Source organism: Peromyscus leucopus, chromosome 4 (genome assembly GCF_004664715.2).
Source record: "Peromyscus leucopus breed LL Stock chromosome 4, UCI_PerLeu_2.1, whole genome shotgun sequence".
Lineage (NCBI taxonomy): Eukaryota > Metazoa > Chordata > Mammalia > Rodentia > Cricetidae > Peromyscus > Peromyscus leucopus.
In genome coordinates this window covers 112,860,547-113,148,904 of record NC_051066.1, presented here as the reverse complement: position 1 = coordinate 113,148,904, position 288,358 = coordinate 112,860,547, and the positions used below count along the sequence as shown (strand labels likewise).

The following is a 288,358-nucleotide window of genomic DNA, read 5'->3' as shown; positions in this document are numbered from 1 at the left end:
AGACCCAAGCTTCTTAAGTGAGGGTCAGGTGCACAGGTTGCAATCAGTGCTGAGATTCTGGGCCAGCATTCTGAATCCTTCAGCTTTCTTAGGGGAGAGGCTTGTTCTTCCTGCCTGAGGCTTCTTTTACATAGTGATGCCTATAGGAGAGACATGGCCCATGCTCATGTGGACAAGCCACCAGCTAATTTATTAAAGACAATCAGAGAAAGAAATCTCATTGGAGCCCAGAAACTGGCAACAGAACGTTTGATTTAAGCATTTTTATTAAGAATTTAGTAAGTGCTTTCCTCACCATTTGCAGTCCTAAGGTAGAGCTGCTGTAAACACCACTAGCTCCACCTCTAATAACTTGTCACTTCACTTGGGTCTGATTTTTTACTTATTAGCAGAATGGCAAGGCATGTTCTTAAGGAGAAACCCCCAGTGAAGATTTATGTAGTTAGCTTCTGTTTGATTCAGAGCGCAGTTGGTTTTCATTCCAACTATCTTCTTGGCCCTCTTCACTTTAGCGATTTCAAAAATGTACATAATTTTCACCTTTTCCTCTTTATTTTACCTATTTCTACACAAGGTTTTGATGACCTGAATCGATCCTCCTTAGTTTATCAACTTCACATTCCACCTTTGTATGCTGACTTTGGGATCTTTCCTTCTTTCCTTTAATACAATTCACTCTTCAACAGATCTCCATAGCTCATCGCTACTGAGCAGAACACAGTCTAACACAAGACCCTCATAAACTTGATTGTGCTGCTGTGTGTGTGCTGTCCAGCAAAGATGAATTGTTCTTGGACCACACTTTTAACTCTCACCCCCAGAGATGAGTTACTGATGGTCTATTGGTTTAAATGTCTTATCCTCCCAAGAAAGGTTTAAATCCTACTAACCATGAGAGTGAAGCTTGCCTGTAAACACTTTCTTAAATCTCTGAATCCAGGGTTTATTATTCACTGGAATTTATTATTTATTAAATTCATTTGTTAACTTACTCAGGAACTTCCTCACAATATGACTTGGCCTGCTCTTTGGAACATTTATTTATCTTTCCTTCTAGTGAGTATCATGTTAATGTCATGTCTCTGCCTAGAATTTTAATGCCTTGAGAGCAAGAACTGTTGATGGCCTATCTAGACCTAGATAACCCCATTTTATTTAGTCCAGTGATTCAATTTAGAACATTCTAAGGCATGACTGCTTATATTTTGTATTTCAAACATCAGTAAAATAGAAACACTTTGTGCATTTGTCAAGAAAAATTAAATTGAACTGTTGCTTCTTTACTTCCTATGATACTAAAAGTTTTTACAGTTTGCCGTTTTAAAAAAATTACTGAGACAGGATCTTACTGTATATCTTAAGCTGACCTCAAACTCCCAATCTTCCTGCCTCAGCCTCCCCTTGCAAAGATTATGTGGGTGCGCTGTGATGTCTAACCCCATATTAACTCTTTAAATAAAAAAAAGAAAAACTAATAGAACAGTATAGGGTGTAGAGGGATAGAAATATGTGGAAGAGCTTCTCCAGCTTGAGAACAATGATTGTAGCAGTCAATATCTCTATGTATCACAATGTTGAATAATTTTAAAAAATGTGTTTGATCTTTGTCTGTAGTTCCTGGCAGAGTTTAGAATGTCCTCAGTGGTGGAAGTTGTTGTTTATAATAAATTAGTCCTTTTATTTTAAAAAAAATTGAAAAAATGCTTGACAATTTCTGTAAGAGGCATGGAGGTCTCTGTGCTCCCAGATAAGCACTAGGGGAACCTGGAATGTTAGCATGGCAGGGTTGTTCTTCCAAAGAAAGGAATATAATATCTGTTATCTGCCCAGAAGGCTAGAAGTGGGTGTGAATTATAACTTGATGACCTTTGTCCTATCTGTGTGGCCAAAGACCACACTAGATGCTCCCCCAGACCCTTATCAAAAGCTTGTTTTTAATCAGTCAGTCTATAGACTCTATCCTTGTGGAAGGTATAATGTGTACTTTACAAAGAGTTTTGATGTGATCATGGCCAATCTTTAGTTTACTTTGTTCCTCAAAGTTATTTATAAATGCTTTATTGTGCACACAGGATTGAGTTGAAACTCAGAAAAGTTTTCATTAAATTGTGCTATGCTTAAATGTGTCTAAAATAAACTACTTGGGGCCAAACTTCCAAAGTTTGAACCAACACTGGCACTTTAGACATTTTGAACCAAATTGCCTTCTAGTCTTCCTCAGATACTCTGCTGGCCATGGAGGTTACAGAGACCTCTGCAAATTTCATGCATGTATGTAGTGTATTTTGGTTCTTTTTGTCCCCTATAACCTTATCTGACCCCGATCCCACTCTTGTTTATCATCTTTTTTCACTAAGTCCCCTTCCACTTTCACATCTTTGGGGTTTTTTTTTTCTGTTGTTGTTTTGGTTTTTTGATGTTGTTGTTATTGTTTGGTAATTGCGTTTGCCTGAGTTCTGTGAGTCATTCTAGCCAATTACTGAACTTGGGGACATATAGGAAGCCCTGAAATTTTAGGCTGCTTAACAAAAATGCTGGCGGATTGTGGATCATAGGAGATTTGAAGCTAGTGTCCAGAGTGAAAGACAGTCTTGAGGGAGAGCAACTTAAGCTGTGGTGTCTGTGCTAACTTCAAGTAGCTAGAGTCAGAATCAGTTTGAGTTTGGGGCCATTCACCAAATGTATAAAAAGGCTGATTTTGATTTAATCTGCTAGCATGCTGGCTAGTTTATGTCAACTTGACACAAGTTGGAGTCACTGGAGAGGAAGGAGCCTCAATTGAAAAAAGTGCCTCAGTGAAATTGGGCTACAGGCAGGCTTGTAGGGCATTTTTAAAAATTAGTGATTGTTAACTGACATGGAGGGTCCAGCCCATTGTAGGTGGTGCCACTCCTGGGCAGATGGTCCTGAATTCTATAAGAAAGAAGACTGAGCAAGCCATTGGGAGCACCCTTCCATAGCTTCTGCATCAGCTCTTGCCTCCAGGTTCCTGCCCTGTTTGAATTTCTGACCTGGCTTCCTTCAATGATGGACTGCAATGTAAAAGTGTAAACCAAGTAAACCCTTTGCTCTTCAACTTGATTTTTGGTGTTTCATCATAGCAATAGAAACCTTAACCAAGACACCTAGCCTGAGAGGTTTTATTTATTTATTTATTTATTTATTTATTTATTTATTTATTTATTTATTTATTTATTTATTGAGACAGGGTTTCTCTTTGTAACAGTCCTGGCTGTCCTGGAACTCACTTTGTAGACCAGGATGGCCTTGAACTCACTGAGACCCACCAGCCTCTGCCTTCTAAGTGCAGGAATTAAAGGCGTGTGCCACCACCACCTGGCTAACCTGACAGCTTTATAGTTTCTCATTTCATCCTCACATCTATTCATAAGTCTGGTTACTATTTTCTGTTTATATAGGTTAGGACTTCTCTAAGGTAAAAGGCCTGATTTCTTGAGGTCAAAGTCCAATTATCTGATTGATGCTGTCACAGTGTTCTCAAATCTGTAAATTTTCTTTAGCTAAAGGTAACCAACTTAGTAAGAAGTCTCAGAGACTCAGTGGAGAAGTAGAAGTATATTGACCAGCTCTTGTACTAATCTACCAAACATTTTTGTCCTGCCCCATACTCTCTGCCACTAGAGTAACAAGTTTAGGACATGCCTTGACCAGTTCTGAGGAGATCTATCTCACTTAGATCAGCCATGTCCAATTTGTAGAAACACCCTTGGGAGCTGCTCAGCATCTGCACATGTGCATTGTAGATGAGTGCAGGGAACCCTTGGCTGTGAGAGATGGAAACCAGTGTGGGAGTATACTTTCCTCCTTTGTTCCTGAGATGTGCTTAAAAGATGCCAGTTGCTGATTTTACTGGCTCAGTCAGCAATACATCCCTGTTTTGTTTTCCCTCTTGCCCTGCTGCCCTTCTCTAATCACTAAAGGTTATTTTTCTAACAAGTAGCCTGCATTTCTCAGGCTATACTCTGCAGGAAAACCAGGCTAAAACAAAGTACTGTTAGCATTAGGCAGATGGATGCTGCTGTCACTGGAAGAAATTGGTTCTTACTGAACTCAATGCTTCTACACAATTCTAATTTCTAGTGAAAGAAAATACATTGAAACTAATTAAAATCATTTCATGTCATGAAACTTTTTGAAAAGAATGGCCTTGAACTAAGTACTTGAGATCTATTGAATGATGGGGCAATTGAAAAATTAATATCGGTAATGACATTTTTATTAGAATTTACCAAAATAATTAACATAGAGAGGTTTCAGAGTAGATAAGACATATATATATATATATATTATAATTTATGACTGATGATTTAGAGTAAACTATATAAGTATCATCTGTTATGAAAGACCAGTGTCCAGCCATACTATACTGTTTGTCTCCTCATTATTTGGGGTCTGGAACATATGTGTGTTGAGTGATTAGAGTTAAAATTGGTGAAAAGTGCTTTTGGTGGATGAAATTATTGAAACCAAACATATATATTCCAAGTTTTAGCTCAGGACACTCATGAATATGTTCCTATTTGGAAAGAGTATTTTTGTAGATGAGTGGCTGATCTCAAGATTAAATCACCATGGACTGACCTTGTGAACCCTAAATTCAACAACAAATGTCCTTATAAGAAGACCAGAGAGTACCAAGTAAGGTGGTATACTTCTGAATCCCAACAGAGAATATTACAACAGGAGGAAGGTATTCAGCATTTTATGACCTTCAGGTTAGTATTGAACTCTTGGGAAAGACTGAAATCATGTTCTTGGCTCTAAACAAATACTGATCTATGAGCAGCCCCAAGTATTCTGCAAAACAGAAAAGGATTCCAGTTTTGTTGGGGGGAGATCAAGGAAGCTTTCCCCATGCTTGTTCTTTAAGTAGTTTTCACATTGGGTCAGGTATGGCTGCACATGAACACTAGAAGGCCAAGGCTTCCAAGTCTGGTCTACATAGTGAGTTTCAAGACAAATCTGGACTACATAGTGAGAGTCTGCTTAAAAGAATTTTGCATTTCATTTACTTATTATGTGTGTGTGTGTGTGTGTGTGTGTGTGTGTGTGTGTGTGTGTGTACATGTACTCACATGCACATGCAAAAGAAGAAAAGGCTAGGAAACACTTGAAAAATGCTCAATGTCTTTAGTCATCAGGGAAATGGAAATTGAACCTACTTTAAAAGTCTATTTCTCTCCTGTCAGATTGCCATCATCAGGAGGACAACAAATGCTGAAGGTGAAATGGAAGCTCTTCTATACTGTTGTTAGGAGTGTAAACTAGTGCAGCCACTTTTGAAATCACACTGGAGGTTTCCAAAAAAAAAAAAAAAAAAAACTAGAACTGCCATGTGATGAAGCTTTGACAGTCCTGGACATATACCCCTGAAGACTTTAAATCCTACTGTAGAGATACCTATACATCCCTGGTCACAGATGCTCAACAACAGATGGGAAAGGAACCAGCCTAAAAGTCCTTCTACAGATGAATGGATAACAAAAATGCAGTACATACACATTATGAAATTTTATTCATCATTTACAGGTAAATGGATGAAGTTGGAACAAAGTATATAGAATGGAGTATGTCTTAGTTAGGGTTTCCATTGCTGTGAAGAGACACCATGACCACAGCAACTCTTAGAAAGGAAAACATTTAATTGGGTGGCTTACAGAGGTTCAGTTCATAATCATCATGGTAGGACATGGCAGCATGCAGGCAGACATGGTGCTGGAGAAGGAGCTGACAGTTTGACATTTTGACATGTAAGCAACAGGAAGTAGTCTGTCTCACTGGGTGTGGCTTGAGCATATATGACACCTCAAAGCCCGCCTGCACAGTGACAGTCTTCCTCCAACAAGGCTCCACCTCCTAATAGTGCCATTCCCTATGGGGTACATTTTTTTTCAAACCACCACAGGGTAATTCAGGCTCAGAAAGATAAATTCCACATTTTCTCTCTTATGTGGACATCCCAGTTTCGAATCTCTTGCTTTTTGTGTTTAACTTGAGTACAAGTAGAACCCAGGAGACTAGAAAAGGGCCTTTGGGTAATACAGTAAGAGTCAGAGATACTAGTTTACAGGTACATGAAAGTAGACAGGCAGAATAATAAAGACTGAAAAACTTAAGCAGGGAGGAGTAAGAGACTGTGGAGGAAATTTGAAGAGAGGGTGTAATACAAAAGAAAGGCATATGGAAGGCCGTATGGAAGCTTACTACCTCATAACCCAAGTAAAAATTATAATTGGAGGTATGTAGAATGCATGTGCTATGGAAGAAGAGAGGGAAATACTTGGGCTTGAAGGGTTAATTGGAGATGAGGTGAAGGGATTGGAGAAAGGATAGAGTAGTGGATGGGTTAGTCAAATTTAGGCTACATGAAAAAATGTTATGGAAATCTACCAATTAGTAAGCCAATTCATATCAAGTCAAAACAGACAGCACTGCAACATGGAATGGAGGGGGGCACATGAGTGGAGCTATTGACAATTGATGACTACTAAGGAAGGGAGAGTCAGTTTTCCTTTTTGGTAGGAGTCATTTCCAGACAGGGTTTCTCTGTGTAATGGCCTTGGCTGTCTTGGAACTTACTTTATAGACTAGGCTGGCCTCAAACTCATAGAGCTCTACCTGCCTCTGCCTCCCAAGTGCTGTGATTAAAGGCATACCTCTCTAGGCCTGGCCCGAGAGTCAGTTTTCTTAAGGTTGTGATTCGTGGTAGGCTAACTATGTTCCAGTAGATGGCTCCAAATCTACATACATATTGTCAGCACTAGCCAGACTCAATGAGTCATTTAAAGAAAAGTTTATAAAGTTGGGAGGGACATGAAGGTCATGGACTGGGGCATCTGGGAGAAGTTGGAAAGCATGAATTGGAGGTGAACATGGTCCAAGTACAGCGCATGTATATATAAAATTTTCAAAGAAGAATACTATAATATTTTTTAAAATGACCCACAATCCATAGAGGTTCTCTATTTTTTCCTCCCACGCCCTCACTTTCCTTCTTGTCCTCCTCTTCCTCCCCTTTTTTCTCTTTCTATCCATCCTTCTCCTCTTCTTCCTTTTTTAAAAACGGAGTTTTCCTAAGTAGCTGAGGCTGGCCTTGAACTTGCTATATGGCCCAAACTGGCTTCAAACTCTTGATTTTTCTGTCTCAGTGTCCTAGTGCTGAGATTACATGTGTGTACCACCACACCTGGATTTTCAACAGGTTTGGGAATCCTCAGTTCCCTAACTCTACAGACAGACAATACCTTCTAATCCTAACTTGACTGTGTAGTCAACTCTGTTGACTACAAAAGAACATCTACTTGTTAATGACTTTAATAAAAACTTGTTTTCCACCCATTTTGAATGTATTTTAAAATTATTGACTTTTAAACATTTTGAAAATTATGCTTTAAGTATTATCTATTAAGATACTTTCCTAGGTGCTGAGGAGATGGCTTAGTTGTTAGAATGCTTGTCATATAAGATGAGGACAGTTCAGATCACCTGAAATCCATATAAATACTGCATGGATGTGTTGGCTTTTTGGTAATTTCAGCCTCCACAGGTAGAGACAGAGTTCCCAAGATACGCTGGCTAACAAGGCTATCTAAAGTTCTGACTGAGAGACTATGCCTCCACATGCATTAACACACACATATCCACATACATGTAAAAACATGCATGCACACATAAGCTACACACAGAAGACAAAAATAAAAGATATTTACTTACCTGTTCTTGTTCTTCAGTTTTATGAACAGAAAAGAAAAAATGTTCACTTAAGATTTTTTTTTTTTGTATGTGTACTTGGTTGTTCTTTGGAGAAAGACTCTGGCTATGTAGCCTAGACTAGTCTTGAACCTGAGGTCCTCCTGCCTCTACCCCTGACTGGCGAGAATACAGGTGTGTTCTGCTACAACCAGCAGAGGCTGAACCTTTGAACAACAGTTGAGTTCATGCCAAACAGCAGGCAGTGGCAAACTGAGATGGATTTTCTGTCCCTTTAGTTGCTGCGACAGTGCCAAGCTGAAAAATATTGTTCCTGTTGTTTTCATCGTCCTGTGTCAACTTGAAAGTCCAGCTGACTGTCAGAGATAAAAATGGCATGCAGATCATAGCTAGGTTGCTTTGGTTTTGTTGGAGATGTACACAGTTGAGACTTTTGTACAGGGTATGGAGAGGTCAGTTCAGATCTGCCATTCCCCAACCATCCCCTGCTATTCCTCATTCTGAGAGTAATTTACATTTTTCATGTTCAGTAGAAACTCCAGTCAGACTAATATACAGCCAGGCTCATTTAAGCTTAAAGAAAGCCACTTTACAAAAGTATTAAATGAATTATTAAGGAAAAGATAAACCCTTGGTGATTGCATACATATAAAAGCAGATCCATGTCAAAGACTTAATTTAGCTCATTAATTAATCTAAAAAGAAGACACACATGCAGGCTACTAGAAATGCTGAAATGAAGCTACAAAGGAGAAGAGAATCCATTGAATCTTCAGGTTTATTTATATCTTTGTAAACAAGAATCATTCCAATTTTGAACATAGCAAAATTATTTATAGTACTCAAAATATAGAAGCCACCAAAATGTTAGCCAACTGATAAATGTGGCAAACAAAATGTGGCACATCCCAAGATAGGACACCATCTTACCCTGAATGGGGTACATGCATCTAGTCTCACTATAATATGGGTGAATTTGAAAATATTATCCTCTATCAAAGGAGCAAGGCACAGAAGGTTATGTATTCCATGGTCCCATTATGCAAACTGTCCGTAGTAGGCAGACCATAGGCCCGATAGTAGATCAGAGGTTGAAGGAAAGTGGAAAGGCTGATGATTGCTGATGACACAGTATTTGACTTGAAGAGCTGAAAATGTTCTGGACTTAATAGTGAAAGCTGTGTAATTTTGAATCATTTTCATCTTTTCAGTTGTTTACAGCTTGCAGAACTGTAAAGGGCTCAAATAGAATGAAAGGTTATGACCCCATAAATTCCCATGCCCTGGAAGGTTGTGTCAACAGAATGTCTGGTTTTCCATTGACAAGAGCCAATACTATTCTGGTGTTTTAAGTCCTTTGCAGTTTTCTTCTTCTTTTTTTCTACTGAAGGAAAAAAACCTGACTAACATTCTGATTGTATCTCTAGGGTTATATAAAACAGAAAAGGCGACAGTGTTCTCCTCCTGCATCTGTTTGCCAAAAACAATGAAAAAATAGAACAACAGATGGGCCGAGCAGCAGACACTCTAAAGCCAGGGAAATTAAATGGAAGGAAGACTATGCTTTAAAAGACCCTTTGCTTACTCATTGTCCTTACAGCTTATTATGCTGTAGTCCACATTGTGGAAAATGTTGAGGGATAATTACTAAATGGACTGAACTGTTGTATGCTCCTTTTTAAAATTTTACAACCTTTTCGACATTTTAGAATGCCAGCAAAAATGTCGTGAACTGAAGCGATGGAGTCTGATGTAAAGAAGACACGACCGGGTTCCATGGAAGTAGAAGCAGACACCACACTCTGTTCCATCCAGCATGCTTCCTATGAACCTGCCCCCACCCCCCAATTCTACTTCTAGTAATGGTTCCAGGATCTTTTCTTGCTCCTCAGTTCTCTCAGTGTCTGCAATGGGGTGACTCATCTCCCTGCTCACCCCATATTTTTCTTTGTTTTCATGAGTATTAATTCCACCTTCTCAGTTTCTTCAAGTTTTCCTTCCACTAAGAATTTCAGTCAGTCTTAGATGGCCATAGAAAGACCAAACAAAAACTTGTAATCTGGTATCTTCTTTCATGCTTCATTTTATCTAAAACCAAACAATTGCATGTCTTTGCTGCATATCTTGAAATAGTACTAGCCACGTGGCTGAGTCCGACAGCTAATGCCTGTAATCATAGACTCGACATGCTGGGGCAGGAAGATTATGAGTTCCACATCAGTCTGGGCTACTACATGGTCAGGCCCTGCCCCACTGTGTTTTAGAAGGAAAAAAAAAAAAGAAAGAGGAGAAAAGGAGAAGGAGAATAAGAGAAGGAGAAAAGGAGAAGGAGTTGCTATTACTTTAACTTTAGGAAGTAGTCGTGCCCTGTAGTTTAGTGATTTTTTTTTTCAGTGATTGTAAGAAAGGAGTTTCATGTTTTCTACTCAATACTCCCATATGGAATGGCTTTGGAGGCTAGAAGTCTGAGTTAAAGAGGTGACAACATTGTCATCCTTTGAGCCAGCCTTCTCCCTATATGGGCCTGTGTCCTAACACCTTCTACAAATAAGGCTACCAGTCATATTGGATTGGGGCTTCCTTATCAAACTTATTTTAATATGCCAGTGCTGATTAGTTTTATGTCAACTTGACTCAAGCTAGGGTTGTACGAAAGGAGTGAACCTCAATTGAGAAAATGTATTCATAAGATCTGGCTGCAAGGCATTTACTTAATCAGTGATTGATGGGGGAGGGCTGTGGGAGCCTGTTTTCAGGTTCCTCATGGCTTTACCCAGCAGGTCCACATAGAGGGTGATTAGGGCCACGGGCCTGAGTGCAGGTGTCTGAAATGATCTGCACTTGGCTGTGTTGGGGGAGGAGGTCTTTTGTCCTACCCCTTGGCGTCTCAATAAATACTCAGAGGCAGAGACAGTCAGGGCCCTTTGGAATAGGTTCCAGCTACTCTCGAGGCTATTCTTTATTTTTTTTATCTGTTTATTTCCACAATCTAAATCCTTCTGATATTTTCTGCTGCTCGCACTCAAGAAAACTCTGGGGAGCTATGGGGTTGGTGGGTAAATGCCACACAGAATGGCACCATGAACAGGGACTAAAGAAAAAAAAGGGGGGGAGCTAAGGAGAAAAAAGGGGGGAACTAAAGAGAAAAAATGGGGGGATTAAAGAGAAAAAAGGGGGGCTAAAGACAAATGAACAGGGACTAAAGATATAGTAATAGGGACTAAAGAAAAAGGAAAATCATAGTTTGAGTTTTTGGAATAAATGCTGAGTCAGCCCTGTCAGTGGAAAGTGGCATGCCAATGTTATGGAATATATATATATATATATATATTATTGAGGGGCAGGAGTTTTATCCTCGAGAGAAAAGGAAAAACGGATTGGAAGAATGTCCAAAGCTACAGTGCAAAATTTTCTATCTTCTATCCCTTTCTCAATTTCTATCTGTGAAAAGTATAAGGTATAGTGTAGTAATATAGTGTAGGAAAAACTTAGAAGTGTAAGATCGTGTAGAAAAAAGTAAGGCAACTAGACAGAAAAACTCTTCAATTTTCTAACTTTGGGGGCTATGAACACAAACTGGGGTGGGGGATCTTTCTTTGAGCTTTATAGGTAGTAAAAAAGCTCTTTTGAGCTTATGGGGAAGAAAAAGTTTCCTGTGGAAGCTTTTGACATGGGGACAGCTGAAATGCTAAATCCAAGCTGTAGGAGAAAGTGATTTCTCCCTGAGGCAAAAATGTGGGTGTAAGAATTCAAAGTTTAAAGTTCAAATGTTTGGGAAAAGTTGGTCTTTCTCTCTTGGGAAAACTTTCTTAAACTAAAAAGCTTTTCTTGGAAAATTTGGGGGGGGGGAAATCTCTCTAAAAAGCCTTAATCTTTCTCAAAAGCTCTCTTAAACTTAAAAACTAAAGCCTTTTTCTTCAGAAGAAAAATTAGAATCACCTGAAGTATGGGAATCACCTGTGATTACCTCTGAGGGAAAACAAACTTAAGACAGCAAAACCTCTCTAAGTTGTCTTTCAAGGTTTAAAAATCCTCTCTGCAATATAGGAGACAGGGATGGAGTTCCTAAAAACCTCTTCTAAGCTCTCTCTCAAGCTAGTAAAAGGCAGTGGGTCAAAGTCCCCTGAAGGAAACGCTTGGGAGAGTGTGGGCAAAGAGCTACAGAGAGCCCAAAAGGGCAGGAAACTTTACCTGAGAAAAGCAAAAAAGCCAAACTCTATTCAGTTATAGCTGAGCTGAGGCATCAAGGGTTTTGTTTCTGAGTGAGCTATGAAAAGGTGCTCCTAATCGTCCTAAGCAAAGATCCCCTGAAGCAATGCAAACTGTTAGCATTGTATCCTCTCTTCTGACCAAAAACCCAGAGGCGACTGGCCAGCATCTCTGAGTTGGAGTGCATTTCAGGGATACTAGGGTTCCTGCAGTTGTAAACTTCCTGGAGCACAGAGCTGAGGCAGGAAGGTGCAGGACCCAGGGGAAGATTGCTAATGAACAAACAAAGCTAAAGCTGATGGGAACAGCACAGTTGTCTGCTTTCCTACAAATCCTGGGTTGATAGGTCCACAGCTGCAAAAAGAAATCTGAGAAAATCTTTCCTATCAGAGAAAGGACCTTTCTGGGAAAACAGTAAAGCTGAACTGTGTCTGAAGCAGTTGTGCTGCTGAGTCAGAACACTGTCTGGGGAAAGAGCCCAGCCAGGGCAGAACAGAACTATCCAGGAGTAAAGCTTTTTTTTCTGTCAGAGAAAGCATCTTTGAGAAAGCTTTGTTTCAACTGACTTCCAGTGAGATGAGGGAGTGTAGCCCTGAGGGGTGATTGCCTCTGACATAAGCTCTGTCCTTGAGCACCCAGACAAACAAATGCAACCCACTGGGGGACTGGGCCAGGTGAAGGCCTGATGAGGCAAAACACCTGAGCTTAGAGGTGGCAAAAACCTTGCTTGTTAGATTTTCAGTCTGTACGCAAACTCAGACCCAGAAAACAAATGGACAAAAAGCCCCTACCTTCAGTAGCAGGGAAACCGCCACTGTAGTGTTGGAATCTGTTTCTGGGGTAGAGGGAATAAATTGAGACCAAATTTGGAACTGTCAGGGAGAAAGACTCTGAAGAAACAGAAGGGACAGATTTCTCCCCAGAAAATGCATAACCTGTGAAAGCTGCTAAGAGTTTGAGGCAGATTGGGGGGGGGGGGAAGCCCCTACCTCCAAAGGCAGCTAGCAGAGGAACAGAGCAGCCTGAGATATCTGAAGCTCTGCATCTGGGGAGAAGGAACAAGCAAAATGAGAATAAAATCAGTGGGAGAAAATCTCTCTGAAGGAGCTATGGAAAAGCTGTTGTAAATGTTTTGTTTTTTACTGACTGGCTGAGGTAAACACAAGCCCCAAGGAAAGTTGCTATCAGGAATGCCAGCCTCAATGCTGGCTAACAAGGCAGGTGCAGTTCTGATCCTGGGCCAGTGTCAAATGAAGGAAAGACACCTGTTAAAGCCAGCTGAGGAGAGAATAGAAATCTCTCAATGTCCCATAATTGAAAACATAACTCTTGGTTCAAATCTCTTGTTGCAAAAGCAAAAACTTCTAAAGCAAGTCCAGTAAAAGAACTGGAGGTTGACTCCCAGATCCAAAAAGAACATGGGAAATGGAGTCCATAAGCTAGCTCTTAACAGTGAGCTGATGAATAGAAATGCATTCTGGGAAATAGTTTTTCAGCTAAAGTTGACGATACTGTCCCAAAACTTTTCAGCTCAGAATGAAGTTTCTTCTCAAAGCAATGCTAGAAAGCTTAATCTTACCTCTTGAGGACTCAGATCAGACAAAAAGCTATCCATAAGAGCAAACAAGCCACTTTAAAATCATTAAGAAAGCAAGAGAAAGCAGTTTATACACCGAGCATTGTTTTAGATATGAAGAAACTTACGGGAAAATAAGGCCATAAATTTGACACTTTGCCTTTTGAACAACAGCCAGCAATGAATGATTACTTTGCAAATCTAATAAGAGACAAGGAAACAGGCATTCAAAAAGAAATGACTGCTTTATAGATGGGAACAAACTTCAGAAAAATCTAGCTGTCCTTAAAAAGTAGTTGCTTCATCTGAAAGTTCCTTGTAAGAAATCAATGCTAAATATCACAGCTGCTAATATCAGGAATTAAAGCTAATGAAGTGAAAATACTAAATCCTGAAAATGCATTTTCTCGGAGTAAGCTAATGAAGGAAAATGTTTCAACAAATTCAAGACTCTATTCCACAAAAGAAAGCTGCCATGCTTTGTGGGCCATATTACAGCTTACTCCATTCTTCCTGGTCCTTTAGCTGAGGGTAATGCAATGGCTGATAAGTTAAAGATAATAGCATTATCTGTGATACCTCAGTAAACCCCCCCCCCACCACTCTATCCCCTACAGACAAAGAGAAGCTTAAACCAGGATTCCTAAATGTAGATAAGAACTTAGACCCCTTCTTCCCAGGTGGCTGTTATCTGCTATAGGGACTTTGGAAAACACAAAGTCAGGACATTGGACCAATAGACTAAAAAAGGGAGGCAGGTTGAAATGAATTATATGGTCTGTGCCTTTAAGAACTAGCCTCACAAAGAAAGGGGAGCACTCCTTCCAACTTCCCTGCTGTGATTTGGAAGAGCCTCTCTGCCTAGGAGGCTTGTAAACTTAGAATACAACTTGCTTTAGCATTTTGTACCTAAAGTCTCCAGTGATGGCTTTGGGAACATGATCTGGGCCTAACACAGGCCAGTTTGGGCTATAGAGATCCTGTCTCAAGACCAAATGGGATAAAAATATGGTGGCACACGCCTTTAATCTCAGCACTAGAGATCCAAACAGTTTCCCCAGAAACCCAAAAGAGCTGAAGAAAGAGATATCTTAAAAATGAGTCAGTTTCCCCCTCCCTGGAGAGGGTGAAGTCAGGTTTTTTTCAAAAGAACAAAGTCAGGGTGTCTGATGGTAACCGATTAACCACGAGATGCCCCTCTCCGGAGATAACATGACCAGACCCCAGAGATGGGTTGTAAAACTCCTGACAGGGCAAACAGATAGGCTAGAATAAGATAAAATCCAGGCCCGGGAAAAACTGGACCAATCTAGGATGGACCCATACTAACCCCCTCCTCTCTAAGAAATTTTATGGGTTTTGCCTACAAAAACTAACTTCTCCAAAAGAGTAACTCTTCCCTGCCTCACTGCCAGTGAGGGCTTGAGATGAGTTCCCTGTCATGACTTGCAGCAGAAGTAAACCTTGCTTTTGCATTCTGGTATGCTCATCCTTGGTGGTCTCTCTGGGGGTGACGATCTGGGCATAACATTATCCCAAGTGGAAATGGCTCAACAGTCACATGCTCTTCATCAAAATAGCAAAAGCTTAAGAAAGCAATTCAAGCTTACCAAAGAAGCAGCTCGTCAAATAGTTAGACAATGTGGGATATTTCCAAAATATTTTTCTGTCCCTCACCTAGGGGTAAACCCTCAAGGTCTTCTTCCTAATCATCGATGGCAAATGGATGTTACTCATATTGCAGAATTTGGCAAATTAGGATATGTACATGTGACCACTGACATTTATTCAGGATTTTTTAATGGCTAGTGCACAATCTGGGGAAGCTACAAAACATGTAATTATGCACTGCTTGAAGTGTTTTTCGTATATGAGTATACCAAAAATTAAAACTGATAATGGTTCTGGATACAGTAGTAAGACATTTCAACAATTTCGTACCCAATGGGAAATCGTACATAAAACAGGTATTCCTTATAATCCTCAGGGACAAGGTATTGTGGAAAGGGCTCATAGCAGTCTTAAAATAAAACTTCAAAAAATAAAAAAATTTATCCTCAATCTCCACATAATACATTAAATCATGCTCTTTTCATTCTGAACTTTTTGAATATGGATGTCTGATCAGTCTGCCGCAGGTAGATTTTGGCACAGTGGCATCCAAGCGACTTTTGTTCAAGTGAAATGGAAAGATTCCTGTTTGGGATTATGGAAGGGTCCTGATCCTGTTTTAATATGGGGTGGAGGACATGTTTGTGTTTTTTTTACAAGAGGAGAATGAAGCTCGGTGGTTACTGGAGCAACTGGTAAGGAGCGTGGAACTAAGAAAAGTCAGCTCCAATGGCGTTCCTATAAAGGAACCAGAATGAAAGTGGCTCAATTAGTGTTTCTGAGGTTTTGTCACTGGTTAATGCAAACCGTGAGGAAATAGAGTTCAGAGCTGTGCTGCTTTTGGCTTTACTAGCACCTTTAGAAAAATACCTTATATCACCTAATAGCTGTGCAATATTTGGCAATGAGTTTTACAGCAGCTAAATACGGTAGTTTCACCCTCAGTGTGAAGTGAAGTTTTTCAGTAGAACAAATCAAAAGTACTACTGTAATAGAAATGTTTGTCTGAATTGAAGTACTTAGGGGAGCTATTATGAATCTGGGTGAAGGGTCAGCCTCTAGTTAAAAGCTGTTTACCACTGACAGTGCATCTCTGTAGGTTCTGGAAAGGCTGAGAGAACTCAGCAATTATGGGGTGTGGCTTTGTCCTGGGAAGGTTACAGTCCCCTAGCAACAAGTATCACAAATTTATAAGGACAACAGCCACTAAATCCCAGTGTTGTATAGCAAAGATGACTATAAACTCTGAACTTTAGAAATGATGTACGAACTTCCTGTCTAGTTAAGAGACTATTTCTAATAGAGATCGTGATAATTAAGAGTAAGAAGTAGAAAGACGAAAATAAGATATGAGTTTGTAAAAATTATTCTCTTGTTAGATCTGTGTTAAGAAATCTTTAGGTGTTTGCTGAGTTAAATATATGCTAATGGTAGCCCTATATAAGTTTGTAAAATAGATCTATAGAGTTCCTTTAAGAATATAAGCTTGCAAGAAGTATCTAAGGTAATCTTAAGACATGTAGTAGATGTAGTAGAAGTAATGATGCTAGTTGTAAATGTAAGTTTAAATAAGAAATAAGATGGAATGAACATAAGTACATAAGAAGTAATGAGAAATATATTTGCTAAAGTAGTTCTGTAGTTTACTTAAGGAGTATAAATAAGAAGATATTAATACATTATATATGAGTTTGTAAAAAAGTGTAAATGTTAAGTGTGAGTCTATTAATGTATAGGGTGAAAGAACTGAGACACAGAAGGTAGTGTCCTAGTAGACTGCAAAGCAGTCAGTCTGGATGGTTTCAAAAGCTCAAGAAGCCTCTAAGAAGCTAAGAATGGCGGATGCCAGATCCAACACAACAAGGCATCCGCAGCTGAGATCAGTGGAAAATCAACGCAACACAGAAAAACCTGAGCTAACATCAAAAACGGTGTGGCTTAGAATACTACTGTAACTAAAAAGATCTCCATGAGGACAAAAGTTGCAGAGATGCTTGTTTGAACTAAAATTATTAACTGCAAAATGTTGGTTGTAAAAAATCTCTTCATATTTGGAAGTGAAAGCCTGATACCAGAATTTACTTTTTGAACTTTTTGAACATAAAATGAGATAAAACTACAAAAATTTTGGTTATGGATTTCTTCATATTTGGAAGGCTAGTACCAGAATTTATCATTTGAATTTTAGGACTTAAGAAATGAACAATAGTGATTTCATTGCAATGGGATAATTTTGAATTTACTTATAGTAATGACCTGGTAACTGTTTTCTAGAGTTATTTGTGTTACAAATCGAACTGTTTAAATGGAAGTTTGGGTTTTCTTACTAGGCTTGAGACTTTGCTTAAAAAATGATAAAGAAAAGGGAGAGTTAACACACAGTTTATTTAGTTTAAAAATATTTTCTTGTTTGAGTGGATTAATGTCATGTTTTGTTAGTAAGAAATGCAAATGGGGTATATTAAGAGACTACTTTTAAAGTGTAAAGAGTTTTATTAAGAAACTGCTTTTGGATGTTTTGCTAAAAGTTTCAAAGTGCTAATGGTTAGATTGAGAATATTGCTTTCCAATATGGGTTTGTAGGAATTGTATAAGTTTGGGCTTTTTCTAACTAGGTTTGAGATTTTGTTTAAAATATAAAAAGGAGTTATGAGTGAATTAAGGTTGAATGTATGTTTGCAGAAATTACGTTTAACCTATTGGTATTAATGCACCCTGGTTTTGTGGAGCTAAGGAAATAAGTTTCATGTGAATACATCAGAAGTTTTTCCTATGTTCTGTTAGCAAGAAAATTCAAATAATTAAGAGTTAAAGTTGTTGCTGGGCGGTGGTGGCGCACGCCTTTAATCCCAGCACTCGGGAGGCAGAGCCAGGAGGATCTCTGTGAGTTCGAGGCCAGCCTGGGCTACCAAGTGAGTTCCAGGAAAGGCTCAAAGCTACACAGAGAAACCCTGTCTCAAAAAACCAAAAAAAAAAAAAAAAAAAAAAAAAAGAGTTAAAGTTGTAAGACTGAGAAAATGTGTGAGACATACTTGTTAGCTATTGTACAGTTCGAATAAGAATTGCTTTGAGTGCTATAAAGAAAACTGAGAAAATTGTTAGCATATATGGTACTACATATATGCTAATTCAAATGGTTCTGTTAAGAGTTTGCTTTGAGTTGTAAGATTAGGAGAATTGTGACTATGTATAGCAATATTTATGTTAACCTGTTAATGGTAACAATGAAGTTAAGGGATTCTTTAAGTTTGCAATTGCATTAAGTTTTCGGTTTAGAAAGGGCTTGAGGCAGCTAAGACTGTTGTAGTCACCTTGGACCTAATCCAAAAGAGAAATGCCATCTATATCATCCTCTACTTCCATACTGGGAGGTGTAACAGCTATGGAGATTGCTGTAAGCTATTAATGAGGTTTTTTATATGTTAAGAAAGAGGGACCTGTGGGAGCCCGTATTCAGGTTCCTTGGTGGCTTCACCCAGCAGGTCTGCATAGATCATGATTGAGGCCATGGGCCTGAGTGCAGGTGTCTGAAATGGTCTGCACTTGGCTGTGCTGGGGAAGGAGGTATTTTACTCCACCCCTTGGTGTCTCTATGAATACCCTGGGACAGAGATAGTTGGGGCCTGATGGAATAGGTTCCAGGCCCTCTCGAGGCTATCCTTTATTTTCTGTTTATCTTCACAATCAAAATTCTTCTATTTAACATTTCCTGCTGCTTGCACTCAAGAAAACTCTGGGGAGCTGTGGGGTTGGTGGGTAAACGACCCACAGAGGGCCCAGCCCATTGTGGGTTGTGCCATTCTTGGGCTGGTGGTTTTGGGTTCTCTAAGAAAGCAGGATGAGCAAGCCATGGAGGAGCAGGCCAGTAAGCAGAATCTCTCTATGGCCTATGCATCAGTTCTTTGTTTCTGCCCTGCTTGAGTTCCTGGCCTGACTTCTTTGAAAGGTGATATGGAAATATAAGCCAAATGAACCCTTTCCTCCCCAAGTTGCTTTGGTCATGTGATAAACACATCACAGGAATAATAACCCTAACTAAGTCAATGGCTATCTCTTCAACACCCAGTATCCAAATAAAGTCACATGCTCAGGTCCAGGGAGTCAATACTTCAATTTGTGGATTTTGCAGGGACTCGCATTGTCTCTTTCCTCTTCACGTTACAAGAAGGATAACAAGCCCCCAGGGATTTAAAAAATCTCTGAACTGTCTGCCCAGGAAAGTAGCTAGCCCCTCTAATTGATACCCTGCCCTATAGATCTCTACAAACAAATTTAGAAAAGAAAAAGTTGTTCTAGTGCAGACCTTCTGTAGTTTCAGAGTTCGGCATATTAGAACAATACTAAAGAAAGCAATGATTTTATTTTTGTCTCCAAAGATAAATTCTAGACACATCCTTAATAGTTTCCTATATTTCTAGGTAACCATAGTTGCTCTAAATACTCATATAAAAATACCTCAGTCATCCATATGTATATTTTGTGGGTTTTTTTTTTTTTTTGATGGCTTGCTTTTTTACATTGCTGAGGGGGCAAATCCAAGGCCTGGAATTCTAGGCATGCTCAATTGCTAAGATATATGATAGCACATTTGTGTGCTTTCTCACACCTTCATAGAAATATAACTTATAGATCATAAAAATCCATGAGTTCACAATGACTAGGAATCAGGAGATTGGGTGTAGCTCAGTAGTATAGCACTTGCCTAATATACACAGGACTCTGAGTTCAATCCCTACCCCACACATGTACACATTGTATACAATAATTTTAAGTATTTATAACTGTATACAGAGTAGTATTTGTTTATTATTTATTTATTTTTGAGATAGGTTTTCCATGTGTAGCCCTGGACATCCTGAAACTCACTCTGTAGTACAGGCTGTCCTTGAACTCACAGAAATATGCCTCCTGAGTGCTAGGATTAAAGGCATGTGCCAGCACACCATCTTAGAAAAGTATTTTATACTCTGTATATATTAATTACAATCTCTGTGATAACTCTACAAAGGGGATATTATTAGCATTCATTGAGGTTATGAGCCTCAGAAGTGTAAATAGTCTTAATCCACGCAGTTGATAATTAAAGAGCTGGTTATTAAGAGCTGTGATTGCCTTGCTCTAAAACCCAGTTTCCTCTTCCCAATGAGACTGCGTGTCTGTCCCCACTTTTTATGTAAGTAAAACATGCTCAGTGTGTAGGAATTCAAAAGCACATATAAAGAAAAACTAAAATAATCTACAATTTCATTACTCAAACTTAGCTGCCTATAAGTCTTTTTTGACAGATACCCTTACAATTGTCTTTTTTAATTGAAAATGGATTTTTTTCATACAGTATATGCTGAATAGTTTCCTACCCCCAGCTCCTTCTAGATCCTCCTTCCTTCCCACCCAACTAAGTCCATACCCTCTCTCTCTCTCTCTCTAATTGGAGTACAAGCAGGTATTGCTGTGGATACCACTCTATATAAATAAAACACTGGCCAGTGACCAGGCAGGAAGTATAGGCGGGACAAGGAGAGAGGAGAATTGGGGAAACAGGAAGAAGGAGGGAGAGACACTGCAGCTACCACCAGGAGAAGCAGCATGTAAAGACGCCGGTAAGCCACCAGCCACGTGGCCAAGTATAGATTTATAAAAATGGGTTAATTTAAGATATAAGAACAGTTAGCAAGAAGCCTGCCACGGCCATACAGTTTGTATGCAATGTAAGTCTCTGTTTACTTGGTTGGGTCTGAGCAGCTGTGGGACTGGCGGGTGACAAAGATTTGTCCTGACTGTGGGCAAGGCAGGAAAACCCTAGCTACAAGGTATCTTTAAAAATAATAATAAAATAAAAAATACAAGAAATAAACCAGAAAAGGGGGAAAAAACAAACCAGGAAATGAGGGGGGCAAAGAAAATACACTAGAAACACATACAGGCACCAAGACATTTGCACACAGAAAACCCATATGAACACAATCAGAAACCATAATATAAGCAAAAGATCTTTAAGATATATAAAAAATATTATTCATATTTACCAATATGTCTGTCTTTGTCCACTTGGTCTAAAACTAAGCAGGAACCTCTGTTCCTGCTCTTCTGGAGGCTGAGGAATGTAAGGAGCTGGCATATTCTATACATAGCTAAGGCCTACATCCTGGCCTTTCCCCTAGTCTTCACATTTATGGTCCCACCCACATCATAACCTATTTTTCATAGGCCTCACCTACTAGTATCAAACTATTAAGAGTTAGGATTCCAATGTCTGAGGGTGCACAATATTCAGTGCACTCAGAGTATGACTCCATGAATTCAGTTGTACAAGAAATGTCATGAATGTTTTCTTAAGTCCATTTCTGACCTTGGCCAGGCTGTCAGGAGATTATATATTAGCATTAAGGCTATGGTCTTCCTTAGGATCAAAAATAACAAATGAGGGCTGGAGAGGAGGGATATCTTATCCCTTCATCTGCCTGCCATTCTGTTCCTTATATAATTACCACCTATAGGCTAATTCCTTTTGCTCAAGTTTGAAAACATCTAGAGCTAAGAGAGGAAATGAGTACAGTTTGGAATGAAGTGAGAATAAAAGACTTGGCTTTTGAAAACATATTTTCTATTTGTTACTATTTTTCAAAAACAAGACTCAGTACAGAGGCTGGCAATTGGTCAGCACTCAAGTGACTGTGGAATGTTTATCACAACCCTGCTCGCTGAACTCAAGGATCATCATGGAACAGGAAAGATTATAAGAGCCAGAGGGCACTGGACATCTGTACCAAAACCTTGTGTGCTGGACATGGGAGTGTGGTTATACACAGGAACTCACAGCAGTTGTGACAGCTTGCACCATACCGAGTCAGGCAGAATATCAGAGTGGATGGCGGGGAGCTCTTGAAGTTCTACTTGTAGCTAAGGAGTTACTGGCGCTTGGTTGACTGGGATAGAGAATCGTGACCCCCAAGAGGCTACCCAACCCCAGTGAATGTACATACAGGCAGCACTAAAGGGAGTCAGTGGGCTTTAAAAACAAAGCTTATGAAGTTCAGAGGGAAAGTGGTGAAAAGAAGGAATTGGATGGGAGGGGAGTGATAGTAGGATGGAGTGATAGTAGGTTTGAAAACAGATATATGAAACTTTCAAATAAATAAAAATACCTTCAAATAAAGATTATAATCTAACTGCTGTTTTTGAGTCAGATTTATTTAGAAATACTTTCTTACATCTTCCTGAAGATTTTGTTTTACATTTTAAGCATTTAGACTTATTATTTTTAGTTTTTATGAAAAGAGTAAGATCTGTCAAGAGGTCCTAGGACTACCTTTTTGAAAAGCCAGCCTTTCCCCATTAGGCAATCCTTGAGCTTTTGTGACAGATAATTTGGTAACGTGTTTGTCAGTCTATTTACAGACTTATTTTTTTCCCCACTGATCTATGTGTCTTTTTTCCTCACATACATTTCTCTTGGTTATTGTAGCATTATATTAACTATTGAAATTGGGTAGTTACATCCTCAGACTTAGTTCTCTTCCGTATTGTTAACTGGTACAGGTCTTTTCTCTATTCACTTCAAAACTGGTTCATTGGTCTCTCCAAAAGAATCACTGGGATTTTCGTTGTGATGGCATTGAATCTATAGATAATGTTGAAAAGATTTGACATCTCTGGCCAGAGAGAGCTTCAACTAGGGACTGAACTGACCAACCTTTGCTGGAGCTTCTGTAGCCCTCAGGTGGGACGTCCTTTGGTATGATCTTTCCCAGAGGTTTCCAATAAGACCAATCGGCAGGGGAGCTATGTCTTCTTAAGACAACCTTTATTAGTTCTCTTCCCTGCCTGGCTCATTTCTCTATTCTTTCATTGTCTTGCAGAATTACCTCCCAATTGTATACTCAGAGTTTCAGCTTGGGGGGGGGGGTTGCTTCTGGGGAAACCCAAATGAAGACAAGTTACAGCACTGGTGCATGCTGAGCATCCATAGTTTAAACATTCAAAATCTGAAATATTCAAACTGAAACACTGAGTGCCAACATGATTCCTAAGTGGTTCCATACATGATCTCTTGGGACAAGTCACAATCAAAACAGGTACATTCAGAGAATCTTGTACTGTAAAATCTCCTTTAGTCTGTGTAAGCTGTATATGAAGTATGAAGTTGCTGTTTAGACTTGTATCCCATTGTCAAGATACCTCAGTAACATCACAAATGTTCCCAAATCCTACCTCCACCAAATAAATGAAATCTGAGACACTTCTGGTCTGAAGTACTCAGGTAAGCACTAACCTGGGCCAAGGAAAGGCTCAACAGGTGGCATCTGCCACCAACCCTGATGACCTGAGCTCTAGATCTTTAGGACCTACATGGTGGAGGGCGAGAGGTAACTGCTATGGTTGTTCTCTAACTTACACACACACACTGAGACCCAAAGTTAAATTCCAGGGCCGATTTATGTTTTTACTCCCCTAAACAATTTTGTTTGACCCACCTGCACCTGTACTGCATGTGCTTGATCACACGTGGGCGGGAGGTGCATGGGCAGGAAATATGTCAGGATGTATGCTTGCCCCTGATTGGTTGTAGGTGGGAGGGGAGTTACATAGGCAGGAAATAGGTCAGGATCTATGCTTACCCCGGATTGGACCTGATGGGAAATATGGCCTTGTGGAGTTGCCCTTTTAAGTCTCTGCAAGGTGTGATTCGTGGCTCTTTCCTAGGAACCCTGGAATGGACCTGGCCAGAGTCCACCAACCTGGCCAGTATTTAATTAAAGCTTGCCTCAAATTTGGCTTTAAACTGTGGTAGTTGTCTTATTCTTGACCAGTGGGATTAACAACACACACATATTTTAAAAAAAGGGGGGGATATGCTCAATTCTGTATACTAAAAGGTGGGCTCAAATGGGACAGCTCTAGGATCTAAATAACCCTACTTGCTAAAGGGTCAGGCCTAATCAATCAATGCAGATAGCTAAGTAGTAAGTTACTGATATCTTACACATTCAAATTTATTTCTTCGGATGTAAAAAGTACATATCCCTCAAGCTTTCTATTCCCCAGGAGGGGAAAAAAGGTAAAAATGAAATGCACTTTATTTCAACAAGCATGAATGTGTGTGAAAATCTACCTCAAAACAGCTAAACTGCTAAAAGATGTGCTGCTATTTTACAGCTAGAAGATTTAAGCTTCTGGGTTGCCATGGTTCAATAGAATCAGATTAAAAATTAAAAATGCAAAGGCAGGCTGTGGTTTCACTCCGCCCCCCCCCCCTAATTTTGAAATATAAAGGCAATGTGGGAGTGGGAAATTAGGGAGGAAAGAATAAATGGACTGAGAACTGGTCCAACAAATTATCTTTATTTTTAATAGCCTTAAAATCAAGTCAGGCATGCTGGGTACAGCCAAAGGGGGGAAAAAAAGTACTAGGCATATGTTGGGAGTAAAATATTCCTCTGGGACTTCCTATCTTGAGGGGAGAAAATGGCGTCATAAAGGAATGATGCAGACAGTTCTTGGTCTTGCCAGAACTACAGCAAAACCTCAGTCAACTGCAAAAGCAAAGTGCTGTAATCTGATACTTGCTTTTGCTGAAATGGAGCTGCAACCCTCTGCTTTCATATTCTGTAGCCTTGCAAAGCACCCAGAGAGCTTTTTGTCCTTGGGGGCCTGTGAAGGTGAATGCAACATCTTTACTTCTGCAATATGATTTTTCTTGAGGATCCCCAGCCAGAACTACAGGACCAGCCATCTAGCCTTTGGAAGGAAAGCCAGAAATAAGCTTATCAGACCGCCTTTAAAAATGTAGTATCAGCCCTCATGGACTGTCAGCCAGTGCTTGCTTTGCTAGAGGAATCGGACTCGGGATGCCCACCAAGAAGTGCTTTGTTACTCATCCTATGTATTCAAGCATTGAAATCCAGTCTCCGGGGAGACCTGATGTCTTCAGTGGAAATTATGTTCAGCTTTTCTCATCTATGAAAACGTTATATGAACGGACAGAACAGTTACCACCATTTCCTTCTTTCCCTGCAAGGCCAAAGTTCACACACAGAAGAGAAGTGATAGCTTCTCCAATATTCCATCTCACATTCTTTTAGCTGTAAGATCCGGTGATAGAACACTTAAATGACATCTTTGGAAGGTCACCAAGGACCTGATATCCTCTAATCCCTTAAATGCTTCTGAGTCCCAACAGATTGTACAATTAGACATGCCTTGCTTAGCGCACCTTCCGTTTTGAAGCTTTGTATTTTCTTTGCCGTTTGCAGGTATGATCCTGGAACTTTTTTTTTTTTTTCTCTCTCTCTTTTGGTGGTGCATCTTTTAGGCCTTTTGTGTCATTGCTAGGATTGTTTTTCCCAGATTTCCATTTTTAAAAAAATTTTTATATTCTCTCAAAATACCAGTTGCCACATTCCTAGCTATTTGATGGCTGGATCATCAGAGGCAATATTGAATATCAACTACATTCCACAGGATGATTTCACACTCAGGGGGTGTATGGGAAGCACAGATTGGGCTCAATATATAAAACAAACAAAAACAAAAACCCAAAACAGAGGACCCAAAGTTAGGAGGGGTGGGGTAGATCTAGGAAGAGTTAGGGGGAGGAACTGAGAGTTGGCTATGATTGATTACACTATATGTACGTATGAAAGTCTCAAAGAATTCATTTTGTGTGTGTGTGTGTGTATAATCTGTGACTTAACTCCCATCTCACTCACTTGGAATGCCTTCATACTCCATCTACTCCCAGCATTTAAATATTTTAGCTAGCATTCAAAGCTTCATGTACACATTGGCAGTCCAGGAAGCCCTTTTTCAGTCAGCACACGAAATGGGGAAGAGCTCATGAGCCCCTACCTAAAAGTAGTTATTTTCCTTTCAGCTTTTTTCTCCTTTTACTCCTTTGTGCTATATCATTGTGTAATGCGGATTCTCAAACCATAGGGAATGTGGCAGCTTGACTGTAATTGGCCCACATAAGCCTCTAGAGAGTGGCGCTATTATGAAGTATGGCTTTGTTGGAGTAGGTGTGGCCTTGTTGGAGGAAGTATGTCATTGTGGGGGTGGGCTTTGAAGTCTTCTATGCTAAAGATATGCCCAATGTCTCAGACCCCTTCCTGTTGCCTGTTGGGTCATGATGTAAGAACTCTCAGCTCCTTCTCCAGCACCATGTCTGCCTGCGTTTTGCCTTGCTTTCCACTATGATGATAATGGACTAAACCTGTGAAAATGTAAATCTCCACAATTAAATGTCTTTCTTTATAAGAATTGCCATAGCCATGGTGTCTCTTCACAGCAATAAAAACATGGAGCATCAAAAGCACCTGGAAGAATTGTACCATCCATCAAGCAAACAAGCACAGAGTTCTGCCCCACCCCCAGAGCTGCTGCTGATTCTGATTGATAAGGTCCCAGGAGGTTGCTGGTGCTGTTGGTTTGTTGAATACAGTTAGAACTACTTTAGAGTAACTTGGATTTTATTTTCTCTCCATTGTGAACTTCTCAACATTAAAAAAAAAAGCAGTTTTCTTTAGTCTTATATGCCTTGAAGTTCCCAGAAGAATATATATATATTTAGCAACTATTATTAAAATTGAATAGTGCAGGGGTCTGAAATGTTGCTTTTGAATTTGGCACTGACCCTTTAGGTTCTCATTTTTTTCCATTAACTAGAAAGAATATATCTAAGTGAGTTGCTGAGGGCAGAGCCAATTCTCCCTAGTTTTTGCTGTAATTCTTGGTCTGGGGATGTGAGCTTGTGGCATGTGTTTTAAGGAATGAACTGAAGGAAATGATGTGAGCTGAATTCAGGGGAAGCAGTTGAAAGGCTCACCTAGAGGAACAGAATGACAAAGTTTCAAATGCTTGAGAAATTAAGTAATAAGGTTGCCATGGTAAGACAGCAAGAGATCTCAAATCTATAATTGTACTCAGAGGCATGCTAGTATCTTCTCCATGAGTATTCTTGTTCCCTCTTATTCTTTCAATGCTTTAGAAGCAAGTCACTCTGAATTCAAGTTGTGCTTCTAATTGCCCTTATTATACTTAGAATGCTCTCCAGGGCCAAATTTGTAGGAAAGAAGATTAATTCCATGTCTTTCAAGCTTGGAAATAGGGGCACCAGACTATTCTTGCCAATTCATGTTTTCTCAGAGTGTGAATGTAAGGCACTCCCTTTTTACCTGTCTATTTAGTGATCTGTTCAGAATATTGTTTTCTCACATGAGTGAGACAGGATTTTTTTTTTAATGAAAATTGTTTTTACAGGATTTCTTTTCAATTCATTAGAAAATGAAGACTAAGTCAGCTAGACCAACAAAAAGATGAACTCTCCCCAACCTTTGCTCCTAGCTTTGGGTAGTGCACGCCATGCCTCTCATGAAGTGAATGCTGTAAAAATGAAGAAACGGTTGTCGAGATGGTCACACTGAAGGATAGATGTCAAACGCACTTTTTCCTCTTATTTTAAGGAGGAATTCAGTTCCACCCAGATGGAACATTTGGAAACTCACAGCTCTGCATTGTCACTCTCCATCAGCAGTAGTGGCACAGATGGTACCTTTCCATTTCCATGATTCGCCAGCATAGGCAGGCAGTCCAGCTGCCCGCACCACCCCCATAACAGCTCCCAGATCACATGGAGGAGGACATAATGCTTGAGTTAAGCTAGAGACCCTTGGGAAATTACATTTCTTGATGCTTGGACGTTACTACTTTGTAAGGTCTTCCTTGAAGGAAGCAGATGGGATTGCCTGACCATGACTTTTATCTGCTGTTATTGAGGAAGCTGTGTCAAGGCTGCCTGCATCATCCCAGAGGCAGGCCTCAGACTCTAGTGATGGAAAGAACCAGGCAACATCTGCCAACCTTCTGCTAAAGGCTTCACTTGTTCAAGCACTTCACATCTTGTTTTTTGCTATTTATCTTTTTAGAAATTATGAAGATGCTTATCCTTTGTCCTAAATGAGATTAAATATTATATTGATATCATCAAGGATCCAAAATTTATATTATGATGCAAAAAAGAAATCTAAAGCCCCAGAGTAGAAACACTGGGGGCTACAGTGGCCGGATGGTTTATATAGGATATTGACAGTCTGCTTGTCTAAGGAACCCTCTATTCTTCTGAAGGTAGCCTACCCAGGAACCATGTAACTAGTTACCTGGATGTGCCTGTAATTGCATTTGAGAGGAACTAACAATGAAATCATTTATTGTCTATCTCATGCTGTCCTAAAACTAATTTCACCATGATAAAACAAAACTGCCCAGAAAGTGGAGGATCTTTCATCTTGCATACCTCTAGACCCTAAACCATTGCACGGTCTAGCATTTATTCATCATTTCAATCCTTGGCTTCCTTAGCTGACAGTGATAGGCACTTATTTTCAACATTCTGTTGTATCCTCATCCTGTCCTTGGTTGTTACTGAGGAGCTTCCAACCATTGAGGAAAGTCCATCATTTTGTCCTTTGGTCCTTCCTGTGTGGTTTACCATGGGATGGCAGTAGACACAATTCACCTGGAAACTAGGATGAGAGCTTGTTCATTGCCCCTGTGGTATGTATGCCTGCTGTTGATATGAACAAGTTCCAGACTTTCCTGCCTGAGGACAGACACCTGGAACACAGTGGAGTTAGCCCATGTATCTCAGGAGAGTGCAGGCTAACACAGTTAGCTGCTTCCCATTCCAACACTTGTATTTTAATCCACGATTGTATTCTGATGTGCTCTCTCAGATAAGCCTTAGTTTTCCTACTTTTCCCTACATTCCTAAGTGGCCCATTGACACAGTAAGTTTTATCATTATTTGAGACAAAAAGGGATCAATATTTCCCAAACTTCTAGACAAATGGCAGTAAGTAACAGAATGTTTAAATAAGAGTGTTTAGCAGAAGGTTTTCAGATATAAGCCTGCCTATCTATGATACTGTATAGCCTGCTGCTGAGTGGACTAACTTATAAAGTTAATATCAATCAGTACTGGGGTTTCTATTTTATTGATGAAGAAACAGAGGCTGGAGGAGATACTTGGTTTGTTCAAGTTAGCTAATGATGGACCAGGTGTCAGAGTCTCAGCTGAGGCCTAACCTTGTACTCCTATAGCATGCAAACAGGCCAGAGACAAGTTTGCAGGATAAGCGCGCGCGCGCGCGCGCGCACGCGCGCACACACACACATGTATGTGTCCATGAGTATATTAGTGCTTGGTTCCTGATGCTTTTGCATTTTTTGCCTGTAATTTTATGTTGGCTATCCTCTCTTTAATCACTCCAACTCTCGATAAGGAGATATGTACTTATGCTCATAGAATAACCCTAAGATTTTGTTAAAACACTAGCTTCTGATGTTATGCCATGCATTCTCACTTAGCAGATTTTAAGAACACCTGGAATTCAGCATTTCTAGTTAAGTTCTCAGATGACAAGATGCTACCAGTCTGTGGCCCATGCTTGCAATATGTACAGTCCTTTGTAAACTCCAGAGCCCATATAAATGCAGAAGTATGTGAGCTGTCAGCCTGTGTTGAGATTCTATTGAATGCTAGCTGTAGTAGAAAGCATTTTGGAAAGGAAAAGTAACACCATGTGGGGTATGGGAAAATAAATGCTGTGCTTAGTGGAGACATGAGGCTTTTGGTGTCTCCACTGAATATCAGTTTTGTTGCTAAAATCTTTCCCCCATTGGTATATGGAGAATTAACTTTCTCTTAGAACCTATGGATCTTGTGTTCAAACCTCAGCCTGCTGGCCTGTACTTTACCTCTTTGACTATATAGGGACAACTGCTATAAGATTTAGTCCTGTAGCATGAATTGTTAGAAGGTCTTATTAATAAAAACAAACCTGGAGCCAGGTATTGGGGTGAATGCTGGAAGATCAGAGACACAGAACCAGCCACAGCTAACCTCACCAATTCCTCAGCTGATCCTGTTTCCTCAGACTGGAAGTCTGAGTCCTCATCCAGAAAGAATCTCAGCTCAACTGCTGCTCAAAATTCTAAAAGCTTAACCAGGCTCTAGTTCCTGGTCCTCATGCTTTATATACCTTTCTGCTTCCTGCCATCACTTCCTGGGATTAAAGGCATGTGTCACCATGCCTGGCAGTTTCCAGTGTGGCTTTGAACTCAGAGATCCAGGAGGACCTCTGCCTTTGGAATGCTAGGATTAAAGGTGTGTGTGCCACCATTTTCTGGCCTCTATATCTAGTGGCTGTTCTGTCCTCTGACCCCAGATAAGTTTATTAGGGTGTACAATATATTGGGAAACACAATGTCACCACATAGTGCTTTGCCTTAGTTTGGTCATCTCTTACCCTATGTTATTTAAACTTAGGAAAACTCCCAGGAAAGAGAATCTGGTCACTTCACTCTCACTTAAAACCTTCAAGGATGCTTACCTGGGCAAGTCTAAATTTCTTGTTCTGGTCTGTAACATATTTCATGCTCTGATGTCTGCCTAGGTCACTTCTTACCTCTTCTTAGCTTGGGGAGTGCTGAAATGTCCACTCTCTAGGGCATTTGCATGCCCAGGTCTCAGGTAGTTAAAGTGGATTGAGAAGGGCTGCCTGAAGACACCAGATCTAATCACTGGAAACTGTTACTGTTATAGGGAAAGAGGATCTTTGAGGTTGTAATTACTATCTTATGTAGCTAGAGTTTTCCTGCCTTGCCCACAGTCAGGACAAATCTTTGTCACCCACCAGTCCCACAGCTGCTCAGACCCAACAAGTAAGCACAGAGACTTATATTGCTTACAAACTGTATGGCCATGGCAGGCTTCTTGCTAACTATTCTTATAGCTTAAATTAATCCATTTCCATAAATCTATACCTTCACATGCTGCTTGTAATGGCAGTGGCTGGCAGTGTCTCCTTCCGCCTTCCTGTTCTTTTTTTTCTCCTCTGTTAGTCCTACCTATACTTCCTGCCTAGCCACTGGCCAGTCAGTGTTTTATTTATTGACCAATCAGAGCAATTTGACATACATACCATCCCACAGCAATCTTAAGATGGAGAGATTGTCTGGGATAATTATGTGAGTCCTAAATATGATCCAATTATGTGGTCGGAAATGTCCATAATCTTCGATGGGGGGAATCTGATATGCAGAGAAGACGATGTGAAGAATAGGTAGACTTAGAGTGATGTGGCCATAAGCCACAGGATTCTAACAGCTGTCAAAAGCTGGAGGAAGCTTGGAGAGCTTCCTTCAAGAGTGTGGTTTTGTCAACACCCAGACTTTACAATTCCAGGCTCTAGAGCACTGAAAGAATGCATGTATGTGGCCTTGAGGAACCTAGTTAGTAATGCATTGCACAGCAGTAGGAAACTCACACAGTTGTGCTGTCTGGCTCACTTGCCCCATCCCAGGACTCTAACAAGATGACTCCTATGTCTGCAGCTTACATGTTACCTCTTTCAGGGAGCTTCTGAGATTCTTCCTCCTTCCATCTCTGGTTCTAGTTTGAACAGAAAGATGGCCTTTGTCTGCCTTGAGTCCTTGAACAAAGTGCTCTGTTATAGTCATAGATGTGTTTATCATGCATTTCTTTCTATATGACCACTTCTAGATCAGTCTCCTTTTATAGTTTTAAGTTCCTGGGGGCCACTTGCATTTTTCAACCTCCTGGGTTTGTCACAGTGCCCATTAAACGTGGCCACCAAGTGCATGGTTCCTGCTCTGAAAGGGAGGCTGATGTTGTGGATTGGTGGCCAGTGGTAGACCACAAGGGTGACATAACTCTGGGTGAGTCAAGTGAGTGCAGGATTTCTCATTGCCTATCACTCCTTCACCTCAGCTCTGGAGTTTCCAGAGGCCTGAGGCCTAGGGTCATCCCTTTAGCTTCTTATCCACAGAACTAGAGTTTATTTCCACCCTGGCTCTTTTTATATTCTCCTTCCTTCTCAGCTCTCATTTTCCTGCCTCCCAAATAGCAGTGACTCACACTCTCAAGCACTGCTCTTTCTCCTTATTTTTAGGTGCCTCATGATTTTTCTCATTATTGCTTCTGGCCTAGACTATAGTTGGGTGATAGGCTGTTATTTCCAAGGCCAACCTTCAGAGTGCAAACTAAGTGACATTTTAATATATTGAGCATGCTACTGTTTCAGTCATCTATTCTCCCTGAGCAGGAGGCAGCTGAGCATAGAACTTGACAATGAGGGATTGGGTTCCAGTCAAAGGGATGGTCTTAAAGTATCCTCTGCCAGGTCTTCCCCTGCAAATAAGCATACCAATGCATAATTCCTGGACCAAATAAACAGTCAAATTTTAGATTCTTCCCTAAAACCTGACACCTTCTTTTTAGCCTTAAAGAAGGTAGATATTGTTTTATTTTTCTCTCTTTTAAACCCCAAAGTAGCAGGGATTCCAAGATGTGGCAAAAGTGATGTATTTTGTACTCTTTATGAAGCAACTGTAATATTGTAATTATGAAATCTGAGGGGAGAGCTAAGTAATTCATTCACGAAATGATGGAATTAATTATCGCTATAGTTTGGGTCTTTAGTGTCCTTCTGAAGCCTTTAAAGGACCCAGGATGACCCTCCTGAGAGGCAGTGGAAACTGGAGAATATCCCAGTAGGAAGATACTTGTGGCATGCCCTTGAAGGGAACATGGGACCCTAGTCTCTTCCTTTCTGTCTTTTACTTCCCAGTCACAAGGTGAACGGTTTTGCTCTAACTTATAACAATGTGAATTTGTTTCAGAGGAAGCCTAGATTCAGAATGCTGCCACAGTGGTTTCCCACTACAAAATGGCTGCCTAGAGAAATGTTTCCCTAGGGCCAGCCTTGAAGATACCCAATTATTGCCTCAAAGGTGGCCCAAGGAGGGTCAGTCGCATCTCAAGCTAGAAGCAGAAATTGGCAGTTCTGACCACACAATGTGGGTTTTCATGAGGTGTGTGACATGTAAGAGTCCTGGGGTCATGTAGGTTTGCATCAAGAGTCCAGAAAAATATTGATCAGAAAATATGTGGCAGTGCTGAATTCCCTGCAAGGTGGCCCTGAGAGGCTATTGCATGAATCAGAAGGCAAAACCTTGTAATGGGACTTGAAGATATTGAAGATGCAAGGACTGTAGGACATTCCCAAGAAAGTCTGCTGGAGCTAGGCCAACAGATGTCACATGTGTTGCAGGTAGCAAAGTTATAGGGGTAGAGCTGCCCAAGGCTATTAAGTTTAGCCGACCCCATCACCAGCTCCAGATACTGGACATGGAGCTGTACGATTTGACATTTGCCCTCCTATAACACAAATCTTAAATGGTCTTATTAATTAAAAAAAAGAAACCCTCAGACCCAGAAATTTGGGTGAAAGCACAAAGATCAGAAAAGCAGAACGAGTTACAGCCAACCTCACCTCACCAACTCCTCAGCCGATCCTGTTTCCACAAATCCCCAGACTGAAAACCTCGAGTCCTCACCCCTGAGGGTCTCAGTTGAACTGCTGCTTAGTTCCTGTCTCCTCATGCCTTATATACTGTTCTCCACCCAGCCATGTCACTTCCTGGGATTAGAGGTGTGTGTGCTTTCCAAGCAAAGGCATGAGATCTCAAGTGCTGGGATTAAAGGCTTGTGCCACCACTGCCAGACTCTATTCCCAGGGTGGCCTTGAACTCACGGGGAGATCCAGATGGATCTCTACCTCCCAAGTGATAGGATTAAGGGTGTGTGCCACCACTGTCTGGTCTCTATGTCTAATCAATCTAGTGACTGGTTCTGTCCTCTGATCCTCAGATAAGTTTATTAGGGTACACAATACATTGGTGTACACAATATATCACCACACCCTCCTGAGTTTGTCTTACTTTAGCTTTAGCGTTCCTTGTCATGCCTCTGTTCCTCCCTTTTGGAAGGAGGTTGTTTACTTTGTGTTGTTATGTATTAGAAGTATGGAACCCGAAAGTCTGATTTTATAGGGGTTTACCATAAGAGGTTATCTTGAATTTCACAGGACTTTGAACTCTTAAGTAGTGTTGGACTGTTATGACTTCACGATCTTCATAGATGGGATGCATACCTTTGTGTCATGAAGTAAACATGAGACACTGGGGAACAGAGGTGGAATGTTATGATTTAGAAGTCAAGCTGATGGAGGCAGAGCTATGATGGCTACTTTTGATGATGAACTTGGTAGGATTTCGGATCACTTAGACACACCCTTAGATGTATCTGTTTGGGTGTCTGCAGAGGTTTAAGGTTGAAGACCTAGACTCACACTGAATTTGGGTGGCATCATTCCATGTCCTAACTAGGGACATGGGGGTAGATCTGGGAGGAGTTGGGGAAAGGGGATGGATATGATCAAAATACATTGTATAAAATTCTCAAAGAATTAAGTTTTAAAAAATTGAAAGTAGAAAGCAGTGGACCAGCAGACACCAGCCAGCATTTACTTCCCTTGTTTTTTGACTTTACATACAGTGTGACCAGCTTCCTCATACACCTGCAGCCATAGCTAAGACGTTCACCACCACTTCTTTCCTGCCGTGATGGACTGGACGCTCAAACTGTGGGTCCAAATAAACTTGTCCTTCCTTCCTTCCTTCCTTCCTTCCTTCCTTCCTTCCTTCCTTCCTTTCTTCTTTCCTTCCTTCCTTCCCTTTTGTCAGACATTTTCCCATAGTAATGTGAAAACAAAAACAAATCAAAAAACAAACTAATTCAGGCCCTAGTCACCAATTACCTTGGGACTGGGACTGCTTCAAGTGGAGTTTGTGCTTTATTTGAAGAAACCCTTTGAAGGACTGAGGAAGCATTTAATAAGCAGATACTGCATTTAAACTTACCTTGGAGTGGTGAGGAAACTTGGGCTGGATCAGGGAAGAAGCGAGGAAGCTTGTCCCGAGTGTGTGCTCTTCCAGATACGGCCAAGAATAATGCAGGAAGCAGAGGAGAGCTATTCAGAGATGGTGCTGACAAGACTTGATGTAATGAGGGGGTGGTATCTGGTTTCAGTCCCAAGGCTGAGAAGTTTACAAGGGGGCGGTGATGAACGCTTCATTGTAGGTCTTGATGACTTGCAAGTGCCTGTCGGTGATCTGGAAGACTATGTAGTGGGCAGGCAGGGATGTGGCTTGCCCTTAGAAGAGAAACTTGCCATATGTGCATAGTTTTAGGATTCTTCTGCCTAAAAGCAGTAGCTGAAAAACCACAGGCCTGGGTTTATATGCACTGCATTTGAGAAGTTGCCTGAATTTAGTCATGTAGGAACACACCAACAGCTAAAGGATGAGTTAACAAAGAACCCAAAGATTGAGAAGGAGCAGTCAGAGTAAAGACATCTCTCAGAAAACAGGAAATACTTTGAAGTTAGAGGTTAATGATATCAAATATCCCAATTTGATATTTAGCCTCTAGAGAGGCTAGAGTAGCTGAGGATTTACCATTTTTTGTTTGCTCACTCTATACTCAAAAGCTACAAACGTTCCAAGGATTTTTATCACAGGTCAGGAGGAATGAGACAGAGTAGATTTAAAAAAAATGACAGATCAGCAAGAAGAGGCAATAATTGGAAGTTTGACAACAAGACCACACTTAGAGGAAAGAGAGTTAGACTTTACATTATCCTTAATTATTATTTTTTTTTGTAGTGCTAGAAATCAAACCCAAAGCTCTATACATGATGGGCAAGGTTCCAACTTTTAAAGGCAGTGCCTGAATTTGGTTGCGAGGGAGAGCTCAGCAGTAGAACTATCCAAGGTCTCTTGGTCTTAAGTCTGCCTTGAGCTGGTCTCAGCAGGTGTTAACTCACTTCAAGCTAGCAGAAACTTACTGGGATTGGGTGCTTTGAGCTTCTCCCTCAGTCTAGGGGCTTCTCCAATGCCATGTGCAGGGAAAGGTGCTTAGGGACATAAGCTTGGCAGTGTAGGGGAATAATATTCTTGCGCAAACTTTTATGCAGGGATATGGAGCTGATGAATAAATATTCTTGCCTACAATTTCTCAGGTGAAGCTTTTAGGATAATCTGCAAATGTCTCATCAGTCAAGGTGATCTGAGCTCCATTACCTAAAATGGTGACAACACTTATCTTGGCTTTTATTGTTTTCCCCTTCCATCATTAACCATTTTACTCCTGGAGTTACATCCTAAGACATAGCCAACCTCACCTAGCCAACTCCTCAGCCCATCCTGCTTCCATGAATCCTCAGACTGAAAGCCTCTGGGTCCTCACCCCTGAGGATCTCAGTTGAACTGCTCTTTAGTTCCTCTTCCCCCTCATGCCATTTATACCTTTCTGTGCCCTGCCATCTTTCTTCCTCTCTCTGTCCAGCTACATCACTTCCTCTTTCTGACCAGCTCTATCATTTCCTGTCTGTCTGTATTGACCTCCAGACCTCTATGGTTAACTAGTGCTAGGATTAAAGGTGTGCAACACCACACCTGGCTCCGTTCCCAGTGTGGCATTGAACTCACAGATCTGGATGAATCTCTGCCTCCCCAGTGCTAGGATTAAAGGCATGTGCTACCACTGCCTGATTTCTATGTTTCATATAGTGGATGGTTTTTTCCTTTTATCCTCAGGCAAGCTTTATTTATCAGAGCACAAATAAAACACCACCACAAGAACCCTGGCATGAAAGGGACCAGACAGAGAACTACTGATCTAGAGTTCAGGTTCTTCACTCCAGGGCTGAGGACAGAAAATTGAAGATACTCTTTATTTTTCATTTAGTAGTATTTTAATATTTAACAACAATAAATGAGGTAACATTACAGTAAGAAATACCTAAAAACACTAATGTCCTGGGATTACATCTTCCGTGGATCACATGGGGCCAGTGGAGAAGAAAGGCCTGACAGAGGGATTGACGGTGCCAGGAGCATATTTGTGTATGAGAGAACTCTTGGCAACGTTCAGGAAACTTAAACTACCCTCCTCACAATAGAGGAACACACCAATCCAGCCCAGTGGTCTCTCTATATAGTGCTGGAATACTGGGCATGTGGTGAGGAGATTGTGATGATCACCCTCCTTCACACACACCAGAAGAAAGGCACCCTCAGATTCACTGAGCTGGTTTCTGTTGCTAATCCAGGAATCCTTACAGGCCCCCACAGCCCAGTTCCAGGAATTGTTCAAATCCAGCTCCCAGTAATATTTCCCTGCGATGAAGCAGTCTGATCCCCAGGAAGCTAAATAGGATCTAGCAGAATCCACAGATCTATCCTCACCGTGAGGTCTGAAGCTGCATCTTCTCATGACATTGAAGAGCTTCACATTGTTAGGGCATATGCTTGTAAATTTAAAGACAAAGTTGAATAGGAAGTGGCTGTAGCTTTCAGTCAGTCCACTGATGGGTAGAGAGCTGAGCTCTAGATTCAGAGTCTGGGGCATGCTCAGCTGCTGCTGCATTGACTCACTCTTCCTGAACATGTCATTCAAACCCTGGAGCAGTAGCTCATGTGGCTCCTGGGACATTGCCATCAGCTCCTGATACATTTCTCTTAGCTGTTGGCTCTTTTGGACCATCATGGCTTCTCTTCTCCTGAGCTTCTCTAAAACATGTTGGCCTTCATTTTTCATACACTCAATATGTTGCTCTTTCTTGTCCCGGCCAGCGGGATCTTCAGCAGAGACCCTAGAAAGGGGAATGGCAAATGAAAGGGACAAGAGACACAAAGAATTGACAGCAAGACAGTATTCTGAACAAGCTGCAAAATTTTATTTTTCTCAGGTGGGTTTTATAGTAAGCAGACCAGGAAACTTTGGGAAAAGATTAGGGGACTGTTGAGTTGCCAAGCAACCCAACCAAGTAACCTAACCACAAAACATGGTTACTAATGGTCACTGTAGCAGAAAGATAAGGAAATGTTAAGTTATTAGAAAATAACTCAAGCCTTGTCCAGGCATGTCAAAAGTTTCTGGTTAGTGGCTCAATATTGGAAAACAGAAACCTTAACTCAGGCAGGCAATATGGCAGGGCTCTTAAAATTGTTCTCGGCATCTCCTCCCTTTATTTTATTTTATGAGGAAGTGTGCCTACCTGAAAGGTGGTGGACCTTAGCTGGCTGGGGGAGACATTGAGCTGACTCCTAGAGACGCTTGGGGTTTGAGAAAAAGGGTACCTTTTGGGGAGGAGAGGGCTTAGGCATTTTTGGTGCCTCTAGATACCAACCTCTATGAAAGTCAGGTTTGTCTCTCAGGGAAACTGAACCAAGGGCTATTAAATCAGCCTTCCCCTGCAGTGCTTGGCCTGGCATCCAGCGGTGTCCATACTGGCTGATGCCAATAAGCATAGGTTCAGACTTTACACTGCTCCTAAAGGAGAAGAGGACTGAGAAATATCACAGGGACCACATCCTTGATCCAGCCTTTTGAGCCAATGGTAATGAACCTGTATAGGTTTTGATGCCAGGGAGTCTATTTGTTTTTTGATGAATCAGATCAGCCTGCCAATTATAAAGGGACCCAAAGTTACAAATAACAAGGCTGGTTAATGGTCCTGCAAGAGGCATCAAAAGGAGAACATGGTTGATCTCCACCAATCATCTGCTGTGGCAGAGAATTGCTGCTTATGTAGCTCTAGGCTAAGTTTATGTAGCTTATTTATCTGGGTTTCTACCATTCCAGACTCATTAATATAATAACAACATTCTTCCCTCAGAAAAAGGCATGTCCCACCCTTTTCTGCTGTCAGCAGGTCCAAGGCCCATTGGTTTTGTAGGGCAATCTATGCAAGAGAGGTTAACTGCCTCTGGAGGGAGGACAAGGATGCTGCAGAAGCCTCAATTGCTACCTGAAGTTGCTTGGATAGATGAGCTGTTATGAGGGAATGACCTAGAACTCCTCCCGCCAAGCCTGCAGAGACCAGAGAGGTGGCGAGGGAAATTCCGTCACAAGGGGCAAGAAGACAGCTCTTTTTTTTTGTTTGGGCAGGGGGACATCCCATCCCAAGAACTCTGCAGGGGTTCTGAGCATAAGTTGTGGGACCAGAGTGACAGGTAAGCAGAGCGTGCCCTGTGGGATAGGGATGGTCAATTATTTTGATAGAGTGCCCTTGCACCAAAAGAAAAATCGGGTATGTGTGTGTGGTGGGGGGAGGGGGGCAAAAGGATGATTGGGTAATACAGTCTGGATGCAAAAGGGAAGGGAAACACTGGAAAAGCAAAAATCAATCTTGGATCGGCCTGGGTCAAGAAACAAGGGTACTTCAGGGATGGGGTGGAAGCCATGGGAATTATCAGTGGTGGTGCAATTAAGGACCTGAGGCAGGGGTACTGCTGTCAGGGGAGGACATCCCAAGACTGCACATAGGAAACATGATGAGAGATTCCCAATGCCAGTAACATTGGCAAACATAAGGCCTTCTTAGAGGAGGGAAAGCCAAGAAAATGAAGAGGAGGAGGATGATAGTTGTGTCATTAAATTTTTTTTCTTGTATAAGGATATTATGATGGACCATAGATTGTACTTGTACATAAGAGTGCCAAATGTGAAGTCTGGAGCTACGCCATGTGGCTGTTTGGGCCATATACATGGCTCCTTCTACTGGATTAGTCCATTGTGAGTCCCACATGTCCCAAACCACTAGGGAATATCCTGTAGATGTCTTATAAAATTTAGGGCCATTCCATTCTTTTCCAATTACCTGTCCCTTAGCAGGAGAAATGGCATCATGAATTTTGCAGTAAGAGTAGGGGCATCCTACCCTTTTCTCCTTTAAATAAGTTTTGCAATTGTGAACAGTCTGATCATACAAAAAACAGATAGCAGGAGCCACCTTGCTGGGGGAATTATGGAAACCAGTTGAGAAAAATGGGATTCTGACATCCTTGCAAGGGGCAATCAGTGGTAGCCAATGGTCACCAAAGGTCTGTGTTTTAGCATAATTAGTATAATTTTCAGTCAAATAAAAGTGCCATGCGAATGGGGACGTGTTGACAGGTCTCTGGTTCTACTAAGAAGGTACAGGCAGCAGCAAAATCCAGAATATCCAGGGAAATTCTCCTAGTTTTTTCTTCATCAGCATCTGTAAAGAAGGAAAGGGAAAACGACCTCAGGGGCTATCCTTTTCCTTGGATGATTGGTTAGAGTTGACTTGTTTAACTAATCTCTCAGGGAGCCATTGAGGACCTCCCTCTGTTTGGTCATAGATGCATGCTGACCCTTGACCCCAAATCAGTACTAGGTCGGGCCCTTTCCACTGGGCAGTTAAGGGGTCTCACCACATGACCAATGCTTGGTGGCTTTGAGTTTGTGGATGCCAAAAGCGATCCATTGCAGACCTTTCATTCTTGTTCAAGGTAAGGAAATTAAGGACAAAAAGGGCATGATGTAAAAGATTTTGGGGGTTGCCTCACGTATCATACAGGCTTCCCTTCTTTAATTTATGAAGCATGGATTTTGAGTCTGATGAGCATGTTCAACGATGCCCTGGCCCTGGGGGTTGTAAAGAATGTCAGTGACATGCTTAATTTGAAGTTGTTGGCAAAAAGATTGAATTTTTTTCTAGTATATCCTGGGCCATTATCAGTTCTTATAACTTTAGGTTTTCCTAGGATGGAAAAGCATTGCAAAATATGGGAAATATCATTTGTGGAGGCCTCCGCAGCCTGGAGAGAGGCAAATATAAAACCACTAAAGGTATCAACTGTAACATGTATGTATTTAAGTTTGCCAAATTCAATTAAATGAGTAACATCCATTTGCCAAATTTCATTGGGAACCGAACCCCAGGGGTTAACTCCCAGATGTTGAACCGGGAGGGAGACAGCACAGTCAGTGCAATTTTAACAATTTCTCTGGCCTGTTCTTGAGTAAACTTAAACAGCAAATGAAGGGAATAAGCATTTAAATGGTGAAGAGTGTGTGCTTGGGCAGCCTGGGAAAGGGATCCTGCAAGAACAGAAAAAACTAATTGTGTGGCTGCATCAGCCAAGGCATTTCCTTCAGATAGAGGACCAGGCAATTTTAAATGGGCCCGTAGATAGCCAATAAAAAAGGGGCAATGTGTAGCCATAATCAAGGAGCAAAGCTGAAGAAAAAGTGGAGTTGCATTGGTAGAGGGTTTAATAAAGGGAACGGTTTCCAATAAGGGAGCAGAATGGGCAACATAAGCACTATCAGTATACAAATTAAAGGGTTGAGAATGAAAATATTGGAAAAACTTGAATGACTGCATAAAGTTCAACAAGCTGTGCTGAGGAATATGGGGAGAGGCAGGAGGAAGCCTTTTCATCCACAACATAGGCAGCAATCCCATTGGCTGAGCCATCTGTAAATCAGGGGAGCCTCCCTTATAGGTTGTGAGGCAGATAATTTGGGGAAAACAAAGGGATGAATTCTGCCAAACTGTAACAAGGGATCACTAGGATAATGGTTATCAATAGTACCAGGAAGGAGGAGCAGGCAATGGGCCATTCATCATTTGTTTAAAGCAGCCAATCTAATTGTTCTCACGTATAGGGGGCGACTATGGAGTCAAGATCTTTTCCAAAGTATTGGCGACTTGATTCTTTGCCCTTGATAATTAGCTTGGCCATTAAAGATTGGTAAGTGGCCAGCACCTTTGAGGGAAAGGTGGGTATGTGGACCCAGAGTAGGGGATTCCCTCATTTTTTCTTCTCTGATGGTTATTTGTTGCCAGAAGACTAGATGTGTGTGTGTGGGGGGGCATTCAGGAATATTAAAACTGACAGAATGACAGAGTGGATGGGTGGACTCTTTCAGGGCATTTTCTTCCTCCTTAATTTTTTGAACATCAGGGGGAATGATTATAAGTTTTTAAGACATCATTAATTAAATTCCAGTAGGAAAAGGTTTGAACAGGGACCTTTTCAGGACCAAAGGTCTGGTAAAAAATCACTTAAACAGTCACCAACCCGTCTCCAGTGTTTTTCATCTATAGTTCCTTATAGTGGGTAGCCATTCCAGCTTTGACCTGTAAGTTCCAACCCCCATTGAGGCTTTGGTAATGGTCAAGCCTACAAGGCAGGGCTGAGAGAGGACGCTGAAACCCAAGTTCTGGATGTGGGGGCTCTCTTGGTTCCTGGACCCTGGATGATGGAGGTAGACCAAGTGGAGTTCTCCAAAAAACACTGCCGGACTGCACTATACCTTTCCCAGACCCTGCAACCTACCTATCCCTTCAATTTTAAGTTATGCCACAAAATAAACCTCCCTTTTAACTACGTGGAGTGGCCTTAATAATTTCACCAATATCTGGTGCCCATTGTGGGGCACGAACCCACGACCCTGAGATTAAGAGTCTCATGCTATGCCGACTGAACTAGAATGTTGGGGTTCCAAAACATTTCCATTTGGAAGTTGGTCTTCTTGGTACAAAATAGCGTATTAGGCAAAGAATTGCCCTTGCCTCAACTGCTGACAATGAGTGCTGTCCTATTGAACAAGCGGGACACAATAAAGTGACTTCTGAACTCTGCCAAGACAGGGTAAGATGGTCTTTCAAAATTCCTGCTTCCGAAAATGGTCTGTCAGATACTCTAGTCTGTAGCCAATTTGAATGCATCAACAATGCTGAGAAACATTAGGTGACTGTCCAGGCTGCCAGCTGTCTCGGTTTACTCTTGCAAGATTCCCGAAAGTTGCTTGCATCCATCTTCCAATTCTCAGTTACCATATATTCCTTCTCAGGTCTTTGAGATTGAAGACTAGCAGTTATAGTTACAACTTAATATGTTCTATCTAAGGTATTATATAATATATAAAGTATTAGATTCAGGTTCTTTAGGATAGGACACCTTTTGGAATGATCTTTGTAACATGCCATTTACCCATGCTCTGGAATTCTCTGGATTTTGGTATGTGTTTCTTACTTGATGTTGTTCACATTGATTGTAGTTCCATCTTATCTAGGTCATTATCCCTCATTACTCCTGGACAATATTTGATAACCGTCCCTTTTTATATAGTCTTGTATTAGGTTAGAACCTTCTTATTTAGACAAAAGGGGATATGTAGTGAGTAGCCATTCCAGCTTTGACCTGGAATTTCCAACCCCCACTGAGGCATCAGTAATGGTCACGCCCACAAGGAGGGGCCAAGAGAGGATGCTGAAGACCCAAGTTCAGGATGTGGGGCTCTCTTGGTTCCTGGACCCTGGATGATGGAGGTAGACCAAGATAAATTCTCCAGAGAACACAGTTGGACTGTGTTACACTTTTCCCAGAATCTGCAACCTAACTATCCTTCAATTGAGAGTTACGACACAAAATAAACTTTCCTTTTAACTACATGGAGTGGCCTTAATTTCACCAATAGTTTGTTCTTGGGGAAACCAGGACAGACATCTCCATTATAGTCAAGAAAATTTTTTAAGTTCTTTTTAACCCTAGTTCCTTGTGTCTTGAGAGACTGTTTTAGTCCCGAAATAAACAGACCCTGTTTATTAAATGCTTGTCACATCGTAAATTTACCTTGCGTCATCACATTGGAATTCCTCCGGATCTGTCTCACGGCCAGGAGTTTCCGTGGCGATCACTGATAGACCTTATCATGGAGCAGTCTTCCATGGTGATCCAACTCTTAGGCAGGCCTGTCTTGGTGTGTGACAACATACACCACTCATCAACATCCTAGAGCCTCTCACTGGGCACTAGTTGTCCTAGCCAGTAAGATCTTCAGAGACCCTAGAAAGGGGAATGGCAAATGAAAGGGACAAGAGACACAAAGAATTGACAGCAAGACAGTATTCTGAACAAGCTGCAAAATTTTATTTTTCTCAGGTAGGTTTTATAGTAAGCAGACCAGGAAACTTTGGGAAAAGATCAGGGGACTGTTGAGTTGCCAAGCAACTCAACCAAGTAACCTAACCACAAAACATGGTTACTAATGGTCACTGTAGTAAGATAAGTAAATGTTATTAGAAAATAATAGCCTTGTCCAGGCATGTCAAAAGTTTCTGGTTAGTGGCACAATATTGGAGGACAAAAACTTAACTCAGGCAGGCAATATAGCAGGGCTTTTAAATTGTCCTCAGCACTTCCACTTGACCCCCAACCAGACATGGTCAGAGCAGAGTACAGGAGACTATTTGCTCCCGCAGTGTCAAGTAGTCTGTCCACAGAGTTGTCCTTCTGTTCTCTGCCTCTATATTCCCTTTAATTTCTTGGATCTTCTCCCACAAAGATGCCATTTGCTGTAAAAGTCTTTCCATTTGCTCCTCAGCAGCTACTTCGATGGTACCTTGTTGGTGACTTCTGTGCTCATGGGAGTCAGAGCAGAGTTGACAGAGGTAGCTCCTGTTCTCAACACAGAAGATCCTCTTTGTCTCCTTGTGGGTCACACATTTATGCTCCTCAGAGCTCAGGTACTTCATGAGGCTGGCTTGTCTGGCAATGGACACCAGCTTCTTCAGAACAGTGTTGCTTCTGAAGTCCTTCTGCTCGGATGGTTCCCTACACATAGGGCAATGGACAGGAAGCTGGATGTCTTCCCAAGAAAGGTGGAGGCATGCTTGACAGAAGCTGTGGCCACAGCTTATGGTGACTGGGTCTGTAAGGCAGTTCAGGCAGATGAAGCAGGTGAGTTCTTCCTGGAAGGCTTGTGACATGTCTGACTCCATTTATGCACAACTTGTCTCTGGGCTCAGCAATCTTGACTCAGGACACAATAATATTAGTTCAGCTCTGGGGTCCAATCCTCAAGGTGTAGGTGTGGGTAGATCTAGCAGTCTCTGGAGCCAGAATGTTTGGAAACACACTCTGTCAGGACTGGTGAAGAGTGAACCTGGCTGGCTCTTGGAGTGTCCTGTTATAGTCTCCTGAGACCACGCCCACTTCTTCCCAATTCCCTTTCCATTGGTGAGTTCTAAATGGATGGAAGACTGAATTAACTGTGAGGCCAAGTTCCACAAGCAAATCTCCACAAGGTTTCCCTAGTCACTGCTTAGCTGGGTGTGGTAGCTCACACCTTTAATCCCAGAATCCTAGGGAATGGCCTGCTGAATTGGGAGGAGGTTTAGTTTAGAAACCCTGCCTAGCCTATACAGTGAGAACTTGTGTTAAATAAAAAAAAAAAATGAGTAATTTTGCTACAATATTATACTGTTTCTAAATATTTTGTGGTGTGCTTATATTTTTGCTTTTCCTTTTACAATTTAACAGATAATGATATCAATCTGTGATTCTAGCAAATGTCGACATGAAAAGATTCTTACTAGTTCTTTGATAATTTTGGTCAACTTATTTTTATCATATTCATTTCAACTACAACTTCTTTGAGATTCATCCTCTTTCTCTACCCACTGTTAGAACTCTCTGTTCTATTCTTTTTTCTTTTTTTAAAAATACATGTTTGGGAAGCCGGGTGGTGGTGGCTCATGCCTTTAATCCCAGCACTCTGGAGGTAGAGGCAGGCTGATCTCTGTGAGGTCCAGGCCAGCCTGCTCTACAGAGTAAGTTCCAAGACAAGCTCCAAAGCTACACAGAGAAACCCTGTCTCAAAAACAAAAGACAAAATGAAAACAAACAACCAACAACAACAACAACAAAACCACCATGTAGAATGAAGTAAAACCCAAGAGGCTGAGATGTTTCTCTCCTGAGGAAATTTTTTGATTGAATATCATTTGAAGTAGGAAAGCTCTACCTAAACTCACATGTGGGGCATTTACCCACCAACCCCACAGCTCCCCAGAGTTTTCTTGAGTGCAAGCAGCAGGAAATATTAGATAGAAGGATTTATAGTGGAGAATCTTGCGGAGATAAACAGATAGAAAATAAAGGATAGCCCCGAGAGGGCCTGGAACCTATTCCAACGGGCCCCGACTGTCTCTGCCCTAGGGTTTTTTATAGAGACACCAAGGGGTGGAGCAAAAGACCTGCTCCCCCAGCACAGCCAAGTGCAGACCATCTCAGACACATGCACTCAGGCCCGTGGTCCTGATCATCCTCTATTGGGACCTGCTGGGTAAAGCCACGAGGAACCTGAGAACGGGCTCCCATAGGTCCCCCATTCTTAATATACAAAAAAAAAAAAAATAATAACTATTAATGGCTTACAGCAATCTCCATAGCTGTTACACCTCCCAGTATGGGAGTAGAGGATGATATAGATGGCATTTCTCTTTTGAAGTAGGTCCAAGGTGACTACAGCAGTCTTAGCTGCCTCAAGCCCTTTCTAAACCAAAAACTCTTAAGGCAACTACAAACTTAAAGAATCCCTTAGCTTCATCATTACCATTAACAGGTTAACATAAATATTGTTATACATAGTCACAATTCTCTCAATCTTACAACTCAAAGCAAACTCTTAACAGAACCATTAGAATTAGCATATATGGTGCTATATATTGTTAACAATTTTCTCCATCTTACAACTTTAACTCAATAATTTGAATTTTCTTGTTAACAGAACATAGGAAAAACTTCGATGTATTCACATCAAACTTAAATATTTCCTTAACTCCACAAAACCAGGGTGCATTAATATCAATAGGTTTCTGCGAACATAATTCAATCTCATAACTCCTCCTTTTCTTTATAATTTTTTAAACAAAATCTCAAACCTAGTTAGAAGAACCCAAACTCACACAGTTCCTATAAACCCATATTGAAAAGCAATATTTTCAATCTAACCATTAACACTTTGAAAACTTTTAGCAAAACATCCAAAAGCAGTTTCTTAATAAAACTCTTTACACATTTTAAAAGTAGTCTTAGTATACCCCATTTGCATTTCTTACTAACAAAATATGACATTAATCTACTCAAACAACAATTTAAATTAGACTAAGGAATATTAATTCTCCCTTTTCTTTATAATTTTAAGCAAAAATCTCAAGCCTAGTTAGAAAGCCCAAACTTTTCTGTTTAAACCGTTCCATTTGTAACACAAAACCAATTCCATAAGTAATTTCATTTTTACATAAACAGTTCCACAAAACAATTCATGAATCACCAGTTAATAAAGCATATATGCATACACAAAACTGCATCTTGATTCTAGGTAGAAATAAATTTCTTCATTTAAACAGTTCCATTTTTAACCCAATTCCAGCAAACAATTCCTAAGTCATTACTATGAATAAACCCAAAATTGCCCCATTGCAATGAAATCTATTGTTTAGTTCATGAAACCCTAAAATTCAAATGATAAATTTTGGTACTAGCCTTCCAAATATGAAGAAATCCATAACCAAAATCTTTTTGTAGTTTTATCTCATTTTAAGTTCAAAAAGTTCAAAAAAAGTAAATTCTGGTATTAGGCTTTCACTTCCAAATATGAAGAGACGTTTTACAACCAACACTTTTTGCAGTTAACAATTTTAGTTCAAACAAACGTCTCTGCAACTTTTGTTCTCACAGACAGAGACCTTTCTAGGTACAGTAGTATTCTAAAACGCACCGTTTTTGATGTTAGCTCAGATTTTTTTGTGTTGAGTTGATTTTTCCATGGATCTCAGCTGCGGCTGTCTTGTGCTGGTTCTGGCGTCTGCCATTCTTAGCTTCTTAGCAGCTTCTGGAGCTTTTGACACCATTCAGACTGCCTGCTTTGCAGTCTACTAGGACACTACCTTTTGTGTCTTAGGTGCTTTCACCATGTACATTAAGAATAGACTCACACTTAACATTTACACTTTACAAACTCACATATAACATTTTTTGCCTTGCAAAGCATTTAGCTCATATTTAACATTTACACGTTTTTACAAACTCACATACAATGTATTAACATCTACTTATTTATACTCCTTAAGAAAACTATAGAACTATTTTAGCAAATATATTTTTTTATTAATTTTTATATACTTATATTTATTTCATCTTTTTATTTCTTATTTAAACTTATATTTACAACTAGCATCTTATAAGCTTATTACTACATGTCTTAAGACTACCTTAGATACTTCTTGCAAGCTTATATTCTTAAACTCTACAGATCTATTTTACAAACTTATATAGGGCTACCATTAACATATATCTAATTTAGCAAACACCTAAAGATTTCTTAACACGGAGATCTAACAAGAGAATATTTTCTACAAACTCACATCTTATTTTCATTTTTCTATTTCTTACTCTTAATTATTATCACTACCTCTATTAGAAAGATTCTCTTAACTAGACAGGAAGTAGGTACATCATTTCTAACGTTTAGTTTATAGTCAGCTTTGTTATAAAGCACTGGGATTTAGTGAGTGTTGTCATTATAGAGTTGTGATACTTGTTGCTAGGAGATTGTAACATTCTTGAGACAAAGCCACACCTCAAAGTTGCCAGAGTTCTCTCAGCCTTTCTAGAACCGGCAGAGATGCACTCTCAGCGGTAGACAGTTTTTAACTAGAGGCTGTCCCTTCACCCAAATTCATAATAGCTCCCCTAAGAACTTCAATTCAGACAAACGTGTCTATTACAGCAGTACTTTTGGTTGTTTCACTTGACACTGAGGGTGAAATTACTGTATTTAGCTGCTGTAAAGCTCTTTGCCAAATACTGCACAGCTATTAGGTGATATAAAGTATTTTTATAAAGGAGCTAGTAAAACCAAAAGCGACACAGCTCCGAACTCGATTTCCTCACTGTTTGCATTCACCAGTGACAAAACCTCAGAAATACTAATCGAGCCACTTTCATTCTGGTTCCTTTATAGGAAATGTGATTGGAGCTGACTTTTCTTAGTTCCAAGCTCCTTACCAGACGCTCCTGTAACCACCAAGCTTCATTCTCCTCTTGTGAAAAAACACAAACATGTCCTTGACCCCATATTAACATAGGATCGGGGACCCTTCCATAATCCCAAGCAGGGATCTTTCCATCTTAAACTTTTGCTATTTTGATGAAGAGCATGTGACTGTTGAGCCATTTCCACTTGGGATAATGCTCAGCCATTGCATTACCCTCAGTTAAAGGATCAGGAAGACTGGAGTGAGCTCTAATATGGCACACAAAGCATGGCAGCTTTCTTTTGTGGAATAGCGTCTTGACTTTTTTGAAACATTTTGACTTGATTATTAGTTCTAATATTTTCACCAAAACTGTTACTATTCAAAGGAGTCAAGAACATAGATGTTATTTCATGAAACATATCCTTTATTAGCTTACTTTGAGAAAAAAGCATTTTCAGGATTTAGTATTTTCATTTCATTAGCTTTAACTCCTGATGTTATTAGCAGCTGTGATATTTAGCATTGATTTCTTATAAGGAACTTTCAGGTAAAGCAACTCTTTTGTAAGACAGCTAGATTTTCTGAAGTTTGTTTCCCATCTATAAAGCAGTCATTTCTTTTTTGAATGTCTGTTTCCTTGTCTCCTTATTAGATTTGCAAAGGAATTACTCATTGCAGGCAGTTTGTTCAAAAGGCAAAGAACTTTAATTTCAACATAAGTTTCTTCATATCTAAGACAACGACGTTCAGTGTATAAACTGCTTTCCCTTGTTTTAACGATTTTAAAGTGGCGTGTTTGCTCTTTTTTTTTTTTTTTTTTTTTTTGCTTTTCGAGACAGGTTTCTCTGTGTAGCTTTGCGCTTTCCTGGACTCACTTGTAGCCAGCTGGCCTCGAACTCACAGAGATCACCTGGCTCTGCTCCGATGCTGGATTAAAGCGTGCGCACACGCCGCTCGTGTTTGCTCTTAAAGGTAACATTTTGTCATCTGGCTACCGTAAAAACTTTGCACAGCTATTACGGTAAATAAGGCATTTTACCAACCCCCAAACCACGAAGCACCTAGTTCCATATCCTTTTAATTTTTCACTGGAACTGACACTTAAACTCTTAGATGATTTTCCTCCTTATTCTTTTAAAAGCTGTACTTTAAGTTTACCATGAACCTATTTTCGAGCTGACAAAAGTGTTTCAGGGCAATGTCACCATGTTTAGCAGAAAAAATACCTTTCCCAGAATGCATTTCCCTTATATCAGTCCATAATATCAGTCCCATATCAGTCCCTTGTATCATTTTCCTTATATCATTGATTTCCCATAGTTCTTTTCGGGTCTGAGAGTCAACTGGTTCTCTTTTACTAGACTTGCCTGGGAGGCTAGAACAAAGTCTCTTGCCTTTGCAACGGGAGATTTGAACAAGTACTTTACATTTTCAGCTATGGCACATTGGGAGATTTCTAGTCTCTCAACTGGCTTTAACAGGTGTTTCCCCTTCATCAGACGCTGGCCCCCAAATCAGAACTGCACCTGCCTCGTTAGCGCGAATTGAGGCTGGCATTTCTGATAGCAACTTTCCTCGGGGCTTGTGTTTGTCTTAGCCAGTCAGTGAAAAACAAGATCATGTACAACAACTTTTCCATAGCTCTTTCAGAGAGATTTTCTCCCACTGATCTTATTCTCATTTTGCTTGTTCCTTTGCTTCCAGATGCAGAGCTTCAGGTATATGTCTGCGGCTCTGTTCCTCTGCTAGCTGCCTTTGGAGGTAGGGGCTTTTTTTTTTTTCTCCCCCTGAATCTGCCTCAAACTCTAGCAGCTTTGTCAGGTCATGCATTTTCTGGGGAGGAATCTGTCCCCTCTGTTTCTTCAGAGTCTTTCTCCCTGACAGTATCCAGTTTGGTCTCAGTTTATCCCCTCTACCCCAGAAACAGTTTCCGACACTACAGTGGTGGCTTTCCCTGCTACTGCAGGTAGGGCTTTTTGTCCGTTTCTGTTTTCGGGGTCTGTGTGGTTTGCGTACAGACTGAAAATCTAACAAGGGAGGTTTTTGCCATTTCTAAACTCCCATTAGGACAGGTGTTTTGCCTCATCAGGCTTTCACCTGACCCAGTCCCCCAGTGGGTTGCATTTGCTTGTCTGGGTGCTCAAGAACAGAGCTTATGCCAGAGGCAATCACCCCTGAGGGCTACACTCCCTCATCTCACTGGGAGTCAGTTGAAACAAAGCTTTCTCAAAGAGGTGCTTTCTCTGACAGAAAAGAAAGCTTTTCTCCTGGATAGTTCTGTTTTGCCCTGGCTGGGCTCTTTCCCCAGACAGTGTTCTGACTCAGCAGCACAACTGCTTCAGACACAGTTCAGCTTTACTGTTTTCCCAGAAAGGTCCTTACTCTGATAGGAAAGCTTTTTCTCAGATTTCTTTTTGCAGCTATCAACCCGGGACTTGTAGGAAAGCAGACAACTGTGCTGTTCCCACCAGCTTTAGCTTTGTTTGTTCATTAGCAATCTTCCCCTGGGTCCTGCACCTTCCTGCCTCAGCTCTGTGCTCCAGGAAGTTTACAAGTGCAGGAACCCTAGTATCCCTGAAATGCACTCCAACTCAGAGATGCTGGCCAGTCGCCTCTGGGTTTTTGGTCAGAAGAGAGGATACAATGCTAACAGTTTGCATTGCTTCAGGGGATCTTTGCATTAGGACGATTAGGAGCACATTTTCATTCTGAAACGCTCACTCAGAAACAAAGCACTTGGTGTCTCAGCTCCACTGTACTGAAAAGCTTGGCTTTTTTGCTTTTCTCAGGTAGTTTCCTGCCCTTTTGGGCTCTCTGTAGCTCTTTACCCACACTCTCCCAAGCGTTTCCCTCAGGGGACTCTGACCCACTGTCTTTTACTAGCTTGAAGAGACAGAGCTTAGAAGAGGTTTTTAGAAACTTGTTCCTGCCTCATGCATTGCAGGGAGGATTGTCAAAGCTTGAGAGAACTTAGAGAGGTTTTGCTGTCTTAAGTTTGTTGTTTTCCCTTAGAGCTAATCACAGGTAGTCCCCATACTAATATCTTCAGGTGATTCTAATTTTTGTCCTCTCTCAGAAGGACAAATTTAGTTTTTAAGTTTAAGAGAGCTTTTGAGAAAGATTAAGGCTTTTTAGAAAGATTTTTCCCCCCAAATTTTCCAAGAAAAGCTTTTTAGTTTAAAAGAAAGATTTTTTTCCCCCAGGAGAAAGACCAACTTTTCCCAAAACTTCCCAACTTTAAACTTTTTGGCTTTTTACACCCACATTTTTGCCTCAGGGAGAAATCACTTTCTCCTGCCTCTTGGATTTAGCATTTCAGCTCTCCCCAGGTCAAAAGCTTCCATAGGAAACTTTTTCTTCGTCATATGCTCAGAGAAGAGCTTTTTTACTACCCGTAAAGCTCAAAGAAAGATTTTTCCCCCAGTTTGCATTCATAGCCCCCAAAGTTAGAAAATTGAAGTTTTTCTGTCTAGTTGCCTTACTTATTTTTTTCCTACACAGTCTTACACTTCTAAGTTTTTCCTAACTATATTACTACCCTATACCTTATACTTATTTTTCACAGATAGAAATTAAGGGATAGAAGATAGAAAATTTTGACAGGAGAGAATTTCGCTGCTTCATCGGACATCCTTCCAGTTGGCTTTCCTTTTCTCTCGAGGATAAAACCCCTGCCTCTCAATAATATATATATTTTCCATAACACCAGCATGCCTTTCCACTGGCAGGGCTGACTCAGCACTTACGCAAAAAACTCTGTAATAAAACTATTTTCCTTTATCTTTAGTCCCTATTTATCTTTAGTCCCTGTTAATTTGTCTTTTGTCCTCCCTTTTTTTGTCCCCCCCTTTTTTTTCTTTAGTCCCTTTTTCTTTTTTCTTTAGTCCCTGTTCATGGCGTCATTCTGTGGGGCGTTTACCCACCAACCCCACAGCTCCCCAGAGTTTTCTTGAGTGCGAGCAGCAAGGAAATTACATAGAGGGATTTATAGCAGAGAATCTTGCGGAGATAAACAGATAAAAAATAAAGGATAGCCTCGAGAGGGCCCTGACTGTCTCTGCCCCAAGGTTTTTATAGACACACCAAGGGGTGGAGCAAAAGACCTCCTTCCTCAGCACAGCCAAGTGCAGACCATCTCAGACACATGCACTCAGGCCCATGGTCCTGATCATCCTCTATTCGGACCTGGTGGGTAAAGCCACCAGGAACCTGAGAACGGGCTCCCACACTCACACATTTTGAGGTGTGAGAATACACCTACATCTTAGCTGCATGTTCTGGTAGCAGCCTCTATACAGGACATGGAAGAAGAAAAGATGAAAGAGTTTCCTATTTGTTATCTTGCCCTCACTCTCACTGGCCAGTTCATCCCTTCACTGGTATAAGAGCCTTTTTTGGGGGTGGGGATTCCAAAGTACACTGAAGACCAGCTGAGACATCCAGCCTTGCAGACTGAACAAATGCTCTCTCTGTATGTGTCTGTGTCTGTGTCTGTGTCTGTGTCTGTGTCTCTGTCTCTCTCTCTATCTCTGTCTCTCTTCCTCAGCCCCATTCTCTGTATGTGTGTGCTTGAGTATTCATTTAGTTTTGATCCTCTAGATTCAGAGTGGTTACCACACTTATCTCATGGGTTTTAGTTAATTCCACAAGTGGTCAATTTGACAACCAGGAATAGCCATCACTGTTCCTTCAAACTTTCCCACATCCATGTCAACATATTCATTGTTCTACTCTTGTCTATGTAACCATTTCTAGGATACACTGCTTCACAGCAGATTTCCTAGTATTTTGATTAACACTATCTTCTGACACCTCTTCCACAATTTCTAGAGCCATAGCAAATGTTGTGAATAGTACAGCAAAAGAATCAAAAAAATAGGAAAAATCATTTATTCATTGAAGTAGTTTCATGTCTTCAGATAGAGACTCTAAGAAAGAATGGGTGGGGATGGGTGAATAGACAGCTCCACTCTCTTGTTTGGATTCTAAGAAGTCTTCCAGAATTCTTCAGCTGGATCAATCTCTAGTTGTTCATATGCAGTTTATGTGATACTGTCCCTTTATGTAACACAAACCTTAAAAAGTCTTATTGACAAAAAACCCAGAGACAGACATTGGAGTCAAAACTGAAAGCTCAGAGAAGCAGAGCAAGCTAACTAAAATTCTAAACTCTTTGAAATCTTCAGTCTCAAGACAGTGAGTTCCTGTTTCCTCACGCCTTAAAGAAATTTTTCTGCCCTGCCATCTTACTTCCTGGGATTAAAGATGTGTGTGCTTCCCAAGCCAAGGCATGCAATCTCAAGTATTGGGATTAAAGGTGTGTGCCATGTGCCATCTGCCAAGCTCCGTTCTCAATGTGGCCTTGAACTCACAGGGATCTCTGTTTGAAAAATGATAGGATTAAGGGTGTGTGCCATCACTATCTATGCTCTGGCTAATAAAGTGGCTGGTTCTGTTCTCTAATCCCCAGATAAATTTTGTTGGGGTGCAATAAATTCCACCACAGTGTCCCATGTTTAATCAGCTGTCATTTACTTCTCATTCTATTGGTGATGAGCACTGTAGTTGTACTTTGGCTATTTTGATGAACACTTTATTTGTATGTACAGTACATATGGGCATGGGTAAATGTGTGTTTGGGTGAGACCAGAGAAGGATTTCAGATATCCTGCTCTATTACACACCAGGTTTTTCCCTTGATAAAGGGTCTCTAACTGAACCTGAAACAACATTTTAGCTGGGGGCCTACCAGCATGATCCAAGGACATGCTTGTATCCAACCATCAAAGCTAGGGTAAAAGGCGTGAGAGGCCTTGCCTGGCTTTCATAGGGTTGCTGAGGATTTGAATTCAGATCTTCCTGTTTGCTTAGCAAATGCTCTTACTCACTGAGCCATCTCCCCAGGCACTGATATGAACATTTTTTCACCTATGACTATTCTAATGCATGTCTCTTGGTGAATAAAAGTATAGATTTCTAGCATGAAGCTACCTACAGAGGACATTACTAAGTCATCCAGTGTGTGGACATGCTTAGCTTTCTTAGATCTGGCTAGTTTACGAAAGTGATTGTGCTGATTGGTACTGCTTCTGCTAAACATTAGAATTTTAATGGGCTTCATTCTTGTGAGAAAGGTATAACCCAAGCTGCCCTGGAATTTCCCAATTTTTTTTCCCCAGTCACTGGAGTACTAGGATGACAGCTGTGCACTGCCACACACAAGCAGTCTATTTATTTTTAATGCCAATAGTCCATGATTTTCCTGGTGTTCTCCTGAACATGTAACACAAATCTTAAATGATCTTATTAATAGACAAAAACCCAGAGACAGATATTGTGGTGAAAGCTGAAAGATCAGAGAAACAGAATAAGAAATGGCCAGCTCCTGAGGCAATCCTTTTCCATGAATCCTCAGACTGAAAGCCTCTGAGTCCTCACCCCTGAGGGTCTCAGTTGAACTGCTCTTTAGTTCCTCTCCCCCTCATGCCATTTATACATTTCTGTGCCCTGCCATCTTTCTTCCTCTCTCTGTCCAACTACATCACTTCCTCTTTCTGACCAGCTCTATCACTTCCTGTCTGTCTGTATTGACCTCCAGACCTCTATGGTTAACTAGTATTGGGATTAAAGGCCTGTGCCACCACACCTGGCTCTGTTCCCTCCCAGTGGGGCCTGGAACTCACAGAGATCTGGATGAATCTCTGCCTCCCGAATGCTAGGATTAAAGGCATGCACTACCTACCACTGCCTGACCACTGTGTTTAATATAGTGTCTGGCTTTTTTCCTTTGATGGATCCCCAGGCAAGTTTTACTTGTTAGAGCACAAAGAAAACACCACCAACAAGAACCCTGGCACAAAAGGGACCAGACAGAGAACTACTGATCAGGTTCAGGTTTTGCACTCCGGGACTGAGGACAGAAAATTGAAGGTTGTTGTTTTGTTTGTTTGTTGTTGTACTTTTAAGATTTGCCATACACTTTTTTTAATTAAGAAATTTTCTATTCACTTTACATACCAATCACAGATCCCTCCTCTTCCCTCTTCCCAAACCCAAGCCTTCCCTCACAACCCACCCACTTCCCCACATTTTCCCAATCAAGGTCTCCCCTGGGGAGTCAGCAGAGCCTGGCACACTCCAAGAGCTGAGGCATGTCCAAGCCCCTCCCCCCTGCACCAAGGCTGTGCAAGGTGTCATACCCTAGGCGCTGGGCTCCAAAAAGTCCACCCATGCTCCAGGGGCAGATCCGATCAACCTATGTGGGGGCCTCCCAAACAGTTCACACTAAACAACAGCCTCCCGTTTAGCCAGAGGGCCTAGTCTAGTTCTATGTGGGATGCACAGCTATTAGTGCACAGATCATGGGTTTCCAGAAGTGTGGCTGGTCACCTATGCACATTTTTCCCCTGGACGTTGCCTGCCCACAGAATGTCCACCCCCCCTAACCTCTCTCCTTGATCAGATGCCCAGAGTTCAGCCTGGCCCCCGGCCATGGATCTCTGCATGTGCTTCCATCAGTCACTGTATGAAGGCTCTGTGATGAAAGCTAGGGTATTCACTAGACAGTCGCCCAAGTAGACCAGTCAGAAAAATGGTGCTAGCATGACAGGATGTCAACATGCAGAAGACTGCAAATAGATCCATATCAGTCACCATGCATAAAACTCAAGTCCAAGTGGATCAAAGACCTCAACATAAATCAAGTTAAACTGACCTTGATAGAAGAGAAAGTTGGAAGTGGTCTCGAAAACATTGGCACAGAAGACCATTTCCTAAATATGACACCAGTAGCACAAATACTGAGAGCACTTTTTGTCATTTAATCGTATTATAATTTATAATAACAACAAATGAGGTAACAATACAATAAGAAATACATAAAAACACTAACGTACTGGGATTACATCTTCCGAGGATCACATGGGGCCAGTGGAGAAGAAAGGCCTGACAGAGGGATTGACGTGCCCGGAGAATATAAAAAAAAAAAAAAAAAAAAGAGAATATTTGTTATATTAGAGATTATTTCATCTGTTCAGAAACAAAACGTATTCACTGATTTTTTTTTTTTTTTTTTTTTTTTTTTTTTTTTTTTTTTTTTTTTTTTTTTTTTTTTTTTTTTTTTTTACGTTCCTTTTTTTTTTTTCAGAGATAATTTTATCTTGTGCTAATTAAGTTGAGTGAATTTTCTAGCTTGTATCTATCTTTGTTCTCTAAGAAAAATTAAATACACATACCACAATCGAGGAACACAACAATCCGACCCAGTGGTCTCTCTATATAGTGCTGGAATACTGGGCATGTGGTGAGGAGACTGTAATGATCACCCTCCTTCACACACACCAGAAGAAAGGCACCCTCAGATTCAATGAGCTGGTTTCTGTTGCTAATCCAGGAATCCTTACAGGCCCCCACAGCCCAGTTCCAGGAATTGTTCAAATCCACCTCCCAGTAATATTTCCCTGCGAAGAAGCAGTCTGATCCCCAGGAAGCCAAATAGGATCTAGCAGAAACCACAGATCTATCCTCACCGTGAGGTCTGAAGCTGCATCTGCTTATGACATCAAAGAGCTTCACATTGTTAGGGCATATGCTTGTAAATTCAAAGACAAAGTTGAATAGGAAGTGGCTGTAGCTTTCAGTCAGTCCACTGATGGGTAGAGAGCTGAGCTCTAGATTCAGAGTCTGGGGCATGCTCAGCTGCTGCTGCATTGACTCACTCCTCCTGAACATGTCATCCAAACCCTGGAGCAGTAGTTCATGTGGCTCCTGGGACATTGCCTCAGCTCCTGATACATTTCTCTTACCTGTTGTCTCTTTTGGACCATCATGGCTTCTCTTCTGCTGAGCTTTTCTAAAACATGTTGGCCTTCATTTTGCATAGACTCAATATGTTGCTCTTCCTCTTGACCCCGGACAGGACACAGACTCCTGTACTCTGCCCTGACCATTTGCTCCCGCAGTGTCAAGTAGTCTGTCCATAGACTCTTCTTTCTGTTCTCTGCCTCTATATTCCCTTTATTTTCTTGGATCTTCTCCCACAAAGATGCCATTTGCTGTAAAAGTCTTTCCATTTGCTCCTCAGCAGCTACTTCCATGGGACCGTGTTGGTGACCTCTGTGCTCATGGGAGTCAGAGCAGAGTTGACAGAGGTAGCTCCTGTTCTCAACACAAAAGATCCTCTTTGTCTCCTTGTGGGTCACACATTTATGCTCCTCAGAGCTCAGGTACTTCATGAGGCTGGCTTGTCTGGCAATGGACACCAGCTTCTTCAGAACAGTGTTGCTTCTGAGGTCCTTCTGCTCAGATTGTTCCCAGCAATACGGCAATAGATAGTAAGCTGGATGTCTTCCCTTGAAAGATGAAGGCAGGCTTGACAGAAGCTGTGGCCACAGCTTATGGTGACTGGGTCTGTAAGGCAGTTGAGGCAGATAAAGCAGGTGAGTTCTTCCTGGAAGGCTTGTGACATGTCTGACTCCATTTCTGCACAACTTGTCTCTGTGCTCAGCAATCTTGACTCAGGACACAATAATATTAGTTCAGCTCTGGGGTCCAATCCTCAAGGTGTGGGTAGATCTAGCAGTCTCTGGAGCCAGAATGTTTGGAAACACACTCTGTCAGGACTGCTGAAGAGTGAACCTGGCTGGCTCTTGGAGTGTCCTGTTATAGTCTCCAGAGACAACGCCCACTTCTTCCCAAGTCCCTTTCCATTGGTGAGTTCTAAATGGATAGAAGACTGAATTAACTCTGAGGCCAAGTTCCACAAGCAAATCTCCACAAGGTTTCCCTAGTCACTGCTTAGCTGGGTGTGTTAGCTCACACCTTTAATCCCAGAATCCTAGGGAATGGCCTGCTGAATTGGGAGGAGGTTTAGTTCAAGGCCTGCCTAGCCTATACAGTGAGAAGTTGTGTTAAATAAAAAAAAAAAAAAAAAAAAAAAAATGAGTAATTTTGCTACAATATTACACTGTTTCTAAACATTTTGTGGTGTGCTTATATTTTTGCTTTTCCTTTGACAATTTAACAGATAATGATATCAATCTGTGATTCTAGCAAATATCGACATGAAAAGATTCTTACTAGTTCTTTGATAATTTTGGTCAACTTATTTTTATCATATTCACTTCAACTGCAACTTCTTTGAGATTCATCCTCTTTCTCTACCCACTGTTAGAACTCTCTGTTCTATTCTTTTTTCTTTTTTAAAAATACATATTTGGGAAGCCAGGTGGTGGTGGATCATGCCTTTAATCCCAGCACTCTGGAGGTAGAGGCAGGCTGATCTCTGTGAGGTCCAGGCCAGCCTGCTCTACAGAGTAAGTTCCAAGACAAGCTCCAATGCTACACAGAGAAACCCTGTCTCAAAAATAAAAGACAAAATGAAAACAAACAACAACAACAACAACAAAAAAAAAAACACCATGTAGAATTAAGTAAAACCCAAGAGGCTGAGATGTTTCTCTCCTGAGGGAAATTTCTTGATTCAATATCTTTTGAAGTAGGAAAGCTCCACCTAAACTCACACATTTTGAGGTGTGAGAATACACCTACATCTTATCTGCATCTTCTGGTGGCAGCCTCTATGAAGGACAGAAGGAAACTCTTTCATCTTTTCTCTTTGTCCTCTTGCCCTGCTCTCGCTGGCCAGTTCATCCCTTCACTGGTATAAGAGCCTTTTTTGGGGTTGGGGATTCCAAAGTACACTGAAGACCGGCTGAGACATCCAGCCTTGCAGACTGAACAAATGCTCTCTCTCTCTCTGTGTCTCTCTCTGTCTGTGTCTCTCTCTCTCTCTGTCTCGCCCCCACACACATTGTCTGTATGTGTTTGCCTGAGTATTCATTTAGTTCTGTTACTCTAGATTCAGAGTGGTTACCACACTTATCTCTTGGGTTTTTGTTAATTCCACATGTGGTCCAATTGACAACCAGGAATAGCCATCACTCTTCCTTCAAACTTTCCCACATCCATATCAACATATTCATTGTTCTACTCTTGTCTATGTAACCATTTCTATGAGAGACTGCTTCACAGCAGATTTCCCAGTATTCTGGCTCTTAATCTCTTTTGTGACACCTCTTCAACAATATTCCTAGAGCCATTGCAAATATTGTGAATATAACAGCAAGGGAAACATAAAATTAGGAAAAATCATTTATTCATTGAAGTAGTTTCCTGCCTTCAGATAGAGACTCTAAGAAAGAATGGGTGGGGATGGGTGAATAGATAGTTCCACTCTCTTGTTTGGATTCTAGTTGTTGTCCAGAATTCTTCAGCTGGATCAATCTCTAGTTGTTCATATGGCGGTTTATATGATACTGTCCCTTTAAGTAACACAAACCTTACAAAGTCTTATTAACAGAAAACCCAGAGCTGGACATTGGGGTCAAAAATGAAAGCTCAGAGAAGCAGAGAAAGCCAACTAAAATTCTAACCTCTATGAAATCTTCAGTCTCAAGACAGTGAGTTCCTGTTTCCTCTCGCCTTAAAGAACTTTTTCTGCCCTGCCATCTTACTTCCTGGGATTAAAGATGTGTGTGCTTCCCAAGCCAAGGCATGCAATGTCAAGTGTTGGGATTAAAGGTGTGTGCCATCTCGCCCAGCTCTGTTCTCAATGTGGCCTTGAACTCACAGGGATCTCTGTTTTCAGAATGATAGGATTAAAGGTGTGTGCCATCACTATCTAGGCTCTATGTCTAATAAAGTGGCTGGCTCTGTTCTCTAATCCCCAGATAAATTTTGTTGGGGTGCAATATATACCACCACAGTGTCCCATGTTTAATCAGCTGTCACTTAGTTCTCATTCTACTGATGATGAGCACTGTAGTTGACCTTTGGCTATTTTGATGAACACTTTATTTGTATGTGCGGTACATTTGGGCATGGGTAAATGTGTGCTTGGTGAGGCCAGAGAAGGATTTCAGATATCCTTCTCTATTACACACCAGTTTATTCCCTTGATAAAGGGTCTCTCACTGAACCTGAAACTCCATTTTAGCTGGGTGCCTAACCAGCATGATCCAAGGACATGCTTGTATCCAACTCTCAAAGCTGGGGTAAAAGGCATGAGCTGCCTTGCCTGGCTTTCATAGGAGTGCTGAGGATTTGAACTCAGATCTCTGTGTCTGCTCAGCAAATGCTCTTACTCACTGAGCCATCTCCCCAAGCACTGCTATGAACATTTTTTCCCCCTAAGACTATTCTAATACAGGTCTTTTGGTGAATAAAAGTATAGATTTCTAGCATGCAGATACCTCAAATGACATTACTGAGTCATCCAGGGTGTGGACATGCTTAGCTTTCTTAGATCTGGCTAGTTTACTAAAGTGATTGTGCCGATTTGTACTGCTTCTGCTAAACATTAGAATTTTAATGGGCTTCATTCTTGTGAGAAAGGTATAACCCAAGCTGCCCTGGAATTACCCAATTTTTTCCCCAGTCACTGGAGTACTAGAATGACAGCTGTGCACTGCCACACTCAAGCAGTCTATTTATTTTTAATGCCAATAGTCCATGATTTTCCTGGTGTTCTGCAGAACATGTAACACAAATCTTAAATGGTCTTATTAATAGACAAAACGCAGAGACAGATACTGGTATAAAAGCTGAAAGATCAGAGAAACAGAACAAGCCATGGCCAGCTCCTGAGTCAATCCTTTTCCATGAATCCTCAGACTGAAAGCCTCTGAGTCCTCACCCATGAGGGTCTCAGTGGAACTGCTCTTTAGTTCCTGCCTCCTCATGCCATTTATACCTTTCTGTGCCCTGCCATCTTTCTTCCTCTCTCTGCCCAGCTACACCACTTCCTCTTTCTGACCAGCTCTATCACTTCCTGTCTGTCTGTACTGACCTCCAGACCTCTATGGTTAACTAGTATTGGGATTAAAGGCCTGTGCCACCAGACCTGGCTCTGTTCCCTCCCAGTGGGGCCTGGAACTCACAGAGATCTGGATGAATCTCTGCCTCTTGAATGCTAGGATTAAAGGCATGCACTACCTACCACTGCCTGACCACTGTGTTCAATATAGTGGCTGGCTTTTTTCCTTTGATGGATCCCCAGGCAAGTTTTACCTGTTAGAGCACAAAGAAAACACCACCACAAGAACCCTGGCACAAAAGGGACCAGACAGAGAACTACTGATCAGGTTCAGGTTTTGCACTCTGGGACTGAGGACAGAAAATTGAAGGTTGTTGTTTTGTTTGTGTGTTTGTTTGATTATCGTTCTTTTAAGTTTTGCCATACTTTTTTTTAATTAAGAAATTTTCTATTCACTTTACATACCAATCTCAGATCCCTCCTCTTCCCTCTTCCCAACCCCAAGCCTCCCCCCACAACCCACCCACTTCCCCACATTTTCCCAATCAAGGTCTCCCCTGGGGAGTCAGCAGAGCCTGGCACACTCCAAGAGCTGTGACAGGTCCAAGACCCTCCCCCCTGCACCAAGACTGAGCAAGGTGTCACACCCTAGGCGCTGGGCTCCAAAAAGTCCACCCATGCACCAAGGACAGATCCCGATCCCCTACGTGGGGGCCCCCCAAACAGTTCACACTAAACAACAGCCTCCCGTATAGCCAGAGGGCCTAGTCTAGTTCTATGTGGGCTGCACAGCTATTAGTGCACAGATCATGCGTTTCTGTAGCATGAATCTTCAAAGTTCTTATTAATAAAATCAAACCCGAGGCCAGTTTATCCGGGTCAATGCTGGTAGATCAGAGAGACAGAACAAGCCACGGCTAACTCAACCTTGCCAATTCTTCAGCTGGTCTTGTCTCCTCAGACTGGAGGCCTCTGAGTCCTCATCCGGAATAGGTCTCAGCTGAATTACTGCTCAAAAATCTGAATGCTTAACCAGCCAAAATCTTCTAGTTTCTGGTCCTCAAGCCTTTTATATCTTTTTGCTTTCTACCACCACTCCCTGGGATTAAAGGCTGACTTTCTGGGATTAAAGGCGTGTGTCACCATGCTTGGCTATTTCCAATGTGGCCTTGAACTCACAGAGATCCAGAGTGATTTCTATCTCTGGAATGCTAGGATTAAAGGTGTGAGTGCCACCATTTTCTAGCCTTTGTATCTAGTGGCTGTCTGTTCTCTGACCCCAGATAAATTTATTAGAGTACACAATATCTGAGGGAACACAATACCACCACAGGTTTCCACGAGTGTGGCTGGTCACCTCTGCACATTTTCCCCTGGACATCGCCTGCCCAGAGAACGCCCACCCCCCCTAACCTCTCTCCTTGATCAGATGCCCAGAGTTCAGCCTGGCCCCCGGCCATGGATCTCTGCATCTGCTTCCATCAGTCACTGTATGAAGGCTCTGTGATGAGAGCTAGGGTATTTACTAGACAGTCGCCCGAGTAGACCAGTCAGAAAAGTGGTGCTAGCATGACAGGATGTCAACATGCAGAAGACTGCAAATAGATCCATATCAGTCACCATGCATAAAACTCAAGTCCAAGTGGATCAAAGACCTCAACATAAATTCAGTTACACTGACCTTGATAGAAGAGAAAGTTGGAAGTGGTCTTGAACACATTGGCACAGAAGACCACTTCCTAAACATGACACCAGTAGCACAAATACTGAGAGCACTTTTTGTCATTTAATCGTATTATTATAATTTTTAACAAAAACAAATGAGGTAACAATACAGTAAGCAATCCATAAAAACACTAATGTCCTGGGATTACATCTTCCGAGGACCACATGGGGGCAGTGGAGAAGAAAGGCCTGACAGAGGGATTGACGGTGCCAGGAGCATATTTGTGTATGAGAGAACTCTTGGCAACGTTCAGGAAAGTTAAACTACCCTCCTCACAATCGAGGAACACACCAATCTGGCCCAGTGGTCTCTCTATATAGTGCTGGAATACTGGGCATGTGGTGAGGAGACTGTAATGATCACCCTCCTTCACACACACCAGAAGAAAGGCACCCTCAGATTCACTGAGCTGGTTTCTGTTGCTTATCCAGGAATCCTTACAGGCCCCCACAGCCCAGTCCGAGGAGGAATTGTTCAAATCCACCTCCCAGTAATATTTCCCTTCGATGAAGCAGTCTGATCCCCAGGAAGCCAAATAGGATCTAGCAGAATTTACAGATCTATCCTCACCGTGAGGTCTGAAGCTGCATCTTCTCATGACATTGAAGAGCTTCACATTGTCGGGGCAAATGCTTATGAATTCAAAGACAAAGTTGAATCGGAAGTGGCTGTACCTTTCAGTCAGTCCACTGATGGGTAGAGAGCTGAGCTCTAGATTCAGAGTCTGGGGCATGCTCAGCTGCTGCTGCATTGACTCACTCCTCCTGAACATGTCATCCAAACCCTGGAGCCGTAGCTCATGTGGCTCCTGGGACATTGCCATCAGCTCCTGATACATTTCTCTTAGCTGTTGGCTCTTTTGGACCATCATGGCTTCCCTTCTCCTGAGATTCTCTAAAACACGTTGGCCTTCATTTTTCATAGACTCAATATGTTGCTCTTCCTCTTGACCCTGGAAAGGACACAGTCTCCTGTACTCTGCTCTGACCATTTGCTCCCGCAGTGTCAAGTAGTCCGTCCACAGAGTTGTCCTTCTGTTCTCTGCCTCTATATTCCCTTTATTTTCTTGGATCTTCTCCCACAAAGATGCCATTTGCTGTAAAAGTCTTTCCATTTGCTCCTCAGCAGCTACTTCGATGGGACCATGTTGGTGACCTCTGTGCTCATGGGAGTCAGAGCAGAGTTGACAGAGGTAGCTCCTGTTCTCAACACAGAAGATCCTCTTTGTCTCCTTGTGGGTCACACATTTATGCTCCTCAGAGCTCAGGTACTTCATGAGGCTGGCTTGTCTGGCAATGGACACCAGCTTCTTCAGAACAGTGTTGCTTCTGAAGTCCTTCTGCTCGGATGGTTCCCTACACATAGGGCAATGGACAGGAAGCTGGATGTCTTCCCAAGAAAGGTGGAGGCAGGCTTGACAGAAGCTGTGGCCACAACTTATGGTGACTGGGTCTGTAAGGCAGTTGAGGCAGATGAAGCAGGTGAGTTCTTCCTGGATGGCTTGTGACATATCTGACTCCATTTCTCCACAACTTGTCTCTGGGCTCAGCAATCTTGACTCAGGACAGAATAATGTTAGTTCAGCTCAGCTCTGGGTCCAATCCTCAAGGTGTAGGTGTGGGTAGATCTAGCAGTCTCTGGAGCCAGAATGTTTGGAAACACACTCTGTCAGGACTGCTGAAGAGTGAACCTGGCTGGCTCTTGGGGTGTCCTGTTATAGTCTCCAGAGACCACGCCCACTTCTTCCCAAGTCAATTTCCATTGGTGAGTTCTAAATGGATGGAAGACTGAATTAACTGTGAGGCCAAGTTCCACAAGCAAATCTCCACAAGGTTTCCCTAGTCACTGCTTAGCTGGGTTTGGTAGCTCACACCTTTAATCCCAGAATCCTAGGGAATGGCCTGCTGAATTGGGAGGAGGTTTAGTTCAAGGCCTGCCTAGCCTATACAGTGAGAACTTGTGTTAAATAAAAAAAAAAAAAAAAAAAGAGTAATTTTGCTACAATATTACACTGTTTCTAAACATTTTGTGGTGTGCTTATATTTTTGCTTTTCCTTTGACAATTTAACAGATAATGACATCAATCTGTGATTCTAGCAAATATCAACATGAAAAGATTCTTACTAGTTCTTTGATAATTTTGGTCAACTTATTTTTATCATATTCACTTCAATTGCAACTTCTTTGAGATTCATCCTCTTTCTCTACCCACTGTTAGAACTCTCTGTTCTATTCTTTTTTCTTTTTTAAAAATACATATTTGGGAAGCCGGGTGGTGGTGGCTCAAGCCTTTAATCCCAGCACTCTGGAGGTAGAGGCAGGCTGATCTCTGTGAGGTCCAGGCCAGCCTGCTCTACAGAGTAAGTTCCAAGACAAGCTCCAATGCTACACAGAGAAACCCTGTCTCAAAAATAAAAGACAAAATGAAAACAAACAACAACAACAAAAAAAAAAAAAAAAAAAACCACCATGTAGAATTAAGTAAAACCCAAGAGGCTGAGATGTTTCTCTCCTGAGGGAAATTTCTTAATTCAATATCATTTGAAGTAGGAAAGCTCCACCTAAACTCACACATTTTGAGGTGTGAGAATACACCTACATCTTATCTGCATCTTCTGGTGGCAGCCTCTATGAAGGACAGAAGGAAACTCTTTCATCTTTTCTCTTTGTCCTCTTGCCCTGCTCTCGCTGGCCAGTTCATCCCTTCACTGGTATAAGAGCCTTTTTTGGGGTTGGGGATTCCAAAGTACACTGAAGACCGGCTGAGACATCCAGCCTTGCAGACTGAACAAATGCTCTCTCTCTCTCTCTGTCTGTGTCTCTCTCTCTCTCTGTCTCGCCCCCACACACATTGTCTGTATGTGTGTGCCTGAGTATTCATTTAGTTCTGTTACTCTAGATTCAGAGTGGTTACCACACTTATCTCTTGGGTTTTTGTTAATTCCACATGTGGTCCAATTGACAACCAGGAATAGCCATCACTCTTCCTTCAAACTTTCCCACATCCATATCAACATATTCATTGTTCTACTCTTGTCTATGTAACCAATTCTATGAGAGGCTGCTTCACAGCAGATTTCCCAGTATTCTGGCTCTTACTATCTTTTCTGACACCTCTTCAACAATATTCCTAGAGCCATTGCAAATATTGTGAATATAACAGCAATGGAAACATAAAATTAGGAAAAATCATTTATTCATTGAAGTAGCTTCCTGCCTTCAGATAGAGACTCTAAGAAAGAATGGGTGGGGATGGGTGAATAGACAGCTCCACTCTCTTGTTTGGATTCTAGTTGTTGTCCAGAATTCTTCAGCTGGATCAAACTCTAGTTGTTCATATGGCGGTTTATATGATACTGTCCCTTTATTTAACACGAACCGTACAAAGTCTTATTAACAGAAAATCCAGAGCTGGACATTGGGGTCAAAACTGAAAGCTCAGAGAAGCAGAGCAAGCCAACTAAAATTCTAACCTCTATGAAATCTTCAGTCTCAAGACAGTGAGTTCCTGTTTCCTCACTCCTTAAAGAACTTTTTCTGCCCTGCCATCTTACTTCCTGGGATTAAAGATGTGTGTGCTTCCCAAGCCAAGGCATGCAATGTCAAGTGTTGGGATTAAAGGTGTGTGCCATCTCGCCCAGCTCTGTTCTCAATGTGGCCTTGAACTCACAGGGATCTCTGTTTGCAGAATGATAGGATTAAGCGTGTGTGCCTTCACTATCTAGGCCCTATGTCTAATAAAGTGGCTGGCTCTGTTCTCTAATCCCCAGATAAATTTTGTTGGGGTGCAATATATACCACCACAGTGTCCCATGTTTAATCAGCTGTCACTTAGTTCTCATTCTACTGATGATGAGCACTGTAGTTGAACTTTGGCTATTTCGATGAACACTTTATTTGTATGTACGGTACATATGGGCATGGGTAAATGTGTGCTTGGGTGAGGCCAGAGAAGGATTTCAGATATCCTACTCTATTACACACCAGTTTACTCCCTTGATAAGGGGGTCTCTCGCTGAACCTGAAACTCCATTTTAGCTGGGGGCCTAACCAGCATGATCCAAGGACATGCTTGTATCCAACTCTCAAAGCTGGGGTAAAAGGCATGAGCTGCCTTGCCTGGCTTTCATAGGGGTGCTGAGGATTTGAACTCAGATCTCTGTGTCTGCTCAGCAAATGCTCTTACTCACTGAGCCATCTCCCCAAGCACTGCTATGAACATTTTTCCCCCCTAAGACTATTGTAATACAGGTCTTTTGGTGAATAAAAGTATAGATTTCTAGCATGCAGATACATACAATTGACATTACTGAGTCATCCAGGTTGTGGACATTTTTAGCTTTCTTAGATCTGGCTAGTTTACTAAAGTGATTGTGCCGATTTGTACTACTTCTGCTAAACATTAGAATTTTAATGTGCTTCATTTTTATGAGAAAAGTATAACCCTTGCTGCCCTGGAATTTCCCAATTTTTTCCCCAGTCACTGGAGTACTAGAATGACAGCTGTGCACTGCCACACTCAAGCAGTCTATTTATTTTTAATGCCAATAGTCCATGATTTTCCTGGTGTTCTCCAGAACATGTAACACAAATCTTAAATGGTCTTATTAATAGACAAAATGCAGAGACAGATACTGGGATAAAAGCTGAAAGATCAGAGAAACAGAACAAGCCATGGCCAGCTCCTGAGGCAATCCTTTTCCATGAATCCTCAGACTGAAAGCCTCTGAGTCCTCACCCATGAGGGTCTCAGTGGAACTGCTCTTTAGTTTCTGCCCCCTCATGCCATTTATACCTTTCTGTGCCCTGCCATCTTTCTTCCTCTCTCTGTCCAGCTACACCACTTCCTCTTTCTGACCAGCTCTATTTCTTCTTGTCTGTCTTTATTGACCTCCAGACCTCTATGGTTAACTAGTATTGGGATTAAAGGCCTGTGCCACCACACCTGGCTCTGTTCCCTCCCAGTGGGGCCTGGAACTCACAGAGATCTGGATGAATCTCTGCCTCCCGAATGCTAGGATTAAAGGCATGCACTACCTACCACTGCCTGACCACTGTGTTTAATATAGTGGCTGGCTTTTTTCCTTTGATGGATCCCCAGGCAAGTTTTACTTGTTAGAGCACAAAGAAAACACCACCACAAGAACCCTGGCACAAAAGGGACCAGACAGAGAACTACTGATCAGGTTCAGGTTTTGCACTCCGGGACTGAGGACAGAAAATTGAAGGTTGTTGTTTTGTTTGCGTGTTTGTTTGCTTGTCGTTCTTTTAAGTTTTGCCATACACTTTTTTTTAATTAAGAAATTTTCTATTCACTTTACATACCAATCACAGATCCCTCCTCTCCCTCTTCCCAAACCCAAGCCTCCCCCCACAACCCACCCACTTCCCCACATTTTCCCAATCAGGGTCTCCCCTGGGGATTCAGCAGAGCCTGGCACACTCCACAAGTAGAGGCATGTCCAAGCCCCTCCCCCCTGCACCAAGGCTGAGCAAGGTGTCACACCCTAGGCGCTGGGCTCCAAAAAGTCCACCCATGCACCAGTGACAGATCCTGATCCCCCTACGTGGGGGGCCCCCAAACAGTTCACACTAAACAACTGCCTCCCGTGTCCAGAGGGCCTAGTCTAGTTCTATGTGGGCTGCACAGCTATTAGTGCACAGATCATGGGTTTCCAGGAGTGTGGCTGGTAATCTCTGTACATTTTCCCCTGCACATCACCTGCCCACAGAACCCCTCCTCTCTCTCCTTGATTAGATGCCCAGAGTTCAGCCTGGCTCCCGGCCATGGATCTCTGCATTTCCTTCCATCAGTCACTGTATGAACGCTCTGTGATGAGAGCTAGGGTATTCATTAGACAGTCGCCCGAGTACACCAGTCAGAGTAATGGTGCTAGCATGACTGGATGTCATCATGCAGAAGACTGCAAATAGATCCATATCAGTCACCATGCATAAAATTAAAGTCTAAGTGGATCAAAGACCTCAACATAAATCCAGTTACACTGACCTTGATAGAAGAGAAAGTTGGAAGTGTTCTTGAACACATTGGCACAGAAGACCACTTCCTAAACATGACACCAGTAGCACAAATACTGAGAGCACTTTTTGTCATTTAATTGTATTATAATTTATAATAACAACAAATGAGGTAACAATACAGTAAGAAATACATAAAAAAACTAAAGTACTAGGATTACATCTTCCGTGGATCACATGGGGCCAGTGGAGAAGAAAGGCCTGACAGAGGGATTGACGGTGCCAGGAGCATATTTGTGTATGAGAGAACTCTTGGCAAAGTTCAGGAAAGTTAAACTACCCTCCTCACAATCGAGGAACACACCAATCCGACCCAGTGGTCTCTCTATATAGTGCTGGAATACTGGGCATGTGGTGAGGAGACTGTAATGATCACCCTCCTTCACACACACCAGAAGAAAGGCACCCTCAGATTCAATGAGCTGGTTTCTGTTGCTAATCCAGGAATCCTTACAGGCCCCCACAGTCCAGTTCCAGGAATTGTTCAAATCCAGCTCCCAGTAATATTTCCCTGCGATGAAGCATTCTGGTCCCCAGGAAGCCAAATAGGATCTAGCAGAATCCACAGATCTATCCTCACCGTGAGGTCTGAAGCTGCATCTTCTCATGACATTGAAGAGCTTCACATTGTCAGGGCAAATGCTTGTAAATTCAAAGACAAAGTTGAATAGGAAGTGGCTGTAGCTTTCAGTCAGTCCACTGATGGGTAGAGAGGTGAGCTCTAGATTCAGAGTCTGGGGCATGCTCAGCTGCTGCTGCATTGACTCACTTCTCCTGAACATGTCATCCAAACCCTGGAGCAGTAGCTCATGTGGCTCCTGGGACATTGCCATCAGCTCCTGATACATTTCTCTTAGCTGTTGGCTCTTTTGGTCCATCATGGCTTCTCTTCTCCTGAGCTTCTCTAAAACATGTTGGCCTTCATTTTGCATAGACTCAATATGTTGCTCTTCATCTTGACCCCGGACAGGACACAGTCTCCTATACTCTGCCCTGACCATTTGCTCTCGCAGTGTCAAGTAGTCTGTCCATAGACTCTTCTTTCTGTTCTCTGCCTCTATATTCCCTTTATTTTCTTGGATCTTTTCCCACAAAGATGCCATTTTCTTTAAGTCTTTCCATTTGTTCCTCAGCAGCTCCTTCCATGGGACCTTATTGGTGACATCTGTACTCATGGGAGTCAGAGCAGAGTTGACAGAAGTAGATCCTATTCTCAACACAGAAGATCCTCTTTGTCTTTTTATGGGTCACACATTTATGCTCCTCAGAGCTCAGGTACTTCATGAGGCTGGCTTGTCTGGCAATGGATACCAGCTTCTTCAGAACAGTGTTGCTTCTGAGGTCCTTCTGCTCAGATTGTTCCCAGCAATACGGCAATAGATAGTAAGCTGGATATCTTCCCTTGAAAGGCGAAGGCAGGCTTGACAGAAGCTGTGGCCACAGCTTATGGTGACTGGGTCTGTAAGGCAGTTCAGGCAGATAAAGCAGGTGAGTTCTTCCTGGAAGGCTTGTGACATGTCTGACTCCATTTCTCCACAGACTTGTCTCTGGCCTCAGCAATATTGACTCAGGACTGAATAGTATTAGTTTAGCTCTGGGGTCCAATCCTCAAGGTGTGGATAGATCTAGCAGTCTCTGGAGACAGAATGTTTGGAAATATAGTCTGTCTATCTGGTGAGAATGAACGTGGTTGTCTTAGGTGTGTCCCTTTAGAATCTCTAAAGATCAGTCCCACTTCTTCCCATGTCCCTTTCAATTGGTGAGTTCCTGTAAATATATTCTAAATGGATGTAAGACTGAATTAACTTTGAGGCCAAGCTCCACAATCAAATCTCCACTAGGTTTCCCTAGTCACTGCTTAGCTGGGTGTCGTAACTCACATTTTTATCCAATTATTCTAGCGAAATGTCTGCTGAATAATTCTCGAGAGCTCTTTGAATCTGAGGGTGCATTTCTTCTTATGTGTGTGAAGGAGGGTGATCATTACAGTCTCCTCACCACATGCCCAGTATTCCAGCACTATAGAGAGACCACTGGGTGGGATTGGTGTGTTCCTCGATTGTGGGGAGAATTGTTTGTTTCCTGAATTTTGCCAAGAGTTCCTCATATAAAAGTATCTCCCTGGCACCTTCAATCTGCCAGTCAGGCTTTTCTTTTCCACTGGCCCCATGTGATTTTCAGAAGATGTAATCCCAGTATTTCAGTGTTTTTAAATATTTCTTAATGTAATGTTACCTCTTTTATTGTTATTATATATTAAAATATTATTAAATGAAAAAAAGGGCATCTTCAATATTCTGTCCTCAGTTCTGGAGAGAAGTACCTGAACTCTAAATCACTAGTTCTCTGTCTGGTCCCTTTTGTGCCTGTGTCCTTGTGGCAGTGTTTTATTTGTACTCTGACAAATAAAACTTGCCTGGTGATCCATCAATGGACAAATGCCAGCCACTGTATTAAACATAGAGGTCAGGCAGTGGTAGTACATGCCTTTAGTCGTAGCAATTAGGGAGGCAGAGATCCATCCAGATCTCTGTGATTTCAAGGCCACACTGGGAACAGAGCCTTGTATGGTGGCACATACCTTTCATCCCAGCACAATTTAACCATAGAGGTCTGGAGGTCATTACAGACAGAGAGCAAGTAATGTAGTTGGGTGGAGAGAGGAAGAAAGATGGCAGGGCATAGAAACAGTATATGAGGCATGAGGAGAGAGGAACTAAAGAACAGTTCAACTGAGATCCTCAGGGGTGAGGACTCAGAGGCTTTCAGTCTGAGGATTCATGGAAACAGGATTGCCTTAGGAGCTGGCTATGGCTTGTTCTGTTTCTCTGATTGTTCAGCTTTCACCACAATATCTGTCTCTGGGTTTTTGTCTATTAATAAATTACATGTTCTGGAGAACACCAGGAAAATCATGGACTATTGGCATTAAAAATAAATAGACTGCTTGAGTGTGGCGGTGCACAGCTGTCATCCTAGTACTCCAGTGACTGGGGAAAAAATTGGGAAATTGCAGGGCAGCTTGGGTTATATCTTTCTCATGAGAATGAAGCACATTAAAATTCTAAGGTTAACAGAAGCAGTACCAATTGGCACAATCACTTTAGTAAACTAGCAAGATCTAATAAAGCTAAACATGTCCACACCAGATGACTTAGTAATGTCTTTGTAGGTAGCTGCATGCTAGAAATCTATACTTTTATTCACCGAGAGACATGTATTAGAATAGTCATAGTGGAAAAAAATGTTCATAGCAGTGCCTGGGGAGATGGCTCAGTGAGTAAGAGCATTTGCTGAGCAAACAAGAAGATCTGAGTTCAAATATTTAGCAACCATATAAAAGCCAGGCAAGGCCTCTCATGCTTTTTACCCCAGCTTTGAGGGTTGGATACAAGCATGTCCTTGGATCATGCTGGTTAGTCACCTAGCTAAAATGTAGTTTCAGGTTCAGTCAGAGACACTTTATCAAAGGAAAAACCTGGTGTGTAATAGAACAGGACATCTGACATCCTTCTCTGGCCTCACCCAAACACAATTTGCCCATGTACATTTGTACCATACTTAGACATAAAGTGTTCATCACAATAGAGAAAGTACAACTTCAGTGCTCATCACCAATTGAATGAGAACAAAATTACAGTTGATTAAACATGAGACACTGTGGCTGTATATTTTTCACCCCAACAAAATTTATCTGGGGATTAGAGAACAGAGCCAGCCACTTTATTAGACATAGAGCCTAGATAGTGATGGCAAACACCCTTAATCCTATCATTCTGCAAACAGAGATCCCTGTGAGTTCAAGGCCACATTGAGAACAGAGCTAGGCCAGATGGCACACACCTTTAATCCCAACACTTGAGATTGCATGCCTTGGCTTGGGAAGCACACACATCTTTAATCCCAGGAAGTAAGATGGCAGGGCAGAAAAAGTTCTTTAAGGAGTGAGGAAACAGGAACTCACTGTCTTGAGACTGAAGATTTCAAAGAGGTTAGAATTTTAGTTGGCTTGCTCTGCTTCTCTGAGCTTTCAGTTTTGACCCCAATGTCTGCTCTGGGTTTTCTGTTAATAAGACTTTGTAAGGTTTGTGTTACATAAAGGGACAGTATCATATAAACCGCCATATGAACAACTAGAGATTGATCCAGCTGAAGAATTCTGGACAACAACATAGAATCCAAACAAGAGAGTGGAGCTGTCTATTCACCATCCCCACCCTTTCTTTCTTAGAGTCTCTATCTGAAGGCAGGAAACTACTTCAATGAATAAATGATTTTTCCTAATTTTATGTTTCCCTTGCTGTTATATTCACAATATTTGCAAAGGCTCTAGGAATATTGTTGAAGAGGTGTCAGAAAAGATAGTAAGAGCATGAATATTGGGAAATCTGCTGGGAAGCAGCCTCTCATAGAAATGGTTACATAGACAAGTGTAGAACAATGAATATGTTGATATAGATGTGGGAAAGTTTGAAGGAACAGTGATGGCTATTCCTGGTTGTCAATTGGACCACATGTGGAATTAACAAAAACCCAAGAGATAAGTGTGGTAACCACTCTGAATCTAGAGGAAAAACTGTAAATGATTACCTAGGCACACACCTATAGATGGTGGAGAGAGAGAGAAAGAGAGAGAGAGAGAGAGAGAGAGAGAGAGAGAGAGAGAGAGAGAGAGAGAGAGAGGGAACACATTTGTTCAGTAAGGCTGGATGTCTCAACTGGTCTTCAGGGTACTTTGGAATCCCCACCCTGAAAAAAGGCTCTTATACCAGTGAAGGGATGAACTTGTCAGTGAGCACAAAGGTAAGATAACAAATAGAAAAGATGAAAGAGTTTCTTTCTTCCATGTCGTTTATAGAGTCTTCCACCAGAAGATGCAGCTAAGATGTCAGCTGTATTCTCATAACTCAAAATGCATGAGTTTACGTAGAACTTCCTAACTTCAAATGATATTCAATCAAGAAATTTTCCTGAGGAGAGAAGCATCTCAGCCTCTTGGGTTTTACTTAATTCTACATCGTTTTTTTTTTTTTTAGTTTTTGTTTTATTGATTTTGAGAGAGGATTTCTCAGTGTAGCTTTGGAGCCTGTCTTGGAAGTCACTCTGTAGAGAAGACTGCCCTTAACCTCACAGACATCAGCCTGCCTCTGCCTCCAGAGTGCTGGGATTAAAGTCTGAGACACCTCCACCCGGCTCCCGAATCATGTGTTTTTAAAATAAGAAAAAGAAAAGAACAGAAAGATGAGAGGGTAGAGAAAGGTGGTGAATCTCAAAGAAATTGCAGTTGAAGTGAATATGATAAAAATCAGTTGAACAAAATTATCAGAGAACTAATAAGAATCTTTAATGGTAATATTTGCTAACATCACAGATTGATATCATTATTGGATATATTGAAAAAAGAAAAAAATTATAAGCACTGCACAAAATATTTAGAAACAGTAAAATATTGTAACAAAATTACTCATTCTTTTTTTTAGACAAGTTCTCACTGTATATGCTAGGCAATCCTCTCTAAATGACATTGGATTTCATTTTTCATACACTCAATATGCTGTTCTTCCCCTTGACCCCGGACAGGACACAGTCTCCTGTACTCTGCCCTGACCATTTGCTCCTGCAGTGTCAAGTAGTCCGTCCACAGAGTTGTCCTTCTGTTCTCTGCCTCTATATTCCCTTTATTTTCTTGGATCTTCTCCCACAAAGATGCCATTTGCTGTAAAAGTCTTTCCATTTGCTCCTCAGCAGCTACTTCGATGGGACCGTGTTGGTGACCTCTGTGCTCATGGGAGTCAGAGCAGAGTTGACAGAGGTAGCTCCTGTTCTCAACACAGAAGATCCTCTTTGTCTCCTTGTGGGTCACACATTTATGCTCCTCAGAGCTCAGGTACTTCATGAGGCTGGCTTGTCTGGCAATGGACACCAGCTTCTTCAGAACAGTGTTGCTTCTGAAGTCCTTCTGCTCGGATGGTTCCCTACACGTGGGGCAATGGACAGGAAGCTGGATGTCTTCCCAAGAAAGGTGGAGGCAGGCTTGACAGAAGCTGTGGCCACAGCTTATGGTGACTGGGTCTGTAAGGCAGTTCAGGCAGATGAAGCAGGTGAGTTCTTCCTGGAAGGCTTGTGACATGTCTGACTCCATTTCTCCACAACTTGTCTCTGGCTCAGCAATCTTGACTCAGGACAGAATAATATTAGTTCAGCTCTGGGTTCCAATCCTCAAGGTGTGGGTAGATCTAGCATTCTCTGGAGCCAGAATGTTTGGAAACATACTATGTCTGGTCTGATGAAAGTGATCCTGGCTGGCTTTTGGAGTGTCTGTTTTTTTTTTTTTTTTTTTTTTTTTTTGTTTTTTGTTGTTGTTGTTGTTTTTTAAAATCCAACTTTTATTCTGAGGAATTTACTCTCCAGTATCTAAAAAGAAAGTCACTGGGGAAACAACCTCCTCCCTCCAGAGTTCTTTGTGCCTGGAGGAATCTGCACAAGAGGAGGTCAGCAGTTGTGATGCTATCACAGAGCAGGCTGAGGGGAGCCAGCCAGGTCCAGTTGGCTGGGAGCCATTAGCCTTTGGAGTACCTGCAGCTGGAGGGGGCCTGTCCCCAGCTTCCTGATTGCCCCCCACAGAGGGCACTGCCCCCAAGTGGGGATGGGGAAGATGATGGGGGAGGGACTGGAGAAGGATGAGAAGGAGGGCCTCATTTGCCTCCCCCTTTTGGGGGAAGGGAGACCACAACGTATTTTTGAACACTGCCAGGGCCAGCTGAGGTTGTGCTTGGGGATTCGGTGGTGGCCTTGGAGACCAGCTTGATGATGGGATGCATCCTGGGAACCGTGGTGGTGGCAGGAGAGGTAGTGGTAGAGCCTGAGCCAGGAGCTGAGGTGCCCAGGGACAGGACCTGCTGGGTCGAGGAGGTACTGGAAGATGAGGACATTACCATAAACTTGGTTGGGGAAGGCTGAGGAGGGGCAGCAGCTCTAGCAGACACCAGGGTCTGGACAGGCAAGGCAATGGAACGAGGAGCCTTCACTAAGCCAGGGGTCCGAGGGCCTGGCTGAGGGGCCTTCGAGAGGGTCAGTGTGGGCTGAGGCTGTGTGATGGTGAGTGTGGTCCTGTTGACCTGCTGAGCGTGTGGAGCAGCCTGGGCCCTGGCCTTCACCACATGGGAGCAGAGAAGGGGTCCCAGGGACCCAAATTCTCCCCGGTAGGCATCCTGATCGTCAGGTGGAGGGCGCAGCTTCGCCAGTACCGGGGCACAGTGTTTCAGGAGAAGGCCCTGCACACGGTCTGCTGCGATACGGTCAATGTTGCTCAGCACAGGCCCATCCAGGACACTGCGGATCCGTTCCCCTTCCTGCTGCAGCCTTGGCAGAATCAGCGTCTTAATCACATTGGGTCCCAGCTCTGCCAGGCCTGCAATGGAGCCATATCGAGCTGTCCACGGAGTCTTCTCATCTACCCAGCTCTTAGTAAAGATCTCGGTGACCCGGGACTGGATGTTGTTGGTGGTTGTGCTGAAATGCTTACAGATCTGGGCCACTAGACGGGCAGCAAAATCCCGGAGTGCCCAGTGATTGTCCACATCTGGCCGCAGGCACAGCTGTCTGCACACAACGCAGGACATGACTGCTGGGATCAGCTCATGCACGTATTTCTCCAGATACAGCGTGGGGTTGTCCATCAGGGCCTTCACCATGCGCATCAGATAGATGAGCAAGGCCAGGTTATTCTGAGCCACGTTTACTCGGACCCCCTCAGAGATGAAGATACTGAACCATGGTAGCATGTGATAGAGCCCCGTGTCGGTGGCAATGCTCTGCAGAGCTTCTGCTCTCTTGGTCTCACAGGATCCTACACAGGCTTCTGTGATCTCTCTGTAATACAGCTGCTGTTCCACTGACAGCCTATGGGTGCTGCGGGGCTTCAGGCGGAAAGGGGCTGCGTCCAGCAAAGGAGGTGCTTTCTTCTCCTTTCCTTTGCCATCAGCTGCAGCTGCCCCTTGACCTTTGCCTTTCAGGGGTCCATCTTCTTCTTGGCCTGGCTTTGCTGACCTCAGGGGTTCTGTGGCCTCAGCCTTCTGCTGCTCTTTGGGTGCTGGGGGTGGATTCTCTGGTATAGCTGGCTGGCAGCCTTCGATGCTCAGCCAATGTGCTTTGAGGCAGACATCCAGAGGCACCCGAGGCAGAGGGGTGTTGATGATATCGTTCAGGTCCACTTCCTTCTCCTCATAGAAGTAAAGCTCCCGCCCCCCACCAGAGGCTGACCGGAAAGGGATGAATTCCTGAGCATGGAAGCCATACAGTGGCTCCACGTTCCTTAGCTTCAATGCATAGTCAATGTCACTGGTAGTGAGTTTCTTCCGCTTTCCCATGCGCATGAACTTCAAAGCATCCTGGGCAATCTCCTTGATGCGGTAGCTGACCTCCTCTGTCAGGAGTTGGCAAGTCTCCTCCTGAATCTGAGCAATGCCCATGGACTCTGCCACCACCTTCATGGACTCAGAGGGCAACACAGTATTGCTGAGTTTTAGCTTCTTCTCTTCGGCCATACTGGAATTCCAACTCTGTCCCTGGAAGGATTAGGGTTAGGAGCCAGGCTGCCAAAGCTCAGCTCTGGAGTGTCCTTTTATATTCTCTAAAGACCACGCCCACTTCTACGCAAGTTGCTTTCCATTGGATGATTGAATTAACTCTGAGGTCAATCTCCACAAGCAAATCTCCACAAGGTTTCCTGAGTCACTGCTTATCTGGGTGTGGTAGCTCACACCTTAAATCCAAGAATCCTAGGGAATGGCCTGCTGAATTGGGAGGAGGTTTAGTTCAAGGCCTGCCTAGCCTAAACATTGTCTTTAAAAAAAAAAAAAATGAGTAATTTTGCTAAAATATTTTACTGTTTCAAGATATTTTGTGTTGTGCTTATATTTTTATTTTCTTTTTATAATTTAACAATTAATACTATCAATATCTGATTGTAGCAAATATCAACATGAAAAGATTCTTATTAGTTCTTTGATAATTTTGTTCAACTTATTTTTTTCATATTCACTTCAACTGCAACGTCTTTGAGATTCATCCCCTTTCTCTACCCACTCAATTTTCTGTTCTTTTCTTTTTCCTTTTTTAAAAAAATACACAGGGAAGGAGGGTGGTGGTGGCTCATGCCTTTAACCCCAGCACTCTGGAGGCAGAGGCAGGCTAATATCTGTGAGGTCGAGGCTAGCCTGCTCTACAGAGTGAGTTCCAAGACAAGCTCCAAAGCTACACAGAGAAACCCTGTGTCAAAAAAACAAGAAAAAAAAATTACTTAGAATTAACTAAAACCCAAGATGCTGAGATTTTTCTCCTAAGGGAATTTTCTTGATAGAATCATTTGAAGTTGGAAGCCCCACCTAAACTCACACATTTTGTGGTGTGAGAATACCCCTTACACATTAGCTGCATCTTCTGGTGGCAGCCTCTATAAAGGACATGGAAGAAGGAAACTCTTTCATCTTTGCTATTTGTCCTCTTGCCCTGCTCTCACTGGCCAGTTCATCCCTTCACTGGTATAAGAGCCTTTTTTGGGGTGGGGATTCCAAAGTACACTGAAGACCAGCTGAGACATCCAGTCTTGCAGACTGAACAAATGCTCTCACTCTTTTTCTCTCTGTTTCTCTCTTTCCCTCTCTCTCACTCTCTCTCTGCCCCTTCTCTCTTTCTCTCTCAGCCCTCCTCTCCCAGCCCTCCTCTCTCTGCATGCACTCTCTTCCCGGACCCTGCCCTCTAATTCTGTAGGTGTGTGCCTAATCATTTAGTTTTGTTCCTCTAGATTCAGAGTGGATACCCCACTTAAATCTTGGGTTTTAGTTAATTCCACGTGTGGTCAAATTGACAACCAGGAATAGTCATCATTATGGCTTCAAACTTTCCCACATCCATGTCAACATATTCATTGTTCTAGTCTTGTTTATGTAACCATTTCTATGAGAGACTGCTTCACAGCAGATTTCCTAGTATTCTGGCTCTTACTATCTTTTCTGACACCTCTTCAACAATATTTCTAGAGCCATTGCAAATATTGTGAATAGAACAGCAAGGGAAACATAAATTTAGTAAAAATCATTTATTCATTGAAGTAGTTTCATGTCTTCCAATAGAGACTGAAAGAAAGAATGGGTGGGGATGGGTGAATAGACAGCTCCACTCTCTTGTTTGGGTTCTATGTTTCCTTCCAGAATTCTTCAGTTGGATCAATCTCCAGTTGTTCATATGGTGGTTTATATGATACTGATCCCTTTATGTAACACAAATCTTAAAAAAAAGTCTTACTAAAAAACAACAACAACAACAACAAAAAAAACAACCAGAGCCGGACATTGGGGTCAAAACTGAAAGCTCAGAGAAGCAGAGCAAGCCAACTAAAATTCTAATCTCAATCTTCAGTCTCAAGACAGTGAGTTCCTGTTTCCTCATGCCTTAAAGAACTTTTTCTGCCCTGCCATCTTACTTCCTGGGATTAAAGATGTGTGTGCTTCCCAAGCCAAGGCATGCAATCTCAAGTGTTGGGATTAAAGGTGTGTGCCATCTCGCCCAGCTCTGTTCTCAATGTGGCCTTGAACTCACAGGGATCTCTGTTTGCAGAATGATAGGATTAAGGGTGTGTGCCATCACTATCTAGGCTCTATGTCTAATAAAGTGGCTGGCTCTGTTCTCTAATCCCCAGATAAATTTTGTTGGGGTGCAATATATACCACCACAGTGCCCCATGTTTAATCAACTGTGATTTATTTCCCATTCTATTGATGATGAGCACTGAAGTTGTACTTTGGCTATTGTGATAAACACTTTATTTGTATGTAGGATACATATGTGCATGGTCCATATGTGTTTGAGTGAGGGCAGAGAAGCATGTCAGATGTCCTGCTCTATTACACACCAGGTTATTCTTTTTTCATTTCTTGTTTTTATAATTTAAAATTGTTTTAATTTTACAAACCAACCACAGTTTCCCCTCTCGCCCCTTCTCCCTCTTCCCACCCCCCACCCCCAACTCCCATCCAGTCCTCAGAGAGCGAAAGCCTGTCTTGTGGAGTCAACAAAGTCTGACACACCATGTTGAGGCAGGACCTATCCCTCCTCCCTGCATTTGGGCTGAGCAAGGTATCCCACCATAGGGTATGGGCTCTAAAAACATCCAGTTCATGCACCAGGGATAAATCTTGGTACCACTGCCAAGGGTCCCACAAACAGATCAAGCCACATAACTGTCACCCACATTCAGAGGGCCTAGTTTGGTCTCATGCAGGTTCCCCAGCTGTCTGTCCAGAGACTTTCACTGATTACCTTCAGCTGTCTCTGTGGTTTTCCCATTCATGATCTTCATCCTCCTTGCTCATTTAATCCTTCCCCCTCACTTCAACTGAGCTCCAGGAGGTCAGCCTAGTGCTTGGCTGTAGATCTCTGCACCTGCTTCCATCAGTTACTGGATGAAGGTTCTATGATAACAATTAGGGTAGTCACCAATCTGATTACAGGGGAAGTCCAGTTTAGGGACACTCTTCACTATTGTTTGGAGTCTTATCTGGGGTCCTCTTTGTGGATTCCTGAAAATTTCCCTCGCATTAGGTTCTCCCTAACCCCATAATGGCTCTCTCTCTCTCTCTCTCTCTCTCTCTCTCTCTCTCAAGATATCTTTTTCCTTGCTCTCCCTCTCTGTTCCTCCCCCAACTTGACAATCCCATTCGCTCATGTTCTCCTTCCTCTTTCTCTTCACCCTCTCAATTTACTCAGGGAATTTTATCTATTTTTCCTTTGTAGGGTGATCCATGCATGTTCCTTTTAGGGTCCTCCTTGTTACCTAGCTTCTCTGGGATTGTGGATTATAGCCTGATTATCCTTTCCTTTACATCTAATATCTACTATGAGTAAGTACACACCATGTTTGTCTTTCTGTTTCTGTGTTACCTCACTCAGGATTTTTTTTTTCTAGTTCCATTCACTTGTCTGCAGATTTTATGATGTCATTTTGTTTTTAACCACTGAGTAATACTTCATTGTGTAAATGTACCACATTTTCACTATCCATTTTTTTGGTTGAGGGGCATCTAGGTTGTTTTCAGGTTCTGGCTATTACAAATAAAACTGCTGTGAACATAGTTGAGCAAATGTCTTAATGGTGTGATTGAACTTCTTTTGGGGATATGCTCAAGAATGATATTGCTGAGTCTTGAGGTAGATTGATTCCCAATTACCTGAGAAGCTGCCATACTGATATTCAAATTGGCTGTACAAGTTTTCACTCCCACCTGCAGTGGAGGGGTGTTCTCCTTACTCCACATCCTTTCCAACATAAACTGTCATAAGTGTTTTTGATCTTAGCCATTCTGAAAGGTATAAGATGCTATCTCAGGGTCATTTTGATTTGCATTTCCCTGATGGCCAAGGTTGTTGAACAATTCTTTAAATGTCTTTCAGTCTTTTGAGATTCTTCTGTTGAGAATTCTGTTTAGATCTGTACCCCATTTTTTATTTGGATGTTTTTATAAGAGGGACTAGTGTCTTGCTCTGAGGCTTTTGGTGGGTTGGGCAATTAGACTTATTAAGAACAAATATACAAGGAGGTACTGGACTACTATGTATATTTGGAGGGCAAGTGTAGAGTTATAAGAAAGTGAAAGAGTGAGATATTTCAATTAGAGGATAATGATTATGTATTTGGGAGCTATTTATTTTGAAGAAGTGTTATAATATAGAGACTCAAGATGAGGGCAGTGTGTCACAGGACTATAGTCAAGGTCACCTGGATGACTGGGGGAAAATGAAGGAATAGAATGGACAAAGGAACAGTTTATTTTGGGAAGACAAACTAGAAGTAGCCTAGTAGTCATAACAAGAAGCTGAGTTGAAAAGCAGTCTTTGTCTTGCAATCCTTCTCTATTGTTATTTCATATGTCCCTTTAATCTAACTCTATCCCTACTTAAAAACATTCTGATAGTGTAAAGGATGAACCTAGAACCCCATACATGGTTAGGCAAACTCTCTACCACTGAGCTCTACTCCCAGCCTTCTTTCTTGGGCTTTCTCAACTAGTTAGGTCAGTTTTACCTATGTTGTATGCCAAACAACAACTTCTAAATATCCTTTCCTTTTTCGTCGTCTTTTTCAGACAAAACTTTATGACTCAAGCCAAGCAGGTCAGTTATTCTAACCTTTCAAACATATGCTCCATGCCTTTGACCTAAGCAGACTCCCAAATGTGCCTTCCATTTTTATTATAAGTTATGAACATAAACTGAGCATGCTCAGGAAAGTATTTCTTGATAATGTATGTGCATGCTTGTTAAGTAAATAAAAGGCCCACATGTCTGCTTTATAAACAGCTGCCTGTCCTGCCTACCTGTGTCAGGTGTGAGTCTATCACCACCGTTATTTCTTGACCATCCTTGCTTTGAGTTTGCATTTGACTACATGTGCACTCACTGCATCCAGTCACCCTGCGCTATCTTCTACCATGATTGTTTAATGTTGGCCTCTGTCTATCCCTTCCTTGTCTTCCACCATACATATGTTCTCTAGCCTCTTGAGCTTTCAGAGTTCAAGTAAAACACAATCAAATGCCTCTCCTCTTGCTTTTCTGTGGTCATCCGTCGTTTAATCCACTAATGACATCTGTCTTCTAGATTGCCCTGGAGTTGGGGATATAATCCTAGCATTGGCAGGAGGCAGGGTTATTATTAGGAGGCCAGCCTGGATCATACAATGAGTTTCTGTATAGCCTGGAAAATAGATAAAGATTCTGTCTCAAAACAGACAAATATTCCCAAAATAATAATAAAAAGTTCTCCCCTTCTTTTTGCATTTTCTGTTTTATTAGTAGAAGCTCTTTTAAACAAAATCTCAGTTAAAACCCTGTCAGTGGAACAGGTAATTGTGGAACTATTCTTAGTATGATTGGTCCCTCTAAGGTTGAGCCATAAGCAACTTTAATATCTGAATGTTATGGTATAAAGGGGGACCTTGTTGACTTGATTGCTCCTTCATGTTTCTCTTACAGCCAACGTTCCTTATATGCACCTTCAAACTCTCTTGCTCTGATTTCTATACCAGCCACAGGGCTGCAATCAGTTTCATACAGCCCTCAACAGCCTTGCAGAAGGATGAGTTGACCCTTTATACCTTAACTTCACCTGTCAAGTTGGTCCTGTTGGTACAGAACCCCTTTGGGCTTTCAAGTGTGACACCCAGGCAGAAGGTGTCTGTGCCACTCACGACAATCCATGGCCAAAGGACATGCACCTCCATATCTTTCCCTAGGAAAATGGCCTCAATCTGCATTCTACCAGGTTCTCTGCTTTCCCTTAGGCTCAAATATCCAGGTACCTAATGACACTGACTCAGCTGCATAATGCATCACTTTCCAAGGCATCTTCTCACTCTCGCATCCCTCTTCCCTGCCTTCTGGACTTACCCTCCCAGATGCGCTTCATTGAAGCTTTATTTATGTATTTTTTTTTTTTTTTGAGGAATGAGTCTATGCTATCCTCTAACTTAGGAAAAGCTTTTCCAAGGCACCCCAAAGTTTTTTCTTGGTTTTCAATCATTGCTCTGGAATAAAATGAGGCTATGATAACTGGCTGAGGTATATCCACCTAAGAACTGCTAATTAGTCAAAGGGCTGAGCAGACAACTTGCACTTAAGGTGCTTAAATAAAATTTCAGAGTATAGAACTTCAAGTAGGGTATGGACATGAAAAACAAAGATTTTTTTTGGTGGGGGTATAAAATATGAAACTTCTTAGAGAATGTATTTGTCCTAGTTTGGAGTTTTGCCTTTAACAACAAATGAGTGATCAGATTTAGGTCGCTAGGGCTTTCTATCTCCACAGCCTCAGGCAGTTTAAGAACATACACCATGAGTACTTGCCTCATCGTTTCTAAACTGGTAATTGTCATGGTTCCTTTAAGAAGCAAGCGGATACCATGGAAGACAGCAGTCACCTCCTACGCCCTACGCCTCCAGACGCCCAGGAAACATCTTGTGTGTACTTAAGCTGTCTCTGACACACATAATTTCTTTTTCATTCTTGACTAATCAGTCTTGTTTGCCCCATTAGCAAAGAGAACAGTGTATTTTTGAACATAAAAGATTGGTAAGAAAAGCAAAATAAAGACTCCTACAAAAAAAGTAAAATCTAGTGTAAATCTGCACAAATAGCAACAAATAGAAGATGGGGAAGGAGGGCCCAGGAGTTTCAGACAGGGGGTATTTATCAAGTACTGGCTGAGGATCTAATCCCTTTGTGTGTTTGAAGATGCTTTCTTCCAAGTTCTGGGCATTTAGGGGTTAAGGGTAGTGGCTGCAATCCTCCTGCTTGGGAGAAGTGGGATTAATTTTGATATTTCAGGATTAAGGTCAGTTTTATCAACAGGCTGCCACATTCTGTCTACATCACTCCCCGATCTACTAGCACCCTACTTCTGATCTTCAAAACCTCCTTGGGCTTCTATGGAATATCCTCAGAGATCTGCTCTAAGACAAAGATGACTCATTCTTAGCCTTTCTTTCTACTAGACTCTAAGGACACAGAAGAGAGAAAGAACTCTATATCACTCTAAGAATGTCAGAATGATTGTGAAGTTAGCCATCCCATTCAGCACACAGCATGTACAATCTTTTTTAAAGGACCTGGAAGCTTTCCCAAGAGATTGAATCTATTTCCTTATCTCTTGGCCATGGACTGGACTGATATGAGAGTTATGTTGGCCAATATCATGTGGTGGAAGTGAGAAGTCTGGGTCTCAAGAAGATGTCAACAAACTCTAAACAGCTTGCTGTAGAAGGGAAGGCCATATGGAACCAGAGGAAGTCTCAGCAATAGATGGCCAGTTGCTACCCAGTGGGTCCACAGTTGACACAATCATAGACCAGCCAAGATTAGAACTCTGCCAGGCTTAACTCAAATGCCACACCAAAGAATTGTGAGTTAAATAAATTATTTCCTATTTTAAGGTACAATATGTTATATAGCAATTGCTAAGAATTCTTAGCCTTCACTATATTCCTCAGATCATGTTGCCTCAGATCAGGTTTTTTGTATCATTAATAGTATTGGCAAAAGTAAGGATTCTAGTCTGTGTTTGGAAACAATTATAGGATAGCACCATTTGTTTCTCACAGAAGCACATAACATGTTGCTCCTGGTGTGGGAACATGAATGATGGAAAAAGCAGTACTTGACTTTAATGACATTTGGGTGATTGTAAGAGACTGACTAAACTTTTGTTTGTTTGTTTATTTGTTTGTTTGTTTTTCGAGACAGGGTTTCTCTGTGTAGCCTTGCGCATTTCCTGGAACTCGCTTTGTAGACCAGGCTGGCTTTGAACTCACAGAGATCTGTCTGCCTCTGCCTCCCAATTGCTGGGATTAAAGGCTTGCGCCACAAACCGGAGACTAAAAACTGTAAAATGTAGCACATTGATACAGTTAGAAATCATGGCTATCTGTAAGTAAAAAAAATATAAAAAAATAATCTAAATAAATTGTGCAAATATCATGTCATATAAATAATAGTTCTATTAAAATGAGAAAAGAATTTCTATGCCAGTTTACTATTTGTTTTTATCTTGTCTACCTTGACATAGCTTTACAATGTTTTAATGTTTTATCTTATATTTTCTATTAATGAAATAACAATATTGTTTATTGTAGCTATATTGCTTTAATACATGAAACTAGAGTTCAGAGAAGTCCTATGTTGCTTAATAGTTCATTCACAACTTACTGCTGGGTAGTAGGGAATATGATGTCTTCTGCAAAAAAAAATTTTTTTTGTTTGTGGGAAGATATAGTTGTGGATGAGGGAGAAGGTAGGTAAGACTGGAGCTCCCCCAGGAAAGCAATACACTTCAGCAGTCTTACAACTTGACATGTGTTATCTTGCTCTCCCCTGAGGAAAGACAGGGATTTAGTGCTAAGAGTACATGTCACAGAAGAAGGATGGACTGAAAGAACATGAAGTAAGTTACAGGTAGCACATTTCTCCAGGGCAGGGTTTAGGGGAGAAGCATGGGGAATGGTACAAATTTCAGAAAGGGGTTGTCTTAGTTGGAACTCCCTTACACAGAGATGCCCAGACAGAGGATTATGGCAGAGTTCATATGAGCAGGGTTGTGGGAAAGAGACAAAAAAAAGCAACCAATAAAGAAAGGTAAGGTGATATATTTTGCACCTCATTAAAGCTTATTTGGAGATCAGAGGACAGAGCCAGCCACTAGTTTAGACATAGAGGCTAATCACACAATAAAATATTTAGAAACAGTAAAATATTGTAGCAAAATTACTCATTATTTTTTTTAGACAAGTTTTTACTGTATAGGCTAGGCAGGCCTTGAACTAAAACTCCTCCCAATTCAGCAGGCCATTCCCTAGGATTCTTGGATTAAAGGTGTGAGCTACCACACCCAGCTAAGCAGTGACTAGGGAAACCTTGTGGAGATTTGCTTGTGGAACTTGGCCTCACAGTTAATTCAATCTTCCATCCATTTAGAATATATCTACAGGAACTCACCAATGGAAAGTGACTTGGAAGAAGTAGGCGTGGTCTTTGGAAACTATAAGAGGACACTCCAAGAACCAGCCAGGTTCACTCTTCACCAGACCAGACAGAGTGTGTTTCCAAACATTCTGGCTCCAGAGACTGCTAGATCTACCCACACCTTGAGGATTGGACCCCAGAGCTGAACTGATATTATTCTGTCCTGACTCAAGATTGCTGAGCCCAGAGACAAGTTGTGGAGAAATGGAGTCAGACATGTCACAAGCCTTCCAGGAAGAACTCACCTGCTTCATCTGCCTCAACTGCCTTACAGACCCAGTCACCATAAGCTGTGGCCACAGCTTCTGTCAAGCCTGCCTCCACCTTTCTTGGGAAGACATCCAGCTTCCTGTCCATTGCCCTATGTGTAGGGAACCATCCGAGCAGAAGGACTTCAGAAGCAACACTGTTCTGAAGAAGCTGGTGTCCATTGCCAGACAAGCCAGCCTCATGAAGTACCTGAGCTCTGAGGAGCATAAATGTGTGACCCACAAGGAGACAAAGAGGATCTTCTGTGTTGAGAACAGGAGCTACCTCTGTCAACTTGACTCTGACTCCCATGAGCACAGAGGTCACCAACACGGTCCCATCGAAGTAGCTGCTGAGGAGCAAATGGAAAGACTTTTACAGCAAATGGCATGTTTGTGGGAGAAGATCCAAGAAAATAAAAAGAATACAGAGGCAGACAGAACAATTGGATAAACTACTTACATGGAGAAATGTCAGCAGAGTACAGGAATGTGTCCTGTCCCATCAAGAGAAGAGCAACATATGAGTCTATGCAAAATGAAGCCAAGTTTTAGAGAATCTCAGAGAAAGAAATGATGGCAAAAGAGCAACAGCAAGAAAGTATCAAGCGAGCAACCAACACATGAGCTACTGCTCCAGGGTTTGGATGACATGTTCAGGAGGAGTGAGTCAATGCAGCAGCAGCTGAGCATGCCCCAGACTCTGAATCTAGAGCTCAGCTCTCTACCCATCAGTGGACTGACTGAAAGGTATAGCCACTTCCTATTCAAATTTGTCTTTAAATTTACAAGCATATGCCCTAACAATGTGAAGCTCTTCAATGTCATGAGAAGATGCAGCTTCAGCCCTCACGGTGAGGATAGATCTGTGGATTCTGCTAGATCCTATTTGGCTTCCTGGGGATCAGACTGCTTCATCGAAGGGAAATTTTACTGGGAGGTGGATTTGAACAATTCCTCCTTGGACTGGGCTGTGGGGGCCTGTAAGGATTCCTGGATAAGCAACAGAAACCAGCTCATTGAATCTGAGGGTGCCTTTCTTCTGGTGTGTGTGAAGGAGGGTGATCATTACAGTCTCCTCACCACATGCCCAGTATTCCAGCACTATATAGGGAGACCACTGGGTCGGATTGGTGTGTTCCTCGATTGTGAGGAGGGTAGTTTAAGTTTCCTGAATGTTGCCAAGAGTTCTCTCATACACAAATATGCTCCTGGCACCGTCAATCCCTCTGTCAGGCCTTTCTTCTCCACTGGCCCCATGTGATCCTCGGAAGATGTAATCCCAGGACATTAGTGTTTTTAGGTATTTCTTAATGTAATGTTACCTCATTTATTGTTGTTAAATATTAAAATGCTACTAAATGAAAAATGAAGAGTATTTTCAATTTTCTGTCCTCAGCCATGGAGTGAAGAACCTGAACCCTAGATCAGTAGTTCTCTGTCTGGTCCCTTTCATGCCAGGGTTCTTGTGGCGGTGTTTTATTTGTGCTCTGATAAATAAAGCTTGCCTGAGAATAAAAGGAAAAAGCCATCCACTATATGAAACATAGAAATCAGGCAGTGGTAGCATATGCCTTTAATCCTAGTACTGGGGAGGCAGAGATTCATCCAGATTTGTGAGTTCAATGCCACACTGAGAACGGTGCCAGGTGTGGTGTTGCACACCTTTAATCCCAGCACTAGTTAACCATAGAGGTCTGCAGGTCTGTACAGAGAGACAGGAAGTGATAGAGCTGGTCAGAAAGAGGAAGTGATGTAGCTGGGCAGAGAGAGGAAGAAAGATGGCAGGGCACAGAAAGGTATAAATGGCATGAGGGGGCAGGAACGAAAGAACAGTTCAACTGAGACCCTCAGGGGTGAGGACTCAGAGGCTTTCAGTCTGGGGATTCATGGAAACAGGATTGCCTCAGGAGCTGGCCATGGCTTGTTCTGTTTCTGTGATCATTCAGCTTTCACCCCAATATCTGGGTCTTCTTTTTTTTTCTATTAGGAAAAGCATTTACAATTTGTGCTACATGTTCTGGCGAACACCAGGAAAATCATGCACTATTGACATTAAAAATATATGGATGCTTGAGTGTGGCAGTGCACAGCTGTCATCCTAGTACTCCAGAGACTGGAAAGAAAGTGGGAAATCCAAGGGCAGCATGGGTTATGCCTTTCTCATAAGAATGACGCATACTAAAACTCTGGTGTTCAGCAGAAGCAGTAGAAATTGGCACAATCACTTTAGTAAACTATCAAGATCTAATAAAGCTAAACATGTCTACACCCTATGACTCAGTAATGCCATTTGTAGGTATCTGCAATACATACAAAAATACATACTTTTATTCACCAAGAGACATGTATTAGCATAGTCATAGGCAACAATGTTCATAGCAGAGCCTGGGGAGATGGCTCAGTGAATAATAGCACTTACTGAGCAAGCACAAAGATCTGAGTTCAAATCCTCAACACCCATATAAATCTAGGCAAGGCTTCTCATGCCTTTTACCTCAGCATTGAGTGTTGGATACAAGCATGTCCTTGGATCATGCTGGTTAGCTCTCTAGCCAAAATGTAGTTTCAAGTTCAGTGAGAGACTCTTTATCAAGGGAATAACCTGGTGTGTAATAGAGCAGGACATCTGACATCCTTCTCTGGTCTCACCCAAATACAATATGCCCATGCACATTTGTATCATATATACAAATAACGTGTTCATCACAATAGCCAAAGTAAAACTTCAGTGCTCATCATCAATAGAATGAGAAATAAATCACATTTGATTAATCATGGAACACTATGGTGATACATTGTGCATCCCAATAAAACGTATCTGCGGATCAGCAGAGAGATCCAGCCACTAGATTAGACATAGAGGCTACATAGTGATGGCACACACCCTTAATCCTTTCACTTGGGAGAGACAGATGGGTCTGGATCTCCATGAGTTCAAGGCTACACTGGGAACAGAGATAGGTGTTGTGGCACATGCCAACACTTGAGATCTCCTGTGTTTGCTTGTGAAGCACACTTGCCTTTAATCCCAGCACAAAGATGGAGGGAAGATGGCAGGGCAGAGAAAGGTATATGTGGTGTGAGTATACAGGAGGTCTCTCTCTTGAGGCTGAGGATTTTGTAGATGTAAGAACGTGGCTATAGGTTGTTCTGTTTCTCTGATCTTTCAGCTTTCACCCCAATATCTGGCTCCAGGTTTTTTTTAATTAGTAATAAGACCATTTAGCAATTTGTGTTACAGTTAAGAGCACTGGCTGCTCTTCCAGAGAATTTGGGTTCTATCCCTCACTCCCACATTGTAACTCACTACCACCTATAACTCTCGTCTTACGGAATGCAACACCCTTTTCTGTGGACTACAATCATACACATGATGTATAGACATTTGTGCAGACAAAACACACATACACATAAAATAATTTTAAAAGAAGGATGAAAGATAGAAATGCACAGGAGATTAAGAAGAAAGCCTCTTTCCAAGAAGACATGGGGCAACCTTTGATTTTGTGTAGGAGGGTCTTTTGCCAGTGTCTGAATGAAGAAAGGAGATTTTGCCTTTCCAGTGTTCTGTTGTTATATTACTAATACATTTCTTGGGTTGCTATATTATCTGCAAAGCATCATTTCTGGGACATCTATCTTTCATTAGCCAGAAGTAGATGACTGCATGAAAGCTAAGCCTGGACGAATGTAATTGTCAAAGCAAATATGCTGCCCAGAGCATCTGAAAGCAAACTGCCTGCACTCATCTTTCCTGTGAAAACCCACTCACTTTGGCTGAGAACAGATGGAGCTTGGTACATTCTGCACAGCCTGAGTATTGACCCCCCATCAGTTCTGACATATGCAGTACATAATCACCTCTTCTGTTTTTTAGCACCCTCTATATTACCATGATTTTATGAAATAGATGTGTTCTTGCTGTTGCTCCTTTATAAGAGGGTAAAAATCCTGCAATTGCTTTCTGACAAGGACTTATCATTGCTCTTCCTGCTTCTCCACTGCCCTCGTCAACCCTCTGGAGAGATTCCTGAGTACAATGATGCACCCACCAACAACAACCAAGATAAATGCACTTGCATTACTACTATGGGTTATGGAGAGAAGTGATGTAGAGGAAATGATAGGAGATGGTGTAGAGATGGTACAGTGATGCAGGTGGTGGCTGCTATTATGGTGACAGGGGCAGTGGCAGTGGAGGTGATTATAGTGTGCGTGCGTGCGTGCGTGCGTGCGTGCGTGCGTGTGTGTGTGTGTGTGTGTGTGTGTGTGTGTGTGTGTAATATAGTGATGATGAAGATGGAAAGGATAGAAATGCCGGTTCAGATAATGAAGTGATATAGGCAGTAGGAAAAGTAGTGTTAGGGGAGGTGGTCGTATCAGAAGCCACAATAGTCACAAATGAGTGGTTATGTGAGAATTAAGGACAGCTTCTTAAAAGAACTTGTCTACAAATGTTCAAAGCACGACTGGCCATAATAGGCCAAAGGAGATATAACCTAGGTGTTCACTAACTGAAAAACATGTACATATATCTAGAACAGGTTATCAGAATGAAGACAAGTTGTCTGTTGTCATTGGGATTGTGTTGAAATGGAACATCTTTGATTTTATACCCAGGGTCCTTGTTAAATACAACCAGCTTCTTAGGACCAACTGAATAACGTATGTAGGGTTTGTCTTCCAGTATGAGTGTAACATCAGACAGGAGCCGGTAGCCAGGGTCTATAATTTTTAATAATTTTAAACTAGCTACAAAATGTCAATCACTTCACAAACCAACAGAGGAGACAGGAGGAATTTAATATACATGCTGTAATGATATTTATCTCACAGTTAGTTTATCTATATTTCATTCATTTATATAATTTTTTAAAGGTTTCTTTATTAGCTACTAAACATCTCAGCAATTTGGTGTGCATAGCTCTAGATTAAGCAACAAAGAATTGTACTGATGACAAACCACAGGGAAATAGTGATCAACAAGAGTCAGACTTCAAAGATCTACATCTTCGCGTCTTCCACAGCAAGAGTTGTCTCCAAAACATAGCTTTCAAAAGCAGCAAACAAACCCTATATTACACCCATCTCACATAGTTTCAGCCAAACATATTTTGCTAGAAATGATTAAATGGTGTGTCAACTCCATTTTTTTGTTGTTGTTGTTTAAAAAGAAAAAGAAAAAAGAAGGGATGGTTATGACCAGTAAGTCTGTATGTTGACAGAAAACAAGAGACACAGCTGCAGGTTTTGCTGGTATGACTTAATCTCGACAGTGTCCCAATACTGAGCATGCGTTGTTGTTTTGTTATTGTTGCTGTTGTGTGTGTTTTCTTGTCAGGATGCTACTGTCATGGAAGGTTTTTGTTTAAGTAGGAATAATCTAAAAATCTATTTAGTTCTCATGCATAAATGCATCAATCACATCACTTTTTAGTGCAATGCCTGTTATGTAATTTCACATTGTCTAATCATGAAATCATAAAGACAGATAATAGCCATGAGGAACCAAAGACAGCACATTTGAAGAGATTCAGAGCCTGACACCTGAAGAAAGGACGTGGCAGTAGCTCTGTGGAATGTCACAGTTTTACGAGAACAATACTGTGTATTGAGAGAATCAACAGCACATTGAGCATTCCTAAATTGTTGTCATTCAGCAAACGCCACTGAGAAAAGAAAAAAATGAGACCCAAGACATCTTAGGTTGGGAATTGGAGCCACCAGACGACTACTATGTACAACCTTTGGAAAGAAAGAGAGCCAAAGAGAACAAAAGACACATAGTATCATTGGGAATCTGACAGACCACACAGGACACTTACAATGGGGGCGACTGTGTGTGTGTGTGTGTGTGTGTGTGTGTGTGTGTGTGTGTGTGTGTGCGCGCAAGACCTACTAGGTAATACCATGAGAAAAGCATGAAGGAGCTCTCTTGTCCAACAATATTTGGAGGAGAGCACAGCAGAAGGGCAAATTTAACCACTTCCGAGCATCTTTGTTGCGCGTTGGTTGGCTTCATCGATTCTGGTTTTGTTGGAATCAGCCTAGAAAAGAGACCACAAGAGAGGTTTTAGATTACTCCTTAAAGTTCCATTCACCTTCTGGGTCCACTCAACCTTGAAACTTCCCCGTTCAGAACCACCACTTTTTCTTTCTTTCTCCTAGGACCATTGCTATGGCCTTAAGTGGACAAGGTCACAGAAACTTGGATTTTCGACTACTTCCCTCACTGGATAGCATCTGTTTTTTGAGGACAGGGTTATATCATTTATCTTTCTATGCTGAAAAAGTACTCAGTACTCAATGACTTCTGTGGAAGCAGTGCTATCTGTTCAACTGAACTGAATTGTCCCCACTTGTTAGATCCTTCTTGGCTCACTTATTCAGCAGTGTCTGTTTGGGCCAATTACATCTTAGATCTCAACTTTCTTGTTTACAAGAAGGGCCGGTAAAGAATAGTGCTAATGAGTATGACATCAACAGTGTTCTACTCATTAAACCTGGATGACATTAATCATTGGGTGTACATGATTATTTGCTACGTTTTCCAAGGAAAGAAACAAAGCAGATAGGAATACAGGCAATTCTCTAGAGACTTAGTAATTGAGGGAAAGTCAAAATGCAAGCAGCCTGGATTCAGAAAACACACTATTACTCACTCTGCTATAGAGGTTTCCTGTGATGCATTAATTGAGCATACATATATAATGGACATTAAAAATGTCTGTCCTAAGAGTAAGTGCTTATTGTGTCTTATCTTACAGTTATTGTTACTGAGTTGAAGTTTGGCATGCTTCAGGTTATTTACTGGCCTTTAAACCCTATTTTCCTTTTTTTCCCCCCTAATTCAAGCAAATGGATTCAATATTCCCTTGGTGTTCTTGTTGGGGCATCACTACATAGGAGCATGCTGTCATTAAAGACAGCAATATTTAAGTGCCCTCTTTGAAGACTCACTTCCATGAGTTTGGTAACCAGCTTATCTTTAACAAAAGCACAATTGCTATAATTTTGTGCCTCGCTTCCCTCAGCCTCAGGTTGACTTATTCACTTTTTGAGTCACATCGTGCTGTATACATAGCATGAAACCCAGGAATGCCACAAGGTTAGACCTTTATCCACCAGGGAATTAACTGTTCCCATGACCATGACCATGGAGAAAGGCAAGTCAGCAAGTAGAGGCGGTTGCTCTTTCCTGTCACATGTGGTAATGGTGTTTGCAGCACCATAGCCTTGCAAAGGAGAGAGCCACTAGGTGGTCCGGAAGAGCCCAGTTAGTTCTCTGCTGAGCCATTATCACCCACTGATCACAGGTGCCCCACCTACTTCCCCACTTTCCAATCTCTACTGGGTAGGGTGTTCCATACTCAGTTTGAACTTGTGAATTCCTAGGACACTGGAGTCATCCATATTCAAACAGAGTTGCAAAGTTGAACATATTTCTAGATTATTCACAACTGAATTATCTGGCCATGGTTCTCTACCATCTGTTTGGTTAATCAGAAGTTGGCTTCAAAACGAGTATTTACATCATAAGAGGGAACATTAATTTGTCCTGATTGTCCTGAACTATAGACACATGTATTAGACTCCCAGGATTCTCATTTGGAAAATGGATAATCCCCACCCCCCAATTTTATTTAGTTCCCAAATCCTTCTTCTGTACCTACAAACTGTATCAGGCATAATCATACTTTGGTACAAAGGAAAATTTCTAGCTCAGACCAATTTGAAATGTTCCTATGGATTGAATTGTACTGTTTCTAGACTGAGTGCAGAAAATAATCCACTTTAATATAAATGTTATTTCTGAAGGCAAATTGAGACTGTCTTGTTGATGAATGTACTGCTGGCTTTCCCAAGGCAGCTCCAGGGATATCTAAGTAGAACAGAGGCTATTCTTGGGATAGTCTCAAAGGACAGGGTGGACCTGGAACACCTTCGTTCAATGGGTGCCCGTCATTTCCTCATAAGTTCTCTCAGAAGCACACTCAAATTCCAGACCCATAATACATGACACAAAAGTACTTTCTATGTTATACAAAATAAATAGCACCTTTTAGAAACCAAAACCAAACCAACCAACCAACCAACTAAACAAACAACAACAAAACAGAATTTCTCTTCAGGTATGTCCCTTGGGAAATGCTTCTATGTTCATCATATTTATGTGTTGAGGATTTTTGTTTTGTTTTGTTTTAATAAAGGCAGCTATCCCCACCCCACTTTTCATGTTTGATTTTAGAGGATACTAAGCTTGCTGACATTTCCAATATGTGCTACATGATTTCCTTTTATGATAGGGCCACAGTATCCATCAGGGAGCCCAGACATTGTTAGAAGGAGCTACTGAGCCCATGTGTCTGAGTCTTCATCTTCATGGCAGGTGGTGTACTGGTCCAGATCAGACGTCTAGAATGGTATGCTTACTATGCCGTACACCAGCCTTTTCAGATTCCAGGCTTAAACGCTTCTCCAATCTTTCAGGTTGCAGAGCTGCTGAACAGCAAATCCCTTTTAGCAGTAATCGCCTTAGTTCTCGGGCTGTGTGTTTCCCACTGACAGAAGACCTCAAGGACTGCCTAGCTTGCATATCACACATCTACTTCCACTGGCTTCACCATGAAGTTTGAACATCTCCACTGTTTCCTTAGTGCCAGTTTGCATAAAGCTTGGGATGGAAGCTTACTTCCAATTTCCAGTTTTCTGGAAGAACTGGGTGATTGTAGCTTTGGAAGACTGTACATATAAACACCCATAAGCAAAAACACGAAGTAATTTCTTAAAAATCTACATGAATATAAGAAAACTCTTATTGTTTTGAACTTCCCAGACTTCACTATCAACCCAAATGCTGATAAGAAAAGATCATGATGGTGTGGATGTGGGATGAAGATCAGTGATGAGGTCAGGAGAGAAGAAATTTGCTTTGCTTTGCCTACTGTGTGGTTTTAACTCAATCCTATGCACGCAGAGACTTTTGAATACAGTGAGCAGAGACCAGAGCTTCCTTGAGAAAGGGAGAGTCTCCTAATAATGGTGCAGCTTGGCAACATGATTGGCTAGATCCAAAGGGGCTCTGTTTAAACTGTGTCCAGATTGTGATTTTGAGGGGGAAAAGAAGCAATTTCTATTTCAAATGTTAACCAGGCTAAACTAATTATTAAAAGGCAACTATACTCCTTCCCCTTACCTTGGTGACTCAGCAGTCTAGGGTTGATGGCAAACCAGGGCAGCTACTTCCCATCAAGTTGCCTGGCTTTTTCTTAAACCTTTACCCCTGTGTACGCCTTTATGTGTGCAGCTTAGTACAGAAGGTTCTTGCCATACCAGAGAACTACACTTGCAGAGGTAGCAGAATGTGGTCTCTGCTGCCTTTTCAGGAGCAATAAATATTTCCAGTAACTCAAAGGTTGTCCCCGTTATGTGAGTAAAACTCTCTTCTCCGGAACCCTGCCTGGCTTTGTTGAGGTTAACTGTTTGCTTCTGAGTGAGTTTGGTCCACTGATAGAAAACAAGCACTTCCTGTTTTCCTTCTAGAAAACAAGTCAGCAATTATTTCTTTGCTCAATTTTTCCTTTAGGGCTATAATGGCTTAGGTCAGGCTGCATTGGCTCCAGCACTTTTTAAACCTTTCAATACAATTCTAAAATCCATTGGCTCTCACAGCGTTAAACGCTTTATCATAGTTTCAAAAGCTGCTTAGCTATGACAAGCATGTTGTAACTTGCAGATAAAAGCAAAGCCCAAGCATTTTGTCTGCCAGCTCTGACATTTGTGTAGACGTTAGTATACTGGTCAGGCAGAATATTATGTGACCAGATATTGTTTATCTGGAGGAGTTTTGATACAATATTGTCTTTTCATCCCTTCAAGGCATTGAAGGATGCTTGGGGACCAAGAAACCACTACTTAGCTTTGTGATTTAAAAATTAACCCACTTTGCTCCTGGCAATGAAAAAGATATTATAAAGAGGTTCAAGATCTCAGATTAAGAATTTCAGTGTCTCACAGAGAATTAACACACAGCATAAGAGGAGCTAGACAGAAATTACACATATAAAATCATTATTAAACACTTAATGTACCTTTCTCCCTCTGTTGGTATTTGGACAGTTAAAATATTATAATTAATATTCAACATGCTACTATTAGGACTGAGGAAAATGCAGGGAAGGAGAATTAATGTCTGATTTGTATGGTGAGTGGTTTCATGATTTCAGTGTCCTGATACAACTTTCTTGGCAGCAGGAATATGATGTGTCTCATTTTCATGTGTTCTAAGTGCCTAGCACATGCTTGGCATGGGAGAAATTGAGAAAAAATACTGACTACATTTAATTGTATACTCTGGGGCTCAAGGTATAGTTCATTGGTGGAACACTTTTCTAGCACACGCAAGGCCCTGTGCTCAATCCTCAGCACCCACAATAAATCAAAATCCAAACTACATTCTAATCTTCTTTCCAGTTCTGTTGCTGAAGCCCACGTTTTTGTCTTCAAGTATTAAGAGTAAAATATCCAGCAACTACTGTGCCTGGAGGCCGTGTCCCCTTCCTAGAGGCAACCAATAGTCACCACCTGATAGCTGTGGGCTCACCTTCTCCATGATCCTGTCGATCTGGCGATTCTGGGTATCGATCTCATTGCCCATGTCTAGGGCCATATGACGGAGGTTGCCAATGATGCCGCTCACCTGCTCCAGGTTCTCATCCATTTCATTTTCCCGGGCATCATTTGTTACCCTGGGAGCCAAAGAGCAATTTTGGAAGATAGAGTGTGAGAAGAAAGTTGGTATCAAGAAGTAGAGTTTGTAGGAAATTTACAGACACCTAGGGATCTACCTTATTCTCATTCAATATACCAACAAGCCTTAACATCTGTCTGTTTCAAATGTAATTTTAACATCAGTGTTTTGAGCTCAAGGTGTAGCTTAATAGTAAAGTACTTGCGTGTTTATGCAAAAACTGTATTTAGGAGCCTTGAATTCTCTCTATGTATCTTTCTCTGATAAGGTTTGGCTATGAAGCCAAGGCTGGTGGAGATCTTGATTCACTGTCCTCATCCTGCCCAGCATTAATCTTGCAAGTCTGTACCGCTACATCTGCTTTGACTTTATAGTTCTAAAGAAGGCATATATCAATTTAATTTACTTTCATGATTTCTCAAACTACATACATCATTCCCTCATTCTTACATGTGTATTTTATTTATTTATTTATTTATGTATGTATGTATGTATGTATGTATGTATTTATTTATTTATTTACTTTTTGTTTTTCAAGACAGGGTCTCTCTGTGTATGCCTGGCTGTCCCAGAGCTCGCTCTGTAGACCAGGCTGGCCTCAAACTCAGAGATCTGCCTGACTCTGCCTCCTGAGTACTGAGATTAAAGGCATGAACCACCATCACCCAGCCTATTTTATTTATTTTTAATGTGTGTATGTGTGTTTGTGGTATGTGTGTATGTGTGTGATCTGTATGTGTGTGTTCATGTGTGAGTCCTGGTGTGTCCCGTGGTATCCATGTAAACATCAGAGGATAGCCTCAGGTGTAGGTCCTTACTTTCTAACATGTTTACTAGAGCATCCTGCTTATCACCATGTAGGTTATGTATGAGTTTTGGGGATTTCTCCTGCCCACTTCCCATGTCACCACAGGTACACTAGAATGATTGATGTGCACTGCTATATCTGATTTTCACAAAGCTCCTGGGCATCTGAACTCACTTTTGTGGCAAAGCCACTTCTGAGCCACTCCATACCCTAATTTTATTTTTATGAAGATAAAATCATTTATTCTGAGAGACTCCAGGTCAGAGGATAGAGGCAGAATTATACAGAGACTGTGTTTTGTTTTCTCTGAAACATCAATCTCTAAGATTCAACTTGTAGATGAAAAAAAAAAAAGAGTGATGCAGAGAATCTCAGTGCTTATCACTTTGCCGACTTGGGCTGTGCATCAGTATGGACATCAGTGATAACCTGTCTGCCCCTTAATCCTGAGAACTCCAAAGAGATTCAAAGGGAACTGCTTTTTTCAGGGTGACTCTTAATACATGCGTATGTTGATTTCATAGGTTTGGTAGGGGCATTGGAACAGGTGCTTTCAGAGCAGAAAAATGTGTATCTGGTGCTTTCCATTGAATGGGTAGGAAAGGGAGGGCAGGAGCTGGCTCACAAAGCACGGTGCCACATTTCCAAAGGCCAACTTGAAGGTTAAGAAGACACTATTGCAAACAGCAGGCATCTTACTGCAAGTAGAAGGCAATAATTACAAAATCTTCCTACTAGTTACAGTAATAAGCTAAACACTGGAGGGTTAAACTCCTTTTCCCATAGCAACTCCCAAAGTACACTGGCCTATTATGACTTTATTCTTTTGTTCATTTTGTTTTGCTTAAAATATTGGTCCATATATAGCCTAAGCTGGCTTTGAGCACTCAGGCCTCCTGAATGCTGGGATTGCAGTCTCATGCCACTATGCCTGCCTCCGCTAAAATATATATTAGCCTGAGCTGGAGAAAATTTAAAAATTAAGAGAAAACCTCCTACCATTTACATTTCATTTGAACATCATCAACACTGAACAAATTCCTGTAATGTAATCATTTCCAGTCCTAATACACAGGGGAATCACCCGAGCTTTTACAAATCGTAGATGCTTGTGTCAGTGTCAAGAGGTTTGGATTCAATGGCTGTGTACTGAATATAGGCACAAGTTCCTCCATCTTTCCTCCTTCCCTTTCTTTCTTCTGTATCCCCTAGTTGATACTAACACAGGCACTGGCTTGAAAATCATTTAGAGGCAGAATTAGAATTGTCATCTGTAAGGCTACAGGTGCAAATCTAGACTCTCCACCTTATGAAGCACATTTGAATCACAGCAGTTGGCCAACAACTACAGTGACTTGAAGGTAGATGGTATTGAGGATGTATACTCTCTCCTATGCTGAGTCCTGGTATAACAGTCTAAACCAGTGGTTCTCAACCTTCCTAATGCTGTGACCTTTAATACAATTCCTCATATTGTGGTGACCCCCAACCGTAAAATCATTTTCATTGCTACCTCATAACCACAATTTTGCTACTGTTATGAATCATAATGTAAATTTTTTGGAGAGAGAGGTTTGCCAAAGGAGTTGCTACCCACAGGTTGAGAACTGATGATCTATATATGTCCAGTGTAAATATATGTATATGTATTTAGACTTATATATGTATATATGTTTATGCTTTCTTTGACAAAATTAAGCTGTTTTGGTTAAGACAAAGGGATGATAATGTGAAGTGAGCTGGGGATAGGGGTCCAAAAATATAAGGACTATAATCTCTCAATTTTCATTGAAAATATTTGGCTTTTTTTCTGCTTGGTTGTTTCCTCAGAACGAAGGTATCAGCTGACTTATGTAACTTGAGTGCTTGCTCTGAATTCCAATGGGCTTTGGCCTGACAGAGACTGCAGGACAAGGGAAGCAGGGTTTAGGGCATTTCCTTCCCTTTCTATGCTAGCCAACTCTGCCTATGACCACATTTCACTACCATAATACCCCTTTGTAGTCACTGTTGGGTTCTGGTAACAGTTATTGCTCCTGTCTCCTGAAGACTGAGTGGTAACAGCCTTCTACTATTACTAGATTGTAAATGCTACATCACTCATGCTGTTGAACATGCCTCTGCAACCTGTGATGATATTTTATTTATGTTCTAACAAATAAAACTCATCTGGGGCTCAGAGGATAGAGCCAGCCACTAGATGAGACATAGTGGCCAGACAGTGGTGGCACATACCTTTAATCCCATCACTCAGGAAGCAGAGATCTGTCTGGATCTCTGTGGTTTTTTTTTTTGTTTGTTTGTTTTTGGTTTGTTTTATTCTCCAAGACAGAGTTACTCTGTGTAGCTTTGCTTCTTTCCTGGAACTCACTTGGTAGCCCAGGCTGGCCTCGAACTCACAGAGATCCACCTGGCTCTGCCTCCCAAGTGCTGGGATTAAAGGCGTGTGCCTTTGGAAGTTCAAGACCACCCTGGGAACAGAGCCAGGCATAGTGGCACACACCTTTAATCCCAGCACTTGAAATCTCATGTAATTGCTTGGGAAGGACACATGCCTTTAATCCCAGGAAATGATGTCAGGAAGTAGAAAAGTATATAAGTATATAAGGCATGAGGACCAGGAACTGGAGACTTTTGAGCTTTTAGGCTTTTTAGCAGCAGTTCAGCTGAGATCCACTCTGGATGAGGACTCAAGAGGCTTTCAGTCTAAGGATTCGTGGAAACAGGATTGACCAAGGTGTTGGCTAGGTGAGGTTGGTTGTGGCTTGTTCTGTTTCTCTGATCTTACAGCTTTCACCTCAATGTCTGGCTCCAGATTTTTTTTTTAATTATTAATAAGACATTTTAAGATTCATGTTACAGTAACTGTCTCTTTAAGAAGCGTCGCTAAAATAAACCCATGCCGTTTAATGCCTTTCCATAACCACTCTTATTCTGGATGTGGTCATGGGATTTGATGCTCTGGCAAATAGCACCCAAAGCATAGTTTGGAAAGACATTTTGCCTTGGGTCTTGTCCCTTTGACACACTACCATAACCATGAAGAAACCTAAATTCTTTCTTGGAAGACTTCATGGAGGTGGATGGAAGACCTCATGGAGGTGGATGGAAGACCTCACAGAGGTAGACAGAAGTACCTCTAGTGAAATTCCAGCCAAAAACCAGATAAGTGAGTGAGGCTATCATTAATCCAGTCCTAGCCCCTCGAGGGAGCTCAAAATTTTGTTTTTATGGAAGAAGATAAAATAGTTCAGTGCTGGTTATCCATCAGCAAAGAACTACAGGGAACTCACCTGCGGATGAAGCCACCACTGATGGCCATCTGCTCCCGTTCATCCACCACACGAGCAGGCTGGCTGGCCACTACTCCATCCTGATTATTGCCCCAGGCTTTTTTGTAAGCATCACTGGATTTAAGCCTATGCAAAAAATTGGGTGAGTGACAGAGCACAGGGTGGAGAAGAAAGCTCTCAGAAATTACCAATTCTTTAAGCAAAGAACCAAACCAAGCGAATGAGTATTAAATTGAGGCATTAGAGAATACCGATATATCATAATCTGGACCCAAACAGTTGGCCACCACCATGCCTCAGCTATTCAGCATTTTATTTTCAATTGAGCGAATTGAATAATCTTTGGTTTGTTTTATGGTTTAATTGGATTTAAGATAAGGCTTAAGATAGCCGGAGAAGATTCAGTTCTATTTCAGTGACATGGTTATATTTTGAGACACAAAACACAGAAAAAACATACTGGCAGACAGACACAAAACAAGACTGCCAAGTAGAGGGTGTACATCACACCACAGTAACACAGAATCATGAAGAAAAACATACTTGACCAAGTTTTTAACACATTATCATGCAACGATGTCCGCTTAATGTATTTCCCCCAATGAATGTAGAAACTACATTTCCATTGCTTCATGAAAGACACAAAGGATTGGTGGTTGGCCAAGGGTGATGGTCTTTGGGTTGCCTCTATAGTGGTTTGAAATTGATAATATATCGGTACTTCCAAACAGTCACCATACATCCAGTGTTGATGTACAAACCTTTGTCCACAGAGACAAAAAGTAAAAGAAGCATAGTGAAATGAATGCAGGAAAATAGAAGAGAGAACAAGCCATCTAGCACCAAAGAGGAACCCCACCCCCACCCCACCCTGTGTCTTCTTCATGCACCAGCTACAGGCATGAGTAAAAAGTGAAGCATTCTCATTTAAGCCAAACTACTCCAGAAGTTGACCATTCTCGAAATAGGCACTAGCAGGACAGTAATAGCCTTCGTGACGATTTGAAACGCAGTTCATTAGCTTCTTAGGTGGGCCAAAGGGCAGGGTAGTGTGCATTCAGATTCCTATTTTAAACTAGCCTGTGTTATGACAGGGGAGAGTGGTCTGGAACTAGTGTGGTCTCCATGGGCTACATTTCACTGACCTGCCTTGGAACAAAACTTAAAATCCAGGCATACCTGTTGTGCCCAATAGAAACATATAGAGCATATTTTGGTGGGTATGTTGTAATTTAAGGCAATCAAAGATGTTTCTAGGTTCTTTGCATAGTAGAAACCACATGCTTTTGAGTCCAAGAACAACATACATCCTTTGGTCCCATTTCACAGTTTTTATTCTGAGGCACCAAGATTTAACTCCCTTTCCCCTTTTTTTCTCTCACTAGAGGGATAAAGCCATCTCTTAAACTGGCTTTAATCCTTGCAGATTGAGGACCAGGAAACCATGGTGACAAATGGGAAATGCACCAGTGAGATTTCAGCAGTTCCCCCAATTGACTTTCACAACCTACTGCACCAAAGGGCATGGGTTCACTCCATGAATGGTACAAGGTCACCAACAAATTTTCATAGCTAAGAGAGCTTGTGTCTCCACCCCACCTCCCATTGTCTCTCTTTTTGGCTTTAAGAAGCTGTTTGGACTTTGTGATGTTTTCTGCTATGTAAAATGTCTGGTATACCATCTTTGGCAAAGTCAAAGGAAAGGGAAATATGCGTTTCCAAAGAGAAGGCAAACCACTGCACCCACAACGCTGCACAGACTCACATCACGGCCGTACATCTACCATAGTCCTTCGAAACATGCCGAGACAGGGCAAAGCCCCCAGAGAGTCCAGGGCACCACCAGCCACTGCGTTGTGACACATGGTTTTTAAAGCGTTATTTACACACATTGGGGAACACTTTACTCAAGCTTTGAAGCTCAGTTAGGGTCTCTGTAGAATCAAGGAGTCAGGGACCACTTATCTATGGATTTAGTCAGGGTCATGTTTCTTCAGAACCTGAGGACCCACCTCAAAGAGCCCTACCTCCACCCTTTCTTCACACACAATTGATGGAGGGGGTGGGGGTGGGGATCTGCTGGAATTCACTCCAAATGTGAGGCAGGTTAGCTCTGAAAGGGGCTGACAGTCAAACTTGACTAACTGGAATGCTTGCCCGTGAGTCATTTGGGAGTATGCTGCAGGAAAATTCCGTTTTAAGGGTAATTAGTAAATATCTTTCTCAAATTTTTGAGCTAATTTTCTGTTCAAGAGTCTTTGGGTATGAGCACAATCAAGTCTTCCACGGCTATGGCTTATATTGATGTGTCTGATGACCTTTTAAAATCTGCTCTAACTTATCACTTATTTATTTCTTCATAGGCAGAGGCTGTAGAATAAAGACTATGTGAGACACTGCAAATTATCTAGATGTCCTGAAAAACAAAACATTTCAAATATTGGATGACTGCCTCCTTCCAATACCCCTGCCCCACTTTTCTTTTGGCTAAAACCAGAAAGGGGACAAAAGTATTGTGCAGCTGAAGGTTCCAGTTAGCTGGATTCCAGTTAGCCAGGCTTTACCGTAGAGCATTCTTCTTCTTCTTTTTTTTTTTTTTTTTTTTTCTAAAAAAAACATGCTTTTTATTTACTGGTAAAATGAGCCCCTCCCCCTCCTAAACAGGAAGTGGGATATTTCAAATCAGCCTCAAAGTTTAAAGGATGTGAATGGTCATATAATCTACTCAAAATGACATCAATTTCTATTCTAAAAGCTAGGATCAGGAGAGCTTTTGGGTAAAAGTCTTATTTTAAGAGGGAAAGGGGGAGGGAGGAGGGAGATCAGGTAACACGTTCAATTTTCCAAATGCATGTTGGGCAATCCACTCATGCATTTCCCCCCACTGCTAGCCAAATGAGACTATCTTCTAGAACCCTCAAGTTTTTGGGTTCTTTCTATTGCAAACCTTTATAACCACATGTCACATTTCTGCTACATTCCAAAAAAAGCGTTGCGGAACCTTGAGAACAGTTAAATGTTTTGTGATGTCGTGCATGCAAAATCTACACATTTCAACATTTCAGCCAGTGTACGGGCAGATCTTCCAAGAGGAAGAGTTGGAGTAGTTGAGTCCAATTTGGGATGGGTACTACTTCTTACTGAAGAGGATACCTTTGCACTGGGTGAGGCTATAGCACCTCATGATCAACTGCAGGAGTTTGTGGGCAGTTGAGAGGGAATCTGCCACATGCTCCAACTTGCAGAGGCTTATCTGGACCAAATTAGCCTGTCTCTTTTACTTCTGAGAAAGAAAAAAAAAATCAAACCTTGATACATGCATTTCTAATCTTCTACACTTATCCAAAGTCTTTTCTAAATCTACCATTTTTGTTCTTGGGACTGAGGAAAACAATGTGTTCCGAAGGCCTCTGTTTCAAAGTACACTTTCTGGAAAATGTTGAAATGTTCATCAATAAAAATTGCTGACAGTGAGGCTTCCACTGTAGTATGCCTGATTTTTAATGCATCAACAGTAACTCCCACTAGTATTATCTATGCTATGAGATGAATGCATTGGAGACGGTATTGATCTGTTCTGCATGCCACATGCTCATCCTGCCTATGAGCCTGCAGGAATGAGCTAGTCAAGGCTTGGAGATGAGCCTTGGGAAAACCAAAGCTTCAGGCAGGCAGGCAGCACCTACTTGTTACAGGGACACACACAAAGCCCGCAGAATTTTCCTAGGTCCGTCAAATTCTTTTCTGCTTCTTTCATGTCCTTATTGATTTGGTCCATCCCTTCCTCAATGCGTTCCAGTTGTTCTGATTAAACACAAGTATTTTATCCCCACAGAATGAAGCAGATGGAAAAGGACAAAGAAAAAAAAGACAAAACTTCAGACATTCACTTTGACATTAAAAAAGAAAAACAAAAAAAGAAAAGAAAAGAAAGAAAGAAAACTGGACGCCACAGATTAGAGCTGGTACCCAGTACCTACTTGTTACAAGGACATATGAAAAGGCCACAGCATTTCCCTAAATCTTTTAAATTTTTCTCGGCCTCCTTCATGTCTTGGTTGATATGGTTCATGCCTTCTTCGACACGATCGAGTTGTTCTGGTTAGGACAAAGGGATGATAGTGTGGAATGAATTTTTTTTGGGTTTCCAACAGAACATGAGAAATGACTATGTGAAACAGAATTAGAAAGAAAGAGAGAGAGGGAGAGGGAGGTAGGGAGAGAGAGAGAGAGAGAAGAGAGAGAGAGAGAGAGAGAGAGAGAGGGAGAGAGAGAGAGAGAGAGAGAGAGATTGAGATTACAATGCATTATCCAAGAGGATGCATTGCTGTAGACGGCTGCTGCTGCCCTATGTAGACATGGTGGAAGGAAATGAACAAGAACGATGCTCAAAATAGTTTGCAGTTCAGACATGATGGGATGGGATCAGAAGGTCTGTTTGATTTTGCGTATCCAGGGAAACAGCAGTGTATTGACTCAGACACCAGTGAAACCCAAGAGAAAGAAAAACAGGTTGTTAATTTATGTTTAAGGGGCTCCCATTCAATGCTTCCAGAAAGATTATCTGCTCCAGTTTCAAAATATCTGTCTTTTGGTTTTTAAGTATCCCCAACCAGATAAAAGGAGAAAACAGAATGTATTTTCTTCTTTGTGGCAAACAACAGAACAGTAAGCAGGAACAGACATGGCTATGAGTTTCTGTTCTTCCCCCAGCAGTGGCTGTACAGCCAAAGGTGGCCAATGGTCTGTTCTTGGTTTTCCTTATTTAATTCACAGAAGCTGGAAAAGAAGGCAACATCAGCACAGCAATACTGTAAGTACCAAAACATATCAATTCATTTCTTACCATATGAGAGTGACTTACTACAAGATCTGGGGAAGAAGATATCTTGTTCTCCTGCCCTGGTCCCTAGTGTCTATGATGTGGATCTGCTAGCTACTGACCTGGTCAGAGAACAAGAAGCATGTATGTCTCGCTGGAAGAGGGGCAATGGATTGCCACACAAAAATGGCACTGTGCCATTGCTACAAGGAAAGCTGACCTCAGTGCATCTGAAACACAGCTCAATACTCATAAAAATGAATCAGTTCTAGGTTGCCAGGGTTACATAAACCAAATGGATTAATTTCTCAAAAGTGTCACTGCATTAGGGTGACTGCAAGTTTAATGAAGGGGATTTGTCAAGTAGCTTTTAAGACCATTAAAGGAGAAGTGCAATATGATACTTTGGCTGTCTAATTATAACACCCAGTTACAACCCTACTCCTCTTTTTGTCTGTATTTCCATGCATGCATTGATGAGTGCGCCTCTAGAAGTAAAGGCATGCCTAGGGTAAAACTGATAAGCTCCTGAAGGCCTAAACAATCACCTGAAAACTACTTCACATATGCATATGATGTGGAAATTGTCACTGTAGGACCTAAAGGAGGCTCACTAGTGACCCAAGAAGGGACAGCATGATTCTGGATAGTAAAAGATTACTCTTGCTCTCTTCAGTAAGGCTAAAGAAGCTGTCACTGCTGAGGTCTCTGCTGCCTCTGCTATGTTTTTCAGAAGCTGATGAAAACACAGCAGTGCTTATTCAGGATGGAGGGACAGCGGTGCCGTTCTTCTGTCGGGTGCACAGAGACAGGGATGTCCTGGAAATCTCTACGTGCAAGGAGAATTTTTTTCCCTTCCTTCTTCCTCATATTTGAGGGAACGTTCCTTTCTCTTGATTTCTTCCCTTCCTGGTTGGTGGGACATTTTGAAACAGGATCTTCCTATGTAGCCCAGCATCCTAAGGACATGATTGTAAGCACAACCATGCCAAACTCGATTTTTTTTTTTTTAACTAATGACTTAACCCCAGTTTCCTTTTAAGAACATAATAAATCAGTGTGTGAATCAAATTTAATACTTGAGTAAGAGGACTGTGGTGTAAGGGAAAGGACACAGTGTTTCCCTAAAACTTTAAAATTTTTCTTGGCCTCCTACATGTCTTGGTTGACATGGTTCATGCCTTTATCAGAATGTCATTAAACAAAGAACTATCATGCATGCAAATAGAAATAAGGATGTTGGTTCAAATCAAAGAATTGTTGATAGCTTGATGAGTGCTGTAGTAGGATGGATATAAGGAGGTTCCTGGGCTAAAGGGCAAACTCACAAACAGTGCCAACAACGCACATCCAGAAGGGTGCATCTTCTGGTGTTTGGACTTCCGGATGCATTTCTCTTAAGTTGGAAAACAATTACTACTTTTTTGTTTTGCAAAAATCATGACTCTCTGACAAGATTTCAGAAGCCTTATTCCTGGTGCCTCTAGAGAATAGGAGGTAACGTATACATGTGAACTGACCCCTAAGTGTTGGACCTATGAGTTAGGTAATTGAAAGATAAACATGAACACATCTATAGTCACACTTCTGAAAGCTTCATTCTGTCATGGATTTCCAGCTTTGTTGGTGAAGGTCTGACTGAAAGAGAAAAATTTGATGCCGAATTTGATTTAAAAAAAAAAAAAAAGCCTAGGAACTATTTCGTCCGGGTATTCTAGCTACAATATCAACTTTACTGTGCTGAGTTGTGTTTATGGACATGTTTGACACATTAACACTTGGTTGCCTTGGAATAATTTCTGTGAAGCACTTCTCAAGAAGTTCGTGAGAACATCCATGTCTTCATTTCATTCCCGTGTAGAGCTCCATCTGTGAGGTTCTCACAGCATAATAGCACAGGGTTGACTATGTCTTCTCTCCTTAAGCTTTTATGTTGCTTCTTGGAGATGAGATGTGAACATTTTTTTTTTTTATCATGGGAATCTTTCAGTCTTCTAGTAGACAACACTGCATGTTATTAGCAGAGATCGAAACATTTTTGTTTGCCCTATTTGAGTGATTAGTTGTCTCTGATAGATTCACTAGTAGAAGACAGATTCTTAGGGATTAGACATCTTTTCTACTAGCATCATCTAAGGAGAGGAATATAAGAGCCTTAGAAACTCGGCCTGGTCCTAAAGTAAAACCTACTAAATGTTTTACCTGGTGTGCAAGCCTTCATACTGATACCCAGTCCAAAGACACTGCCTGTATGATTCCCACTTTCCTGAGCAATGGTGAACACTGTGAAATTCATTGAAACAAAGTGAAATAACCACATATCCACTGTGGCTACCACACTGAACAACAGCCTGAACCATTCTGAACTGAGGTTGGTGACTAAACATTAGCAAGGGGTTGGGGTATTTTGTCAAACACTGCTTTGTAGTACCATTAACTTTAAGATGGTTGGATGGTACTCTAGATTGGACTTGATTTTGTGGGTTTTTTTTTTTTTTTCTACCAGCAGTGGTAAGAGATTTTACTACTTAATTTAGAGCTCATCACAGGTATGTTTTCAGAGAGCCTGGACTGAGTCATCAAAACAAACAATCCAGAAAAGACTGAAAAAAGAAACAAGAGAAGTGGAAATGAAAGGTTAGATTATCCATGTTAATACAGAACCATTCAGAAGATTTTCCTGGGAGACATCACTTTTAGGGGAACAAAAGTCCCAGGGCTCTGTATGTCTCCGGAATTGTCTGTCATTCCTGGTGCTCATTGGTGTCCCCTGATACCTGGGTCTAAAACAAGAATCCTATAAGGAACTTCACAGTGCGATTGTTCAGTTGGACAACCTGCAGAGGTCTGGCCTGCCTCCACAGTAGATACAAAGGTTCTCTAAGAGGGTGGTTGTTGCTTGTGGTCTCTTGAGCAGCTGTGAGGTAGAAATAGTTAATACTCTGGATGTCAGGCATAGACAAAATTAGTACAGCATAAACTGAAGAGAAATCAAAAAGCAGTTACTGATCTAAACAAGTAAACATTGCACAATTAAATATGTTTATTAAGAGGCAAGGCAGGATAGTGGAGGGCACACTCATCCATCACTTGCAAAGGCCCTAAATTACTAGTAAAAATGGAATATGTATCCCTTAAAACAAGCCCCAGATCACCTACTTTTGGAGATTTACAATTGTAGTTTTTATTTTTTATTTTTTGTCAGTGTGAGCTGTTCATTACAATCTACTATAACACAAGCTCTCATGGGAAGTATGCTTACCAAAGGACTCCAAAATGTTTCATCTGAAAACATTCACTATCCTGTGGGGGGGGAAATCTGTTCTCTGTTTTTGAGATAATAGTATCTAGATGCTTGTGGGGATTATCATGTTTAAGAATTATGAATTTTTGCATATGCATGGGGGTTTTAGCAATTGTACCTCTAGATTTTCTTCATCAAAGTACAAAGATATTTACACCTCAGGTAAGCAGGCTGTTCATTTTCTACCTCTCTTCTTCTCTTTCCATTTGCAATGCTGGGGCCTGACATAAGGACCTCACTGTAGCGCTACAATGGAGCGACAGCCCCAGCCTTTCTCTCTCAGGGCACTGTGTCTCTGTCTACTGTTTTCCGTGTCATGTCTTTATGTCAGTACCTTATAGAGAAGGGAAAAGACAGTATCCCAAGTCTTCCTGCTTCTGAAAAGCTTCCCACACTGGACTATGAACTGAAAGAGTGCTTTGTCACTCTTCTGCGTGGGCACCTTCTGTTTCACAACCTTCCAAGCAATGACTTGCTGCACCCCACATTTCAGAGTTGAGACATTGCCACATGGATCAAACCAGCAAGTAATTGCAGCAAATATCAAGATGGACCCTGTTGGAATACCTTTAGAACAGAACTCAACTAGACTCTTAATTTTAGAGATTTCAACAAACTAATTTGAACAGTGGGAGAAAAGTGATGGAGTTGGTATACAATTGTTTTTTCCCTCCTATTTTTACAATTATTTAATGTATATTTTCTTAAACGTTTAACACAAATAAATATTATAAAAACAAAAGCCCCTTTATGATAGCAATGGGAGGAACTTGTCAGAGAAGTAGGGTGTAGTTTTGCATTTGTGAATTGCATGGCATTCATACTAAGGTCATGCTTTCTCAAGATGCTACAAGCTAATATCTAGGCATGGTGGGCTGCCAGGTTTGTAGCATTTCTGCCCAACATGGTCTTCTCTTCTCTACTTGTGGGTGGTGATCTTAGCTCCCAGGCTCCCCATTAACCTAGCTGAGACCTTCTCAGAAAAGTTCTTCAGTCTGGTGGTCTTCTCACTCTGTCCTTTACTTTTCAGCTCCTTTTCCAGGTGTTAGACTCATATCACAGTCTGTAGGCTCTTACTACCACACCCAGCTACCATACATAGGCTCTTACTATCTACATCCATCCATCATAGCATTCCCTAATAAATCTTAAATGCTTTTAATTGCTTCTCAGGACACTTCAAATACTATGGCTTTCTATCTTCTTTTCTTACTCCAACTCTAACTCTCCAGAAGTCATTAAACATTTATGCACTGTATTGATGGCAGAATATCTCTTCATGGCCATATCATAGTTGACTTAGTTGATCTCTCCACTGACAAATATTTAGATCATTCCTAGTCTAATAAACTACAAGTAAGGCATATTCATTTTTCTATACATAATTGTAAATGTTTAACTGCAGTGCAAAGTCCTAGGCATGGAATGTTTTGGTCAAAGATAGGTACACTTCAAAACTGAAGATATTATTATCAAATTGTTCCTTATAACATGTGTATCAGCTCACAGCCCCCCTATGCAAATTAGTGGTTTCTATTTTTTCAACATACTATGGCATTGGTTATTATCAATTGTTAAATTTTGTATCAACTTGCTAAAAACTGGCATGCTATTATCACTGATAGTTGAGACAATTTTTACATGTCGACTTGCAAAGTGAAGATTTATATCTTACTCTCACTTTTCTTTTAGTTATTGCCCTTTGATGATATGCATATGCTCTCTATATTTTAGGAAAAGTGTTTTATGCCAGGCTATCATCATGGCAATTTTCCTCTCAGTTTGAAATTTGTGCTTGGAGTTTATCACAGCCTTGCTAGAATGAGTTTTACATTCTTATATTTGCTACTGGAAAATAATCACAATCATAATTTTTTCTAATGCCTTTACAAAGTATGAAAATGTTCAAACATCTCATTATTATAAGAATTCAAAATGGAAACAGGTAAAGAGCTTGTAGCTAGAATTATGTATATTATCACCATATTGCTAGATATTTTGAGTCAAAAGAAAATATACTATATGGTCGCCCTTATAGTTTTTACTTTAGTGTGTAGAGATGATATACTAACATCCAGACTCTCTGAGTTTTGTTACTTCTAGTCTTTACAAAAATGCTTTTAAAATATCTTTAATATCATAATTAGTTAAAATTTCTACTTTTGAGACATACCATGGAAAAATAATTTTTAGTTATTTAGAGGAATCTCTTAGTGACTTGAAAACTAAAACTTTCAGACACTAAATTTGGTTGGTTGGGAGAAATGTATAACCTCATATACTATATCCCATAACCTGGATATTATTGGAAGAAAACCAAATTTATTGGGAAAATTTGGTGGTAAGAAGAGTAAGAAAATTCTCAACACTGTCTAAAATATTGTCTTTTAGGAAACATACATAGATTTTGCTTTTAAAATCTGTTTTCTCAATGTACATAATAGAGACAACAGTATCATTATTTCAGTCATGAAGAAGGCCTTGACTTCCCCATATTCAATATTTTCAACAGAGGAAGCTGAACTTTCTAAAACTCTTACACTTGCACACACATGCAACACATACAGAATGGCCACCTGAGGGTGCACAAAAAAAAAAAAATCAAAACTGCAACTTTATTCAGATGAAGAATTGTTCTTACTGAAGAAATCTGAACTTACCTCCTTGTTCATCCAACATAACCAAAGTCCTGATACCAGCATCTTTACTCTATATTCCAATTATGGTAGCAAGGTTGAAAAGGAGTTAGAGAGAGAAAAGAGAAAGAGAAATCAGTAAGGAGACAATTATCCCTTAGTATGGAAAATGAAGAAGGACCAAAGGGAGACAAAGGGAAGGTTCATGACAAGAGCATTAAGGGGCTGGGTAGGGACCAACAGGAACTGGGTAAAAGGTGGACTTTATCAATGACTCTCAGAGCCATTCGGAGTCATGTGCACACCCTCCACATCCTACAATACAGTAAGTGTGCATAGGAATGCATGTGCTTAATACCATACAATCATTTTATGCCTGGAAAGTAAAAATACCTATAGTTTTCCTAACACAGAAAGCAACATTTTCACAGTCTTCTAGGTTGCATTTTCTTCTCTGGAAAGTTTGACCAAAAAGTGTGCATTAATGGCCAGGGGAGGGATGCCCCATGGAAGATACATAAGGATTTTAGAGTCCTGGTACTTAGGTTTATCACAGGAGAGTGTGGCTTTACAGAGGCTGAGAAGCACAACTCAAAAGGAAATTAACTCTGATTTTTCTCTGTGGAGAGAAGTTCTTCAAAATCTGGAAGACAGAGTGAGATCAGAAAATATTTTTCTCTGAAATCGACAGTTCTGTACAATGATGCAGTGTAAGAAAGTCACTCCTGTCCAGGGTCACTGCAGTTCTTTTGTGCAGCAATCTGCAGAAACACACATAGTCTTGCTGCTTTTTATCCACACAAGCCAAGACTTACCTAGGTTACTGGAAGGAGGGGATTGGGAGTGGGTGGGGGAAGAAGTGAAGATACTGTCTTATTTGATTTGGGAGTGTCCATGTCTAGGAACCTAACCTGCTCTATTGCATGCTACAGGGGGACACACATTGAACCAGAGAGATTATAGAGAGATTATGCCACAAAAGGCATCTTGAAGTCTTTCTTAAGTATATTGTGAATGGACTCCCATCTACCCTAGTCTACATTTTAATTATTCCTTTGCCCAATTCTGCAGGTGGCTTATTCAGGCATGTGGATCTGACAGTGCAGAAACATGTTGGAGAACATTTTCTGCTCAAAGATCCTATTCCATTCTGCTGGGGACAGAAGTTGGAGAAAAGTTGGTGACTTTTATCAGCCTAGCTCTTGTCTATTAACATCATAACATTCTGTGATGTATAGTGAGTACCACTTATTTTTATAATGCCCTAAAAGTATAATTTTACATTTTTCCAATTAGGCGCTGCATGTTTCAAAACTAGAACTGAACTAGGTGGAAAGAGCAAGAGTGTTTGACACTGTCCCAATTGGGGAGAACCTAACAGAAAGTATTGGCCTGGGAGTCAGAAAAGTTGGGTTGTGCTACAAGGTTGAGTGACTTCCACAGTCTATTTCCCATATTGAAGGTAGAGCAAGAGACACAAAGTAAAAGGGTGTGGTTTACTGATTGGTTCATTCACGTCTTTCTATCCCTTTTCCTTCTATCCACTATTATTTAATTTATGTGTTTTTTTTTCACTCACTTCTTCAGTAAAAGTGTACTGGATAGCTACTCTATCCCAGACATTAAGGATAAGGGACAAAAAAATGTATAGCTCTCTCAGTGGTATTTCTCAGTGTGAGAAACAACTTGGTCAATGGAATTGGATTCAGTAGATGATTCCAAATTCTAGATCTCTCTTACTGTTCCAATCTCAAATGCTCTATGTATCAGCTCACCCTATGGCCAAATGGGGGCACTAAGAGCTCTCCCACTTCCCATTGTAATTATAAGGATAAAATGAGCTCTGCACAACATAGCCTTCTCAAAGTTCATGGATATTGAGTGAGAATATATTCCAATGCTGGATTTGATGTGAAGGGAATCTCAGAACTTTTAGGACAAGCTACTACCCTCAGAACATTTTGCTTTATGTGGAATTCTCAAAGAAAAAGAAAATTATGGCAGAATGAAACTGAAGTGCTGTATATGGGAATCCATACTATGAAACAGGGCTTCATGCTCATAAATATCATGTCTACCATTTCCTGCTATGTGTCTCAAGCAAGTCTTAAGCACCAAATGTCTCCAAGTCCTCTGAGTTAAAGAGGGAAATCAAGGCAGTAGTAAAATGTGGCTTGAAGTGTTAAACTAGCTAACATATATTTGATTATGATGGTGATAATGATGTCACTAGGCTCAATAGCTGGCACATGGTAGGTTCTCAATAGAGGTTTTTCCTTAAATTTGGTTCTATTATTTTGATGGTGGATTTATCAAAATGACTGGCTTGTTCTTAGGAGTTCTAGAAGACAGAGGGGCTGGGATGGAAAAAATCCTGCAAAGGAAGCAAATTATTACTCTCTCCAATTCATGGGAGAGTCGTGTGCTTTAATACCTAGATTGAGGGTGAGAGAAAATGGCTCTAGTTTTACCTGAGCTCAATTCTTCATTTGTTTTTGAATTTGCTGGGGAAATAGCCCACCTAAAAGGAGTAGGAAATGTTTCTTTTCATTTCTTCCTTTTGTGAAATTTATTTTTCTATTTTTATTTTAAAATGTATTGATGAATTTATTTAGCCAATAGACTATGCAAGTGTTTAGAGAATATTTTGTTGCTGTCCTTTTGGGGTGCTTTCCCCGAACTCCAAGGCATCTGCCCTAAAGCCTGAACAACCGGGCACTCTCTTGAACTCTGAAGGATGTCACATCTGATTAATAAAAAGAACTGCCAACTTGATTTGATAAAATTTAGAACTGAAAGTCTCACATTTACGACTTTGGCTTTTTTAGAATTTTTTCCTTTTTATTGCCAAGGCATTTTGAAAGATAAGCTGGTCTAGAAAGAGATATGACACTGAGACATTCGTGAAATATTAGGCTTTTAGTAACTATTTCATGCAGGGCTCTGTGGTGCTGTCAAATCTGCCTGCCTAAAGCAGTCTGGCCTGTTCTGGCTCAAGCTTCATAGCCCAAGACACTGATATGCAGACTCCATTTCTGCATTTAGCATCAGCAGAATTAATCTTTTTCTTCTCAAATATTTTCTCCTGGAGAACATCCTAATGATTCTTTGTCTAGATTTAATTCTTCTCTCTTTTATGCTCCCAAGGCAGGTATGATCTTGAATTTGGACAGCTATTTACTTGGTTTCCCTGCAGTAAAACAATTTGTATCTTCTCTCCTATTTCCAACATTAGACATATATATTTGTTGAAATGTATCCACGAGAATTAAGTTCCCAGCTCCATGCTGTGAATCAAGTGCCACCAAGTCTCTAACCTTTGTACCTGTCTGTGATAATCAACTTTTCTGAAACTTCCCCACTGACCTCTGAGTAACTTTAGATCGTCCTTGAAATGCTGATGGTGACTTCTATTAAAAGTCAGGTCCCCAGCCTCCTCTGCTGTTATACTCTGGAGTTTATTAGGGATAGCATAAAGCTGTACTTTCATGGGAAGTGGATTATTTGCCTTAGGGAGACTTCTCAATTCTAGTAACCTTTCCTGTCTTTGAAACTGAATTAAATAAAAATTCAGTTCAATTCAAATTATGGACTTTGGGGTTGTGAGTAAAATCCTGGTATTTCAAAGCTCATATTTTCCAAATAATTTCTGCCCTTGATGAATATTTAATATTGATTCCTTTAAAGAGAATTTCCTTTTTGATTGAAAATCAGAATATCATCTGAATAGCCAATGCCCTAGACATGAGGAATGTTTCACTATAAATATACAATGACCCAGGAGGAAGTAAGAGCAAGCCAGTCTACTTTAATAATGCCCTGCTCACAATTTCCTCAGGATGGAATATCTAACAGCCTCCTCTCATTTATTAGATGTAAAAGATTGCACCCATCTCTTTCAAACCTTGATCTAAGATTCAACTTCATGCTTGATTGAGAAACAATTTAGGAGAAACAAAAACATATAATTTGAGAATCCTACTTCAATCAATGGAGCTTTTATTCTTAGAATAAATTAGAGCAGACAGACTTTTGCAAGACTAGCTGATACTACTTTCATTTTGAGAAGACATACATGAGAGAAGGGTTCATGTTCGCAAGACTGAAGGACAAAGGGCCAGTTTAAAGGGGTGCATTCCAATGCATTTATTCTACTACTTTCCATAGTCTGGGCAATGTTTCAACATTGCACAACTGAGCAAATTGGAGACAGCTTGAGAAGTGCACATAGTATGTTCATGTATTTACACAAGCAAGTGAAAAGTGGCTCTGGTTGTAGGTCATGAAGTGTATTGTGATAATAATACTGTAGTATACAATAAAGTGATTATAGAAGTTAAATATTGAGTCTCCTTCCTATTAACCTCAGCTCATGTAAGAATGTTCCAAGCTCTTGCTCTTTTTGTGTTTTGCTTGCAACAAATTGGAAAATAATACATTAATGCCAAATGGCCAACAGTCCAGAATAGAGGCTATCTGCCTTCTTCTTGGCATTTAGGCATCTCTGCATGAGCAGTGCCCCTAGAACAGAGCAAAACAGACATTTCCCTTCATTTTGAGTAGAAGGCTGCTCTCTCCTATGCTGTTGAGGGCCTGGAGGGCTGCCTCTCTGTGGGGTCCAATTTGTGCTGCATTGCAAGCTCAGTGCGTCATTTTGGAAATAACAGATTTTTTCCCCCAAAGAATGTATCATTACTTCTCCCCACTCTTGCTGTGGTCATTCACCTTTAGCCACATTTCACTCCTAGCTGAGGAGCTGCAGCTTCAGGAATAAAGGAAGACAGCATTTGCACCCATAGTGTAAGAGGCAGCTGCCTTTCCTCTAAGCCTTTGTAAAATTTATCTCTTTTTTTCCTCCCCTTTCATGTCATTGCATAAGCAATTTATAGTAGCATAGGGTGGCTGAATAGGCTCATTTAATCATTCTGCCAGAGAAAGCCCAAGATCTCTAGAAAAGATAATCACACATGAATTTATACATTGATAAGCAGTCACATTCAAACCGTGGCTGAAGCAGCATCTTGCTGAATAAAAACCATTAGGCTTGTTTTATTAGGTTAAGATAAATATAGTCCAGCCCATTCTTTTTCTACTCCATCTCTCCCAATGGGCAAGTTCAATTAATCCATTTATTCTTCCTGGTTGACTGCTGTTCTACCAAATTGGAATGAGTAGGTTTTATTGCAAATGCTCTTTTGATTCCATTATTGCTATCTGCCCTATTTTACCCATTTAAAAATAGTTTGGGATTCATTAAACCATGAATTACAAATGCTTTACAAATGGATGTGCAATCCAGAGTGAGTAATATAAAAGAACTTTTGTATTTACTTAATTGGACTAGATTTTTCTCTTTGTTTAAGGTTTTTCCTATTTTTTTTCATAATTTTTAGTGTCCAACACTAAATACAAAAATTTCAAAAGATGATATGCCTGCATAAAAACATATTTTTCAATGTTATAAATATAGTTGGAGTCAGAAGAATTTTAAATTAGCTGTAATTTGTTGCAACAAAATCATTACAAATGAAGATTTTATGTAGGTAAATCCTGCATAGATTAAACACTACTCTCCTTACTGGGACCTCCTTTTGTGACTGTTGGGAACAGGAGCTCAGAAATAGTACATTTCTCTATAGTAAGGACTATAGAGGTAGCCTGTGCTGGAGGGTGGTGAGGTCACCTTGATAACTAACAACTTATGCCAACATTTCCAGTATTTTCTGGCTTTCTGATAGGTTATGTTAGCAATGGAAACAAGAGAATTGTGACTTAGGCAAAAGCAATAGGAGCTCAGAATGAACATGTCAACATAGGGACCTAGTTTACGTTAATAAAATCCACTCCTTACCTCTTCAACCAGCTGCAGCATGCGACGGGTGCTTTCCAGGGACTAAGATGGAAAAACATAAACATTGTTAAGGGCAGTAAGTAATAGAGCACTAGGAAAGTCAGAAACACTTTCTTCACTTGAGAAACGCAAAGGTCCCTATCATATATGACTTCAGCTTTGCAACCAAAACACACGATGTTTTTCCAGTTTCAATCTCTTCCCTATTGGGCTTTTCTTCATGATCAGATTTCCTGCAGCAATCAGGTGAAAGCTTATCTTCATAAAACCAAAACCATATGAGGCTGATCTTGATATCAAAGACAAAGTAATCTGGAAAAATCATTTTGTATGCTCTGGATGCATGGAAAACTATCTCACATACTCTAAGGACTACTTTGGCCTCCCTGGACTAGGGATATTGAATTTTAAACACAAACATGATTTTTCATGAGTAGAGATGAGTGTAACAAGTTTCCTTTAAAGCTCCTAGAAACACAACTGGAAGTTGTTATCAATCCAAATTAAGCTGTCGCCTTAGGGTGCAAAAAAATCAAGCAAGTTTGAAATAACTAGCCCATAGGAGACAGCTATAATTACCTTCATTCTTAGATAAGAAAAAGCATGAAGAAAACTCGGAGCTTGGCGGCTGGTCCCTCAGGCACAGCATTGCCACTTTGTTCTCAGTTCCTTTAACATAGTTCCAACCCAGCAACCAGTGTGATTTCTCAAAACCATGCCTTTAAGTAGCAAACTTATGTTGGACATGTTTCTGCAGGAACTTCAAAGATGTGAATTTTTGCTGCAAAGTACTTAAGTGGACTCCTTTTTGTAAGAAAATGGCTATGAGCAATGAGGTGCTGCCAAATGTTTAACAACTGACTCTGGAAAAAGATGAGTACATTTATGTATATTCACGTCTATTGTCCTGATATGAAACACAAAGAGGACAGAGTTGACACATAATACAACACAGCATGCATGGTTATAAATTCAGTGTAGCAGGTTGATTCTCCCAGAAACTCCTGTCAGTTTTTGTGTAGACTGTGGCCATCATATGATGAATTCGTGTAATTCTAACATGGTCACTGGAACTGGATAGCTTTACTTATGTTCATGAATAAGAAGCAAATGAAGGAATGAAGACCTTATGTTAGAATTAAACTCAGTAAAGAAGATGATGATTTTGTTGAAAAAAAAAAAGTTTCCGAATAATGGAGGACTCACTCAAATTTTTTATATTTTTAAAATTTTTTTATTATTGAGAATTTCATACAATGTATTTTGATCATATTCACCTCCTTCACTCTTACCCCTAGCTCCTCCAAGAATCAACCCTATCTCCCTATGCCTCAACTTCGTATATTATTTTCTTAATGTAGTAACTACAGACTTGCATACTTTAAAAATTTTATCTAGATTATTAATATTTTCGCTTCTGTCTTAACTATAGGTAATCAACAAAATAATAAAGCAACCCACGATTGATAGTGTTTGCGAATGATTGGTTCTAAATAATTGCTTTCTATTTGATTTCTGAGTGCAGTGCGGTATAATGAACTTGCCATTGAGATCTACTTCAGCACTGTTCTATGGGCTTTCCATTTCTTACGTACAGTGAGTAGAAATGACTCAAAGGCATATATAGCAGGAAAAATGTGCTAAACTAACTAGAAGCAATGAGCTTTGAACACATAGTACCATTGCTTTTTAAAAACAAATACAATCCACTTAATTTTCAAATTACATACTTCAATTTTAATAATAGCCATGCTTAGCAACCCACTTGGAAAGTCCCTTGAAGTGTTAACTCTCATTACTGAGTTAACTATATCATGCTGCAAGATATCCAAAGATAAAGTTTTTTCCTAGAGGACCCTGCCCTCTCAAGTGTCTAGGAGCCAAGAGTCAGGGCTAAGACATTAATTTTATTTGGGCTTTGTAATCAACCCTTTCTAGCCTGCAGCCATCTTAAAGAAGAAGGAAGTTCTCTTTTTACTTTTTTTTTTTTAAATTGAGACATTAGAAGAAGTGTTTTCTCAGAATCTGAATTCAAATCACCAACCTTCCAGTCTTTTGCTACCTCCTGGGTCTCTATCCCTTACCTCATCAGCCAGCTGGTCAGCCCTCCTCTGCATCTCCTCCAGTTCATTGCGCATATCTGCGTCTTCGGCCATGGTAGTGGTGGGGGGTTGCTGGGCACTTGGGCCAGCAAATCAGCGATGGGTTTGGCTACAGAACCTGAGAAGAAGCAGATTGGAAAATATAAGAGCTAATAGGAATATGTGCATACTGGAAAGTCTAAGTGCCACACTGTCCTGAGGGTTCAGATAACTTCTGAAATGCAAGGCAAATTCAGATAAGAATCAATAGAACCATGCCGTTTCTCCAAAAAGTACCAAGAATGAGTCTTTTATCAACCCCATCACTGAAAAGACACATTTGCATATGTTTTGTGATAGTCTTGCATTGTACCATCTTTCGGTTTCAGGCTCCCAGTGTTGCAATATTACAGGTTTACAAGAACATATACAGTTTGATCTAAAATATTTTTAAAGACACAAACCATACAAGGCTTGGGAATGATGGGGAGGATGATACAGGCCATTGTTGGCACATTTTTTAATTTCACATTTATTTAGTTATATTTAGACAGTTTTTATTGAGATACAGTTGATATGATACCGTCAACTCTGCATTTTAAATGATATAGTTTGAGAAATTTTGTCACCTACAATACACTCAGTAACCTATTGCTCTGAAAAAGAAAATGAGCCGGCCCATTAATCCCCCAAATTTCTGTCTACCCTTTGTTACATGCTCTGCTCCACACCCTTCTGTGTTCAGGAAGCTGTTGACCTCCTTTTTGTCACTTTAGTTGCTATTCCTTAGGTTTGTGTATAAATGAAATGCCTGGCTTTTCCACTTGGTATAATTATTTTGAAATTTACCCACATGATAGCACAATTACAAGACCATTTCTATTTGTTTGTATGTAGCATTCCATTGTATTTAGAATCATCCAGCATTGTTATTAGAGGTTGTCAAGATTGTAAGCAGGGAAACAACTCTTATTCCAAAGTGGTATGAGTCCAGAGCCTTGAAATGTGACCAGCCCACTTTGTGGCTACTAATATGAAACAAATACAGGCAGGAGGATCCTGATTCTTCCATTCTTTACTTCTTATCCTTCTCCATTCTCAAAGACTTACTGATATCATTGTGTCAGGGATACAATGATAAACAAGAACGGTGAACTCACCACCTCCACAGAACTACAGTCTAATTAGGAAAAGAAAGTAAAGGAATTCTGAGCACAGGAGTTAGACATTGTGCCTGTGAGGACATAGTCGGTTCCTCTAAGGGAATAATGTCCCCAGAAGGGACCTAAGGAAGAGTTTGAAGGAAGTCTTTAATGTTATGCCAACGTTTTTGGGCAGCACATCTGATGAAGGCCTGGGATTGTGTCTTGTATTTGAGATGGTCAAGTATGCAGTGGAATTTGTCTTTTCTCTTGCAGGGTAGAACATGGTCTCTGAAGAATGGGTGCTTAGCTAGGAATTAAATTTCTAGTATTTGCGAGGAGATGGCCATGTAGCTAGAAATGGTCCCTAAATGGCGATGGTGTGTGTCCCTGTCAGACAGAGGGTATTCAGAAGTTGATATTGAACTCGCATCATTCTCCTGCCAGCAAAAGCAAGACAACAGAGGCTGACTGAGCCACAGGATAGAGGGAGCCGGGGTCCCCTGAATCCTCCAGGAGAAGAAAGCTGGCTCCTGACCAGAAACATCCGTGATTCCGTAGTTAACGACACACATCTCATGAGCTACGTGACTGTATGCGTATGACATTGCCATACCACTTTCTCAGTTGCTAAGACGGAATTCCTCTGGGGTCTGGAAGTGGTACATATTATTAACACCCTGAATTAGCCAGCCCTGTAAAGAAAGTCTTCTAATTGAGGAACCTTACACAGGAAGAACTAGAAGTTGGGTGGCTGTGAGCAAGATCATCACTCTTCCTGTGCTTTATTTCATAAAGCTCATTTCTGAGTTTTATGTCATAGGTGTGTCAATTATAGCAAATTCTGACCGTTGCTTGCTAAGAATGCTGGGCCTTAATATTCAGACAGCCTGTTTGTGCAAAATATCCTCATACCCTTTCTTAAGAGCACAACACAAATCTAGGCTCTGTTACCCCCCCCCCCCACACTTTCTTTAGTAATGGCTGGTATCAGGCATGCTGCCAAGGAGCTGAGCGCGGGTGGAAGCAGAAACCAGGGAAACCAGTTGAGGTTGGAGGTGCTAGTAGTCTCCAAGCAGCAACTCTCTCAGGATTGCCACCAGAGAACAAGCAGAGGAGCACCTGACCTGGGCTGTCTTTGTGATGTGCTGCTCGCTCTTTCTTGGGTCATCTCCTCCTTCAACAAGCTACTGGCTTTTGCTCTTAGTTGGGCCGTGTATTAGAAAGCAGGGTCCATGTGCTTTCAAACCTACAGTAAACTGCCATTTCCCACTCTTCTGGGCTCTCTCTCTGGCACACACACACACACACACACACACACACACTTCCCATCTATAGTGTTACCTTGGTGATCTCTCAAAGTTATTATTCTCAGCAGGAGAAGAACAGCTGTATGCTCCTGGCTCCAGCCTGCCAGCAACCTGCCAGGGGCCGGCTGATGGGCAGGTGGCAGGCTGGCAGAGAAGCCATGTGGTAGATGCACTTGTATTCCTTGCTTTCATGCTCTCCCTACCCTCCACCCCCCACGAGGAGTTCCCATACCTTTGTCTCACTCTCAAAGACATGCTTATTTGTGTCTTGGATGGGTGGATGGATGGATGGATGCATGGATGGTGAATGACAGATTCTCAAATACACAGCATTTTAAAGCAGAGAGAGCAATGACAGGCCTCCTGATGAGAACCCTGAGAACAGCCAGACAACAGGCCACTTGCTGGGATGTTTGCGGATACTATTTGATAAATTGTCCCTCCAACCCACAAGTCCATGCATGATTGCATTCTAGGACACAGGCATCATGGTAACTAGAAGTTATTTCAGTGGCTGAGAGGATGTTAATAATGAAATGGAATTACCCAGGTAGCATGGCACAAGTGTTACTCCTGCACATTCACTGCCTAAGCTGTACCCCAAAAGAAGAAATCTCACATAATAAGGAAGGACACGGCCATTGCCTCTCAAAAGGCTTCCCCTGAGCCCTGATGTAAGATACCCCCTAGTCATTAAAGAACCTTGCTGATGATCTCAGATCACCAATGCAGAGTCTGGCCCTTACTAGGTATTCACTTCTTGTTAATTGATTTAGGGATGAATGAATATATTATCATGGTAGTCCCTTTAACTTTCCCAAATCAGCACTTTTCAGCTTAAAGTTTGAGACAATGCTTCTGTAACTCCTGCAGGAGGAGTCAGGTCACAGGAAGTTTTTTTTAATGATAGTTGAGTCATGAAAACTGCAGAGATTCCAGTTTGCTGGGTTTGAGAAGCAGTCCCAGATTTTATGTCTCTACAGACACTGCTGCTCTGCAGACCACATCTGGCCTAGGCTGCTACAGCATCAATAAGTGTCACTAGATAAGGTCAAGAAATGGCTTTGTAGTCACACAAATGGGACCCTGTCTGAATAAATCAATCAAGGATTCTGCAGCAACACAGCTCTCACCTCAAAGGGAATAAGAGACAGCTGATTCTGGATCTAAATTTGAGTGACCATGGCCCAGGAACACAGGCTTAGGTTTCTGTGGGATCCATAGTACCAATGAGGATGTAGTTTCAGGAAGTTTTTAATGGTAATGGAACAAAGAACATTATATATCAAAACATTCCTAAGATCTATTGGTGGAAAAGCAGAGAAGTGGTTACATTCCAGTGGAGGAATCTCAACCATAGGCCTCAGATGATATCTGATAGCATCCTTAACTCTGATCGGTGGAGAATAGGGTTTCCTTAAGTTAATACATTCCAAAGGTTTCTATCTGTTGTTTATCAGGATGTTACATCTGACAGGAAGGTGAACAAGAAATAGCTCTTTAGGGGGATAAAGAGAGTTGAGAGAAATTTAATTAGGCTCTGGACCTACAACATTCCAGCTTCTCCATAGTCCTTACAGTTTAATCAGTTAATCAGCCTGTGTAGATAGTTTCTTCCCAGGAATTCTCATTCCTTCACAGTCATCTGGACCAAAACCATCTTGCTGTTTGTTTTTGCATGGGACTTAAGTCCTGCCTCCATTTATAAATGGTTGAACTGTTTTGAGATGAAAAAAATGTGAAATGAAAATTATAATATTTAAATTTCAGAGTCTGTAAATAAAGTTTTATTTGAGCACATGTTTGTCTATTCCTAGATTTACTGTCAGTGGCTTCTTCTATGCCATAGGGGCCCACCAAGCTGAACATATTTGCTAGCTGACTCTGCAAAAATAAATAAATAAATTTGTGGATCCAGCAAATAAACATACAAACAAACAAAACCAGAAATCCTTAAAAGTTCATTATCAGGCTCTAATATCTCCAGAGCATTGCATATTTACTACAATTGAATACACTGTGTAGGGTATTTATTTTTCTGTTCAATTTTGCATGCATCATCCATTCAATGAAGCTTCCCATGGTGTTTCTTGGAAACATTTATTCTAAAATAAGAATGATGCATGGAGCAATACTACAAAATATGAAAACGAATTTGCCTTTGATTGACTATACCTACAGAGTTTTAGGATTGCAAATCTGATTTAACACTTGCAATTAATTGTGAGGTGATGGGGTGTTTTCACAATCTCACAGACATTCTAATTTCCATGGTCAGCTGCAGACAAAGGCTCCTAGCCTCAGCAGAGCTACTGGGCTGTTTATATCAGAAACAGACACTTCTGAGGGCCTACCACTGTTTTGGTACATGGGGCAAAGCTAGCAAGCTGCTGTAGTTATTCTTTGGTGTGAGGGGTAATTTGCCAAGTTCTCCATTTGTTACCACAGACAAGCATGTGTGGAACTCATCAGGAGAGAGGGGGAGTGCTACAGTTTGCATCTGGAATGCTCCTCAAAGGCCTGTGTGTTAGAGGTTTGGCCTTTAGCTTGGCACAATTGGAATGTGGTGGGACATTTAATAGGTAGAGCCAAGAGGAAGGAAATTAGGTCACTGGGAATGTGCCCCTAAAGAGAATACTGGGACCCTGGTTCCCCCCTCCCTCCCCTCCCTTCTATCCATTTCCTCCCTCTCTCCCTCCTTCCCTCCCTCCTTCCCTCCCTCCCTCCCTTCTTCACTCCTTTTGATTCCTAGCTTTCAGGAGGTAAACCACTTCTTCTGCTATGTGCCCTCAACATAAGGTATTGCTTCACTATATCCCCAAACAACAGGACCAACCGACTGTGGGCAGAAATCTACAAAACTGAAGATCAAAACAAATCTAAGTTGATTGTTTCAGGAACTTTATCACAGTGGTAGTACACTAACACAAGAGGTCCTGTGTTAGAGCTTCCTCATCTGTTAAAGGACTTTGTTAAGTGTAGTAGCATAAAACTACTTTCCACCTCTGAGTCTGTTCTTGGAGATCCTGGGCCAGGGAGGAAGAGGTGAGTTGTGAATATTGGAGTCTGTGGCTTGATTTATAAATGAACAGGGGTGTGGCTATCATGCTATGAACATTGCGCCATGGGGCAAGAACATCTTGCAGACAGGGTAAGGAGCTAGCAAGTGGTTTCTTTCTATGTCTCCTCTTTTAATTAGTAAGACAAGTCAACAAATTTATATAAATCAGTGCCTACTATCTAATTACCACAGAGAGCTAAAACATATATTTGATGTCTCCCACTGCTAGCCACTTGAATGAAGGACCTCTTGTCTGCAAGGATGCTACGTTTTTAAAATCAGTAAGTTTATGAATAGAAAGTAGAAGGAAGAACAAAGGAACCTTAATCACGCCAACACTCACAGAGACTTACTCTTTCACTTGTATCTATTTAAACCTCACCCAAACCTTATGATGATGCATGTATGACCAGCACACTGTGGCTTCGAAGGAAAGACTGGCCCTCAGCTAAGATGTAGTCAAGTGTATGGATCATTTTTAATATGAATAATCTCAAAGAATGTTTATTCTCAGAGCAAGTTGTATGGATATTTTTCCTTTTGACTAAAGCCTGAATACTATTTTGTTTTTACTTTCACTGACATATTGGGGAATGTGTAGTGACTAAATCAGACCACTCTTCTTTTGAGCTGCCTGACTTTCATAGCCTCTAGACTTCCAGCATCAATTGCTTCAAGTGGACTGAAAAGTCTACAGGAAAGAATTCTTAGGGTCCCCAGTTGTACATTGCCCTTTGAGAGGGGCCAAACTGCCCAATTTCCACAAGAAAAACTTTCATTGGGAGAGCTAGGGCAAGATGGATAATAAGAAGTACACCTGGTACTGTCCATTTCCACAAAAAATAGAGGGCAAAAGCACTATGTGTTCTAGCGTTGGAGACAAGGAGTGGTCTGGTGATTGTCTTTTTAGTCATGTGAAAATGGTTAAATGAGGTTTATGTTTTAATTCTAAAGCAAAAATCAAAGCAAAGAGTACTTTTGACAAATAGCAAATGGCAACTCTCCATTTACATGCCAATGCTGGTTATATTTAAATGTAAGGTCATCCTCAGCCAGTACCCTTGCAGCACAAAGCCAAGCCAAATGCATGTTTAATGGCCATTTCCTTGAGTATGGTGGTGCACACCTTTAATCCCCAAACTCAGGGGGCAGAGGCAGGTGGATCTTTCTGGGCTCCAGGCCAGTCTGGTCTACATTATGAGTTGTAGGCCATCAAGGCTACATAGTGAGACCTTGTCTCAAAAATAAAAATAAATAAATACATATAAAAGAAAATGGACATTTCTTAAATCTGTTGTAACTAAGATTTAAAATTTTTAATGTGTGGCTCGATTTGTGTTTCTGTGAATAGATTTTGAACATTCTTGTGAATGAAATTCAATTTTCTTTTTCCTAGTGGGTCCCTGCTGGTATCAATCCATTTCTTAGTTAAATCAAAGGACTGTATCTCAGATATGGTGAATACATGGCTCATGAATAAGTTATTAACCATTATGCATCTATTTTATGTGCATGATCTGGTTAAAGGATAGGTCACAACTGCTCACAACAGGACCTTTAGTAGCATGGTCTGAGGGCTCCTGGCCTCAAAATCTTTTGCAGTAGCTTGTTAAATTGTACATTTCCAGTTAAACTAAATAGTGAAATCAATATGTGGAGATGGGGCTAGAATCTGCATTTACAACAACAATAAGTTCGTCTTATTTACCTCTGCCATCACCATCACCTGTGAAGGACAGCATCTGTGTGTATAGCTGAAAGTAGCTGTAAGCATCCAGTGGGACATTCTGGTAGCCCTGAGATAAAATTATCTAGAAGCCTGAGGTTCTCCAGCATGTTGTTGCACGTGACCTGAGGTGGTGGCCTCCTTATTTTTTAACTTTTTTTTTTTCAATTTGGTACCATGAACACATGTGACAGATACTTCAACCAGCTCACAAAATGCCCCCTTTCCCTCAGACTCTCCAAGGCACTGAGCATCCTCAGAAACCTACTTCCTACTCAAGTCTGGCTTGGTTATTTCCCAGACTATCCTACTACATGCCATTCCTGATTTGGATTCTATCCATATACATGATCTAAACACAGTTCTGATCTCCTTTCTTCTGAGACAGGAAGTCTGCCTCTCAAATGAGCCCTGTCATGGGTATATCTGATAGGTAGCTTTGGTTTGGGTTTGTTCTGTAAGGGTGCTGAGTATGGGTGGCCCTACATTTAAATGCAACCAGCATTGGGATTCCTTAATTGCAATGGGGCAGTCAGCCACAACTAGTACTGATTATGACTAAATGTCTCCTTTTCAAAAATGCCAATGTTTCTTTGTCTATTTTGCAAATCTGGCTAAGTGAGTATTTAGTGCTATAATTTGTATTCTGCAGTGGTTCCCAATTGTTTACTTGCGAGTCAAAGCATGGCAGACTAATTTGACTAGGAGAAAGGGGCAGACAGAACTGAACCCTGTCTCACTTATCCTGATCATAGCTTAAGCACAGCACAGTTCATTCACTGAGCTACTGTTTGCTCATCGAGTAGTACATGAGGACAGTCACATCCAGCATGCAGCTAGAGACAAATCACTGCCTCTTGAGGGATAGCTCTGAGGGCTCTAGCATGAAGTATTTTGGTCCAAATATCTGTCCTCTGCCTTGCCTGTGAAGGGCCAATGAAAATACTCCTTTTTAAAATATTAGGTTGGTTCTTGGGACAAGGGCTAGAATGTTGCTACAAAATAAACAAATAATAAAAAATTAAAAACACAAGTCTTGCTAAGCCTTAAATAAAAGGATTCCATTCAAAAGCCATGAACAAAGCACATCCAAGATGGAACAGAAAGGACCCCCATGGCCTTTCAAATGAAAATCATTTCTGTGGCCATATGACCTAGCCAACAGTTAGCAAGAAGTTCCATGTTCTCAGGCTCAGGAACAGCTTTTGGCTTCAGCTATGGAAGTGTTCAGCTCCCCTACTGGGTCTTTGTGGCTGCCTCCCTCCTTCCCCCTCCCCATCCTGCCTACACCTGTGACCCTTTTTATAAAGACTCCCCAGGGCTGTTTTATCCCATTCACTGAGAACTGCAAGTGCTGGTGCCTTTTAATCTTCCAGGCCTGCAACTGGGGAGGAATACATAACACAAAAGCCCAGCCTTAACACTGCAAGGTGCAACATGCATTCCAGAGATTCCTGAAGCCTGCACTAAGGCTGGAACCCCAGCTGCATCAATGACTCCTTTGTTTGGCTTCTGTCCATCATCTGTTCCTTTCTCCCACTGTATTCCCAGAATATTTCCTTAATATATTACTTGCACATCAATCTTTGTCTAGCAGAGTGCTTCCATTGAACTCCATCTAGGGATGACTTGCATTTATTTATGAGCTGTATTTTATTACATATTTCAGGCACTTAAAGATATCAATAAATCATTTTATCAGGAAATACTGGGAAAGAAGAAAATTTTCATTCTAGCCATGATAAGAAATATGGTAAATATGGGCTGGACTTACTTACTTGGATTTGAAGATTCCACATGCAGAATATCACAGAATGGCCAGCACATGAAGATTATAGGCCAGTCCTTCCCCATAAGAAGAAAGGAAGCTCAGAGAGGTGGAATAATTTGGTTGAAGTTACAGGCCATCCAAAGCATAAATCGTTCTGTGCTCAGTCTAGGGTCCAACTTCAAGGCATTGTTGACAGCACATGGAAGGAAACTCAGAAGGAAGGGACTTGTCTGCTCTGACTGATGTGACAGAAAAGGATGACTGAGGGTGATGTGTTCAGTGCCTTTACTACTGCTGCACTGATCTTGCCATGATGGGCTTTCTGCTACTGGTCCTGAAGTGAAGGGGCTGAGGCATCTTGTAATGGAACTTTCAAAACAGTAAGCCAAAATCAACCTTCTCTTTTTATGAAGTTGATTGTCTCTGGTGTTTGTTATAGTAACAGAAATCTGGCTAACATGGTGCGATTTCCTTGGGTTTTACACTATGATCGTATCTGCTATCTGATAAATATTTAAATAAAAAGGAGAGTCCACACAGAGGTTTCTTTTCTTGATCAAATCATATCTGGTTTCAAAGTCATGAAGGAGGAGACCATAACCTTGCCTACTTTAGCTACATCTACTATAATAATTACAGAATATTACCCAACTGGCAAAAGACAATTTGCCATATAGTCCAAGGACAAAATCATCAGCACTGGGAAGAAGCCATATCATTTGGCCAGATGAAGACCTTCCTAAGTGACCTGAAACTGTGGGTTGGAGAACTTGGGAGAAGTGAGTCCCTCATTCCTGGAAATATACAAGGAAAGACTGGCCGATTTTAGTGGACACAATTTATTTATGGGATGGTATCTACATTCCCTTCCAACCTGGAAATTTCGGCTCTATGAAGAAAGCCAAGACGTCACACATGATGCTGATGCCTCAAACCCACATCCCTTCATAAGTGCAGGGCTCTTTGTAACCACCTACTAGCTGGCACAAATGCTTCCATTCGGTTCTTTGGTATCAAGTTCTCTCACAAAACTACACGGAGACTAGAGCCTGAGGCACTGAATTCTTTCTACTTACTTTCTTTTCAGGGCTAGCAAATTCGAGGCTGGTGACAGGAACTCAAGTGGCACCCTAATTGATATTTTTCAAACAAATCATTTTAGTCAATAATGGCAATTTATACCTTTTACCTTTGGTGAAAAGGCCCCTCTCTTTTTCTGACTTTGCAATAATGTCTCTGCTATGTCTCTTCTTGAAATGAAGATGTCTGCACACAAGCTCCTTCCATACACAGCCCCTGCATACCACCCTACTGCTACAGTTAAGGTAAGAGACTCACTGGAAAGTTATCGGCTCTGGAAGTGAATTCGCCACAGAGTTTCAAAAGCAGCATTCCTAGCTTACATTCGAGGTTTTTTTTTTTTTTCCAGACCATTAAGTGTTTGACACAAAGAGTGGGATCATGAAAGGAGTCCCAGCCACAGAGTCTGGAGTCTCTGCTAATGGCAGAAGGGCTCCAAATGACGGTAAAGTGCCCCTGAAGTGATTGTGTGAGTCAATGGGGGACAGAAGACCGATTTATCAAATTAGATTTACCCCAGTCTCCATCGCTTAAGCCACTGGTGTGATTGCAACTGCTTCAGTGTGCAAATTTGACTTCTACGGTTAATGCAGTTTGTCATTCGCTGTTCTTCACATGGAGAGGGTTTAAAAAGCACTTCAGATTAGACCTTGTGGGCAAAGGCTAGAACGTTTCTGTAAGTCACACAGAGAATATTTCCTTCAAAGACAGGAAGCTTTCTGTGCGAGATGATTTTGCCAGAACCTCCAGTCAGGGTGAACTGTTTATGTTCTATCTCCAAATCTACATTTAACCTTGGAGAGTTTCAAAGGCATTAGGTTCAGAAGTTTAATACAGGACTCTCAGGAAGTACAGAAGGATCATGTCAAGGATTAATCTAGCTATCTAGTGGGGAAAATCAACAAGATGGCAGAGCCAGTTCAAAGATGACTTGTATATAATGCTGGGATAAGATTCCCAACACAGACACGGACTCGGGCAGTATCTTGTAGGGCAGCGAGGTGACAGCTCTGTAGTTCTTTGGTTCACTAGAGAGATACCACAAACACTTTCATCACACACTAATTCCACATCAACAAACATGAGTTTCATAGAGCATAGCAGTGATTAAAATTTATTCCTTATCTGTATAGTAAACTAAAGAAGGGGAATTAAGTAATCAGTGAGTCCATTCAATATTGCATCAGTATGACAAATGGAAGGATATATGGACATGCTTCTGTTATTTGGCTTTAGTTCTAAGTTTTTAAATAATTTTTCTTAAAGATATGAGCAAGTCAGTTTTATATTGAGCAATGTATGGTTAAATTGGACTTTAGCTGCCAAGTGACTTGTTTGTTTTGAAAAACTTAATGGCTATCTGTGATGTCTCTGAATGTACTATGTGAGAAGAGTATTTTTTAAATGTTGTATTTAAGGTTCTCAAACCCAAGAAGGCAAATAAAAATTTCCTGAGGAGCTTTAATAAAGGTCCACTGCCAGCTCACACTCCAGGCCAATTCAATAAGAACCTCAGAGAAAGGGTCCTAGGAAGCAGTTTATATGAAAGTGCACCAGGAAGCCACAATATACAGCTCTGTGTGTGTGTGGGTGTGGGGGGGGTGGCAGGGTGGGGGGGCATAAATTTATTTTAAAATTAGGACCAAACTAACACCTATTACCAAGTTTTTCTTAAATTACAAATCCTATTATGAAATTTGGCATTAATCCTATATGAAATATTGATCAACTTTAAAGCCTGACTGTGTCCCATCATATAAATGATATACTTGATTAATCTTCAATTACTGGGTATTTAGTATTTTGCCCACCTGCCTGCCTGCCTGTCTGTCTCCCTTTTCTTTCTTGTAATGATAAACTAGACTGCCACAAGTAAATATACACAGAAACTTCAGCACATCTTCTCCTATCCCCTTACCCATTAGTGGACTCACGGGACAAGGAGAATAAGTGTTTAAAAACTATTGCCAACGCCGATTGTCACGGAGCCTTATCTGTGCACTCCTTTAAACTTGCGATTTCTTTACATTTGATTTTTAAAACATTTCATATCACAAGAATGATTAAAAACTTACTGTTTTCTGTGGTCCCCCTGTTCCCGTGTGCTTTTGGTTCAACTTTTCTAATCCTGAAAAATGTATCTTTCTGTATAAATGGAAAAAGTCCAAAGTCTGATTTGCTATTTTTCTGACAGTGCCTTGTCAATAAGACCTCCCCTTCTTATAAGTACAAATAAAACAGAGCACGTTAGTTAAGAAACTGGACTTTGCACTTGAATAGACCAAGATTTGCTCAGCAAAACTTCAACTAAAAATATCAGGTTACATTCCTGTCTAGATGGTAACAATGACTGCTTCTTAGAAACACCCCCTTCTAGCTTTAACTCAGACTCATTTATAGAGCACTTGGGTGTTGAAAACAACCCAAAGCTCATCCTCCCTGAGAAGCCTTTAATCTGCCCACAAGCAGCTTGTGGCTTTACAGCCTGCCTCAATCCATCTGCTCCACTTTGTATTGCCTCCATAACATTGTTTACATCCCAGCATTTGCTGCATGGAAAAGAAACTCCAAAACAATTGTTACTTATTCTGGATTTGGTTGGACCTATTTTTATGTATTGTTGCTAGATGTCTATTTAATTTTTATAAAATTTAAAAAAAACATATAATCTCATTATTCTGTGCTTGAAATATTTTTTAAAAATGTATTTGGTGTGTCTGTGTCTGTGTGTGGTTGCATGTGTGTAGGTCAAAGGACAATTTGCAGGGGTCAGTTTTCTTTGTTTACCTTGTGGGTTCCAGGGCTGAACTCAGGTCAACAGGCTTGACAACAAGAATATTCACTCACTGAGCCACTTCACATGTCCTGTTCTGAGCTTTGAACACACACACACACACACACACACACACACACACACACACACACATCTAAAATTGTCAAGACCATAGTACATGGAAAAGGAGGTGAGCCTTTTTAATTCCATTCCAGAAAACAGAAAAAAAAATTTCAATGAGTGCAGGACTCAAGCCTTTCCCTTCTAACCCACATGAGTCATGTGATACAATTCAGGAAAGGTTTACTAAATCATTGCTTAAAATAAGTAAGCTGGGTGTGGTGGCTTGTGCCTTTAATCACAGCACCTGGGAGGCAGAGACAGGGGAGCTCAAGGCCGCCTGGCTTACAGATGAGTTCCGGGACAGCCAGAACTACACAGAGAAATGCTGTCGTGAAACAACAACAACAACAACAACAACAATAATAATAAAATAAGTTTTTCTTCCTCAGCATCATCACTCTTGTCTTTGCTTTGCATCTGAGAACCCTTCACTGTGCTTCTCCTATGGCCAGAGACCAAGCCTTACAAAAGGTTGGCTCTGGGCAAGTCCCACCCCACATCCCTGTTCTTTTGAAGGATACAGGCATAATGGAGAATGGAAGAGTTGAAGGTGTGGCCAGGTAAACAAGCATCACTTGACAGGTCAATATAACTTCCAAGTGCTTTCCTCTACCGGTGTCTGTGAAACCAAGGAGGCTTTGGGAAACCTGACTGGTTGTGGATTATGGCCATTAACTCACTGAGGGCCCCCTTGCACTTGTGATTTAGCAAACAACAGCAACAACAACAACAACAACAACAACAACAGGCAAGCTTTTAGGTTGCCCTCTTTTTCCTAAAGCTAGTCCCTGAGCTGCCTTCGTACCTTCAGGGAGGGATCTCTTATGTTTCAAGGTCATTGGGTCACAGATGCTTATGCTTAGGAGGCCATTAAGTCTGATTGGTCCTTTTACTTCAAAGGAAGGAGCCATCTAAAGCTTTAGGCTTCTTGTGCCAGCTGAACTGGAGGTGGAAGCTAGGCAGCTCTCCCTGAGGTCTCTGAGGCGCGGAAAAAGCTGCACCCATGTCCGAAGCTGGGACACTTCCCAGCACATGACAAAGCTCCTCTTAGACCTGAGGTGAGCCAGGTCTGACTGTAGCATTTTGTCTTGTGGCACCAGATGTTTTCTTGGGGAATTCTGAACAATTGCCTTTTTAATGTACTCTATGACCCAGTGCTGTTCTGTCTCTTAGTCCCCAAAGTGTTCATGAACAAATGACTTGGAATGGGCAAAGTGATTAAGCCATGGCCCATCTGTCTAGAACTTTAAAATATGAGCCCTTCCTTTGGTTCTCAGCAAGCTATCTACAGAGAGGCACTTCTCTTCTGGGAGTTTGAGAGATGGTAGGCCTCTCCCAGCAGCCAACCTTTAGCCAAGAGTCTCTGTGCAAACAACTTCCTGAAAGGGTTCTCTCAGGACAGAGCAGGAAAGCAAGTGAGGAAGTAAGTTCAGAGAAAGGAAGAGGTCAAGCAAGGTGGATTCCCTGCACCTGTCTTAACTTGCCAGGACCTGTGAGGTCTTACACACACACTTAGAGCATGTCCTTCAGTAGATGGGGGATCTTTGTTTCCGCTTCCCTATTTCCATGTCAGTCACTAGCTAGAGCCTTTTGGGGGGAAGGCACACAAACACCCAGGCATTTCTGCCCGCTGGATGAAGCAGCTTCCTGTGTGGAGAAAGTCTCGGGTTATCTCCAGCAGCAAAACATACAGAAGCCATGAAGGAGGCCGACAGGGGATCCAAGGGTAACTCATGAGGGACCTACAATGCTTGGAATAGGAACTTTCCAGGGTCGCTGACAGCTCAGACTGTAGGGAGGAGCCATCTTAAAAACAGGTTCAAGCCATCTGTGGGCTCTGTGGGAACAAGATGGTACATCCTGTGTAGGGATCTCCGCCAGGCCTCAGGATGCAAGGCCTGGCCAGGTCACCCTGAAAACTGCCTGACTAACCTCTCTGCAGGCACCAAGACCTTTTCTCCAGGCCCAGAGTACACATAATATGTAGATCAGACTGGTTTTTTATGCCATTATATTGCATATATAGGTGTTAGGTAACTTGAATTAGTGTTCTCAGAGACAATTCTGGAATTGTTGCTGGCACTCGGGGGTGTCTCCATCACATATAGATCTCCTGGTCAGCTTTTAAAGGTCCTGTTAAGAAGAGGAATGAGCACCGGGGGGCTTAGAAAACACTGTTTGGATCCTTGTATGTGATAACACATTGTAATGCTCTCAACAACTCCATGTGCCTCAGAGAAGTCATATACTATAGCTCTGAGCAGGTGGAGGGCCCAGGAGAAGATGTGAGTATGTCCCTACACTGTGATTCCAATAGCCAGGAAGGCCTTACTCTGACACACTCACTTTCCCATGCAATCTTTGTTTTGATCACAGTCTTTGCTCTTGTGAAGAATAAGTACGAGAGTCGTGGCATGAACTAAGGGTGTGGCAAGGGCAGCAGGTTACAGACTGTTTAGCAATCTGACTTTAAAGAGCTTTCCTTCTCTGTGTGTCCGTGAAAATAATCAGGCTTTTGAAAAGCTGGAAGGTTGGGGGCCAGGGTTATCACGCTGGTCAAAAGGGCCCCTTGGACTTCTGATTTTGCAAATGCCAGTGAGCAAACTTCCAGCTCTTTCTCTTTTCCTAACTAAAGCTAATCTCTGGGTTGTCCGCATGCTTTGGGGAGAGGGATCTTTCTATGTCACTTAAAGACTTTAAGTAGAAAATGCTGGAGAACAGCAGGCCATTATTTCTCATTAGTCTTTTTAGTTTAAATGAGAATCAGCCCAATGCCTTTCTTACCCACATCTTATATGTAGGGACTCAAGACTAAGAGCGGTTAAATCCATAGTTCTGGATCACAGAGGTAGTAAGTGGCAGAGTTGGGCTCTGACTCCGAAGAGCCTGTTTGCTTACTTAGACTAATGTTAAAAACATTATCTAAGATTTAGATATACAAAACAGAAGAACTTTTTTTTTCATTGCACTGGAGCATTTATACCTTAAGACTTACACAAAGATTACCTCATTTTCTAAGGGTTTATGCTTTTCTTTGACTTTCTATTTAATTGTGAGCCAAGGCTCACCATGTAGCCCAGGCTGCCCTGGAATTCAAGGTCCTGTCTCAGCTTTCCAAGTGCTGGGATTACAGGTATGTGACTTCATCCCTAGACTTACTATTTTTTTTCTTTTAACAGCTTTATTGTAGTATAACTGGTATACAATAAATGTACATATTTAATGTAAAATCTTATAAATTGCCATGAAACTCTTGACACAGGAAAATGAATGTATCTATCACTCTCAGAAAGTTTGAACTCTTCCTTACTCTTAATTAGAGACTGGATTGTAAAGGTAGATATTAGTTTACAGAGGACTGAACAAATGATTTTGACCCATTAAAGATGCAGATGATTTCTTTCCAGTAGAAAATATATGCTCAAAGATCATAGCACATTAATCTGTCTGAAAGTCCTCTTAACAAACTTATTTCAATTTTTTCTCTCCCAACTGATTATAAATCATTATTCCTTAGATACTCTGTGAATGTTAAAAAAAAAAAAAAAAAAAAAAACCTTTGGCATACACTCACTACATATTCAGGTAAGTTATGTGCTAATTCTCTAAAAATCATTCTTTGTAAACAAATAACCCAATTAAAAATGGGGTACAGAACTAAGCAGAGAGTTCTCAAAAGATGAAACACAACAGACTGAGAAACACTTAAAGAAATGTTCAACATCCCTAACCACCAGGGAAATGCAAATCAAAACTTCTTTGAGATTTCATCTTACACATGTAAGAATGCCCAAGATCAATAAAACAAATGATAGCACATGCTGTGAGGAAAGGGGAGCACTTACTCATTGCTCATGGGAGTGCAAACTGGTACAGCCACTAAGGAAATCAGTGCAGAGTTTTCTCAGGAGGCTGAGAATTGATCTACCTCAAAATCCAGCTGGATAACTTTTGGGCATATACTCAAAGGGCTCTACATTTTACTACAGAGAGGTTGGAAACAGCCTAGATGTCCATTAATAGATGAACAGATAAATGAGAACATGGGCTATTTACCCTAACCCTAACCCTATGGCTGAAGACAACAATTATGTCATTAAACACGGAGAAGTCAAGCTGGTGCCTAACTAAAATATTCACTCTATGGCTAGTATTCTGGAACTACCAGAAGAGAAATGTAGTCATCAATATTACCCAGCTACAAACGCTGTAATCAATAACAATGACCTGCAGCAAGATATACTGATGGTACAAATGCTTTATGTGCATAACCAACAACTTTCTGCTTGGATTTAAGGTCCACTTCATCAGATGGTACTTATACTTGATACTGCTCAAGTAGTCAAGAACCTGAGACTAGAGAAGTCATGGGCCCATGGGAAAACCTAACAGTATCTGCTGAAGGAACATAATGGTAAAATGACATGTTGCTATACCCATTGGTCAGTACCTCACTTAACCCATATCAGGGAAGCTTCCTCTTGCAGTAGATGGGAATTAACACAGAAACTCATCACTGGACAATGTGCAGAGTGAGAGACCTTGGAGTATACAGTCCTAAATGGAGGCCTCGGGGATCTATGTAAAGATTTTAAGAGCAGAGTTGATGGTTGTACTTTACCATGTACATACATGTACTTTCTATTCACAAGAAGTGTGATGCACATATGAACTCACTGTGGCAGAGATTGTGGCATCACACTTGAGACATGCACAAGCTCAAACCAGATGGGATCCCATTGATAAGACGGGGAGTGGACATGGGATCCCATCCATAATGAAGCTATTTGTAATTGGTATTTGCTGGTAAAGGGAAAATCAGTTTCCTCCAGTGGAGTGTCACTGGATCTATCAACCACATTTCAGGACAGGCTCCATGGCAGGCCAGGAGTAGTTTGCCAACATAAAAGGAACTCAGTTGTATTTTTGTGACCTCTTTGTTTCGTTTGCTTTTTTCCTGGTATTTTGTATGTCATTGGTCTTTTGTTTGTCTTGATTTTCATCTTTGTGGGTTTTTGGGGGCGAGGGGGTCTGTTTCATTTTGTTTCTTGTTTTCATGTTTTTTTTTTTTTTGCTTTTTGAAATTGAGAGAAAGAACATAAAGTCAGGCAGGTATGGAGGTGAGGAGGATCTCGGAATTGTATAGCTCTTTTTATACAATTAAAAAAAGGAAAATTATTCTTTGCCACTACCAAATTGTTGTGCCTGTCCTCAGTGTGCCCCAAACATAGAAAATATCCTCAAAATCTTCTGGAGAACAAACAAACAACAGGTTTTTCAATGCTCACTAAAAGATGGTGGAGTTCTGGACAATTGTAGAAGGTTATGCTGGACTTACAAAAAAGCAAACTTAGGAATCTCATTGATCCTTCTTTGTCATTTCTGGTAGATGTACCCAGCAAGCATCAGTGTACACAGAATATGTACCTCAAATCTCCAAGGTTCTTGGTCTTTTTAGCTCCCTAGATTTAAGATTTCCTCTTTTGTAGCTACACAAATATCTAAAATTTCCATGAGTTCACTTTTGAAGAGGAACATACATTGGGCAAACAAGCTTTTCTGGTCCTGCAGTGCATTTGGCCAAAACCTCAGGAGATGTGGTGAAAATGAAAGAGTTCATGAATAACACAACAGAAAGACAAAACCCATGCAAGGAAGGTTAGGTGCTTTAATCCGAAGGGCAACACATCTTCCTTCAAGTGGATTTGTGTTCCTTTTTGGAAGCAGCATCAGGTTTGTTTGACATTTCCAGGGGATCAGAATTCTTGCTTATTAATTCTGTTCTTTTAGGAACAAACCCAATGTGAATGGCTGACTTCTTGCCTTTACTGAAATCCTCCAAACATCTGTACACTTGCCATTATATTACCCTCTCTACTGCCCTGCAAGCAGCATCTCCTGGAGGAGGCTGGCTGGCCTGGGTCCAGGTCTCTTCTGAAATCTTCTGTGGCTTGCAGGCATTCAGTGTGCATGCTTTTGCTACATTTGTCTTTGAGTTCTCTACATCCCTCTGCGCACTGTGACTGGTCTTGAGAAGGAAGCACATTATCCAGGTGTCTGGCACAAGAAAAGTATGGAGCCTAGCTGTGAGGAAAAGATGAGGCCTCACATTTCTGTCACAAAATGTGTGAGAGGCCATTGGTTAGAGGTGCCTTGCGATGGGCCCATGGGTCAAACTGAAACAAAGTCATTCTTGGTAAAATCCCATATCCCCAATCAAAACTAAGTTGTTTATCTGACTTTGAAAGAAAAAGGAGGAGGGGGGAGGCAAGAGATATCAATGTCCTCAAAGAACAAGTCAGCTTTAACTGGCATGATGAGGAGGCTAGTTCTGTTTAAAGGAGAGTAATGCCCAAACCTGTTTTCCACTCTCTAGTCCATATTTCCTGGGCCCCTTGCAGCCCAAACAGCCAATTTCCCCTTCTAAGATCATTAGCACACTCACCCTATTTTAGAGAACAAGATGTTACCCAGCTGTACAATCTCAAATAAAAGCCCATGAAGGTTTTAGGATAACTTGGCTGCACTTTTGTCTTTATACTTCTTTCAGCCCCCTCTTTTTCTTTTTTTCTTTTTTCTTTTTTTGGTTTTATAAGACAGGGTTTCTCTATGTATGTGTAGCTCTGACTGTCCTGGGACTCACTCTAGACCAGGGTGACCTCAGACTCAGAGATCCTCTGTCTCTGCCTCCCCAGTTCTGGGATTAAAGGAAGTGAGCCACCACTGCTGGCTGGCACTTTTAACATACAGATTCCTGTTTTCTATCCACAGTGGCCCATGTGGGACCTGTGGTTAGCATTCTCATTAAGTTTTTCACAATGCTGCTGGTCCACAGACCACACTCTGAATAAGTGCAGACATCTGGAAAGCTCCAGACTAGGCTGCATGACCAGGAAAGCTATATTCCACTTTGTGAGAGCCAGGAAGGCATTGACATTAGAGGAAGGTTCCTTTATTCTTCCTAAGACACTCAGCAAAAGCATTATGAGGCTCTTTGTTGTTTAAAAGATCATGGAGGCCCTTGGAGAGGGCTCTTTTCTGTAGTCGCAAAATGTGATGTATTTGTGCCTTTCTTTCTGCCTGTTATTCCTCTAGTGAGAAACAACTCGAATCTCAGTCTGTGGAGGCTGCTGGCAGGGCTCATAGTAGTTCTTCCTAGGGCTTCATAGCCAGGGCCCATCATCAAGGAAATGAATGAATGGGGGAAATAAATGACTGCAATCTTCACATTTACAGTATAGACATGCCCAGCTCTTTGAGAGGCTGTACTGAAGTACTGGACCACCTCTCTGAGCACTGTGGCCTCACCATAAGGCAGACAGGGACTCTGGTGTGCAGTGGAAATTGCCTGTGTTAATGGTTCTCCAGGAAACTGCACTAGAAAGGGGATGTAACACAGAGTTGACCAGCTGTGTGTCCATGACCTCTTTACTGAACGTGAGCTTGCATTTTCTCCTCTGTGAAGCAGAATTGCTAATGCGCTCCTCCATCCTGCTGTGAGCAGAGCACCTCACTGTGAGGTGCATGGGCCTGCAATATCAGCATTTCCTGGGAGTAGGCTAGAAATGCAAATTCTTAGGACTCAGCCCTACCAATCAAACACAGTGTTTGGGGCTGGGCCTCAGCAAACTGTACATTAAAGAGCCATACAGGGTATTTACCATACCCTTGTTAGTTTTTTTTCTCCCCAAATTTACAGCAGCTAGATACCTGGAAAGAGTGAAATTCATTTGGGAAAATGCTTCCATCATACTGACCTGTAGGCAAGCCTGTAAGGCATTTTTTTTTTTTTGATAAATGATTGATGTTGGAGGGCCCAGCCCACTGGGGGCAGTGCCATCCTAGGGCAGGTGGTTCTGGGCTATATAAAAAAGCAGGTTGAGCAAGCCATGAGGAGGAAGCCAGTAAAGAGACTGCTCCCTGACCTCTGCTTCAGTTCCTGTCTCCAGGTTCCTGCTTTCAGTTCTACCTTTATTTTCCTTCATGATGGACTGTAAACTGCAAGATGAAATCAACCCTTTCCTCCTCCCCAAGTTGCTTTGGGTCACAACGTTTATCACAGTGGTAGAAAGTAGACTAGGACAATTAGGAAAAACAACCTGTGGAAATGACTCTTGTCTGGAATGAGGGGTTCTTCATCCCTCTCTATATCCATGTAGTCAGAAGGTGAACACCCTTAGCTAGTCTGGTGGATCATGAGGTAGACTCTAAGGAACAGAGAAAAATCATCTAGACCAACTAGCTGCCAAATGATCTTGCTAACTAACTTTATAATGACTTGAGACAAACTCAATCCAAACTGCTAACTTGTACAACTATGAGCTAAATAAATGGAACTCTCTAGACCTCACTAAGTATTGGGGTCATTTGTTACACAGACAAAGCTAACTGACATACGGAGAATAACTCTGTGTGCTATGGTGCCATTGTCTTCTCTCCTTACTCTGCCCTTGAGACTCAGCAGTCTAATTTCTTTTCATCCTCTTACATTAGGAGTTTTACAGATAGTGTGACTATCGCTATGAGTAAGCAGCAGGCAGTAAGTGGAGCAGAAACAAAGCATGCTCAGAAGGCATGTCAGAAATGGATGGTGCTGCCTTTGGATCTTTAATAAAAGAAAATAGGACAAGGAGAACAAAGGAAGCTTGACTTAATCTAAATTTTTCATATGGTATCTGAAAAAACAACCAGTGATTCTATTCTTAGCCTGTCCTTCTACCGAAGGTGAAATTTATTTCCAGTTAATACCTATCATGGTCTGTGAGGGGAAAATCAAAGGTGGGGGCTAGGGCAGAAAGCAGGGAGTTGGTAAAATTGAATTTTTTTTCATCACATTTCATTTCAGATTACTTCCCACCCCCAGCATACAAATGCTATTGAGCTAGATCAGATGTTACCACCAATGGGAATTGGGGATTGTTGGTGGCTTCTCTTTACTGCTCTGCTGATGGCCACCAATTAATGAGAGATCTGGGGTGCTGGGTAGAAAGAGCATCCATGCAGTTCCCCCAGCATTTGAGGGGGGACATAGGATTCTTGCTGCTTCATGAGCAATTGCCTATTTGTTTCTAAAGTTGGGGTCATCTGGGTCTAAATTAGAGGCACAAGGCCATCTTCTGAGCCCAGAAGCAATGGAGTTAACTGTGCATCATTTGCTTCATGTCAAGCAACTAAGAAGGTTCTTATTATCACCCTCATTTACACCATGCAAAGGAGATGAGGAGCAAGAGGTTAAGTAACTTCTCCCTAGGTCATGGCCCAGAACACATGCCCTCAACCCTTATGTTCACATGGGACTGGATGCCAGAATAGGGTTGGGGACATAGTAGATGTTTCACAGATATTAAGACTGACTGAATATCATGAGCCCTAGCCAAAGTGTAATCCCCAGGGTCTGGTAATTATGCTTACAGAATCCATATTAGTGATGAGGCCTTGATTTATTCTCCCTTCAATCCCCTTCTTACCATTTAGAAGCCCATGATAAACTCATGTGTGGTGATATATTGTGTACCCTAATAAAATTGGCTTGAAGATCAGAGAACAGAACAAGCCACTAGATTAAACATAGAGGCCAGGCAGTGGGGCACACACCTTTAATCCTAGCACTTGGGAGGCAGAGATCTCTCTGGATTTCTGTGAGTTCAAAGCCACCCTGAACTACATGAGATTGACTCAGTCTAGGGGAGAAAACAGAGCCAGGCAGTGGTGACACACACCTTTAATCCCAGTACCGGGAAGCGCACACACCTTTAATCCGGGAAGTGATGGCTGGGCAGAGAAAGGTATATAAGGTGTGAGGAGACCTGAACTAAATGCTTTTCGGCAGAAGTGTCCCTTTCAGCTAGAGGCTTTTTTTGGCTGGAGCCTTTAGGGTGAGGACTCAGAGGATTGCAGAGAAGTCGTGGAATTGGTGAAGTGAGATGTGGCAATGGCTTGTTCCTTTGTCTCTCTGATTTTTCAGGATCTACCCCAATATTCTAGCTCTGGGTTTTTATTAAAAAACCTATTAGCAATTCGTACAACACTCATGTAGTCTTTTTGGATTTCAAAGGTCCACAGAAGGAAAACATGGCAATTTGGTAGGTAGTGTAGGAGACTCATCTGGAAGGTAAGATTCCTCAGCATGCATGCTGAGAGTTACTTGGGTTGTAAGTGCATCATACATGAAGGTAGGGGCACTGATGAAGACCCCATGCATGGAATATAGCAAAAGCCTCCCTCACCTGCCACTGTCAGGATACTCACCTCTCTTTTCTGTCACAGTTTGCTGGGCTCAGATACTCATCCTACATTCAAGTGCAAGGAAAAACTTAAAAGTACAGCTTTCTCTCCATTTCTTTTATCCCTTGATTCTTATCTTATACTCTCCTCCCCCACATACCTGGAAAGGTGTTGGTTCAGTTACTTTTTTACAGCTGTGACAAAACACCATGACCAAGGCAACTTCTAAAAGATAGCATTTAATTAGGAATATGATTAGAGTTCATGATGGCAGAGCAAAGACATGGCAGCAGGAAGAGCTGAGAGTTCACATCTTGACCCAAAAGCAGGAGGCAGAGAAGAATGCAGACATGACATGAGTCTTTTGAAACCTCAAGGCCTGCCACAAGTGACACACCTTCTCCAACAAGGCCACACCTCCTAATCCTTCCCAAACAGTTCCACCAACTAGGGACCAAGTATTCAAACATATGAGCCTGTGAGAACCATTCTTATTCAAACCACCACAGATGTGCACAGAAAATACATACTCACTATTCTTTATTGCTGTAAACCAGAAAAATTCAATGTGAGATTCTGCCTTTGAAATGTGACAGCTCAGAAATCGCTTAAAGTTATTTGTCCATGGTGGCATCATTAGAATTCCAAGTTTACTCACCAGCCTCCAGACTGAGTGGAGCCATCTTATTAGGGTATAGAATGAATTCCAATGAGCTTATACCAGTGCTATCAGATACTCATTTACCTGGGCTGAAGGACACAGAGCTATGAAGTGTCAGGTTTGGCAAAGGCATGCTTACAATTTTAATTAGAAAGGAAAATAACAGATTTTTATTCCATTCCAATACTATAAGCAGGAAGATGATTTCTTCCTTTGAAACCAGTCTTATTATGCAGCCTAAGTTAGTTTTGGGTGAGTGATCTTTCTGCCTTAGCTCTTGAAGCTGAGATTATAGGCATGTGCCACACATGTAGCAGAAAGATGAGTTTATATGGGAACAAGGTGGAAGAATGAGGGAAAAAAGCATGATTTGTGTGCTCTCTCTAGGTACCAAATATGGATGCAGTGGTAAATAACCAAGCCATAATACTCAGTCATAAGTCTATTTAGTTACTAACATGTTTTTAACATGCATTGAGCAGCAAACAGTTCTGTGGGAACTGCCAGAGTGTGTGAAAGCTGACTGATAGTTTGACACCATGATACCTGATGAATTCGATGCAATACTCTGGATATGGAGTTGTAGCCAGGGTGAGGACAGAAACCCAGCACTGTGAAACCTGGAAACAATATCTTTGTAAACCCTGAGACTCAAGTGAACATTTATTTACCAAGACACAATTGTGAGATCATCTAAGTTTTCAGAATCAGGAATTTTTCTGCATTGCCAGTAACCATCAATATCATGAGTTAAAAATGAACAAGGATATTGGGCTCGTTGCATGAGTTAGCTGTTTGAAACCTGGGACTTATGCAGGGACGCTTGGCTCAATCTGTGAGGAGAGGACTGGACCTGCCTGGACTGAGTCTATCAGGTTGATCTCAGTCCTCGGGGGGAGACCTTGATCTGGAGGCGGTGGGAATGGGAGGTGGGCTAGGGGGAAGTGGAGGGGGCAGGAAGGGAGAGAACAAGGGAATCTGTGGCTATTATGTAGAACTGAATAGTATTGTAAAATAAATAAATAAATAAAATGAACAAGGATAGATTGGTCTTGTTAAAGGTACAAGACAAAGCATAAACATGCAGATAGGGTGGTTATTTAATTATTATTATTAAGTTTTTTTGTGGTGGTAGAGCTTGAACCCAGGGTCCTGTACATACTAGGCAAAGAATGTGGTTTTAAATTTTGTTTTAATTATAGTGTGTGTGTGTGTGTGTGTGTGTGTGTGTATGTGTGTGTGTATGCGCATGTGTGAGTGTATGCACATGTAACCTGTGCTAATGGTAAGGAGCACATGTAGAGGTCAGAGGACAACTTGTGGGAGCTTTCTTTCTTCTACCATGTGGGTTCCAGGGATTGAAATCAGGTCATCAGGCTTGTCAGTAAGCACCTTTACCAGCTGAACCATTTCACCAGCCTGAGAATATGTTTTGAGCGGCCTAGACCTTTTCATGAGGTGACCACTTCTGTCTTTGTTTTGTTGAGACAGGGTCTCTCTACATAGCCCTGGCTGATCTGGAATTCACTAAGTAGATCAGGCCACCCACTTCTGTTCTTGAGTGGGAAGTTTTACCCCCTCTGGTCTCCCTCAAATCAGAAACCTACTGAGTTCTTGAGTGGAGTTAGGAATTGAGATAGCAAGAGACTTCCCTGTGAAAGATCAGTATCATTTGGCTTTCGGGAGGATTCTGTCAAGACCTCGAGTTTTCTTATCAATCTTTTCTGGTGTTCCTCTCCTTTCCTGCTGCAATGGCCTCTTTCCCTTGCATTGTATATAGTTACCTAAGATTCAGGTGTTTTCTTTGAGTAGGCTCAGCTGTCCTGACCAGATAATACCATCTTTACAACTTTTGGGTAAATCTAAAATTATGCTAAAACAAAATAGTTTAAAACCACTCCAGAAATTATAATTTGATTGGTTTAGGGTAGTAGTTCAACCTGTGGGTGATGACCCCTTTGAGGTTTGAATGACCCTTTAACAGGGGGTCACCTAAAACCATTGGAAAACACAGATATTTACATTATCTCCCTTCCCCACCCCCATGTAAGTTACAGCTTACATTTTGTAGGACTAGGTAGCTAATAGACAAGGTCAGATTAAGTAAGACCTTATTGTTGCTATTATTATTTTAAAAGCCATCTACATTGGACCTGCACAGTTGTGGGACATGCCCAACATTACCAGGCCTTGTGAATGCCAGGCATGTACTCTCTAATACTGAGCTTATCATTCCTTGCTAGTGAGCTACATTTATTCTCATATTTATTTGTTTGCAGGAACAGATAATGAATCCTCATTATTTCTTATATTATATAAATGGATATTCAGATAAAACCTTTGGTGACAAGAACTGGGTGAATGGGACACCTATAAACCAAGTGCATAGTGGAGGTTGACTATTTAAGGGTCATTTGAAGAGAATCTGTGGGCACTGAGAGGTTTCTCCTGTCACAGCCACCTATGCTAACTTACTTATTCAAAAACTTGGGCCTTATGCTACCTTGTATTTTCTTAGCCCACACAGCCCCTCTGTCCGCTCTCGGTAAAGTTATACCCATTATGGTGCAGGTGTCGTAACCGTGTTCCTGCTAATCTTTACCGGCAGGTGCATCTGTTTTCCAGATGCTGCACTTGCTGTACTCGGCGTTTACACCTGTGTCTCTCCTGAGCCCTGCCTGTGACTGACAGGAACACCCTCCCCTGAAGATGCCTGGGAGGTTGTACAGTCTTCAAAGATTGGCTAATATAAACCTACAAAAGCTACTGCCCCTGTTTCAAAGCAGGACTAGGTGCAATTCTAATTCCAGAACTTCCCGGGGATCAGGTGCACAGTATTCTCCAGCTGATACTATATATCCATCCCAGATTCTCAGGTCCATCCCGTGTCCCTCACGTTCTTGTGAGTTTCATGTGAACTCACTTGTGCACAAACACTGCCATTTTTAGAAGGCAGCCTCGGCCTCCATTCTTCACTGGGTGTGACAGAGGGAGGATAGGTAGGGTTCTCTAGTGGCCTGGACTGATGGTGCTTGTCCTGCTTGCTGATTCTGTCTAGTGGGGAGCTCTCAGTAAGTCTTGCTGCCTTCCTCTCTGTGCCTGTTTCCTTACCCATAATTGGAGCACAATTGGAACTGCAGTAGGCTTGTTCTCATTCTTGCTCCACTGCGCTCCAGAGTGATCTTGTAAAAAGATACATCAGAATCTAAGAATTGTTAAAATTCTTAGGCCTTCTGGGGTCTTCACCCAAAACCAGACTCCTCACCAGGCTCACACACCTGGCTCATCTGCTCTATTCTTAACAGTTCTTTTCATTCCCCTCCAACAGCATCAGCCGAACGATACCCTTCCAATACCAACCTTGGCCCAGCCTGTGGCTGCACATCAACTGAAACGCCCTCTCAATCTTCTCATGTCCGATCCCATCTCAGCATCTGGTATCAGCTTAAACTTCTCTGCAGATAGATTTTCCCCATCACCAGCCTTATCTCCTCACCTTACTTTAATTTCCAGCGTAGTCCCTGTCTCTAGCCAGTCTTTTCCTTGTCCCTTTGTCTGTTTGATGTCTGTATCTTTAAAATACTACTGCATGAGGAGCCCTCCCTGTTACGTTCACCTGTTTGCCCATTGCCTGGGGAAGCAGCAGGCACGCAATGGCGGCTGGAGAAATGTGTGGCTAATGAGAGGCCATAGGAGATTCCTGAGCTGTGCGGATGGAGATGTAGAGTGCTGAATTCAACGAGGCCCAGGGAACTCTGCCAGACTAGCCATGAATCACAGAATTAAGATGCTGCTGAAGCCCCCCCCCCAACTGCACCTGTCTTGCTAGCCTACCCCACTGAGGTCTGTCCCGATCCAAGCCCAAAGCTGGGCTACCCCGAGGAGAGAAGAGCAGCAAGAGCCTTGGCCAGAAAGCCCACACTGAGAAACCTGGTAGTCGGGTTGGGTCTCTCTTGAGCAGGGCCACATCCCTAGGCCTCAGGCTTGGCCTCTCCCGAAGGCACATGGTGGCTGGGCGGTCCTGTTTTTCCAGCAGCAGTTTCACGGAGATTTCTCTAGCTCACTGCCAGGGCCCCCAGCTGCGATTGCTGGCTCCACTGAGCACTGACGCCCTTGCATCACCCCCCAGGTTGCTAATAGCCAACCCTGAAAGAGGACCGCTCCAGAGCCCCCCTGCCTGCTCTTCTAGGGCTCGCTCGGTAGGCTTCACTCGTCCTTGGATCATGATTGCAGATGGAGCAATCAAAGTCAGAAAAATAGCAGCAGGCCCCAACTCCGGCAGTCAGGTGGAGCTGGCCTGCAAACATCAAAATCACGCAGTCGAGGAGGCTGGCAGCTGAGAAGGCTTTGGGAGGCCTCTCACCTTGCCATGTGCACCGAGGCTGCTCTCAGGTAGCAGCATGCACGCACTGTCTAGGAACCCACTCTAGAGGACCACCGAGGGAAGGAAATCAGATCTCGGATACATTCCTCATGGAATCTGTTTTCCTATCTCTAAATGAAAATTTGAGTTCCCATTGCACTTAATCTGGGTGAGTGTGGGAATGACTGCATACTTAAGTGCACTTGGCTTAGGGTCTGGGAACATTTGAAAATTGCCATTTCCTTTTAAAGTAATTCTCTAATGCTTGTACCAGTGCCTGCAGCCACCAAATTAAGTCCACTCTGTATTTTCAAAGGTGGACAGTGCCAGGCGTGGAGGCATCTGCTTGGACTTCCAGGTGGCAAGGAGGCTCAGATGGACTGCCTGAGCCCACTAGTTTGAGAACTGCCTGGGCAGTATAGCAAGACTTGATCTCCAAAAATAAAAATATAAACAGTGAGAAAAAATTAAAAGGTGTGTATATCTGGGCCTAGGAAGAATTCAGTTAAGCTCCAAAGCCAGAATACCTTTGTGAAATCCTGCTCTTATCTAGAGTGTCCCCTCATTCATTCTGTTCTTGTTTGGATTTTCTTCAGAATACTGCCATTACTTGAAATGTCATTGACAGGTTTGTGAATTTCACATACGGTCATGCAGAGTAGTGATGTTGTGGCCAATAACAGACCACATGTATCCCTGGGTTCACATCCATTATAATGGAGTTGAAGAATTAATGTGGAATGATGTTATCTATACTAATGTGGGTACTCACTTGGTGATATTTGTGAGAGCAATGATGTAAACAAAGCTAAATGGCCTACCAGCAATAGAAAAGGCCAAAGCACATATTTCTGTATAGTAATACTATTTGATAACGATAATAAATAACCATGCCATTTGTTTATATTATTCACTGTGTTATACTTCCTATCATTACCTTAGAGTATGCCACCATTTATGAAAAGTATTGACTAAAACAATATTCTGGAGCATGGGGATGGCCCAGTGGTACAGTACTTCTCGAGCATTCATGAGGCCTTGAGGGTCAATCCCTAACACCATACAAAACCAACTACTTGTGTAATGATAATAATAATCCCTGTTATCCCCAGATGTTGTCTTGTCCATTCCATGTATATCAAGTCTCTTGGTTACATGAAGAATCTACTCAGAGTGACTAACCTCCATCTATGTGAGCAAGCACAGTCTATGACATTCACACAGTGGAGAACACCCAATATTTTTCAGGACCTGTTCCCATCATTAGGCCACATATGCTCAATTATTCCCTGAGGCCACAGAAGAGTCACGACATTCTGAGAGGTTCAAAAATTCCCTGGAGAGGGATGTAAGCTGGGGTTTTAAAACAGGTCTAAAGACATCCCCAATATGTGCATTCTGTTAAAACACTCTAGACTTTCTTTTTTCTTTTTTGTCATTTAAATGGTAGATTTGTCACTCTTTGACCTATACCAGGGTATTTTTCCATCAACAACTTCTGTCCCACTTGTTTAGGTTTTTCTTTTCTTCATTTTGTTGTGCCAGGGATCATACCAGGGTCTTGTGTATGCTGTGAATGTGCTCTGAACCATGTCCCAGTTCTTTGAGTCCTAACTTTATTTTCAGTGTGGGGTCTTTGAGGGGTAGAGCACATTAGCCACTCCCTGATGCTGGTGCTGGCTACATAGCCTTCCAGCATCCCCCATGCCTACATGGGATGGACCACAGAGCCTTCCAGCATCCCCCATGTCTGCCCATCCCCTTTATGGGTTTTGGCCCCTGGGCAGTACAGTCTTGGCTGGTAGCTGCAGTGTCCTCTTCAAGACCCTGAGGACAATGCTTCTCTTCTTTGTTGTCAGGCCAGAATTAATTAACCTTTCTGTGCCCCATACCATTTTACAATATCAACAACACTGATCTTGGACTTACATATTGGCCTGCTACTTAAAAGAAAAAAAAAAAAGCTTTGGAGTCATAGAGAAAATCAGCCTTCTAACTGAAAGTTGCCATAGAGAAATAGTTTTCTGATTCCTTTTTATTCAAATGTCAGACACAGTAGCTCCTGCCTCAGTGTTTGAAACATGCCAGCAGAGGGAACACAGATGTGAGGGAGGGGAGAATAGGGGTGTTTGGGAGTGTTTAAGAACTCAGAAATTCAATGATATTATCAACTTGGAGAGAGCGGACATAGTGCCCAGGGGAAGAGCTTCTGGAGAAGGAGGACCAGTCAGTGCAAGAGAGCTTGGCATACCCAAGAGACATGAGTGAATTCCTTGGTGCCAACTCAATAACAAGAGAGATAAAGAAGGGAAAGGGGAAAGAGTCTGGAGAAATGGTGGTGGTGACAGGGATAAGCAAGGTTGAGCTGTGGCTGACATCAGCAGGGACTAGAATCCCTGCCTAACTGGGACTGGGACCAGGCTTACAGCGGCTGGAACTAGGTCCTGAAGAAAGCTCCTATAAGGAGTCTCAGCCCTGCCATTTTCAAGGTGAGGGACATATGACAACGTACTTTACCTCCCTGCATTTCAGTGCATAGATGCTGAGTAAGTGGCACACACTCGGAGCCCAAATGGCGGTGTGCTAAATCAATGAATGGCTAAGATGCCAACATCCCAAAGCTGGAGATGGCTTCTGGGATACTTGGGGTATCTCACCATAACCATTTGCAAAATTGTAGCAGCTTGTTGATAGTCACCTATGTCCCTCACCATCCACCATTCTTGTACGTGCTGAGAGCTTCTGCTGCTATTTGCCTCTTGCAAATGGCACAAACAGCCTTAGAGTTTTCTTAGTTTTAGGAGTAGCCTACCTTCTCACAAGGCTGGGGGCAGGGTTAAGGCCAGGGAGCAGCTGTTAGTAATGGTCCTGCACAGGACTCTCACTTCCCTGCTGTACAGGTAAGGTATTTGCACATATTGTATACTCTCTCCCGAAGGGGGCTCCGGGTAGAACAGGCCTCAGCAATTGTCACCCTGCTCATTAATGACCTCTGCACAGCTTCCTTTGAAGTCTCATCTAAATTCTTTTCTCACCTGCCAGCACTAAAACCTAAAACCACTGCCCAGATTAATCGCAGGTATTCACAGTCTTCAAGCAGGCTCTGCTTCTGGATGGAGGCAGCATTCTAACTAAATACTTGAGAAGACTTTATGTTTTGACTTTGGACCTGAAAAAAGTAGTCAGACCATCTACCCAGGGGTTGATCTTCTGGGATCTACCATTTGGTGTCAGAACTGAGTCTAAAAGTTATGCAGCCTTCCATCCAGCACTCTTGGAATATGCCTGGCAGGGTGGCCCTGTGAGCTGGCTGCTCATTGCTACCCTATGGACTTATAAAGGTGAGCGCTCTGAGGGCTTCCAGTCAGTTGCCTGGCTTGTTTTCCATGACGCAGTGGCACAGTTGCAAAGCCTTCAGGGTTATTTTCTGGTGCCTCCTCCCTTGGGGTTCCCTTTGCTGGTGCTCGCTGGGAAGAGGGCTGGCTGAGAGTTGTTTCTAGCATTATAGGTGGTTCCTATAATTAGAGGAGAAACCATGGTTTTCTTGCTTGAATGTGACACATGTCTGGAGAGACAGAGAAAAAACTTCAACTACAATTGCCTTTACCAAGACAGGTGTAAGTAAAATTTCATCAGATAGAGAAATATCACAAAACAGTAAAGTGTTTGCATTTATTTTTCTAGTTCAAAGCCAGAGAGGCATACTCATCTTTAATGTTCAATGTTCTGAGGGAAAAACATCTTTCTCCTTTTTTTTCCCTACTGAATTTACATAGTATTTGGGTCTGTGATGGCTCAGCTTCCTTGGAAAGACAAGGTTCATGTTCCAGATGCCCTTTGGGGTAAAAGGCAGCCAATTCTTTCACTTAGGGCTCCAATTGTGACTGGAAAGACATTGGAAAGCCTGTGTTGGTAACATAAGGATGATCCTTGGCTAAATTTCCTGGTTTATGTAACTGAGTAGAAGATGTCTTGTCTCGGGATGGACAGGCAAAGGCTCCATGCCTAGCCTGGGGCCAATACAAAACTTCCTCCTTTTCATGCTTTCAAGACTGGTGCACAGCATTATATACATATATGTGTATTGTGTAAAAATTGACTATGGTCATTCTCTTCCAAGTATCCATAATTCCTCCTTTCACATGTGCTCTGTGCTTAGCTACATGACTTCTTTGGTTCAATACGTAGCCTAAACAGACAGTGATTTTTTTTTTTTAAATACATGGTGGTGCCTCCTTACTCCCTGCCCACCCTCTCTTATTGTTTTGAAGAACTCTGCAACACCTACTATGTCCATATGGAACATTAGGGCTAGCCTTTTGCATGGGAGGCAAATGATTCTGGCACCAATGATGCCCTAGCTAAAAGCCAGCAATAACCACCCACATGGAAGTGAACACATGCTTCAGCTACTCAAGCATCTGCCTGAAGAACTATGTACTTAATGAACATACTTAATAAGAGATAGTTGAGGGTTCAAGTCATTATGTATTAGGATGGTTTGTTCCACAACACAAAATTTGTTCAGGGTCTCCAAGTTATTACTAACGCCTGGATAATATGCGGGTCTTCTCCTTCTGCACAGCTGGCTTCCTCCTACCCTGCCACACAGGGGGCTTGGTATGATTTGTCACCAGTCACCTCAGATGGCTTTATAGTTGGTGCAGAATCTTTAACTATCTTACACTCTCATTAGTATTTTAAACTTATTGTAGTAATTAAACTTACTATTAACTATTTGGTGCTATAATTTTGAAGAGATCACATATCACTATCACAAATCTGTCTTGAAAAGTATTCTGATAATAATATTTCAATATGATTAATTTTGTATGTAACTGTGATAGTTTGAATGTTATTGATCCCCAGAATCTCATAGGGAGTGGCACTATTAGGAGGTATGGCTTTGTTGGAGTGGGTATGTCCTTGTTGGAGGAAGTGTGTCACTGTGTGAGAGGACTTTGAGGTTTCCTATGATCAGAATACTTCCCAGTGTCTCAGTATATTCTTGTTGTCTGCAAGATGTAGGACTCTCAGCTTCTCCAGGACTGTCTGCCTGAATATTGCCATGCTTTCCACCATGATGATAATGGAAACTGTACGTCAGCCACCTTAATTAAATGTTGCCATGATCATGGTGTCTCTTTACAGCAATAAAAACTGTAACTAAGACAATAACCTCATGTGTTTTGCTTTATATATATTAAAACATGTACCCATAAAACAGGTACCCATAGACCTCACTACACTGCCAGTGGAAAAAAACAAAAAACTAAGTCCTTTGTAATTCTTTTCAGATAAAAACATGGTGGTCTATTTAGTGCAGGTTGCTTGCTCAACCTTGTTTCTCAAAATAGTGATATAACTTATGAAAACATTCACAAGAAAAAGAAAATGCAAAAACCCTAGTCATTCCTGATTTTAGAACATTATGGAAGCACAAAGAATTTCATAATTTTGGTAAGCAATGGCAGCAAGTTCATATCTACAGGACTGAGAAGATACTAAGACTAAGAAGATACTAAGATACTAGTATATTAGATGAATTAGTGTTAATTAGAAAGGAAATATACTACTTTCAGATACTCAGATCAAAGAGTTTGCAAATCTGTTATTGGCCAAATAAAATAAGTGTCTATATTTATCAAGCTGATGAATCAGTTTTTTTCTATTTATGGAATAGGAATAAGACAGAAGAATTAGACATTTGGTCAACCTGTATCCTCAACTAGGCTCTAGTGTTGATTACATAGGTAATTGTTTTCAGGGCAGTCAACTTTTTTATGCACCAATTTTTATACTTGCAAGGTAGTTATAAGTATCATCTTTCTTTACAGGGCTTACATAAAGTTACAAAATTAGATCACAGTGGGAAACATGCTAGTAAAAAGAAGCAACTATCATTAAATGGATGCATGCTGAACCAGTACAATTGTTTGGTAAGTGAACTGATCAATTGCAAGTCTGCTTATAGAAGGTGTAGTTCATTTGCATCACTAACCTGTCAAATCCAAAAGAAGTATGTCAGCAGTGATAAAAAGGGGGCCTTATCCACTTCACCAAGAGGCCAGCTCTGATTTACTGGGTCAGAGTTTAGACTAGGAAGATATAGCACATAAAAGGTCTACTAATGTGAAATCTCAAGCTTTGAGGTGGAGAACTAACTCCCATTTTAATAATACATTAAAAATTCATTCAGGAAACCAAATTTGAAACTAATGTTAATTTAGAAAAGGAATGAGACTAAGTTAGAGAGAGAGAGAGAGAGAGAGAGAGAGAGAGAGAGAGAGAGAGAGAGAGAGAGAGAAAGGAGGGAGGGAGGGAGGGATGAAGGAAGGAAGGAAGGAAGGAAGGAAGGAAGGAAGGAAGGAAGGAAGGAGGAAATACAGACTAGACTCCTAGAACATCAGAGCAAAAAGAGACTAGACCAAGTGAAATTAGGACATGAGCTTGAAGTTCAGCTTGTGGGTGCAGTGGTACCATGTAGTACTCTAAGTGCACATTTAGACCCAGTTTTTTCTTTTTATGGTCTGTGTATATTCCTGCATTCCATCACCCAATTAGATGCTAATTCTTAATGGTTACCTTCCCACTGGGCCAGAGATGACTCAACTTTACCTAGGTCCCCTTTGGTGACTGAGAAACAAGTTCTAATTAGTAGATACATACACAGGAAGTTATCTCTTTACATCCCCACTTTGTATCTAAGGAAATTTTGACATAGCTAAATATTATAGCTGGTTGGGGCACATACTAGCATCTTTTCCCACTAGGCTATGTATGCCTTCCTGATGCCCATATATTAATGGCTATAGGAAGAAGTGTAAGTGTGAATCTTAGGCTTAACAGAAAATTTGCTACTTAATTTAATCTTCAGTGCAAAGCTTTTAGGTTTGGTATTAATCAGAGTCCTTCAGTCTACAGAGGCTATACTTTTCCCAACTCATCTGTCAATATATCTGGGCCCATAATATGATCATGATAAGACAAAAAATGAGCATGAAGAAGAAAGACTGGGACCAGGAGCCAGATTATCTCTTCTGCCACTGTGGGCCATAGAGATTTTATAGTATTTTCTTTCTGTACCTGTAGCAATAGGTATCTTTGGTCTTGGAATCTGGGAGAAAAATGAGACAACAATGGGAAAATGAATTTATATTGTTCAGATCACAGTCTAGTTTGGCTTTGTTGGTGGTCAGTGATGGAATCAGATATCGAAGGGACTACTTCATCACAGAGCCCAGAGATGATTTGGTTTTTGCTAAAGTGCCAAGGATCACCTTTGAGAGAATCCTGTCTTTACCCTTTCTAGATTGCCATTCTACCCTGTGGTGCTACGAGACTATCCCATCCTGTATTATTTTGTTCACAACATTGTCAATTATTTTCTACTAGAAGGTAGGTTTTATTATGACGCTGTGTCCTCTGTTTATTCTCATTGCTTGGAACAGTGCCTGAAATGTACTGGAGGAGCAACAAGTATTTGATGAATTTTTATAAGGAAGGATTATCCTATTGAACCATCAAAGTATGAATTCAAGAGGATGTAAAAGGTGTTTGTCTTTGAAAATGTTAAGTTTTCTAACACAATTTCTTTCCACTAAAGCAGAAGATGATATATTCAACCTATTTTTTTTGGGGGGGTGGCATTTATATGTCTGTGCTTTAAAAAAATATAGGATTTTATTATTTATCACTGAAACTCAGGATTTTTCTGGGTACTGGAGTTACAGTTTTGAGCAACCATACCCGCCAGCTCCATAGAGTCTGACTTGAAACTGGCTCCATCCCTTGATTAAACTGTGTAGCTCTAACTTGCAATACATTTCCATGGTGCTTCATACTGTCTCACTTGATTGGACACCTGGTCCAAGCTGGACCCATCACAGGAATTCTGAGAGAATCTGGAACATAGAGTCCAAGCGACAGAGGCAATTCCCTGTCTGTAGTAGGTCCACAGGGAGTGCTTAATCATGTCATGCTTGCACTATGTGGAGGCAGGAAACGGTTTCAACAAGAGAAAGGAAATTCAATGCACAGAAAGTAGTAGAGACAGATAGGGGAGAACCAGGGAAAAAGCAGGGAAGAGGCAGACGGAGTGGGGAGGAGAGATCATTTATTTGGGGAGTGTTTGAATGCTCATTTGGTTGTTTGAATTGTCTTCTCATTATTTCCTGTGATTTGACTGTTCAACATTTACTTAAAAACATTTAAACCAACAAATATCTCTTTTATCAAAGCCAATTTACATTTGCTTTTTAAAACCATACGCAACACTCAAATCGCCATTTAATTAGAAAACAACTATTCACGAAACTTTGTTTGACAGTTTAAACCATAGCAAATTTTCTATCTTGTTTTGAAGTTGTTCACTATCTGAGACCAAAAACTTCTGTGGTAAAAATAGGTAGAGAGATTCCCTTCAGAAGAATGAACGTGCCTAAGACTGGAAATCTAGAAGAGATGAGGCAGAGTTGCCAGGAGTAAAGAAGCACTGATGTGTGAGTCAATAGGAGTACTGGCTTCACGACTCACTAGCCACCAAGGTGAGGAGTTATGTCTGGACTATGGGATTTCTTCCTTTCTAAAAATACAAATTTACAGGTTTATGCCAGATCTTTAAGTCTCTGATTCTACTAAACAAGAGAAGGCAAAAGGGGAGAGAAATATGAGGTATGAGGATCCCTTTTCCAAGGGCCATTGGAAAACTAAAACTCATAGATCCTACTTGGAAGCAGGCGATTTATTGTGGAGGTAAGAGGGGCAGTGACAGGCAGGCATTGCTTTAGCTGTCATACCTGGAGCATCTTTGCTTTCTTGAATCCTACAGAAGCTGCAAGCAAGACTATAGGTGGAGGAACAGGACTTCTGAGATTCTAAATTTTAACTAGCTTTAAGGGAAGGCTTCTGGAATATAGCCAGTGTTACAAGAAACCAATTGTGAGAAGGAGTCTGTCTGCCTCCCTGCCCCCGTCACATAAACACACCTCTGGCCCTTGTCCTTATCCTGTAGACATATACCTTCCTTGTCCTTTAATCCATTCTGCCCAACAATAGCATCTTTAGTACTAAGTCAGAAGTAGAAGTTGGAGGAAATAGTTTTCTCCCTAACAAGAGCTCATCAGTTCTCATCCTGTCTCACAAGATTGGGATCTCCACTCTTTGGCATGACTAGTATTGAGGAGATAGCTTTCAACAGCTCCTCCACCCTTTATTTGGTCCTTGCACTATCATAGTGCTCTGTGAGATAAAAAAAAAAAAAAAAAAAAAAAAAAAAAAAACAAACAACAACAACAACAAAAAAAAAAAAAACAACAGGCAGTGAGCACGATAATACAGGCTTTCACTTGACTTTTTCTCTAAGATCTGCATGTCCACAGTCAATTTAAAATTTCTGCGTCTCAAAACTGTAAGCTCACTGAGGCAGGTTGGTTCTGCTCCTCCAAAGAGTAAGACCCAAGGTTTTCTAGCTTCTCTGTCTGACTTCACATATTTCTGCAACCCTCTGTTCTCAAAGATTCCAATACTGGAAATGGGGAGGAGGTCTGGTAACTTGACTTTGGCTGTTACCACTATCTCTCTCCAAATCTAGCTCAAAAAAAAAAAAAAGTCAGCTGTTTTAGTCACTCCTCCTTATCTATGTATAAGCTCCTTCATGTGGAGGAGGGTGGCAATTAACACCTTAAGACCCTTAGAAATATCTTGACCAAACACTATCCTATGTAAGTGTGGAAAATAGAATGTACTACTCAGTATGTTGCTATAGAGATTAAATCTAAAGCTAACTACAATAGATAGGACTATGAAAACTATCACACAGTAAATACTAATGTGAACATAATAGGGGTCTTCAGAACTTTTCTCTGCAGGATTATTTGCCTTATAGGATTAGATCTGCAGAGTTTCTCCCCAAAGCAGACTGGAAGTCATTGTTGCATACAATATCTTGGGAAATCTTCTCCATGTTTGGCAGGAAATCTTACTGGGTAGGCAACCTTAGGGCATTTTGCTGTACATAAGATTTGCCTATATTCTCAAACAAACAAGCCAAAAAACCAAAAAACAAACAACCCCCCAAAAAAAAACTTGCCTATGTGCATTTTATGTTTATTAGCTTATTAACATTTATTTATGAAGCTAAATGTTTTGAATATATGCAAGAATCAGGTACCAAATTATTTACATGTCTTTGCTTGTATATTGTATGCACATAACAAAAAAACATACACATGCACATGATATCTGATAAAAAACCTAACCCCACCCAGCACCCCTCAGCAGAAAGGTGAGTAAGTACAAAATAGTACCAACAGATGTAGTTTTGGTAACTGTTCACTGAATAGCTTGCAGTACATTTCTTTTATACAGGAAAACATTTTTTTTTTTTTTTTGTATTTTCTTTTTTCCTCCTCAAGGGTCCTTAAAATCCAATGCATAAGGCAAGAGGGGGATTAGTGTTTTGTTAAATAAAAACTGAGCTTCTTTGGGTATCTAAACATCATTCTAAGAATCATGAGGCCATTCCCAAAGCAGAGATGCTATCAAAGTCATTTTAAAATCCTCCCCTAAATAGAAAAATCAAGTACTCCTGATACATCTTCCCAATTTATCAAGCATGCTGTTAAAGCTAACAAGTAACATAATATCATGACCTGTTTGTTGGTTCTCTAAAAAGGCAACACAATAAAGAAGAAAAGAAGCATATCCTGGTCAGATGACCTGCAATAAAGAACATGAGAAATACGCCATGGCAAACATTGGCTAATGGAACACAAGGAATCTGCTTTCCCCTTTCAGAGTGCTAGAGGTAACTGTACTCACAGCAGGAGCTCCGTAGGGCCACTTGATGTCCATAGTAGCCCTCACTTTCTTTTAACATGTGTGAACACCAAAGCTCAGTTCTGTTCAGGTGAGTTGTTCAAGGTCATACAGCTCAGTGCTTGGGCTGTTCTGTAGCCTCTGCTGACCTATCCAGAGCTCAGTGAACTCATCGGAACTTCTAGTTTTCTCTGGTCACTCACACTGTCATATGCACCCAACTTAGCCCAGAAGACCATACTGTTAGTGTTTTGCTGACTCAAGGGCAGCATGCTTTCTGTTAGAACAGTGGTTCTCAACCTGTGAATTGCAACCCCTTTGAGGAGTCAAACAACACTTTCATGGAAGACACATATCAGATATCCTGTGTACCAGATGTTTACAATATGATTTATAACAGTCGCAAAATTAGTCATGAAGTAGCAATGAAAATAATTTTATGATTGGGGGTCACCACAACATGAAAAACTATATTAAAAAGTCACAGTGCTAGAAAGGTTGAGAACCACTGTGTTAGAGGGGCTCAATGGATTATGTATAAATGTGGAAAACTCATGGGTACAGAGGAAAAATGTAAAACATGGACTGAGCTCCAAACAGTTTAGATGTTTCCAGAGAGATTGTGTGAAATAACCTAAGCTAAGGGTTGAGTACAGTATGCAGCAGGCATTTAGCCAATTATTTGTTATTGTCTTTGTGGTCATTCAGTAACAATGTCTGTATATTCTGCAGAAAATAGAGTACAGAATTACTGTCTACTGGTTTTTTAAACTTATTTCATGATACAGTATAGAGGAAAAGATATACACAATTCATTGTTCAGTTGGTGATATACATTGGGTTTCCTATGATAAATGAGGCTGATATACTACATCATGCTGAAGTCTATGTTTTTCCCTTTTAACAAAGAAGATGCTGGCTGCTGGAAGTTAGAGGACATTTTACAGAGAGCCAAATCAACATGGATAGCATGAACATACCATGCTGATCCTAATAAAGCAGTGTGTGGTTCTGAAGACCAAGGGCTGGCCAAAAACATAAATCAATGCCTTAGTGTATGTATGGGCAATGACTAAAAATATCATTCGATACTAATGAATGATAGAGAGCTTTAAATGTATGCATTTTGTATGCTAAACAGCTTGGTTTTGTTATGAGAAAATGACTTAAATCACTTTTAGTTAATGGCTTTTACTCTCTGAATATAATTCTGCCTTTAGCATTACTTTTCTTGAGAATTCTCTGTTCTTCATTAGCATTTTTAACCCCTGGCTCATAGATGATAAAACAGCATAGTAGAATATTGAACTGTTTGTTATAGTTTGGTAGCTGGTTGGGGGTGAGCCAAAGCACTGCTTTCATACACAATTTTATTCCAACATTTAGGGTGAATCTACTTGCAGGGCTACAGAAAAATTACTGCACTTTTCCTGATTGAAATGTTTGGTTAATAAAAGGCAGGACTACTTAAATGGGTGGAATGCATCTCTCTATAAAGAAGTGGGAATATCCCCAGTCACTCACTCATTCCTACATACCTGGTGCACGGATCGAACTAAGGAATCAAGAGCTTTTGTCTCTGATCTCTAGAGCTTCCATTTTCTACTAAGGAAGAGATATGCACAGGTAGGTAATTATAAAGCTATGCCATAAACTTTCAAGGGAGGTGGAAACACTGTTAAATGATAAACAGAAGTCAAATTCTAAAAATAGGGGCTGGGGAGCTAACCTATATACTACTTTATTCTGAATCTCTGAGTGATGGCCTATAATGGGGAGCTTCCCAGGGACAAAGATACAAAAATACTGCATTTTCTCTCTTGGCCACCTTGTTTTTGCATTGTTCCATGAATTTCAGAATGGAGAGTAAGTTTTCTGGCCTAGGAGATGTCATGTTTTTTTTGACTCTTCCTTCTTTTTCCTTGGTAAGAAGTGATTTAGTCAGGGAGATATCCTTATGAAGATGGATGCTGAAATACAAAACTATATTAAGGGATATAAATAAGGCATCTAGTGATTCCCTTGTAAATGAATACAAATTTATACAGTCATATCTTACTCATTTGTTTAGTCTAGGTGACCAAGTATGTTTCTTAATATATGTTTGGCTGGGACTTCCAGCTGGCTTTCTGCAAAAGCCCCCCACTTTTTTTCTCTCTCCAAACTCCTTCCTCAGAGAATTTCTATCAACAACAAAAAAGCCACTAAAAGTTCAGTTCCATGGAGGCAGTGGCTCCGCCAACCCGCAAAGCTGCCAGCTGCTCAAGACCCTGCCTAGAGTGTTATGATTGGGCACTGTGGAGGACACATCATCATCCCTGCGCCTACAGGGTATTTAAGCCTTCTCCTTTAGATCAGCAGTGTGATTTTTCTCCTACTCCCCTCTCCCCGCCCCCTCAATCTTTGGGGGCTGGAGAGTCATCTGGGAGTGCTTTGCCTAAATAAACTTGGTCTTTTACTTTTTAATTCAGCTTGATCTGACTTACTACATCAGTGGGGAAACCTATTATAGGTACAGAAAAACCTATCGATATCTTCATTTGTGATAGAGTAATCTTGAAGAAGATGGGTACTGACTAGTGCAAGAAACCTTTTGATCAGATCAACTGCTATGCTGAATTTTTTTAATGTGGTGTATGTGTGTGCATGTGTATGCGTGCCCACGAGCCTGGGCATGCATGATTGTTCATGCATTTGGGTGCTTATATGTGTGGAGGCCAGAGGACAACTTCAGGAATGCCAGAAATTCAGGAATGCCATCTGCCTTCCTTGAGACAGGGTCTCTCATTGGCCTGGAGCTCATCAATTAGGATAGACTATCAGGCCAGGGAGCCCCAGTCCTCCTGTCTCTGTCTTCCCAGCACTGAGACTGCAAGCATGTGTCACCAGTCCATGTTTTTCATGTGGGTTTTGGAGACTGAATTTAGGTCCCTGTGTTTGCAAGGCAAGCACTTTATTAACTGAGCCATCTTTAAAGCCTCCCAAGTTCTTTTCTAAGTTGTGTTAAAAAAAGATCCTATTTGAAACATGTCTCCTAAAATACTACTGTCTGGATAGGGTATCCTCAGCCTGTCATACTGAGAGCAGAAACATACTTATTTACTGCTGTATCTACAGAATCAGAACAGAGATTTCTGGGTAAATGGCAGCTTGTTCAGAAAATATTTGCTGAATGAATGAATGAAAGTGTCATAGTAACCGCTGATGATGTTTGAGGAATTCATGGACCGTCACATTAGAAATGCCTATTACATTCAGTAATTTTTCAAACATAAATCAGGAATATGACTTTGATTTCTAGTAAAGCTCTTCTCACAAAGAAGTTAATAATGAACTTTCTTATTAAAATAAAGAACATTTGACAGGACTACCTCATATAAAAACAGTTTACTGATGTTTTTCCCAGCAGGCTTTCTGTCATTTATCTCCCTCTACTTTCCATTTACCAATAAAGAAGTCACAGTATGATTTGTCTATGGCTAGCCACCAGACCAACCTCTACTAACTGCAGGGGAATTTAAGGAATTCACTCTTTCGCATTTTCCAATCAGTGTTTTCTGAAGTTGCACAACAGAGATACATAAATAAAGGCAATCAACAGCTTACCCCACACTCTCCATAGAAAGGGAATCCAGTCCAGTTTGCCCGGCTCTCAGAGCTCATGAGAGCATTCTCTAAAACAGAAATGAGGCAGGAGTGCAGGACTGAACTCTGGCCTCAGGGGGGCATCGGAGAGGCTTTCATTTCTTCCCATGCTGCCCAGTATAAGGCAGAAACTACTGATGCAAGCCTGCAGGCACCGGACCTCATCTTTCAAGTTCAAAAATCTAGAACTAGTGTCATATGAATAACAGAAGTGAAAAGGGAAGCTGAGCCCAGCTGGTCAGTTTGTAGAACTTGTCACTTTGGAAGAAAGTCACCTTACCCTTGAAGTACAAAACTGGACCGACCACCTTGGAAGACAAGAAGTGGGTCAGCAGACAGTACAGATCCGTCCATTTTGGGATTATCAGGACAAAACAACAACAGCAAAAGGGTCAGATATGTTTTTCTTTGATCAAACAACAATTGGTAAATTTAGCAGAGCAGTCATTTAGCATTAACCCCAAGCAAGCATCGAAAATTCACATTCTCTAGATTGATTGAAAAGAAGACACTAATATTTAAGCAGCATTCCCCTTCCCCATCTCTGTTGGGGATACAAGTTTGATTATAACAGCAGGTTAATTGCTGATAAGGTTAATGTTTGTGAGTTAGCAATAAACAAATAAGCAAACAATCTGATCTCTTCTTGCCTTGTAACACTTCACCTGGATGAAACAACACTGCAATCTGCAGTCGATTATAAAGACGAAAAGCAGTCTTTTCTGAGGTATGTGAATTCTGTGTGTTGGGGCTAGAACCTGGGGCCTCACAAATGGTAAGCAAGTGCTCAACCACTGAACTATAACCTCAGCCCTTGTGATCAATTTTTGTACTGATTATCAGTATTATGAGATTCAGGTCATACAGAAATATTACTTTTTAAATACTTAGCAGTTCAGAACTTCTACATAGGCATTCCTTCTCTCGTCTGAGTGGCGGATGAAAAGCAAAAGTTAGAAATTAACAGCCAATAAACTGCCTTAATTAAAACACGGGAGTTGATCATAGCAGAATCGTGAACTGAAACTTTAAAAATGATTTATTTAAAAAAGGAATTAAAAAAATGCTTGGGAAGGCTGTAGAATACAGTATATACCAGGTGACTATAAATCTAAGGAGGGCTGGCAATGAAAACAGTAACAATGTAGAACAGAGCTTTGAGGCAAAAGCCAGGATTTCTTGTCTGGCTAGAAAGATGATATCAAATAATGTTTCTGTGGGGGGATAAAAAGGGACTAGGAAAGGGATATGATACCAGGGATGCATGAATCATATGATCTGTGAAGGCAGGTTGGTAACCACAGCACTGCTGGGACAATGGGAGTTGAAAGCCTTTCTTCTGAGACCCACACACATCACTGGGGGATTTCAACTGCATCAGCATGGCAGCAATACTGACCGCCACAGCCCGTGGAAGAGGAGATCAAGTTTTATAGTGCTCGGGAGAGTTTTTAAAAGACTGATTCAGAAACAGGAAATTATAAACACTTGCTTCAGGACAGCAGTGGGGCTCCTGGCTCCCAACCAGCATCCTCACAGGAATGCCTTGCTACCCAAATGAGAAGGAAAAGATGGGGAAAAAAATCATGTGCAGAGGCCTGTAGTGTAGTTTAGGGATTGGGTGCTTGTCTAGCATACTCAATTATCTGGGTTCAATCCCTGGTACACAATCAATCAGTCAATCAATATATTGTATATCTATCTATCTATCTATCTATCTATCTATCTATCTATCTATCTATCTATCTAATCTGTCTGTCTTCTACCAATCAATCAATACATATTCACTGTGATTTATTTGGCCAGTAGGGAAAGTGATGATACAAGAAGTAACACATTCCATTTAGCTCATAGCCTGGGCTCTGTAGTCGAGCTGACTATATTTATTCCTGGTTCTGCTATCTGATACATCATTTAGCTTGTCTTGGCTCTACCTCAGCTACCTCACCTATAAAACCAAAATGATAAGAGTAACTTGGCTACAAAGTTGTTACCAACACTTGGTGAACTAGCAGCAGAAGTGGCCCAGGGCACCCCACCCCGCAAAGTAGCCACTGCCTCATGTACCTCTGTCCTTTTAAATCAAATTCATGACTTACTAAATGCTATTTAGTATTACATCTGACACATCTGACTGTAGTTTGCATACTTCATTTAAAATCAGAATCCACTTGAACTTTTTTATGGGGAGAAATTCAGCAATCTCAATGAAGATAATTATGTAGAAAACACAGTGATACCAACAATATATCAACAATAGCAATTCGGAAGTCTCTTGCCTTTCATAAGACTAATTTCTTTGAACCAGTTTCTCCACTCACCTGCTTTCTTGACATTGTGATTCATCTCTTCCTTTCCTCTTACCTGAGAAAGGTCCTCTGGACCCAGCTTGACAACCTCCTCCTAAAGCTTAGATGACACCACCTCCTCAATTTCCCCTGGGCAGTGAGCCTGGAGGTCAAAACATTACCCCATCACACTTGTCCTGCCAATGTTTTGGTAAATAGCAAAAGAGGGAAATCTCCTCACATTTCATAGTCAGAAGGAAAGTAACAAAATCTATGCTTGTAACTGTTATTTCTTCCTCTGCAATGATGGCAGTATTTGGAATTTTGAGGTCCTACCGTGAGAGTGGTAACTACAAGGTTAAAAGGGGAATGCATGTAGTTCAGACTTCAACCTAGCTCTGGGATATAGGGAACCAGCAAGAATCAGCCAGTTTAGCTGGAAAAGAAATGCGTTCTGTCCTCCACCTCAGTTCATCCCAGCTCCCCGGCCTCCATTTTTAGACACTGGTTCTATTTGTCATGCAGCATGAAACGTGAAGAATTGACCCCTCCCTGCCCCCCACTCAGTGCATTTGCCAATTCAGAATACTCAGAGGGTGGGAGAGAGAGTTCTACACCACATTTGTTATTCAAATGTACATTCTAGGACCAAGGATCACCTGGTTCCTGACCTGCTTTTTAATTTCCTTAGCATGAGCTCATCTCCAATAATTTGTTCTAGTTGAATATGGAAAATGGAAGCTACAATTTGCTTATGGGCAGGGACTACATGTCCATGTAGGTATACATATCCTAAAGAGTGATGGTAAATGATGTTCAAATGCTGGATTTTTAAAAAATGAATCACCCTTGATGAATTAACATTTCCCTCTACTTATGTGGATTAAACCACTCTGTCAGCAGCAATTCCTGGATGTTAGCCAGGACCTGGTTGCTTTGTTATTTATATCAGTTTCTGCTCAGAAATCAACTTTAGAGTGTAATATTTAATCCTAAGCTTGGCATTCAAAGCCTTCCATAAGGGCCTCTAATTCTATTCTAGAAAATTCTTCTACACAAGCTTTCAGCTATATCCAAATGGACAGACATTTTTAGGGTTCTGTGAACAAAGATAGCTTCGCTTACATAACTTGAAGTTGTTTACTTAGCAGACCGTTCTAATTTCTTTTTAACCTTCCAAAGCCAGCTCAAGTCCTATGCCCATTTTAATTTTGCCTTACTCTGAAACTGTATTCCTTACTATTGGTCATATTTACTGAGAAATGAATTACTTACACTCTCATTTTTCCTGATGTTTTACTGCTTTTTCATTCTGGTATTATGTGATAAGTTTTATTACTTACTATTTCTATTAAGATCGCTAGATGCTAAACTTACTGAGGTCAAAAACCATATAACCATGAAATTTTATACCCCACATGGGGTTCATTTATGTATCTGGTGCTTCCTGATTGATCAATATCTTCCTATTAGGTTGGTGCTTGCTGGCAAGGGATGACATTGCAGAAATGGATCCAGTGCTGAGGCCAAAACCATGAATTTCCCCACCTTTCTAGAGCTGTAAAGCAATCCCACAATCTAAGAAGCAATGTTTATTGTTAGTGCATCATTTAAAAATCACATTTTTTTGTTTCCTCTTTCAATTTCTTGATTAAATTGTTTTTGTTTCTACTAATGGTCAAAGCCAAAATGGTCTCCTGAAGGCCATCTGCTACGCAGTTGCTGTGTGTCACCAGAGGGACAATCAATTGTTAACTGATAACCTTTACTCTGGGGTTAACATTCAGAGTTTAGGAACAGCTTCTAACTAATTAAGGGGCAGTTTGCCTTGGAGCTGTGCATATTTTAGAAGATAAAAGTAAAATTGTCAATTCCTTGGAGGTTTTACCATGAAGGGATTATAGAAATTGTGAATTATTTTGTGTTGGAATGCCACAATGTAAAAAACAATAAACATCAAGCAGGTGCCATCACAAAGTCTTGTGACTGTCTCCTGGTTTGTCCTCATAACCCTCTGCTCCTGTCTCTTTTACCACATTGTCTTGGATTTTCAAAATTCAAGCTTAACATGAAGAAAAAAATCTTATTGTTTTCCTACTGAAGACTGTCAGGGATATAAATATTAAATCCATGTCCCAGTTACATTTCCCTTTATTTTCTCAGCTAAATGGTATACTTGTCCACATCACCTCTTTCTCCCAGCTTTGCACCCTTTGATAGCTTTACTGTAGTCCTGTACCCTTTTCCTTCATCTTCCACTACCAAATAAACCAAGCAGTAATTACTGACGTTCAAGCACATAATTCAGGCAGCGTTAGGCTTTTCCTTTGACGCAACTACGCAGAGCTGTCTGGAGTGCACTATAATGTTAGAGCATTTAAATAGACTCCTGTCCATGTTTTTTTCCTCCACCTTCCATCAACGAAATATAGTTGTTTATGATATCTGAAGATTTCCGAGTTATAAACCCCCAAGCGGCTGCATAATCTCGAATAATTTTCCACTGAAGCAATTTACATCTATACACAATAATATATCAGCATATACATACATGGAAACACATGGCTCTTCATGAAAAGGAAAAGTAACCCAGAAACAAACAACTGGAAATAAAATAAACCCTTTACATAGACAAGGAATTTCAGTATCTTTAACACAGATGGTTGGAGTTATGACTAAATAAGCACAGTTCAAAACCTCTGGGAGGGGTCTTTAAAAAAGGTTCATGCTAGGATCTCTTTAAAGCATTACATATATTATATAATGTATATATATATATATGTATATATATATCTCCTTACACTATCACTCTTGTTTACTAACTGCAGAAAGCTTATAATTTTAGTCTTCCTACTTTCATAACAATTATGAAAATCTAAATCAGATATTTATCCTTGTAATGGTTTTTGCTCATGCAGAGTCTCTAAGCCTCAGAGAAGAAAATAGTTATCATGACCTCAGCAAAATCCCGCAGTGCCATAATGGAAATCGCAGTGAATCTTGGGGTCAGGCTCCTGTTTCAGGCTAGCACCATGATTCTTTCACCTACATAACCCTGAAGGACGTGGTTGGGTTCTCCCAAGGATGACCACTCTTAATGTCAAAATCTAAAGCAATCAATCTGACATTAAGCAGTGTTGATAGGAACTATACTAACTCCAAAACCATGGCCAAAGAGATTGAGATTTTTTTTGGCTGTGCATGCATGCTTACACCTAATTTTAAAGATAAATAGAGGAAGAAGAGGAATTCATTCCTAAAATTGATAAATTTATTCTAGGTTCAGACAATCCATATTTTTTTAAATAAAAAATATAGGGAGGGGACTGTTCTATAAACAGATAGTACTAGCATCTTCATATATGCCCACACCAGCCTACCTAATAACAACAGACATATCTACCCTGTGTTAAAAGCAAAAAATTAACAATTTGCATGTCGTAATGGACGATAAGTGACCGTTGTAAAAAGTGTGTTTATTTTCTGTCTAGAACAAGGCACAAGGAAAAATACAGAAGGTTTCTACAAGTAGTCTATTATTTCTTGAAGCTACGTGGGAGGTGAGGAGGAGAGCAGGCAATTGTCTGTAAATAAATCCCTGTTGACAGGATTTATTTTTCTATCTTCCTTTTAATCTAGTATGCCCGCTCTATTAAGAGTTTCTGTAAGATCTGGATCTCAAAGAGAAAATTTGGCCTTCAGCCCTGGCCAGGCAGGCATCTCTGCAGCAGGTAATGCGGCTCTGCAGCCTGATCGCTGTCCGCGGTGCTGAAAGGTCAGGGAGCAGACGCGGGCTTTGGGCACTCCTGTCCAGGGTGCTGAGCTCCGGCCACCGCAGTCCTCCAGGGGAACTCACCGTGCCAATGCTCCGCGGAGCTCTCCCACCCAGCACCACCCGCCCGCTTGTGGCTGATATGGGGCAGGCGGCATAAATCAAGTCTGCGGGGCATGGAGGCTGCTGTCGCCGCCGCAGCTCAGCTTGCCCAGGGCGGGAACTCCCCCTTCCTCCTCTCGCCTCCCCAGCGCCCACACCCTGCTTTCTTATCTCCCTTGGGTAGCGGTGTCCTAAAGACAACAGTTAGAAGGAACGGCAACACCGTGTTTTGCTTTTGCTTTTGCTTCTATAGAGAAAAGGGAAAGAAACCCACAACCCCAATAACCTAAACATATCCCAAACTGCATCCCAAGATGGAAGAGGGTCCCACGGCTGTTTCAAAAGAGTAAGTTATTATTCTGCACACATCCTCCCTGTTTCTTTCCACCGCTCCATCTGCAGCGTCCCCATTCATTCCTTCTCCAAACAGCTCACCTCGAAAATACTTTTATGTAGCCCCAGGGAAGAGTCTAGGCAGAGTGCACCCAGGGAATACCGCACCCTAAGCGCATCAACACACTTGTATTTATCCAGGCTCACTTGGGCTGTCAGCTGCAGCTGCGGTCCCTTCTGTGTATGCGGCTATCCAGGGCCAGGACCACGGTCTGGGGAGGGGGCTCTTTACCTTAGCTTCTCCAGAGGATGCTGTCCGCTGATCCCTGCGGGTCACAAGAGTGAAGGAGCTACCGGGCAGGGAGGGAAGGAAAGACAGCTCCTGACCTCCCCGAGGTTTCGTCTTCAATGCAACGTGAGCTCTGCCCTCATCAAAGATGGCCGTCCCTTTGACGTCAGCAGCTTTTAATAGCCCGCTCCTCGAGGGGCGGGGAGGAAGTGTGTTGGGGGAGGGCGCAGGGAGGAAGGTGGCTGGGGGCGGTAGGGGAGGAGCCGGGAGGTGCGGAGTGCTTGACTCAGCTCCCCGAGCGTTTTGCAGCAACCCTTTTTATTTCAGTCTTTTATAAACATTCAAATGGAGCGATTCTTTTGACTCCATTTTAGCACGGTCTTGGGAAAACACGTACCTCTTTCGACTGTTTTCCTGATGGCCTATGCTTTTGCGTGTGTGTGCATGCATATGTGAATATATGTATGTATATAAGAATGTATGTAATGTGTATATACAATTATAATGCAAATACATAATTTATATGAAAAACGTTCCCCTGCTGACTTGTCTTGGTTGAGTCACAGACCGGAGAGGAAGGCAGAGGAGTGAAGGGGTGGTGATGTGAGTGGCTAGGGTAGATTTCGGTTGTGATTTATTTTCTCCAAAGAGGGTCGGTCCGAAGAGGTATCCCCCTCCGCTGTCACCAGCTTCTTAGGAGACCAGGTTACTTGGGTTGCTATTTTTATGAGTGATTATTGAATCAAAGTAGCATTGCAGGTTTGGAGTTCTCATTTAATCGTGGCCATTTGGGGAAAGACTCACACTTTCTTTTAAAGTACGTCAGAGCAATTATCACCGAGATAGCACTTAAGCTGGGAAGAGGAAGAGGGGAGCTAGTTAACCCTACCAGCCTGGGTTTGCAGGGCTCAGGGCTTTGACTTGAGAGTTGTTTGCCCAGGGCTAATAGATGACGCTGTTTCCGGTTGAATGTGCCGTCAGGGCCTGGGTGATGTTCGGATTTCTTAGAACATCTCCAGGGGACGGTGCATGCATGTCCAGACGCCCAGAGGGAAAGTGGCTAGGACTGGACAGAATTCTGGAGGGTCACTCATTACGCAAACCCAGGCACTCGCAGTGGCTGACCCTCTGAAGCTCAGGGCCGGGTATGAGCAAGAATGTCTACTTCTGCTGGTTAGATGAGAGATTAGAAGTAATAACCAAACAACATAATCCTGTCTTCTCTTGCTGTGTGTGCGTCAGGAGCTGGGGAGGGCGGGCGGCGGTATGCAAATAGTTCGGTGGTTCAGCCTCTGGATGATTCACAGGTGTTGGCGAGGCTGTCGGGGCTCTAGGCAGGGAGGGAGAGCTGGGGAGCGCGTGGGAGGTGGGGGACCTCGTCTGAGGAACTGTTTGTACTTTTCCGCGGAGGAGGATGAGATTAGAAGTCGTGCCTTGCAATCTTAAAACTCGATGGCCTCTTGGGCCATGGAAAAGCCTTGTTTCTCGGCTGGGCGGGGGTGGGTGTGGGTGGGGGGAATAGACCCAGCGCGGGGAGGCATTTAAAACTGGGTCTGAAAAACAACGCACAAACGCCCACCTCTCGACAATACCACACACACACACACACACACACACACACACACACACACACACAGCATAGCTCGCTGGCTTTAAAGCTTTAAGTAATAAAGCGTTTAATTGTAAGCTACTGCAGGTTGTGAAGAGGGAGAGCGGAGGAAGGAGGCGGAAGACTTGTAAAGGGATTGCGCCAGAGAGGAGCATAATTCGCCTTTTCTTAAAGATACCCCGATCCAAAGGATATTTTGAAATATTAATTTTTGCGATGACTATGGTGTTTGGATTTTTAGTAAGTTCAGATTCCTGAAATATTGCTGCTGCAGTTTGCTTACTTAATTATTCATTCAACATTTGAAATTTCTCTATGATAAACAAGAAAATATGCGCGGTGTTCACTCAGTTACCATTCCAGCTCTTACTTTCATTATAAAGCTAGCAGGAATAGATTTAAGTATGCAATCTTTTTCAGTTAGGATATGACTTGAAAAAAAGCAGCATTCAGGGTTGGCAGAGAAAAAAACAAACCACTTTGCAATGAGGGGAAAGAAAATACTTGTATGGCCCTCTGACTAGAAATCATTCAGGCAGAAAGTTTGTGTAGGAATGGAGGCGGGGGATTTTCCAAATTAAAAAAAAAAAAAGTAACTACGTCATTGATGGAGCATCATTCTGCAGGCAAAAATGATGTGGCAGTCACCAGAGAGAACTGCTTGGTGTTCTGAATTTTCTACTGAAGATTTCTCACACTGACATCTTCAAAAAGTACAGAGTAGGAAAGAGTCAGACTGACTCAGGGCATCACAGGAAACAGCGTTGGCCCTGCAGAATGATGTGACAGCATTGCTCATATCTGTATGCTTCTTTAGAAAAGATGCTGTTTGAGTGTTTCTTCATGCTTGGGGAGCACAAAGGTCTAATCTGAGAGACACTGGATAAATAAAAATTTGCTATGTATGACAAGATAGTCCTTAATATACTTTGAATATCATAAGGGGATTTCCCCCAAGGCTGTTTCCATTGTTTTAATAAAATAAAGTAATACAAAGAAAAACTTCCATGATGATGCTTGACAGTAATTCAGGGTTTACAAAGGTCTGACCCTTACAGAGAAGTAAGGTGAAGAACATTTTGCTCCAAAATGATTCAGCTGTTTTTGAGTCCTCTCTACAAAAAAACCAGTATGTATAGTAACTAACCCCGAGGAACTCACTGTTGTGTTAGGTTGATATTTATGCTATGCTAAGGCAATTTCTGAAAGCTCTCTGGTATACCATGCCCCAGAGCATTCTCATTTGCAATTGTTACATTTGGAATATTAAATAAAGTTCAACATTCATACTCAAGTGGGAGACTGAGGCAGGCCCTTCATTGTGTGCTCAAGACCAGCCTGGGCTATAAATTAAGTTTGAAACTAGTTTGGGCTTTATAGTGAGACCTTGCTCCAAAACGTAAATAAATAAATAAATAAATAAATAAATAAATAAATAAATAAATAAATAAATAAATAAATATAGAAAACAGACAAACTAAAAACTCCAAAGATCCATAGCTGGCTTGACAACTACATTTCTTTAAAAAAAAGTTTCTATGAGTTATTTTTGTTGTTTGACAATTTCATGCATGCATATATTATATTCTGATTATCCTCTCTTTCACATTCTCTTTCATGTTTTTCCCATCATCTTTACAATTCCTCCTTCTCCCACATGCCTACTACTCTTCCCTAGGATTTACAACTATGACTTTTGTTTTGTGGCCCATTTAGTTTCACTAGGGGCTATCTGTGTGACCATTGAATTGGAAGTGTTCAATGGAGCTTGGCAAGGTCACCAGTGGGTATACAACTGAAGGCAATGATCTCTCCATTCTTTGAAGCTGGCAGTAGCAAACAGTTCCTAAGTGAGTGATAGGGCGCCAAAGTCCCGCCTCCACTCATACCTGACAGTTGACAGGCTTTTTCTTTCACAGACCTAGTGCAGGCATCAACTTCTGTAAATTCATGATTCTGATGGCTGTTTCTTGCCCAGTAGATGGTATCTTCTGACCCTTCTCCCTGTCTTCTGGATTTTTTAGTCCTTCCGTCCTTACTTCCCCAATGTTCCCTGAGCCCTAGAGGGGGTGGAACAAATGTCTTGTTTAGCATTCATCTGAGCACTCATCATAAGAGCACACATTTGTCACTTGTTCTCATAGTAGTAATGAGTTTCAGCATCTCCGTCATTTACTAGAAAGAGAGGTTTTCCTGATCAAGGCTTTCAATGGTTTTTGTCTTAACATATGTAGAAGGGAGCTTGATACTCTGTCAGTTTTATAAAATATTGCATGAATTTTCCAAAGTCAATTCTGAAATATTTTATAAGTACCCAGCTTGGAAATGCTTTCACCAATGTCCTCCTTTGGGATATACCTGGCACCTTCTAGTAATTCATCAAGACCTTGGAAGGACACAAGCCTTGGGCAAAAGAGCACATGTTTAATAGATGAGCTCTTTTGCTTCCTTGGTTTTCTTTCCACATGACTTGCTTACCCGGTTCTCTTTGAAGGTTCCTGTTTCCCCCTACCCCCAACCCAGCCTCCATACACAGTTGCTCTCAGAAAAAGGAAATGTTCTAAGTCTAAATTCAAAAGCTACCTTTCTTCTACAAGGCATCTGAATAGGGACATATCTTGTGAGAGATCCAGGAATATTAGTTCTTTCTGATTTACTATGCCAAGAAAAAGTAAGATTATACACCTATAATTTGCCCACAACTGGGGGCTGGATGCTTCCACACTACTGTTCTTTAGTACACCAAAATTATAGACTTAAATGTTTATAGTTAGTAAACAAAGTAACGGGTTTCACCATATCACACTCATCTGCATTTGCAATTATACCTTGTATTCATCCATTCCCTCTTTTCCCTGTGTTCCCTACAATCCTTTCCCCTTACTCCAGATGTTTCATTTCCTTTCCCTAGTTAGTTTCTCTTTCTGTTTTCCTATTACATGTGTTCCATTACTTTCTCCATTACCTGTCCCCCATCTCCCTCAAGATCTATTCTCCTCTCATGATCCCATTTCTATACCCCCCCCACTCTCTCTCACACACACACTTTTAAGTTAAGGTTCTATAAATGAAAAAAAAAACTTATAGTATTTATATTTCCAAAATTGACAAACTCTTTTTTATACATAAATGCATTCTAAAGCATCTCCAGTGCTGAGGATGTTTGTGGCTAGAGAGAGAAGAGTTTTGTGACAATGAAGGACGGCAGGAAGGAGAAATGGTAGCCAGTTCAAACAGATTAGTTGTAAAAATGTTATCATCACCTTTCATAAAGTCTTTCAAGAATCCTATTATGTCTGTATCCTCCCCGTACCTCAGCTATCTCATAGCTACACTACTCTCAAAGGAATGATGAGGCATATAGAATCATGTCTTATTTTGTGACTTATTGATTAAATATTAGAAATCTATCATTTTGAGGGGGCCTAATGTCTCTAAAAATTACATGATACTTAGCTTTAATGTGGAAGTTTACTCTTCATTAGATAACAGCTAGATATGCATCACTTATTTGCTCTAGGCCTAGGTTAGTCTGTAGCTGGAGGGCTTCTCTCCAGGTTCCCCAAGCCCCGCAGCCCCACAATCCACTTATAAAATAATCACTCAGACGCTTATATCACTTATAAACTGTATGGCCGTGGCAGGCTTCTCGCTAACTGTTCTTTTATCTTAAATTAACCCATTTTTATAAATCTATAGCTTGCCACGTGGCTGGTGGCTTACCGGCGTCTCTACATGCTCTTCTCCTCACGGTGGCTGCAGTCTCTCTCCCTCAGCCTTCCGCTTCCCAGAATTCTCCTCTCTCCTTGTCCCACCTACCTCCTGCCTGGTCATTGGCCATCAGTGTTTTATTTACATAGAGTGATATCCACAGCACTTCCCCTTTCTTCTTTTTTTAAAAAGGAAGGTTTTAACTTTAACATGGTAAAATTACATATAACAAAACAATTACCGAGCAAGAATTATAGTTACAATATTAAAGAAGATGTCCTATCTATCTTATATTTGTGAGTTTAAGGTTTTATAGCTAACTTATCTTTTATCATAACTGAGGAAATTACGACTATCTAGCCTTCAACCACATCAAAGACCTGAGAAGGAACATAATGGTACCTGAGAAATGGTAGACGGATGCAAGCAACTTCGGGAATCTTGCAAGAGTAGACCAAGACAGCTGGCAGCCTGGACAGTCACCTGATGTTTCTCAGCATTGTTGGTGCATTCAAATTGGCTACAGGCCTAGAGTATCTGACAGACCATTTTCAGAAGCAGGAATTCTGAGAGACCATCTTACCCTGTCTTGGCAGAGTACAGTGGTCGCTTTCCTTGTGTCCCGCTTGTCCAGAAAGGACAGCATTGCATTTGTACTGTCAGCCGTCAAGGCAAGGGCAGTTCTTTGCCCAGTAGGCCATTTTGTGCCAAAAAGACAAACTTCCAAATGGAAATGTCTTAGAAGCCCAACATTCTCTCGGGATCAAATTGGTGCAGCCAGGAGCAATTGTGTCTCACGTCAACAGAATTCTAAGTTATTTAAATGCCATATTCTCTAGGTCTATGAAGTGTTTGAAGATTACCTATCTATCTGAAATATATCTATGTATACCTAGAAGACTTAACTAACATGGCTACAAATATGATTATCATAGATGACTGATTATTAATCTATTTTTAATCATCCATTACAATTTTAAATGAGTTAAACATAATACCTAAAACAAGAATAGAAATATATATATACAGTATAACAAAATTAACTTCAAGTTTGTATTAATAAATTAAAATTTTTACCAATGTAAAACATTTTAAACATAAACTAAAATCTATACCAATGTAAAACATTTTAAACAAGTTGTTCTTTAAAAGTAGGTTCATTAATCTACCCTTTTATCTTATCATCTCCATATCCTCCTATATATCTATATTATATCCCCTTTTCTTTTTTTTTAGAAAGAGATCACATTTATAATCAACCTGTTTTAAATAAAAATATTGGTTTTTCTCTGTCCCACACCAGAGGGCTCTTCTGATTTGGGACACAAGAATCAATTAACCATTTTTTTTTAAAGCAATATGTCTGGGTTTAGAGGGGGAGTGAGCCAATTCCACCTCTAAAGCCAGCTTGGTATATTTGGGAATTTGGGCGTAGCATCTCTTACTACTTCCTGCTGGAGGGGGGCGCTGTATCTTATGGGGATACAAAGAAAATTTTAGACCTATGGGGTAGTCTGTGAGGCTGTATTGTGTGAACAAGTTGCCTTGAAACTGGTCTGGATGTTGGATCATCTGGGCCATGGTGTCATCGGAGACCTTTCGGGGGTCTTGGCTGGTGAAACCTGATGTATCTTAATCTGGAACAAGTCCACAGCCTCTGGCTTTCTGTGGAAACAAAAGCAGAACCTCTTTTCCAAAGTAACATATCCTTATATCCAAATTTTGAAGTCAAGGTACCTTTAAAATATACATTTTGGCATAACTCAACAGGTTTTGTAATCAAATGTTTTTCTTTAGTTATGAATATCAAAGAGAACATAATCCAGATTCTCTGTGTGGTAGCCATCTTTATGTGGCTTATGTTTTATATTACCTTGAGCCTTGAGCCTATTGCTTTAAACTGTACCATTGTAAGCCTGAAACGGCGCTGTGGCTGCTGGCTCCGCCCACTTCAGCTTCCCAACATGGCAGTGGTACGTTTTCCGCCAGCTCTGGGAGTCATCAAGTCTCAGAAATAGTGGGTCTAAGCTTTTATCAAAGCAGCATGTAGCCCAGAAACCTCTTTTTTTTTTTTTTTTTTTTTTTTTTTAAATACTAGTAAAGACTAAATCTACCACACAGCTTAATTTGCCGCTGGCAGATGCCTCATTTCCGCCATACTGCCAGTCAAATGCACCCGCCAGGAACCCGCCAGTGTTCAAACCTGCGTTTTGCGGCGTCTAGCTGCTCATATGAGACAAGAAGCAGGAACCTGGTTTTGGCTCTGTTTAGAATTGGTTATTAAATATTCTCAGGTTTAAGGTGGAAACTCGAGCCGTTGGGCGCCATTTGTAGCTGGAGGGCTTCTCTCCAGGTTCCCCAAGCCCCGCAGCCCCACAATCCACTTATAAAATAATCACTCAGACGCTTATATCACTTATAAACTGTATGGCCGTGGCAGGCTTCTCGCTAACTGTTCTTTTATCTTAAATTAACCCATTTTTATAAATCTATAGCTTGCCACGTGGCTGGTGGCTTACCGGCGTCTCTACATGCTCTTCTCCTCACGGTGGCTGCAGTCTCTCTCCCTCAGCCTTCCGCTTCCCAGAATTCTCCTCTCTCCTTGTCCCACCTACCTCCTGCCTGGTCATTGGCCATCAGTGTTTTATTTACATAGAGTGATATCCACAGCATTAGTCTCTCAATTAGTCAAAATCTAATACTTATCATTGTGCTTGGTATTGGAGTACATGGAAGCTGAGTTAAAATAAAGGAGACAGTTGAGATTTAGATAGAGTAAATAACCTGACCAAGGACATGGCTAATAAGTGCACACTGGAATTTAAACTCCAGGATCCAAGTTCATAATCACTGTATATTGGTGCATACTCTTCCAGTTCCATTAAACTCACTACCTCCCACAGTAACTGATCTCTCTACATCAATATATTGTGTATATCTTTTTTCATTAATGACATTAGAGGGCATGAGTCTACGACCTACTGATTTGGTTAAATGACTAACAAATTTGGTTGGGGCATTTATAAGGGAAGGGTTGTTTATGTCAAATAAAAATAGAAGAAACCTATTCAAAGGAGAAGAGTCTAAAGTGAGGCAGCCTGGAAAGGAGGAAATGATGGGAACATTGGAAAGGAGCTCCCTTCTCAGAGTCTGCTTGAATTGAAACCTTTTTGTCAGTCTAGAATCAAGAACTCCAGCACAATAAACAGCATTTAAGGCAGTCTCCTTTCTTAGATACAGATCTACAGTTTTCTAGGCCTACCACCAGAGCCCAATGTATAGTAAAAGACATGTCCTAAATCTCCTGTATAAACCTAGTGGCTTCTGGTTTTATTTTACTAGATTATAATCCTTTAAAGGCACCTCTGGAGATCCCTTATAATCTCACTCATTAAAAAGAGAGATAAAAGGAAAAAAATAGTTTCTTAGCCGCCCTTTGAGCTATAAATTGAGAGCCACCAAAATGGTATATATGTCTACTGCTAAGACAACTTCAAATCTCCCCCAAGAAGCCCACACCCACACCTTTGTATGTATTATTCTTTCCCCCCCAAATCTCTTCCTATTAACCAAGATGCTTAAAGTCTACATTAAATTTTTTTTTTTTAATAAATTGTGACTCTTTGGAGAGAGCCTTACATCTATGTTTTCTAGTAGACTTTGTTCTTTCCTTGGGTATCTTTCCATTTTAAGAAAGACCAGCTCTGCTTTGTACTAGCTCATTCTGAAGTTCTCTGTGTGGAAGCCAAGGATCTAGCTGTATCTGAGCAGGGGTCTCTTAAAGACTAAAGGAATTTCCCAGGCTGCTGAATGCAACAAGTGGAACTAGCCTTCATCCCTGCTACCACCCGCACAAAGTGTAAGTGAGGAGGAGAGTCCAAGATTGATTCCTAGTAAGTTACCTAAATAAGAATGAAAGCAAACAATACTCAAGGTATACTTAATAAAGACATCTAGAACTCATAGCAGAACATTACTAGTAGTTTGGAGAGGAACAGAATAGTTCTTAAATAACCATTGATGTTGAACACTAGGAACTGGGGTGGAGATCAGATTGGTACAGGTTGAAGTGAATGATTCAGGATACAGCTGAGATGAATCAGCACATCTAGTACTGTTCCACTGATACTACAGCTAAGTTCTGTCTGCCAATAGGCTCTAGGCAAGCAACTCCCATTCTCATGTCACAGTAGCTTCCCTCAACAACCTTTTGGCCATTTCCAGTGTACTTTACAACTTACTGACTTTGGGTTCACCCAACACTATACTCCTCCCTCTATTTTTTCAGAGATCTCTTTATTGGGTGCCTATTTTTTTTTTGTCTTATTTCTTTGTTGGCCTCTCCATTTCCACAGCAGATGGGTTGAAATGGCAATATAGTGGTTCCCTGCAGTTTAATCTGGACATTTCCCTGAGTTCCACACAAGTCCCCCAGGAGCTCCATATGTCCATTGTACCTGTTTTAAGTTCCCCCCATCAAAGCTTTGTAGACTAAGCCAAAGAGTAAGATATAAATAAAGAAAAAACCCAAACCACCAAACCAAACCAAAAAACCCCAAAGCTCCCATTTCTACAGTTCTGTTTAAGCTGCAAAGAACTATCATGCACATAATCTTCATTTTATTCTAATGAAAATTCTCTGAGTTATATTTAACAGTAATCAATACTTTTACTATATAGAGATCTTACACTTCACAGCTGGTTGGCAGCGGAGCAGGAAATGCTACAGAAAATTCCTGTCATAAATCTTGCATCAGTTAATACAGAATACTGAAAAATCTTCCAAAATTCCAGACTGACCATGGTACATAAAGAGACTCAGTATCCCATTTTTGTACAGAAGGTTGTTTTCAAAGTCCCAACTCATGTCCTTGAGTTTAAGCATCATTTTCTATATAGACATTTATTTTGAAATTTTTGACTCCTTTACCCTCATGAGTTTCATTCATTTTTTTAACAAGATAAACATTGTTTTATTGTCAGTATAACAGTTGACATTTGTGCTTAATTTCAGTTTCAGACCATTGAAAAGTTTCACTTGATTCAACATAGAGTGGGTTTCCTTGCTGAAACATTTCCACATGTTTAAACTAACAATATGGGAACTTCAAAATAATATTCCAGATCCTTAGCAAAAGTGGCTTTTGAATGTCTGAATTTACTGAGTTCAATCTAAATGGCTTGTCTGGACATTGGTGAATTGCTGTTCACTTGAGAAATATCTCTTCCAACTATCAGAACAAGAATAAGAACTAACAAGAGTAGTTACATCTTGCATCCTCTGATTGATTCATTACTTTATGCCCCTTATGTTAATTTCATTTTTATGATTCAGAGTCATTTAGCTTCTTGTTGGGTACTTTTATCTAGAAGGGATAAAGGTTACCTCATACTAAACTGTGGGTTATCAACTGACTTCTGTATGAATGGCTAATAGAAGCAAAACAAAATAAAAGAAAAATAATACATATTGGAAAGGATTTGCTGATACAAGAACCCCTGTGTGATGTTGGAGAGACTGGAAAATAATATAACCACCATGGAAAGCAATAATGAGTTTTAGAAAGGGATTTCAAAAAAAAAAAAAAGAAAGAAAGAAAAGAAAAAGTTACAAGAAAAGAAATTGCCAAGAGACCCTGTGATTCCATTTTTGAAGATACACAAACCAAAACTGAATTCATAAAGAAATTATGCCTGTGTACATAGCAACATTCACAATAGACAGAAACAACCCAGTGTTCATTGATAGACAAACAGACATAAAATGTAGTTTATAAATACGGTGTGTGTTTTTCAGCCCTAAAAAGGAAGAATATTCTAGCACATGGACAACAAGGAGGAAGCTTGAGGATATGTTGCAAGGTGTATCAAGCCAGTGACACAAGTACAAATACTGGGTGACCCACCTCCTTGAGGGATCTGGAGGGCAGTACTTGAATCGTGTCGTCTGGATAGCAAAGGGAAGCAGAGAGTTATGTTCGAGTGGGCATGGAGCTTTTTTTGCTTTGTAAGATGAAAAGATTTCTGAATTAGAACACTGCCGATTGGCACAGGAGAATGTGGATGGATTTAATGCCACTAACTTGCACACTAAAAATGGCTTTAGAGCCACAATTAAATGACACATTGTGGTTTGGGGACTGTTTTTAGAAATCACAGTTATATGGTGATGAAGTGGGTATGATTTTGAGACGTTTGGTAAATGGCAGATAAACCAGTGGGCAGGAGTCATCTTCCTTCCTTCCTTCCTTCCTTCCTTCCTTCCTTCCTTCCTTCCTTCCTTCCTTCCTTCCTCCCTCCCTCCCTCCCTTCCTTCTTTCCTTCCTTCCTTCCTTCCGGGACTTTTCATCCACACAATCCTTGTTTCCCTTTAAAGCCCTGGAGATCTAGACTGCCGTGGTTCTTTTACTATGAACAGATTATCAAATTAGTTATAGTAAAGATTTGGTGACTTCTCCCATGTTATTAGGGTACTTTTCAAAAGCGTGGAATAAGGTTGGACTTCTCACACTTGCCAAGTCCTTAAATCTTGTGGGTGGGGACATTTCTCACATGCATGGAGGCTGGAGATTGATGCTGGGTGTCTTCATCAGTCACTGCTCTACTTTATATTTTGGAGACAGAGTTTCTAGAGCTCTCTGCCTGTCTCTGCAGCCCCAGATCTTTGTTACAGAACACAGCACTTTATTTTTTATTTGAGGGACAAAGCATTGTCTTTTTGGATCCACCCCATTTCTTTCTGGTAGAGTCACTCTTTCATTTTTTCCTCTCTTAATCTGTATATGCTTGGGTCACAGTCTGTGTGGGTTAGGGACCTGAAATTATGGGTGTCCTAGAAACCTTTACTTTGCCCAAATAAAACTCCAAAATAATCTAGTCTGCTCATTTTGCAAGCAAGGGAACTGACGCAAAGCAACTCTGCTGCTTAGCCTTCTAACTCTAGGCAATAACTTTCCCCACACGTGGTACATATTTTAGAGCCATTTTAAATATGTGTACATGAGTTATCTGGGGATCTTGATAAGATGCTTCATCAGGGCTATGATGGGGCAGGAGATTCTGGATTTGGACCAAGCTCATACTACCATTCCAAACTGAATAACGAGCTTCTTGATAGATTTCAGCACTCCAGATCAACAGTATGTTCATAACAAACTATGTCTGTCCCAAGGCCTGGACAGTGGCTGTTAAGGTATTATCTTATGGATTTCCTGACTATGAGATTGGTGACCATGGTGTTAGGTAAAATTGTAATTGAAAAGTTGAAGAATGACTATATCTTAGGTGACAGGGAGGAGAAGGGGGGCTGGCAGCTGAACCAAGGACTATGTGAAGTCAGCAAGCTTGTGACGTGCTGTGGGTAGAGGACCTATTTTGCTAATAAGGTATAGAAATTAAGACCAAAATATCTTAGGCATAAAATGGAGACATCAGTTAATATAATTAGAAAGTCTGGCTTCTGGCCTCAACTTCAAACAACATTGGATTGCTCTGCTTAGATGAATTACCTTTTGTCATGTCGACTCATTCAGTGCAGTAAATCTGGCTGTAGATGCTTTCCCAGTGGTCTGGTTTGCTTGTGATTTCTGCTAAAGGAATGCTTTGCAGATTCTGATTTATAGAGTTTGGGGTGGATTCCAAGAATCCACACCTCTGAAAAGAACTCCAGGTGATGCTGGTGGTGTTACCAATGGCCATGTTTTCCTCAGTTTGAGGCTGGGTTGAAGTATCTAATGAGATTGTTCTCTGCCCTGAAGAATTCTGCATCTTCATTGTCTTCCCTTGTAATTGGTAGAGGGTTGGAAGCATCTGTATGCCTTTCATAGGCTCTGACTGGCTACCAGTCACTTTTCTCAGGTAGGATGGCAGTGGGAGGCAGCTCTTCTGCTGAAATCATCTTGCTACTTTAGGATGTAGGAGTTTAAGGCATTGGACTGAAGAAATGTCCTGGCATCAGGTTCTGGAAGGTCAGCTATCTGGCTCACAAGCAGCGTTCTATTTAACAAAGCACCCAGAGATGACTCCACTTCCTGCTGCTCACTCATTGCTCTTTGCTTATAGATTAAAGAGCTTTGTCAAAGCACATGTAACTTCAGTTGCTTGAGTGAGCTCTGTTGAAGCCATGTCACATCAGAACAACTTGTCCCACACATAGGTTGCTGAATCAGGCCAAATGTAGCTTGTGATCTACTGAGTTCTAAGTTGATTGTCAGTCCTACATACCAAGGCACTATATGGCTAGAAGATTTGTGGGGTGGAGATGATTTAAAAACCATTGCAAGCCTCAGTTTCTTTCGCAAAATGGTACTAAAATCATAGAGAGATCCTATGAATGTTAGCTAAGATCCAGAGTAGGCACAGACCACCACTGTAACTAGTAGTTGAGGCTTTCTCTTTGCTTCTTGTTTGTCATGATCTCTGGTCTTCTTTGAATATAATTTTGCAAGCCACTGTGCTGAGCTTTCAAGGCACCAAGATGAATTGTGCAAGTTTCTTCCTTCTAGGAGTTGCCAGGAATAATTGGGCACAAACATATAAACAACTGATTCATGATAAAACAAAGTAGCAATGCAACATGTTTTGGGAACGAAGAAGAGAGAGTGATATAATAATACTCAGAATGAGGCTCAGTCAGAATGATGGGACCCACGTGGAATCACAGCTATTTTGGAAACTGAGGCAGGCACATGCTCTCACAACACATACACACATCCTATAAATTTTTTTTTTTTTGTGCGTAGTAATAGGTATGACACAAAAATTTGGCTCATGAAATTTAACTAGAAATGGACTGGAAGTTTCCAGAGAAGTTTTTCTTTTCTGCTAAGAGGGAAGTGTGAAGATAGGTCTTTACCATCCCTCCAGCCTCAGGATTCAGTTAGATGACATCCCTCTGGGATAACAGTAGCAATCAAAGGAGGATTGGAGACACCTAGTGCTAGCCAGGGCATTTCATTTTCATTCACCTTTGCAGTATTCCCTCACTTCAAGTGCAGGTGGGCTTGTTGAGGGTCAGCTAGTATTATGGTCCATGTGGGGTTCTATTCTTTAGTGAGCAGCCTTGGCCTCATTCATATTGTAAAAGGAGGGCTGCAAATATACTCAGAGGTTTATGTTCATAGCTGATATAGCATGGCTTTTCATTTGATACATTTTTTTTTTCTTTTTTTTTTTTTTTTTTTTTTTTTTTTTTTTTTGTAGCTTTGCGTTTTATTTTCACTGCTGATACAGATGCTCTTTACACTATTGCTGCATGGGGACATAGACAATTATGAAGACAGTCCAGACTCAATGGGTAGAGGAAAAACTCCACTTCTTGATGAGAGTATTTGCAAAATCAACTACAAAATTGGTAAAATGGTAAAGTAGGCTGTTAATCATGTCGTTGATGCAATTAATTGATTATGGAATATATTTCAATTTTAATGTTTTTAGTTTACAGGTATTGTTTAAATTCTTGGGGAGAGAGAGAGAGAAAGAGAGAGAGAGAGAGAGAGGAGTAAAATAATTTTGAGAAATGAGCACTTGCTAATGAAGCCAGAAAGAATACTGAGAAGGAAAAGTCAGTGTTGACAAAAGTTTTTTTAAATAAGCATATACAGCAGAGGTTAGTGTATATAATTGTTGAATAAATTCAACATGAATATGATTTCAGGATACTTAGTACTATAGTGAGAAAATATGTTCACTATGGTTCTATTGTCAGACCATGTAGAACATATCATTTAGTTGCAGAGAAAATATAGTGCCAACATCAAGTTAATAAAAATAAATATATCTATGTAGGTATTTCTCAAGAGTCCATGTAGCTAGATTTTTCCTGCCTTGCCCACAGTCAGGACAAATCTTTGTCACCTGCCAGTCCCACAGCCGCTCAGACCCAAACAAGTAAACACAGAGACTTATATTGCATACAAACTGTATGGCCGTGACAGGCTTCTTGCTAACTGTTCTTATATCTTAACCCATTTCTATAAATCTATACCTTGCCACGTGGCTGGTGGCTTACCAGCGTCTTTACATGCTGCTTATCCTGGCCATGGCTGCAGTGTCTCTCCTCCTTCTCCCTGTTTCCCCAATTCTCCTCTCTCTTTGTCCCACCTATACTTCCTGCCTGGTCACTGGCCATCAGTGTTTTATTTATATAGAGTGATATCCACAGCAAGTCCATCTTGAAAACAATAATGAGATAAAATCTCAGGGTCTGGAGAGAAGGCTCAGTGGTTAAGGGCTCTTCCCACTCATCCATATAACTGGAGTTTGGTTCCTAGCACCAAGGTGGTTTTCAACTACCTGTAGCTCCATCTCCAGGGAATCTGACACCCTTTTCCTATCTCTGTGTGCACCCAAAGACATGTGGTATGTACTCGTGCAGACACAGATACATACACATAAATAATAAAATTTAATAAAAGTAGGTCTTCAAAAGAGAAAATCCCAACTCTTTAGCTGGCCACATGGACACATTAAGTTTGTGGAAATTCATCAAATCTTATTATCTTTGATTCTCCTCTGTATATGCTGTGTTGAAGTAAAAATTAAAAAAAAAACATGCTTTAAGTTTCTGGGCTACTGATAACTGATAGTGGTTTATTTTTATTAAAAGATGCTATGTCTTTTAATGTTATTTTTTATTACATTCATCTATATAAGTTCATATATATGCTCAAAATTTAGAAAAATAGAATTGGAAATAAATGAAATAAGTTTCTTCTTTCTAAAGCAAATTAATCACGATGAATAGTGAAAGTTTTTCATGATTCTGAAGAATGCATCACCTTTGACCTCTGCCACTTGCACCAACTTAAATGAATCATCAGTGTGCAAAAGGCATGTGGCTGTCTACCATAACATGATTTGTAATTTCAACACAAAGAAAATTCAAACAAGATAAATTGATTTTTATTATAAATTTATGAAAATAAAAATTATAGAGGCCTCACTGGAATGTGACAACTGAAGAAACAACTTGGCATAGAAAGAAAATAAGACCTTGCAAGAATAAAACAAGGGCCAAGTCTGATAGGGTTTGTTGTTGGTGGTGATACTGGAAGGAGGACAAATTGGCTAGGTCAAAAAAAGAAAAGCAGAAAAGATATTGACTTTGAAACAATCGCAGCATCTAAAGTTGGTTTGGATAATTTAGAGAGGTCTGGTAGGAGGAACGATGACAAGATAGCTCAAATCCTTAGGACATCTGTGCTATGTTCTAGAAACAGTTGAGATGGAAGCACCTCTCAAATTTAACAAATGCAATCAAAATGATCACTCATTGATTTAATATATCTGTGATCTATGAGCATGCTCCATGGCTGATGTCTCAGAGAGATGCTAGATTATAAGACACTCAGTGATGAGGTTTAAAAAAATGTAATTTGGATGAGGAAACTGAGTCCTAGTGAGACTGACCAACTTGCAACAGGCCACCTGCCTAAAAAGTGGGTGAAAGAGAACTAGAGCTGTAAATCCAGAGACATGGAATTAGACTGATTAATGATCACACGCAAACATTGACTTTGTGGAGGACAAAGTTGAGGTAGAGTTACATTTTCATGTTGGTCAAGGTCAGTGCTGAGAAGCAATAGGAATCCAAAGGAAGAGATTTACAAGGGGTAATAACTTGTGCAAGTTTGTGGTAGGTTAAAAAAGATGTCTGCCAATCCACTGACACTCCATTCCTCTATTCATTGAGACTGTGTGGGCTAATGCCTCCTCCCTGGAATCTAGGCTAATTGTAAATGGTGCCTGAGAGAGGTTTTGGAACATGAGGCCAACCCACAGAAGTCAGAACACTAGTACAAGATGATGGCAGCTTGGGCTGGGTAAACAAGTTAAAGATGAAGAGAAGCAAAGAGACGAACATATTTTGAAGGTAAGTTAATTTAATTTGAAGATCAGCTGTATGTGGACACGTATGGCTTTAGTAGCTAGGTACCCTTATTGCTGTGTTTCTTTTAGGATGATCATGAGATCAGCTGATACCTGCTTGGGTTGGCTGTCAAGTAGACAAATGGGTCTACCAGCCTAGATACCAATAAGTTGAAATTGCACTTCCATTTCTTATCAAACAGAAACCTGAGTTTTAAAAAGCATAAATGATTGGGAATGCTGTCTTTTTTTTTTTTTTTTTTTTTTTTCCAAATCTGTGTATCTCAACTCTTTTCCAGGCTATACATATTTCAAGAATGCCCCTCTTCACTCTTCCTCTCTCATGACTTGTGGTGGTAATCTAATTGTACTGAAATGTGATTTTGATTGTATGTTAATAAATAAAGTTGCCCGGGGGTCAGAGCTATTAGAGCCATAGCAAGAGTGTGGCGGTGGTGGCACATGCCTTTAATCCCATAGATCTCTATGTGTTCAGGGATACAGCCAGCATTGGAGACATATGCCTTTAAGACCTAGGGGGCTGTACATTCAGACAGTGACGAGGCAGTCACGTGTTTGGGTTTACAACCAATGAGAAGGCAGAATGACTGGAAAATCGATTTACAGACAGGAAGTAGCTCTTTTTCGGGAAGCTGGGACACCGCAGGCGGAAGGGTGAAATTTTAGCTCTGAGCTCTGACTTCTCGGCTTTCTCTTTTACATTGTTTCTGTGTTTCTTATTTAATAAGACGGTTAGTTACATCTACAATGACTGTCATTCTTTTCCAATGAAGCTATTTCATGTTAGCCTGTCCCTACTAAGCCATTACTTTAGATAGATGTATTTGTCAAACTCTTTCTTAAGAAGTATTCCCACTGTTTTCTTCCTTCACTGGTCATTCTCTATAATCTTTTAAATTGATTTGTTTTTATTTCTTAAGAGTTTTAAAAATTATTTTTAAGTATATGTCTGTCTGTGGATATGTGCCTGCAAAGGCAGGTGCTGACAGAAGTCAAAGCTGTCAGATTTCCCTGGAGCTGGAATTAAAAGTAGTTGTGAACCATCTGACATGGATTCTGGGAACCAAAGTTGGGTCTTCTAAGAGCAACGAGGCCTCTATTGAGCCATATCTCCAGCCTCTATAATTGTTTTTTGTTATAGGGAGTCAAGGTGGTAAAGACTGGAAAAAGATGCTTCCCATCTTCTGCCCAATATGCCATGTGTGACATCTGTGGCTCTTTTCTTGGATTCCTGCCCTTAGCAATCTAACTAGAAAATGTACTCATCAGTAATATACTGAGATACATCCTTATCAGTCAGAAGGAAGGTAGTGAGTGCCAACAACATTTTATGAAGAGAAAGTAGTATCTCATACAAAGGGTCAGAATCACAGGCTCTTGGGACAGATCAAGTACATCATAATCCTAGCATGATATGGCACATAGATATGTGTCTTTAACTGTCATAATTTAATTTAACAATATTCCTCTCACCTATATACTTGCTATTATAATTCACCTCTACTCTCCTAGTCTTAACTTCACTGTTCATCATTTTGTCTTAGAGGCCTGCTCTGCCTGCCTTTCTGCCTGAAAAAGCCATCCCTGCCCCTGGACAATTATTCTGTTATTTATTACTTCTTTCCTTACATCAGAAAAACTATGTGTAATGGACTCATCTGCACTATTTGCTCATGTGCTCATCTTTGATTCAACTGTTCCTTTATCCATATCTTAGAATATGCCATTAGTTAATGAAATGTCTGTACAAGGCCAAACTCAGCAATCAGTCTGGGGAGAAAACTGAATCTAATCAATGGTTTGCTGTCCTCTAATACTGTTTAATAGAAATGCAATGCAAGGTATTTATGCAACTTTAAATTTTCCTGCGACACTATCAAAAGGATAAAAGAAACAAGTTAATTTTAGAATTGCTCTATTTCACCCTGTGTTTATTATAGGACAAAACAGAATCACATTTTATGTAAACAAATCTAATGTCTAGGCCATCACCCATATACAGGATGTAAATACTTCCATTATGTCCTTGGATTAGACTTTAGACCAGACAGTCTTCCCAGTTCTTCATCTATTGATTCCTTAACCACTGATGTTTCTTGATTTTCCTCTCTGTTTTAGTCTTGCCCATTTTTTTTCTCAGCATTTTTCCATTAGACTTTCCAATTTCATCCTTTAAAACTAGAAGCAGACAGGACTCATTATTAGTGGAGAATTCTTCTGATTAAGAAAGGATGGCACAGGGATGAACAAGATCACAAAGCTGGCCTTCTGAACTGTCAGAAAACAGTAGCTGAGACTGTTGATGTCATTATTCAAGTTCTGGTTAATAATGTGCAGTGGACAAAAATAAAGCATGTACACACAGAAAAGACTGGAAGGAAGTGGAAGGCACTTCCAAAAGGTAGATATGGACAGACATGAAGTAATGGGAGCCACCATGGCAACTAGTCCACCATACTGATGTTAGAGTTCCCTTTTGTTTTCTCTGAACATCACTTTATTCCTTCAAACAACAGACATACTAATATCTTGTTATGTGTTGAATTATGAAACTCCAAAGTTGCATTGAAGTGCTAACCCCTAGTTCTTACAAATATGTCTTCCTTTGGAAATAGGATTTTTACAGATAGGATCAAGTTAAGGTGAGGTCATTAGTGTAGGGACCTAATCTATTTGTGTACTTATAAAAGGAGAAAATGCTTTATGCTAATATCAGCTAAGAGGAAAAGGCTTTGTGATGACTGAGGCAAACGTTAGTATGAAGTAGACACAATCCCATGAATGCCAAGGATTGGCAGCTACCACCCAGTGCTGGGGGCTGACAAGGACAAAGACTATTCAGAGACAGAGGGAATCACATCCTGCCAATACCTCCATTTCATACTCCTAACCTCCAGAACTGAAACAATAGATCTACATGGCTTTAAGCCATCAAGTCTGTAGTTCCTTGTTACTGAAGCCCTAGGAGACAAATGCAAAGCCCAGCCTGCCTGGTAAAGCTTTTGTCAGAAATGAGTGAGAACAGAGACTGTTTGTGACTTTCAGCCCTAAAAATGGTTGTTCTGAGATCATGCTGGTCCCACTTCATATTGAGGAGATGTTTTCAAGCAGGCTTGGACCATAGAGCTGTGGGAGCATTACAGCTGCCTCGGGGCCCTGGTGATAGAGGGCTTGGATTTTCTGAGGGAAGAAAATGCCAGCATCACTTGTCTTCCTGTCAGCCTCCCTCCAGCTTTTGGTCAGATACCCAGGCTTCTGCACCTGCCCTCCAATCCCTGAGCTCAGAACAGAGCAGGCCTGCAGGGTTTGGGATTTTTCCTTTTACTGCAGGAGATGCCCCAAGCTCTGTTGCTGGCCTTGCTCCCATGTAACTCAGGCTCTGGGAACATTCCAGGAATGCAGAGGCTAAATACAATCGCTCTTCCCTTGTGATTCCAGTACTGTGACCTCCAGCCAGACTCTCTTATGCAGAGAATGTCTGGGTGTTGCTAGAGCCAGCAGTAGTTCTTTCTGCATCCAGACAAAGACCAGGAAAGTCTAGCATGACGGAAGCATTTTGGAAGGCTAGGTACCTTCCAGAATATACTGCCGGATTGTCTCCCAAACGCTCCCTGTTGCTTCTCACCCCCTAACATTGCTTGCTCTCTTTTCTTTTACTAGAGGGGCCTTATCAAATCTCTGCTTATTGAAGTGGTTTATAACTTTGAGAACTTCAAAACATTGGTTAAAATGGCAAGAGCAGAAAACTTGAGACAGGTGACCTGAGCTTGAAATTCCAATTTAATACTTGCTGTGTGTCCTTGTGCAAGTCACTTCAACATATCTGTACTGGAATGTTATCATCATTACCATCTGGTAAGAGTAAGTAGCATTGTTCTGTGAATTGTCTAACAGAATGGATCTGAACTTGTTCACCTACCTATGTAAGTGTTTAAAAAAAGAAAATCCATTCATTAATTCCTTCATCCAACTAATAACTATTTAAAGCCTATTTGTGCCTAATCTTTTGCTAAAGGTTAGGGTTAACTATCTCCTAATAGATCTTAAATTACAGTGCATAAAACAGTTATGAAAGTAACAAACAAATGCATGGACATAATTGTAAATACGTAGTCCTAATTTATTATAATTGCTAAGAAGGAAACAAATATAATGATGAGGTGGAGGATAAGTAGGGAGACTTCTAGTTTGGCCTGTGCATAGAGTTGTTGTTATCAAAGTTTGATTCTAATTCTTTATGCCTGGAGTGAAAACCTGGCAGGCAGAATTTTACTTCATTGTTTTTTACTGTATCTTCCAGTATACGTTGAATTTACCATACACCTGTTTATCTTACTGCTTAACAGCTCTATACACTGGATTCCAGTGTGCATGTCTTTGCAAGGATGCTGGGAACTCCCTCTACAGTGTTCATGGATTAAAGGGCAGGGGGGTTAAGTCCAATGAAGTAAAAGTTTAGAAAGCAAGTTTTTATTGATGAAGGAAACTGGAATTTAAAAGTTTAAGCCTCCTTTATATAGTAATAGCAACGTATGCATTCTGAACCCAGAATTGCCCAAACCAGAGCAGAAATAATTCAGCATCTGCTTATGGAAAAGTTTAAAGAGCCTAAGGAGCAGCAAGCTCTTTACCACCTAAAGAGAGAGCAGAGGGGAAACGGAAGTGAGTGGGTCAGATATGGTTCTCTCTGCTAAATACAGCAAACCTTGGGAAACAGAGCAAGCTTCCTTAGTTGTCTATCCTTTAGTTAGTAGGATGGGCATCTCCCAGACATCCATCTTCCATCCATAGTCCAAGAAACTAGAGAAATGGAACTTACTTTTTGTTACAGGGAGGGACTTAGTCTAAGCTAGTGAAATGATTTCAATCCTCCTTATGGCAACTGGTAGCAATCAGCACGTACCTGCCTTGGCATGACCCTGGGCTTGAACCCATACAGAAAACAAACAAACACATCATTCCTATTGGGTCGTATTTGTTCTCAGTTGATGCAACTAAGATGAAGGGAAAGCCTTTTTGAATACAAGGTCACGAGGAGAGCTTTGCCTGCTTTCTTGGTGATAGAGGAAGCAGCTCCCAGTGATATTTACAGACTGCTTCTGACCATGAGGGAAACCAGCCCTGGAATAAAGCCAGTGGTGTGGTTTTCAGGGTGAAGCAACAGAAAGAAATGGCTGTAGCTGACATTGCGGAGCCCTTGAATTAGCCAAGCTCAATGCCAGCCTCCATGTTTGGTGATTTAATATTGCTCTTCTTGCTTAGTCTGCTTGAGCCAGGGCTTCTGTTCCTACAGCCCAAAGCATCCAAGATAATGTAATAGAGGGAAAAATTAGACAGTTTTGGAGAAATGGCAAAACAAGAAAATAAGCTTCCTTACTTTCACCAGTAGATACTAGAAACATTTCTATGTTATTAGTGTTATCAGAGATTTGAGGGTCAAACTTGGACTCTAGTACTTCCAACAAATGAGACTCAGCCATCTGTCCTTAGTACAGCAATTTAAAGAGACAAGCTATAATGAAAAGCAGAGAAAGGACATTTATTCAATGTGGTCATATTTGTTAGAAGAATAAAGAGGTGCAGTGAACCCCAAGTCTGTCTTCAGGGTCCAAAGGCAGACTTGGTTAAATTGAGGACAAGAAGTATGCATGACTAAGCAACCTAGGTCAAGATGTGACACCACCACCCCCTTCTGCCATCATTGTCTAGGATCTAGTTTCTCCTGAAAGATGGTCTGACAAACTGTCAGAACTTGATGAAATCATTTCTGGGAGACAAGTTCCTCCCTGAATGGCACCAGGCTTCAGGCTTTTACTTTTCCCAGCATAGGATTCCAGGAGAAACTTCAATATTTTGGGGTCCTTTGTTCCAACAGTATGGTAGCCAAAAGGAAAAACACCTGTGTCTCTCTAGAACATTATCACTTTTGCCAGAATGGCTACATCAGAAGGGTCCTATGCCAATAAGGAGAGACCACAGCAGAAGATAAATGGACACATAGCACAATGTGGCTGAACTGCAAGAAATCCCCATACTTTCCATTACTCTGTGATTTATAGAGAATCCAGGATCTCCTGAATAAAGGGTAGGTAAGAAAGTTGAGAAAGCCAACTTGTGACTCCATCAAGGGACTCCTCAGTGTGAAATTTGTGGTGGTTCAGTGGTAGATGGCTGCAAGGTGGGCTATTCAGGCTGAAGTTGAATAGGACTCATTACCATGTCCCAAAGGAGATATTTACCACTAAGTTCCAGACAGAATGACATCAAGGGCAGACGATTTTCATGTGACCTTAAAATTTCTCTTTCCAATGAGGTAAAAATCAAGGGCAGAATCTACTTGCATATTTCCTGGATCTGGGGTTGGCCTCATGACTTGCTTCCATGAATATTATGAAGCTGAAAGGAGGGTCTTTAATCTGAGTGTAGTTTTCACAATGTCTTGTGATTTCATTGGCTTGCACTTCCACGTGAGCCATCATCACACGAGCATGCCCAGGCATAAGAACAGTGTGGAAGAGAGTTGAACCACCAGTCATCCCCACTTAATCATCTTAGATCAACTGACAGCTCTACATCTCTACTGTATTTGATTTTAACTCTCTCTGTGGCATATTGTCAAAATTTTAGTTCTTACAACAACACAAAATTATTATTTATAGATGTAGAGATCAGAAGTCTAAAATAGGTCTGAAGAGTTACATTCCTTCTGGAAGCTAAATAGGAGAATTGATTTCTTTGTCTTTTCCAGCTTTTAGAAGTCCCTTATATTATTTGGTTTTTGACTTCTTTTTTCCCTGTTTTCAAAGTCAGCATCATAACCTCTCTATTTCCCATATAATCTTTCATCAACCTTTTAGAGAATTTTTAACAGGGATTTTTAACAGGGCAACCTCAATAATCAAAGATTACCTTTATCTTGAGTAATCCTTAGATATATCACACCTGCAAATTTCACCATGCAAGGTAATATAGTCACAGATTCCAGGGAGTAGGGCATGCATATCTTTGGGACCATTTTTCTCTTTGCTACCAATACATGGACTACCCATACCCAAATTAACCAAAAGCTAATGTATTTTATATGGGGGTTGAGGACCCTTTGTTGTGTAGAATTGCTATGCTAATTGATAACTGATACATGGTTACCAACTGAGCTATATGGTGATATTTGGTTGTAATCTAACAAATAAAGCTTGCCTGAAGATCAGAGTGCGGAGCTAAGCCATAGAGGTCATAGAGGCCGGGCACTGTGGCACACACCTTTAATCCCAGCACTTGGATCCCATGCCTTTGCTCCCAGTACTTGGGAGGCACACACGCCTTTAATCCCAGCACTAGGGAGGTTGAGACAGGAAGTGATATGGCTGGGCAGAGAAAAGAATATAAGGCAGGAGGAGACAGAAGTTCAGATCTTCTCAACTGAGGAGTTGGTGAGGTGAGAGGTGGCTGTGGCTTGTTCCTTTTTCTCTTTGATCTTTCAGCATTTACCCAATATCTGGCTTCAGGTATCTTTACGAGAAACCACAGTGATTAAGAGTACTTGCTGGTCTTGCGGAGGACTGGGTTCGATTTCTAACACCCATGTGGTGGCTCAGAACCACCTGTAACTTCAGTTTCTAGGGATCTGACACCCTCTTCTGGACTCTGCGGGCACTGCATACATGTGGTTCACAGACATGAACATAGACAAAATACCCATACACATAAAAATAAATAAATAGACAGGAGAAACTACAAAATAGTGGAAATAAGATGTGATATTTAAACCAATGGAAGAAGTCAGAAGGAAATGAATCTAGTGTTCAGGAGCAGAAGGGAAAATCAAAGAAAACTCTCCCAGAAGAAATATACAGAACAAGATGCAGAGCAACAATAAGTACAATTACACTATACAAATGGTAGAGACAATCAGATTAATTAAAACTCATAACTATGGGGATGGCTCAGTCATAGAGCACGTACCTATCGTGGCACGGCCCTGGGCTCAAACCCATACAGAAAACAAACAAGCAAGCAAATCTATCCATTTGCTGCTTCCAGAGATGCATTTACAGTATAAAGACCAAGGAAGGTGAGATATAAGACAATTAGAAAGAAATTTGTTATATGAAACAAACATTAAGCAAAAGAAGGCTGGCATTAGGCCTGGTCATTAAAAATACAAATGAAGTCACACATAAACTGAAGTGCTGATTGTGCTACAGGAAATCAGAAAATAACCTAAATATCCATAAAAAATGGAAAGATAAATAGACACCCATCTGATGGAATGCTGTATGAATGGGAACAGCCACATAAATCATAACAGATGAAAAGAAATGCTGAATGGAAAAAGAAATGACAAAATATCATATTCAGTCTGCCAGTATTCAGCAACGTTAAGAAAACAACTCTATGTATTTTCTATGTGAAAATATAAACATCTGGACTAAGTGATGCTTGGCTACGAGAAAAAACAGAATAGAGATTCTTACATGTTCTGTAATACGTTAGTTTGTTTTATTGAACTTTCAAATGAGATATAATTAATTGGGTGTTAGCCTTATCTTTGTATGGAAGTCTCTGTACTTTGAGAGAAATTTCAAAATATACTCCCTTAAAGCCAATTTTGTCTCTTTCAGTGACAAATTTTTTGTTATACTTACATATCTCATTATAAAGAAGAAGAGAAAAAATTCCTAGAACTTTGAATCCTGCAGCTGAACTTTAGAGTTTTAGTTACCATAAAAAATGGGATATCTCTAAGTGCTTGAAAACAATAATGTTGATACATACCTTTGAGGTTAATGTTACTTAGCATTTAAATTCACGTTCTTAAAAATACGTCATGGCATGAAAAAGTAATCCTAATTTGTTGAAAGAATAAAACAGGTTACAAAATCACATATATACTTCATGTATAACATTTATAATTTATATATACTATATTACATACACACATTTTATACACACATGTGTAAAGCTGATCTGCTTTGTGGCTGCTGGTATTGCAAGTAATACAAGGTTCTTTCCTACAACACGCATGTTTAATATCATATTTTTTTAATCAAAGGAGGCAGTTTCATATAAACCAGTAGAAAACATAGTTTAAAATGTAATCATGGGTTGTGTGTGTGTGTGTGTGTGTGTGTGTGTGTGTGTGTGTGAAACTAAGTGGCAGGTCATAACTTGACAGCACATTAGATATGTTCCACATTATAATTTTCTTTTTATATGATATTTTTATTTGTGTGTGTGTGTGTGTGTGTGTGTGTGTGTGTGTGTTGCATGTATATGGTGTGTGTGTCTATGTGCACATGTTTGCAGGTGCCTTTGGAAGCCAGAAGAGGATGCTCAATCCCTGGAGCTGGAGTTACTGTAGTTGTGAGCCATCTGACATGGTGCTGAGAACTCTGGTCTTCTACTGGAGCAGCAAATGCTTTTCGCAGATAAGTCATCTTTCCAACTCCAAGATTATAATTTTGTTAAGATGTCATCTGCTTGTTCTTTTCACTTAAGGACACAGTAGCTATAAACATGAAGTGGAGACACACAAATAATTTAGGTGGAGGCCTGACAAAACAAATGTGCCGTGTGCAGTTCACACTGCACCCAAGCACCACCCCAGACATGGACCAAATCCAGACATTTTTATTCATTGGCAATCTGTGTTCTTTCCAGGACTGGAGGTCACTGGTGTCACTAAGCACTACCATCCATACCACTCGGGGCTGCATTTGGCTCCAGAATCCATCTCCTGGCTCAGAATATTACTACTTCTGGCTTTGCATAGGCTTTCATTTCCCTGCTAAGGATGGTTTCATCCCATGGCTCAGGCCCAACCCCACTCAACCCTTCTGACATTGAAATAAAGTATTATGTTTCTCGGTGGACAACTCTATTTTATTTTCCTAATGCGAGGAGAACAGTTTTTAAAGGGAAGCTTATTACTTCCCTAACATCTTTTGAAATATTTATTTCATTATTTTTAATTATGTCTATGTGTATGTGTGTGAACACACGAGTGCCAGTATCTTTGGAGGTCAGAGGCATCAGATACCCTGGAGCTAGAGTTATGGGCAGTTCTTGGGCACCTGATAAGAGTGCTGGGAATAGAACTCAAGTCTTCTGCATGGGCAGTATGTGCGCCCACCCTCTTAGCCAACTCTCCAGCCACCCAACGTTCCTTTGAAGCAAACCCCGGAATGCCCAGGGCCCAGGAATCAGTAAGGTGGAGCTTCTTTGAGGCATGGACCTAGAGTACCAAAAACTTTCAGATAAGATCTCAAATAATCCTGACAAACCTCCTTCTTTTCAAGGAAGAAATAGCCCCAGAAACTAGTTAGAACAAAGAAGACAGGAGGTCTGTCTTCTGATGCTCAAGAAGACAGCAAATGCCAAGTAGTTTGCTTTTTTTTTTTTTTTTTTTTTTTTTTTTTGGTTTTGCCTCCCATTAATAATGAAATATGCAGATAGCAAACCTCAGAAAATAAGATCCTTTTAATAAGTCAGCAAAAGAGAGAGAGAGACAGAGACAGAGACAGAGAGAATGAACTACATTTATCAACACAATGTCACATGAAAATTATTAACAGTAATGGTCTAAATCCCTGAGAATATTTGCATGCCTCAAGCCTATCCCTGAGCTGCTTTAACAAATATATTTTCCCCTTCGTGAACTAGGCTTCCCTGTCTTCTCAGTACACAGAGGACTTCTGGAACAAAATGAATCTCGGTTCATTTTCAGCATCTCTTACTGTCACAGCTTGCGCTAGGAATTAGATTCTGTGCCCAAGAATAGTGGAAAGGGACACCTGTTTTGTGTCCGGCTTCTGTCTCCTAGCCAAAGATCTCTATGGAAGCATGCCAGACTGTTAATTTAAATGGTCTCCTTGGATAGAACAGCAGTCCATATCCTGGACCCTGGAAATTCCCAAGAGAAGACTTATTTACTATGTGCCTTGCTTTTTTGGCCATACTTTTCTGGCCAGAAAACGCTGTGTGTTCCCTAAATATTGAAATAATCTCTTTGGTGGAAGCATATATTTCTTTTTATGACAAATAGAGCCTATATTTACTCTCTCCCAGCAGACTAAGCTTCTGAGTATAAGTTAGGGACACTTTGGCATTTGACACAAATGTAACTGATAGAAATAGCAACTACAGGGTGCTGGAGAGATGGCTGAGTGGTTAAGAGCACTGACTGCTTTTCCAGAGGACCCAGGTTCAATCCCCAGCACCCACATGGCAGCTCACAACTGTCTGTCACTCCAAGATCTGACACCCTCACACAGACATACATGCAGACAAAATACCAATGTACATAAAATAACAATAAATAAGTTGTTTAAAAAAAAAAAAGAAATAGCAACTACAAAATTGTCAGCCAACTAACAGGAACTGGGTGGAGAACAGTTCTTTCTTTGGTTGATACATTCATAATAATAATTGGGGCTTATACCTAAGTGAAAAACAATTAAAATAGAATGAGACTCAGAAGGGGATCTGATACAAATATAAAGCAATAACAACGGGGTAAAAATTTTCAAGGGCCTAGTCTTTAAAAGGATGCAAAGATGTGATGGTCAACCATGCTGTTCTTTGAATGCTCAAATAAATAATAGGGCATTGCTCTAGTTAATGGATGGCACTGCAAAAATGGAGAGTTGTGAGACAATTAGAAATGTTATATGAGGCTGAAAAATCAAACACTATGCTCAACCTGGTCTTCAGATTTTCCACTCCAGCTTATTGTTCACTGATGCAGCTCAAATATGCTGGAATTATTTTGTGGACCAATGATTGGCTCGGAAGAGTTAAGAGTGTAGCTGTGATACTCTGAAGACAAATGTACATCTTGACGGCAACTTCTTTCAAAGACACAGTACAAGGGTTTCCCAGTGTGTGGTCCAGAAAACATCTGCAACATTCTCAGTAGGCATCTCTCTCTAATGTTTTCTACTAAAACAGAGATTAATTTATTTTAAATTTTCCACTCACTACTTTTAGCATCACATAGCCTCCCACGTTTTCATTTCCAACCCTTCAATATTTCTGTTTTTCAAGTCTATAATGTGAAAAGTCCCTAACCCCTTAGGCTGTTCAGCATGGTAGTCCTTTTAAAAGTCATTTCCACTTTCATCTTTCAAATAAAATTCCAGTAAATAAAATTATTTACTGCAAAAGATGGAAATCTTCTCTTTTTGAGTATGGCCTGCTAAAATGTTAGTTCAAAAGACCCCAGCAAAGTAAGTAAAGGAAAGCAATAAACATGGTAGATATGAATTCACTTGTGAATCTGGAGGAAAAATGAGTATCAGTCTCATAACTCATCACAGCCTTTATGAAAATCCCTTCCTCTCCCAGTTCTCAGAGTTTGCAGATTTTCTCATCCTCTGCAGCCCTTTCTTTTTGCTCATCAGGTTTTTTCCTGTAGACTCGTATATACATGGATTTCCTGTCTTTGTCTTATCATTCTCTCATTCCCTATTCTACATTTTCTCCACCTGTTATTTAGATTCCACTACGACAATTGCATAGGTCCTCACCCAACAAAGACAGGAGAAAGGACACAACACTGAAGAATCGAAAAGAGAAGGGTCAGAAGCAGGGGGTAGAAAGTAGGGTAGGGGGAGGCTGAGAACCTTCAGATGGGGGGGGGTCACACTCACCACACGAATAGACAACTGTCTGATATACTAAACATTATCTCTAGGTCATAGCACAAGGAGATGAAAATCGAATCCAGAGGAGGAATCAGATGGTCCTGATTGGTTATAATCCAAGCCACACCATCAAAATGCTAAATCCTTTGCTCTGTGTAAACAGAACCCACACTGTACTGTTTTCTAAATTTGTTGAGTAATTGTGAGAACAATACTATCCAATCGTCCTCTGTAGTAAGTTTAGACAATGTCTGCCTTAACTGCGGCACAGGGTTTATGAGAATCACTATGATGTGTGTCTTATGGGAAATACCTTTTTAAAGGGGCAGAGGGTGAGGACAGTAGACAGACCATAGTGTGGACAGAGTACCAGTCTGGTCAAAATAGCCCTATATAATCAGAGGAGGATGGGTAAGTTCATTGGCTTTGGTTCCTTTTCTGTTAATGGGGGAAGGAGATTTAATTTATCTGTGAGTTCTTGTTGGCTCTCTGCCATGTGACTTTGCAAGGCTGTCCATCAAGAAGTGGAATTGTGACTTGTTTTGACTAACAGAATGATGTGGTATGACACTGAGAATGCTGTGCATCTAGACCTCAAGAGATTTCATGCAATTTTGTTTTTGTTCTTGGAACGTTGACTCTACCATGTGAACAAGCCCATGATGGGCTGCTAAAGGGGAAGAGACATTTGGACTAGTCACCCCAGACAAGGCATTCGTCACTAAGTCCAGGAACAGAACTAAGGCCATCTTTAAAATTCAGTCCTGGAGCTTGTTTTCGTCTTGAGTTAATATTTATTATTAACATTTAATTTAATGTTAATGTTTTTCACATTGAACTGATACTAACCTAATATGGCTCTTAAAGATCATTGAAGAAAGTATTTAAGACATACGTGTTCCAGGTCCCTCATCTTCTTCTTTGATAGCCATGAACTTGAAAGTAGAAAAGCACCATTTCTTGTTTCTTCATCTCCGACCTTGGTACCTATACTACTTGTTTGGTGTGCAGTTATGCCAGAACTCATTTTTCTGCATTCCAAGGCAGCTTACAGTTATGTGACCTGTTAACTCTGATGGGATGTCTGGTATCACAGAGGCTCACATGGCTTCAATGAAGGGGAACTCATCTGTTCCTTTGGGGGTGGGTATCTTTTGCTCTACTGGTGACCTACCTCTTCTGTGTTGCCTTGGCTTACATGGGGACTTTCTACAGGTGGTGACAAGATGGTAGTTGGGAGCCAGCGTCTCCCACTGTGCTCTGCTGAGTGGGCTTTCCAGAGGAACATCAGGCCCTGTTACTAGAAGACAGACAGATGCGGACAGGCAACAGCGGTGCCTACCATAAGGATGATGCGATGGATGGTCAGGCTTACTGTGTGTTACAATCACCTGGAGGAAAAGTGAATAAACACTTGCATAACAGTGATTTTCATGGTTTCCGAGGTGACCCGAGCATCAGCGTTCTTTTAAACCAAGCAGTTCTAACACAGAGCCTGAGCAGAGACTTACTGCTAAATTAAGGCTATTGGTAACTAATTATGCCTTAACTTCGATGTGCCTAGTAAAGCTGTAGGTTAGTCAGAAAGAAGAGTTTCCCACTGTGGAGGAAGTCATGGGTTCATGTGGTCTAGAGGGTGTAGGAGGGGACTCAGGTGGGGAGGCAGCAAGGGTAATGGCCCCTAATCTGAAGCATATCAGTAACCACCTCCTGTGAACACGAACTGTCAGGCTCCATGGCAACTTTTCAAGTTCAATTTTGAAGAACTTTTGTTCCTGAAAGCTGAAGGACACACAATGACACCCTCAATGAAAAGAGCAAATTAGCTTCAGTGGTCAGAAGCTCTCCATCGCCCCCCCTCCCTCCCCCACTGCCCCCGTTGCCCCCCTCCCGGCTCCTCCCCCCCCCCCCCCCCCCCCCCCCCGATTTAAATGGATAGAGAGTTTCTGGAATAGATGACCTTTCTGCCTGTGGAGCTCCAGCCTGGCCACTGGAGGGGGTGGAGCATCCCAGGGTTGCTGCTGCGAGGTGGTAAGTGTTGTTTTCCCTCAGCTGGTTGGAGGACTGGATTCTCCTCATCTCTAAGAGGGAAAGTTCCGGCCAATCACAAGAAGCCAACTGGAGACTGCGAATGTGAGGATGAGATGGCAAAAATCTGTTCTCCCTGCCGCAGGAGACACACCTCTGGGTGCGCAGAGATGCCCAAGAAACTTGCCAAGCTGGTGCTCGCAGCTGTGACAATCCGGGGTGCAGAGAGGGAGGGCGATAGAAGCCGCAGCTGCTGGGGCTCGGCACTCAGGATTTTTTTTTTTTTTTTTTTTTTCTGAAGTCGAACTCTGGGCCTGAAGTGGGGATGGGGTTCTTTTAGAATTTTAGTCTGGGAGAAATGAAGTAAAGACCTAAGGGAAAGGAATGGATTGGAAACTGGACCCCATCCCCGTGATTCTTGCCCGCATCCCTCCCAGAACCTCAGTTTCCTAACCTGTACAATGGGCACTAGATGCCCTCTGAGACTCTTCCAGTCTCTAGATATCGGAGGTTATAGTGAAGGAGCAGGTGAGGGTCACTTGTCCGTTTGCTTTACAAGCAAGTGGTATTTGGGGGACAACATTTTGAGCCCCCCCCTTTTTTAAAATGAGCAAAAGACTTTAAATCTAGTTCCTTTCTTCCCTCCTGAGAACCTTGGCTCTGATTTCAGTAGCAGAAGGCCTGGGAGAACACCCCACTCCTACCTAGGGCTTTAGTTTCTCTACTACCCGAGGGTGGGCTTCTGCGCTTCTGCAGCTTAAGGATTGTCAGTTCCCTTCCGGTTGTTTTTGTTTTGGTTTGGTTTTTGATCTTCTCTCACCCTCTGCTCCCCCTTCTCCTTCCTCTCCTCCTCCCCTCCTTCCTCCACTGCTGTTTACTGGTCTCCCAAGTTATGATGAGGCTCCGGGCTCCTTGCCAAATGCAAGGGCCCCCGAATCCATCCGGGGGTGGCTTAGAAGTTTCTGGTCTAAGGGAATCTCCGGGGGGCAGATGTAGAAATAAACAAAGAGTGACAAGGCAGTGACAGCGCGGCGCCCCGAGGGCTCCCGAGGAAAGGCGCACAGGCTGTTTGGAAAGCCAGTGGGACCCCTGACCCAAGGGATGCCTCGCCTCGCCTCCTCCGCCGCCGCAGCTCGCAGGGGCGGGGGTTGAGGCTCCAGCAGCCCCGCAGCAGCAGTGACTCAGGAGGCCGCCCGCGTCCCGCTGCCACCCGCTCACTGCCGCAATGGGGACACAATCCCTCCGCCCACGACCAGCGCCGCGTCCCTGGCGCCCTCCCCGCCGGCTTGCCTGGGCTTTACCACCCCCACTTTGTGTCCGCGGCGACGGCTGCCGGGGCGGGGGGGGGGGGGGGAGATTTGGGGCGCAGGGAGGGAGGAGGGGGGTGCGGCGGCGGAGCGCAGTGGGGAGGGCAGCTCCAGGAGTGCTCTGCACTGGGGGAGCTGCTGGAGGGAACGAGAGAAACAGGACTATTGGAATGACTCAGGATTTTTGAAGCAGCTTAAGCAATAGCAGCAGGGAGGCCTCATTCTAGGATTGGGGGAAGCAAGCAAGCCGCCTTGAAAGTTTCTGGTTTTAAACCCAGACTCCTAGCTTGAATTCTGCAGGAGCGTAGAAATACACTCATAATTTATAGCTCTAAAAATATCAGTATTACTCACAAAAAGGAAATAGGGTCTGGAAGCCTTGAGTATCCTTAAAATAACCATTCTGCTAGGTTCTTGAACCCCGCTGGCCTTCCTGGTCCATCTTTGGAAGCCAGCAGCAGCTAGGGTCCTTTCAGCCTTAACCTACTGAATGCCAAGTCTCAACAACAAAATCTCCCACCTCCAGGAACCATGGATGCTCCTGCTAGGCTTGAGCTAGAGGGACCCTTCCCAGACCTCCTGAATCACTTTGGCAGCAGATTGAAGAAGCCTCCTGGGGCCTTGATGTGCTTCTGCTTCAAGCAAGATGGTCAGTGACTTGTTCAGTTAAGCACCAGCCTCCGGATCCTGCCTCACAGAGAGAGGCAGTCGAAGCTGCCTGCTTCTCTAGGCCATACCAGCTGGCTTCCGAGAAAGGAGAAGGCTGCCATTGTTTTATACATCAGTCAAGGTCACACTGGAAGCTAAGACAGACCATACTTTTACCTCAGATATCTTCCTATCCAAAGTCGTTGCTAAGCTGAGAAGACTATCCATGGCTGTGCTGACCTGTCTTTCTCATCCTCTGGTCTTCTATCTGTCCTCCCTCTGCTTTAGCCATGTGGCCTTACTGCTTCTTAAACACACTGAGCACCAGTGTCTCTGGGGGTCTTCAGCTATGCTGGTTCTTCCACACACAGGTAATGTGAGCGCCTAGATGCTTCAAAGACTGTCCTATCCCAAATTGATCCTGCTCATGCAACTGTGCAGTGTGTCACCCTCTTTGCATTCACTTCCTTTTTCATTATTGTTCTGTAAATAATACATCTCCTCTAATGAGTTCCTTGGGATCAAGGACTTTATCTTGTCAATTGTTCTAGTGCCCATGGCTGGCACATTGTAAGTATTCAGTAAATATGTGAGGAAAGAACAAGACAAGGGCAGGCCATGGAGCTTGCTCAACTTCATATAGTTAATGGCCTTTCCCCAGAACATCTCTGTTGTCTTACATGCAAGCTGGTTGGCTAGAAATGACCTTGAATTGAGGTCAGATTAGACCATGACTACCACTGAGCCAAGATGTAGATTCTAGGATTTCCCAATTTCTCTATGAGCTCAAATGCCCCATCTCTTTGGAATATAAATATTTTAAGTGATTAGTTCAAATTAATATTGGTAAGCTCACAATACAGTGTCAACCAGTGTTCTCTTTATATATTTTTTTTTCTTTCTCTACTTTGAGAGAGTTTGGCTGGAGGCCAACACTTATGAGGTTTATGGATGTCCTACTATAGCTCATTCAACCCATTAATTTACTGTAGGAAGAGAAGATCTTGCCAGTTGACCACAGCATCCTAAGGTCTGTGCTGACATACTACAGTGTGACTGCTACTCGTCTGGGCAAGAAGAGCCTTAGAAGATGCAAGAAGAGCCTTACAGGTAGTCATTTCTCTTTCAGTCAGTTTTTAGCCATACCAACAAGTTCCTTTTTTTTTTTTTTTTTTTTTTTTTTAGCAATTTTCTTTTCTATGGTTGAATCTTTTAAAGCATGCCCAAGAATCACAGCAATGCTAGTGCTTTTAAAAATAGCACGATGTGAAGAAATAACAGCAAAATTGGGTTTAAGTCTTGGCTGCTTTATATACCAGCGGGGGCCACTTCTTTTCACTCTGAGTCCTCATTTGTACAGTTAAGAGGAATGCTACCCTTCTGCCTCCCAAGACCACCACTGTGAGGGTCAGATGAATTAGCACAGAATAAAGTAATTTGTAAGTGTCAGCCTTGGGTACTTCAGCAACCAGCATGATGCTATGAGAGAGAGAGAGAGAGAGAGAGAGAGAGAGAGAGAGAGAGAGAGAGAGAGAGAGAGAGCGAGCTTGTAACGCTGAGAACCAAAGCCCACCTTTCTGGAGCCCTGCTCAGGGGCTAAGGGCTGTGTATAAACACAATCCAATTGAGGGATATTAAGAGAGGGACTGAGAACCAAGTGGAAAACCCATCAGCATCAAGAGTTAGATCTGAAATGAGCTGTGCCAGAGATTAAAGAGGAAATGAGATCAGAGAACACATTGGGGATTTGTGATGTCTGAACCTTAGGTCTGGAGCAAGGGCAGGTTGGAGGAGGCAGGCAGATGGCTTTGACCAAACTGAGATGAAATAGAGTAGGGTGGGTAGAGCAGGGGCTGGTCAGTCACTTGCTCTCTTATTTCTTCACTAAGTGCTTACCAGACGTGTTAGGTATACTATTTTTCCATCTCTTCCAGGAAGGTTTCCAGAGAACAATCCTTTCCCATAAGTGGGTAGGTATCTGGACATTCTTCTCCTACTCTAACTTGGGGGTTGCTTAAGAACTGAGGAATTTGAGCCACCGAAACACCCAAAGAGTCATATGATTCTCATAGGCTAAAGTTCGTTGCACATTTCTTGGGAAGAAACAGAACTGGGTTTTCTGGGGCTTTGGAAATTATGATACAGTCAGAAAAGCTGAAATGGTAATCATGGCAGACACTGAGCCTCAACCTTTTATCACCAATATATCCCAAACCCACTCAATGTCTTCTACCAGGTGCCAGCTCCTGCATTGTCTGTTTTCATTGACAGTCCTCTAGGGAGGTGGACATCTGGGCATTTGTAGCACATCCAGCATCAGGCCACTATGCTAAGAAACATGCGAGAGATGTCTAGCCACAGTGTGTTTTCTTTAACTGAGTAACATAAAATAGCTATTGAATGATCAAATGATTTTAATCACTCCTTTAGCATCCATTCTGCATCTTACAGTGTTCTATTTCCTGGTTGCTACTCCCTTTTCCTGATTTTTACCTCCATCTCAGTTCCTAGTAAGACTTTCATAATTCTCTGATGATACTGATTCTGACATTGAACACCCCAGTGATCTGTAATTTAGGAAAAGAAGGCAATTCGGGGCCTGTAAAGAAACATTAATCACAGCAAGAGACAGATTCTATTTGCATTGAATTAAAGGCAAGAAGATGAACGAAAAGTGGTGACAGTATCAGTCAGCTATTACTGTTTAACAACGCAACCCCCAAGTAATAGCTAATAACTTCTAAAGGCAAAGGCACGCAACTTCATCTTTGCTTACATAACAGTTGCTAAGAATTCATTCAGTGAAGCCAATTTCAGTTCCACAGCTGTCTGAACGAAAGGGGAATATGTTCTACCTTAAGTAAGAAGAACTACAAAAGATCATGAAGATCTACAAGGAGAGGTTAAAAACTGGCACAGATGAGCCATAACTAAGAATGCACTCCCTCCTTTTGAATGTTTCCAGAATATGGGCTATTGCTTTGTTCTACCTGAAAATCAGACCATATGGGTTAGGCTGTTCTAGAACAAGTTGAATTTTTTTTCCCCAGTGAAGACTTCTTTGGCTTGTGGCTCACTGGTAAAAGCAGAATAAGCTTCATTACTGGACAGAATCAAATGAACTTGGGTTAAAGTCACCATGATACAATTCACCTGTTGTGTCCATGAGTAGGCATTTAACTTCTTTGAATCTTCATTTTTTTTTTTTTTTTTTTTTTTTTTGGTTTTTCGAGACAAGATTTCTCTGTGTAGCTTTGCACCTTTCCTGGAACTCACTTGGTAGCCCAGGCTGGCCTCGAACTCACAGAGATCCACCTGCCTCTGCCTCCCGAGTGCTGGGATTAAAGGTGTGCACCACCACCGGAATCTTCATTTTTTTACTCATCTATAAATGGGTTTAAAAATTTACAGGGTTGCAATAAGTTTAAAATCAAATATGATTTTGAGTATGAAAGTTTTCATCACACTGGTCATCACTGAACATGTAAGGTAGAGTTACTTGGCAGAGAGCTCAGGGCCTGTGATAGGTACTGTTTGTATTGGAGATTTGTGAAATCCATCTGCTTAATTAATTCTACCAATTCAAGGACTTACCTTACTCTGATGACTTGTCAGTCTCCTTTTGGAGCAGCCAAGAGTGAAATATGAAGAACCTGGAGTTGGTGATCAGATCATCAGAGTAAATTATTGGTAAAGGGCCAAGAAAGAGCTGAAATATATCCAAGGAGGTATTCACTATGAACAAGTACTGTGTGCACAAAGGGGTGAGTTCAAGCAATCCCATTTCCAGTCTTGTTTTTCTAGATACTCATTCTGTTTCATGGCCTCTCCAAGACCCTACAACACATCCTTTGTTGCAAATCTCACTTATTTCTCCCCATTACTTCCTAGTGGTTTCTCTGGAGGTTGGAACATGCTGTAGAGGCCAATGTCAACAAAGAATAATGCACAGCTTCAAGGAGATCCTTGTGTTTTCCTTGGCTTGGTTTTCATTTCACTTATGAAAATCTTGATTTTCATGAATCCACCTAAAATACATACTTATTTAACAACCTTAGAAGCTACATCATGCATATTCATATCTGAAGTGCCATCTGTTCCATCTCTTGGAGAGATTCAGTTCCTAAGTGTGCACCATCCAACCTCATTCAGGAGATAGCCTGGGGAGTCCATATGGCCTCTGGCAATTTCCTGGCTACACCAGAACTCTAAGGCCCAGAAGTGACCTGGGATTATAGCTAAGCATCAAACCAAATGGACTGCAGTATAATTTGACTTTTTAGCCTGAGAGAATAAGAGAAGGCATGAATGTTTTTACAATAAGTAAGTGATGAAATTCATTATGTGGAAGGATTTATTCCCAGTTCAACTATCTAGGCAAGGCCAGTAGTATAATCTTGGGTTTTCTAAGAAGAAATACCCATATCACATTATGTATGGGTTGAAAAGTAAGCTCAAGATAAGATAAAATGTGGGAAAAATTAAACCAAAATTAATGAGAATAGTATGAAGTGGCTATATAATGAATGAAGTTGATGTCTAGTTTTGGCTTTGTCCAGGATTAGGTATGAAGTGTTAAGCAAAACCTTTCATTGATTTGTGCCTCTGTGCCTTCATCTGTGACAGAATGAATTGTGTCAGATGCTATTAAATTCTTGTCTAATCTTAACTTCTAAGAATTTTGTGCCTTCTCTACTCTTACTGCTAAGATGAAGAGATAGATTCTATTTCTAGATGCTGTTCCACAATTGCACTATCTAACAGGACTACAATGGAATTGCCTTGTTGGCCATACCTTTTCTGGGGAAAGAATTCAGAGGCTGTCAAAACAGAAAGAAATACAGTAAAGACATGGACATTTCAGTTCTGATATTAAAGTGAATAGTTTGCTGAAAATGTCCAAATAGGAACTGGGGAGATGGATTAATTGTTAAGAAAACTTGCTGGGCAAGCATGAGGACCTGATTTTGAGTCCCCAGGATCTGAAGGCTGGGCACTGCTACTTATGCCCGTATCCTCAGCACTGTGGAAGACAAAGACAGGAGAATCAGTAGAGCTTGCTGGCCATGAGCTTAGCCTGAATTTCAGGGATGGATACTGTCTCAAGGAAATAAACTGAGGAATGATACAGTCCACCTCTGTCCTCTACATATGTGTACTCAACCCACGCAAGTACATTTACCAGCACCACTAACACAGACACAGACAGACAGACAGACAGACAGACACACACACACACACAGACGAAGGAGGGAGGGACAGAGGGAGGAAGGGAGGAAAGAAGAGAGGGAGGGAGGGAGAGGAGCAGGATAAAGGAGCCTGCATTTTAAGCCTTTTAACATAAGCCTTAAACAACATCCCAATAGGGAGTTCAATGGGGGAATTCACGATTTAGAAAGGAGCTTTTCACTTGACATGTAGCATTTGGAGTGTATGTTTCCAGCAGAGTCTCATACCTAGTGAGTGACTGTGTGTGTGTGTGTGTGTGTGTGTGTGTGTGTGTGTGTGTGTGTATCACAAGAAGAAAACAAATCCAGAGATTAAACCTGTCTATATCACTTATCTTTCAGGACCACCAAATTCATAATCTTGATGTCACTAAAATTCTTTCAGTGGACATTGTTCTAGTGGAAGTCTGAGCATCCTTTACACATTCGTTTGCTCATGCTTTTACTTCTCTTTCTCTCCTAAAACCTTCCCACCCCTGAACTGTTAGCATGGAAAGGAGAGAATGGTCTTAGTGGGATTTCACTCTGTAGCTTTTCTCCTTGTGTGACTTTTACTGCAGAGCTGTGAAAAAAACATCTGCTCACCTCAGATAGAACATGTATGGCAGACCAAAGAAGTAATTCTACCAAAGCCTAACTTGACAAGTCAGTGAGTTTATTTGATTATTTACAGGAGTATGGGTGAAGGGTTACTTAGTGAAACATGGATGACTCAAAGACAGCTGCATTACAGAAAAGTGACCCTCAGTATGAATGATGACTTGTGAAAAACTCAACCCTGCTGCTTTTTGCATAACTTGGAGGCAGATCACCAGGATGGAGAGTCTCTTCTCTTGAGTGAGCTTCACTGCTTAAATAACCTTGGGGAAGGAAGGACTTTATGAGTCTTGTAAGTTTTCAGCACTTCCTAAAATTTGTGAGTTGTTTATTTTCTGTGACTTAATGAGCCTCCCTCTAGGATGGAATATTTCAAATTGTAACTCCCTGAGTCTTACCTAGCCTTCTGCCAGGATGGAAATGTTTAAATTTCTGGGGTATTGCTATACAACAGATCTATGTATGTATTAGTTCATTGGATATAAACAGTGAATGGCATGCAAACAAAACAGTTAAGAAATGAGTAGACATACGACAATAAAACAAACATGGGGGCAGTCTGCTACTGTCTTGTAATTCTGGACAGTGAGCTACATCTCTCTGCTGACTATCAGATCATGAAAGGAACAGCTAGTAGTCTGTAGAGTACTGTGTGGCTAGGCTTGGAGTTTGGTAGCTTTGACTTCCATTATCGTCCACTACCAGTGATGCTTTTATGAAGATCTAATAATCTCATCATAAGTCAAGGAACATTTGTGGCAGTAACTTAGTTGCAAGCTGATGCAACAAATCAATACGTAAGTGGGGAATGGAGATAGAAAGGAAGGCAGACAATTAAGATCAAACCACTTTGTCTCAATCCTACTAGGATCCTCCAACAGCCCACAAAAATCATAGGCTTAGCCTTATCCCAAGGGAACAGGAATCTGAGGTGTTCATTTACTAGCTCTTGTCGTTCTGTGGTTGAGAGATGCCTTACAGAGCTAGACAGCACTCAGCTGCTCTACATTTTCTGGAATGAGTCTTGGAATTTGGGTAGGAGAATAGTGCAGTGTTACGATCTGAAAGGACATAGTAGGCCCAGCCTCACCTGCACTTGCAAAATTGGCACAGAAAGAGGACCACATGTAACAGCTGCCTAAATGTAAATGAAAGAGAATCCCCAATTCAAATTTGAATGACAGTGGAGGTGTTCTGATTCAACACCTACATGTCCAAAGATTGACATGACTTCTTAAAACAGCTTGAGTTGGGCGTTCATGAGCTTTTGCCAGACCCGAGTTTCTGTTCTCAAATCCCTTTCCCCACTTAACATGTTTTGATTCCATTCTTAGTACTTAGTTTTTTATCTTCATAGCTGAAAATAGCTAATAATTGCTTTTAGAGCTGCATTTTCATGGCTCAATATTCAGTCACAAAGAAAAAGAATTGCTTTTCAAATAGCTTAAAGAAGTATTGGAATTAATTCTTGTGGGCCATGATTGGCTTCAGGAGGGTCCTGTTTCCACCATTAACCCAGTTATACAGCAGCTAGGTGACTTTCAAAGCTCACTTTTGGGTAGGAGGTGTGAGGTGCTGTAATTCAAAATACATTGCCAACAAAACTGAACTCTGATGGCACAAGTATAGGAAGTGAGTTATTCTGGAGCCCTTAAATTCAGTAGCACCAGTGATAACAACCTTAAGCAGTAGAGCTAAATGTATGCTATTGCTTTAGTGCCCTAATGTTCAAGGGGCAGAGAAAGAATTTAGGTGTACTCTGTTAAAGGAAGGTGTGGGGGTGAAGACAGGCAGGAAAATTGATGTTGAAAACTGAGGTACCCACAGCCCCTCCAGGGAACAGAATTCAGACTGTACCTTTGACAATGCTAATGCTGGGTAATATTTATTTAGCTGAACCCAATAAGCAGTGTAAAGAGTTTCATCTCTCAAACTGGCACAGCAGGGGGCCATAGCAGCCAGGCTGCTGATAATTAACAGCGAAATGCCTGGCGTGCTCTCTCCCTGAAACATCCTAAGGGATGGCTGGGACTGCTGGGTGAATTCATTTTCCTCTTGCTGGCTGGGTAAAGACAGAACTGCTGCAGAAAATTACTGGAGAGGCAGCCAGCCAAAAGAAGAGCAAAATGGCTGTTCTGAGCAAGCAGCCTGAGGAGGGCAACTCATCTCCTGCCTGGGCAAGATCGTATCCTCACACACTGGGCACATTCAACACTCACAGTGAATTCTAATACAGGCAAAGGGGGTTTACATCGTTTACGGCTCACTAGTGCCACATTCGAAACAGTAGGTGCAGAATGGGGGCATGTTAGAATTCATATAAACGACAGAGATTTTGTAATCCAACCATCTTTACTGACGAAGAAAGAGGAATTGAGAAAAGACATGTAGTGTATGCAGCTTCAGAGTGAATTTCTTATGAACTTGACACAAGAACCCATGTGCCCTTATCTGCCAGGTTAGTGTCAATAATAGCAATATCTATGATCTAAATTCTCAGAATCCCATGTGGACATAGACTTTGTCCCTCTTTGCAGCTGAATTCATAAGTTGTATCCCTACAGCAACGTGGTAAGAGAAAAGATAAGCCTAATCAACTCTGTCCACAAATGATTATGGAATTTCTCTAAACTAAGAACATGGATGATGGTAATGCAATCAATAAATAATAATTACTCAGCTTTCACAACATAGCCAAGTACGGAGTTAGATCATTTGTAAACACAATTATTTTAAATTTCATTCATCATATTAGCTTTCACGTGGGTACAGTTCCCAATTAATATTACAGGAAGTTGATATTTGCAGAGTATATGGACTTGCCCACAAATCATAAACCTAATACACAGAGGGAGGAGGATCTGCTCTCACTGATCTTATCCCAAAGCCCTAAATCACACAGGCTTTTCCTTCTTGGCTCAGTCAGTGCTTTAGGGACTTCCTACACACTTTGATTTTCCAATACAAAATTCTGAATCTTGAGAAATCAACCATAATTTTCTTTACCTCTAAAGAACATTATAAATCCATTGCACTTTGTAGAACTGCTGTTAAAGATTTTAGAAATTTTATTTTTTTTTAAATACGAGGCACATTTACATTCTAAAAGACAGCTTTCCCAAATGTCATTTCAAAACCATAGATAGGTTTACTAAGAGTTGGAATGGAAATTATTTTCTCTCCCTTGCTGGCATTCCTTGCTGTGAAGACACTGTAAATTGTATCTTAGAATTAAAAGGGGGAATCTAACCCCACCCAAAGACTCCTTGCCAGATAGCCTCTCTCTCTCTCTCTCTCTCTCTCTCTCTCTTTTTTCTCATTTCCCACCCCTTATCTGTGACTTCCAATTCTCCTTCCTGCATTTGCTCCAGATGGCAGACATCTTTCTGCCTCCTGGCTCCTGCAACTTCTTTCTGCTGAATGGAAGCCAATTCTTGAATCCCAGCTTCCTCCTCAAATGGATGTGCGCAAGCTTCTACAAGGACCAGACCATCTGACTCTATTGCCTGCTGTCTTCTCTCACCAATGTCCTTGCTTGACCTAGGCTTCCTCCTAATTGAACTTCATGGAAGATGACCATAGCTGGGCCTTGCTAGCGTCTGGTTTTCTTGTTGCTTAGTGTTTCATCTTAATTCTCTTTTTCCCTCCAGTTTCTCCACTAAAATTTATCCTCCTCTAATCTGGAGCTGTTTCTACCTTCACTATAATAGCATTATTATAACTGAAGGCAGATGGATTGACTGATATTTTAAACTTCAAGCTGTTTTGGCAATTATATCATCAGGCTATCAAAGGTGACCAAAGCATTCTCTTTTCATACATAGGGGTATGAGAAGAACTTCTCAGCAGAGAAGAAGATCATACAGAAGGACAGTTCCTGAGGCAAAGGCATGAAACACACAGGATACACCTAAGGATGGCGAACACTTTCCTAATTTTCTTTCTCTTCCTTATGTTAGTTTACAAATGCCTGCATTTTCTCTTTAATATATTTGTTTTATATTATTATTTTTTTATCTTTTCTATCTTCATCTAATTATTTTGCATGGGGTAGTTCAACATCCCCTTAAATTATAAGTGAATATTGTCCTCCCCCTGTCTCTAAAAAATTTCCTCTAAAGCATAAAAATGCAACTGATTGTGACCAGTTAAGATACCACCTTTAAAAAACAAATATTTCTTTTGCTATGTTAATCTTGCCTCCAATTTCAGCAATACTCCTACCTCATCCTTTCTAGTAGTTATTTAAGTTCAGTGTAGGTACTTCATCTGCTCTCTCTGTGTTGATATTTTAATTTTAAATTCTTTTATGTAGAGTTTCACTAAAAGATATGAGTTCTTTCTCTCTTCTCTCCAGTATAATGTTCAATTCTTGTATACACATCAATTTCATCTACAGCTTCTAAGTGCTCATTGCCCCTCACCCACAAAGGTTTATTCCTGACCCTGTGATCAGATCGGCAGTTCTGTTTTCTAATCACTGCCACCTCCAGGATCAGGTCTACTTCTCCTCCCCAGCCATTGCATAAATTCTGCTCCCATTCATCAACATTCTAGTAACTTTTTATGCATCTTATCTCTGTGTTTTTCCTTACACTGCTCACTAGACAGTTTTGGAGTGCCTTCTCTCATTGCCTACCTTGGAGAATCTCATGCATCTTTCTCAATTCCACTAATAAAACACCTGTGAATCCTTCTCTTAGAATCCTCTAAGCAACATAGGAGGCACATACACAATTAGGGTTCATGGCTTCTTTCTGCTGTGGATATTGCTCTGTATGCTGTGAATGTGTTGCTCTGATTGATTAATAAATAAAGTGCTGATTGGTCAGTAGCCAGGCAGGAAGTATAGGTGGGACAAAGAGAGAGGAGAATTCTGGGAACAGGAAGGCTGAGTCAGGAGTTGTGAGCCAGACACAGAGGAAGCAAGGTGTAAAGATACCTGTAAGCCACAAGCTATGTGGAAAGGTATAGATGTATGGGTTAATTTAAGATGTAAGATCTAGCTAGCAAGAAGCCTGAACCATTAGGCCATACAGTTGTAATTAATATAAGCCTCTGTGTGGTTATTTGGGTCTGAGTGGCTGTGGACCTGGGTGGGACTGGAGAAACCTCCAGCTCCATCTTTCTTTACTTTACTTCAGTCCCCGAAGATCTTATGTCTTTGATAATACTTGAAAGCATATAAACAAAACCTTAATAATTATTTGAAAATGCTCTTAGTATAAGTCATATTATTTATTAATTTATAAATAATAACAAGATTTAAACATACTTAATGAACTTCTATATGCCAGGCACTGATTTAGGCACTATGTGTGAGAACAGATGAGTCCTAAAGCCTCTCCTTTCATGGAACTTCCTTCATATTGGGGAAAAAAGGAAGAAAGAAAAGGTAAATAGAAACTTGGAGACACTTCAAACACAAGGTATTTGGATAATTGGTAAATGGTCTTGTGAAAAAATGAGTCAGATATTGTCTAGAAAGAACAGGATTTTATTTTTAACTAGGGTGGTCAAGAAAAGCATTTCTGATGTTTGATTTGAGACCCAAGTCATAAGAAAGAGCTGGTCAGCTAAAGACGGGCAGAGAGAATGTTTAGCTAATACAAAGGCCCTGAGATAGGAGCTCTCTGAGAACATTAGAAGGCCAATGAGGATGGAGAAGGAAGAATATTCTTAAAGATGTCAGAGATTTCAGTAGAAGCAAATATCTAAATGACAGAGCAATGTCTAAGTCTGCAAACTCCTTGAAATCAGACAAACCAGAGTTATTTTTATACTGTTGTGACCTAAGGTAATGATTGGCACAAGGGATAAATACTGTAAAGAAAAGTTTTATATCTAAGTTATTTGGACAATGTTAAGTTGCTCCACATTATAACCCCCAAAATGTACTTCCTAAGTTACATAATGCATGCCCATGGACGTAGCTGGCTAAGAGAAAATGTAGCTATTAAATAACCACCCTTGGATCTCAATTTCCTCCAAGGACCATTGTGGGGATTTTTTATAGGTCTCTAACAACTCTACTTACTCTGCAAGTTCCCATTCACTCTACAGTCTTTGATTCTATCTTATCACTGCAATGGTTTATAGCTTCTGGATTTTTACAAGCTTCAATCTGCTCTTGGCTTTTTGCCTCTGACATTCAATTTTCACACCTACTTTTATGAATTCAAGAATGGTACTAGACTGGATTCCTTTGATAGGCATTTTCTCTTCCAACTTACTGTCAAATCTTACTTTAGAAGGTTGCATAAAGCATCTATGTTCAACTTTTAAAGTTATTATAGAGCAAATACTTCAAATACATGCATAGCTACTATGTAAGTTAAGAAAACAGAAAGCTGCAGGTAGGAGGTGGCATTTTACAGCTGAAATCATCTTTAGAAACAGAATAGTCTTATGTGACTGTTTTGTAGGTAAAACCACCAAGGCTCAGAATTAACAAGTGGTATTATTCAAGCTATGTGATAGTAACCAATTGAGTTAGCAGGGAGTCATGAACTTTAAACTATCAGACCCTTCAGAGACCAGGGCCTTACTTTCTCAGGCCAGGTTGTCTGGGCTACAGCTGAATTTCAGGAGTTAAATTATCTTATAAAGGGACTATTGTTTGACTTTCCAGGAAACACTGGTAGTCTAGCCTGAAAATGTGTGCTAGTCTCATATGTTGTTGGAATTTTAACATACAGTTCTTTTTTTTTAAATCACCAACTTGGCTTGTATTTAGAGACAATATTTCCTAAATACCATAATATTTGGGAAGTAAAGCTGTGAGTAGTTGATTTAGAAACAGTTTGGAGCTCTACCTAATGGTTTCTAATTCCAAAGACTTTAATTGGAGGATTAGGGCATTGTACACATACTGGATCCTTTCCTAGTAGTGTTGAGATCTGTACCTGAATCATTGTGTCATCATGATCCTCCCTCTCCTCCCTCTCCCAACTCTCTGGGACACACATACAAACAAGTGCATCAATCTATACTCTCATACTTAGGAACCTCTAAAGGATGGGGACATAGCCATGAAAACACGTCTGTTCCTCAATATGAATGTTGTTTCCTGTAGAGACTTTCTTGACCTTCCATATGCAAATAGAGAGAGGCAGAATTTTTTTCTTTTGATTTCTAAGAATTCATTCAAAAGTAGAAAGTGCAGTGTATTTCCAGCATAAAATAAAAGCATAATGAATTGGGAATTAGACATCAAAAATAGTTACAGATTATGAATCACTAGAGACTATTTGCCTAGCCTATAGGTATTTATATTCACAATTTAAAAAAATGATGTGACAACTAAATAAAGTTATTCTCTATTTGAAATGAAGTCTATAGCTACCTGCTTCCAAATTTGTCATTACTAAAGCATTTCATTCTTGTCAAATCAAATTAAAATTGCTAAAATGTATATGAGAATGAAGTGAAAAAATTGCCAAGTTACAGCATATAAGTCCAGATTTCTGGTAGTAATGATGGAGAGATGGTTGGTGAATAAAAAGTGTGTGTGAAGAGACATTTTCTGTGAAGTGTGCTGTCTCTGGTAGTAATGATGGAGAGATGGGTGGTGAATGGAAAGGGTGTATAAAGAGACATCTTCTGTGAAGTGTGCTATCTCTTGGGGAAGCTAGCATGACTTACCATTCACCACTTCATGCTTGATTGATGTGGTTTTTCCTCTCTAACCTGTCTTCCAGTTCATAAATTCCCTCTTTAACTCTGTCTATTCTTCTATTACAATGATATATTCATTTTTATTTTGCCAATCTCTCAGTTCTAAAATCTCATTTTATTCTTTAAAAAAATCTTTACAATTCTTTGACATTTTCATTATTAATTTCTATTTTACTATAGAAAAAGACATTTAAAAGCCTGTGTTTTAGGTGTAAATATGGAGAGCCAAAGATTTCACTTTTTTATATAAAGTATTTGTAATTATTTTAATAGCTTCTTAAGTTCTCCTGTTTTGATCTGACTTCCTCTCATAAAAGCTATTATGTTTCGGCCGGGCAGTGGTGGCGCACGCCTTTAATCCCAGCACTCAGGAGGCAGAGCCAGGCGGACGGATCTCTGTGAGTTCCAGGCCAGCCTGGGCTACCAAGTGAGTTCCAGGAAAGGCGCAAAGCTACACAGAGAAACCCTGTCTCGAAAAACAAAACAAAACAAAACAAAAAAGCTATTATGTTTCAAAAACATTTGTGAAAGTTATTTTAGCCTAGAATGAAATATTCAGAGAAAAAAATTTCTTTCTTTTTGTCATGTGTCTCAGATACTAGCAATTTGTAGTCACTTTCATCCATTTTACAGGTTTCTGCATCTATAAAACTCAGACAAATCTAGGTTGTGCACTAAAGCTGGGCCTCAGATTCCAACTTCTGGCCTTTGGGCTTCTCTTTAGCCTCTCTGATATATCCTTTACACAGACCAGTACCCACCAAGCAATGATTCAGCTCTAGTTTTCTGTCTTTCCCTGAATATTGGCTTGGTAATTACTCAGTGTGTTATTACTTTTTTGTATTTTCAGGCTACCAAGCTAAACTCAAGACATAGATTTTTCTTATCTGTATCAATTGAGCTACAAGAGACAAAATAATGTCTATTCATCATGAGGCTTCCCCATCTCATACATTTATATGTGTGTTTGTGTATACATATATATGTATATATACAAACATATTTATATATATACCCACATGTACATATGCATTTGTATACATAAGGATATATATAGATATAGATATGAATACAGACTTTGGTGAATACCAGAAGTTGAAAATAGGAGATTTTAGAAAATAACTTAAGATTTTGAAAAACAAGTCATTTTCTCTTGGTGAACTTGAGATGAGTGATATCTTCAGAACCAAATGACTTATTTTTTATGAAATTTTCATTTGTAAATTCAACTTCTTTTCAATAGATTCTTTGCATGGATTTGAAAGTTGGCAGATAAAGCTATGAGATATAAAAGGGTTTTCTTAATTTTCTTGGCTTAAAATTCCTTAAACACAAGAAGTATTCTTTTTGTAAACTTCTTTTTGAGATATAAAACATATATAGGAATATGAATGTATTATGAATAAGTAATTGAATTAACTTTGATAAAATTAACATATCTATGTTCCTAGTACTTAAATACAGAAATAACTCATCATCAACTCCCCAAATGTCTCTTATGTGTCCCCTTCTAGTCCATCAGGGATCCTGATCCCTTACACCATGGATTTTACATGTTTTAAATTTTAAATTACTTAGTAGGTGTTCTACATTTTGTTGCCTAACTTGTTTCTCTCAACAGTGTTTTGGTATATATCAGTGTTACCTGGCATTTATAGATCACACATTCTCAGTTTTTACATCAACCCCCATAGCATGAATTACAATATAATTTAACCATTCTACTATTGATAGATGTGGAAGTTATTTCAGTCTATTTCTTGTGGCTCTAACAAGGGTCTGTATGCTGCAAAGTACAAGATCAGTTGGCCAGTCTAAAGAAGCTCTTGGGTTGCTTCATGTCATGACAGCTTGCCAAAGGAGAGAGGCCACAAGTGAGGAAGGCGGCCGCCTGTCCCATTCTTGGGAGAAAGGCATTAATCTAGCCATGAGGGCTCTGGCCTACAACCTAAATGCCCTCCACTAGACCCCACATTCCCCTATGACTACACTGAAGCATCAAGGTCTCAACAAATGAACATGTGGGAAGTACACTCAAACTATACAGGGATCTTTTTTAATAGAGGGTTTTTTTAAAAACTTTTTTTTGGTATTACAATGGTGCTGTCACTAGTATTTTCATACACTTGTGTTATCTTTTTTTTTTTTTAAATTGTGCTGCGGGCCGCAGGAATATATCATAAGAACTCAGCTGGTTATGGCAAAGTCACTACCTGGAAGGATCAGGGAATTCCTCCAGAGGAAGCCAAATCCCAAGGAGTTTTTGGTGTTACTTGGCTTGTTATATATCAGCTGTCTTCTGTTATGAAAATCATGTGTGCCTTCATAGTTTTCCCTATTGACTTTCCCCTAAGAAGGACTAACAGTGTAGACTGATCACTCTCTGGACATACACATTCCAGGTATTTGGAGAACAGCCTCAGGAAAGGCTTTCTCTGGAACCAGTTATCTCCTTAGCCACTTTCAAGGACTACAGGAAACACCACCCAGGTGGACACCCAACTGCCAAAGACTAACAATGATAACAGCCCACCTGAAAGTCTCCTGACTTAAATTCCACAAGGAGACACCACCCAGGGGGCGCCCAACTTCCAAGGACTAACAAGTGATAGCAGCCCACGTACAAGTCTCCTGACTTACAGTAAATTCACAAGAGGACGCCGCCTAGGCCAGGTGGACACTAAGTAATAGTTTTACACAATTTAGCTTAGGCCCTCCTTTCTTACAGCCTTACTAACTTTATAGACCTCTAACTACTTACCTAACCACTTCTAGGAATATTTAGATAAACTTCTGTGCTAACAGCTATGCTCAGCCAGAACTCCCAGTTCAAGCCTCCCTGTAATTATCATTATTGGTAGCATCTGGCCAGGTCCATCACTGGATGGAGGAAAGTACCTTATCAGAGATACCTCTGTACTCTCTAAGAACAGACTTAAGCATCCAGGCTACCTGTTTGAGAAGGCCTGGCGGATGTGCCAATTAAGCCTTACTTCCTCCTTTCCCAAACCTTACCTCCAGTTCCAGATCTCCCTTTAGCTTTCACCAGAGGCATCTAGCTGTACACAGGTTGCCTAGAGACTGAGCACACTTTCCCCACCCTGCAGAAAAACGGCAGACAGCTTGGACAGATAGGAGCCACAGGAAAAAAGAAGACAGTTTTATTTTCTCCCATTGACCTAGCAACTTATAGATTTTTAACATCCTTTACCAAACACATTTAAGATTATAGTTGTGCACGTAAGATCCCTCTTCTTAGATATTGCCCATATTTAGCCTTTAGTTAATTCATTAGTCACTTCCCCTTTGGGTCACAAAGGGTAATTAACAACTAGTGCCCCTCTTTGTAATTCTTATCAACCCTCCATTTGATCCTGATAGTGGACAATCACTGCCTGAGGAAGTTCAGGCTGAGTGTCCTGGGTGGAGGGGAGGATTGTGATTTTGGAGAGATATATAACTGTAAAGCAGAGGACAGAGGAGAGAAGAGAATGGAAGAACGAGATGGGTAAGAACTTGAGAGGAACAAACTGAGATGGGGAAGAAGCAGATTGAAGGGCTACAGGAGAGTACTAGAGGAACGAGATGGAAGATGAGGAAGAGCCAGATGAGAGAGAAGGAGACGGGAGAGGAGATGATATGGGAAAGAACTAGATAGATGAGAACCTAGAAGGGACAGAACTGATAGGGGAAAGAACTAGATAGATGTGAACCTAGAAAGGGTAGAACTAGACAAAGGAATTAAGATAGAACATAGAGGGGACAGTAGATAAATATATAGAGAAATCAGGCAAGAAAGGAGCTAGACATGAGAACAGAACTAAAGCTGTGTATAAAGGATGTTATGCCAGAGGAATTAAAGCAAGTGGACTATAGAACTCGGTGTGCTGAGATTTTATTTCCTGATAATAGTCCTCGCCGTTAGTAGTTCTCTCTCCTGAGCCCCTGTGATGTATAATATTAAGGCTGGTCCCTCTAATATTATACAAGAAAATTGGACATGTTTCTTTACTTGATTTTTTTTTTTTTTTGGTTTTTTGGTTTTTTCAAGACAGGGTTTCTCTGCGTAGCTTTGCGCCTTTCCTGGAGCTCACTTGGTAGCCCAGGCTGGCCTCGAACTCACAGAGATCCATCTGGCTCTGCCTCCCGAGTGCTGGGATTAAAGGCGTTCGCCACCAGCGCCCGGCTATCTTTTAATAAAAATAGTTTTGCCTCCTGATTTATGTTGTTCGCCAGGACTTTGATCCAGATTTTGTCCTTGGGTTCTTAATTTAAGCAGTAACAGATATCAAATTTGCGATGTTTTCTATGGACTGTTTTCTGAATGACCTTGGGGCACTTTGTCTACAGACCATCTTTCACTTGAGCCATATCTCAAGAATCTAGTCACCAAATAAGTTTGGGAACACAGCAGAAAAACAGAAAAATCAATAAAGAACCTAGTTTGGGCTTACAAGCCGGGTCTGTATCATGACATATGAATTCTGTTTGCCATGCTACCCATAAAAGGTTGTCTTCAAATTTATTTCTCCATGTCTCTTTTAAAGTTTTCAAGAACACAAGTAAAGCCTTAATCTAGCTACATACATGTAGTATTTGCAATTACTTCAGAAAGTTATTATAATTCTGCTAGGTAGAATTTGTGAACATTCACAGGAGTGATGTCTTTCTGTCAGAACCTAAACTTGCTTAAAATTGTATAGGACAATTGTCCATACATTAGAGAAACGATGTTTAAAATGGGATATTATAACCAATTTGAGTATCATCATATAGACCTCAAAGCCAAGCAGATGGCTTATGGGAAGTAGAATTACTCATTCATTCCACAGAGCCAACTGAGCCTCTCCTATCTGCTACTCTCTATGCTAATGTAATTTACATTAAATTATATTAAATTAAATGTTAATTATATAACAATATCATCATAGCATGATATACTATAATTTCAATATAAGAGCTTTGGATAAGAGCTAGGGATAAAATAAATCAAGTCAGCGTTAAGAATGAGAGCCGGATGTAATTTCAGTTTGGAAGCTGTGCGTCAAGAAACGTCTTTGGATGACGATGGTAAAATGAGGGAGGATATAAGATCTTAGGGAAAGTGTTCTGGAAGATGTTGCCAGACAAAGTCTCTGTATGGTGATCTTTGGAAGACTGTCAGGTTCAGGGGGAGCAAGAGGACAGTGTGGTTGGAGCCAGGTGGACGAGAGGAAGGTGGTAGATTTTATTCCAAAGCTGAGGGGACGCTTTTGAGCCTTAGCGGGTTGTAGCATGTGTTACCTAACTTGATGGATATGTAGTTTGGAAAGATCAGTTTGATTGTGTAGAGTGGATTATAGATATTAGGAATAAAATTAGGGCATTCTACAATTTATTTATTTATTAAGACATGGTCTTACTATGTAGCTCTGGCTGGCCTGGGACTTGCTACATAGAGCAGGCTGGCCTCAAACTCAAAGAGATTTGCCTGCCTCTGCCTCCCAACTGCTGGAATTAAAGGTGGGCACCACTATGCTTGGCACATTTCTTAAATTCTGAGAAACACATTTGATTCCCTAGGATAAGGGGTTGAAGATGTTTGTTATGGAAGCTTCTATAGGGCAGACCCAGAAATTGCTTCCAAAGAACATAGGAAATTATCATAGATGAATAAATTTGCAAAAATTTCAGGTTGAGATAGTGCTAAAACACGATCTTGCTCCCATCCTTATTTTACAGATGAAAAACAAAAACAGGGCTCAGAGGGCTTAAGTCGTTTTCCTAAAGTGAAAAGATGGTAACTCTGTTAAAATCACAAAAGAGACTAAAAAGCCAATTTCTGATTCTAAGCTAACCTATCAATATGCTTCAAAGTGACATGGGTAAAAGCTACAAATATTTTGAAATTAGGATTTCATTTTCTTTTTAGCTAAAATGCTTATGGCATTTATGTACTTACTTGTATATATATTTACTCTGAACTTTTAATGGCAAAGTTTATGCTTTCTTACTAGCATTATTTGGATTATCACAACTAGTTTGCCATAATTTACATATTTATGGGTTACAAGGTGATGATTTGATTCATGTTGGCATGCTCATGTCTTTGTGGTGGCATTCAAAACTTTCTCTTCTAGATATTTTAAAGTATGAAATGCTCCATTAACTGTAGTTTTTCTGTTGTGCTATAGAACACAAAACTGTAACATTAGACCAATTAACCAGTTTTTTTCCTATTTCCCCTGTTTTTCCCTCACTAGCCTCTGCTTACCACTGTTCTCCCATTGATTTGTATTACATCATTTATTTTAATATGTATAAGTGATGCCATGTGTTTCTCTATGCTTGACTTATCTCAGTCTACATAATGTCTTTCAGGTTCATCTTATTGTCACAAGTGGTTATATAACTTTGTGTAGTTGAGTAGTTTTCCATTTTGTATCTATGACACATTAAAAAAATCATTGATCTGTTGAAGCCCATATCTTATAATTTTCCCCAAAATTGTTGTAGATAATGCCTGGCATATGGTAAATTCTTTATAAATTTTTCTGAGTAATATATGATGACTGAGAAGTTGTAAGAGTTTTTGCCAGGTTGGAAAGGGGAGACAGACATGTATCAACTCTGTACTTAGCATTGTGCTAAACAGAGAAAGAGCACCTGAGGTGCTGGTGAGGTTGCCTAAAATGATGAGTGGTTGAAACTCTAGTCAAACTGTTTACCACTAAATAACATCCAGGAGCTGAGAGGACCACATCTAAGGGGTAGATCTGGCTTCAAGTATGGCTAGATCTAGGACCAATGTGACATCAAAAGGGTTCTGTGTTTCTGTTACTATCTTTCTACTTTCTGCTCTACTTTCCTTCATGTTGGCTTCTATTTTAATCAGACTTTCTCACATGGCCCTCTACTGTGTGAAACTTATATTCTCCACTTTGTTAACAGCAACATAAAACATTACCTTTCCCAAATGGTCCTGTGTAAAGTCCTCTGACTCATGGCTATTGTCTGTTTTCCTCAAGGGTAGCATCATGTGACCATGCCGGACCTAATCAAGTGGTTTATACGATGGCATGATCTTGGTCCCTGGGTCTGGGATAGGTGCTTGGATAGCACATGTGGGATAGTCAGCTTATGTGAATATGGACTGATAGTGAGGAAGGGGGTGATCCCATAGCAAGAGTCAGAGATGATTAGCAAAAGTTGGCAGGGTAGGAAGTGGCAAGAAAGACAGGAAAGAGTTTTCAAGTCCAAAGGAAAAAAGCTGAACAAACAATCTGCTCTTCTTCCCTTTCTGAAAAAAAGAAAAAGCCTGGGACAACTCTGCATTTTGATTGGTTGTGGTTTTCTGTAGTGGTCTCCATCTATTGCAAAGAGATTTCTTTGTTGAGGGGTGAAGACTACATTTATCTGTGGGCATAAGAACAAATACTTAGAATGCAGTCAGGGATTATGCTGTTTAGTGAAGTGGTGTTGTAGTTTCTCCTCCAAGATCCATGACTTTACTAACCCTGGGAGTTGGCTAGGTTTCCAATACCAGGCATGATTTTCCTCTTGTTGAGTGTGTCTTAAGTTCAGTTAGAGAGCAGCTGGTTACCAAAGGAATGTATGCTATTACTGTACCCTTAGGGTTATTGTGCTATACTGGTCATTGTGGTTCCTAAGCATCATAGTTGGGTAAGACTGTTGGCTGCTTCCCTCCTTTGGAAGCCTGCATGGTACCTTGTGGGAGGAGGCTTTCAGTTAAATTCCAATTCAGGGGCCTCTGGGTTCTGTGCATGTATGTATGTAATAATTTTAAATGAACACAGAAGTCATAAAATTGAAAGAGAGCAAGGAGAGTTATATGGGAGGGCTTGGAGGGAGGAAAGGGAAGGGGAAAATATGTAATTGTAATTTGAAAAAATAAAACATATTTAAAAACATGGAAACATTGATTGTAGTACAGAACCTTTTAGCTCTGCATTTGAATGGCTCTTTTGCTTTAGCATGACAGTACAGTGTTTGTAAATATTTCCTTCCTGGGGCACATAGACCTCCATTGCTCCTGAGGAATTCATGGACATCTCAGGTACATAAGAGCTCACAGGAGTTTTCTCTCTGCATGCTTCCCACTCTTTGGCATGGATCCCAAACAGTCACTGCTACTTTTTCCTGACATCATTCTTTACAGTCATTGAAGAAGCCACACAAGAGCCCAGCATCTGGTTTTCTCAGAAGATCAAATGCCACGTCAAGGTAATGGTAAACCATAGCTGTGAATGTGTAACTTTTACTCTGTGATGAAGGCAACCAGACACAACTCTGCCCCCCCTCACCACACCAAAATGTCTCCAAAATATTTTCCTAGCCAGCAATGAAATCACTCAGTAGAAAGACTCCCACACAATTAGATGAGTTAGAAACATATTTCATAAAGGCAATTTAATTATATGAAACCACAGAACAGCAGATCGTGAATGTGGCCTTGTTAGCTGGGTATCTAAATATAACTGTTTCTAGAGGCCAGGCTTTTGTGCATGAATTCTGTGTTTCCAGCTCTTGTCCCATGGGTTAGTGTAGACCACGTTCATAATTTTTGCCACTCATGTGATATGGCAAAGTCCAGGAAAGGGAAGAGAACCAGGGTGGACATTTCGAGCAGAGATGATTTACTACAGGGAGAACCAGAGCACAGATGGAATCTGGGTTTCCATGGAAAGTCAGGAAACTGTGGTTGTCATGTTTCCCCCCACCTCGCTTCTATTACCACCATGAGCCCAAGACACCATGGCTAGACAGTAGAATCCTGACTCTGACTTCTTCACATACTCAGTTCTCCTAAGGATTACCAACCAGCAGTCTGGTTGCCCTCTTGCTCTAACTTTCTAAACTCATGATGGCACCTACGTGGCATAGAACAATTCCTGCTTGGAACCCTAATCAACAGGGTGTCTGGGAAAGTGTGATGTTTTTTAAGCATACACCTCTTTGGAAGACAAGAAAGTTGAAAGAACTGATTTAGGATTATGCTCCCTGAAGTTGCTACCTGAATTTTATTTGAAAGGAACCTTATGTTTAGGCTGTACTTGAAAAGCTGGGATCCTTTGCTCTTCGGAGAAGGTCCTTGGATTAGTTGCTCTTCTCATTGCTCTAACAAAATAGCTGACAAATGCAACTTAAGGAAGAGTTCATTTTGGTCACAGTTTGAGGGGTCGAGCTATCATGATGGGGGAGGGATTGTGGCAGGTGCGTGAGGCAGCTGGCCACATTGTATACGCAGTCAGGATGAAGAGATGAGTGCCAGTACTCGCTTTACTTTTCTCTGTTTTATTCAGCGTGGGACCTCATCCCATAGAATAGTGCTGTCCATCTTCATCTGGGTCTCCCCACTTCAGTTAAAACTCTGAAAGCACCAAGGCACCTGAGCAAAACAGAACTACAGTAGGCAAAGATTGGATAACTAGTCTTGATCCCCCACCTTGTCCTTTTGTAGAAATACTCACACATATAGCTTGCTGTGGACCTTAGGCTATCTCCTGCTATGGTGCATGAAGAATGTAATTCTTTAAACCTTGGACGTTGAATTTGGCATCTGACTTGCTTTGACTAACGATATCTTAGTAAGTGGGGGAGGGTACTATGAAGGATGACCATGATTTAGTTGAGTCTCTTGTTCTTCTACTGTCACCAAAAGAAGCATTCGATCCAAGGAGACAAGTACAACGGATCTAAGCCCAATTACCAGCCTGGGATCAGGTCACTCTGAGCCCAGCCACTATCAACTGAAGCATGGAAGCACATAGAAGAAACCAAGTGATTGTAGTTGTAAGCTACACTAAGACTAAGGTGGTTCAATGCACACCCAAGCCTGACTTGGATACCTGGTATTTAAGGGTCTTGTTCTGAAAACAAGTATTCTTACTGCTAGCATCATTCTCTTTTCTTTCCTTCTTTTGAAAAACCACTTGACTTCTAAGCACTGTTTCTATTGTTGGTAGCTAAAAATCATAAACTGATGATTATTCTTTTTTGTCTTATAGCCAAAAAGATATACTTTTCTTGTCTTTTGACATTATAAAAACACCACTGTCTCAGGACCTTTGCATTTGCTGTTCTCTCAACCAAGAATCCTGTATTTTTGCATTATTCACACATTCGCTCATTCATTCATCACTTCCATTCTCTAAATGTCATTTTCTCAGTGTGGTGTTTCCATGACAACCATATATAGCACTCAAACTCTCCTACTATACCTCCCCTTGCCCCCCAATGCTTTTTTTTTTCTCAAAAGCAGTTTCACTTCGATTTAATATATAGTATATTGGATTCACATTAATTATTAGAGGTATCTATTTAGTTTTGTATTGTGTATCTCTCCTTACTAGGTTTTAAGCCCCATAAAAGGAATAATTTAAATGTCTACTATTGACTTGCCAAGGCCAGAACCACAGAGAACAATCCATAAATAATGCTCAGTGAATAAGCAATGTCCCATGGTTAGACTACAAGGACTGATAGAAAGTGGGCTACTACATAAAACTCAAGTTGATTCTTTATTGATAAGAACTATCTGGACAATTTGTGTTCTAGGCAAATGGTGTGTAGTCAGGTAGAGAAAGGCTTGGGGATGGAGGATCTAGAAAGGGCTGGGGCATGGCTGACGGAAGAGTTAGGAGGCCAATGAGTAATTCAAAAGTAACAGGTCAGCTTCCAAGAGAGAGGAGGATAATGGGAAACACAAAAGTTCCAAGCCTATGGCTGCTTAGATGTAGGATGTGGTAGGAAGGTAACTTCTTGTTCCTGCCTTGGGTAGCTGTGTAGATACTGTGAGTCCTACTTACCTTGGAATATTGTAGAAGAGAAGGCTGGAGAACAGGCATGAAGACAAAAATGTAATAAGCAGATGCTGGTGGGCCAACAGATATCTACTACAAATTTGAAGTTGTGGCTCTGTGGATGGAGGTAAAGATCTGGGAGTCATTGTTCTAGATTCTCTGCACAGCATTCAGAGTGGGGAGAGGGAAGGATGTTCAGGGCAACATCATTATTTAGGAAATGCATATAAGAACAACTGTGAAGACAAGTAACAAGCAACAGTTAGAGAAATGGAGGAAACCATGAAGCCCAAGAGTGTCCCAAGTCGGAAAGACACAGAGAGAAATAAAAGGTTGGCACTGGATTTAGCATAAGGCAGCCAGGAAACAGAGTGGGCATTGCAACAGGAAAATCTTCAGTACTTTCTCCATGAATGGAGCCCTTAGGCCATATCCTATGGTGTCAAAATAATCCTTTTGTCTGTTCCATTTGAGACCCAAGTTCTGACCCATGGATAATACAAAGCATTCCCAATACTGAAAATCCAAAATTATTATTGTCTTAAGACCAAACACCCACAATACCTTTATCTCATAAAACACACTTGGTTTTCTGGAATATTCTAATACTTGAGTCAAGGAAATCTGGTTTAGCTCAGGGCCTGTTGTTGCTGAAAGATAACTTTGTATTATCATAAGGATTTTCCTTGACTTCAGTTTTCCTTATTTATAAACCACAGGCTGATCTCAGTGATCCCTGGAAACATATACAGAAAGTGCTTGATTTACCCTTTAGCTGTAAAACATTTCAATTAATGAAATAATGCTAAATATTTATTAAAGATACCATAATTAAGTAATGTCTATTTCATTCTAATAATCACTTTGCTTTTAGCTACACTCTATTTCTCTCCATTATCCTTTAGAAAGCACAGACACCTCAACAGTGCACAAGCTCTCTAATGGGGTTGTGACTAATGCAGAGTACATACGAAGGCGGAACAAAACAGACTATACATCTGTTGTAAGCTGCTGGTTGTTGTCAAGGTACTAGTGATTTCTTTAGTATTCCTTCTGCAAAGAAACAGAATTCTAAATATAGATCAAATCATCTGCATGGATACTTAAGGTTCTCAACCCACCCCCACCCTCCAAAAAAAAAAAAACAAACCTTGAACCAGGCTAAGACCATATTAACCAAAGATATTGAAAACAAATTAATACACCCCACCAGATGACTCATTCCACAAGATTTATTGTTTGTAGTTAATTTTTTAAAGTAGTTATTTTATATATTTTCCTACTAAGACCTTATTAGTTTTGCAAACATGGCTCAATGCCAGCATCAACTCTATTATCTTTGTCTTTTAATGGAACTGATGGCCAGGAACACAGCCCAGTGGTGGAGTGCTTGGCTAGTGTGTGAGGCCCTGGTTCAATCCCCAGTATGACAAATCCACCAACCAGATAAATAAACAGAGGCGATGGGAGCTGAAGACTTAACAGTTCCTAGCCAATGCTAGTTCTAGAATGTGGTCTTTGAAATATGCATGCAAGGGAAGTGAAGTGTGCTCTTTCCTGCCAAGCTGGTAGTGATCCACTTTGATTATTGGTCTTCATTAGGTCAGTAGCATCTGGATGGAAGTGATAGATTGCTGGGTGCCTGTTTAGACCTAAAAAGACAGTGCATGCTTTTGAGGGAGATCATGGAAGCTTTGTCTTTCATCATGAGAACTTCTCCTAGGTAGTAGCACTGCCTTTTTAGCCCAGGACTAAAAAAGATATTCATGGAAAATTGATACCCCAGTCTATCTATAGACCCCCACATAGCCCTAGCCAATCTGTAGACCCAGAAGTTGTACAAAAATTACCAAGTTCCTGAATTCCATATTGGTTTGTTTAGCGAAATGACTGTGTCAATAGTTAACTGAGATAATATCATTTTAAATAACTTTCTCTATGCACTCAGTGCCTCTTGGGATTTCTGTTTTCTGTAACTGGTTTTCTCTGGGCCTCGCTGATTACAGGGCAGACGTCATGGCAAAGCACTGCTTAGAACAAAATTAGTTTATAATTTTTAAGGGCCTATAAATCAAATGTATTCAGTGGGTGATGGTTTTCTCAGCCTAACTCACTGATAATCAACCAGGAATAATACTGCATCCTAGGACTATATGGCAAGGTCTGGATACATCTTTGGATTATTGTGATCCAGGGAAGGGGTGCTATTTTCACCCTGCATGTAACATGTGAATCTTAGTTAGGCTAGAGATAAAAAATATCTCAAAGGCATAATCCTGGCTCTAAAGATGCATGAAGGGATGAAGACTGAGGAGGGGTAAGGGCATTCAGGAGAGCCCTTCTTGAGGTTAGCAGTGGGCAGAGGCCAGGGATGCTGGTAAACATCCTGCTAGCCATACACACTGCCTCACAGAAAATTTTTATAGCTTCAAAGTTGAGAAAACTGTGCTCTGCTCCCCCTGCCCCCCTCCCGTGTGTGTGTGTGTGTGTGTGTGTGTGTGTGTGTGTGTGTGTGTGTGTGTGTTTGTGTGTGTGTGTATGTTTGACTCAGGGCACATGAGATATTAGCTTGGAAAAGCACAGCACTAAAGTTGCTATCATTTATTGGGAACAAACATGAAAATCTGGACAAGTAAATGTGGCCTTCAGACCAGAGACCAGAATCCCTCCATTATTAATAGACCCATCAAAAAACAGAAGGTGAAAGCAATTACCTCCTCCCTTTCTGAGATTTGAAATCTTTCACAGGATTTAAATGCTTCACTAAGACAGTTCCTTGAAACATTTTCTTTCTCAGCAGCACTTTAGGAAAATTCTGTATCACTCAGCTAAGAGAGGCCACATGATTTAGACATTCATTTAAATTATTATGCTTCTTCATCCACTCAGATTATTTATGGAGCACTGATCATGTGCCTGGCACCATTAGGATTTCTCATTCCCAAGATATCAAGTTTAATACTGTATCTTGTTTCAAAGCAAGCAGATAAGAGTGCAGGAAATTTCATATTGCTTTTGAAGTACCAGAAAGTGAACACAGTCTGCTTACTGTGCACCATGAACCTTTGAATAACCCCTCCTGTGTTATGAGTCTTCAAAGGAAATAGAACCTGTCCACAGTGGAGACATCTGACATGTATCTTCCCATTCTCCTCCAGGGACAGCCATATATAACTGTGTATAGCCTTGTATTAGAAACTAATGGGGCCATGTCTGGTGATGGCCATAGGCAGTTGCAATCGAGGCATCCTGATGCTTTTTCCTAGAATAGTAGTATATTTCATAAGTTTAGTATCACTTGTGCTTTTTCTTTGTTTTAGTAGTGCCTAGGGTCAAAAGCAAGGCCTTGATCTTGATAGGCAGGCATTCTGTCAAAGGGCTACATTTCCAGCCCATGTGCTCCATTTTGCGGACAGATTTTGTGAGGAAGAGGTATGCCAATAGAATTCGATACCACATGATGATGATTTTAAGCTCAGACCTATGGCCATTCCAAGATAGAACTCATTGGGTTGTACTGGAAGCTGCTCAACAACACATTTTTGTTCCTTGAAACACAAGGAATTTTTTTGCAGATCTAGAAGGGTACTCAAAGATGTCAAACCCATTGAAATCATCCCCATTTTCCGTAATGGGCTCCAAGAGAAGATGACTCAACTGGGCAGGCTGTGGTCATGAAAATACCTGTCCTGTTTCGGTGCTCTCTGTGCTCTTCTCCACTGCAGCCAGATGAGCACTGCCCGTTGGAGGTATGTGAGGCAGGAGGGTGGTTTGACCTGATCTGAATATCTATGGAGCACAGACAATTCTGTGCTTATAAGAAACTGGAATGTCTGGGTCTTTTTGCTAATTCCATTTGTCTACTTTAGATTCATCTAATATCTCTTTCATATAATGCATTTTCTCCTGTACTCAGCTGTGGAGAGATTAGAAGGTGGTTAGTAAGTAAACAGCAGTTTGAGAGCTAAAGAGAAAATCAGCAACAAATTTAATATGCTTTCATCTAATCTCTGCAAAAATACTATGAAAAGGCTTAGTTCCTATTTTTTCAGATAAGAAAACTGTAGTTAGGAGAAGCAACCTGAATTCTAAACTGAGATTAGTCTAATTTTCAAGTCCATATTCTTTCTCATTACCTGCAAAAATCTTTGTGGACTCCCTCTTGTGATGCATGAATATTCAAACTAATGTGACTTTTTGCCATGAAAAATCCCTGGTTTACTCAGAGAGAGGATGCAGGCATGTGGACTTAGTTCCTTTGATAACACAGCATTATATGTGGCTTTATTACCTGGAGGAGCAAGAAATCTGCTCTGAGTTTGCAAATTCAATTTTAGGTATAGGAGTTCTGTCAGTCAGTCTGTCTGCCAAGGGACAAATTAGGACCCGGTGACTGTCAAGCTGTTTTCTGTCCCTCTCTGACCCACCTGCTCCACTTAATCAAGCCATTGCCTAAGACCAGTAAAGAAAGTGATGGCTTCGTGCCCTCTGCTGTCTGCCTTCTACTTCTCTCTGACCTTTGCACAAACATTAGTGGCAGCCATGGGCCACCAGCTAATAGTCACATGTCATTTGAAATAATAAAACAGAGGCCCATTGTCTGCTGTTAACTTTCGAAGAGCCCCTCAGGTTTTCTTTGAGAAAACATGGTTTCCTAAATGGGTCAAATGGATATTGTAGTAACATCCGTGGACTCTGGAACCAAGGTGCTCTTTTCACTCTTCCACCTACTTATAGCACAATCCTCAGATGTTACTTCACCTCTTCAAGGCCTCAGTTTCTTCATCTCTAAAATGGATTCACCTTTTCATTCTACTGTCTGTGCACTGAGCGATTACCATGTGCCAGTCCCAGTTCTATGAACGAGGACTAGAGAATGAACAAAACCAGGCAAGTCTTTCTGTACTCAATGATAAGAATGCAAAAAAATACCCGAGGTAATTGAGTTAAAATGGGCAAACATTTGTTTGGTTTCACAGTTTTAAGAACTTTCAGTCCATGGTGGTCAGATCTACAGTTTGGGGATCTGTGGTGAGGGAAAATATGCTGGCAGGAAGTACACATCTCGAAACAGACAGGAGACAGAGAAAAAAGCAACGAGCTTCCATCTCCTTCAAAGGCACAGTGACAAGGACCTAAGCTCCTTCCACTAGGCCTCACCTCCTAAAGATTCCACCAACCACCTCTCAATATCACCACAGATGGGTGACCAAGCCTTCAATACAGTGTCGTTGGAGAACATTTAAGCCACAAAAATAAAATAGAAACAGATTATAAATGTATATAATTATAATGTATGCATACAGATAAGGAAGCTGGGGTAAGGGATAACTAAATTTCAAGATACAAACAGGGAAGGTCTTTTGATTAGATCATACTGAGAAGATCAGCATAGTATGAGGGGAGAGAGATACTCATATACCAGAGGCAAGAGCTTGTCAATCAAGGAAAAGTTCAAAGAAAAATGAAACGTATCAACTATGCCTTCCTCATCGGACTACCAAGGAATAGAATAGAATAATATACACAGCAATGAGATCAATGGTGAACATTGGCTTTCAGCACTGAATGACCAAGTTCTGTTCCATCCTTTCCCATATAATACAGATGTCTTCTAAAATAGTTTCAGAGTCTAAGTTTAAGAAACTGTTATGACTGGGAGCAACCCTACTGCTTTTGTTGGTGAGTTTTCTTAGTGAGGGGGTGCCTCCTTCACTGAGCTGGATCCCACCTGTGGGGACTATAGAGAACGTACCTGCTACTTTTTTACAACCACACCTCTAACATTTGAAATACCATTTCATTTTTGCTTTATCAACTCCTCTAACCCATCTTTGTCTGTGTAGCTTTCAGATGTCTCACTTTCATTTGGCCATTTAAAAGACAGAAGAGATGCTCATTCTTTGAAAGACACAGGAAAAATGGTGAGCTGAGCCTCCCTCACTCAAAAGCTTTTTGGTAAATAGCAGAGTCCCTGTATAAAGAGCAAAATGTCTACCCTTCTTGGTGGGTACCCACCATGCCTGCCTGTCATACACAGCTACAGCTTGCACCAGTTTAAAATGCACTAATAGTGATGGTCCTGGAATACTTCTTGAGACTGGGATAAAGAAAGGAACTGAGGTATTACAGTGATGGAGAGTCTTGATAGGCCCGTGGTGTATGTTATTACTTGGATACTAAGAGAACATTAGATCAATGGGATTAGCTGAAGTTTGAAAGCCCTACATTCCAGTTCATATGAGGTAGCCAGCTAGGTTTTACTACTCAGCTGCATACTACCCCCATATTGCTCATATTGTTACCGGCCACTTCATAAACATAAGCCATGGCCGCAAAACTTATAGGGCACACGTGGGCCAGGACAAAGTCATTACTACTGCTAGAAAATGATGCAAAGGGAAAAAAAACCTTAATGGTGGTAGATAGCTTGGACCAAGATGTTTGCTCCCCTTTGGTTAGGTTTCTGAAGTAATGGGCAGGACCACATGCCCATATAGAATCATTTCCTCTGATTCATTTATTCTAGAAACACAGATATTGTAGATCATAGGTAAACTCGGGACATAATGGTAAATGGTGTTTTGAGATGTTTATCCATTTGCTTCACTGTTTAGATTTAAAACAAAATTGTAATAATTGAACTGAATATAATATGGGTTGGTGAAAGAATATATAATTGAGATATCCACCCAGAGTGATTTAGCATGGAACACTAGCCTCTGATGGTAGTTCATAGTGATTTATCAACTAGCCTGTGCTGTGAGACAGTAGCTACCTCATCATCCTTCCCATGATGCCACTCTAAGACTCAGTATCCAAGGAACTGTCAATAGGCTGTATAATTGGGGCAAAGTAGTAGTGAGCTAGTTTCTCATTGGTAGATCTACTTCACTGACAAGTAAGCTAAACAAATTGAGGGATCTTGTGTGGGCTGGTTCAATCCAGAACACCTAAGAATCTGACCTTGAAGCTGTCCAAACTAGGGAGGTTTCCATCTAGGGATCCTGACACTCTCAAACACGAGAACTTGCAGACTCATTCTGCATGACTCAAAGCTTTTGCTGTTGTGGAAAATGTGTTTGCAAAATTTTACTGCCTTCTGCAGTTGGCATATACATATCAATGGAGGTGGGAGATTGCTATTCCTTGAACTTTCTATGCTCAGCTAAAGCCCAGACATTCTTCAAAGGCAGAATCTTGCATAACGTTTTGGTGATAATCAAAGTACGTGGTAATCTCTCTTTCCAGTCTAGATCAGTGAATCTCAAACTTCAGTGTGCATGGAATCCTCTGGGGATCTCCTTAACACACAGCATGTCTGTGTTTCTAACAGGCTGACTGGGGGAATGTACTCTTTGCTAGTAGAAAAGGGCTGTATTGTGACCTTGACAGTTTCTGAATGTCCCTTAAGCTTTACAAGGGCTTTCTATGCTTTATTCCTTTGTATACTCTCTAGCACCCCCATTAGTGCTTTGCAAACAGGCAGCGCTTGATAAATATTTGTAGGATAAACAAACTTCTATTGTAGAAAGAGTGCAGATCCTTCTCCGCACAATTTATGTGCTCAATAATTATTAGTCAACTAAATGGAGGAAGGACCTACCAGGAGGCTACCAGGTGGCTAGTGAGAGAAGACTAATAAAAAACAAATCTAGTCTCTGTCCGATTCAGTAAAACAGGTGGGAACCATACAGATGAAAATCTAGAGAAAATGCTATGCACAGTATGCATAATCAATACTTTTATACTCTCACCACATAGCATCCAACATATTGTGTTTTTTCCCTCCTTGGAGGTGGAAGAATTTCTTTCTGAAGGTTATTTTTTTTTCCTTTTTAATTTCTACTGTCACAACATTTGTACCTATTCATGAGCTCTGTTTGGGATCTTGTTTAAAAGGGGTAGGAAAAGTCAGTGGTTCCTCCTGCAAAGCTCAGTGGGAAGGAAGTTCTGGGCTACTTGAGACAAGAGTCACATCCAAACTGGTTTTGACATGCTTTCCAGTGGCATCCACTTCCTGTCCCCAGGCCTGACCACCACAGATGCACATTCACACACAGAGCAACTTTCTAACTGTGGTTTAGAAATGTGACTCTCCTTTCTTAGAGCTTCATCTCTTTGGAGGCTGAACCCAGAGCTCTTACCACACGGCTTGGTCCCAACTGAATATATAGGACACCGATGTTCATGGACAGGAACCATTTCCCAGCACTGAGGAGGCAGAGGCACTGATGGTGGAAAGGTGAAGCATATGGGAGCAGACTAAGCTGCTGGGAGGAGTAGGGCGGCTCAGGGCTGGGTGGCAGTGTTAGTCCAATGCTTTGACTTAGGAGTTCAGTTGATGGTTCACACTCCACTGTGGCCGCTCGATGCATACGGTGGTCTTACTGTGCCCTAACTTCTTTTTTCTTTTGGTTTTTCGAGACAGGGTTTCTCTGTGTAGTTTTGGTACCTGTCCTGGATCTCTCACTGTGTAGACCAGGCTGGCTTCGACCTCACACAGATCCACCTGCCTCTGCCTCCCGAGTGCTGGGATTAAAGGCGTGCGCCACCACCCAGCATGCTCCAAGTTTTCTTTAAGAACCATTCTTAAACTCTCTCACTAGACTTGCTATTCCTCCCTTTGGACCATCAGAACTGTTCTTCTGGATTAGGAAACAACCAGAAACTGTCTTTGGAAGGCTACAGCTAGCTGTCCCTTTGGTGTCTGATCCTGGTGGAGGAGGGTAGATGCTTGAATGTTTTCTTAGAGCCTTCCTGTGATGTTATATGAGCAGGCAGTCCCACCTCCAGGTGTTATTTCTAACCCTCTTCAGCAGGATTTTCGAGGGAAGCTATAGAGTCACGTAGGGTTTACTATCCTGAGATCTGAGTCCTGCTGATCCATATTTATCTTGGCTGTTGAATTGTTACTGGACTCAGGGTCAAGGGGGAACAACATTTGGATCTCGAGGACAAAGAACAGTCTAAAAACCTGGAGCTACTTCTGGAAGGAACAGAGAGCAACAATGGATCCATGGTGTCCTCAGACCCTGCAGATACCAGATCCTGAGTTGCACCTGTCTCAAGTTACTGCACTGGCTTTCCAGTCTGCTCTGCAGTCAGCCTTTACTGCAGAGCCTTGTGTCCCCCAGGTGCAGGTGCCCACTGATGTTCTACAGGCCCCAGCGAAGGTGTGCCAGGCAGCCTCCTTCTCTCTGCATAGCCCTAGACTCTGCAGTGAAGACTTGGGCCAGCTCTGGGCTGGCTGCCAACAGCCGTTTGCAGACTGCGTCACAACAGACCTCTCAGGCTGCTGGCAAGGAAGGAACAGACAGTAAAGCTGGGGTGTGCAGCATCGCTTGCTTTTACTTTCCCCTCTTTCCATACCTCCTCTGATCTTTGATATGATGTAAGGGCTCCCGAATCCTTCTGTGTTGCTCCCCAGCCCCCTCACCATATTTACCCCTCTGAAGTATTTATGTCCTTCTCGGTGGCTCCTTATGTCCCCAGTGCATCTCTTAGAATACCACACTATAGGGAGAGCAGGCTGGAGGGCCTGATGAAGTGTGGGCATCTTGGTAGCTGTCCGTGAGAAGTCAGGGAACCATTTGTCCTCTAAAACCACTTGAACTTCCTTCTAGAGAGGCCTCCCCTGGGACAGAGTCAGCAAGATGCCCTTGGCATGTCGAGTTCACCTTTCTGCATCTTGATGAACCCTTTTGTAGAATGATGATTGTTGTTCCCTTTTCTGTTTTGGAGAAGATGTCACTTCGTCAACTCTAATGTGCCCAAGAATTACCTGGGGGACTTTTGTTAAAATGCAGGTGCTGGAGTGAGGCTTAAGAGTCTGCACCTCTAACAAACTCCTAGGTTAAAGGATGACTGAGTAGAGAGGAGGCTGATATAGAAGAGAAGAATTGGACCATATGAAGTATCAGGCATGTGCATAATTTCAGTTCTTTTATAGATTTATCCCTGAAAGAAAAGTGTATTTGCCTCTTAGGAGGAGCTGTCGACATCCTTAATTCAAAAGCAGGTCATTACAGCAGCTCTGGGGAAGAGGGAGGATAGGAAGGACTCATGTAGCTACCTATTCCTTCCTTCCTTGTCCTTTCCTTTCCTGTTGGAGTGGGCCCTGCATTCAGAGGCAGGTTCTGACCCCAGCATGATGAACAGTAACTGCATTTAGTTCCTTCCTAGGCTAGATAATGTACAAAAGAGAGGCTAGTTAGAAGTCACCGAGAAAGAGAATGTGTGACAAACTGCAAGGAGGAGAATGTTCATAGCAGAGCTGTCCCTGAAGCAAAAATCTGGAAACAGCTCATGTGCCTAATAGCAGCTGCAGAACAGAATAAGATGTGTTTGACTCATACACCGGAACAAATTATTATAACATGCAATCTCTGTATATGAATCTCACAGACAATATGACAAACAGAAAAAGCTAAATATAGTATATACTGTATGAGTCCCTGTTTATGGAGTTCAAAGCCCTGTAAAACTAACCAGAAAACTGGTATCCTGAGAAGTTCATCTCTATTAAAGAGGGTTCCCAGAGGCTCCTTCATGTGGGTCAGGGGCTTCTTAACCAGTTTACTAAACTGGATACTTAGGATTTGCATAATTAGCTATATATTTGTTAGATTTAAATAAAGAAAAAATACTTAAAGCTAAAATCAGAGATGGCTTAGTTCTAATTGTATCTGCACGCTCCCTTCACATTTCTGGCCCTCCTCTCCTCTTCCATGTCTCTCATAAAATGAAAGTCTGTATTGGTCCTATCAGTCATCCTCTCTGATTTGCTTCTTGCTAGCTTCCCAGGTGCTTTTTCTAGACCACATATCAAAAATAGAAGCTGCCTTCTCATCACTTCTTCCCCACTGTGACTTCACGGAAGATTCAGGCTGTGGTGTTTGCAGCTCACAGAGCTGCCCTCTGGGCTCTAAGCCATTTATGCCCAAGTGCCACGTCCTCTGGCCACCAAAGGTCTCTTTAGTCTCCATGGTCCTGAATTGAAAACCTCTCTAATTCCAGAGTCAAATTGTTGGGAGAATTTTCTCCCTGGGGAAGGAGAAGACTAGGCAATGTCTACATACCTCTTCTAAGGTCCTGATGACAAACCAAGCTTCAATTCCATCCAAGTTCACACAGATGAACCAATGAGTTTATTGGGTTTGATTATGGCACACAGATGAGGGGTTACTAGTAGGAACATGAGTGACCCCAAATCAGTCTCTTCTTCATCATGGATGATGGCTTCTCCATGACCACACAAATGGCACATACCTGTACCCCCTACCCCCCCCTCGCCGGCTTCCTAGCCTGTATACTATAGCCCCTTCCTGAGACCCAAAGCCACATCTGGTTGGGTCAGAATTACATATAACTGGCTGCAAGGAGTGGTGGCTACTCAGAACTCAGGTGAAGGTCCTATGATGCTGTCAGCTTCTTCTTGCTATGATTCAACAAGTCTAGCCATGATGCTCTTCTGTAGGAAGAAACAACTGAGTTCATGAGGACAGTGCTGGACAACACAAACACACAGTGGTTCTATAGGTTAGTTGGATGCCTCTGTCCATATTTGGATTTCTCCAAGGTTAAGATTGCACAAGGCGTTAGCTAACTGCTGTCACAGTAATGCCGCTTAGCGAACCCTAAAATTCATACCTTCAAACAATCCATCACTATTTCTTGTTACTTTTTCAGTGGACCCAATTTTTTAGCTCTCATCTGGGCTGGATTGAAAATTTCTAGTGGGCTAAAGAATGGCTGCTCCAGCCTTTCTTACCCATTCTTCTTGGAAGTCAGTTGGCTGCCGTGTGGAGCAAGAAGGCTTGCTGAGGTTGATACTTCTAAGAGAGAACTTTGTGCCAACAATTATAGCACTGACACTAGGGTACAGACTCTCAGATAACAGTTTCAGCTGGAGGAGAAAGGTGTCAAAGATATGGGGACAGCAGGGGACTCAGGCTGCCACCCTGGGGGTAGGATAGGAGGTAGGCAGACATTTTATCAGATTGTTGTAGTGGTGTGGCACTGAGGTTTTTGTTAATCATGAAGATGGGGCCCTTTTTCTTTGTAAAGGCTCTTCCCCATCACTTAAGGGATTTTCCATGGGAGATGCAGATCAGTGGCCAGGTGGTCTTTGGGGATCCTAGCTTTATAACTACCTGGTGTAATTTTTGTTGTTGTTGTTTGTTTTGTTTAATTTTTTGTTTGTTATGTTTTTTTTTTCCCCTTATGATAAGAAGAAGAGCTAAAGGACATTGACATTTCACTGATTGTTGATCAAGAGGAGGGAAACTTAGTGGCTAATACTTTTTATTTGAGTAAGAGCATTATAGGAGACAGAACTCTAAAAATAAAAGCAAAAATCCCCACATGTTAAAAACTTGTATCTTTGACCCAGTGACTTGGGATGTTTTATGTAAAAGCCAAACTTCTTGTTACCTGTGGCACCTTGCCCTAAATGGCAAGTTCCAAGGAGGAACTGGTACTGTCAAGTTTACCACGTAACAAGATCCAGATGTGGAGCTATCCAGATAAATGCCCACAGAGGCACAAAGAAAGAGAAAGGGACCTCCATTAACAGTTGTAAATGAACCCCAACTCCATTTGTGAGGATGATTTTCTCTGAGAACTGGCTGAGTCTATTTTTTTTCTACTAATGAATATATACATTATAAATCTTTTTTTTTTTTTAAATCAATTCTCATCTGGTATAAACTTTTATTCCCTTTACCTCTGGATCACAGTTCCTGGAATGAAATTTTGGCGGACCACACAGAGAAGTCTTTTCTTACCTTCCTTAGGCCCTTGTCTGCTTCTGAATACCTTTATACCTGCCGTCCCTCATATCATGGGTTCATCCTACTCTGCATCACATCCATGAGAATTTATCTCCTCTCATTCCCAAGAGGCTCCCTATTTTTATTCCAGGGTGGCTGGACGATGTGTCTACTATTCTCTAGCAAACTTGTCTGGGCATTGTCACATGGTGCTTGCTAAGGGCTTAAGAGAGAGAGGAAAGGGGGTCAAGATCAATAGAGGTCAGGCTTGGATTGACAAACTTTTCTTCCTAGCACATTCTACTGGTTCTCACAAGTCATAGATCAGATTCAAAGGGCAGGAAAATAGTCTACATCAGGACTAGAAGTACTGCAAAATCACATTGCAAAGAATGTATGTGCCTACAGTGAACTGTGGAAAATCGACCTGTTTGACAATAAGTGACATGCGACTAAGGCACAAAGATGGTAGCATTAAAAATTGGGTCGTCTTTCTCTTTAAAAAAGGTGTGTATTGCTACATAAGGCTATTTTCATGCAAGCACACAATGCTCTTTGAGCATAACCCCCATAGCCCACTGTCATCCCTTTCCTTTCCTCCTTCCCCGTCCATTGGTTGCTTTTTGCCCCCAGATCCTTTTACTTCTGTTTTCATGCCATCCATATAGACACAGCTTGCTGTGATTTACAAAGGCTAGGATCCAAGGTCTCATCTCTCTCACAGCATATCTATGTGAGGTAGCAGCTCTACCCAGTCCTCCCGGATTGTAGGTATGACAAGGACCTTGTAGAACTAGTCAAACTTGTTCTTCACTCATCTTTTGTATATTACTCCACTGTGGCTTATTGGGCCATGTTAATCTACACTGATCAAACAAATGTGTGTCAGTGTGGGTGAACAAATGACAGGAGTTGTCACAGATGTTCCTGCTCACAAGACAAGTGTTTTAGATGAAATTTCCTAGAAGAGCCTTAAGCATGGATTCATTTCAAGCAGTTGGTAGAGAGATTAGCAACTTCTTAGCAACAGTAGGGGGATGGACATGGTGGTAACAGTACTATCTTGAGAGAAGGAGGCTGCCTTGCTCATGGAACAGACTGACTTTGGCTGTGGATGTTGAGGCCTGGCAGGGTGTCTCCATTTCTGTGATTCTTATCAACATGTGGCAATGTTTGAGGGCAGGGAATAGCTTTTACCAGCCAGTGCTCGGAGAAGCTGGACAATGGGAATATGGCCCAGCCTAGCGGTCTAGGCTTGACCCCCAACTGTAGCTCTCACAAGATGGTAATGCATAGAAGCTGATTTCTGAACTACAAAAAATTAGAGAAAGTGTTAAAGAGGCCCAACAACTGTCTCTAAATGTTTGATGAGTTCTGGTGTCTGGTAAATAACTCTATTTGTGGGCAGACCTGGGACCTATACTTATACTTTCAATAGAAGCAGATTTGAACTTTATATAAGAGGAGAATTTTGGGCAGTTAGAACAATATGCAAATAAGAAGCTTGCTCTTGGAGTATGAGTTCTTCAATACACAAGAAAGAGACTGGACATTTGCTGGGTGGATAATAGAAGACAGTGCTTAGGTTCCTCACAGAAGAGAAGGCAGTAATGAGATCCCACATCCCTGAGTACACAGAGTTCTGACTAGAGACAAGAAAAAAGGCATGCAAAGGAGATGGTCAGGGCAAATATATTCCTCTCACCATAAGACTGTAGTTCTAATTCCTTCTTTGTAACCTGCTCTGGCTGACTGGGCACTGACAGGAGATGTGAAAAATCATAAAGAAGATGATTCTTTATGTGTACCTCTTCTCTAACCTCCCAAACTCCATTATTCAGTAATGCCTTTGAAACCTACTAGAAATATGTGCCATTAAATATATGAATCTTCTATTTCCTCCTTTTATTAAAGGTAGATTCTTTTATCATACAATATACCCTGATTACAGTTTATCCCCCCTCTACTCCTCCCACTTCCTCCCTACCCACTCCCAATCAGATCCATTCCCTTTCTGTCTTGCATTAGAAAACGAACAGGCTTCTAAGAGATAACAACAAAACATAGCAAAAACATAATAAGATAAAATAAAAACTATCACATTGGAATTGGACAAGGCAAACCAACAGTATGAAAAGAGCCCCAAGAGAAAGCACAAGAATCAGAGACCCACTCATTCACACACTCACATGTCTCGTAAAAATGCTACACTGAAACCTATAATAGATACACAGAGGACCTAGTGCAGACCCCTGTAGGCCCCGTGCTTGCTGCTTCAGTCTCTATGAGTTCATGTGAGCTTCAGTATATTTCGAGAGCCTTGTTCTCCTGGTATCCTCCATCCCCTCTGGTTCTTACACTCTTTCTGCCTCCTCTTCTGTGGGGTTTCATTCCCTGAACTCTGAGGAGAGGGATTTGATGGCAGTATCTCATTTAGAGCTGTGTGTTCCATGATCTCTTACTCTCTGCATAATGTCTGGCTATTGGTCTCTATATTTGTTCCTATGTGCTGCAGGAGGAAGCTTCTCTGATGATGGCTAAATAAAGCACTGATCTATAAGTATAGCATCTATGAGTATAGCAGAATATCATCAGGAATCATTTTATTGTTCCTTTTTTAAAAGACCAGTAGTATCTGATTTTACACTAGGTCACTGGGCTATCTAGTCTCTGGTACCCAAGCAGTATTAGGTATGGATTTCATCTTGTGGGGTGGACCTTAATTCAAGTCAGACATCAGTCAGTTACTCCCACAAACTTTGTGCCACCATTGCCATAGCATATTTTGCAGGCAAGACAGATTATAGATCAAAGGTATTATGGCTGCATTGGTGTTTACATTTCTCTTTTGGTAGCCTGCAGAGTACCTTTTCACATCAAAGACACTAGAACATTGGGGTGATGGTTGTCATGTTCAATAAACTGTGTAGGCGTTGTCTTCAGCAATGGGGTCTTGCTGTTAGTTTGTGGAGAGAAAACCCAGGTCTTGGCAACAGCCTGGGTTGTTTGAATGTTTCCATGGGATGCCTTTGGCCAACAACTCAGTCCTGGAAGCTTCATTTGGTGACAAGAGATGGCCAGTTGGGTATCTATCTCTATCATTATTTGGAGACATCATTAGGATGGCCTTCAGATATTTTAGGAAGTTTCCACTGCATTAGGTTTCCATATCACCCCTCAAATGGCATAGAATTCTAGCTATCTCTCCTTGCATCTTCCCTCCCCATTCCCACTTGATCCCCCAGTTCCTGTCCTCCCTGACCCTAGTTTACCCATAAAATATCTTCTATTTCCCCTCCCTCAGAGATGAATCCCCAGTCCCTTCCTCTATGCCTAACCTCTCTGGGTCTATGGATTGTATCTTGGTTATCATTTATTTAATGACTAATATCCACAAAGAAGTGAATACATACTGTATTTATCTTTCTGGATCTGGGTTACCTCATTCAGGGTGATTTTTTTTTTTTGTTTCATCAATTTGCTTGCAAATTTTGTGATATCATGGGTTTTCTGTTTGTTTTGTTTGAAATTGAGTAATATTCTATTGTATAATGTACCACATTTTCTTTATTCATTATTCGGTTGAGGGACATCTAGGTTGTTTCCAATTTCTAGCTACTATGAATAGGGAAGCAATGAATATGGTTGAGCAAGTGTCCTTGTGGTAGAATGAATCATCCTTTGGGTATATGCCCAAGAGTGGTATAGTTGGATCTTGAGATAGATTGATTCCCATTTTTTTGAGGAATTGCTATACTGGTTTCTATAGTGGCTGTACAAGTTTGCACTCATACCACCAATTAATGAGTTTTCCTCTTATTCTACATCCTTCCCAGCATGAGCTGGCACTTATGATATAGCTCTTGGCCATTTTGACGGGTGTAGGTAGAATCTCAAAGTAGTTTTGGTTTGCATTTCCCTGATGGCTAAGGATGTTGAACATTTCTTTAAATGTTTCTCAGTAATTTGAGTTTCCTCTATTGACAATTCTCTGTTTAGATTCCACCACACTTTTAATTGGATTATTTGTTTTTTTGATATCTAGTTTCTTGAGTTCTTTATATACTTTGGATATTAGTCCTGTATTGGATGTGGAATTGGCAGAAATATTTACCTATTCTACAGAATAGGCTTTGTCTGAATGACAGTGTCCTTTGCCTTAGAGAAACTTTTCAGGTCCATGAGGTCCCATTTATTAATTGTTGATTTTAATGCCTTAGTTAACAATGTTCTCTGTTCAGGAAGTCTTCTATTGTGTCAAGGCTATTCCCTACCTTCTCTTCTGTCAGGTTCAGTGTATCTGCTTTTTATCAAAGACCCCAGTCTTGGATCCATTTGGAGTTGAGTTTTGTGCAAGCTGATAAGTATGGATCTATTTGCATTCTTCTACATGCAGCCATCCAGCTTGACCAGCACCACTTGCTGAAGATACTGTCTTTTCTTCCAGTGTGTATTTCTGGCTTCCTTATCAAAAACCAGGTGTCCATAGATTTGTAGAATTATTTTTGTGTCTTCAATTAGATTCCATTGATCAATATCTCTGTTTTTATGCCAATACCATGTGGTTTTTATTAATATAGTTTTGTAGTACAACTTGAAATTGGGAATGGTGAGACCTCCAGCAGTTCTTTTCTTGCTTAGGGTTGTTTTATTTTTTAGCTATATGAAACAGAGAATTATCATTACAAGGTCTATGAAGAATTGTGTTGGAATATTGTTGGAGATTGTGTTGAATCTGTAGATTGCTTTTGCCAGGATGAGCAATTTTACTATGTTAATCTTACCAATTCATGAGCATGGGCACTTTTTCCATCTTCTGATTTCTTCTTCAGTGTCTCAAAATTTTTATCATATAAGCCTTTCACTTTCTTGGTTAGAATTATCTCCCATTTTTTTTGAGGCTATTATAAAAGGCATTGTTCCTCTGATTTTTTTCTCAGTCAATTTGCCATTTGTATGTAGAAGGGCTACTGATTTTTGTGCATTAATTTTGCATCCTGCTACTGTACTGAAAATGTTTATCAGCTGTAAGAATTTCCTGGTAGAGTTTTTCTAATCAGTACAAAATACATGGATTTTTCTCTCTGTATTCGAGCTATTCAGTAAAATCACTTGGGAACTTTATAAAAATTCTACATTCCTTCTTCAAATTTCTAGGAGCAGGTGCAGAGAGCTCCAGTTTTTATACATCCTGGGTAATTTTAGTCTAAAGTAGAATATTATTGTCATAGGGCAGCAGTTCACAGACATTAGCTCACATCATAATCACCTAGCACATTTGCTGAGCCACGGACTGCTGAGCTTCACTCCCAAGGTATCAGGTTCCACAGGTCAAGGATGGAATGCTGAGTTTGCATTTCTACCCATCTCCAAGGAGATGCTCATGTATGAGGTCAGGAGTGACACTTAAAGCATTTCAGATACTCAGAGTTATTTGTGTACCAATTACTGGAGATCTTTGTAAAATGAGTTCTGATTCCTGATTCCATTGGTTTGGAATGACACCTGCAAATCTGCATTTCTCACAGTGTCTGGGTGTTGCTGATGCTGCTGATGCTGATGCTGATGCTGCTGGTAGGAAGTCCACAGTTCCAGAAATAAGGATCTAGATCTAGTTCCCCCTACCACCAACCCATCGCATTTGTGCTGATTTGATATGTTAGCATTCTACCAGCTAGATCTATGCTTAGGAGCTGGTAGAGAGAAACTGTAATCTAATGGGATGCTTCCTAGAAAATGGAGAGCCTCATCTAGCTTTGTCTGGGACTAGAAGAGCTAGGTAAAAGAGAATCTATTGTCACCACAAGTGAGATAATTTTCTCAATTAAATTGAAACCTCTATTGCTAATATGAGAGAAGTAGCAGATGAAAATGATGTATTTCAAAGTAAGTGGATCTGAGAGTACTTCTCTATGAAAAAGATATTGATACATAACTTGTCTGTAAACTAAGAACTTCTGGCCTGAAAGCAACATCATGATATAAAAAATTCCATAATTGAAGTGAAATGAAGCCAGAACAAACAAACAACAACATGAACCATCTTACTTGGGCTTCTGGTTAGGTGACTAACACCTGAGATGATCTGGGTAAAAAGGGAGATTTATTTGGGGCTACAGGTTACAGGTTTTGAGGTTTCCATCCATGATCAATTGGCAGCATTTCTTAGGCCTGTGGTATCACAGTACACACTTGCAATTGTTTTTAAGCCTTCTTTTATTATTTTTTTTTAATATTGAGTGATTTTCTTTTTTGTTGCAAGAAGAAGCTGAACAGCTAAAACCATTTGCCTGTGGTGGGGACTACTACAGCTAACCAATGCCAGGGTATGGACCAATTGTTCTTAAAAGTCTATGTGTTAAGGCCTTGGAACTCAGCTTGGTACTATTAGGAGGTTTTGGTGAGAAGGTTGTGGGCATCAGAAGAGGATTGTGGGACACCAGGCTTTTTCTCCCTGGTTTGTGCTTGCCTCTCACCAGGCCAGGCTTTTCTCCAGCTTCATCCACCATGCCTTCCTACCACAATGTACTTTCAGGCCAGAAAGATGAGCAATTTCCAAAATAACACCAAGCATTTAACAAAAATTTTATGAGATTGGACTTTATATAGTGAAAGTTGTTAGTACTCTTTCAAAATAGATTATGTTTTATATCAATATTATCAATTGCAGCTAATCTAAATATTATAATTTACCACTATCATTTATATAAATATTATGAATTAATATTAACATTGACCTAAAATATTCTCTATCAAGCCCACTTTTCAGTGTTGCTAATTAGCTACCTGCATCCTTTCTTCAGTCTTACTTTCTTAATTGAACAGTGAGGTGTTTTTTTTTTGTTTTTTTTTTTAAATAATCCAGTGAAATACAACCACTCTAACTTTCTTGCCTGACCTCAGCAATGAAATGTGACAACCACTAGCTGAAGCTTCCAGAAACATTTCAAAAGAGACCGGCTTGCATAATTGATTTACCTGTTGTTCTTCATCATTTTTCCTTCTGCCTTGAACACAAGTGAGAGGTAGAGATTAAAGCATCTATTGGGGCCCTTAACGTATTGAAACCACAGAAGATTCACCAGCCAATGGTGGCATGGTGAAAAGGTAGGAGGACCATCAAATTCTGTAGCATCTGTCTAGGGGTGTTGACTTCCAGGATTCTTGTGGCCACAAAGAGCCTTCTATTTATGTATACCATCGTGGTTCTGCTGCTATTTCTTATAGATCTAACCATTCAATGTGCTTGGACTTTGAGTTACCTGCACCGTCCCTCCTCCAAACCTATTGGCTTACATATTAGAAGTGGTTCTGTTACAGGAATTCTCAACCTCAGAAAGCATTGGAATCATCATCTTGAAGCACATCTTAAAACTCAACTCTTGAGTCTCAGCCCCAGAAGTTCTGGTTCATGTAGTCTAGGGTAGGGCCTGATAGTTTGCATTTCTAACCAGCTTACAAGTGATGTTGGCCTTTGGAACAGCACATTAAGTGCTCACTGATTTGGATGCATAAAAGAAAGATAAAAATCTGTCTGTGATGCTGTGATGGTTTCAAGTCAGGCTCTGAGTGAATTGACAAACCAATGTTTATTTCACAAACCCTCTAGTGCTGTGATTCTGTTTCTCTCAACTGTAGGTTCCCGAACACTCAAACTCAAAATGATTACAAAGCTGCTTTCAGGGCATCCTATGTCTTTCATCATTATGTAGAAATAATCCATTGGAAAAATAGGTACCAAGCCATTTCTTGGGCTCTTGAACCTGCATATTTCATCAGTTCCAGCACCAATAACTTCTTTTTGGTAGTATTTGCCATTCAGAACTACTCCCATCTAAAGTTTGTTTGAAAGCATACCTTTTCCCTCCTCTAAAATCCACAAGTTTAGAAGAAACTCAAGGTGACATTGTCTTACTATTCTATTCTTTTTTTAAAGGCTTTCATACTTTTTACTGATCATTGCTAGCTTCCCAAAAGAGCTAGAGGAGATTAATATTCTGCAAAAGCTAATTTATGATCAACCACCTCCAATGAGATGACCTTCCTGAATCACTCTCTGACTCATGCTCACTCCAGAATACTCATAATAAAATCTTTCCTTTAACACAAAGTCTTATGGAGAAACTCCAAGATCTTCTCAGATTTAGTGATTAATCTTGCAGCCAGGTAGGAAAAAGCAAATATAGACTGTTTACAGAGCAGTAAATAGAAGATCGAATTCCAGTTTCTGGACTGCCTTAAGTTTGGCTCTGTTGACCCTTTGCCTTTCATATTCCTTTAGTTCCTACAGTTATAGATAAGACTGACTCCTCCTTAATTATAGATCTTAAGAAACTTAAAATTCAAGATGTCCTAGATCCAAGTGGGGTGATAATGATGATGAAGAGTTTAGAAAACATGTCATTATTTTAATGCTTGAACTCTGATGTTTTAGGAGGCAATTAGTATACAGAAAGACCTTTTGTGATGGGACTCAAATATTCCTCCCATTTCATAGTTGTGCAATCTATGCAGAGAGGAGGTGCTAACTTGCCAGCATTGCAGCTGCTGGGAGTAAAGCTAGTGTTAGAAGCCCACAGGGTTTCTTAATTGTGAGATGCATTGAACAAATAAAACCAAACCAAATCAAACAAAAACACCCAACAAATAAAAAAAATGGCCTTACAAATGCTTCACTAGATTCACGGATGTTTTTGTTTTATGTAACTCTGACTTAAATCTTAGATCCTTGAAAGACATTGAGGCAATTAAAGGAGGAAGTCCTGTGCACGTCAAACACATTCAAGTTCCTTTAAGCTTTTAAATGAGCAATTATATTATATCCACAGCTTTTATATTTTTGTGTTATATATTGTACATTTATATATTATACATTATGTGATAAACATAGGATATATTATCTATCTATATGACATATGTTGTGGTTTGAGTAACTGTCCCCCAAAGCATCATGTGTTTAAGGATTGATCTCCATGGTGGTGCTATAGGAGATAGTGGGACTTCTAGGATCTGGAGTCTGGTGATACTGCCTTAAGTCACCGAGGCTGTGCTTTCTCTTGCTCTTCTACTCACTGTCCCCTAACTTGTGATGTAAGCAGCTTTTCCTTTGCTGTGTAGTCCTACAATAATGTGCTGCCTCAACACAGAACCAGTTCAATTTAATGATCTGGAACCCCCACAGTCAAAAGCCAAGACAATCCTTATCTCTTTGTTATCTTCTGTCTTAGTGTTCTATTGATGTGAAGAGACACCATGACAACAGAAACACTTATAAAAGAAAGCATTTCATAGAGACTTGCTAACAGATTGAGAGGCTTAGTTCATTTTCATCATAGCAAGGAGCATGATGGCACAGAGGCAGACATGGTGCTGGAGAAGGAGCTGAGAGTTCTACATCCAGATCTATAGGCAGCAGGAAGAGAGAGCCACTGGGCCTGGCTTGGGCTTCTGAAACCTCAAAGCCTATCTCCAGTGACACATTCTTCCTACAAGGCTACACTTTCTAATCCTTCCAAATAGTGTTACTCCCTAAGCATTAAATATATGAACTTTTGGGGGGCCTTTCTTATCCAAACCACTACATTTCACTCCCTGGCTCCTATAGGCCTGTAGCCATATCATAATGTAAAAATGCATTCAGCCTAACTTCAAAATTTCACATAGTCTATAACAGTCTCAACACCGTTTAAAAGTTCAAAGTCTCTTCTGAGATTCACAGCAATCTCTTAACTGTAACCCCCTGTAAAATTAAAACCAAAAAGCATATCACATATTTACAATATACAATGGCACAAAATATACATCACCATTCCAAAAGGGAAGGAAGGGAGCATAATGAGAAAATACTGGACCAAAGCAAGACCAAAAACAAGCTGGGCAAACTCCAAACCCTATATCTTTATGTTTGATATCAAAAGTGCTCTCCACATCTGAAACTCCTTTCAGCTTTCTTGATTGTAGCACATTTCTCTCTCCCTTGGGCTGATTCCACTCCCTTTTAGTGATTGTCCTTAGCAGATACCCCAAAATTCTGGCATCTCTAACATCTTGGCTCTCCACGAAGTCCAGGTTTCACTTTCACAGCTTCACACAATGGCTTCTCTGGACCTCATGCAAGGACACCTTTGACACATGCCTTGCTTCAGAGGCTTTTCTTAGTCACGGAGGGAACTTCTATAACCCCTTTCTTGTATCTTTGACTCTAAAGCCAGAAGCATATGGCTAAAACTGCCAAGTTCTGCTGCTTGCTGGGGCTGGAACATCTCTCTATCCTTCTTAAATTATACTTGCATCAGCTTTCTGATTTTGATGTTTTCCTTCATTGCTTAAGCCTTTCTTTAATTTCTTTTCACAAGTTGGAAGCTTAGCTGGGTGAGGTCTTACCCTGAGGTCACCACTCCCTTTATTCCATCTAGCAACAGGCTTTTCTTTAATCTTTTTATCTCCTTGGTCACAGGACTTAGCTCCATTATACTTCCTAGTACTCTTTTTCTCCTCAATCTGTACATTTTGTATTTTTCTTTGCTCACCTTGCTCCTTTTCATTATAGATCTGCATAAGGCCAACCATTAATAACTACAACACAGAGTCAATGATAGGCTGTCTTGAAATTTCCTTTGGTAATACCACTAATTCAAAACTTTTTAATTTAGGCTCAGGCAGATATTTGGACAAGGGCAGAAAGTGACCACATTCTTTGCCAAAATATCACAAGAATTGTCTCTTGGCCACTTATTCTTACCCCCTGAAACTTTTTGAGCCAGTTCACCACCCCACCCTCCCAGAACAAGTTGCCCTTAGCACTGTCTTCTAAACTCCTACTAGGATAGCCCATTAAGCCCCACTTAATGTGTCCAACTGTTTTCTTAATCCAAAGTTCTAAAGTCCACATTCCATCAACAAGAAGCATGGTTAGGCCTGTCACATGAATACCTCATGCTCTCTGGTACCAACTACTGTCTTAGTGTTGTGTTGCTGTGAAGAGACACCATGACTACAGAAACTCTTATAAAAGAAAACATTCAATTGGGACTTGCTTACAGTTTCAGAGATTTAATCCAATTCATCATGTTAGGGAGCATGGTGACCTTCAAACAGATAAGGTGCTGGAGGAGTAGCTGAGAGTTCTACGTTCAGATCCACAGGCATCAGGAAGAGAGAATCACTGGGCCTGGCTTGGGCTTCTCAAACCTCAAAGTTCATCTCCAGTGACACACTTCCTCCAATAAGGTCACACCTCCTAATCCTTTCATACAGTGCTACTCCGTTAGCATTGAAATATATGAACCTATAGGGCCATTCTTATCCAAATTACCATTTCTGGTTTCTCAAGTATTTTGTTAATTCAAACCACCACATCATCTAGTTTTTCAGATAATGGAAAGATGACTAACATAACACACTAAAGTGATCAAAACATACTATAGATGTTTATAATCTAATACATATAGTTTTTGAAAAGTATTTACTAAGATGTAATTCATACACCAGAAAACATGCAAAAGCACATAATTCAATAGTGTTTAGCATAGTAACAGTGTGTACAGCCATCCCTAGTGTCTAATCCCAGAGCATTTATCATAACGACCCTCAACAAACCACTGTACCCATTGACAGTCACTCTTCAGCTCCTACCCTCCCTTCTTATCCCATTACTTCATGTGACTTTTCTCATGGTTATGACCAAATATCCAATAAAAAGCAGTTTAAAAGAAGAGAAGTTTGCTTTGGATCATGGTTTTTAGGAAATATAGTCCATCATGACAGGGAAGGGACAGTAATAAGACAGTGGCAGCTGGTCAGATTGCACACAGTCAGGAAGTAGAGGGAAGTGATCTCCAATGCATAGGTCACATTTTTGCTTTATGCTCAGCCTGACACCCAGCCCATTGGATCCAGTTTGGGTCTTCCCCACTCAGTTAAGCCTTTATAGAGACAATCTTAAGGACACACCCAGAGATGTATCTCTTAGATGGTTCGAAACCTAGTCAAGTTGACAATGAAGATTTATTATCATGCTTGGCAACAACTAATTTACTTTTCTGTTTCAATGAAGTTGCCTATTCGCCTTTAAATAAAACCATACAACATTTTGTCTTTTGTAATGAACCTTTAGAGTTAAAGATATTTTTAGACATAACCTATGTTTCCAAATGTAATAGTACAGAATTCTACTTTATGGACAAATTTTTATATGGAGTATGTGACATTTTATTACCAATGAGTTGATAGACACATGGCTTGCTTTTACTTTGTGATCATAATAAATGAGCTATTATCATTCATGTACAAGTTTCTCTCTGGACATGTTTTTACTTCTCTTGGTTATCTATGTGGACACGGAAGGCAGGTAACATACTTACCTTTTAACTGGTAGGGCATTTAAAAAAAGTTTGTATTTTTTTAATGTCTCAGTATTATTTACAATCTCAGCAGGACATGGGGGGGAGTCCCAATTCTTTCTCCTTACCAATGTTTGCTTAGTCATCTAAGGGGTGTAAAATGGTATCACATTGTCATTTGATGTACATCTATGTAATGACTGATGGTGTCCAATGATACTTGATAAAAATGTCATTATGATAATTATTTTAGTGAAACATTATGACTATTGCCATAGCAACCAACTGACCATCATTAATGCTGTTCTGTCTTCACTTTTTAAAACTGACTTCTGTTTGAACATCTGTGAGTAAATTACTTTGAACCAAGTGATTTTTTTTCTTTTTTAAATAGAGTCTCACTATATTGTCCAGGCTGGCCTGAAACTCTTGATCCTCTCATTTCAGCCTTCTGAGTGATGGATTAACCGTGTGACACCATGCCAGGCCCTGATCTAAGTGATTTGAGAAGCTACTTCATAAGTGGTTGAATGTTTTTATTGCAGAGAACACAGATTTTTTGCAAGAGTCCAGTAACACTTTCTGTGATACAGAAACAGCACCTGGGACAAAGGGTAACTAATGCTCCAGAGGGCGAGAAGGAAGTGTTCTGTAGGGGTAAAGAAAGCAGAAGTTTGCAGAGATGCTGCAATATCAGAGACTCCACACCAATCTCAGGACTTGAGGAGGGTATGCTCCAACAGAACAAAGGAGGCCAGCTCAGGGGCACTGAGGAGTAACTGATAGTGAACAACTGGGTAGACCCTTTCCTTAAAGTCAGTAGCCTACAAATTTCAGGACTCTAATCACTAGTCACTGGAATGGGACTTGAGTCCTACCTTTAGCCATGGATAGAGACTTGAAATCCGAAATAGCCTGGTAAGTCATTAATTAATAATTATTTAAAACCAGAGTCCTAATGGTACAGATTATTGTATGGCAGGAGACTTTCTGATAAAACCAAGGATATACTATTGCTCCCTCCTTTAAGACTCAGACCAGATTTATCAACCACATGGATAAGACCAATTCGACTGCTCAGGAGAAGCTGCTTGGTTCAGAGACTTTAGGTGTGGTATAAAGTCTGCCTCAGTGTAGATCAGCACAACTGTCCCTTTGGTCACTGTCAACTCTCTGCCCTTGAGAGCATGCCTTGCTTCACTCAGTAATAAACTCTTCTTACATGCTATGTGTTGTCAACAGAGACTGAAAGGACAGGAAGCGGAGTCCAAAAATGAGATTGTGGTGACAATTGCCATTTCAAGTGCTAAATTGTAAGAATAACTTATGAAGTGTTTTGATCTAGCTTCTTTTTTCTTGCCTCTCTTTTCATAGTCAATGGATTCTTGCTTCCCGAATAGTCCCTTTCATCATCAGGCTTCTGCACATGTCCCTGTGCTTGGAGCCCTCTTGCTTTTCCCCCTCCCATTTTCCTCTCACATACCCCAGATGTTCTGACAAGGCAAGAATTTCTCCTCGAGGTTCTCAGCTTATCTTGAACCCTCCCCGAACCTGATTCCCAAGCTTGCAATTAGAAGCCCCTTCCATGTGTGCTACAGATCTCTTATTTGCCATGGCCTCATCCCTCCTTATGGTGCAAACTGGATTATTGCCTGTTGGTGGGTGTGTATCCTACAGGGGCTGTGAATTTAGGAAGGTAGGGATGATGCTTGTCATTCACCGTGTAAGTGGCTGAAGCATTCAAAAGTAGTCTCTCCATTTAGAGACACCATCATCAGTTAGGAGTGTGTTAGGAATGCAAACTCCTGGGCCTCAGTTTTCAGAACTACTGGGCTGGACTCCAGAAGTGAGACTCAGGGTTGTGGTTCACAAAACCCACAAATAAGCCTTCAAGGTGCCTGACTTGATAAATGGTCAGTGTATGAAAACAATGTGTAGTGCCATGCCGACCGTGTTGTCCTCATCAGTCACTTAGCTTCTCCTGCTTTCTGATTCCCACCTACAGTGTGCTGACCCCCTCACATAGCATCAGGCAAAGCCCATGTAAGGTTTATGTGGAAGCCCTTGTATAACATACAGTTAAGGCTTGTTCTTTCTAAGTTCTTCATTCTTATTGTAATTTAACTAATTGCTTGCAGGGTGGCCTTCAATTCTTGACCCATTTTATGCCACCTTGCTGTGCCTACAGGTCCAAGCAAAGATAGTTAGGAAAGGATGTGTTTGAAGTCTGCAGATGGCCCATCTGATCGGGAATCTGACTGGCCTATGATGCCAGTCAGGAACAAGGCTAGCCTATGATGCCAGAGAACAAGACGCCTCACAGTTTGGGAAACTTATTTCACAGTGAAAAACACAGTTATGTTTCCTGGATTTTGTTTCATCCTTTCTATAAATTATAATATCCACCACAGCGAAGGCAGAAAAAACTAAGCATTTTTCTCACCTCAGTTCTGGCCCAGACTATAAACAAGCTTGTTTTCCCTTATCAATTCCTTACTACTGGCTTTTTGGTAAGGGGTTAAGCAAGAGACCTAAGAAGCCTGTTGCCTTTGTTTTGTACTCAAGGAAGAGTGTAGTGCGATTAGCAAAGGAGAGTAATGGGGACAGTAAAGAGGGAAGGGCACTGCTGGGTTTGAATGTAACATTTTCTGCAGAGGCTCAAGGGTTTGAACACTGTATGCCTAGCTATACAGGGAGGCTGTGAAATCTTTTGGAGGAAGTGGGTTGCTAAGGAGTGGGCATTGATCTTAACCCATTCCACTTCTAGCCTGAGCTCTCCATTTCCTGATGCAGAGGTGTGAGGAATTCCAGAGGATTCCCAATTGCACACTCTTCTTCCATGAACTCCAGGATGGCCCATACTATCTCAAAGAGCAAGCCAAATGCAGACTTCCCTCCCTTAAGTTGCTGTTGTTCAGTATTTTGTCACAGCAGCTAGAAAAGCAGCATGGTGGTCTATGGTGCTGTACCCTAGCATCTCCATAGAGTGGAGTGGATGAAGGTTTTTGAAGGAAAATGATACTATTTTGCGATACTATTTGAGAGAATGTCAAAGGTAAGACTCTGTACCTGAGATTGACATTAGTGCATAAATCATCTGAATTTTCTTGTGGGGTGATTAAATAGTAGGAGGATCTCCAAGTTTATGCTGTATATACTGTCCAGAGCCATTTGAGGAATCTAGGGGTAGGCAAGAACTTACTGAGACAGAATATTTCTTTTATCCGAGTTAAACAGGGAGTTGCAGTCAGCTACAATTTGATTTTTTTCTTTTGAAGATTAAAGCAGAATGCCATATTTATAATCGGGAGAATTTTTGGAAGCAGAATCAGGCTGACAACTTGAGTTAAAAATCCTTCCTCCCTTTGATCTCCCTATTCTCGGGAAGGATCAAGCAGGCATGAGTCAGCTGAATACCTTGGGCTGCAAGAAGACCTGCTGGTGGAGCCAAGTCTCCAATGACAGAAATTCTCCCCTTGACGTTGATCAGGGACCTTTCAGTGGAGGCTGTAAGAACAGAGGTACTGTAACAGGACAGAGCCCAGAATTCCAGAGCTAATTAAAAGATACTCTACCTCATCAGAGGGGGTATGGAATATGGGTGAAGGCATTGCAAGGTTCCATGTTGTATGACCTGCAGAATATTATTTATCCTCTCTTTACTTCCATTCTATAATTTGTAAATGGGGAAATAATAGAACGTCCTACAATATGGAGATGATTAATGAGATTTTATAGTCAAAGCTTTAGAACAGATTTGTATAGCCCCTGAAGGGAAAATTTCAACCTAAACACCCTTGTCAATATGGGGGGTTGAGAATCCTGCCTTTGAAACCTTCTCAGAGCCTGATTAGTACATATTAAAATCATCAACAATATCAGCATCAACACCACCACCACGTCATTTACTACATTACATGACTAAGAGTACCAGACAAATAGAACTAATAGCAGCTGTTCTCAACATATACATGTAACACCAGAAATCATTTTACAAATAAAAAGTGCAAGAGAAGCCTAACATTAGGTACTCACTAATTAAAAAAGACTAGTTGCTTAAATAAATAAAAATGAGTTTGTGCATTTAATATTACAAAACAGCCCAGGGAATATCCAGCTTCAAGAGTTGCTAGCTGGCTTTGGGGTTCAAAATCATCACAATAATTGCTGCCCCTCTTCCCTCTCAGTTGTGCTACTAGTCTGTCTACCCATTCACAGGACCCTCAGATCCTCTTTATCTTCATCATAGAATGGCTCCAATCGCTTCCAGAGCAACATTCTTCTCAATTACCATCTATGGAAGAAAAAAAAAGGAGCACATATGCTCCAACACTCCCTGTGAACATCTCTGTGCTTACTTTGAGTAGTCTAGCATAGATTACACGCTCAGGTATATACCAATTAAATTGTGCTCTACCAAGGAAATGTGCTGCACTGATTAGCATATAAGGCCCCCATGGTTTACTTCTGAGGCTGGGAAGAAGCCCCACTCTAGAGAACAGAGCAAGGAAATGTCCTGGTTGTTTTTCTGTCGACTTGACACAGCTAGAGTTGCTTGGGAAGACAACCTCAATTGAGAAAATATCTCCATCGGATTGATTATATGTAAGTCTGTAATGCATTTTCTTGAATAGTGGTTGATGTGGGTGGTCTCATCCTAGGACAGGAGGTACCACCCTTGGACAGGTGGTCCTGAGTTGTTAAGAAAGCAAGCTGAATATGCCGCAAGAAGCAGCTTTCCTCCATGGCCTCTGCTTCAGTTCCTGCACTCAGGTGTTCTTGAGTTCCTTCCCTGACTTTCCTCAGTGATGGGGTGTGACCTGAAAGCTGTGAGCTGAAATAAATCCTCAACCTGTTGCTTTTGATCATGGTGTTTTATCATAACAACACAAACCCTGATTAAGACAGGCAATAAGGTATATTTACTATCCTGCCTCCTTGGAAGTCTCTTCTCAAAACCTTGAGTGTTATAAAGCTAGACTTGGAGATTTCTAACATTCTAAACATTTCGAAGTTTGCAAATCTTATCAGAAAGATGACTACAGTAGAAACTAAGTGTAGCAGGAATCTTAAAAGTTCTTATTGATAAAATCAAACCCGAGAGCCAGGTATTGGGGTGAATACTGGAAGGTCAGAGAGACAGAACAAGCCACAGCTGTCTGACCTTGCCAATTCCTCAGTTGGTCTTGTTTCTTGAGACTGGAGGGGCCTCTGGGTCATCATCCAGAATGGGTGTCTTTTTTTTTTTTTTGATTTTTTTTGTTATCTTTACCCCTAGAAAGCAAAAAGAAAAAGAGAATATAGATATGAGATAGATCATCGAATCTACTCTGAGAAAAAAGATAAAGAAATAATAGGATAAATAGGTAGATCACTGAATCTACACTGAAGAAAAAGGGGAAGATATAAAAATGACAAAAGGTAGACTAATGAATCTATTATGAAAAGAAAAAAGAGAAAATATGGATATGATAAGATAAAAAGGGAGATTATGGAATCTACTTTTAAAAAGGAACTACTTGTTTTAAATAAGATAAGTAATGAAAATTTTTTGGTCTGAGTTTATCGGATGTTACTGGACTGGACATTGTTAATATATATAATGGAGATTTTTGTCTGGATCTGTCAAATGTTAATGGACTAGACGTTGTTAATGTAATCTTGACTGTATATTGCATATACTTATTGAAGATAGTTTTTCTTGTATTCGTTATAAGCTTTTTTAATTTTGGACAAAAAGAGAGGAAATGTGGTGGTATTGTGTTCCCCAAAATATTGTGTACTCTAATAAATTTATCTGGGGTCAGAGAACAGACAGCCACTAGAAACAAAGGCTAGAAAATGGTGGCACTCACACCTTTAATCCTAGCATTCCAGAGATAGAAATCCCTCTGGATCTCTGTGAGTTCAAGGCCACATTGGAAATAGCCAAGCATGGTGACACATGCCTTTAATCCCAGAAAGCCAGCCTTTAATCCCAGGGAGTGGTGGTAGAAAGCAAAAAGATATATAAGGCGTGAGGACGAGAAACTAGAAGCATTTGGCTGGTTAAGCATTCAGGATTTTGAGCAGTAATTCAGCTGAGACCCATTCCAGATGAGGACTCAGAGGCCTCCAGTCTGAGGAGACAAGACCAGCTGAGGATCCGGCGAGGTGAGATAGCTGTGGCTTGTTCTGTCTCTCTGATTTACCAGCATGGACCCCAATAACTCGCCTCAGGTTTGATTTTATTAATAAGATCTTTTAAGATTCCTGTTACAACTAAGAGCTTAAATGTCTCTTGAGAAAGGTGATAATGACTATCCCTCAAACCATAGCTCACAGCCATCCAGTAACTGCAATCCTGTGAAATACTACCTTGTCTCTCTGCACACAGGGCAGTACTTCCCATCAAGGGCCATATCCCTTAGTGGACAGGAAAATCATTCAAGTCAAGTTCTGCATCATACTATGTGTAATATACCTCCTGTTCTGTTTACTCATTATGACAGAATCAACATCCTAAGAAAACAGTGGCTTAGTTCTAAAGTTCTAAGGTCAACTGGGCTCCTCTGGATACTGTGGGTGGATTGCCTGTGGAGAGGCTTTATTACTTACACGTATGATGCCTGGGCTAGAAAATTTTAGCTAGGACTGAAAAAACTAGGGGTTTTGACTGGCATGTTCTCCCCTTCCGCATATACCCCTATGCCAGCCTTGGGTTTCTTCCCAGGATAAAATCCTGTGACCAGTTCTGTTGCCAAACTTTATTGATTACCAGTGAAATAACTAAGCCCCCAGTAAGTTCAAAAGATGGAAACACAAACCCTACTTTCAGGATGAAGATAAAACCATGTGTGGTGCTCTTGAAATTATCCCAAGGATGGCAAACAAGATTTGCCTTTCAATATTATTACAAACCATGTCCCATATCTCCATGTAAAATCATACTTTAGAGACTGTTTTGGTCATGTTGCAATGATTCTGACCTGCTCTTGATGGAAACAAGTGTTCAGGAGGTGAGATTATCGTGATATAGCAAGCAACCTGGTTTCTTCAGGGAGTATGTGCTGGAAGAGAGGCTTAGATAGCATATGCAAATGCAATGGCCTCCATCTGGTCAGGCTGACCTATTTTGAATAGCTGTGATCCCTTTTAACACTGGAAATATTGCAATACCTCAGGGTGTGAGGCAGCTTAGGCGTGTGCTATGGAAACAGCCAGAGTTGTGAAAGACATTAGCTTTACTACGAATTTAGTCATAACCACGAGGCACTCCGAAGGGACTATTATACAGGCTAATATTATCACCTGCAGTTTATCTTCAAGGTGAGCTCCAGTGTTAATGGTAAACTCTGACAAGGCTCAAGTGCCAGGTAAAGTGAAAATACACAAACATCTACTACACAGAGCTCAGCACTCTACTCTTAGGGACCACAGTCCCTGTGGCAATTACCAAGCACGTTATTAAATCAGAAGACAGGGAGAAAGCAAAATGGAATGCACCAACACACTGAAGTGGATTAGAAAAGCCTGCTTCTCGGGTGTCTGTGAAGGTGTTGGAGAAAGGAGGCCACATGAGGGAGAGTGAGAAAGGCACCTTTTATTGAATCTTAAATGCCTTCAACGTAATGGAACAGTGAAACTGCACATTATCAAATTGACTTGTTATTAGAAAGTGGGTTTCACTGAGTAAAGAACACTATGTAAAATTATAAAATCAGCAAAGACATCGTGGCCTGCTACCTCTTAATAAATTCCATGAATTCTCTTCTTTCTTAGTGATTTTTACGAGCACTCATTCTGGCAGCACTAATCCCTGGGCATTTTCTCAAGGTTGAAGACTCTACCCAGTTAAAAAGCAAATACGTTCTAGTGTTTGGTCACTGTGTTCATTCAGCAGACACTCAAACTGTGTGTATTGAGCTTCAAAATCATATAAGGGCTGTCCTTGTTCACTGGTTTACATACAGAGCAAGGTAGTTGCAGCTTTGATGTGTGGAACATAAAGTTTAACATGTCTTTCTGGAAGAGTCACAATAGGAGAGTGGAAATCTACTTTGTCCATTTCTATCACAAAGCTAGAGGGGGTTAGAGGGGATGGGAGGAAGCTTTGTGACATTCATGGTTCTTACTAAGTTCAAGCTTGATTGAAGGCTTCTCCACCTCCCCCAGGACCTTTATGTAATTTGTAGAAAAAGTAGAGGACACAAAGGTAGCTACTTATAGCAAATGTTTCTGAAAGCCTGGAATTACTTAAATTCTAAACTAGAAAATTGCAATTTTTTCCCCAAAGCACATGGCCAATATGTAATTCTCTATCAATGTATGATTTTAGTTTGGCGAGGGAGCTGGGCTGGACTTACTAACGTGTTATTAATGCCCAAGGTGAAAGACTAACATTGGCAGTGTGAGCATCAAGGAAGCCTTGAGTGAACAGGTAAAGACCAGAAGAAGTCTTGAATAAATATGAATTGTAGACATGGGCACAGCCATGTCAAAGACAGACACCAATGTCTTAGACCCATGGGAGCAGCAAAGTCGTTCATTCCTGTAAGGACCAGGCTTAAGTGTTCCTTTGGTTTGTGTGGGAATGCTGATCATGTGCAAAAACTAACAAGGACAGCTTCCTCATTTTGAATGATTACAGTCTGAGACTACTCCCCTACAGAGTCCTCTCCCCAGAACCAGCCAACTCCCTCTCCTGTGCAGTATATAAAAAACGTGCTGAGTCTATAGGCTGCTGCATAGTTTGTGCTGCTCCATCATAGGAAGCATAGCCTGCCTGATCCCAGCTTTCCTGTCTGTCTGTCGGTCCCTTTTTCATTCCCTTATTGTGAAGGGACCAAGCCCTGGGGGATATGGTGGGACAGACAGATCATGGTGCCAATTCGAGCAAATCTTAACTTCCCATTGATCCCAGCAATAGCACAGTGAATAAAAACAAAGTGACTCCCTTATAAATTTTGCACACACAGGGCAGGGAGAGATAGATAACAATGAGTGCCAACCAAGAAGCTCTACAATAGCAGAGTGTTACATGCTGTGATCAGAAACACAAGAGCAAGGTGGAGGAAGGTGACAAAAGTATCCAGTATTTTAGGTAAGCTATTCCTAACAGAATGTCTGGAGGAGCTGAGATTTAGACCCTATTCACTGTGCAAAAATGAGCCACAGAAAAATCTATAGAAGCAAGGCATAAGACAAAGGGAACAGCATGAGTAGAGCCAGAGACCCAGTAGGGCACACCAAGGGACAGAGTGACCTGCAAAAGCACACGCCCACTCCATGTTGAGCCATCTATTGTGGGTTGTGCCTAGAAGGAAATGACTCAGTTGCTTAAACAGAATTATGTACACCTCAGAGCCAGCCCACTGATCAAACACTGAAAATATAGGTAAATATCCTTGACTTCAGTTAAAGCTGAACTGAGCAAGTCCCATCAAATACCATGAAGAGACGAGGAGGTCCAGAAGCAGGAAGAGTCTGGCAAGTTTTGACTGGTGAAGCACATGTTTTTAGAGGGTCAGGTTGCTCCTTTCTGTGAGATGAAGAAGGAGGAGGACTGTTTCTTGTTCAGGTTGCTGTTGTAGAAATTCTCTGCAAGAGTGGATTAATATGCTAATGACAGAAGTGGCTAGTATTTTAGATAAGCTATTTGCAATAGTCTAATGTCACTAGCACATCAATGTAAGGCTTTGCCACAGACCGTGTGCAAATGGAGTTAAATACACAGCAGATGTAGAGGGAGGGAGGAATGGAGGGAGGGAGATGATTCAGCACAGTCTACCCTGTTCTGTTCTGGAGAAGGCATGTGCAAATAACCAATTCTCCAAGTGTATCCTACTACCTTGCACCCCAATAATCACTTATTTCACACTAATAATTACTTATTTCACACTCTTAACTCTAACCTGATGCCAAGATCGTCTCTTTAACTGCTGGAGTTGCCCCAGAATTTTATGATTCTGTGGCAGTAATATTAACTCAGGGTCAAGCCTGTTTGCTCTTTCCATGATCTACAAGGCCTTCAGATTTCTGTTTTGTTTTTTTTTTCTGGGTTGTCATGGTTAAAGGATAGATTAGACACTGCACTTCTGTTTGTTTGCTTTTTGTTTATTTATTTGTTTGTTTATTTTAATTAACATGATTTCTACCCACTTCTCTGGGATATCTGGTCTACCTTCCCAATCTATCTGACTTTTTTTGGGTGCACTTGCTCCTTCTCAGGAGTGAACACTGATCTACTCCATTTACCCCTGTCTCCATATCGTCCTCACTGTCTCATCCAGGGCATTTAGAAGACCCCTGTAGTTCTTGGACACTCCAGAAACAGAATAAAGAGGTTTTATATGTATCACCAATGCTGGAACCAGATCTGGTTTTTTCTTGATTTCATCTTTCCCTCTGTGGTTATTCTAAGTGGTTTCTGTTTTTCAGTCTGGAGACAGTACTCAGCCCATTTTGGGGCTATGATAAACTTCAGCCAAATTTTTCCCTTTTTTCTGGGTACGTAGCTAGACTGCACTTTCAAGACTCCTCTCTACCTACTTGTGGCTATGTGATAATTTCAGCAGAATACGTCCCATGAAATTGCTTATGGTCTTTCCTGAATCTCCTTCTTTCACTATACATCTGCCTAATGGAAGGAATTTTAATAAATGGGGATGGGGTGTCAGAGATTAAGACATCTGGGTCTCACCAACCAAAAGAATCTTTATTGGATTGGATATGAATTAGAACAAATATTTTCTAGTGCCAGGCTACTGCAATACAGAGGTTGCTTTTTGTCATCCTCACAATTATGTATCGGGTACCATTCTTTGACAGAAGAAATTTGGTGCATGAAATTTCCTTGACTCCTTGGATCACGAGCACTGACCTGTTAGAATCAGCTTTCACAAACAGGCCCTAGTGCCAAAGCTAACTGTTACCCTCATAGAATACCTTTGTGTTATGAACATGTGGTTCTAGATGTCAAACCAGAAAGGAGGAAGCAGGAGTGACAATGGGATCTCTACATGGCTTTCCTTGAACACTTATTTCTTTAGTTTCTGATAAGATAGGGTAGAGAGTTCTATTGGGGTTACAATAAAGTATTTGGTTCATGCAATGGAATCCACTTTGAGTTTAACATCAGATGATATGAGTTTTAGAATAAGCAAACAATGGAATGGCAGAGAGTTTGCCAAGAGATGGTTGGTGGTAGCAGCAAGCAGTTGGATCAAATGTCTGTCTTCCAGGCTGTCAAAGTTAATAGGACAGCTTCACTGCTCACTATTGCCTCAGCTTTATAAGGCACACTGGTACAATGGAATTGAAAGATGTGGGAGAAGTGTTATGCACACAGGCAGGCTGGGAAAGGAAGATTAAGATGGAAGATTCAGTGAGCTCTTGGGATGAGCAGTGCCCTGAGGTTTGTGGGCACATTCCCAGCTGATATTCATGTAGGGGATTTTTATCCCCAAAGAATAAACCAGCTGCTGTTTTATTTCCTTGTTGACTTTTGTGCTGCACCTGGGGAGTCTTGGTAACTGTCAACAAAGATTTAGAACACTAATAAAGGGTTAGGCGCCCATGTGGTTGATTCTGCTTTTATGAAAATCTAGTGTCTATGGTTGGATAGCTGGTATGAGAGACTCCAGCCATAAAGGATGGTGGGGAGCAGGCAGAGGCCAGGATGGAGGTGGGTGAGGTGAGAAAAAAGAAAGCTGAGTGCTGACTTTTTCTCTGCTTTAGGAATTTTGCTTATAATAGATATTTGAGTGAGTTTCTAAAGGCTCAAGGAGACCCCCAAAAGGACCTAAATTTATGCCTAGCAGTTCGCATTCCCCATACTTCCCCATCCAGGAAAACCTATAGCAGAGATTACCTAATATGGGGAGATAAAAGGTCATCATCTCCCATGCCTTGAGGTGGGAAGACGGGTGACATTGTGACTTATACTGTAGCATATTTCCAAGATGAAAACAAGTTTAGATTTTTACCTGAGCACACACCCTCACATGAATTCTTTCCCTACAGTACTCATTCTTTTTTTCTCTGTTAGGTGCTCTCTTGAGTGCTCTTTCTCAATAAATCTTGTATTCCTGATTTTCCCTGTCTTGGGCTCTATTTCTGGGGAATATGGCTCAGCTGGCAGCAGGAGGCCATGACTTTGAAGCTGGAAGTCCTAAGAAATGTTTGTTTTTGGAGGATTCTTCAGCTCTGTGTCTAGGGAAAATGGCAGATAGAGGGGCTGAGACTATGTTGAGAAGCAGGTATCATCCCCAGGGAAATAATTGTGCTGAAGATGGTTGTTAGTACCTGTTAGTGCCTTAAGGTCTAGTACAATCAGGACAGAGAGGAGGAGAGCTAGTCCTCCAGTGCTAGAACCATGGCCAGCAAACCCAGTGTAGGAAGCACTGTGACATTTTTTTTTTTTTTTTTTTTTTTTTTTGCTGCCGAGGGGGTCTGAGCTCATTTCTGACTCACCTAATCCTTGGTCTGTTTGTGCTAAGGCTTACGCAGTTATTAGTCATGAGAGTCTGGGGAACTAATCTTCATAGCAGAACCTCGTTTTCTTTATCTGCAAAACAGTACGTAGGGTGCACCAAAGAAATAGCAAGTATTTTACTATATGATTATCATTATAAACCACAGTAGACAATGAAATTTTTTTTTTGCTTTATGTAGGTTGGACTTGAATTTCTTTCTATATAGGACCCAACTACATATGGATCTAGAGTTGAACAGCAATGAAGACATAAAGAGGGATACAAATTAGAGGCTACAAATGGATAAATCATTAGAGTGTGGTAGCTCAAGCTCATAAGTTTGAGGTTTGCTCAACTATATAACAAGTTTACAGAATGAAATCCCCAAACAAAACTTACCAAAAAAAAAAAAATACATAACAGCAACAAAAGAAAACAAGTTAAAAAACGTAACAAGAAAAATACCCAAAGCAATTGGGAAGTCTAAAAGGTAGCTTGCATGATGACCTGTGACCCAGAGAAAGCATCCTTTGAATTTTTAGAGCCCAAACCAGAGAGAATGGAAACCTGTGTGTTTTGAGAGTGGGTAAAAAATGAAGAAAAATGGAGGATGAGTAGGAAGAGGAGGAGGAGGAAGAGAATCAGGAAAAGGAGGAGGAACAGGCAGAGGAGGAAAAGGATAAGGAAGAAGAAGAGGAAGAGGAGGAGGGGAAGGAGGAGGAGGAAGTGAGAATGAGCATATCAAGGAATTATAAATTAAGAATTCTCTGGAGCTGGGCAGTGTTGATCCAGAATTGGATGGAGAGTTTCTGTCTACTCAAAGTCTACCTTTCAGTAGATGATTTTTCTGTCTTGCTTGCAGACATTCCATGTACACAATTTCCAGTGCCCAGTAATATTGGGAATCTCCAAAGACAGAACAGAAGGAGTTCAGGTACCAACCTATATTTTCCCTAACTCCATGCCCTGCTTCCTTTATTTGTTTTAGCTCATGTTTGTGAGGTTCCACGTCTGTTTCCCAGATGCTGATGTGTGACACAACTTTTCCTAGGGAGATGTGACACACATATTTACTCACTGCAGGTAAGAAGCCTACTACAGACCAAAGTATGGGCAACATCAAAGTCCATCTTGGTGAATGATAACTTTTATTGGGTTATTTACAGGAGTATGAGTAAGGAATTACTTACAGGAGCAGAACTGACAGCTGCATCACCAAGCTCCACTACAGCATGAGTGACACCAGCTCATAAAAGCTAGGAAAGCTGGAGCACCCTGCACAGCCTACAGGCTGCTAAACAGGTTGTAGAGTGTCCTTTTCAAGTGACTCTGATCTAAACCTCTTCCAGGCAGCTCAGCTGCTTTTTGCTTCTTCCAGGCAGCTGCTCTAGTCTCAGAGTCTCCTTTGCCATTTAGTTTGTCTGGCAGTCTTCTTTGAAACTCAGTTTTGGTCTTCTGAGAAGGACTCTCAGCTTTCATTGCTTACTCTGGCAGGGAGGGGCCCAATGAATCTGGTCAGTTTCAGGGACTTCCTGAAGCCATTTTGAATTGTTTCCTCTTGTTTATGGAGCTTCCTGAAGGATGGAATGTTTCAGTCTCAGGTGTAACTGTTACACAACAGATGCAAATCTCAAGACAGCTCAGGTGTATCTGGAGGTGTTGAGGACATTTTTTAAATTATCTATCTATCTATCTATCTATCTATCTATCTATCTATCTATCTATCTATCTATCTATCTATCTATCTATTTAGTGGAAGAAACTAGGTATAGAACACAGAAAAGATCCCAGCAAAATTTCAGCCTCACTCAGGTCCCCAAAGAAACTCAGGAGAAAAGGTTACAGTTTAGACATTGGAACAATTCCAAGGTGAAGAATCTGAGTTTTCATTTTTTTTTCCCACACCACCCACGTTTGGTCAGAGCTTCCGGCTCACCCCTGCACAAGCTGGAGAAGCCCATCTGCTCCACTTCCCCCAGCCCTGCTGGAGCCAAGAAACCTCTAACAAAGGAATGGCACCCAGCTGCCTGTCTATGGACCTAACTTTTGACCATACTTGGACACAGTCCCAGCTCCTGGCAGGCACATCATCATCCCTCACCTGAGGTCTATAAAACCTCCCTACCTTAGCTCAGGGTCATGACTTCTCTGGCTTTGTTTTCTGAGACCAGTGAAGCCATCCAGGAGTTTCTTTGTTCTCAATAGGCCTGTTGTTATAATTTGGCTTGATCCTGCTTATTCCATCATTGGGGAAACTTATTATCTGGGAAAAAACATACAAATTCAGTCCTCAGATGAAGATCACTCTTGAGGACTGTGTGGATGTAGCTGTCACTGTGGGAAAAATAAAAGAAAGAAAGACTATGTTTATGGTCAGTTGGTCCTACCATTTGTGGTTTGTGGCAAGACTAAGCATAGTGATGGGAGAATGTGATAAAATTGATTACCTCAGTAAAGCCTAGAGAGAGGAATATGGGGGTCAGGGTCCTTGTGTCTTCTTTAAGCCATATCCAGTGATCTTACATCCTTTTAATATGCCCCACATACTAAAGGCTGCAATATCATCTCTCAGTTGTGTCATAGGCTGGTGACCATGCCCTTAGCATATGGAGTTTGAAGAACAGTTCAGATCCAAATCACAATAAAGATACAAAGTGTGAGAACTTTATTGAACAGCCACCTCAGGGGACCAAGAGTGGTTCTTCTAATAGGATCAAGGATGGGTAATTAGAAATAAAATACACAATAGACATGAAAGGAGCCCATTACCTATGGTGGGACACCTTGCATGGGCTTGATGCAGGGGGAGGGTTTTGGAACTGCCTCAACTGAATGTACCAAGCTCTGCTAATTCTTCATGGGAGGCTTTACCTTTTTGGAGGAGGAAATGCTGGATGTGTGTGTGTGTGTATGTGTGTGTGTGTGTGTGTGTGTGTGTGTGTGTGTGTGTGTGTGTTGGGGGAGTTTGGGAGGGGCAGGAGGAGGGAAGAGAGGGGAATCTGTGGTTGGTATGTAAAATGAATAAAAAATTTCTTTAAAAAAAAGACACAATAGGTCTCATTGAAAAGGTAACTGGGACCCAGAAGATGTGAGCAGGATTGTGACAGACATCATAGCCGTGTCTACAAACCCAGAATCTCTCCTAAGTATGTTTTAAAATGGTGTAAGCACAGGGTTAGCAACAGGAGCTGGGGGTTTTCACCATGGATCTGACTCAGACAAACTTTATGACCCTGGGGGGAAAAAAATCATTCCATCTCTTTGGATCCTGAGTCTAGCTGCAAAATTGCTTTATTATTTGTGGGCTTTTAGAATAATAATTATGTTTTCTGTGGACTCCACTGGCTTTTGATGTAGATATTTTTAAGGCATAAGTGGAATGGCAGAATTTTCAATTTTATGTAATAATCTTGTCAGTTTTCCCCTTACATTTCAAGCCATAGTGTCAGCCATTCAAATATAGGGCTGTTCCTTTTATTACTATATGATGTTTCTTCTTATGTTGTTTGACTTGAATTCAATGTGATTGGACATTTAAATTATCATATTAGTAATTACTATTCATTTTCCACTTTCTTATTTTCAATCTTTTTGAGTCACTGTGTTTCAGGAACAGCCACTGAAAAGCATGTTATGTTACATTTTATGTTACATATTTTCATGTTCTTTACTTGTCCTTCTTCTTCCTCCTCCTCCTTCTTGTCTTTCTGATTGGTAGCTTCAATTTTTTTCATGTTTACCTAAGCATAAAATTCTTAGAGTTGATATGATATATCTGTCCTCCTCCCGAGTAACCTAAAAGCACAGCACAGTACATCAGTTACTTGACACACCCCATCTGTATCTTTAATTTGATGTCTGAATATTTGGACTTGGTTTTCTTGTGGGAAAAGATACAATAGCTAACAATAAGTACAATTCATCAACAGTCAACAGTAAATTAATAGCCAATAGTGAGTCTAATTTATTGATACATTATTTTAAATTCTGGATGAATCATTTTAATCTCTTCTTTCCATCCAACTATTGCTCTTAGAATATTTTCTTCTGTCTGACTCTTTCTTTAAGAGTTCATCGAGTGAAGTTCTGTCAGTATTAATATTTTATTGCTTTAATTCATTTCAATGCATCCATTTTATCTCTATACCTGTCATTATTTCCCTGCTGTGTTTTGGGATATGTTATTGAATAGTGTCTTTGGCTAGCAATATGTCAATGATTCCTCTCACCTACATTTATTTAATTTATTTTTCCACCTCTTTGGAAGAGCAGTAGAGCAAAATCCAGGTTTTATGTGGGTAGCTCAGCTTTTCCAATATGTGTTGATGCTGGAGTTTCACATGTTCATCAGCCAGCAGTTAATATTTAGTCCAGGGGTAAAAAAATTTATTTATTTCTTTTTTTAATAGATTCTATGCTTTCTGATCTAGTTTTAAATAAATAACAGTTATGCCTTCAATCATTAGAGTTTATTTGAGCATCCTGTAATGGATGGCAGAACTCCAGTTGTTCTTGGTGTCAGCAATGAGTGAACCTCTCACTTCCCATGCATACATGTAGTTTTCTTACCCTACAAGAACACAGGCATCTGCATTTGCTTCTGTATCTGGAACTGACTCCACCAAATCAGTCCCAGTTAGTTTTTGGTATCACATCCATGTACTTCTTAAGAGATGCTTAATATCCATTTTCAGGTGAAATTCTGTCTTAAATTTGTCCTTTTAGATGTCATATTTCACACTAGTTAACTACAGATATATCGTAAAAATCACTCCTTAAAACTGATGGGTTTAATACAGCAGTCATAATTCCCACTCATGTCTCTGGGGCTGGCCTAATCTGGATTGGACAGTTTATAATTGTGCTTCATTCTCTAGGAAATGAAGTAAGGAGAATGACACAAATTTATTATTCTCCTTCTGTCTAGCCTTTAGTTGTGTCTCTAGCAGCCAAGCTGAAACTGAAGTCTTAGGTATCGTTAATGAACATATACGTGTCAGCTTTCTGGACACAGAATCAAGAGTAGAAAGTTGAAAGGAGGTGACAGAAAATATCCAGTACATCACAAATAGCAGTGTTTCTCAACCTGTGAGTCATGGGAGTAACATATCAGATATCCTGAATATCAGATATTTACACTATGATTCATAACAGCAACAAAATTACAGTTATGAAGTAACAATGAAAATAATTTTATGGTTGGGGGATCACTACAACATGAGGACCTGTACTAAAGGGTAATTGCATTAGGAAGGTTGAAAACCACTGACTAAAAGCATGTTGCAAGACATTTGAAAGTCACTGGGAGACACAGGACAGGTACAAACAAAATTCCAGGAGGATACACATATTTCCAAAGCTGTGATGACCTGAGGCATATTTTAGATGCTCATGCTGTTGGAAATTACAGAGTCTGTGTTTAGAATTGTGTGGAGCAGAAGAGAGCTGCATTTCCAAATGAGAAAAATCTCTCACCATCTTGGGAAATTTGTCTTTCATTTGAAATATTGAACCCATTGATTTTTTTTTATTGTTGTTTAGAACTCATTACTCTCAGCTTTCCTTTATATTAAAAGTAATAAAAACAGTCAAATATTTTCATTCACTAGTTGCTGCATTAGCAGTTAGAAAGACTGTAGAATTTTAGCTCTGTCATGACCCAGCCCTGTGGCTAGACAGATTGCCCAACCTTTGAGCAGTTGTGCTTGCAAAAGAGGGGGTGTTTGAATGAACACTGAAAACTCAATCTCTGGCTGTAGATGAAATGAAAGATTTGCTAATTCAGACATATTCAGCACTGGCTGCCCATATCTTGGTTTCTTTGTTTGAGCTTATGGAAATCTCAAGAAAGAGTTTTATATTTTCTGTCTTCCCTACTCTATTTTTTAAGTCCATCATTTTCTTTCTTACCTTCCAAGCAAAAGGGAGTCAGCACCGATAGTTGCCTAAGGCAAACCATGGCTTGATAATAGAAAAACAGTTTTTAAAAAAGGTAGAGAAGACTATACATACATTTAGACTTCCCAGGGTGTGTGCTGATTCCCAGATTCAACTACCTCAGTACTTATCTACAATGAGGCATAATTTACCTACTTACATCTCATAGGAAACTGTCAGTTTTAAGATCAGAGTTTGGTGATTCATTGCTTTGTCCTGTAGAAATAAATTGGGGCCACAGGAGCTAAGACTTTAATGTGTTCACTTGTGCCTTAGATGTGAAGCTGCCTCCTATTTATAGACAGGCAGGCTTAATTGTTGCTTTTCAATCTAAATAGAAAGGCTCTGTTTATTGGTGTTTTTAATTATAGCAGGCTGGTGAAAAAGCATGCAGGGCCTCTTCAGTGAAGGCAACTCAATAAAAGCATTTTTGTTAGTAAATTATTTTTGCCACAATGAAAACCATGCATAGCATTCAAATATAAAACAAGCATCAACTTGGCTTCTCCCTTTGTTGGACCCATACTTTTGCATTTTCTCAATTCACCATTTTTTTCTTTCCCCTTTGTTTTTGTAAAGTTTTAGAACTGATAAGAACACTGTGGCTTCCCTTAATATTTAGCCTTGTTTTATAGAGGGAAATCTAAGGTCCCTGTTCAGGGTCAACACATGATTGTAAATTTTCTGGGAAAACACCACTTTTCTGTGAATGCCTGCTTGGAAGAGACCATAATGACCATTAGATCTTTATTTACGAATTCTCTTTTGTGAAATGTTTTTGAATCATATTCTATCAACTCTGTAATTTAATTTTCAGATCATGCGATTTGGGCACAATATAAGGCTCCAATTCTAATCTGAACAAAAGCCACAAATCCAACAGTATTTGAAAAAAAAAAAGCCCCAAAAAGGTTTTCATGGGAGGACAGAGGAATGAATGGAGATTAAAAAATAATCATATAATGCCACAGACTGGCCCACCGGCAGTACCACGACCGTAGGAGAATCAGGGCTTGGGTAGTCAGGAAAGCAAGGATTCGGCGACTGACAGACAACACACTCAAAAGTGGTTTGAATCTGCTGCAACTTTACTTCTGCAAATCAGTCATTTATATACAGAAAAGAAAACTATCAAGTCATACAGGGAACAACAAGAGCTTGGCAATAATTCAATTACATCATCTTTAAAAAACATCAAGCACACAGTTACTAATCGGCGCTAGACATATCCCTTCACTCACAAGAACTTTATGACCCAAAGAGCAGTCTGTGTTTTTTAAACTTAGTACAGTTCCTAGACTTGTGTAGGCTTCTTGCAGCTGTGTCCTTCATCTTTATCTCAGCTGCTCGCTAGTTTATTATTCATTTTTACTTTTCTGGTTCTCATGACCCATTTAGCCAATTTGGATGCTGCAGATCCTCCCTAAGTCTTTCTTCAGTTCTTTACCATATATCTCTTCTAATATAAAACCTTTTTACCTGCTGGAATATGGACTCTTGTACTTTTACACCTGTAAGGGGAAGGGTTCTGCTGTAGTCCTTAAGTTTTCCATGCTGAACTTCCTCAACAGAGGGGCCCACCATCTGCCTCCTATGAGATAATGTTTTCTGCCATAAATCACTTTAGTTGGGATTCCTAGTGGGTGAGTGTTCATTCCCTAGAAGTGCCTGAACTATTATACTTTCTATTATCTAGCGGCTTGAGGCTTGAGGTCTTTAAGGAATAGTTCATTCTGCTATATCTAAATAAGGTCCATGTCCAGCTTCCCCTTTCCTCCACAGTTCACAACCCAAGCATTCATTAATTTTGGCTGTGTTTTATAGATTAATTAGAACATTATCAGAAAAGCAGTTATACAGAACCCATAGCCCAGAGAGCTCATGATCTGTGAAGCACGTCTCCTTCGAGAAGGAGGCATAACACCGGCACTCTGCCAGGGACCTCCAGGGAGCTTAGTCCCGTGGGACACGTATCTCTCGTCCGCTATTATTGACATAATTGTTCATGTCACACAGACGACACTGGAGTTGGTGTGGCAATATAAGTACTTCTAGTCCGATATATACTCACAGAATTTGACACCCTTCACCTAAAGTGGGAGACTGTTCCCCTTCTCTTGAGCCTCGATAGTCTCTGTGCATGTATCTATTGGTAGTATGTGTGAACAGTCATCTTGTGTGCCTTGTAGGCTAGTTCATACAAGGTAGAAAGTATCCACTTTTTTGTTCAAGATGCTCACCTTACAGCCTGGCTATCATGCCAGGAGAAGTCATAGCCACGTGCAGAGGCATGTGCAAGTGTTCAGCTGAAGTTCTAGCTGATAGGTGACTTCCATATGTGAATGGAACTTTTAACTGTCCAACTGATGACAAGTAAGCTTGAGTAAGCTATCTCTGTTGGGCTCTGTCAAAACTGCAACTTCATGAAGAAAATAATGTTGTTGGCTTAAGGCCATGTATTTTTAAATGGTGGGTCCCATGGAGTTGTGAAAGCCAATGTGAGGGTAGGTCACAAATCTTCAGCAACAGTAAAAAGGCTCTAGGTATGCAATGGCCCAAAACTAGTTCAAATGAAAATACGTGATGAACTTGTGGTATTTCTGGCCCTGTTCACCCGTGTTACATCTTGTGACTTTTGTGGTGTGCACACATCTAACATTTCTGTATTTTCTTGGAATATTGGCTCAGATGGATGGAAATGTGATCATCCAGCTGAACTCCTGCTGCTATGCTATGCCTTCCCTGGCATTATGGAATCTATCCCTAATTATGTGGAATCATAAGCCAAAACAAAGCCTTCCTTCCTTATGTTGTTTCTGGTCATTGCAGTTTATCCCAGCAACAGAAAAGTAACCAATGAAGTACCTACCTAAAAGCCATTCTAACAAAAGTACAAATAGTAATGACCTAACAAAATTATAAATAATAATAAAAATAAGTAAGAGCATGAAATGTGAGTTATTTTGCACTCAGCCAATAATTCTTCTCATTGGGATGATATGTTTTCTGTCTTCCCTTGAGTTATTTTTGTCTTATTCTTCACAGGCAGTGGGGAGGGCTACCAAACTCAGTAATTCAAACAAGTTAAGCCAGCATATCATGCCAGATAAGAAGAATCCTCTTACTATCTCCCTGCTAGTGTGTCCTGCTCTAAGGCCCCCATTTGTAAGTTTTTTGGTATTTTGTGGATTGATTTGGAGGACGCACAAGGGTTTCTGTGTCTGACTCTGAGTGAACATTAAAGTCTGCCTGTTTGAGTTCACCTTTGTGTGCCATCAAGATACAGGTTGCACATCACACTTGTAGTCCTTTGCAGCTCACTCAGGCAATGGCAAGGAAATACTGGACATCTCATGAGCATCCTCCAATCCCAGCTTTGGTTCCTTGTGCCATATTTTTATTTCTCTTTCCAATGCCTGCTCTTCTTCAGACCATTCTTAGGCCACAGCTTATTCACTGTCCTGCTGTATTTCTGTCGTTAGACTTTCTTTCTCAGGCTTTTATTGTTTCTTTGCAGAGAAATTCCTATGTTGGCTTATGCATGTTTTCTTTTTTCTATTTTAATTTTTTTATTTATAATATTTTTATATTTTACATATCAACCACAGATTCCCCTCTCATCCCCCCTCCCTGCTCTCCCCCAGCCTCTCTCCCTGCAACCCACTCTTCATCCCTTTTTACAAAAAGGGAGTCAGCAAAGCCTGGTCCATTCAGTTGAGGCAGGTCGAAGATCCCTGCCCCACTGCATCAAGGGTGAGCAAGGGGTCCCACCATAGGTAATGTGACCAAAAAGCCAGTTCATGCATCAGGGATGGATCCTGATCCCACTGCCAGGGGCCCCCCCTCAAACAGACCAAGCTCCACAACTGTCTCCCATATGCATAGGGCCTTGTCTGATCCCATGAAGGTTCCACAGCTGTTGGTCTAAAGTTCCTGAGTTCATATGAGCTTGATTCAGTTGTCTCTGTAGATTTCCCCATCATGATCTTGACACCCCCCCCCCCCGCCTTGCTCATATAATTCTTCTTCTCCCTCTTCCACTGGACTCCCCCGAGCTTGGCCTGGTGCTTGGTTGTTTTTCCATCTGCTTCCATCAATTACTGGATGAAGGATCTATGATTTATGTCTGTTTTCTTTAGTTCTTTCTCATATGTAATATAATCTAAAGCATTTTAATCTTTTTTAAAGTTAGGTTTTGCTAATATTGATAACAAAGTTAATAGACTGTCAACTTTGTGATTCATGAACTTTTCTGTAAGCATGCTATACCTCAACTAAAACCACATAGATTAGTTTTGCTCTCCCTATTTGTATAGTCCAATCTAGAAAACTGGCCACATTAACTAGGTCAGTCTCAGAATACAAAGCAATCTCATCTCACTATACCATCCCTGAGCACAAATGTTTAATCCAGAAGCAAACATAGAGCTGAAGGTAACCAGCCCCTGCATAGATTTAGCTGCAATAATAAAATTTTGGATGGCAGAGGTATAATTCTTGTTATTTTAGAATGTTGTTCTCAATGTATTCTATGAACAAGGTGCAAAGAAGAGTTTCTGCAGAAAAAGGAAAATGGAGTAGATGGAGGAGACAAAAATTTCATAGTCTCTGAGAGACAGAAAGTGATAGCTTTAGTTTCCAGGAGTTTGCAAGTCACCAAGTACCTGTGTTAGCTCCTTCTTTTAAAGGTTATATTGAGTTGGCTTCTACTAGGTTTCTTGCAAAAATTTAAGCTTCTTTTATTTCTTTTCCTGTAAGAGACTGTGTACCCTTGATTGAGGGAGTACTACTTACTTCTGTAACCTACTATGAACCTCATTTATTTATTATGAAAATTAAGCCTTTTACTAACATAAATGCTTAACTGGTACCTAGAACATTGTATATTTATAATATACTTACCACATTATAAATATCAATGTGGTCTTTTTAGTGATTTTCCATGAATTATTTATTATCTTTTCTCTCCCACTTTTAGTAAAATGCACTCCTTTAGTCTATTATGTTAGAATTGGACCAATGTGATGCTGTTTACAGGATCTGAACAGAAGCTCACATAGAAGCTCATCCCTAAGACTGACTCTCTGATACAACTTCACTGTTTTTTCATCTAGTCCACTCACATATTTCATTGTGTGTGTTATCTGTACATGGAAGGCTTCGTTCTCTTCCTGCTTTTCTTCCAATGACTTTTGAGTAAGTTAACCACTTTTCTCATTGCTATGACAGAATACCAACAAAAGAGAGTCAAGGGGAGGTTTATTTTGGCTCACAGTCTGATGATGTACACTATGGCAGAGAACACAAGGCAGCAGATCACACTGCGTACGCAGTTATGATGCAGAGACAAATGCTGGTCTTTAGCTCAACTCCTTTTTATTCAGGTTGGAACCCCAAGCCAAGGTAAACTTTCCATCCTCAGATAATCTTCTTTTGAAACACTTTCTAGACACATTCACTGGCATGTCTCCCTGTGAAGTGAGGAAAAGGGGTGTCCTTTCATTGGGAAACTTGGCTTTCTTCTAAGTCCTTATCTTTATAACTAGAAAAATGAAATTCATGGGCAATAAGAAAGATGAGTGTAAAAGGAATATTTATTATGGAGAAGATTAAGGAGAAATATTATCACAGAAAGCAGAGTTCCAGAAAGCAAGAAATTCTCAAGAGACAAGGAGAAACCAGTCAAGCTGTTCATCTAAGGGCTTTTTATAGACTTATGATGGAAACTACAAAAACTGAAGTAATTTCTCTTGATACTGGTTAATTCTCTGAGCATCTCCCATGTTGAGTGAATGAAGGTCTGCAGGTTTTATGGATGCCACCCTGGTCTAGCCAGGAGATGACCTGTTTAGGTGCAGGTTGTTTTCTTTGGGGAGTGGTCATGCTTTGAAGCTCTCTCTCCATCTCGAACATGCTTTCTTTGCTATTGACCTTGACTGTCTGCTGGCCCTTAGCCTAGACTTGCCTTTCTAGTCAAGCCAACCATGGACTTCTGTGGGGTATGTTAGCAGTTCATTAGATCATGTTCTCTTTGTTTTCATGTTTGCATGACCACATTTGCATGACCACATTGTGCTTTTCCCATGCTTATTTCTGTCACAGCTACTAAAATGTAGCAACAATTGTTTTTGGTTATCCCATATTTATTTCATTTATCTCTGTCTACAGGGCAGTCTGTGGTGGTCTCTTTTCTGAAACAGGTAGATGCTTTGTAGAAGCCATCCTTCCTTGCAAATTAACTGAATTAGAAACAATAACATATGGAAAGGCAACAGTACCTTGCATATATTCCTCAGGGAGGGGCGATTTTGTGGGAACCAGTCAGAACCAGCTGACACTGGCTCAGAGCCCTGTCCCTTCTCCTTTCTGGTCAGCTTAGTTCATACCTAGATGCAAGCTTTTTTGTTTCTTGATACCAGTGTTCTGGTTACCAGCATTTTAGCCATAACCTTCCTCTTAACTGTAACATTAAGTTGATTCCAAATCCTCGGAAGCTGGCAATAAAGATTAACAGCCACAGCCATCTAATGACTGAGTCAGTCTTGGTTCTCTGTAAATGCAACTGCCCCTGCCTGCCTATCTGTACTTTGTCTTTTCTTCTTCCTTGGTTTGTGAGGTTGCTGCTATGGCAGCTTAAGTGAGTGGTGGCCTTGGTAGGGCTGAAGTGATCACTGTGCTGGGGACAGTTGCTTGTGTTCAGCTCACATTGTAATTGTTAAATCCAAGGACAACCAAGAACATAGCTTGGCATTTTGTTTCCTGAACCACAGCAGGGCAGCTCATTTTGGTGCCATTTAGCATCCAAACCTTTGCTTGCAGGAGAATGGAAGCATCAATCGACATAATGCAAGCAGGCTACAGGAAATGCTTTTGACTGGAGTGATTTAACTGGAAGCTTGAAATTACTTTCTTTGTTAGCACTTTCACAGTGCAAGGACAGTTGTGCATGCTCTATTTTCAGATCCCTGCTCTTCTATCCCCTTAGCTGAACCATGCCAGGCCACAGTGGCCTGGATAGGCCACCTAGCAGGGACATTTCTTTGTCAAGGAGCTACTTCCCATCACTCAAGCAGCTTTGAACAGTGTGAGGCTGAAACGGTAGGTCATTAGTATCCCTGGAGAACAACCTTGGGCAAATGTCTAGAAGTGAATTACTGTAGCCATGTCCCACTCCCTCCTTGGATTGGGTGATAGTATACCCAGGGTCCCACAACAGCTGTTGGGAGATCCCTGCAGGCAGTAAGATCAAATTGTTTAGGCAGAGAGCTGATTTGCCTGTGCCCTCTGCTAACTGATTTCTTTCTGCATCCCAACCTCACATTTGTCTTTCTTCCATTTCTCACGTAAGTAGGCAAAATCCTTTGTTTTAGCCTCTTTTACTCAAAGTCTCCTGAACTAAGAAAGCTCTTCTGTGGCAAACTGCAAACATGGCCCTAAACTACCAGTTGTGTGCATCTGCACCGTGTTTCCTCCATGGAGAGGTGGGATGGTGTAGGTCTTGCTTTGGCTAAAGAACATGGTCAAAGGGATGGCACAGCAGGTTCAGGCCTAGAGAGGGAACTTGCACCCATTTCTCCCTCTCCTCAATCATTTGTGACAAATAGTCTTTTAAGGTATTGGGTTATTTGTCATACAATGGAAATTGACTAAACCCTACCCTAAATCCATAGTTCTTTTGTGTTTATTCTCTTCCATGTGAGTATTGTTTTTCCTGAACAAAAGAACCTTTTTAGGCATGGAAAGGTTAAGTGACCTTCTCTGCACTGTTGGAGAGCCAGGGTGCTTGCTGGCTGTGGCAGTGTCTTGGTTTTTTATTCCTGTGTTCAGGGCCTCTGGGATGAATCATGTGTCTGGGTTGCTTGCTGGCCTCTGCGCCTCTTCTCTAGCACGGGGCCAGCACAGCTGCTGTTTTTTTCCAAAGCTCTCTTTTCTCAGAGCTGTTAGGTAGGAGGCCAGTACGTTCTCACAGATGTGCTGGTGACATATGTGTCTGATAGAGACTGTACTGCAAAGCTGGCCTGAGATGGAGAGCTCACCAAAAATACTGCAGATCCTGCAGTCAGGGAATCTGTGGGGTATTCAAGTCAGCAGAATGCAGAGTACACAGCACAGCTTAGAGTGGGGTGGCATGCTCCGTCCTGGCTTTGCCTCTTGCCTGATTACACAGTCCTGGATGAGATCCTTTACTTATATTTCCATGTCTTGATTTCTGATATCCCTTTAACTCTCGGATGCCAGGATTCAAGGGTGAAGGAGAGCTTTATACAAATGAAAAGCCCTATTAAAAAACAAGGTAATTGTCTAATTAAAGTAAATCTGGACAGATTAGAACAATGGTTCTTATTGTTGTGGCTGGACCTGCCGCATCATACCACCTGGAAACTTGTTAGACAAGCACTTGTATCAGCCCCACTCTATCCCCCTGAATGTGAACTTCATTGGGTAGGGCCCAGACTCTGTAAGAATGAATCCCCCAAGCAATTTTGGCACAGATTCAAGTTCCAAAGTTGCTGATCTAAAGCTGTACTGAAAGACATGGCACCTTTATTTCTGTAAGCTAGTGCCTGTAGGGTTCAATCTTTTTCCTCAAAATGAAGGGAACAAGAAAAAAGGAAAGAACAACTATAAATAATGTGCTCACGAGGAAGCAAGCCAACCTCGTCTTTCTGTAGAAGCTAAGCAAAATGATCCTTTGAATTAGTGGGCAGAACTGAAAGATCCCAGCTCCATGCTTTCTGGGTACTATGAGGGCTGGGTCATGGCAGTCCTTACTGTTGTTAGTGTGGGAGATTTCTGCTGAAATGCCCATCTTCTCTCACCTTGTCACCCTGGTATCCCTTAGGCTCTCTCCATGCGACAAAGGTACTTCCATCAAAAGGATAGTTTTAAACCACATGGAAAAGTCACTTCCAAGCAAAGTTTGACACATCTTGTTTCGTCCACACCGGACCGAAGTTCACCACTGAGTATTAGAGTCTGCTTGATATACAGCTTAGGCCACTTTGAATGGGGTGTGGCTCACATCATGGGCATCATCTGGGAGCTAGCTAGAGAAGCTGTCCTCAACACCCTCCTCAGTTCTCCTGCCTCCAAACCTTCATGAAGTATCTTAGATGGTCCGAGTGCACAAGAGGCACTGGGGATAGGCTGCATCCTTGGAGTTGTGACTGACTAGACGAGAGTGACAAATGAGACTCCGGATGTTGCAGGTTTGATTTATCATACTTTGAGCAGCCAGACTCCAGAGAAAGACAAAGCAGAGAATCTCGGACATGGGAGTAGTTCAAGCTATATTGGTCTGAAGCATTCTGGATAGACATGCAGTCTACCCACTGCCCAGGAGGACGGCCATATGAGTCTGTGAGTTAAGGGCCTGAAACCCAAAGCTAAATAAGATAAGATGCATGCCTTGGTAAAGAGTGGGTTTCAGGAAGAGTTATAGTTGGGGTTTAAACTTAATCCTGTTGTTTACATTGTTGTGTGATCTTGATAAATATGTTTAACTTCGCCGAGTCTTAATTTATATCTTTGTGCAATTGAAAAGATAATGCTTGTACAACTATGAGATACTCAACATCCAGGAAAGAGCTATTCTCTGTGTCTCTTCTTTTGAGCCCAGAGAATAGCAGATGTCATCAGATATGGAAATGGAGGCTCTTCCCATCCTTCAGCCTTCTCCTGACCAATGGCTAATTGTCTGGTTGGGAAGAAAGCCAAGGTGAGTTTGATGGGCTTTTCTTTATAGCTCCCAGGGGTCACATGAAGGTGATACAACCACAGCACTGGCTGATTATATTAGGAAAGCTTCCCCAGGGGTTCTACCAATCGATTCATAAAAGGGCTGACAGCACCAGTTTCCATCTGCACCCTGAGCTTACCTACTTACCAAAGCCATAAGAGGCAGTAATAGCTCATGGTCCTGTCACTGCTCCCTGTGGCCTCTGGAGACTGGAGCCACAGGAAATCTATGATGGCCTACAGGCCTAGGTACCTGCCTCATCTGCAGAAATAAACCAATTAGAGACTTTGTGTGCTGTCTCTGTGATGAAAAGACACTCAGCCCTTCAAGGCACATGCAGACAAGCTCTTGCAAGCTCATTAAAACCCAAAGCAACTGGGGGAGAGCTAAAAGGCTGGGTGAACTTCATAATCCGAGAATACAGGTAGCTCCAAATTATATTTGGAGAGAAGCAAAAGAATTATTTGTTTGTTTGCTTGCTTGTTTTTTAAATCCAGGGGATGTTTGAAATTTTAAAAGGATAGGAAAAGCTAGTGTTCTAGAGGACTTCAGCCCAAGATAGCCACTAGAGGGCCTCAGTGTCCCAGAAAAATCTGCTTCCAGTGTGTAGGGGGTGGACCAGCCAACTGGTTGAGTCTGATGTTTAGGGGGATTTCCATTCCTAAGAACACTCAGTGGACTCTTATCTTCACACAGGGAAGAAAGAGACCTCTCTATTAGAAGAGTTAGATAATTAATTGATCAGTTTATTCACTGTTAACTTATTTCTGCATACAAGGCACTGTCCTATTATTGGAGTAAACGTTAAAGTGAGGTTGTAAGCAATTGTGAGAGTCTAACTGAACAGAAGTCTGGTTGTAGGACACATTGGTGGTGTCAAGGCTTGGAAGATATGGCCTTTAGCACTTTCTTATTTCCCCATGTTGCCTAATACACAAAATCCACATAGTATCATGTTTGCATAATAATGAAGACATGTTGTCTACAGGCGACTGGATGCAACTGGAGAAAATCACGATTTAAGCCAGTTTCAAGAAGACAAATACTGTGAAAATCTAAGGGAACAGAGGGGACTAAGGGAAAGAAAGTAAAGAAAAGGGGAAGTGGGTTTGTGAGGGGAATATGCTAACATACAGTACACATATAACAACTTAATTCAAAACAATAAATAGAGCATAGCTGCTGAGGAAGTCCAGCTCCAGAGGAAACTGTACAAAAAGCACTTAGAAATTATATTTGCTGAAAGGCCTTGACTCTCTACTTGTGTCCATAAAGCAGCTGAAAGCCTCGCATCTCTGCCTTTGTTTTGCATCCGTATCCTTTACCCTAGGTCACCTGCCCATCTCTTCATGTACACGTTAGTCACCCAGGACTGTTTATCTAAAAACCTGTGATATCTAGCTTGTCAAATTCCCTGTCTAGGCTGAAGGCACAAAGAATGACTGACGTATTTTGATGCCAGTCCTTTACAGTATTCTTTTCCAGATTCCCACAAGATACCCAAGGGTCTTCAGTCACTGTTTGAACCTGCACTCATCTTAGGTTCTAGGAAGAGCAGAGTCTCATGGGACAGATCATACCCCACATGATAGCAGTTACTCGTGATGCTAGGGCAGGAATAATCCTCTCCTGAAAAACCAGTCTGTCCCCTAAACCAATGAGGACTGTTGCTGGAGGGCTTCTCTCCAGCTTCCACCAAGCCCCGCAGTCCCACAATCCACGTATAAAATAATCACTTAGATGCTTATAATACTTGTAAACTGTATGGCCGTGGCAGGCTTCTTGCTAACTGTTCTTTTATCTTAAATTAACCCATTTCTATAAATCTAGACCTTGCCATGTGGCTGGTGGCTTACTGGCGTCTCTACATGCTGCTTGTCGTGGCGGTGGCTGCAGTGTCTCTCCTTCCTTCTTCCTGTTTCCCCAATTCTCCTCTCTCCTCGTCCTGCCTATACTTCCTGTCTGGTCACTGGCCATCAGTGTTTTATTTATATAGAACGATATCCACAGCAGAGGACTTCTTCAGGCAAGCTTGCAGAGCCAAACTGAGATACTGGCCAACCGGACAAGTCCTTGACCAGAACTGCTTAACTATGTACGATTCCTATTGCTCTATTTAATTCTTCTTCTACTTAAATCTAAGACTTATGACAGTATCCTAAAAATGACCTTGAGGTCATTACACTCCCTTAATTGTTTCTCTTCCCAGGCCACAGTGACTAAAGCTCTGTCCTCTGTTTGTCACCATTGTTCATCTCTTAGGTGGCTGAATCAAATCTACTGGGCCTGTCAGGTTTCCCCTAAGACTCTGGTTACAGTGGAATTAGGTAAGTGGTTTGCCATTCTCTGTAGAGACTCTAGAGCTGTTGGGATTGGGACTGTGTTGTCAGTGTTGAAGTGGGGATTACCTTGACTTCTCTATTGTTTCTTGAAAGGCATTAAAGATATGCAGTAAAACAGAATGCCAAAGATGCTTGGAACCTCACTTTTTCTAGAGCTAAAACAAGAGAGGCTACCTAGGTATAGGTCTATGCCAGAATGGCCTATGAAGGTATGCTTTAGCCTGAGGAATTGCTGCTGGTCATAGGAACCACCAGGGTGGAGCACTACAGACAGTGGTGCTTCTCTGGTCCCTCATTTTTGTCATTCTTCTATATTAATGAACAGGTCCTTTAGCCAACATGGCCTACACCTCCCACTATCACGTTCACACCCCATGTCTGGCAGAAGCCGTTGTGAGACAAGAGGTTTGGGGGAAAGAAAAGGGATCCTTAAAGTGGAGAAAGACTGTACTGTCCACTGGTTGTTCAAGCACAGCTAAGTCCTAAGATGGCTTGCAGGTATAGTGTCCTCTGTAGCTAGAGCTTTGGGAAAAGGCAACTGGTTGTATTTCAGCCTCTTTCTTTAGTTATGAGAGGAGTAGATAGAGTAAGTGAGATTAAAAAAAAAAGATACTATCAAGCAATATAGTGATGCTTCTCCTTTCTTATAAGAATTTCTATTACAGAGACAGAAAGCCTAGTTAACCTATTCTGCCCTGTTTGCAAAGATAAAAGGGGAAACAGGCTCATTGTTGCCAGACTCCTGTTTGCTGTCTGGTTTACTGTGGTTTTTATCTCTTGCTTCTCCCTTTACAGTTGATGACTAGCAACATCAACCCCACTATATCTTTGTCTTGCCTGTCCTTGCTTCCCAGTTCTTGTTGTTTCAAATCCTACCATCCTTTTATGGCTTCCAATGATAACACATCTCTAAACACACACACACACACACACACACACACACACACACACACACACACACACACCTGCTTTCTTCCCAATAGTCATCAGTCTTCTAAGAACAATTGGGCTTTTTGTACCATTATTCTTGCCCATCAAACATTTCCTGGCATAAAAGTAGATCCGACCTATATTTCTTCCAAAGACTCTTTTCATGATTCTGGAGCTCTTATTGGTGGCCAGTTCCTTGGACTCTTATGTCTTCCAATAAGTCTTAATCCAATATTGCACCACCCTCATTATTTTAGGACACTTGATTGTGGCTTGACAGTCTGATGGCTACATCCTTTTATATAAAGATTTATACCCTAGATCCCTAACCTATTGATTCCATGCACTTATTTGTCTGGTTAACTCCTTTGCATCTTCTGGATATTAGGTTTAAGTTTGCATCCTAAAGGCAGCCACTCTCTCATATCTAAATAGCCAACTACAGAATCTCATAGACTCATGAGTTTCTGCTCTTTAGTTTTGCTGAAAGACTTCCCTCCAGGAACACTGAAACACACTTGGCTTTGTGTAGAGCAGTGGTTCTCAACCTATGTGTCTCAATCCCACAGTGGTTGTTAAACAACCATTTCACAGGGGTCTCTGTAGGCAACATGCTTATCATATATTTACATTACAATTCATAACAGTAGTAAAATTGCAGTTATGAAGTAGCAATGAAATTTTGTGGTTGGGGGTCACCATAACATGAGGAACTGTATTAAGGGATCTCAGCATTAGGAAGGTTGGGAACCACTGGTCTACAGCCTAGGGCAGTAACTGGCACACAGTGGACACCCTGTAAATATTATGTGTTGGTTGGTTGACTGGCTAAAGTCAAATGTTACCTGGGATTGTTGGGGGAATGAGGAGAGGAGAGTCAAAGACATTAATCTGGAAGTTGATATCCTTGACCATAGTCCAGACAGCACTTAACAACTGAGGCCCAGATGGATGAAAGTAGCAAATCATTCCAGGGTCATTAGTAGAAAGGGGTAATGTTTCCCTCAAAAATATTGTGGACAACTTATAAGAATAATAATCTATAAAGTTTTAAGAATTAAAAGAAAGCTGAGGAAAGTAAGCACAAGCTCAGACACTTCAGATTCATTTTCTTCTGATATTGGCTCAATGCACATTTTTATATGAGGAAACCCTGCTGTGTAGCCAGTTTTAGATCTTGCTTTTTATAAAAACATTTGACTTCAGATGATAAATACTGCTTATTTTTATTAAACTCTCTATTCATCATAATTTTAAATACATCCAGAATATTCCCCCTGTATGGTTAGAATTTTATCTTCTTCCAATATAGAGCATGAAGGTTGATATGAGTCTTCTTTATTTTTGAGGACACCGTAAAGTCTAAAGAAAATGAAAATAAAAGTGAGGTATGCTATAGAGTTCCAAAGCTATTTTAATGGGTTGCCTACCTCTGTTCACTGACTTGGCCTACCTAAGTACTAGCTCTAGCTGAGTAGAAGCTCTCTATGGCTTGCTCTCTCACCTGTTCCTACACTCTCTTGTCTTTCCAGTGTAACAGATACTATTGATGCCCTGCCTATAGACTTTCAAAGCTCAGGATTCCTGTGTGTGCTAATGGCTTCTTATGTCAACTACCTTGGCTTCTCTTCCCAAAGAATTTTTCTGACTGTAAGAATGTGTTCACTCATGAGTGGGGCAAGCTGGGAGAGTCAAAATGTAGATGTCCCAAGGAACAAGTGTCAGCTGATGATAAATGAGTTAGTGGAAAGTGTTCCAGCTCCTGATTACACAGAAGGAACCATTCAGAAGTATATTCTTTAATAGAGCTTCTCATACAACTGAGTTGTGCTGTAGGATGTCTTTCTGTATGCTGTGAATATATGTTACTCTGATTGGTTGATAAATAAAGCTGCATTGGCCTATGGCATGGCAGCTTAGAGGCAGGCAGAAATTCAAGCAGATAGTGGAAGAGAAAGGAGAGAGACAGGAGACATCATCCTACCATTCAGGGAACAGCATGTAATGGCACACAGGTAAAGCCACCGAACATATGGCAACATATAGGTTAATAGAAATGGGCTGAGTTTAGTTATAAGAGCTAGCTAGCAAGAAGCTTGAGCCATAGGCCATGGCCATACAGTTCGTAATTAATATAAGCCTCTGTGTATTTACTTGGGTCTGAATAGTTGTAGGACCGGGTGGGACACAGGAAAACTTCTGACTATAGAGTTCCAGTGATCCACAGGCATGGCTTGCTAACTATATCTGTAGGTTTTCTTTCCCTCTCTTTTCCATATTCTCCTACTTGTTCCTTGAGATCACCTCTCAGATAAGCTATTTAAAGTCAAATCTTTGCTTCAATGCCTGCTCTGGTTACCAAGATAAGACAGCCTCCCCTACCGGTCCTTGTTAAATATGAGTTCTAATATCCTATGACAGAAATATCCCCTCTTCTTTTGCTTTGCCTAAAGTAGAACATGAAAAGTCTATGATCCAATATATTTTGAGGAATAGGTTAAAAATGCAAAGCTATGACAGATTCCTGCTGCTTTTTTTAAAATCAGAACTTCTGATGGACATATTTTCAAGAGAGACTGAATTATACACTTCTAGGTGCTTTTTGGGGTGACTTTGAATTGTTCTCTCTATTCTCTGCTGTTTCTCTCTAGTTTTTGGCTTTGCAGTAGAAGGCATCCCTATCAGAGCTATTTTTGTCACCCAGCCCTTAATTAGGTTTCCAGACATACCCACAGGCATGGGTATGATGGTGGGCAGGTTATTTAGCAAGTCCATATTCATTCTGTAGTTACTAAAGGCATGGTGCAAACTGTGTACATACAAAGTTCCACCACAGATTCTGCAGGGACTGTTAAGACATTGTCCTCACAAGGAAGACAAGCACACTATACATGAACTCAAACAGGGCTACATGTGATACGTCAAATTAGGGGAAAACATAGATCAAAACATGCAGTGACTCTAAGGATTCAGAGAAAGCAGTGATTCATTTTTGATGAAGACTGAGAAAGTTTCATGGGAGAGGCTAAGGAGAATGTGTTGATGTCATTATGTCAATTAAGTCAACACAGAGAAAAGAGAGTTAATGTAAGCTTCCCCAATCTCAATTCCTAAGAAAATTTTACTTGCTGTTGAGATTGCAGCTTTCTTTCCTCCCATAGTCCCCAGGGTAAGACACTATTGAGTTCCCTTCTATTTCAGTTCTTCCAATGTCCAGTAGAAAACCATATCTTCTATCTCAGTTGTTCTCATCCTGTGGGCAGTGACCCCTGCAGGGGTCACATATCAGATATCCTGCATATCAGCTATTTACATTATGATTCATAACAGTAGCAAAATGATGGTTATGAAGTAGCAATGAACTAATTTCATGGGTGTGTGTGTGGGGGGTCACCACAACATGAGGGACTGTATTAAATGGTCACAGCATTAAATAAAATTTTGTTTATGTGCTTATTTTACAGTACATCTTGGGTCTAGCCCAGGTTGTTTGCCTCTTAGGAAAGTTGACAACCACTGTACTATCTGATACAAACAACCTGGGCTAGACCCAAGTCGTACTGTAAAATAAGCACATA

General features: G+C 41.0%; 6 protein-coding genes across 9 annotated transcripts; 1 reads left to right on the top strand and 5 right to left on the bottom strand.

Annotated features, from left to right (window-relative positions):
- Positions 1 to 63,366: 63,366 nt before the first annotated feature.
- On the bottom strand, positions 63,367 to 64,758 carry LOC114703656 (tripartite motif-containing protein 43-like). The gene has a single exon (XM_037204454.1). It carries the CDS (start codon positions 64,756 to 64,758, stop codon positions 63,367 to 63,369), a length of 1,392 nt encoding a protein of 463 aa, XP_037060349.1.
- A 4,690-nt stretch (positions 64,759 to 69,448) lies between these two features.
- On the bottom strand, positions 69,449 to 70,450 carry LOC114703657 (tripartite motif-containing protein 43-like). Its single transcript, XM_037204453.1, has one exon. The coding sequence runs from the start codon at positions 70,448 to 70,450 to the stop codon at positions 69,449 to 69,451; it is 1,002 nt and encodes a 333-aa protein (XP_037060348.1).
- A 4,325-nt stretch (positions 70,451 to 74,775) lies between these two features.
- Positions 74,776 to 75,417, bottom strand: LOC114703658 (tripartite motif-containing protein 43-like). The gene has a single exon (XM_037204452.1). The coding sequence runs from the start codon at positions 75,415 to 75,417 to the stop codon at positions 74,776 to 74,778; it is 642 nt and encodes a 213-aa protein (XP_037060347.1).
- Positions 75,418 to 75,785: 368 nt separating this feature from the next.
- LOC114703676 (transcription initiation factor TFIID subunit 6-like) lies at positions 75,786 to 77,824 on the bottom strand. The gene is given in 3 exon segments (XM_037204401.1): positions 75,786 to 75,812; positions 75,814 to 75,885; positions 75,887 to 77,824. Coding segments are annotated over 3 exon segments (2,034 nt in total). The 5' UTR covers positions 77,822 to 77,824.
- Positions 77,825 to 87,025: 9,201 nt separating this feature from the next.
- LOC114703660 (tripartite motif-containing protein 43B-like) lies at positions 87,026 to 88,358 on the top strand. Its single transcript, XM_028884498.2, has 2 exons — positions 87,026 to 87,490; positions 87,755 to 88,358. The coding sequence occupies exons 1-2, from the start codon at positions 87,051 to 87,053 to the stop codon at positions 88,356 to 88,358; spliced, it is 1,044 nt and encodes a 347-aa protein (XP_028740331.1). The 5' UTR covers positions 87,026 to 87,050.
- Positions 88,359 to 91,815: 3,457 nt separating this feature from the next.
- On the bottom strand, positions 91,816 to 170,283 carry Snap25 (synaptosome associated protein 25). Of its 4 annotated transcripts, XM_028884501.2 has the most exons (9): positions 170,127 to 170,281; positions 165,704 to 165,790; positions 120,646 to 120,781; positions 118,562 to 118,603; positions 112,735 to 112,783; positions 105,635 to 105,752; positions 101,949 to 102,074; positions 97,701 to 97,845; positions 91,816 to 93,144 (listed from the first exon to the last, which is right to left on the bottom strand). In XM_028884501.2, the coding sequence occupies exons 3-9, from the start codon at positions 120,715 to 120,717 to the stop codon at positions 93,076 to 93,078; spliced, it is 621 nt and encodes a 206-aa protein (XP_028740334.1). In that variant the 5' UTR covers positions 120,718 to 120,781; positions 165,704 to 165,790; positions 170,127 to 170,281; the 3' UTR covers positions 91,816 to 93,075. The 4 variants fall into 4 exon arrangements, with proteins under 4 accessions (XP_028740334.1, XP_028740335.1, XP_028740332.1 ...); XM_028884502.2 differs by lacking the exons at positions 105,635 to 105,752; positions 165,704 to 165,790 and adding an exon at positions 105,929 to 106,046 and having other exon boundaries at positions 170,127 to 170,283; XM_028884499.2 differs by lacking the exon at positions 165,704 to 165,790.
- Between the last annotated feature and the right edge of the window lie 118,075 nt (positions 170,284 to 288,358).

What these genes read in the sequence shown, in the direction of transcription:
- LOC114703656 (XM_037204454.1), bottom strand. Translation starts at nt 64,758, where the DNA reads ATGGAGTCAGATATGTCACAAGCCATCCAGGAAGAACTCACCTGCTTC.
- LOC114703657 (XM_037204453.1), bottom strand. Translation starts at nt 70,450, where the DNA reads ATGAGTACAGATGTCACCAATAAGGTCCCATGGAAGGAGCTGCTGAGG.
- LOC114703658 (XM_037204452.1), bottom strand. Translation starts at nt 75,417, where the DNA reads ATGGAGTCAGACATGTCACAAGCCTTCCAGGAAGAACTCACCTGCTTC.
- LOC114703660 (XM_028884498.2), top strand. Translation starts at nt 87,051, where the DNA reads ATGGAGTCAGACATGTCACAAGCCTTCCAGGAAGAACTCACCTGCTTC. An exon ending in TTACAGCAAATGGCATGTTT is followed by an intron (nt 87,491 to 87,754) that starts GTGGGAGAAGAT and finishes TGACATGTTCAG; the next exon opens with GAGGAGTGAGTCAATGCAGC.
- Snap25 (XM_028884502.2), bottom strand. Translation starts at nt 120,717, where the DNA reads ATGGCCGAAGACGCAGATATGCGCAATGAACTGGAGGAGATGCAGAGG. An exon ending in TGCTGCAGCTGGTTGAAGAG is followed by an intron (nt 112,784 to 118,561) that starts GTAAGGAGTGGA and finishes ATTGGAATATAG; the next exon opens with AGTAAAGATGCTGGTATCAG. An exon ending in TATGTTGGATGAACAAGGAG is followed by an intron (nt 106,047 to 112,734) that starts GTAAGTTCAGAT and finishes TGTCCTAACCAG; the next exon opens with AACAACTCGATCGTGTCGAA.